Raw genomic sequence first — 286437 nt, 5'->3', positions numbered from 1 at the left:
GTCCTTCTAAAGGGAAACTCCAATGCTCCATGAAAGTTGGGAACACAACCACAGTCATTTTCTCTATTCCCCAAGGACTATCCAATAACACTCACATTCAGGTAGTACTCTTTATAACATTCCTGGTGATTTACCTCCTGATCCTCACAGTGAACCTGCTGATGCTGCTGGTGATCAGGACTGACTCGCACCTCCACACCCCCATGTACTTCTTCCTCAGTCACCTCTCCTTCCCAGATGCTTTCTGTTCCTCAGTCATTGTGCCTAAGCTGCTAGAGAATCTACTTTCCAAGTGGAAGACTATCTCCTTCCTTGAATGTTTCACCCAGATCTCCTTGATCATATTTTCAGGGGGCACTGAAACCCGCCTCCTTTCAGTCATGGCCTGTGACCAGTACCAGGCTGTGTGCCACCCGCTGTCATATGTGGTGACCATGAACAAGAAGGTGTGTGCTGGCCTGGCGGGAGCCCCCTGGGTCATAGGAATGGGGACTGGCCTGCTTAATACCATCCTCCTGTCTCAGCAGCACTTCTGTGGCCCCAACCTTGTCCCCAGTTTTGCCTGTGGGTTTCCTCCAGTGCTCCTGTTGGCCTGTTCTGACCTCTACATGAGCGTTGCCTCCGTTCAGACCACCATAATGGTCCTGGGCCTTAGCAGGTTTGTCCTAGTGCTGGTTTCTTATACCTGTATCATCAAGACAGCCTTGGGAATCAACTCTGCCACAGGTTGGAACAAGACTTCTCTATCTGCTCATCTCATTTTATTGTGATCACCATCCTTTATGGTTCATGAACATTGAGGTATATCATTGCTGAAGCTTTGAATATAATGTACAATATTTTCCACTCTAAAGTAACCTTGGTCTATAGATCAAAACATTGCAAAGTAGCAGGAAAAAAATTTTATTGGAACTCAGAAGGCCTGGGCTCCAGTTCCACCTCGGCTGTGGACTAGATGTGTGAATTATTAAAAAAAAAAAATCATTTTCTTTCTGAGGTCTCAATTGTCTAATTCTGAAAAATAAGCTTATACAAAGACTGAGGTTTTTCTTGTTTCCATTAAACCATGATTTCAGTTCAGTTCAGTTCAGTTCAGTCACTCAGTCGTGTCCGACTCTTTGCGAGCCCATGAATCGCAGCACGCCAGGCCTCCCTGTCCATCACCAACTCCCGGAGTTCACCCAAACCCACATCCATTGAGTCAGTGATGCCATCCAGCCATCTCATCCTCTGTTGTCCCCTTTTCCTCCTGCCCCCAATAGCTCCCAGCATCAGAGTCTTTTCCAATGAGTCAACTCTTCCCATGAGGTGGCCAAAGTACTGGAGTTTCAACTTTAGCATCATTCCTTCCAAAGAACACCCAGGACTGATCTCCTTTAGAATGGACTGGTTGGATCTCCTTGCAGTCCAAGGGACTCTCAAGAGTCTTCTCCAACACCACAGTTCAAAAGCATCAATTCTTCGGCACTCAGCTTTCTTTACAGTCCAACTCTCACATCCATATATGACCACTGGAAAAACCATAGCCTTGACTAGACAGACCTTTGTTGGCAAAGTAATGTCTCTGCTTTTCAATATGCTATCTAGGTTGGTCATAACTTTCCTTCCAAGGAGTAAGCATCTTTTAATTTCATGGCTGCAGTCACCATCTGCAGTGATTTTGGAGCCCCAAAAAATAAAGTCTGACACTCTTTCCACTGTTTCCCCATCTATTTCCCATGAAGTGATGGAATCGAATGCCATGATCATTTTCTGAATGTTGAGCTTTAAGCCAACTTTTTCACTCTCCTCTTTCACTTTCATCAAGAGGCTTTTGAGTTCTTCTTCACTTTCTACCATAAGGGTGATGTCATCTGCATATCTGAGGTTATTGATATTTCTCCCAGCAATCTTGATTCCAGCTTGTGCTTCTTGCAGCCCAGCGTTTCTCATGATGTACTCTGCACATAAGTTAAATAAGCAGGGTGACAATATACAGCCTTGACGTACTCCTTTTCCTATTTGGAACCAGTCTGTTGTTCCATGTCCAGTTCTAACTGTCACTTCCTGACCTGCATATAGGTTTCTCAAGAAGCAGGTCAGGTGGTCTGGTATTCCCATCTCTTTTAGAATTTTCCCCAGTTTATTGTGATCCACAAAGTCAAAGGCTTTGGCATAGTCAATAAAGCAGAAATAGATGTTTTTATGGAACTCTCTTGCTTTTTCAATGATCCAGCGGATGTTTGGCAATTTGATCTCTGGTTCCTCTGCCTTTTCTAAAACTAGCTTGAACATCTGGAAGTTCACGGTTCACATATTGCTGAAGCCTGGCTTGGAGAATTTTGAGCATTATTTGGGAGTCATCAAAGGGGAAAATGAAAGTCTTTAGTAGACTTTTATTCAGTGTTGGACAAAAAAATTAAATACATCATCCTTAAAACATGCCATTTCTCTTTCCTACTGGAAGATGATGTTTCCAAAGCTTATTTGTACTGTAACTATTGATTAGCTAGTTACTATACTACAGCTGCTTTACACAATCAAGATCAATTTCAGTATGTATCACACCACAATATAAACACTATTAACCTCATTTTCCAAAAGAACACCGAGTTTCAGGAGTAACCAGGTACCTTACAAAAGCTGCCAGAACAAGCTAGGAATGGAGCCAAAATATAAACTAAGGCTCACTGACTTGGAACCTCAAGCTCTTTTCTACCGTGTTTCTCTCAGACACAAACAGCTCTAGTTGATGGGTCCTTGCTCCCAGGAAACAGAGTAACTAACGGCCTGTGCTCTCTACTAGTGAACTGGAGATGTATTTGCACAAATTGCCCTGAACTTTCCTCACCTGGTTGTTTCTCAGTGCGAAGTAAGGGATGGGAAATGATAAGGTCCAAGAGAGCTCACCTGTCCTGAAGACAAAACTCTTCAGCTCTCTTTTTCTCAGTTTCCTCGTTTGCCATAAGGGGAATGATAAGACTTCTTCCAACCACTTCGAAAAAATGTTAGGAGGGATAAATTTAAAAATAAAAATGACAGTAAAATTAGTATCTTTTTTAACCAAGTACATAAAACCCATGAAGATCATTCCAGTGATAATGACACAATTGCAAAAATAAAATTTGAATGCTTCTTTCAAAAATACTCACAATGACACTTAACAATGTATACCCATGAGGAGAAGACAATGGCACCCCACACCAGTACTCTTGCCTGGCAAATCCCATGGACAGAGGAGCCTGGTAGGCTACAGTCTCTGGGGTCACTAAGAGTCGGACACGACTGAGTGACTTTACTTTCACTTTTCACTTTAATGCATTGGAGAAGGAAATGGCAACCCACTCCAGGATTCTTGCCTGGAGAATCCCAGGGACGGGGGAGCCTGGTGGGCTGCCGTCTATGAGGTCGCACGGAGTCAGACACGACTGAAGCGACTTAACAGCAGCAGCAGCAACATACACCCACAATTTTAATCTTACTATATTGGATTTGTATCTCATGCTAGATACATTTGTATCTTTCACTTTATTTACAAAGCTTGGCTTCTTTCCCAAGTCAAAGACAAATGTGCTAAAAAGGACACAATTTTGGTCCACTAAGCATTATAAAAATAATGGGCTGTGATTCTGAGGTGATTCCCAGAGCCATAAATGGTAGGGAAAAAATGACAACTTTATTAGACTATCATATAGTTTTGTTAGGAACAATCATCACAAGATAAGAGCATGCAGTTGTATATATAAAAGAAGAGGCAAAAATCCTCAGATTATCATCATAACTACTAAGGAAAGACACTTTGAAAACTGTGAAGTGCTATAGAAATGCATGATTTTTTTTTTTTTAGTTTTATTCTAACCTGTAGCACTTAATATGCTGCGGAACTTCCTTTTTCTCCAGGGCAGTTTCTCTAATGTCTTGCATATGATCACTCATGTTAGAGGCATTTGAAAGCAGGAATGACTGACTTCTCACTGATAATAGTCATTTCTAGATGCTTCTACCACTGATAGCTGACAGTCCAGAGGACCATCCTTGCAGAATTTGGGATGGGATGGACCCTGACTGCCCAACAGCATTGTGGCCTTTGTCTGGACCTCATTTTATTCCTTTGTGCAATTCCCTTCAAGGTACATGACTCCAGCTTCCGGCTCAGTCCTGGAGCAAGTCCTATCCTTACAGTACAGTGTGGTGACCCCACTACTGGACCCCCTTATCTACAGTCTGAAGAACCAGGAGGTGAAGGCAGCTCTAAGGAGGATGCTGGCCAGGAAGCCCAGGCTTACCTTCTAAGCCAGGCTCTACTGCCTCCTCATAATAGGAGGAAAATAGCAGGAAAAGTCATGAGAAAGAAGAGGAAACAGAAAGACTTCACTCCTAAGCTATCTCAGCATGAATTCTTCTCCACAACAGAAGTCTTTGTTAGTCTGATCCCTGTGCCCTCCCCAAGTCAAGCAAGATGGGGAAACCTCTAGAGAACTAATGGCACCCATCCACAGGGCACCCAGTCACTGCACAAGAAAATCTTCTCAATAAACATATGGAGGATCTTTGAGAAACTAAAAATAGAACCAACATATGATCCAGCAATTCTACTTCTGGGAGCATATCCAAAGTAAATGAAAACATTAACTCAAAAAGATATCTACAACCACCCGTGTTCATAGTAGCATTATCTACAATAGCCAACACATGGAAAGATCCTATGTTTTCTTAATGGATGAATGGATAAAGAAGGCATGGATAAAGCAGTGGAATATTATTCACCCATAAAAATGAGGTAATTCTACCACTCATGATAACATGGATTGACATTGAAAACATTATGCTGGTTTGTCAATTTTATTTATCCTTTCAAAGAACCAGCTTTTGGCACCTCCCAGAATATTGGAAATAAAAGCAAAAATAAACAAATGGGACCTAATTAAACTTAAAAGCTTCTGCACAACAAAGGAAACTATAAGCAAGGTGAAAAGACAGCCTTCAGAATGGGAGAAAATAATAGCAAATGAAGCAACTGACAAACAACTAATCTCAAAAATATACAAGCAACTCCTACAGCTCAATTCCAGAAAAATAAATGACCCAATCAAAAAATGGGCCAAAGAACTAAACAGACATTTTTCCAAAGAAGACATACACATGGCTAACAAACACATGAAAAGATGCTCAACATCACTCATTATCAGAGAAATGCAAATCAAAACCACTATGAGGTACCGTTTCATGCCAGTCAGAATGGCTGCAATCCAAAAGTCTACAAGCAATAAATGCTGGAGAGGGTGTGGAGAAAAGGGAACCCTCTTACACTGTTAGTGGGAATGCAAACTAGTACAGCCACTATGGAGAACAGTGTGGAGATTTCTTAAAAAACTGGAAATAGAACTGCCTTATGATCCAGCAATCCCACTGCTGGGCATACACACTGAGGAAACTAGAATTGAAGGAGACACGTGTACCCCAATGTTCATCACAACACTGTTTATAATATCCAGGACATGGAAGCAACCTAGATGTCCATCAGCAGATGAATGGATAAGAAAGCTGTGGTACATATACACAATGGAGTATTACTCAGCCATTAAAAAGAATACATTTGAATCAGTTCTAATGAGGTGAATGAAACTGGAGCCTATTATACAGAATGAAGTAAGCCAGAAAGAAAGACACCAATACAGTATACTAATGCATATATATGGAATTTAGAAAGATGGTAACAATAACCCTGTATACAAGACAGCAAAAGAGACACTGATGTATAGAACAGTCTTTTGGACTCTGTGGGAGAGGGAGAGGGTGGGATGATTTGGGAGAATGCATTGAAACATGTATAATATCATATATGAAACAAGTCACCAGTCCATGTTCAATGCACGATACTGGATGCTTGGGGCTGGTGCACTGGGACGACCCAAAGGGAGGGTATGGGGAGGGAAGAGGGAGGAGGGTTCAGGAGGGGGAACACATGTATACCTGTGGCAGATTCATTTTGATATATGGCAAAACCAATACAATATTGTAAAGTTTAAAAATTAAATTTAATTTAATTTAAAAAAAGAAAAGAAAACATTATGCTGGGTGAAATGTCAGACAAATGCAATATGATCTCCCTTATTTGCAGAACATGGGGAAAAATCAAACTCATAGAAAACAAATGGTCATCAGAGGTAGAGGGGTGGGAAGAAGGGGGTTTGGAGGAAGGTGATCATAAGGTGATCATAAAATTTCCAGTGTAACATAAGCACTAGGGATGTGATGGACAATGTGACTCTAGTTAACACCATTGTATGATATATAGGAAATCTGTTAAGAGAGTAAATATTAGGGATTTACATCACTAGGAGTAAAGTTTTCCCTTTTTTTACTTCTTTGTTTCTTTATACTTATTTTTATAAGATAATTGATTTTTTTAGATATAGAAAAGAGTTATATTTGAGTCACATTGAGAACTATAGCCCAGAAGACAGCCTCTCAGATAACTCTGAGAAACTGCTCCGTTGAACCATTATTTTTTACACAGTCATTTACATTATCAGAACACAGAACATACATCAAATGTGACGGGGTGTATTCCATCCAGTTTCCAAAAGACACAGGTTAAGTATATAGACAGCGACACAGCAGTGTTAACAGGGAAGAGTCAGTTTTGATTCTTCCATGCTGTATCTGTTTCCTTGGCCACTTTTATTATTATAGTCACACATAATGGCCAGCCTCAGAAAATCCTGCCCCTCAACCTGACTGTTCAGCTCAAGTGCCTTTATTCAAAACCCTGTCCACCTTAGATGACAGGAAGGGAGAAATTAATACACGTCCCTGCCTGAGGCTTGCCAATCTAGGAGGTACTTACAAGGTTAAATGGCCTTTTCAATTTGTTTCCTCATCTCCCCCCATCTCTGATCCATAAAAGAACTTGGCATCCAGACCCCAACAATATGGTTATTTTGAGACATTATTCTACCAAGTCATCCTCTTGGTCAGCCAGCTTTCTGAATGAAGTTGTTTTCCTTGCCTTAACACCTCGTCTCTCAGATTCATTGGCCTATTGTGCAGCAAGCAGAGCAAGCTTGGACTCTTTTTAACAGCAGGACCCTAGTGTCTAGGAATGGAACACAATCTTTCAGGGAATGTTAACATGGATGTCATGAGAATGGAGTTTCTTTATCCCTATCTTCAAAACAGACATCATTTACCTTAATGATGAAGCAGACATGCTGTACGTGTTTACAAGCTGTTCAGGTTCACACAAAATTCAGGTTGAACCGTGTATGAGCCAAAATGACTTTCCCATACCTCAGTGTGTGAAAATTTTCTCCATTAGAGGGAACTTTCAGGATTTTCTCAATTAGGAGTTTTGAGATGAAGAATATTGACTGAACCTGTTGCAATACTCATTTATATATGTATATCTAACCATCCTGCTCTACACCTTGCACTTATACAGATTTATGCAGTAATGTATGTCAACTGTCTCTCCAATAATCTAGAGGTGGGTGGGGAAATAAAGAATATCTTCACAGCTCTACCAGCCATTTCCACAACTATTGCTTTTCCTTTTCATTGCTTACCCTTTTGACCTGTCCGCTTTTGCCTCTCCCTCAATCTTTTACTTTTGTCTATGCACAAAGTAGAAATCTGACCACTAGCAAATTTACCACTTCATTCTGGAAGAGTCCCATCTTAGTACTGAGACCCAGCTCCTCCTGTGTTCCCATACCAAATACTGCCTGACAAAATCTAGAGGTCCAGAGTAACTTGGAAAGAAATGAAAATCAGTATATCTCCTCCTGTCTTTGTCCTTAACTATCAACACCTAAAATAGAACATAGCAAATAGCAAATCCTCAGTAACTATTTGTTGATTATGGAGTGAGTGATGGAATGAATGGTGGATCTGTCTGAGCAGTCCTGTCTCTTACATGATCCTAGAAAACAGAAGGAACTATTCACATTTAAAGTGTAAGTCTTGGGAAATGGAAGACAGAGCTGTGATATTTAGCAATCACACAGAAACACAGGACTTAAAAGGTCTTATTGAGTTCTGGCTCATCACATCCATTTTAAACAAGGAACTAATATTCAGAAAGTTAATATACACTGAAGTTGAAGTTTAAAATAAACACATTCACCTAAATAAATAAATAAAATTTTAAAATAAAGTGTAAGTCTTGACAGCAAAGCCCAGGCTAACAGATTCTGTATCCCCAGTGTCTAGTAGATACTATCACTTAATTGACTCTCAATTAGTGTGCAAAATAAAAAAGAATGAATGAGATTGAAGGAAGTGAGAGAAGGAATATATGAAAAAATCATTTAATTTTGTCCTGTAAAATTCCTGCCTTCATGACAATATAGATGTCAGAGAAAAGTAGCATGGAGGAGAGATCAGGACAGGAAGGGAGAAAAAAGTCCATATTTTGGGACGCCAACCTGGGTCATCCTCACAGAGCTCACTGAATTGTGTGCAGTCTGGCCACCCTGCCCTGAGTATAAGAAAAAAAAGCTGAGCATAAGAACTACCACCCACCTGAGCCCAGACCACTTCAGATCTCTGTCTGCTTCAAGATCTGTTCCACAGGATAGAAAACCCAGAAATAAGCCCATGCACCTATGGCCAATTAATCTATGACAAAGGAGGCAAGACTACACAATGTTAGAAAGACAGTCTCTTCAACAATGGTGCTGGGGAAACTGGACAGCCACATGTAAAAAAAAAAAAATTAAATTAAATTATTCTTTAACTCCATACACAAAAATAAGCTCAAAATGGATTAAAGAGCTAAAGGTGAGACCAGACACAATTAACTCTTGGAGGAAAACACAGGCAGAACACTGTCTGACATAAATCACAGCAAGAGATTTTTTGATCCATCTCCTGGAACAACAGAAATAACAACAAAAATACACAAATGGGACCTACTTAAACTCAAAAGGTTTTGCACAGCAAAGAAAACAATAAACAAAACAAAAAGACAACCCACAGACTGGGAGAAAATATTTGCAAATGATGTGACTAATAAGGGATGAGTTTCTAAAATGTACAAACAGCTTATGATGCTTCAGTTCAATTCAGTCAGTCGCTCAGTCGTGTCTGACTCTTTGCGACCCAATGAATCGCAGCACGCCAGGCCTCCCTGTCCATCACCAACTCCCGGAGTTCACTCAGACTCATGTCCATCGAATCAGTGATTCCATCCAGCCATCTCATCCTCTGTCATCCCCTTCTCCTCCTGCCTCCAATCCCTCCAAGCATCAGAGTCTTAACTCTTCGCATGAGGAGGCCAAAGTACTGGAGCTTCAGCTTTAGCATCATTCCTTCCAAAGAAATCCCAGGGCTGATCTCCTTCAGAATGGACTGGTTGGATCTCCTTGCAGGCCAAGGGACTCTCAAGAGTCTTCTCCAACACCACAGTTCAAAAGCATCAATTCTTCGGCGTTCAGCCTTCTTCACAGTCCAACTCTCACATCCATACATGACCACTGGAAAAACCATAGCCTTGACTAGACAGACCTTTGTTGGCAAAGTAATGTCTCTGCTTTTCAATATGCTGTCTAGGTTGGTCATAACTTTCCTTCTAAGGAGTAAGTGTCTTTTAATTTCATGGCTGCAGTCACCATCTGCAGTGATTTTGGAGCCCAAAAAAATAAAGTCTGACACTGTTTCCACTGTTTCCCCATCTATTTCCCATGAGGTGATGGGACCAGATGCCATGATCTTCATTTTCTGAATGTTGAGCTTTAAGCCAACTTTTTCACTCTCCACTTTCACTTTCATCAAGAGGCTTTTGAGTTCCTCTTCACTTTCTGCCATAAGGGTGGTGTCATCTGCATATCTGAGGTTATTGATATTTCTCCTGGCAATCTTGATTCCAGCTTGTGATGGGCAGAAGACCTGAACTGACGTTTCTCCAAAGAGGACATACAGGTGGCCAATGGGTACGTGAAAAGATGTTCAATGTCACTAGTTAGTAGAGAAATGCAAATTAAAACTACAATGACATATCACCTCACACTGGTCAGAATGGCTATCACCAAAAAATCCACAAACAACAAATGCTGGAGACGGTGGAGAGAAAAGGGAAACCTCCTACACTGTTGGTGGGAATATAAATCAGTACAGCCACTAGGAAATACAATATGGAGGTTCCTAAAACACCAATACAGTATACTAATGCATATATATGGAATTTAGAAAGATGGTAACGACAACCTTGTATGCAAGACAGCAAAAGAGACACAGATGTATAGAACAGTCTTTTGGACTCTGTCGGCTGGGGGGATGATTTAGGAGAATGGCATTAAAACATGTATAATATCATATAAGAAATGAATCGCCAGTCCAGGTTTGATGCAGGATACAGGAATCTTGGGGCTGGTGCACTGGGATGACCCAGAGGGATGGTATGGGGAGGGAGGTGGGAAGGGGGTTCAGGATGGGGAACATGTGTATACCCATGGCAGATGCATGTTGATATATGGCAAAACCAATACAATATTGTAAAGCAAAAATAATAATAATAAATTTTAAAAAAAAAAAACTAAAAATAGAGCTACCATATGACCCTGCAATCCCACTCCTGGGCATATACCATGAAAAAAACATCATCCAAAAAGATGCATGCACCCCGGTGTTTACTGCAGCACTGTTTGCAATGGCCAAGACATGGAGCCAACATAGATGCCCCCCATCAGAGGAATGGATAAAGAAGACGTGGTACATATATAGAATGGAATATTACTCAGGCATTAAATAGACTGAAACAATGCTGTTTGCAATAACATGGATGGACCTAGAGAGTGTCATACTAAGTGAAGTAAGTCAGACAAAGAGAAATATCATATGAAATCCTTTATATGTGGAATCTAAAAATAAGTGATACAAATCAGAAAGAGATTCATAGACTTAGAAAACAAACTTACAGTTGCTCAGGGGGAAGGGATAGTTAGGGAGTTTGGGGAGGTCATGTACACACTGCTATATTCAAAATGGATGACCAACAAGGAGCTATTATATAGCACACGGAACTATACTCAATGTTATGTGCCAGCCTGGATGGAAGCAGGGTTTGGGGGAGAATGGATGCATGTATACATATAGCTGAGTCCCTTCACTGCTCACCTGAAACTACCACAACATTGCTAATCAGCTATACCTAAATACAAAATAAAAAGTCTAAAATTGGGGGGGGGGGGGAAGACTTGTTCCAGGCCTAGAGGAAGAAGTAGTTGGAGAATGCAGAAAAAATGACTCGGCTGCCACCTCAATCTCTCATTCAGCTCCAAAGAGAGTTCTCAAAAAGAGAACAATAGCAATTGCTCTACTCAAAGGCTGACAAGCCTGCAGCAGTCAAGACCACTTCCACGCGGGCTCCCTGGTTTCTATCTATTGTCAATCCGTTGAGCCTAGGCTAAGATCCTCTCTGCAATTGTCAATTTCCTTTGGCAAAGCCCTCTGAAAATCATGGCCTCATATACAGTACACTCACAAGTGAGATTTCCAAGATGAAAATATTGAAGGCCAGGGATATGGAACTAAATGAAACAGTCCCAACTTTAGTTAAATTTCTGGTCTGCCCATCTGATGAAGCTGGTCCTTCACCTTTTCCAGACGAATTTAACTCAGATGACCATTATATCTAATACTGTGGGCAGGAATCCCTTAGAAGAAAGGGAGTAGCCATCATAGTCAACAAAAGAGTCCGAAATGCAGTACTTGGATGCAATCTCAAAAACGACAGAATGATCTCTGTTCATTTCCAAGGCAAACCATTCAATATCATGGTAATCCAAGCCTGTGCCCCAACCAGTAAGGCTGAAGAAGCTGAGGTTGAATGGTTCTATGAAGACCTACAAGACCTTTTAGAATTAACACCCAAAAAAGATGTCCTTTTCATTATAGGGGACTGGAATGCAAAAGTAGGAAGTCAAGAAACACCAGGAGTAAAAGGCAAATTTGGCCTTGGAGTACAGAATGAAGCAGGGAAAAGGATAATAGAGTTTTGTGAAGAGAATGCACTGGTCATAACAAACACCCTCTTCCAAAAACACAAGAGAAGACTCTACACAAGGACATCACCAGATGGCCAACACCGAAATCAGATTGATTATACTCTTTACAGCCAACGATGGAGAAGCTCTATACAGTTAGCAAAAACAAGACTGCGAGCTGACTGTGGCTCAGATCATGAACTCCTTACTACCAAATTCAGACTTAAATTGAAGAAGTGGGGGAAACCACTAGACCATTCAGGTATGACCTAAATCAAATCCCTTATGATTATACAGTGGAAGTGAGAAATAGATTTAAGGGACTAGATCTGACAGACAGAGTGCCTGATGAACTATGAACGGAGGTTCGTGACACTGTACAGGAGACAGGGATCAAGACCATCCCCAAGAATAAGAAATGCAAAAAGGCAAAATGGCTGTCTGAGGAAGCCTTACAAATAGCTGTGAAAAGAAGAAAAGTGAAAAGCAAAGGAGAAAAGGAAAGACATAAGCATCTGAATGCAGAGTTCCAAAGAACAGCAAGGAGAGACAAGAAAGCCTTCCTCAGTGATCAGTGCAAAGAAATAGAGGAAAACAACAGACTGGGAAAGACTAGCGATCTCTTCAAGAAAATTAGAGATACCAAGGGAATATTTCATGCAAAGATGGGCTCGATAAAGGACAGAAATGGTATGGACCTAACAGAAGCAGAAGATATTAAGAAGAGGTGGCAAGAATACACAGAAGAACTGTACAAAAAAGCTCTTCACAACCCAGATAATCACGATGATATGATCACTCACCTAGAGCCAGACATCCTGGAATGTGAAGTCAAGTGGGCCTTAGAAAGCATCACTATGAACAAAGCTAGTGGAGGTGATGGAATTCCAGTTGAGCTATTTCAAATCCTAAAAGATGATGCTGTGAAAGTGCTGCACTCAATATACCAGCAAATTTGGAAAACTCAGCAGTGGCCACAGGACTGGAAAAGGTCAGTTTTCATTCCAGTCCCAAAGAAAGGCAATGCCAAAGAATGCTCAAACTACCACACAATTGCACTCATCTCACACACTAGTAAAGTAATGCTCCAAATTCTCCAAGCCAGGCTTCAGCAATATGTGAACCGTGAACTTCCAGATGTTCAAGCTGGTTTTAGAAAAGGCAGAGGAACCAGAGATCAAATTGCCAACATCTGCTGGATCATCAAAAAAGAAAGAGTTCCAGAAAAACATCTATTTCTGCTTTATTGACTATGCCAAAGCCTTTGACTGTGTGGATCACAATAAACTGTAGAAAATTCTGAAAGAGATGGGAATACCAGAGCACCTGACCTGCCTCTTTAGAAACCTATATGCGGGTCAGGAAGCAACAGTTAGAACTGGACATGGAATAGTCGACTGGTTCCAAATAGGAAAAGGAGTACGTCAAGGATGTATATTGTGTATATTGTGGCTGTATACTGCTTATTTAACTTCTATGCAGAGTACATCATGAGAAACACTGGGCTGAAAGAAGCACAGGCTGGAGTCAAGGTTGCTGGGAGAAATATCAATAACCTCCGATATGCAGATGACACCACCCTTATGGCAGAAAGTGAAGAGGAACTCAAAAGCCTCTTGATGAAAGTGAAAGAGGAGAGTGAAAAAGTTGGCTTAAAGCTCAACATTCAGAAAATGAAGATCATGGCATCCAGTCCCATCACTTCATGGCAAATAGATGGGGAAACAATGGAAACAGTTAGAGATTTTACTTTTGAGGGCTCAAAATCACTGCAGATGGTGATTGCAGCCATGAAATTAAGTCAATTACTCCTTGGAAGGAAAGTTATGACCAACCTAGGTAGCATGTTAAAAAGCAGAGACATTACTTTGCCAAAAAAGGTCCATCTAGTCAAGGCTATGGTTTTTCCAGTGGTCATGTATGGATGTGAGAGTTGGACTCAAAGAAAGCTAAGCGCTGAAGAATTGATGCTTTTGAACTGTGGTGTTGGAGAAGACTCTTGAGAGTCCCTTGGACTGCAAGGAGATCCAACCAGTCCATCCTAAAGATCAGTCCTGGGTGTTCATTAGAAGGACTAATGTTGAAACTGATACTCCAGTACTTTGGCCACCTGATACGAAGAGCTGACTCATCTGAAAAGACCCTGATGCTGGGAAAGATTGAAGGCAGGAGGAGAAGGGGACGATAGAGAATGAAATGGTTGGATGGCGTCACTGACTCAATGGACATGAGTTTGGAGTTGGTGATGGGCAGGTGGGTCTTGTGCGCTGCGGTTCATGGGGTTGCAAAGAGTTGGACATGACTGAGTGACTGAACTGAACTGAAGTGATGCCTTCCTGAGACTGTAACTGAAGCATATAATAAGGAGATGTGTGCGTTTAGTTGGTGGAATGGTCATTCAATCCTACCCTCCCATATACAACTGTGAACAGCGATTATTCTAAAACCTTGTAGACTTGGGGAAAAACATTTTGTCCCATAATTAGGGAAGGAATAGCATACGGTACCCCTGGGAGATGTGTCACATTGTGTTCAAATTCAGACTAAAATCATATGATGAATACCAAGTTATTTCCTGAGAGTTCGTTTTCATAAGTGTAAGAGAGGGATGTCCTGTTCACTGCTCGACAGGGCCTATATGTCCCTAAAAAGATTATGGCAGCTTCATTTGGGAGCTGCTCGTCTCTGAGACAAGACAAATATAGTCTGAATGCCAAAAGGCCCAGTGGGTATAGAGGTAAGAGGAGGGAATTAGAAGATATTGACAGTTTTCTAACCTCTCTAATGATACTTGTGACACTATATCTTGTATTATGTTGCTGTTGTTGTTGCTGCTCAGTCACTATGTCATGTCTGAGTCTTTGTGACCCCATGGACTGCAGCCCACCAGGACTCCCTGTCCTCCACCATCTCCCAGTGTTTGCCCAAGTCCATGTCCATTGAATCTTGTATTATAACTATTTATTAATGTTTGTAGTATACTAGTTTAGGTAAGCAGAGAAGGCAATGGCACCCCACTCCAGTACTCTTGCCTGGAAAATCCCATGGATGGAGGAGCCTGGTAGGCTGCAGTCCATGGGGTCGCTGAGTCAGACACGACTGAGCGACTTCACTTTCACTTTTCACTTTCATGCACTGGAGAAGGAAATGGCAACCCACTCCATTGTTCTTGCCTGGAGAATTCCAGGGACATGGGAGCCTTGTGGGCTACTGTCTATGGGGTCACACAGAGTCGGACACAACTGAAGTGACTTAGCAGCAGTTTAGGTAAGAGATGCTTTTAGTCAACTTTGGATCCCCTCCATAGCTCTTTAAATTATGCTAGGCGATCAATAAAACTCTGTTGAATTGAATTAATACAGAAAGTAATCTCCATCTTTGAGTTGTTATAAGTTCAGCCTCTCTATCCTCTTTAGTAGAGATGAAGGGGTCTGTGACCCATGGCCAGGTCTACCTACTCACCCTATTTCCTCCCTCTCCCACCAGGAAGAAAATACAGCCAGCCACTCAAAATCAGGCTTTTTATTCAGGACAAAAGTGGAATATGTACTGTTGCATTAAAAGTGCCATCAGGGACATCGAGCAAGGGTCAAAAGTCCAGAGCGCCATTCATGCACCCCTGGAGATTAGTCCTTACATGTCCATTGTCACTACAGGGCCCAGGGCTCAGAGACGAGTTAGCTTCAAGGGGGTACAAAGAAGCAAAACGAGGTAGCCACAGGGCAGAGGAGTTCCAGGAACAGAAAGAGGACAGAAGCAGCAAAGACAGCAGGTGTTCACAACTTCTCACAGAGCCACTGATCCAGCTTCTCAGAACAGAGTGCTTTATGGGCCAACCTGATCATGAAGAAGGAGACAAGGCAAATTACTGACAGGATCTTGGTTAGATTTACATCTAGCTTTATCCCCAGGAAGGCTGAGGTGGAAGACTGTGGGTGAAAATTACAGACAGACTTTCCTAGCCACATGGCTAGAGACACTGAGCCACTTAGTGGAGTAAGGTCCATTTTTTAAAACTCCAAGAAAATTGCGGGGCAGTGGTCAAAGGGCGTGCCTTAGGATGTAGGACTGAACAAGTAGAATTAGATGTTCAAGTCCTGGTGAAGGAAATCCTGGATCTCAGCCCTCTATTAGGGAACCCTAGGTAGGAAAATTGCTAACGGGAGTGAAGTAAGTGAAGCTTCAAAATTGGAAACCAGAGTCTGCTTGATGATTTTTGTTTTTAAGATTACATTCTAGCTTAAAAGACCAGGAAATAGAGAGAAAGGAGTATAGTGCTGGGACGAAAGGACTGAGAAGAAAGAGAGGAAAGATTAAGTGAAAAATAGAGAGGCGACTCACCAGTAGTTAATTCCTACTTTATCCAGAATCTTCTTGACACACATAATGTCATCAGTAAGATCATCATCCAGGAACTCTGGCAGGAGTTATAGGTGGAAAAAATGAGAGAGCTAAGTATTACCCAGAAGGATAATGAATTTCCCTCTTCTCTGGTTTTCTCTGAACTAGAGGCTTATGCCTGTTGCCTTCTGGGTGAGAAATTTAATACAGTAATGCCTATCCCTAGGTAAGGACTCCCTTCTCTTCTCTGGGGCAGCTCCTTAGGAATTATCAACTTCATCAACCAACTTAGTCTGAAAATACAGGGTATTATACATCAAGATCCCCAAACAGCTCAGGTCACCTACCCATGAACTTTAAGAAACTGTCTGGGGATTTAGTGTTAATGAAAAATTCTAAGAGCCTCTTACTCGGTATTATCAAGTCCCACAGTTAATTTGGAGTCCAAGACAGTGAAGCCAGAGGTGTGCTTCATACCAAAAAAAGAGGTTATCCCAGGAGTAGGTTTCAGAAAAACACAGGAACAGAGTAAAAAGAAGTTACTCACTGTCACAGGAGATGTTACAGATGTTGCTTGAGTGAGGGTTCTGATCGTCTTTGCACCAAATTTTATTATTTATCTGGAAGAGTCCATATTCTGTGCTGTCATTGTTTTGTACTATGGCTTGTGTGTCATAACCACTGGTATGAAACGTGGTACAGACCCCTGAAAGAAAGATGAAAAAGATATTTCACAAGGATGTTCATGTATAGCATAAATGAGGACCTGTATTCCCAGACCGAAAAAGGGTCTCCAACCAATCTCCAAATATGGCAGACCACAGAGTATCTTGATAAGGTGAAAAGAGTTCCAAAGGATCAGACAATGGGAAAAAGGAGAGATAGATAAATAAATGTAATAAAAGAGTAAACAAATAAGAGAATTGTTTGATAATTAAAAGTAGAGGGGAAAAAGAGGATGAAGAGAATGGAGGGAAAGAGTGAAGAGGATGAATTATGGGACAAAGCAAAATAGCAGGGAACTCACATTCAGGCAAACTGACACCTCCGTAGCCCTTCAAGTCTTTCAGCTCCCGGAACACCTCACATTTTGTTAACTGTTCAGCCTGGGTGGCATGGAATAGGATGCCTACCAGGAGCAGAGAGACAAAGGACATCATTTTGGTTACCCCCCAAGATCCTGAAATGGGATCACCACACTGCTCACCTCCTTTTATTTGTGGAAAAAGCCTCAGGGGCCCTGGCATCAAGCCTTACATCCAGGAAGAGGATGACGAGAGAGGCCAGTAAAACCAACAAAGAAACATTGAGCTTCCTTCAGTAATTTCACCCCACTTTTCCTTTCCTCCCCAGAATCTCTAGTCCATACTAGGTATTGTTACCTGCCCAAAGAGTGTTACAAACATGATCCTGTTTCCCATTTGGCTTTATTTATGCTGTTTCTGGTAGTGTTGGTTCTAGGAAGCAAGATGTGCCCAACCTACTTCAGGAACAAAGGGGGCCTCAGGGGTAATACAAGTGAAGCAATCAGAAAATGCACAAAGGGTCCACGGCCAACTCCTCCTTCCCCTTAGAGACATACAGAATATGGGAAAGGACTGTACATCATCATATGTCATGGCCCACTCAACCCAGGCATGAAACAAAAGAAGTGTCCCTTGATATCTTGGTTCCTTGTTGAGTGGTCAGGAGTAGAAACAGAATATGACCACAGAGACTGAGAATCACATATAACTTAGATCCAGAGACTTTCTATTTCACAAAAATGGAGAACTTGAAAAGTGTGTATGACAGTATCTAGCTGCCCTCTGAGATGCTATCAGCCTCCCCGTCCCCAACCACCAATACCACTAAATAGCCAGATACCACATTGTAAATCTAAAACTAACAACTTGCAATAAATGTGTTCATAAATATATAAGCTTGTAGACAGCCTCAGAGTAGGCCACAGAAGGTTAAAAAAGAGTGACCCAACCTTGTTGGGAAAGGTGGGAAAACTGGACTTTAAGCACTTTAATATTGGAGTAGTATCCACCTGGTAGTTCAGCTGGTGAAGAATCCACCTGAAATGCAGGAGACTCCAGTTCAATTCCTGGGACGGGAAGATCCCCTGGAGAAGGAATAGGCTACCCACTCCAGTATTCTTGGGCTTCCCTGGTGGCTCAGATGGTAAAGAATCTTTCTGCAATGCAGGAGACCCTGCATTGAACCTTCACTTCACTTCACCTCACAGGTGTATACTGTACTGTGCTGTGCTTAGTTGCTCAGTTGTGTTCGACTCTTTGCAATCCCATGGACTGTAGCTTACAAGGCTCCTCTGTCCATGGAATTTTCCAGGCAAGAGTACTAGAGTGGGTTGCCATTTCCTTCTCCAGGGGATCTTCCCAAGCCAGGGATCGAACCCAGATCACCCACATTGCAGGCAGACACTTTACCATCTGAGCCACCAGGGAAGCCCCACAATATACACCTAGAGCCTATAAAACAAGATTCTGAACCTGAGCTTTAAGATCAGTGTCCTGGAACATGTAGAGTTTAGGATACTAGTTCTAAATGGTTCCTTCAAATTGCTGGCATCAAGCTTCATGCTATATAACCAATATATTGGTTATATATTGGTTATAACAGCTATAACGAATAGCTGTTAGCTTCTTGTATGCCAGGGCTCATTCTCTCTACATCAGTCTCTAAAGCCTGATTTCTTATATTGCAGTGGGTACCCATCCTAAGTAAATAATTTAAGACTTCCAAACTAAAGGTATTCTAAACTTTTATATCCTACAACTCTTCAGAATCAGGGCAAACTCTTCCTCTTTTTTATCCTATATTCTGTATCATGGATTACACTATCAGTTCAGTTCAGTCACTCAGTAATGTCCAACTCTTTGCAACCCCATGGACTGCAGCACGCCAGGCTTCCCTGCCCATTACCAACTCCTGGAGCTTGCTCAAACTCATGTCCATCGAGTTGGTGATTCCATCCAACTCTTCCATCCTCTGTCATCCCTTCTCCTCCTGCCTTCAATCTTTCCCAGTATCAGGGTCTTATCACATGAGTCAGTTCTTCACATCAGGTGGCCAAAGTATTGGAGCTCCAACTTCAGCATCAGTCCTTCCAATGACCACCCAGGACTGATCTCCTTTAAGATGGACTGGTTGGATCTCCTTGCAGTCCAAGGGACTCTCAAGAGTCTTCTCCAACACCACAGTTCAAAAGCATCAATTCTTCAGCACTCAGCTTTCTTTATAGTCTAATTCTTACATCCATACATGACTACTGGAAAAACCATAGCCTTGACTAGACGGACCTTTGTTGGCAAAGTAATGTCTCTGCTTTTGAATATGCTATCTAGGTTGGTCATAACTTTTCTTCCAAGGAGTAAGCATCTTTTAATTTCATGGCTGCAGTCACCATCTGCAGTGATTTTGGAGCCCCAAAAAATAAAGTCTGACACTGTTTCCACTGTTTCCCCATCTATTTCCCATAAAGTGATGGGACCAGATGCCATGATCTTCGTTTTCTGAATGTTGAGCTTTAAGCCAACTTTTTCACTCTCCACTTTCACTTTCATCAAGAGGCTTTTGAGTTCCTCTTCACTTTCTGCCATAAGGGTGGTGTCATCTGCATATCTGAGCTTATTGATATTTCTCCCGGCAATCTTGATTCCAGCTTGTGTTTCTTCCAGCCCAGCGTTTCTCATGATGTACTTTGCATAGAAGTTAAATAAGCAGGGTGACAATATACAGCCTTGACGTACTCCTTTTCCTATTTGGAACCAGACTGTTGTTCCATGTCCAGTTCTAACTGTTGCTTCCTGACCTGCATATAGGTTTCTCAAGAGGCAGGTCAGGTGGTCTGGTATTCCCATCTCTTTCAGAATTTTCCCCAGTTTATTGTGATCCACACAGTCAAAGGCTTTGGCATAGTCAATAAAGCAAAAATAGATGTTTTTCTGGAACTCTCTTGCTTTTTCAATGATCCAGTGCATGTTGGCAATTTAATCTCTGGTTCCACTGTCTTTCCTAAAACCAGCTTGAACATCTGGAAGTTCACGGTTCACATATTGCTGAAGCCTGGCTTGGAGAATTTTGAGCATTACTTTACTAGTGTGTGAGATGAGTGCAATTGTGCTGTGGGTGTGACTGGTGATAGAAGCAAGGTCCAATGCTGTAAAGAGCAATATTGCATAGGAACCTGGAATGTCAGGTCCATGAATCAAGGCAAATTGGAAGTGGTCAAACAAGAGATGGCAAGAGTGAATGTCGACATTCTAGGAATCAGCGAACTAAAATGGACTGGAATGGGTGAATTTAACTCAGATGACCATTATATCTAATACTGTGGGCAGGAATCCCTTAGAAGAAATGGAGTAGCCATCATGGTCAACAAAAGAGTCCGAAATGCAGTACTTGGATGCAATCTCAAAAACGACAGAATGATCTCTGTTCATTTCCAAGACAAACCATTCAGTATCACAGTAATCCAAGTCTATGCCCCAACCAGTAATGCTGAAGAAGCTGAAGTTGAACGGTTCTATGAAGACCTACAAGACCTTTTAGAATTAACACCCCAAAAAGAGGTCCTTTTCATTATAGGGGACTGGAATGCAAAAGTAGGCAATCAAGAAACACCTGGAGTAACAGGCAAATTAGGCCTTGGAATACGGAATGAAGCAGGGCAAAGACTAATAGAGTTTTGCCAAGAAAATGCACTGGTCGTAGCAAACACCCTCTTCCAACAACACAAGAGAAGACTCTACACATGGACATTACCAGATGGTCAACACCGAAATCAGATTGATTATATTCTTTGCAGCCAAAGAAGGAGAAGCTCTATACAGTCAACAAAAACAAGACCAGGAGCTGACTGTGGCTCAGATCATGAACTCCTTATTGCCAAATTCAGACTTAAATTGAAGAAAGTAGGGAAAACCACTAGACCATTCAGGTATGACCTAAATCAAATCCCTTATGATTATACAGTGGAACTGAGAAATAGATTTAAGGGCCTAAATCTGATAGATAGAGTGCCTGAAGAACTATGGAATGAGGTTCATGACATTGTACAGGAGACAGGGATCAAGACCATCCCCATGGAAAAGAAATGCAAAAAAGCAAAATGGCTGTCTGAGGAGGCCTTACAAATAGCTGTGAAAAAAAGAGAAGCAAAAAGCAAAGGAGAAAAGGAAAGATATAAGCATCTGAATGCTGAGTTCCAAAGAATAGCAAGAAGAGATAAGAAAGCCTTCCTCAGCGATCAATGCAAAGAAATAGAGGAAAACAACAGAATGGGAAAGACTAGAGATCTCTTCAAGAAAATTAGAGATACCAAGGGGACATTTCATGCAAAGATGGGCTTGATAAAGGACAGAAATGGTATGGACCTAACAGAAGCAGAAGATATTAGGAAGAGGTGGCAAGAATACACGGAAGAACTGTACAAAAAAGATCTTCACGACCCAGATAATCACGATGGTGTGATCACTGACCTAGAGCCAGACATCCTGGAATGTGAAGTCAAGTGGGCCTTAGAAAGCATCACTACGAACAAAGCTAGTGGAGGTGATGGAATTCCAGTTGAGCTATTCCAAATGTTGAAAGATGATGCTGTGAAAGTGCTGCACTCAATATGCCAGCAAATTTGGAAAACTCAGCAGTGGCCACAGGACTGGAAAAGGTCAGTTTTCATTCCAATCCCAAAGAAAGGCAATGCCAAAGAATGCTCAAAGTGAAGGCCCTGAACACATCCTACTCTTATCAACAACCCTGCCCTTGAAGCATTGCAAAAAAAACCCTCACCAAATCTTCCCAGGTTGAGATATACAGTTTTGAGGGGCATGAGCCCATTGTGTCCTTCCTTTGCTTTGAAAAGCAATACAGCTATTATCTTCTACTTCACCCAAAACTCTGTCTCCAAGATTCAATTCAGTGCACAGAGACCAAGTTTTTGGCATCAGCACCATGAGTGAAATGAGTGTAGAGGATCTTGGTGTTCCAAGAGAGATGAGCAGAAAGTCCTAATATCAGAAGTGCTTCAACTGCATTTCTCCTCCATTCCATTCAGAGGCATTGGAAGAGTACATGGAGAATAGGAATAGAAATTCTAAGAGTACATGGAGAACAGGAATAGAAATTCTCTCACCCTAAGCAAGTATGATTGAAAATATGGTTGGGAGTGAGAGGATGACCTTGAACCATGTGGAAGAGGGATAGATGAGAAAATCTAGTCCTAAAGAATAGTCTTTTCAACAGAGGTACCTGGTGTAAAATGTCTCCTGCCCAGGGCTGTGGACTAAAAGTACCTGTAATAGAATAAAATGATGGGCCATGTGTCATGAATCACAGGGGCTTTCTTACACTTTCAGCCAAGTCAAGGTTTATGGCAGTGGCCTATTTGCCTATAATTCGGTAGTTTATATGCTTCTGCCCTTCCAAGAAGCAGCATACTAGGCAAGGAATCACAACTAAATGCAAAAAAGAAAAGAAATATACCCCAGGCAAGAGGAACCATTATTTCCTTAGAAATGTTTATAAAATAGCATATCTGGGTTGTCTGATAAAGAAGATAGGTATCTTTCGGAAACAATTACAAACTTTTCAGAGAAAGATGTCAGTTCTTAGAGATGGATCAAAGAAGAACAAACAACAATCTCAGCATTGAGGAAGTGTATGGAAAGACGTGAGCATTGCTGATGAAGGAAAGCCTCTGCCAAAATCTCTCCAGAGACACAGGGTGCTCTCTGTGCAGGCCAAGATCTGGCTCAAGCAAGTGAAGAGATATTTACAAGATGCTGGATTTTTCAGAAATACGTTAGGAAGCTATGCTCATTCCCTTGGATGCTTTTGAGGGTAAAATTTTGATGGCAAAAATCAAAGTTTCTCAAACCAGTCCTATGAAGGACTTCCAGAGATTGAGGAATCAGAAGCACCTTCTTCAAAACACATTTGGCAGCAGCCATCCGACACTGTGGTTTGTAGATGATTAGTAATTGATAGAGACCTCGGCCACCACTTGGAGGGAACACCCTGAGAGCCATAATAATATTGACCATTACTCCTTACTCCTTATGGGGGCTTCCCTGGTGGCCCAGACAGAAAGAATCTGACTGCTATGCAGGAGACCCATGTTCGATCCCTGGGTGGGGAAGATCCCCCAGAGAAGGGAATGACAACCCACTCTAGTATTCTTGCCTGAAGAATTCCATGGACAGAGGAGCCTTGCAAGCTACCGTCCATGGGGTTGCAAAAAGTCAGATAAGACTGAGCGACTAACACTCACACCTTACCATTAATATCCTCACCTTTTCCTGCTTCCTCCTATAATTAAGGTAAGTTATCACTAGGTGAAAAATAAAGTTAGATTTTAGAATTGAAACCCAAATTTAGACAAATTCCTAAATGAATTAGTTATTTAAAGCAAATAAAATTTGGGGAGTGAGTGTTTTTTCTGACTTAGTTCCTTTAGCATAATCAAGTTCCATCCATATTGTTGGACTGGCAGGATCTCTTCTTTTTTAAAGCTGAATAATATCCCATTGTGTACCTGATGCTATAGCAACATTATTTTTTTATTCTAATAAGTTATGCAAGTTTATATTCTGAAAACTATTTTTAAAATAAATTTCCTTTAGAATTTTTATCATTTCAAGTCTTACATTTAACTCTTTAATCTATTTTGAGTTAATATTTGTGAGTGGTATAAGATAGTCCAATTCACATTGTTTTGCATGTGAATATCCAGTTTTCTCAGCACCATTTATTAAGATACTATTGTTTCTCCATTGAGTAATCTTGACTCCCTTCTCAAAGATTAGTTGTGTATGCATTGGTTTATATTTGAGTTCTCTATTCTGTCCCATCAACCTGTATGTTTTTATGCCAGTACCATACTGTTTTGATTACTGTAGCCTTGTAACGTAGTTTGAGATAAGGAAGTGTGACACCTCCAGCTTTGTTCTTTCACTGGATAGCTTTTGTTATTCAAGATCTTTTGTAATTTCACACAATCTAGTTTCCCAACTAGGGATCAAATCCAGACCCCTTGCAGTGGATGCACAGAGTCCTAACCACTGGACCATCAGGGAATTCCCTCCCCTTCCATTTTTTAATGTGGTGAATAACACTAATTTTTGAGTATTAAACCAATCTTGCATTCCTGAAATAAACCACAGTTGGTCATAGCATATAAGCATATTTGAATATTGCTAGAATTAGTTTGCTAAAATTCTGTTAAGGACTTCTTTGTCTATGTTCACAATATACATTTGAGGCAAGAGGTAGATCTGCGCCCAGCCCCAGGGCGAGTAACTTTAATTCATTCCCTATGGACAGAAATTCCAAAACATCAATAGCAGAACAACTGAGACAGGAACACCAATACAGTATACTAATGCATATATATAGAATTTTAAAAGATGGTAATGATAACCCTGTATGCGAGACAGCAAAAGAGACAGAGATGTATAGAACAGTCTTTTGGACTCTGTGGGAGAGGGAGAGGGTTGGATGATTTGGGGGAATGGCATTGAAACATATATAATATCATATAAGAAACGAATCGCCAGTCCAGGTTCGATACAGGATGCTTGGGCTGGTGCACTGGGATGACCCGGAGGGATGGTATGGGAAGGGAGGTGGGAGGGGGGTTCAGGATGGGGAACACATGTACACCCGTGGCAGATGCATGTTGACGTGTGGCAGAACCAATACAATATTGTAAAGTAATTAGCCTCCAATTAAAATAAATAAATTTAAATTAAAAAAAAAAAAACAATTGAGAGAGGAGGCTGGACCTTGACCAGATAAAAGATAAGAGACCACATATTTCTCACTCTTGAAGTCAAGAAAACCTTCTCAACTAGAGAGTTTCTTGGAGGTCAAATTGGGAGTGAGGTCAAAGCTACCCATAGGCCATCTTGGTTGAGAGACGCACATGCACATATGGGAAGATCCTGAGATATACCAAATACAAGCAAATCAAAATGATAGCCAAAGGAAACTCAACAGAAATGCCCCATAAAAGTGATTCAAGCTACCACAAGGCATGATTCTCTGAGCCTACCTGCATGTCTACCCACACATACTATGCTCTTTTCCTTCTAGTAAGCACTTTACCTGTTTCACTACTTTCCATCTTTTTTTTTTTAATTTTATTTTATTTTTTAAACTTTACATAATTAGTTTTGCCAAATATCAAAATGAATCCGCCACAGGTATACATGTGTTCCCCATCCTGAACCCTCCTCCCTCCTCCCTCCCCATACCATCCCTCTGGGTCGTCCCAGTTCACTAGCCCCAAGCATCCAGTATTGTGCATCGAACCTGGACTGGCATCTCGTTTCATACATGATATTTTACACGTTTCAATGCCATTCTCCCAAATCTTCCCACCCTCTCCCTCTCCCACAGAGTCCATAAGACTGATCTATACATCAGTGTCTCTTTTGTTGTCTCGTACACAGCGTTATTGTTAGCATCTTTCTAAATTCCATATATGCATTAGTATACTGTACTGGTGTTTTTCTTTCTGGCTTACTTCACTCTGTATAATAGGCTCCAGTTTCATCCACCTCATTAGAACCGATTCAAATGTATTCTTTTAATGGCTGAGTAATACTCCATTGTGTATATGTACCACAGCTTTCTTATCCATTCATCTGCTGATGGACATCTAGGTTGCTTCCATGTCCTGGCTATTATAAACAGTGCTGCGATGAACATTGGGGTACACGTGTCTCTTTCCCTTCTGGTTTCCTCAGTATGTATGCCCTGCAGTGGGATTGCTGGATCATAAGGCAGTTCTATTTCCAGTTTCTTAAGGAATCTCCACACTGTTCTCCATAGTGGCTGTACTAGTTTGCATTCCCACCACCAGTGTAAGAGGGTTCCCTTTTCTCCACACCCTCTCCAGCATTTATTATTTGTAGACTTTTGGATCGCAGCCATTCTGACTGGTGTGAAATGGTACCTCATAGTGGTTTTGATTTGCATTTCTCTGATAATGAGTGATGTTGAGCATCTTTTCATGTGTTTGTTAGCCATCTGTATGTCTTCTCTGGAGAAATGTCTATTTAGTTCTTGGGCCCATTTTTTGATTGGGTCATTTATTTTTCTGGAGTTGAGCTGTAGGAGTTGCTTGTATATTTTTGAGATTAGTTGTTTGTCAGTTGCTTCATTTGCTATTATTTTCTCCCATTCTGAAGGCTGTCTTTTCACCTTGCTAATAGTTTCCTTTGATGTGCAGAAGCTTTTAAGGTTAATTAGGTCCCATTTGTTTATTTTTGCTTTTATTTCCAATATTCTGGAAGGTGGGTCATAGAGGACCCTGCTGTGATGTATGTCAGAGAGTGTTTTGCCTATGTTCTCCTCTAGGAGTTCTATAGTTTCTGGTCTTACATTTAGATCTTTAATCCATTTTGAGTTTATTTTTGTGTATGGTGTTAGAAAATGTTCTAGTTTCATTCTTTTACAAGTGGTTGACCAGATTTCCCAGCACCACTTGTTAAAGAGATTGTCTTTAATCTATTGTATATTCTTGCCTCCTTTGTCAAAGATAAGGTGTCCATATGTGCGTGGATTTATCTCTGGGCTTTCTATTTTGTTCCATTGATCTATGGGGAGAAAAATCAAATCAATAAAATTAGAAATGAAAATGGAGAGATCACAACAGACAACACAGAAATACAAAGGATCATAAGAGACTACTATCAACAATTATATGCCAATAAAATGGACAATGAGGAAGAAATGGACAAATTCTTAGAAAAGTACAACTTTCCAAAACTGGACCAGGAAGAAATAGAAAATCTTAACAGACCCATCACAAGCACGGAAATTGAAACTGTAATCAAAAATCTTCCAGCAAAAAAAAGCCCAGGTCCAGACGGCTTCACAGCTGAATTCTACCAAAAATTTAGAGAAGAGCTAACACCTATCCTGTTCAAACTCTTCCAGAAAATTGCAGAGGAAGGTAAACTTCCAGACTCATTCTATGAGGCCACCAGCACCCTAATACCAAAACCTGACAGAGATCCCACAAAAAAAGAAAACTACAGGCCAATATCACTGATGAACATAGACGCAAAAATCCTTAACAAAATTCTAGCAATCAGAATCCAACAACACATTAAAAAGATCATACACCATGACCAAGTGGGCTTTATCCCAGGGATGCAAGGATTCTTCAATATCCGCAAATCAATCAATGTTATACACCACATTAACAAATTGAAAAACAAAAACCATATGATTATCTCAATAGATGCAGAGAAAGCCTTTGACAAAATTCAACACCCATTTACGATAAAAACTCTCCAGAAAGCAGGAATAGAAGGAACATACCTCAACATAATAAAAGCTATATATGACAAACCCACAGCAAACATTATCCTCAATGGTGAAAAATTGAAAGCATTTCCTCTAAAGTCAGGAACAAGACAAGGGTGCCCACTTTCACCATTACTATTCAACATAGTTTTGGAAGTTTTGGCCACAGCAATCAGAGCAGAAAAAGAAATAAAAGGAATCCAAATTGGAAAAGAAGTAAAACTCTCACTATTTGCAGATGACATGATCCTCTACATAGAAAACCCTAAAGACTCCACCAGAAAATTACTAGAACTAATCAATGACTATAGTAAAGTTGCAGGATATAAAATCAACACACAGAAATCCCTTACATTCCTATACACTAATAATGAGAAAACAGAAAGAGAAATTAAGGAAACAATTCCATTCACCATTGCAACGGAAAGAATAAAATACTTAGGAATATATCTACCTAAAGAAACTAAAGACCTATATATAGAAAACTATAAAACACTGGTGAAAGAAATCAAAGAGGACACTAATGGATGGAGAAATATACCATGTTCATGGATTGGAAGAATCAATATAGTGAAAATGAGTATACTACCCAAAGCAATTTGTAGATTCAATGCAATCCCTATCAAGCTACCAACAGTATTCTTCACAGAGCTAGAACAAATAATTTCACAATTTGTATGGAAATACAAAAAACCTCAAATAGCCAAAGCGATCTTGAGAAAGAAGAATGGAACTGGAGGAATCAACCTACCTGACTTCAGGCTCTACTACAAAGCCACAGTTATCAAGACAGTATGGTACTGGCGCAAAGACAGAAATATAGATCAATGGAACTACTTTCCATCTTTGTGGGAATTTTTTTCTGCAGGGCCAGGGCCTTGTCACTGGCCACAAGTCTAGGAGTTTGGATTCAGCTCTCTCACTGCTACAACCTGACCTCAATCTCTGGCCAGAATCAAAACCCTGCTTTAAGCTGCTGCAGGCTGAGGCCATCCAAGATCTCATTGATCTGTGATTTTCTTCTTTTATAATATCTCTATTGGGTTTTGATGTTAGGATTATTCTGGTCCCACAAAACAAGTTATAAAATGTTCCCTCCTCCTCTAGTTTCTGAGAGAGTTTCTTAAAGTTTTATAGAATTCACTGCAGCACATCTGGCTTCCCTCTCCTTCACCTTCTCCCAGAGCTTGCTCGAACTCATTGTCCATTGAGTTGGTGATTGAGGGTGGAGGAGAAGGGGATGACAGAGGATAAGATGGTTTGATGGCATCACCAACTCAATGGACATGCTGCAGTCCATGGGGTCACAAAGAGTCAGACATGACTGAGCAACTGAACAACAAAATTAATTCTTGTGCCAATTTTGGTAATTGGTATCTTTCAAATAATTTGCCTATTTCATTTGTCAAGTTTATTGGCATGTTTGTTCATAATACTGTCTTTTTACTCTGTTAATATTTGTAGGGTCGGCAGTGATATCTCTTCTTTCACATCAATGTGTGTTTGTGCTCAGTTGCTCAGTCATGTCCAACTCTTTGCAGTCCCATGGACCATAGCCCACCAGGCTCCTGTGTCCATGGAAGTTTCCAGGCAAGTATACTGGAGTGGGTTGCCACTTCCTATTCCAGGGCACCTTCCTGACCCAGGGATCGAATCTGTGTCTCTTGCATCTCCTGCATTTACAGGTAAATTCTTTATCACTAGTGCCACCTCATATTAATAATTTGTGCTTAATCTGTTTTTTAATCATCTAAAAGAATATTTATCAATTTTATTGGTTTGTCAAAGATGTAATTTGGTTTTATTTGTTTTTTTGGTATTATTGGTTCTTTTTGTATTTCATTGTTTTCCATTATTTCATTTTGTATTCCATTATTTCCTTTGTTCTGTTTCTTTGAGATTACCTTGCTCTTCTTTATCTAGCTTCTCAAGGTGGAAGCTTAGATTACTGATTTTAAAATTTTATATTTTCCTATATAGCCATTTAAAAATATAAAGTTCCTTCTATGGTGGCTCAGGTGGCAAAGAATCAGCCTGCAATGCAGGAGATTCAGGTTCAATCCCTGGGTCAGGAAGATCCCCTGGAGAAGAGAATGGCTACCCACTCCGGTATTCTTGCCTGGAGAATTCCATGGACAGAGGAATCTCTCAGGCTACAGTCCACGAGGTTGCAAAGAGTTAGACATGACTGAGAAACTAACACTTTCACTTTTCATATAGCCATTTAAAGATATAAATTTTCTTCTAAGCACTGCTTTAGCTGTATCACACAAATTTTTATATATTCTAATTTCCCTTGTGATTTCTTCCTTTACATTTCAGTTGTTGAACAGTATGTTGCTGTAATTAATAATACTGTACTGAATACTTGAAAGTTGCTAAGAGAATAGATATTAAAAATTCTCCTGGGGACTCCCTGGTGATCCAGTGGTTAAGAACCTGCCTTACAAGGGACACCAGTTTGATCCCTGGTCCAGGGAGCTACACATGCTGTGGAGCAACTAAGCACGAGTGCTCCGACTACTGAGCCTATGCTCTGGAGCCCACAAGTCACAACTACTGAGCCCATGCACTGCAACTACTGAAGCCTGGGTGACTAAGAGCCTGTGGTCCCCAGCAAGAGAAGCCACCACAAGGAGAAGCTCACGCACCACAATGAACAGCAACCCCTGCTCCCCACAACTAGAGAAAGTCCACAACAAAGAACCAGTGCAGCCAAAGACAAAGAAAGAAAGAAAGAAACTTAATTGTAATAAATAAATAAAATAAAAGTTCTCATGACACAAAAAAATTCTGCAATTGTGTTTGGTGATGGATGTTAACTAGATTACCATGGTGCTCATTTTGCAATATATTCAAATGTCAAATTATTATGTTGAATACCTGAAACTAATATAATGCTATATGCCAATTATATCTCAAATTTTTAAGTATGTTGTTTAAATTCTCAATATTTAGAGCTGTTTCTAGATATTTTAACCCTATTGATTTGTTAATTTACATTCCCTGTGGTCAAAGAAAAGGTATCTTTTATATTGTATATCCAGTAACATAGATTTATAATTACGTTTTATGCTTTTGTACTTTAAGTTCTATACCAACTTTGAATGTGATTTACATGCCTACATTACAATACTGTAGGATTCTATGTTTGTCCATATATTTACCTTTACCAGAGTGTTTTATACTTTGGAATGGTCTTGTATTGCTGTTTATCATCCTTTGGTTTCAACTTGAAGGAACTTCTTCAGTATTTCTTGTAGGGCAGGTCTGCTGCTGCTGCTGCTGCTAAGTCGCTTCAGTTGTTTCCAACTCTGTGCGACCCCATAGACGGCAGCCCAATGGGCTCCCCCGTCCCTGGGACTCTCCAGGCAAGAACACTGAAGTGGGTTGCCATTTCCTTCTCCAATGCATGAAAGTGAAAAGTGAAAGTGAAAGTCACTCAGTTGTGTCCGACTCTTCACGACCCCATGGACTGCAGCCCACCAGGCTCCTCTGTCCATGGGATTTTCCAGGCAAGAGTACTGGAGTGGGGTGCCATCACCTTCTCTGGTAGGGCAGGTCTAGTGGTAATGAATTTCTTCAGTTTTTGTTTATCTGGGGAACTCTTAATTTCTCCATTTTTGAAGGACATTTTTGCTTGATACAGTATTCTGGTTAGCAGGTTTTTTCTTTTAACACTTGAAATATATCATCCCACTTCCTCTGTCCTGCAAGGTGTCTGCTGAGAAATTGGATGATAATCTACTAAGAGCCCCCTTGTAAGTGACAAGTCACTTTCCTCAAACTAGTTTTAAGATACTCTCTTTGTGACTTTTGACAGTTTGATTATAGTGTATTTTAATGTAGGTCTCTTTAGTTTGATCCTACTGGAGTTTTTTTGAGCTTCTTGAAGTTGTATGTCCAAATCTCTCCTCAGATCTAGAAAGTTTTCACCTATTATTTCTTCATATATGCTCTCTGCCCCTTTCTCTCTTTTTCCTCCTTCTGTGACTCCCATAATGCATATGTTTCTTTGCATGATGGCATCCCATGAGGCTATCTTCATGTTTCTTCTCTCCTTTTTCTTTCAGCTCCTCTGCCCCAGTAGTTTCAAAAATCCTAAATTTGCTGAATCATTCTTCTGCCTGGTAAAGTCTGCTGTTGATGCCCTATATTACATTAGTCAATCCAGTTATTACATTTTTCAGTTGCAGAATTTTGGTTTGGTTTTTCTTCTTTATATATATATATATTTTTTTTTAATTTTGAAAGTATGACACTCATTTATAGAAGACATGGAAAATACAAAACAAGGTTATATATAGTTCCACTATATATTACAATTATTTTTTAAGTAGCTCAACAGAGGATGAGATGGCTGGATGGCATCACTGACTCAAGGGACATGAGTCTGAGTAAACTCTAGGAGTTGGTGATGGACAGGGAGGCCTGGCATGCTGCAATTCATGGGGTCGCAAAGAGTCGGACATGACTGAGCAACTGAACTGAACTGAACTGAAATTAAGATTTTTAGTTGAAGTTTCAATATCAAACTCTCAAAAATTAATAGAATGAATATACAGAGAAGTAGGAGGATATACTAGACCTGAAAAGCAGTATGACCAATTCAGCATAATTAAGATTTATACAATTTTCACACAATAGTAGGATACAAATTCCATTCATGTTCCCATAGACTATAAACTAGTAGACACTGAAACATATCCAGGGACATAAAACAAGATGAAAAAATTCATTGTCTAAAGGTATTGAAATCATGCACAGTCCATTCTCTTATCACAGTGGAATTAAGTTAGAAATCAATATAAAAATATATCTGAAAATAACCCACATATTTTTAAGTGCAATGTGACATTTACCAAGAGAGATTTTCGACTTGGCCATCAAAAGCCTCTATACAGTTAGACTGAAAAAAGCATAGAAGGTGATTGCAGAGAAGAAAGCATTTAAATGAGAAGTTAATAATAAATTAATATTAAAGATACTTTACCATAAGGGTGGTGTCATCTGTGTATCTGAGGTATTTGATATTTCTCCCAGCAATCTTTATTCCAGTTTGTGCTTCATCCAGCCCAGCACTTCTCATGATGTACTCTGCATATAAGTTAAATAAGCAGGGTGACAATAAACAGCCTTGATGTGCTTCTTTCCCTATTTGGAACCAGTCTGTTGTTTCATGCCCGGTTCTAACTGTTGCTTCTTGACCTCCATACAGATTTTTCAGGAGGCAGGTCAGGTGGTCTGGTATTCCCATCTCTTTCAGAATTTTCCACAGTTTGTTGCAATCCACACAGTCAAAGGCTTTGGCATAGTCAATAAAGCAAAAGTAGATATTTTAATAGAACTCTCTTGCTTTTTTGATGATCCAATGGATGTTGGCAATTTGATCTCTGGTTCCTCTGTCTTTTCTAAATCCAGCTTGAACATCTGGAAGTTCACAGTTCATGTACTGTTGAAGCCTTGCTTGGAGAATTTTGAGCTTTACTTTGCTAGCCTGTGTTGCTGCTGCTACTGCTAAGTCACTTCAGTCATGTCCGACTCTGTACGACCCCATAGACGGCAGCCCATCAGGTTCTCCCATCCCTGGGATTCTCCAGGCAAGAATACTGAAGTGGGTTTCCATTTCCTTCTCCAATGCTTGAAAGTGAAAAGTGAAAGTGAAGTCACTCAGTCCTGTCCGACTCTTCGTGACCCCATGAACTGCAATCCACCAGGCTCCTCCATCCATGGGATTTTCCAGGCAAGAGTACTGGAGTGGGTTGCCATTGAGATGAGTGCAATTGTGCAGTAGTTTGAACATTCTTTGGCATTGCCTTTCCCAGGTTGGAACGAAAACTGATTTTTTCCAGTCCTATGGCCACTGCTGAGTTTTCCAAATTTGCTGACATATTGAGTGCAGCACTTTCACAGCATCATCTTTTAGGATTTGAAATAGCTCAACTAAAATTCCATCACCTCCACTAGCTATATGAAGAAGACATACAGATGGATAACAAACACCTGAAAAGATGCTCAACATTGCTCATTATTAGAGTAATGCAAATCAAAACTACAATGAGATATCACCTCACACTGGTCAGAACGGCCATTATCAAAAATCTACAAACAATAAATGCTGGAGAGGGTGTGAAGGAAATGGAAACCTCTTGCACTGTTGGTAGGAGTATAAATTGACACCGCCACTATGGAAGACGATATGGAGATTCCTTGAAAAACTAGGAATAAAACCACCATATGACCCAGCAATCCCACTCCTAGGCATATATCCTGAGGAAACCAAAATTGAAAAAGACATATGTACCCCAATGTTCATTTCAGCACTATTTACAATAGCTAGAACATGGAAGCAACCTAGATGTCCATTGAAAGATGAATGGATAAAGAAGTTGTGGCACGTATATACAATGGAATATTACTTAGCCATAAAAAGGAATGCATTTGAGTCAGTTCTAAAGAGATGCATGAACCTAGAACCTATTATACAGAGTGAAGTACGTCAGAAAGAGAAAGAGAAATATCATATACCAACACATACATTTGGAATCTAGAAAGATGGTACTGAGGAAATTATTTGCAGGGCAGCAATGGAGACACAGACATAGAGAACAGACTTATGGACACGGTGGGGAGAGGGGACGAGAGAGTGAGATGTACGGAGACAGTAACATGGGAACTTACACAACCACATGTAAAATAGATGGCCAGTGGGAATTTGCTGTATGCCTCAGGGAACTCAAACAGGGGCTCTATATCAACCTAGAGAGGTGGGATGGGGATGCAGATGGGAGGGAGGCTCGGGAGAGAAGGGACATGGCTGTACCTATGGCTGATTCTTGTTGATGTTTGACAGACAAAAATGAAATTTTTTAAAGCAATTATCCTTTAATTAAATAAATTTAAAATAATAAACATGTATTTTAAATTAAAATAAGAAAAATCACATTGTAAAAATAAATAAATAAATAAAGTGGCCAAAAAAAAAAGAAAGAAAAGAAAATCTTCCAGAACAGAAAAAAAAAACAATTATCATTCAATTAAAAAATAAATTAATTAAAAAACAAGGGATTCCCTGGTGGTCTGTCCAGCGGTTAAGACTCCAGGTTCCCAATGCAGGGGCCCTAGGTTTGATCCCTGGTCAGGAAATTAAATCCCACATGCTGCAACTAAGAACTGGCACAGCCAAATAAATAATTTTTTTTAAATCACTAAGATAATAAATTTTCTAGACCCTTAGCAGTAATAATAGATGTCAAAATACAAGGAATTATATCAAAGTTTTGAATGAATATATGTTAGAAATCAGGCATTCTCTTCATACTAAGTCAAACAAGTAAGAATCAAAATGTCATAAATTTTTTTAACTAGGCAAAAATTCATAAATTCTCTAAATGGTTCTTCCTTACAATTTCTCTTTGTTGATATTTGTGTTTTGTTCATGTATCATTTTCCTGCTTTCATTTTAATTGTCTCTCAGTGTTCTCTTTTAATTCATGAACATCTTATAATTATTTTGAATTCTTTGGTCATTCATATATTGTCATTTCTTTAGGGTTGGTTTCTGGAGTTTTAATCTGTTCCTTTAGATAGGCAATATTTTTCTGTTTCTTTGTGTGTGTTGTTTTCTGTTAGGACTTCAGCATTTGAAAACTCAGCTACCTCTCTTAGTTTTTGTGGTCTGGTTTCCTCAGGGAGGACTTTCTCCAATAAGCTGGAGAATCTGGAGACCTCTCAAGCCTTTTCTGCACATATGTCACCTCCTAATTAAGAAGTTTACCAGTTCTCCCTAAGATCTCCTCTTTGTGTTTGCAATACTCTAATTTTTCTGAAGGAGAAGGCGATGGCACCCCACTCCAGTACTCTTGCCTGGAAAATCCCATGGAAGGAGGAGCCTGGTAGGCTGCAGTCCATGGGGTCGCTAAGAGTCGGACACGACTGAGCGACTACACTTTCACTTTTCACTTTCATGCATTGGAGAAGGAAATGGCAACCCACTCCAGTGTTCTTGCCTGGAGAATCCCAGGAACGGAGGAGCCTGGGGGGAGGCCGTCTATGGGGTCACATAGAGTCGGACGCGACTGAATCGACTTAGCAGCAGCAGCAGCAGCAGCAGCAGCAGCAGCGTCTCTGACACTGTAGAAAGTTGCGGTACTGGAGTTCCACCTAGTGTCTCTCTGTGGCACTGCAAACTGGTGCTAGACCAAGCCACCTTGTTTGCCTCTGTTCTCGATGACCCTCCAATCTGATATCCCATTCTTCTCAGTGCTTAGATTCAGACAAGACAGAAACAAGTCCCTTGGCAGCACCACAAAAACTCAGAATATTATATACATTTCACTTCATTCCTTCCCAAGGAAGAATTCAGGAGTTAGAAATTTCCTTAATTATGCCAAGCCATGCTGAGGGAAAGTGCTCTGGTGAATGAATGCAAAGAATCTTCCTGCCAGGCTTCATGCTTGCATTGGGAGCAGAAATCTTTCTCTCTCTATCTCCCTCTTTCTCTCTTTTTTTAAACACAAAATTGCCTTTACCACTTTCGGGCCAAAAATAGAAGTATGTATTTTCTTTTACTCCTGTTTCGGGCCTGCTGGCCTCAAAAGATGAGAGACAACAGTTTGTACCCAATTTTAGGAATGGGCACATCTAAATGGCATAACCTTTCAAATCTGAGGATTTCACTTTCACAAAATTACAAATGGCTTATTTCTACAGACATCCACAATTCCTCTGATACAAGAAATGAAGAATGGAAGATACATTTCTTCGGAACCATTTGGAGAGCAGTTTGGTGCCACTGTCCCGACTCAGGGCAATTTTGTCTCCAGCTGTGACTGAAAGCCTGCCAGCTAGTCTCATGGAATCACCAGGAGGAGAGCTGAGGAAGGATATTTTACCCATTTAACAAACCTTAGGAGTACCAGGGTGTCCCATCGCATTGGAGCCTGCCACGCTTTAATGAAGTACAGCACTGGATTGTCCCTGTTTACATTGTTTCAGTTTGCTATTTTATTGAAAGAGGAAGAGGACAGCCAGTTAGTAGCTGAAGCTGAAAGAAGAATCTGAACTCCCAAAATCTAACAGGAAGATCCCTCTCCCAGGAATTTCTTAACTGGATTCTAGATTTCTCACAGAGGCAATTGGTTCATATGTTGTTAAATCCTTGTCTCCAGGGGCAAAGGAGTTACTGAGGTTTCCTGTTAGGCCATCTTGCTAATGTCTTTTATTGCCTCATTTTTCTCTGCCTAATGGTCACATTTCTCTGCTTCTTTGCATTTCTAATAATTGTTTTATTAGATGCTGGACGTTAAGGGTGTTCTGTTATTGAGCATCTGAATTGTATTGCCTTCCTTTAAAGAGTTTTGGCTTTGTACTGCTAGACAGTGAGGATACTTAAGATTCAGTTTAATCTATTGAGATTTGTTTTTATGTTTTGTTAGAACAGGTCAGTTGCACTCACTTCACATACTACCAAGATTATGCTCAAAATCCTTCAAGGTAGGCTTTAGCAGTACGTGAACCAAGAACTTCCAAATGTATAAGCTGAATTTAGAAAAGGCAGAGGAATCAGAGATCAAACTGCCAACATTCACTGGATCATGGAGAAAGCAAGAGAGTTCCAGAAAAACATTACTTCTGCTTCATTGACTATGCTAAAGTCTTGGACTATGTGGATCACAACAAACTGTGAAAAATTCTTAGAAATAGGAAAACCAGACCACCTTACCTATCTCCTGAGAAACCCGTATGCAGGTCGAGAAGCAACAGTTAGAACCAAACATGGAACAACAGACTGGTTCAAACTTAGGAAAACAGTATGACAAGGCTGTATATTGTCACCTTGTCTATTTAATTTATATGCAGAATACTGGATGAATCACAAGTTGGAATCAAGATTGCTGGAAGAAATAACTTCAGATATGCAGATGATACCATTCTAATAGCAGAAAGTGAAGAGGAATTAAAGAGCGTCTTGATGAGGGTGAAAGAGGAGAGAGAAAAGCTGGCTCAACATTAAAAGAAATTAAACATTAAACTTAACATTAAAAAAAAAAACTCAGATCATGGCATCTGGTCCCATCACTTCATGGCAAATAGAAGGGGGAAAAAGTGGAAGCAGGAACAGACTTTATTTTCTTGGTCTCCAAAAGAGATGTTGACTGCAGCCAAAAAATTAAAAAATACTTGCTCTTTGGAAGAAAACCTATGACAAACCTAAACAGCATATTAAAAAGCAGAGATATCACTTTGCCAGCAAAGGTCCATTTAATCAAAGCTATGGTTTTTCCAGTAGTCATGTATGGATGTGAGAGTTGGACTATAAAGAAACCTGAGCGCTGAAGAATTGATGCTTTTGAACTGTGGTGTTGGAGAAGACTCTTGAGAGTCCCTTGGACTGCAAGGAGATCCAACCAGTCCATCCTAAAGGAAATCAGTCCTGAATATTCATTGGAAGGACTGATGTTGAAGCTAAAACTCCAATACTTTGGCCACCTGATGCAAAGAACTGACTCATTTGAAAAGACCCTGATGCTGGGAAAGATTGAAGGCAGGAGGAGAAGGGGACTACAGAAGATGAGATGGTTAGATGGCATCACCAACTAGATGGACACAAGTTTGAGCAAGCTCCAGAAGTTGATGATGGGCAGGGAGGCCTGGCGTACTGCAGTCCATGAGGTCGCAGAGTCAGACACGACCAAGTGACTGAACTGAACCCCTGAGAGAAGGGAAATGATTGAAGTGAACTATACGACCACCATGACTTTCTGCCTTTCCAGACTCAAGATCAAAGAAGGGGCAAGGCATGATTATCTCACTGAGTTGAAGAGACAGAGATCAGCATTGGGGGAAGCAGAAATTGTCTGAATTTGTAGGCAGAAGAGGAGGGAGACATGCAGAAAAAGAATTCTAGAAACCTGTATATGGATAGCCACAAGACTTTAGCTGAGTATTATTAGAAGTATAGATTGAGTAACTACTGGAATTCATACAGAGTTGGAGATATTTAAGGTCCAATCAACCAGAGTGGAGACATCTTATTGAAAACTGGGAGCATTCAATAGAACCTCAGAAAGACTACACTTTAGAAATAGGATAAAATTAGCCCAAGAATAAAGGTTAAATCTTTACCTGCTCTGTTGTTTTTCAGTCACGAAGTCATATCTGACTCTGTGACCCCATGGACTGCAACACACCAGGTTCCTCTGTCCTCCACCATCTCCAAGAGTTTGCTCAAATTCATGTCCACTGAGTCAGTGATGCTATCTAGACATCTCATCCTGCCGTCCCCTTCTCCTTTTGCCCTCAGTATTTCCCAGCATCAGGATCTTTTCCAAAGACTAGGTTTTTCACATCAGGTGGCCAAAGTATTGGCACTTCAGCTTCAGCATCAGTCCTTCCAACGAATATTCAGGATTGATCTTCTTTTTAATATGCTGTCTAGGTTGGTCATAGCTTTTCTCCCAAGGAGCAAGCATCTTTTAATTTCATGGCTGCAGTCACCATCTGCAGTGATTTTGGAGCCCAGAAAAATAGTCTCTCACTGTTTCTCTTGGGGGTTACACTCCTGTGTTATGTTTTCCAATAGCTATTAACAGATACTTCACATATTGTGTCAATTATGTGATTGTTTACATTAGGAGAGCTAACCTGGTGCCAGTCTACTCCTTAATAGGTGGAAGCTGAAGACACAACCTCATTGTTAACTTTCTGAAGTCTTTACTGTCCTTTAAATTCTAGTTCATATTCCACCTTACCCATTCATTTCCCTACTCCTTTCTCTATAATTTCAGTAAACTGTGTAGCTCTTTTGTGGCAGTTATCCCATTCCATATTGTGCCATAGTTATCTACAGGAAAATTCTATGTCTTGACCATCCCATAATGCCCTACATGTTGTAGGGTTCAAAAATACATTTATTAAATGAGATTCCCCAAAATATATTGTCTTCTTATCAGTAGAAGACACCACTGAGCGACTTTACTTTCACTTTTCTCTTTCACGCATTGGAGAAGGAAATGGCAACCCACTCCAGTGTTCTTGCCTGGAGAGTCCCAGGGACGGAGGAGCCTGGTGGGCTGCCGTCTACGGGGTCGCACAGAGTCGGACACAACTGAAGCGACTTAGCAGCAAGCAGCAGCAGTATCAGTAGAAACACATAGCAAAGGATAAATAACCTTCCCACTTAGTGGAAGGTTGGGATATATATGATGTGTGTGTGTGTGTGTGTGTGTATATATATGGTTTATATATAGACACAAAGCTCCAATGAAAAAATAGTTAAGCAAATGGTGTTATAGCTATTATATGTAATGAATATTATATGATTTTTTAAATGAAGCAATATAAAATGTTTAAAATAAAATGTTAGGTGAAATACTAGGATTAAAATTGTATGTATGATAATAATTATAACTATTTATAAAATGCATATAAAAAACTGGAAGGAAAATACTTTGGAGTAATGGAGTTATTTTAAGGTGTGTGTGCTGTTCACGTTCTTATTGCCATGATCTAAAATTAATCTTGAAAGACAATTGGCCTGGCTATCGAACTACCTTCATGAAGGATGGCATGAGATGACATTTATTACAAAAGCCAAACTTTACTTTTATTACATATCTTCCAACATCTTACTGGATTAAACTAACAGTCTTACTGAGAAAAATAGGTAGTTGTGACAAGTTTATCCTGCAGAGTTCACCAGGAACTTCTACTGTTCAAAGTGTAGTTTTGTTAGAGTGGCTTCATTAAGACTTTGTTAATGACTGAGGCCATTGTTTGATAACATCCACTTTATTTTTTCCAGGATAAACTTCTGGCAATCAATAGGAACCAACTTAGGATACATTTTATGTATATCTGTAGATCTGTGTGTCTGTTCCACAATATTTAGGAGGCAGCAATATCTGAATATAACTTTTATGGACCAATTTAATCATATTTTCAGACCATCACAATTTTCTTCTTTTTCTTAATATCTTCTGTTTACCTTTCCTCATTATCCAGAGGCTAGACTGTGGGATGTTAGATTTGAATTGAGGCTTCACCACTTCCTAATTGTATGGTCCTGAACAATGTACTGATCTCTCTATTGATGGGTACTACATGGGGCTCGTTGTTAAAATGTCTCATTATGTTGACCTCGCAAACAAAGAATAAAGTCACAGTGACCCTTGAGACTTAAAAAATTGCCCAAATGACATTTTGTTTTCCCACTGGCCCCTACCTTCTTAAGGCTACAAGACCACCAGATTCCAGACCTCCCGCTACGTGACCACAGGACTCGGCTACAGGCTAAAACTTAACCATCTCTTCAGAGAATTTTTCATTGGTAGGGTATAAGAAAGACCCCATCAGAAAGGGAGGACACCGGTTCTTCTCAAGGGCCAGTCACACTCTTATTTTCCCTCTAATAAATTTCCTTTTCTTGCCTGACTGCCTGGCTCACCGGATATATTTAAATTATAGATAATGATAATAACTACTTCCCCTGATTCATGTGAGGCTTCAATGAGATAATTTTGTAAGACTCTTATCATAGTGCCTAGCACACAGAGATAGTCACTAAATGAACACTTTTGGTATCATTATTTTGCTACGACATCTTGCCACATGATCCTCTTTATATTCTCTCCACTCATTCTTGATGCTTATAGTATTTAGTCGGGATACGGGATACAGGAAGCTAGCCCTATGGAGATGAATTTTTCTGCCAGCAGGATTTCTGCATTCAGGAATGCCAGCTCTGGATGAAAGAAGTGACCCATGAGAGTAATATGGACCCGTCATCAAGGCACAGGAAACTGAAAGGAGTTCAGGTAACTCCGCTAACCACTTGTTTGCTGCTTTATATTAATACCTAGAGTCTAGAACAGCACCCAACAGGTCACAAATACTTGGTATTTCTTGAATTAATTAATGTGTGGCATGGTTTTATACAAAAATATAAGCTAATACCTAGAAAACCGCATTTAGACCCTTCATTTCCACTTACAGACGGTGCTTCAAAAATTGATACACATTAACTTATTTACAAAACTGAAACAGACTCAGAAAACAAACTTATGATTACCAAAGAGGACAGGTGTGGGAGGAGGGATAAACTGGGAGTCTCAGTTCAGTCACTCAGTCACGTCTGACTCTTTGCAACCCCATGGACTGCAGCACGCCAGGCCTCCCTGTCCATCACCAACTCCCGGAGTTTGCTCAATCTCATGTCAATCAAGTCGATGATGCCATCCAACCAGCTCTTCCTCTGTTGTCCCCTTCGCCTCCTGCCTTCAATCTTTCCCAGCACCAGGATCTTTTCCAATGAGTCAATTGGGAGTTTGTGGTTGCTATATACACAATACTGTATTTAACATAGATAACCAAAAAGGACCTAAGGTAGAGCATAGGGAACCCTGCTCAATATTCTATAATAAATGGGAAATGAATTTGAAAAAGAATAAATATATGTATCTGTATAACTGAATCACTTTTCTGAAATTTACACAGCATTGTAAATCAACTATAGTTTAATATAAGATAAAAATTTTAAAAATAAAAACTTGATGAAAAAAAGCACCTCAGGAAAAAATGCTGAAATTAAACTTTTAAACACAAGGTGGATTTTTTATTACTATTATTACTATATAATAAATCCTAAGTTTAAAATATTGGATTTCCTCTGTACTTAGAAAAGTCTCTTACTCTTTTCTTTGTCATCTGGCATCTCTCTCAGGCTCTTCACAACCCAAAACCTAGGCAGTCATACTTTATTCTAAGCTATTAATATTTTCTGAAAGACAATATGTTAGGAACTTCCTTGCAGGTTGCCTTTTCCTTGTTCAAGTCTTTCCACTCTGCCTTTGACCTGTCAAAGTAAGACACTTACCCAATTTATTCCAGGAGGAGCCATCCTAATCTGTTAATAGGGAAATTCAACCTCTGCTGTGACCCTGTGCTGTCCTCCTACTGGCCAACCTTTATTCTCTGCTTTTATGTAGAAGGAACTCAGTGCTGTATTCCTACAGCAGGCTCTCTTCTTTACATCTGTCATTTAGCTTCATTCTACTATTTACTTGTATTCTTTTTAAGGGGACCGAAATGGTTTATATAAATCTCTAATGTTAAAAACATTACAAAACACCTGTTATTGCCAAATTCAGACTGAAATTGAAGAAAGTAAGGAAAACCACTAGACCATTCAGGTATGACCTAAATCAAATCCCTTATGATTATACAGTGGAACTGAGAAATAGATTTAAGGGACTAGATCTGATAGATAGAGTGCCTGATGAACTATGGAATGAGGTTCATGACATTGTACAGGAGACAGGGATCAAGACCATCCCCATGGAAAAGAAATGCAAAAAAGTAAAATGGCTGTCTGAGGAGGCCTTACAAATAGCTGTGAAAAGAAGAGAAGCAAAAAGCAAAGGAGAAAAGGAAAGATATAAGCATCTGAATGCAGAGTTCCAAAGAATAGCAAGAAGAGATAAGAAAGCCTTCCTCAGTGATCAATGCAAAGGAATAGAGGAAAACAATAGAATGGGAAAGACTAGAGATCTCTTCCAGAAAATTAGAGATACCAAGGGAACATTTCATGCGAAGATGGGCTCAATAAAGGACAGAAATGGTATGGACCTAACAGAAGCAGAAGATATTAAGAAGAGGTGGCAGGAATACACAGAAGAAATATACAAAAAGATCTTCATGACCTACATAATCACGACGGTGTGATCACTGGACCTAGAGCCAGACATCCTGGAATGTGAAGTCAAGTGGGCCTTAGAAAGCATCACTACGCATCACTCATTATCAGAGAAATGCAAATCAAAACCACTATGAGGTACCATTTCACACCAGTCAGAATGGCTGCGATCCAAAAGTCTACAAATAATAAATGCTGGAGAGGGTGTGGAGAAAAGGGAACCCTCTTACACTGTTGGTGGGAATGCAAACTAGTACAGCCACTATGGAGAACAGTGTGGAGATTCCTTAAAAAAACTGGAAATAGAACTGCCTTATGATCCAGCAACCCCACTGCTGGGCATACACACTGAGGAAACCAGAAGGGAAAGAGACACGTGTACCCCAATGTTCATCGCAGCACTGTTTATAATAGCCAAGACATGGAAGCAACCTAGATGTCCATCAGCAGATGAATGGATAAGAAAGCTGTGGTACCTATACACAATGGAGTATTACTCAGCCATTAAAAAGAATACATTTGAATCAGTTCTAATGAGGTGGATGAAACTGGAGCCTATTATACAGAGCGAAGTAAGCCAGAAGGAAAAACATAAATACAGTATACTAACGCATATATATGGAATTTAGAAAGAGGGTAACAATAACCCGGTGTACGAGACAGCAAAAGAGACACTGATGTATAGAACAGTCTTATGGACTCTGTGGGAGAGGGAGAGGGTGGGAAGATGTGGGAGAATGGCAATGAAACATGTAAAATATCATATAGGAAACGAGTTGCCAGTCCAGGTTCGATGCACGATGCTGGATGCTTGGGGCTGGTGCACTGGGACGGCCCAGAGGGATGGTATGGGGAGGGAGGAGGGAGGAGAGTTCGGGATGGGGAACACATATATACCTGTGGCGGATTCATTTTGATATTTGGCAAAACTAATACAATTATGTAAAGTTTAAAAATAAAATAAAATTAGAAAATAAATAAATAAATAAATAAAAACACACCTAGCTATATTTCACACTATGACTAGAGAAAAGTACATGCGTAGAGAAAAAAAATTCAAATTTTAAAATGCTTTGTAATGTGATTATATAATTATAATGACAGAAGTTTTTAATGAACCCAATTAATGGAGAGCAATTAGCACAGGAATTTCCAAGTTAATTTTGTGAGCATTCCATATGGTCTTCAGTAAAGATTCATTTTATCAGTTTCAAGCCAGACTTAGAACATCTGGAGATGGGGACTGAAGAAGTAGGAGACAACGTTCCCTAAAAGTCAAATGTAGAAGACAGATTAGGAAGGTGACTGGCAAGCACACGGTAGGTCTGCATTCATATTAGCCAAGAGGAGATTTCTCGTGTTACATCTGAGCCCCTTCTCTCTTCTCCCGAGCAGTTTCATTCTCTCCTGTAACTTTGACTTCTTCTGAAGTCATGATCCCAAGGCTGTTTCCAGCATGAAGCTCTTTCCTGACTTTCAGACTCCTGTAGCCATCTGCCTCTTGTAAATAATAAAGCTTATTAATAAACCAAAAAAAAAAAGAAAAGAAAAGAAAGCATCACTACGAACAAAGCTAGTGGAGGTGATGGAATTCCAGTTGAGCTATTTCAAATCCTAAAAGATGATGCTGTGAAAGTGCTGCACTCAATATGCCAGCAAATCTGGAAAACTCAGCAGGGGCCACAGGACTAGAAAAGGTCAGTTTTCATTCCAATCCCAAAGAAAGGCAATGCCAAAGAATGCTCAAACTACCACACAATTGCACTCACCTTACATGCTAGTAAAGTAATGGTCAAAATTCTCCAAGCCAGGCTTCAGCGATACGTGAACCATGAACTTCCTAATGTTCAAGCTGGTTTTAGGAAAGGCAGTGGAACCAGAGATCAAATTGCCAACATCTGCTGGATCATCAAAAAAGCAAGAGAGTTCCATAAAAACATCTATTTCTGCTTTATTGACTATGCCAAAGCCTTTGCCTGTGTGGATCACAATAAACTGTGGAAAATTCTGAAAGAGATGGGAATACCAGACCACCTGACCTGCCTCTTGAGAAACCTATATGCAGGTCAGGAAGCAACAGTTAGAACTGGACATGGAACAACAGACTGGTTCCAAATAGGAAAAGGAGTACGTCAAGACTGTACATTGTCACCCTGCTTATTTAACTTATATGCAGAGTACATCATGAGAAACGCTGGGCTGGAAGAAGCACAAGCTGGAAATCCAGATTGCCGGGAGAAATATCAATAGCCTCAGATATGCAGATGACACTACCCTTATGGCAGAAAGTGAAGAGGAATTAAAAAGCCTCTTGATGAAAGTGAAAGTGGAGAGTGAAAAAGTTGGCTTAAAGCTCAACATTCAGAAAACGAAGATCATGGCATCTGGTCCCATCACTTAATGGGAAATAGATGGAGAAACAGTGGAAACAGTGTCAGACTTTATTTTGGGGGGCTCCAAAATCACTGCAGATGGTGACTGCAGCCATGAAATTAAAAGACGCTTACTCCTTGGAAGAAAGTTATGACAAACCTAGATAGCATATTCAAAAGCAGAGACATTACTTTGCCAACAAAGGTCGGTCTAGTCAAGGCTATGGTTTTTCCAGTGGTCATGTATGGATGTGAGAGTTGGACTGTGAAGAAAGCTGAGCTCTGAAGAATTGATGCTTTTGAACTGTGGTGTTGGAGAAGACTCTTGAGAGTCCCTTGGACTGCAAGGAGATCCAACCAGCCCATTCTGAAGATCAGGCCTGGGATTTCTTTGGAAGGAATGATGCTAAAGCTGAAACTCCAGTACTTTGGCCACCTCATGTGAAGAGCTGACTCATTGGAAAAGACTCTGATGCTGGGAGGGATTGGGGGCAGGAGGAGAAGGGGACAACAGAGGATGAGATGGCTGGATGGCATCACTGATTTGATGAATGTGAGGCTGAGTGAACTCCGGGAGTTGGTGATGGACAGAGAGGCCTGGTGTGCTGGGGTTCATTGGGTCACAAAGAATCGGACACGACTGAGCAACTGAACTGAACTGAATGCTAAAAACTAAACAGAACTAAATAATCTACAGAATTATATAGCCATCTTCTCCTTCCTCCTTTCTGCTAAGAGACTAAAGCAGGACCCAGGTCCTAACCCCTTCCAGAGTAGAAAGACTACTATTGACCTTAGGGGTAATCCATCCCAGTGATGCAAGAACAAATCACAGCATACTCACATTTCACCTTGGGGTTCATTCAGAGTATCAGATAGTTATTAAATAAGTGAATATTTGCTTTGTGAATTATAAACTATTAGATAAATATTGGGTTTAATGTTGGCTATTCTTTCTAGTCTTTCTCTGTCTAATAAGGAAAAAGTCATTACATTTGAGTGAAACACCTAGATGTGTTCCCTAATGAACCAAAACCTTCCCCTGGAACAAAAACATAGCTGCAGCTGATCTGGTTGATTCCAAGATACATCTCCTCCCTAGGGAGGCTTTTCTTCAACCCCTACAAGAAAAGGAGTCTGTCTTGTCGATAGCAGCATATATAGAATACAGTCAACAGTCTTCTGTGAGTATCCAGGGTTGGGGAGAAGCCAATACATGGAGCCTTCATAGGAGAGAATAAGGCTCATAGAAGAGAAGAACGTCCACAGACCTGTAAGCTGGCAGAAGAATTTAGTCCAGGGGTAAGACAATCAGGAGAGAAGATGTTGACTCCAAGCCCAAAGCAGGTCAGGTTTCCTTCTCTACTGAATCTGAGTACCTAGAAGTCATCTGGACCCACACTACTCTCTACCTACAGAGAGAACCACCTGTGACCCAACCTAAACAAATCTGGAAGCTTGCCATATTTTTCTAATGTCTGTGTTAGTTCCAGGAAATTCCAATGAATGGGGCCCATATTTGCCAACATTCTTCTGGAGGCTCTAGGAAGAAACTTCATTTACCCCAATCTGACCCTCTTCAGGGAGCCTTAGTTTATTTTCATACTCAGAAACCATGCTGTAAATAACAACTGTTAACCCGATAGGAATCACCTCTATAAAACCAGCTCAGGTAGGTGGGTTTGGATTTTCCACCACAAACACCCCCTTAGTCCTATAATCCCTCTTCTTCATAAGAATCCCTCCAATACTGAAGACTCATTGGAAAAGACCCTGAAGCTGGGAAAGACTTAAGGCAGGACGAGAAGGGGACAACAGAGGATGAGATGGTTGGATGGCATCACAGACTCAATGGACATGAGTTTGAGCAAACTCCAGGAGATGGTGAAGGACAGGGAAGCTTGGTGTGCTGCAGTCCATGGGATCTCTAAGAGTCAGACACGACTGAGGAACTGAACAACAGTATTAAGACCGCTATCACATCTTCCATTTGTTTTGTCTTTTCCTGATTAAATATCTCCACATTCTTCAGATATTCCTCATACTTTATACGGGTGTGCCTGTGTGCTCAGTCGTGTCCAGCTCTTTCCAACCCCACAGGCTAAAGCCTGCCATGCTCCTCTGTCCGTAGAATTTCCCAGGCAAGAATACTGGAGTGGGTTGCCATTTCCTCCTCCAGGGGATCTTCCTGACCCAGGGATCGAACTCACATCTCCTGCATTGGCAGGCAGATTCTTTACCACTAAGCCATCTGGGAAGCCCGTACTTTATACCTACTAAATCCTAATTCATGATAATCCAAAAATTCTTGAAAAAAGCCTCAAATCTTTTCCACATGAATGGCTACCAAATCAGGTCTTAACCTTCCTGTATTTTTTCAGCTGACTGTTGAAGTCTACATGTGGATTGTATATGTGCCCTTGCTAAATTTCATCTTGTTTTTTAGTCTAGCGTTCCAAAAGACAAGAATATTTTGAATTATAATTTTATTATCTATAATATTGCTTTCCTTCTTTGATTCACATCATCTGAAGTTTGATAAGCCATGCATGTTTGCTATGGCTATCAAAGACACTGCTAAAACAGGAGAAGACAAGATCTATAAAGCCTTCTCCTTTTCACTAGAAGTCTTTCTCAGACTTTCAAAGGGTTATTAATGAATAATTTTGGTTATAGTAGCCAAACTAAGAGTATTCTCTTTAACCTCATAGTCATCATCCTTTCTATGACACTTACTGGAACTGATATCCCCTTTTTCTACTCCTTTCTCCTGATTTACTAGATTGGTTTTGATCTACTAAATTATTATTAATACTATCGATAGAAGACATTATGTGAAGTTTCACACTGTGATTTGCTTTATATAGCTCCTGATGATACATCCTTTGAGAATTCCAAATGTTTTGCAAAACATCTATTTAAGAATTTTACCAGGGATCAAGGTCAAATTCACTGGTTAACAAGAGCAATGATAATTTTCTGATCATAAGCATTGATTCAGAGTCCAGATTTGAAAAGTTTTGAGTCAGTGGACTGGTTTGTTGATTTGGTTAGTTTTACTGGCTTCTTCTCTTGCTCCATCTCTTTGCTAAACATAGAGTCCTATTTCACTCTCATTTCAAGTACCTCCCTAGCTTTTTAAGACGTCACTAGTAGCCAATGGAAATTTGCCGTATGAATCAGGGAACTCAAACGGAGGCTCTGTAACAACCTAGAGGGGTGGGAAAAGGTCGGAAGTGGGAGGGAGGTTCACAAGGGAGGGGACATATGTATACCCATGGCTAATTCATGTTGATGTATGACAGGAACCAAAGCAATATTGTAAAGCAATTATCCTTCAATTAAAAATAAATAAATGTTTAAAAAAGATGTCACTAGTACATAGAAGACAAAATATGTTCAAAAACATATGAAAGTACTCTATTTGCTCTATGCCTATACATCCCCTGTGACCAGGGGGTCTGCATGATGTCAGCTCAAGACCAGAAGGAGAGGTAGGACCAGGAAAAGAACACAAACACCCTGCATTCCTGCTGCCAGCCACTAATGTGGAATGTCACCTTTCTTAACTTCAAAACTGAGAAAACTCTACATTATGTTGGGCCTTCTGGTTTCTCCAGACTAACACAGACACACAGACACACACACACACACACACACACACACACCCCTCTTTGACTTCCACCTCCAATCTTAATCATGGTTCCATCTCAAGCTCTGAATAGCAATATTTCAATACTCCCTCAGTTAGGGGAGGAACCAGAGATGCTTTCTTCCTTTTAGGAATCATTTAAATGTCTCATTCTCTATCCCAAGCATTAATTTCAGTTGCTAAAATTTTCCATGGCAATTTATTGTTGGAAAGTTATTATTATAACTTATTTATTTATTTATTCTACAAGTACTTATGGAGGTTTTCCTGTCTATTTGGTATTATCTTTCTGCAATAACTGAGAGAAAAATAATCCTATGCAAGGGTAGATGTTTCTAAAGAATCTAGAGTTACATGAGGTAAATGGGGCATTTGACCTATATAGGGAACATAATGCAGGAGAAACAAGAAAAAGAAAGTATCCTCAGTTTCCAACAAACTGATCAGAGACTGGGCAAAGTTTAAAAATGGCTTTACTAACAGTCACCAGGCCACTTGTCCAAGGAAGTCAAAAGAATGACTTCCCAGGAGAGTGGGATCTGAGTTAATTCAGATCTTTCTCTATGGCGTCTCTCATAGAGTAGATGATGTACATTGCTTATTAGGATTTCCAAGTCTCCTTTTCTTGGACAGTGAAAATAGTCTGACATGAGGGACTGCTTCAGGAATGTGCATGACCTCAGAGTACAACCATTTCCCCAAGAAGTCCTGAGCCCTCTCCTACCGTTCCAGAAGAGTTTACCAGGGATGGTTCTCCTGTTGATGCTCAGCCAAGATTGTCAGATAAACAGTTCACTCAGAAAGTATTTGGGAAAGCACTGTGAGACAGTAAACGACGCAGGAGGTTTGGAGTCAAGCAAACTTGGGTTCAAATCATGACTCCACCATAATGACCTTGAATAACTGACTTAAAACTCACCAAGTCTAAGTTTCTCTTTTATAAACAGGAGACAATAAAGAATAGCCCAACAACAGAACAGCCTTAGAAAGGGTTAGGAGAGAAGCTGCAAGGTCATTCTCGGCTGTCACGTTGATGGGTTCTGTTTTGCTCATCCTGGTTGACAGTAATTGCAGCTTGGTCTTTGTATTGTAGCAGTTAATGAACTAGAGGGAATATAGGGTGTGTTTCCTGGTTTGTGCCCCAGTCGTGACACTCTATTAGATGTCATGCAGTGAGGTGAAACCCAGCACCATTCTAAGTCTAATGATTATAAACTGATTTCTGTTTATTGGCCTAGTTAAGCTTTTGAAAATGTGTCTACTCTGTGAGTAGATGATACAGCAATGTCTAAGGCTTCCAAGAGAAATGCTGAACCAGGAAAAAGGGTGTATGAGAAGTGCCTCTGAGTGAGTCTCAGCAGATGCTAGTGGCAAGCGTAAGTGATTTTTCTATACATAGGTGAGCACAGAAGCATGATTAGTGTGGGTAATCAAAAATTGACTATATTCTAAGGTGTGTCTCACTGGAGTTATTGTGACACTAATATCAATAAAGCCGTTAGCAGCCATTTTATTTTTTTAGAATATTAATTAAATTCTCTACACATCTATTTTGTATATCTAAAATATAATGTGAAATGTCTGGATACCCGAGTCCTAAACTCTCTGACCTTGTGCTGCTTGGTTTCTTTGGATGGTTCTGTGTTCCTCATTTCCTATGTAGTTGTTGATGAAGGGGGAATTGATGAAGTAAAGAATTCAGCATTCACTAGTACTGTGTTACTCCCTGGTCTCATGTTCCAGAAAAAGCTAATAGCTGTTGTTTGTATGTAGTATGCTACAGTCAAACCCAGCCAGACCCAGGTCCTCCAAGGTCTCCAAGGTCTATTCCTGCCATCCTGTTCAGGCTGTCGCACCCCACAGATCATGCAGGCTGTGGCCACCGTGGGCACCATGATCACGACACGCAACCTCCACCTGCATTCTGCCTTATTCAAGGTGAGCAAGACCTATCTTATCTCAGTGACTTATGTAGTTCATGGCCTCTCTTCCTTTCGTTACAAGGGACACGCCCTTAGTTTACAATTGTTGGAGCCCTGGAGGAGCACGGCGTTTTTCCACAGTTGGACTCGACATACTTGGACTCTGTTTTTACCACCAAGGTGACCAGAGATAACTGACCCCATACAGAAAGGACTAAAGTCCTTCTTAAAAAATCTGTGGGGCACCATGTCATTTTTCCTTAAATCTCAGAAGTCTAAGTGGCCTTGTGGAGGTCAGGAGGAAAGAGCCCAACTTGGCTTTTACCAGTCAGTCCAACACAATCATTTGCTGGGAGATTTCAGAGACTTGTTTAATTAAGGTCATTTCCCCCTGAAATCAGGTTGTTTATGTAGGTCAGTGGTTCTTCCAGCCACAGTAACTGAGGGCAGTCACTCAGTCTCTTTTTTCCTATTTTGGATATGTGATGTCATCAAAGGGTCATGACTTCTTACTCAGTGAACAAGGATATAAGTGGAGTCCCACATTTCATGTGATCGGTTGTTTGCCCTCTAAGACTTTCAGCTGACTCCAACTCATGAAATATCACAAGGAAACTTGTTCCAACTAGTCAAAAAATGACCGTCGCTATTATCTCTCTAGTACAGACAGGTAGACTGAGCCAATAAGCAGGAAGTTCGATAAGCCTATAAGTACTTCTTCACTGAATCCTGCATTGCTCTGTTTCCTTTATCACCATCTTTGTTACCTCAGTATTTGCCGAAGCATTTTTTGAGAAAACCAACTGGGTAGTAATGAATGTGAGGGTAAAGAAGAGGCCGCCTTGGGGCAGGAAAATGTGACAGTGACTTAGAGCTCAGGAATAGATCTCAGTGCTGCCCCTAAGTCACTGCACTAGCTGTGTTTACAGTCTGGGGCTGTGGCCAAGTCCAGACCCATCATTCCCAGCTTTGGACTGGGAAAGGAGTTTTCCTCAGACAAGGACTGTCTCAAGCTGTTGTTAGTGGCTTTATGTCTGTTTGACTCTTTCTCATCCCCTTTCCCTTCTAAATACTGGTTGCTTTCCAGCCCTGCCTTTTGGTGACAGGTTCGGAGGAGCCAACACACAGGAAATAGAATCTGTGGCTAGACAGGCTGTTTTATCACACTGAATTCTCTGTCCTCCTGACTCCTGATTGCCAATCTAGTTTTGCTCGCTCTTTAGTTTCCCATCATAGGACCTCTGACTCCTGGCTCTGCTCTGACTAAGGACTCCCTATTCTGGGTGCCCTCTCATATCTGAAGCCTTCTAAGGGCCCTCAGCTCCTGTCATCATTTAAAATGACCCAGCATTCATGTATTACCATGCACATTCTAACTCAGGAAGTTTTTGATGACGTGAGGGTATAGAAAAATTACGGAGGAAGACCTCAGTGACACTGCTGCCAGTCTCTTCTGTCATCAATGCGTGTCCAGTGTCTCACCTCCAGCATCCATCTCTTAGATGACCGGTATGTGATCTATAGGAGAGGTCTTCTTCTCTGAGTCCTGGATTCAAAATTAAAAGCTGTTCCTAAACTGCTTTGGTACCAGATTGCAGTCTGTAAAAACAGCAGCAGTCCCCACACTCACCTTTTCCCTGATGATAACCCAACACTAGCTGTGGACATCTACAAAGGCATAAACCTGTTCAAATTTCTGATCTTTGCTCCTGGATCAATATTCTTAGCCTAGTATCTGGTCTTTTCCACGGGTTCACTTCAGAGCTCAGCATATCTTCTCTGGAGTATCTGTTTTCAGAGATTCGGATGCCAAACAGGATTTTGGATTACGTGGAAGGGATTAGAGGATCAGCCAAAAAGATGAATCGATTGTATCAGCAATTCCCAAACTTGTGTTGATAGTACACTGTTCTCTAGGTTTTAATTGGGGTGAGTAAAGAAAGCGCTCTTAGTATTCTTTTTTTTTAATATGTATTCCCCACCCAGCCACAGTGGCTGGAGACTTTATTTATTTATTTATTTTGGCCACACTGTGTGGCATGTGGGATTGAGTTCCCTGACCAGGGTTTGAACACCCCCTACCTCCTATATTGGGGGCATGAAGTCTTAACCAGTGGACTACCAAGAAAGTCCCAGTAAAGTGGTCTTTATTGGGATCTCTTTGTCCCTTTTATCCTGGTTACACTGTAAACCTCCAAGAGTAGAATATATAGTATGTAGCGTCTCCAGAATTCATTTGCACTTTCTCTCCATTCCTATGACCATCTTCAAGAATACTGTGTTAAGGAATATGATTTGGGAAATGTGTTGTAAACTTTTTTTTAATAGTTTACATATGAGCTGAGGATAAAGGCTTTAGGAGCCTAGAGAAGAGAAGGGACTAGGCTGAGGAGGAATGGGGGCCCATCCAGCAGAATTTAGGTTGAAAGCCTCTAGAATGAGGTCAGGCCCCGAGTCTAGCTTCTGGGACAGTGCCAGCACAGCGCTTGGTAGAGGTGGGTGCATAGCCAGGAATGGGGAGAAGTGACACCAAGGATATGTTTGGGGTGTTGTCTCAGATGATCTCTCTCCCTTGCCTCTCCAGGGTGTTGTGCTGGGGTGTTACTTCAGGCCTTCTGCTCTCTGCATCTGGGTGGTGGGGATCCTGGCTGCGGGGCAGAGCTCCACCATGACAGGAACCTATTCCGGCCAGTTTGTCATGGAGGTACGTGCTGCTGTGACTGGGATGGACAAGAGGAAGGAGACGTTGCCCTTTTGTCCCTTCTTAATTCCATGCCTCTAAGATTTTCCTGAACCTCCCCAGACCTTTTTCTGTTTCCTCTTCCAGACATTCATCCTGCTTCTGTGTTTTCTTCCAGGGATTCCTAAACCTAAAATGGTCATGCTTTGCCTGAGTGAGTCTGACCCGCTCTATTGCCATCATCCCCATTGGGCTTGTGGCCATCTTCCAAGATGTGGAGCATCTAACAGGGATGAATGACATCCTGAATGTTCTTCAGAGCTTACAGGTGAGGAGGGAACTGGGGAAACTCACATCCCATTGAGTCAGGAGGCATTCTGTATTGCCCTTAGGTACCAAGCCTAGTGTGGGTGTGGGGAAAATTCAGAGGAAGAAAGAGGCACAGTCTTGGTCTATGGTGAATGCATATGAAGTCTCTGGAATCTAAAAGGCTTTTAGAAGTGGCTTGTTTTTTTCCTAAGCCTGTTGAATGGGAATTATAAGCTGTAATTACATATAGAACATAAAATTATTATTCATTAATCCAAGCAAACATTAAATAATGTAAAGGAGACTGTTGGGTATTATGGAGATTAAGAAGACAAGGCAGATATAAATTTTCTAGACATTGTGAGCATAATTGATGCTAGGTTCATGCTACACATTTCCACATAACCCTCCAGCATGTTGCGATGACAGGAATCATTTCTCACAGAGTAGATGAGGCAGGGTCTGTGGTTCCCTTTTGCTAAAGTGCTGCCCTCTGGGGTGTTACAGGACTCCCAGTAGCCCTATGTGATCTTAGTTTTTTCTTTTGCAGCTTCCTTTTGCTCTCATATCCATCCTCACGTTTACGAGCTTGCAGCCGGTGATGAGCAAATTTGCCAATGGATTGTGAGTGCACTTCTTTTAGTTCCCAGAGATGTGGGGGGAAATGGTATCTTCATCAAACAGGCCAGTCAGAAAATCCATCTTAGGGGAACTATATGCTTGAAGAGGCGACTGCTAGAGCTGCCCCTTTAATCTCTGACTTAGAAAACAGAGACTGCTGGGGGCTTCCCTCGTGGTCCAGTGGTTGAGACTCTGCCTTCCAGTGCAGGGGGTGACGGTTCAATCCCAGGTCAGGGGACTAAGGTCCCACAGGGACCAACAGGGTGTGACCAAAAATTCAAAATAAATAAACACAACATTGTAAATCAACTATATGTCTATTTTTTAAAAATTAAAAAAAAGAAAATAGAGATAGTGAATGTAACAAAGGAAGGAAAGCACAATTTTTTATTTCTGGGAGAAGTTTTTCAGCTTTTAGGGCTTTAACTCTTCAACTTCAGCCACTGAAAGTTAAAGCATCTTAATTCCATGTTAAATGATCTCGATGAGTGAGGCATAAGCTAATACCTTTTATTAGCTAAAGGATGTGGGATACTTGAAACGAATTGTTGGATCTCTGGGGACTCATTACTTTTTCAGTTGTAGGCTTGTTGCCTTTGTAAGGACTTAAATAATAGAGATTATTTGATAGTGTTTTTCTTTTCCTCTTTCTCCCTATCATTGTGTAACTTTGGCTCATTTAACCTAATTTGGGACATAAGAAGCAATTTTCAGATTATTTTGAAATGCTGCTTACTCCTGTCCTGTAATCCCAAAAAACACAATGTCTTTTTCTGTTTGTGGAGAGGTTGGACTATTCCACCAATAACTGTGCTGATTCTTTTGACAGAGGCTGGAGGATCGTAGGCAGTATCATGGTCCTTATCTGTTTCATCAACATGTACTTTGTCATGGTTTATGTGCAGGGTCTAGGGCACGTGGCATTGTACGTGGTGGCTGCAGTGGTCAGTGTAGCTTATCTGAGCTTTGTGTTTTATTTGGTAAGTCTGGGAGGAGGCAGGGGTGGTCAAGGTGGGGCTAATGCTCAGAAGAGAAAGGACCCAAAAGAGCACGTAGTAATCTGTCTTCAGTTTATGACACAATTTACATGAAATCGTTAAACCAGTTGTGACTAAAGAATATTTTTAACCATAAAATTTTCACTTGATTCCTAAGAGCTGTCATTTTTCTATTTCTGTCACTCTGTCTGGTTTCTATTCCTATAATTCCTAACTAGAGAGTATAGTATGTTTGAAGAGCTCAAAGAAGATCAGCCGTGTAGAAAGTAGAGTGGTACGAGATGGGGTTGGAGAAGGGAGCTGTGTCGTGTGATTTCAGATCTTTGGAGGGCAGCACATGTGGGTTCACAGCTCTGCCCAGCTCTACTACTTAATAGCCGTCCAATGACGACACAAGTAAATACTGATAACCTCTGGTTGTATTATTCTAGAATTAATAAAATGATGGTTATAAAACATAGCTCCATAGAAAAAGAATGCAAAAAAAAAAAAGAAAAAGAATGCAAAGTTATGTATTCCTGGATAATCAAAAAAATTGTCAAAAGTCTAGAGTAAATTACGTAAAATTGGTAGTAGTAGTTGCTTTAGTATGGTGGGATGGTGGATATTATTCTTTTCTCTATTTTTCAGTTCTTCTGTAACATTACTTACATTAATGAAAAGCAGCTACAGCAACAACACATCCACCTCCCTATTCTACACAGGTTTCTCTTAAAAACACAGGGCTGAAGGTTAGGGACTTCAAAATTTACACCATATCTATGACAAAGAATGGCAAGGCAGGAGGGTGGAAATGCCCTGCTTATCTCTATAACATTCACCTAGTCCCCATGCCAGTGTCTGCCAGAGGGTAGGTACTTGATTGGGAAAAAAATTTTAGTGAATATTGAAAAATTATGTCTTAGATAGATATATCTCTGCTTTTTTCTTCCCCAGTAAACCATGGGCACACTAAGATTATGCTGACCTATAATATCAGGACTTCTGGTTGTTGGTGTTGTTCAGTCACTAAGTTGTGTCTGACTCATTGTGACACCATGGACTGCAGCATGCCAGCCTTCCCTGTCCATCACCATCTCCCAGAGTTTGCTCAAACTCATGTCCATTGAGTCAGTGATGCCATCCAGCCACCTAGTCCTCTATCATCCCCTTCTCCTCCTGCCCTCAATCTTTCCCAACATTAGAGTCTTTTTCAATGAGTCAGCTCTTACATGAGGTGGCCAAAGTATTGCAGCTTCAGCTTCAGCATCAGGTTGATTTCCTGACTATTCATGGTTGATTTCCTTTAGGATTGGCTGGTTGGATCTTCTTGCAGTCCAAGGGACTCGCAAGAGTCTTCTCCAACACCACAGTTCAAAAGCATCAATTCTTCAGTGCTCAGCTTTCTTTATAGTCCAACTCTCACATCCATACATGATTACTGGAAAAACCAGAGCTTTAACTCTATGGATCTTTGTTGGCAAAGTAATGTCTCTGCTTTTCAGTACGCTGTCTAGGTTTGTCACAGCTTTTCTTCCAAGGAGCAAGTGTCTTTTAATTTCATGGCTACAATCACTGGCTGTAGTGATTTTGCAGCCCAAAATAAAATAAAGTCTGTCACTGTTTTCATTGTTTCCCCAACTATGTCATGAAGTTGAAAGTTTGCTGCCATGAGCCGTGAACAATGTCAGGATTCTTGGCCTCCGGAGGAAAAGAATTTGATCGTGAGCCAGTGATGAGCTTGATGGTACAGAGCTTTTTGTTTAATAAAGTTTTATTAAAGTATAAAATAGATAGAGAAATCTTCTGACATAGACATCAGAAGGGGACAGAAAGAGTCCCCCATCACTAGTCTTTAGCTATGAGTAATATATCTATTAGCAAACTGCTAATTAGAGAAAGGAAACACCTCAAAATTGAGAGTTGCACCATGCCCCTCACCCACAACATGCATTTTGAGATAGCATTGGCACAAGATGAGTCATCCCCAGGCATAAAGCAATTGACATGAATTGTAAAGAAAGGCAGATTTCCAAGCAAATACATAGCAAATTAATACAGCTTATATGCAGGTCAGGAAGCAACAGTTAGAACTGGACATGGAACAACAGACTGGTTCCAAATAAGAAAAGGAGTACATCAAGGCTATATATTCTCACCCTGCTTATTTAACTAATATGCAGGGTACATCATGAGAAATGCTGGGCTGGAAGAAGCACAAGCTGGAATCAAGATTGCTGGGAGAAATATCAATAACCTCAGATATGCAGATGACACCACCCTTATGGCAGAAAGTGAAGAGGAACTAAAAAGCCTCTTGATGAAAGTGAAAAAGGAGAGTGGAAAAGTTGGCTTAAAGCTCAACATTCAGAAAACTAAGATCATGGCATCTGGTCCCATCACTTCATGGCAAATAGATGGGGAAACGGTGGAAACAGTGTCAGACTTTATTTTTTTGGGCTCCAAAATCACTGCAGATAGTGACTGCAGCCATGATATTAAAAGACGCTTACTCCTTGGAAGGAAAGTTATGACCAACCTAGATAGCATATTGAAAAGCAGAGACATTATTTTGCCAGCAAAGGTCCGTCTAGTCAAAGCTATGGTTTTTCCAGTGGTCATGTATGGATATAAGAGTTGGACTGTGAAGAAGGCTGAGCGCCAAAGAATTGATGCTTTTGAACTGTGGTGTTGGAGAAGACTCTTGAGAGTCCCATGGATTGCAAGGAGATCCAACCAGTCCATTCTAAAGGAGATCAGCCCTGGGATTTCTTTGGAAGGAATGATGCTGAAGCTGAAACTCCAGTACTTTGGCCACCTCATGCGAAGAGTTGACTCATTGGAAAAGCCTCTGATGCTGAGAGGGATTGGGGGCAGGAGGAGAAGGGGATGACAGAGGATGAGATGGCTGGATGGCATCACTGACTTGATGGACATGAGTTTGTGTGAACTCCGGGAGTTGGTGATGGACAGGGAGGCCTGGCATGCTGGGATTCATGGGGTCGCAAAGAGTCGGACACGACTGAGCAACTGAACTGAACTGAACTGAAGAAAGATATTTCCATGAGAAAAATGCATTGGTTAGCTCAAGGTTTGAGATAAAGTTCAGGCAGAATCAGGTGTCACCATGACAACATAGATTAGAAGAGAAAAGAAAAAAAAAGTCTGCCACTAGCAGTTTTATTTCCTCCTGCCACTTGGGGTCTTCTGGCCTCCCTACCAAGACTACCATTAACACTCTCAAAGTGATGGGACCAGAGGCCATGATCTTAGTTTTTTGAATGTTGAGTTTCAAGCCAGCTTTTTCAGTCTCTTCTTTCACCTTCATCAAGAGGCTTTTTAGTTCCTTTTTGCTTTCTGCCATAGGGTGGTGTCATCTGCATATCTGAGGTTATTGATATTTCTGCCAGCAATCTTGATCCCTGCTTGTGATTCTTCCAGCCTGGCATTTCGCATGATGTACTCTGCATATAAGTTAAATAAACAGGGTGACGATACACAGCCTTGACGCACTCCTTTGCTAATTTTGAATCTGTTTATTGTTTCATGTTTGGTTCTAACTGTTGCTTCTTGACCTGCATATAGGTTCCTCAGGAGACAGCTAAGGTGGTCTGGTATTGCCATCTCTGTAAAAGTTTTCTATAGTTTGTTGTGATCCACACATTCAAAGGTTTTAGCATAGTCAATAGAGCAGAAGTAGATGTTTTTCTGGAATTCTCTTACTTTTTCTATGATCCAACAGATGTTGGCAATTTGATCTCTGGTTTCTCTGCCTTTTCTAAATCCAACTTGTATATCTAGAAGTTCTCGATTCATGTACTGTTGAAGCCTAGCTTGGAGGATTTTGAGCATGACCTTGCTAGCATGTAAAATGAGTGCAATTGTGCAATAGTTTGAACAATCTTTGGCATTGCCCTTCTTTGGGACTGGAATGAAAATTGATCGTTTCCAGTCCTGTGGCCACTGCTGAGTTTTCCAAATTTGCTAGCATATTGAGTGCATTACTTTAACAGGATCATCTTTTAGGATTTGAAATAGCTCAACTGGAATTCTATCACCTCCACTAGCTTTGTTCATAGTGATGCTTCCTAAGGCACTCTTGACTTCACGCTCCAGGATGTCTGGCTCTAGGTGAATGATCACACCATCATGTTATCCATCATTAAGATTTTTTTTGTATAGTTCTTCTGTGTATTCTTGCCACCTCTTTTTAATATCTTCTGCTTCTGTTAGGTCCATACCATTTCTGTCCTTTATTGTGCCTATTTTTGCATGAAATGTTCCCTTGGTATCTCTAATTTTCTTGAAGAGATCTCTAGTCTTTCCCATTCTATTGTTTTCCTCTATTTCTTTGCACCATTCAGTTAGGAAGGCTTTCTTATCTCTCCTTGCTATTCTTTGGAACTCTACAAATTCAGATGGGTATATCTTTCCTATTCTCCTTTGCCTTTCACTTCTCTTCTTTTCTCAGCTATTTGTGAGGCCTCCTCTGACAGCCATTTTGCCTTTTTGCATTTCTTTTTCTTGGGGATGGTTTTGAACACTGCCTCTTGCACAATGTTACGAATCTCCATCCATAGTTCTTCAGGCACTCTAACAGAACTAATCCCTTGAATCTATTTGTCACTTCTACTGTATAATCATAAATGATTTGCTTTAGGTCATACCTGAATAACCTAGCAGTTTTCCCTACTTTCTTCAATTTAAGTCTGAATTTTGCAATAAGGAGTTCATGGTCTGAGCCACACTCAGCTCCTGGTCTTGTTTTTGCTGGGAATATTATGGGTATAATAAAACAATGAATATAAATTATAAACTATAATATCATCAGAATGGAATATAAAAGAGTTGGCCAGGAGTGATAAAAATATATTTATTGTCTAATTCCTCTTCCACTTTTAATTTAAGTTCAGAGTAACTTACATTTTTTAGCATAAGGATCAGTTCCCAGTAAAGACTTACATTGGGAAATTAGGTTCTCAGTCTTGTCTTTGTTCCTATTGCTAGTAGGTCATCCTGTGTGGGTTATTTTTGTTTGCCTTGGTTCCATTTATCACTAATAATATAGAGTGGCTGTTAAAATTCCTAGGTAATGAAAGGAAGCTGCAAGTTAGCTATTGAAATGTTCAGTTCAGTTCAGTTCAGTCGCTCAGTCATGTCCAACTCTTTGCGACCCCATGAATCGCAGCACGCCAGGCCTCCCTCTCCATCACCAACTCGTGGAGTTTACTCAAACTCATGTCCATTGAGTCAGTGATGTCTTCCAGCTATCTCATCCTCTGTCATCCCCTTCTCCTCCTGCCTTCAATCTTTCCCAGCATTGGGGTCTTTTCAAATGAGTCAGTTCTTCGTATCAGGTGGCCAAAGTATTGGAGTTTCACCTTCAGCATCAGTCCTTCCAATGAATACTCAGGACTGATTTCCTTTAGGATGGACTGGTTGGATCTCCTTGCAGTCCAAGAGACTCTCAAAAGTTTTCTCCAACACCACAGTTCAAAAGCATCAATTCTTCAGCACTCAGCTTTCTTTATAGTTCAACTCTCACATCCATACATGACTACTGGAAAAATCATTCCTTTGAGTAGATGGACTTTTGTTGGCACAGTAATGTCTCTGCTTTTTAATATGCTGTCTACGTTGGTCTTAACTTTTCTTCCAAGGAGCAAGCATCTTTTAATTTCATGGCTGCAATCACCATCTGCAGTGATTTTGGAGCCCGAAAAAATAAAGTCAGCCACTGTTTCCACTGTTTCCCCATCTATTTGCCATGAAGTGATGGGACCAGATGCCATGATCTTAGTTTTCTGAATGTAAGCCAACTTTTCACTCTCCTTTTTCACTTTCATCAAGAGTATCAGTTGGTATTAGTTGGATCGTTCTAATTCTGAAGTCTCTTGTTGATGAGTGATATTTTTGTCTAAAAGTCCAGTGCTTCTTGACAGCCTGGCCATATTTCTCCCCACTGTTACCATCTTTGACACCCAGGCACCTGATGTTGTTATCAATTGTACTCTTCCTCCTTCTATCTTTCCCCCTCTCTCCTTTTCTTGCTGTCTAACATTTTTCCTTTCTCTTCTTTCTTAATCATTAGATGTTCTCCATGTCAAGTTTTCCTTTCAACCATAAAACTGCAAGTCCTTGAAAATCAAAAGAACAGTCTTCACTTTTCTGAAAAGTTCATCATTTCACAACAATTACCATGTCAAACCGTCTCCCAGAGATGCCCTCTCACTCTTCTGTATTTCTCTGAAAGTGGCCCCAGTGGTTTGGCTGTCCTCCATTCCCACATGACGTGACAAGGCCAGTGGGGCCAGCTCCTGGTGGTCCTTACCTTCGCTGGAGATGAACTGAGACTCTAAGCCTGAGACTAAACATGACGTTCCTGCTGCTCCTTATCACCACTTCTCATCTCTGTCCCCTGTCTCTTTTCCTCCAGCTTTTCAGTCTCAGAGTTACCTGTCACCACCCACAGTCCCTGCAGAGCCCAGAGATTTCTCCCTGAAGGAAAGGTTCTGGAGAAATCAGAGGAATTAATAAAGACTGCAACCAATTCCCAACTTGTGCTGATGTCCCAGGGGGTGAAGAGCATGGGTGTTCTCTCATTAGAATTGTTGAATCTTCCAAGTAATAGCTCGTTTAGGAGCATCCTGTGTCTTCCTGTTCCTTTTAATAATAATATATTTCCCAAATTTAATAGGGGAAATTCTTTATCTTGTAAATATGAGGAGTGGGAGATCTATTTAAAAAACGTTATGGAGGTAACTCCACAGGTTTACCTGGAGAATGCTGTCCCCTGTGATCAGACACTGACAGGGCTTCCCATCTGGAGCCTCAGGCCCCTCGGAGGGCGGGGCAGACCGGACCCTCCTCCCTCAGGTGGGCCTCCCCCGGGGCAATCCGCATGTGGGCCCACCTCAGAGCAGAAGTCTGTACTGGCCAATGGCAGGTAGCTGGCTAGAGATACGAACAAAAGAAAAGTGACTAAAAGCTTGGGACCACCCCGGGGGCGGCCTCAGGAGCCTGGCCCAACCCAACAGCACCTCTAGGGAGCGACACATCTGCAGGAGCTCTTGTGGTCCGGATGCTGCCGGAAAGACAGAGGAAGAAGTCCTGAAGAGGGTGGAAGGCTTGGGTGTGGGCGTTACGGAGAGAGGCCGCTAGAGGGCGCGGAAGCTCTGAGGCTCTGGGGCCAGACTTGCAGCCTTGGAGATGGGGTCAGCCCACTCAGAGCCCAGAGAGGAGGGGTTGGTTACCGAAGGCCTCTGACTCTCTGGCCCACATTCCCTTGCGTCACAGAAGGACAGAGAGAGGTCTGCCTTCAGCATCTGATAGGGTACTTCCAGCCTGGTCTTGCAACCCAGTGGGCAGCCGTCTGCAGTCTGACTGCCTTTTGTGTCTCGAGAGACAGGACTTGGGACCCAGAAATACGTTGACTCTTAAGCTTTCAGTTTTCAAGCTGCAGGCTGCGTGGGTGGTGGCATGTGGAAAACTGGCATGGTGGCCATGAATGTGGAGTGTGTGAAAGTGGTGGTATTTTGGCGGGTGGAGAGTTCTTCCTTGTGCCCTCTTTCTGGAGATTTCTCCCCAGACCTCCCTCTTCCCTCTCCATCTGAGCCTCTTCCTCCTGTCCCCACACCCCTGCCAGGTGGAAGTGACCCTAATGTTCATAGCAGCATTATTTACAGTACTATTTACAAAACATGGAAGCAACCTAAATGTCCATCGATGGGTGAATGGATAAAGAAAGAAGATGTGATACATATATATATATATATATATATATATATATATGATGGGATATTACTCAGCCATAAAAAAGAATTAAATAATGCTGTTTGCACCAACAGAGACAGACCCAGCGATTATCATACTAAGTAAGCCAATATATGATATTGCTTCTATGTTGAATCTATAAAATGATACAAATGAACTTATTTATAAAACAGAAACAGACTCACAACCACAGATATTGTTATCAAAGGGAAAAGGGGGGTAGGTAAGGGATAAATTAGAAAGTTGGGATTAACAATACACACTACTATGAATAATATAGATAACCAATAAGGACCTACTGTATAGCACAGGAAATTCTACTTTGTACTTTGTAATAACCTATAAGGGAAAAGAATCTGAAAAGGAATATATATATATATATATATATATACACACGAAGTCGCTTCTTTCATATCCAACTCTTTGCAACCCTATGGACTATAACTTGCCAGGCTCCTCTGTCCATGGGATTCTCCAGGCAAGAGTACTGGAGTGGGTTGCCAGGCCCTTTTCCAGGGGATCTTCCTGATCCAGGGATCAAACCCATGTCTCATGTCTCCTGCATTGAAGGCAGGTTCTTTATCACTAGCACCATCTGTAAAGTATATATATATATATATATATATATATATATATATAACTGGATCACTATGTTTTATACCTGAAACTAACATGATATTGTAAATCAACTATACTTCAATTTTTTAAATTTTTTCTAAGATTTTCAATTACAGGAAAAAAAAAATCTTTTGAGTATCCAAACCAACATTTGCCTAAGATCAGTATCTGGTTCTCTAATGAATTCTCTACAAAAAGAAGACAGAGATGCCCAGTGGGCTTCCCTTAAAGTGGGGAAACACAACAGCCCCCTTTGAATGGTCCTTCATACTATCCACTATGGTGAATGAACTGAAGATTGAATCACCAATCGTGTAAGCAGGTATGGCCAGTATCCTGGGACAAGCATGCACTTGTCCATTAACTTGGGGCCATCCCATTCAAGTTAGCCTATCCTCTTTAGCAGGGAATGGGTCACTGCCAGAGGAACTAATTAATGGAGAAGGGCATAGACTGTGAGGATGAACTCTTGAGAACCCCACAGAAAACCCCCAGACTCGAGCTTTACCCATCATATAATGTGTCCCACGTGTTATTAACTGTGCTGTGGAAACATTGCAGGACATTCTCCATACTGCATTCTACTCTTAGGAATTCAAAATGCTTGTTAAAGTAAATCAACTTGTAACTCTCAAATGAACATCTTTGGACACTAACCTTTCTTGAGATATAATTTGAGAAATGGAGCTCTTGGGTATGTGATTATAGCTGAAGAGCTAGTTTTCACTATTGAGAGTAAGGGAAGCTAGACACAAAAGAGGACCTGTAAAGTTCAACCACAGGGAAACACCAGTGGTTTCAGATTTCAGGAAAGTGGTTGCCCTGGGGGAAGCCGGTTCTGCAGGGGTGGTCATGAGCTCTGCTGGGACACGGTAGTATTTATTTCACTTCTTGGTCTAGTTCCTGGTTGCCTGAATATATTTATTCATGAAAAGTAATCAAGCTTTATAGCTATGATTTTTACATATACCTCAATGGATGTTATACTTAAACAAAATTTGACTTCAAGAAAAGAACTGTTTTGAGGTGGAGACAGGAGTTGGAGTTAGACCTGTGGACCACCTACAGTCTGTGGGAGAGAGGTGAGGTGCTTGTAGTGTAGGGCATGGCTAAGAGAATGAGGTTCAGAGCCGGATAGAACTGGATTTGAATCCCCATTTTGAGGCTTCAGGCTATGTAAGCAACAAGAAGAGCAATGGGTTTGGCCAGAGAAACAGTCAGGGGACAGACCGTGAAAGATTCTGTAAAGTCAAGATAAGGGTTTTGGTTTTCATTCTTAGCTTAGGTAGAGAGACAACAACAAAATCTCAAAATGCTTCATGTTCAATGCAGTACACATCTTTATCATGAAGGAGAAAAAAGACTGAACCGAATTCTGAAAATAAATCTTAAAATCGTGGTAGAAAAACCAGAAGGGGACAGAGAAAGCAAGACTACACAATCTTGACACAGATTCTTCACAACATGTAAGAGCTTGCACAGCCAGTAGCAGGTTTGGAAGTAGATGAACTCTGGTGGTGCTAGTGGTAAAGAACCCCCTGCCAGTGCAGAAGTATGAGACAGGGGTTCAACCCCTGGGTTGGGAAGACCCCCTGGAGGAGGAAATAGCAACCCACTCCAGTATTCTGGCCTGGAGAATCCCATGGACAGAGGAATCCCTAGTCCTTGGGGTCACAAAGAGTCAGACACAACTGAAGCGACTTAGCACGCAAGAACGAAATTTTATTTGAGGGGTGAAAGGAAATTCCTTTCACTTCATGTCAGTCAGAGACTGCTTTCTGTCCATCCCCTCACAAAGAAAAGAAAAAACTTTTTTTAAAAACTGTCTCCCTGTCCTATCACTATTACCATAGACAAATATCCACATGAAATATTCTCTTCTCCAGCTGGCAGATGCCCTAAATCAATTAGCATTATTCCTTTGACAGCTATGCATTTAATAGAAATATAAGGTTCTTACTTGATCATGCTTACTTAAAAATAAATAGGATTTTTATACTGATAACCATGGTAATTGAAATACTTGTAAAATGAAATAAAACCTCCCAAAACCTAGTAAACAGTTTACTTTGAAAGAAAAAGGCACTAAGAAAATAATAACTAGTTGAGACTAACAATGAGGATGGCAATTTAAAAGTATAAAATGAAAAACAGAATTTGACTCAGTTTAAAATTGGTACCATCATTCAACAATTGTAGATATTAGAATACATTGAGAGATCACAGTATAAAGGGAGAATGAATAAGATGGATTGAGAAATTTTATCCAACAATATTAGTACTGCTATATCTTTTTTGAAAATTCCTCAAATATATAAAGGATTTTTCCAGAGAAATGAAATTAGAGCTGTGCTTGCATTACATCAAAAGAAAACCAACCATTATGTTGATTACTGGGAACTTTGAAATATGTGCTAAGAAGGAAAAATTGTAAGAACTTGAACAATATCCATTTGGTTCTACACCTATGATTTATAAGCAGGCAATTTTTGTTCTTAGAGAATATGATAAACAAACAATTACACAATATTCTTAGCGTAACTGTGAAGTATATAAGAGTATAAACTGATAAAATATGCTAAACCTGTGTCTTTTCTCTGTTAAAAATTGTTTTGTGCTAAACTAACTTTTTTAAACTGATCATCTATTAAATCTTAGGGGCAAGGTGAACAATTTAATCAATTAGTCTTGACTACATGTCCTCTGACCTTTTAATACAAATAGAAGAATGGATCCTATTAGTCACATTTTTTTAAACATTAATTTCTGGGTATGGCTTCCCTGGTGGCTCAGACGGTAACAGAATCCACCTGCAGTGTAGGAAACCTGGGTTCGATTCCTCGGTTGGGAAGATCTGCTGGAGAAGAGAATGGCTACCCACTTCAGTACTCTTGCCTGGAAAATTCCAGAGACTGGCAGGCTACAGTCCATGGGGTCACAAAGTGTCAGACACGACTGAATGACTAACACTTTCACTTTCTGTGTTTCTCCATGAGGAAAAAAAATGAAAACGTTAATTTTTTTGTGTCATCACAGATAAAAAAGAAAACCTGCTTTTACATTTCCAGTGTCATTACGTCACATATTAAAACTAAGTGACAACTAACACTCCAATCTCTCTTTTAACAAGCAACAGATATACATTAGAACATGATGACCCAGAAAAATTACCAGTGAGGTGTCCAAAAGAGAGTGGGGGTCAGGAGTCCAAATATGACTAGATTTGCCAGTCAGTATCTGAAGGACACTACTAGCACATTCTAAAACCACCAGAACCTCTTTTTTCTTATCCATGTAGTATCACATACTATATCTACCTCCTAACATTCTTTTCGGAGAAGGCAATGGCACCCTACTCCAGCACTCTTGCCTGGAAAATCCCATGGATGGAGGAGCCTGGTAGGCTGCAGTCCATGAGGTCCCTAAGAGTCAGACACGACTGAGAGACTTCACTTTCACTTTTCACTTTCATGCAATGGAGAAGGAAATGGCAACCCACTCCAGTGTTCTTGCCTGGAGAAACCCAGGGACAGAGAAGCCTGGTAGGAGGCCATCTCTGGGGTTGCACAGAGTCGGACACGACTGAAGTGACTTAGCAGGAGCAACATTCTTTGAATGATAAAACAGATAACAAAAAAAAACAGATGACATGAAGTTGACTAGTAGAGATATATTTGGTATATTTGAGATAATCTTGGAATAGCACAACTGGTTTAAAAGATAAGTTACCTAACACGAAATCTACTATATGGAAATTCCCTCCTAGTATCACGTGGACATTTCAGAAATGGCCTGGCCCCTGACAGAAGCCACACTCTGTGCTTTGGGCTGATGCTCTTTTGTACATCTCCTGTCTTTTTCTTTTCTTTCAGCTGAGGCTGGCGTTCTTAACCTGGCAGTTGTGGGTAAGGATTAGGGGATACCAAAGCTTCCCTGAAATGTACACAAAATGGTGTGTGGACTTGGGTCATTTTTCTGTGGAAATGCTTCATGTATCTTTGCCGATCATTGAAAGGGTTTTGCATTCTGTCCTTCAACCATTCAACTAATGTTAACTGTGTTCCTGTGTATTGCTATGCGCTGGGCACAGTTCTAAATACTGGTGATACAAAGACAGCAGCCGTGTCTTTATGAAGCTAACATTCTCAATCCCAAAAAGGCTAGGAAGCCCCAACCTAAAGCTTAAGGTAACTTGTTACGGCTGTTCTCGTATGCCAAAAATGAATAGTTACTCTTCTTGACTGTTCTGTGAGTGGATATCTTCTGAATCATATATAAGCATTAAGACTTGTATTTGTTATCTTAAAGAAGTAACTATGGAAAATCATGTTTATTACTTCTAAAATTGTAACTATATATAAAACTATATATACATATGCATGTATATATACTTATACATGAATTATATATTTGTGTATGTATGCTAAGTAACTTCAGTCATGTCCGATTCTGCATACCTGTGGACTATAACTCGCCAAGCTCCTCTGTCCATGGGATTCTCCAGGCAAGAATACTGGAGTGGGTTGCTGTGCCCTCCACCAGTGTATCTTCCCAACACAGGGATCAAACCCACATCTCTTATGTCTCCTGCCTTGGCAGGTGGCTTCTTTACCGCTAGCAGTACCTGGGAAACCCGTACATGTGCATGCAAGCCTGCTAAGTTGCTTCAGTCGTGTCCAACTCTTTGAGACTCTAAGGACTGTAGCCCGCCAGGCTCCTCTGTCCATGAAATTCTCCAGGCAAGAATACTGGAGTGGATTCCCATGCCCTCCTCTAGCAGATCTTCCCAACCCAGAGATCAAAGTCTTACATCTCTGAACTGGCAGGTAGGTTCTTAACCATTATTGCCACCTGAGAAGCCCTATGTATATATGTGATTGCACAAAACCTTTCCTGTTTTAAATTATTTCACAACTATGTATTTCCATCCCTTAAGATGGAAAGTTTATATTAGTTTCGTAATGTCTTAGTGTTAAACGGATTTTGCTACACAGAAAACTGGACTTTATTTTTATTCTCCACGGGACTTAGAAAGTTAATTTACATAGTGAAGATATTCAGCGAATGTTGGTACAGAGAATTAATGAATTACAGGATGGATGAATGGGTAAATAAATTAACAAGTCTACATTTAGTAATAAAGAGTTTTAAAAGCTAAACTCCTTTGTGCTTATACATACCAAGAGTATACAAACTAGTAATTCCAGGATAGCACTTCATGTAAGAAACACAACTGAAAACCAAAGGCAGCACCTTTCTGACCAGGTTGCTTTTAGCAATCTAAGATGCCTATAAAATGCCTATTACAGACTGAGAGAAAAAATAAACCAGAACTTCCATCATATTAACCTTGCCTACTGGGGGGCTACAGTCCATGGGATTGCAAAGAGTCAGACTTACAACCGAGCGATTAACACATATTTTATGTAAACAGAAGCCATAAACCTTTTGTGGTATTGGTCTCTCCACAATACATGTCTTGAAATTACTTTTTCTGGCCAGCAATTTGCCCTCACCCCTAACACCTCCAGGACTGGAGACTGATTGACTGAAATCTTTGGAATTAACTTCAACAAGGAGCAAAGTGAAACTCGTGAAACTGAGTGCAAGACAAGCTAACGGGACTCACTCATTGTGCCGAGTGCCCCGGCTTTTCTATAATCCTTGGTTGACCTTTCCTGGCACTGGAAACGGGATCCACTAAGAAAAAAAAAATATCTGTGATAATGAAAGTGGACAGAAAAACAGCAGGGACCTTAACAGATTTCCATTGCCCACAACCATGTTTCTCAAAGTGGTCTCTAGACCAGCAGCAGCAGCAGCACCTGGGAACTCATTGGACTAGAATGCTTAGGCTACCATAACAAAATATGGCTGGTTGGGTGGAGTCAACAGTAAACATTTGTTTTCTTATAATTTTGGAGACTGGAACTCCCAGATCAATGTTCTAGCCAGTTTGGTTTCCAGTGAGAGGTCTCTTCCTGGCTCTTCCTTTTTTTATAAGCCACCAATCCAATCAGTTTAGGAACCTCATATAACCTTAATAACCTTCTAAAAGCCTCGTTTCAAATACTTTGCGGATAAGGACTTCAGCACACAAATTTGGGAGGACACAGTTCAGCCCACAGCACTCGTTACAAATGAAAATTCTGGAGCCCCGCCTCAGATCTATCAAATCAGAAATTCAGGAAATGGAGTCCTGCACTTCGTGTCTTATTAATCTCTCCTGGTGATTTGCATGCATATTAAGGCCTGAGAAGCACAAGCTTCAGGAAAATTCCCAGCCTTGCATTTCATTTTCTCCATAGGTTTTCCCATTTTTACTTTCCAACCTTATTTCTTACTGCTCTTGGCCACGAACTCTGCTTCTGCTAAACTATTTCTCACCATGGCCTGAAAGATCATTTGTACTCTGTCTTCTAGACTCTTGTTTACACTCTTTCACCAACCTCAAATTGTCTTTCGACCTCTTTCATTAAAGCATCACTTTAACATCTCAGCCACAGTCATGTCTTCTTTCTCCAGATAGCAGAAGCCCTAATTGTCTGAACTTATCATTTTCATATTTTACAGGTTTTACTTTCTCAGAGTTCATAGGTTACACTCATCTGTAATTTTAGCACAAGACTTTGCACATAAAAAGTACTTAGTCTTCAAAATATTATATACTGTCTTGCTTATAACTCTCCTCTGTAAGTGACTCCCTACAACACTGATTCCAATACAGCACTGATTTGGGACATCAAACAGCCCATTGGTCTCTGACATAATGCCACTTCTAAAGCTTCTTGATATTAAAAAATAATATACTATCTATAATTTATTAAGTCCTATAATAAGCACTTAGTGCATTACTTCATTAAATTCTCACAATCACTCCAAAATATGATCCTTATTTGACTGAAAAAAGACACGGTTTAGGTCATTCCAAGCACCAGTTGAGATAGTAATTTTAATTCTAATTTTAATTCTCAGCCTACCTGGGGTGTTCAACAACCTCAACATCTTTCAGAAATAGGAGATGTACTGCTCATAGTACTTGGCGCTGTTAGTGATGGTGCTGGTCTGGTCCATGGAGGTGATGTAAATGAGCTGGGTCCCTGTGTATTTTTCTGGGTTGTAGCCCACCAAGGTCATCTGCATCTGCAAATCTTGAGACACTGTGGTACATACTTTGTCCTCTGTGGGGAGAAAAATGCCACAACAATGGGGCCTTAATATGCAAATGCATCTTCAAATGTCAGAAAATAAGTGAGTTACACTCTCACTGATGTTTTCCCTGAACTGCTGTGTATGTGTGCGTGCCTGCATAGTCGCGTCTGACTCTTTTCCAGGCAAGAATACTGGAATGGGTTGCCATTTCCTACTCCAGGGGATCTTTCCGGACCAGAAATCAAACTCAGGTCTCTTGTGTTTCCTGCATTGGCAGACAGATTCTTTACCACTGCACCACCTGGAAAGCAAGGATAGTAATCCTTAAAATAACCCCTACCCTTTTTCTGCTTATATGGACAAAGTACAAAAGCAGTATTTTTATTAAAAACAAATGCAAGTTTACAGCCATACCACCCTGAATATGCCTGATCTTGTTTATCTCTGCAGCTAAGCAGAGTTGAACCTGGTTAGTACTTGGATGGGAAAAACAAAAGCAAGTTTCCTCCTGAAAAGGAAAACAAGTATCTGGTTGATACTTGTATCAACTTGTATCAAATAAGTATCTGGTTGATACTCTAACATACCAGCATTGAATGTGAGGCTCCTTGTGTTCCAATGCCTTTCCAACTCTGTAACCCCTCACTCCTCCTATAGAAGAATATTGCTCCTTCCTAAGTGAACTATATGCTCCCAAGCCTCTGGATCTTTGCACATGCTGTTTGTTCTAATCAGAATATGCTTCATCATCTTGTCAACAAATGTTCTTTACAGCTGAGCTTTCAGATAAAATTAGAAACTGCATGTTCTGTTATTGAAATGCTCTACATGGGTGGGATGTTGCAAATAAATAATTATCTTGTTGTTTTGCACCCTGAAAATTCCAATGTGTGGAAAGAAGAAGCACATATAAGATTGGTGGGGTTAAATTAAAATCCTATAAAGTTCTGCATTTGAATTAGAAGCATCACTATTGTCGTGCAAGTGTATGCTCCTCAGGTTTTGTCTCATCACAACAAAGATTTGGAGTGACAGAAATTAAAGCCCCCTCGGCGTGTCACAGCTCTCGGGTCTTGGACAGACCGTGTTATAGCTGTCAGGTCTCAAGCGGACCGTGTTATAGCTCTTAGACAAATCAGTGTTACAGCTCAGTGTTACAGCTCTATTTTATTTAGATAATAGCAGGAAAATCCATCTTCAAGGCGCGAGGGCATGTCGACCCAAAGATGTGAAGAGAACAGCGCCCCAGCACGCCGGAGAGAGAGAGAGACGAGAGAGAGCTAGCTTTGGCTCCTCTTTTTTGTGTTTGTTTGGTTTTTTTTTTCCCCCTGGGCCTGTCCTATGTAAATTGGGCCAGCCAGGAGTGTTGTTTGTTTACCTGAGGTCCTCACTCTGGTCCTCAGACCTTCCTTTGTTCTATTTTCGTGGGCTTTTCTCTTCCTTATCTTTTAGCCAACGCCATTCTGGACTCCTTTTCCCTATTCTAACTACCTAACACTGTGAACCCATGATGATGCTACCTTTTATTTTTATTTTTTTATTGAAGTATAGTTGGTTACATGTTGTGCCAATCTCTGCTGTAAAGGAAAGTGACTCAGTTACACATCTATAGATATTCTTTTTTTAATGTTCTTTTCCTTTCTGTTTATCACAGGATAGTCAATATAGTTCCCTGTGCTATACACCCTCTATATAGGATGCTTATCCATCCTATACATAATAGTTTACACCTGCTAATCTCGAACTCCCAGTCTTTTCCTCCCCCACCCCCAACCCCCCTTGGCAGCCACAAGTCTGTTCTCCCCGTCTGTCTGTCTGTTTCAGTTTTGTAGGTAAGTTCATGTGTGCCATATTTTGGATTCCACATGTAAGTTACAACATATGCCATTTGTCTTTCTCTTTCTGACTTACTTCACTTAGTATGATAATCTCTAGTTGCACCCATGTTGCTGCAAATGGCATATTTCATTCTTTTTTATAGGTAAGCAGTAGTCCCTTGTATATAAGCCATATCTTCTTTATCGATTCATCTCATGATGGACATTTAGGTTGTCTCCATGTCTTGGCTATGGTGAGTGGTGCTGCTGTAAACATAGGCATGAATGTATCTTTTTGAATTATAGTTTTGTCCAGGTATATGCCCAGGAGTGGGATTGCTGGGTCATATGGTAATTCTATTTTTATTTTTCTGCAGAACTTCCACAATGTTTTCCATAGTGGCTGCACCAATTTACATTCCCACCGACAGTGTAGGAGAGTTCCCTTTTCTCCATACCCTCTCCAGCATTTGTTATTTTTAGACCTTTTAGTGATGGCCATTCTGACTAGTGCAAGATGGTACTGCACTCTATTTTTGATTTGCATTTCTCTAATAGTGATGTTGAGCAACTTCATGTGCCTACTGGCTATCTGTATGTCTTCTTTAGAGAAATGTCTATTAAGGTCCCCTGTCCATTTTTTGTTGTTGAGTTGTATGAGCTGTTTGTATATTTTAGAGATTAAGCCCTTGTCTGTTGCATCATTTGCAAATATTGTCTCCCATTCCATAGGTTTTCTTTTCATTTTTTAGTGGTTTCCTTTGCTGTGCAAAAGCAAGGTCTTATTTGTTTATTTTTGGTTTTATTTCTATTGACTTGGGAGACTGACCTAAGAAAGCACTGGTATGATTTATGGCAGAGAATATTTTGCTATGCTCTCCTCTAGGAGTTTTATGGTGTCATGTCTTATATTTAACTTTTTAAGCCATTCTGAGTTTACTTTTTGCATGGTGGGAGGGTGTATTCTAACTTCACTGATCTACATGCAGCTGTCCAACTTTCCCAGAACCACTTACTGAAAAGACTTCTTCCCATTTTATATCCTCGCCTCCTTTGTCAAAGATTAACCGACCAGAAGTGTGTGGGTTTATTTGGGCTCTCTATTCTGTTCCATTGATCTGTATGTCTGTTTTTGTGCCAATATCACACTGTTTTGATTACTGTAGCTTTGTAGTATTGTCTGAAGTCTGGGAGAGTTATGCCTCCTGCTTTGTTTTTTCCCCCTCAGGATTGCTTTGGCAATTCTGAGTCTTTTATGGTTCCATAATTTATTCTTAGATTTCTTCTAATAAAACTCCCTTCTTGCTTAAAAAAAAAAAAAAGTAAGAGCTAAATAAAGGAGGGAACACATGAATTAACAAGGTGATGAGAGCCTGAGTGAATCAACAATAAACGACAGATTGGCCAAGAAAATTAGTTCATGTCCCCAAAAGTTCAAAGAATGAAGAGAAACTTGACTTATCCAGAAGAAAAAAGTCTCTCCACTGGGCCTGCCTCAGAGGGACCCACACCAGGGATCTCTATTCTTTCAAGGAGCCACAAAAAGTTTCATCTGTGGCAAGAGGAGGATGAGAGGAAGAGAGAAGGAGATGATAGATAGGCTCTGGAACCTCTGCATCATCCTCCCCACCTCCATGTGGGCTCCCTCTGCTTCCCTTTCAGAGCTCCAGACTTGCCTTTCAGTGGGAGGGCTTGAGATTCACAAATGCCCCAAGGGAGATTTTCTGTAGCAGCAGCACTGGGGAATCACATAGGCACCTAGAGCCCAGAGTCCTCACAGGCACAGGAAACCCTGACCCTCATCCATCCCGGGTGCCCTCAGTAGCCATGCAAGGGAAGGATTTAGATGTGATTGTGGACTCATTTCAGCTCAGCCCTGTCCTGGGAAAATAGTGGTCACTGTCCATGGTGCTCATAGGCTGACTTACAGCTGGAGAGACATTTTTAAGTCACCAACCACAATATGTCAGAGCTGAGGAGGCTCCAGACCCTCTTTTTCCCTACTGCCTTGTTTTGCAGATGAAAAAGCAGAAGCCCAGAGAGGGGGAGGAATTCCTCAGGACCACATAGTGTGCGGCAGAGTGCTCAAGCCCAAAACAAGGAGGCATCTTCTTCTTTGCCCATCTCTTTCTTTTCAGGAAGGAAAAGCTCTCACAGAAGCCCCTGCAGACTTCCTCTCGTATCTCATTTGCCAGAACTGGATCATGAGTCCTTGTCCTGACTAATCACCAGTGGGGGAAGTGGTTGTCATGGCTGGCTTGGACCAATAATGATTCCTCCATATTTAACATCCACAGGAAGAAGTCAGGATGGGTTGGGCAAAGATTTCCAGGTGAGCAACCAACACCGTCTTGCTATAAAGGGGAAATGACAAGGGAGCTGAGGGTTCAAAGACAAGGGAACAGGAGAGCAGGAGGAGAAGCACATGCAAAGGTGTAGAGGTACAGGCAGTGACCTGACCTGAATGCTTGGGGATCACTGGTGTGAGAAATGGAGCACTTCCTGCCTTGTCAGTAAACAAGGATGTCACAATCATTAGCAATTTCAGCCCTCCAATGTGAGCTGGCAAGCCCTAAGTGCACTCAGGAAGAATACCTGTGATCCGACAGCCATCAGGACTGCAGCCACTCCCTACGGTGAGCCCCAAGGGAGCTCAAGATGTGAAAGAACAGAGGATACTGGCCCAGGATAGCTGACATGCATACAAAATGAATTTCAGTGAGCCCAGACTCTTGTATCTTCCCATACATAGAAAAGCATTAAACTCCCTAACTTTGGATAACTAGTATTCTTTGATTAACAATGACCTTTTAATATTAAGATTACCTGCCCTTTGTTGCGAAACTTCTATATAATCTGGCTCCTCCCCTCACCTCCTCAGTGCAGTTCTCTCAAGGGTTACTTGAGATGCTGTCTCCCGGGCTTGAAGTCCTAAAAATTCCCACCAAGTGAAGCATAACTCTCAGGTTTTAGGTTGTGACTATTCTTTAAGTCAGCAGGTGATTCACTGCTGCAGGCAAACAGCACAGGTGGGGAAGGCGGGCAGGACCTCCAAGTGGTTTCTGCTTGGAGCAGGACAGGCCCTAGGCAACAGGGAGCTACTGAGAGGCACTAACCAAGAAAGTGAGTGCATAGCACATGGGAAATTGTGGTGCGTGGAGGCCCCAGTGCCTAGGAGCTGAGCAGAGTCATTCTGTGATGGGCAATAATGTCCTTAATAAACTCCAGAGGCTTCTGTTCAAACAGATGATTGTAACTGATGAGAGAGTAAACATGGCCTTAATGGATTTGCTTGTGGCAACTACCTGTTTCTGGATATTAAAATCCACATGCTTGGCCAGTTCTTAGCTCTGCTGTCATGCCTGCTACACCCACATCTTTCCTCTTCCATCTGCCTTCTGCCCAGCTGTGGGACCCACACAACCCAAGGTGCCCAAAACACCCAGTACTTTGCGTTATAATTTACATAGTGGTCAACCACTTTACAGAGGAGGGAGCAGAAGGTGGATGTGGGTGAGGGGCTTGCTGGTGAGTCTGGGGCGGAGGGACCCCAATCTACCATCCACTTTATGACTTCAGAGCAGGGCAGCTCCTCTACCCCCAGCCAGGCTGCTTGCTGAGTGGGGAGGCCTCTGCTCCATGTGATGCTCATTCCTGCAGAGGGCACATGTGTGACTGCACAGACATGCCATTCATTCCTTATGACCTAGGGCCAGGCATGAGGAGCACCCTGCCCTGTAGGAATTGCAGTCATGGGTCCACATGTGGGTGGGTGTGCCCATGACTGAGAGGAAAGCACCCCCAGTCAAGGCCCCCCAAATCTGAGAGACAATCACATCCCAGAATTGAGGAATGCCCAAGTGTCAGGTGGCCAATCTGGCGATCATCCAGGTGTTGATTTTTTTAATTAAATTACACATTTACAATCCAGTAGTCAAGCCCCCTTTTCAGCAGCTTGTAGCCCTCAGCCTCAGCTTTTTTTTTTTTTTTTTTTTTTCTTCTCTCTGAGACCTAGTTTTTAGCTTCAGATTAAGTCCCATTATGGACATAAATACTGTCCCTTTCATACCCCAAACTCCCTCTCAGATTCCCTTTTCAAAGCCTGCACACACGCGGTGAACAGGGCTTTATTAACACAGTTCTGCAGATTTGTGAGCTAAAGATTTAGAATAATGAGGATAGGAGGGGCCTGCCCCACGTGGCAGGGAGAGCAGGGGGATGGTGATGATATACCTGTAAAACCTCAGTCGGCTGAAGTGTCGGGCAGCAGCCGGAGGGCAGCCGCCAAAGGGCTGAGGGGATGCAGAGTAAGTGGATTAAATGGTTAATCCAGCAGCCTCTGGTATGGCCGGCCCTACAGCAAACCATCAGTGTGGAAGGGATAGTCTCTAGTGCCTGGACTCCCACCATATAGAAATTGGGGCTTTGGAATCAGAACACTGGGGTTCAAAGCTGCTCCACCACTTGGATGGCTTATTAAAAGCAAAATGAGCCTGTTTTCTCATGTGTAAAATGGGAACACTGAGACTTCTCTCAGGGTGTGTGTGCTAAGTCACTTCAGTCATGTCTCTTTGCGACCCCATGGACTGTCTCTTAGGTCTCTTACATTGGCCGGCGGGTTCTTTACCACTGGCCCCACCTGGGAAGCCCCCTGTGAGGGTGGGGAAGAGAATTAAAAGTGAAAGTCGCTCAGTCATATCCAACTCTTTGCAATTGCCTGCCAATCTCCTCCATCCATGGAATTCTCCAGGCAAGAATACTGGAGTGGGTAGCCATTCCCTTCTCCAGGGGATCTTCCCGACCCAGGGATCAAACCCAGCAACTTTCAAACACACAACACTGGGTTGTTAGCTAGTCACCCTGATGTACATTACATCCCCAGGATTTATCATATAGCTGGAAGCTTGCACCTTTTGACCATCTGCACGCATTTCACCCATTCACCTCAACACCCTGCGTCTGACAACCATCAACTTGTTCTTTGTTTCTATGAGTTCAGTTTATTTTGTAGATTCCACACATAATTAAGATCATAAATATTTGTCTTTCTCTGTCTGACTTATTTCATTTATCATAATGCCCTTGAGGTCCATCTATGTTGTTGCAAATAACAAGATTTGCTTTTTTTTCTTTATGACTCAATGAGATCCCATTGTATCTACATACTGAATTTTCTTCATTCATCTGTCGATGGACACTTAGGCTGTTTACATATCTTGGTTATTGTAAATAATGCTGCAGTGAATATGGTGCAGGTATTTCTTTGACATTGTTTTTGTTGTCACTAAGTTGTGTCCAACTTTTTTCAACCTTGGAACTGCAGCACGCCAGGCTTCCCTGTCCTTCATTTCAACAAAGTGAAGTCTCTGCTTTTTAATATGCTGTCCTTCCAAGTAGCAAGCATCTTTTCATTTCATGGCTGCGGTCACCGTCCACAGTAATTTTGGAGCCCAAGAAAACAAAATCTGTCACTGTTTCCACTTTTTCCCCTTCTATTTGTCACGAAGTGATGGGACCAGATGCCATGATCTTAGTTTTTTGAAAGTTGAGTTTTTAAGCCAGATTTTTTTGCTCTCCTCTTTCACCCTCATCAAGAGGCTCTTTAGTTCCTCTTCACTTTCTGACATTAGAGTGGTATCATCTGCATATCTGAGGTTGTTGATATTTCTTCTGGCAATCTTGAGTCCAGCTTGTGATTCATCTAGCCTAGCATTTCATATGATGTACTTTGCATATAAGTTAAATAAACAAGATGACAACATACAGCCTTGACATACTCCTTTCCCAATTTTGAACCAATCTGTTGTTCCATGTCCAGTTCTAACTGTTGCTTCTTGACCTGCATACAGATTTCTCAGGAGGCAGGTCAGGTGGTCTGGTATTCCCATCTCTGTAAGAGTTTTCCACAGTTTGTTGTGATCCACACACTCAAAGGTTTTAGCGTAGTCAATAAAGCGATGTTTTGTTTTCTAATCCCCTTGCTTTTTCTATGATCCAACAGATGTTGGCAGTTTGATCTCTTGTTGCTCTGCCTTTTCTAAATCCAGTTTGTACATCTGAAAGTTCTCAGTTCATATACTGTTGAAGCCTACCATGAAGGATTTTGAGCATTACCTTGCTAGCATGTGAAATGAGGGCAATTGTATGATAGTTTGAACAATCTTTGGGATTACCTTTCTTTGGTATTGGAATGAAGACTGACCTTTTCCAGTCCTGTGGCCACTACTGAATTTTCCAAATTTGCTGACATATTGAGTGCAGCATTTTAACAGCATCATCTTTTGACATAGTGATTTCACTTCCTTTGGATATATCCCCAGGAGTGGAAATGCTGAATCACATTGTCATTCTACTTTTAATTTTTTGAAGAAGTTTCATACTATTTTCCACAGCTACTGCACAAATTTGCATTCCCACCAACAATGACTTTCCCTTTTCCCCACATCCTCGGTATTTTTGATGATAGTCATCCTGACAGGTGTGAGGCGATACCTCATTGTGGTTTGGATTTGCATTTCCTTGATGATGAGTGATGTTGAGCATCTTTTCATGTGTCTGTTGCCCCTCTGTATGTTTTCTTTGGAAAAAACGTCTATTCAGTTCCTCTCCCCAATTTTGAAACAGATTTTTTTTTTTTTTTTTTTTGCTGTTAAGTTGTAGTTCTTTATGCTGTGCTGCTGCTATGCTTTTGTGTCCGACTTTTTGCGATCCCATGGACTGTAGCCCACCAGGCTCCTCTGTCCGTGGAATTTTCCAGGCAAGAATGCTGGAGTGGGTTGCCATTTCCTTCTCTAGGGTATCTTCCCAATATAAGAATTGAATCAGTGTCTCTTGTATCTCCTGCATTAGCAGGCAGATTCTTTACCATTAGTGCCACCATAGATGAGTGATGAATGGACCACATTTAACACACGATTTTATTTTTTAATTATTAAAATACCACATACACATTATTGAAAAATGAAATTTCACCTAAAGGAGAAGAGATTTGTAAGTCCCATCCCCAGAAGTGATCGTTGTGAATGTTTTTGCTCATATCTCTCAGGCTCTGCTTCTCTCTTCTGTCTCTCTCTCTCTTACACACAAGCAAATTCATTTACCTCTATGTGAATGTCACATAAATGTGGTCTTATAGATAGGATCCTGGATGCAGTTGGTCCTTGTACATACACAAAGAGAACCCTGAGGTCTCCTTGTCATCAGATAGAGACCCTACACCCACTTTCTTAGCTGCACAGAATTCGTCCATCCATGTGGACTAAAACTGATGGATCCCATCCCCATCTCCATGAACATCAGTGTTGTTGCCAATTTCCTACTATTTCAACCAGTACTGTGATGGATCTTTGAAAAATTGAGCAAGAATTTTAGTGGGGCCAATTCTAAGGATCAGCACTGCTGTACAAAAATGCACTGTGGGACTTCGATGGGTCCTGCACACTGTTCTTTCAGAGGAGTGTCTATTCACTCTTCCATCGAGGGGATCTACCGTGGCCTCTGATTCTTCACTTTGTCACCAGACTAAAACTGATCCACTTTTCTTTTTCTGGAACCATTACTGACACTGTACCTCAGTTTCACCATCTTGATGGATTTAAAGTCCCCTAGATGAGTATGATCAAGCTACTCTTTTCTGTGTGGCTTCTTTCACTTGGGATGTTCATCCATGTGGTAATATGTATCAGTACTTCATTTTTTTAATTGTGCTTAAATATACATAACATTAACCATTCAAACCATTTTAACTATGCTTTAAATTCAATGGCATTAACAATATTCACATTGTTTTACAAATATCCTCACCATCCATATTCAGAACTTTTCAATAATGAAACTCTGTAGCCATTAAGCTCTACTTTTCCTCAGCTCCTGGCAACCAACCACATTCTATGTTCTGAATTTGAATTTGACTTTTCTGGATACCACATACATGTGAAATCACATTTTTGTCTTTTTGTGACAGTTATTTCACTCATCATCATGACTTCAAGGCTCATACGCATTGTAGCATGTGCTGATATTTCCTTAGTTTCGAAGACTGAATTACATTACTTTGTGTATATGCCACATTTAGTTTACCCATTCTTTTCATCAGTGGACACTTGGGTTGCTTCTACCATTTGCTCTTGTGGTTAATGCTGCTATGAATATGACTGTACCCGTATCTGTTCCAGTCCCTGCTTTCAGTCTTTTTGGCATATATCCTCATGTGAAATTGATCATACATTAATTCTGTGTTTAAGTTTTTAAAGAACTATCATACTGTTTTCCACAGAAGCTGAACCATTTTACTTTATTCCTCCTATGACAGATAATAATGATGTGTATGTAATCTACCCCATTTTTGTTATTTTTTGGCCACACTGTGCAGCATGTGGTATCTTCGTTCCCCATCAAGGATTAAGCCTGCACCCCTGCACTGGAAGTGTGGAGTCTTAACCACTGGACCATCAGGATTCTTAACCTCTGGATCTACTCCATTTTGCTGATCTATTTACCCACTGATGGATATCTGCATTGTTTCTGCCTCTGGGCTCTTGTGAACAGTGCTGCCATCCATAAACATGTGTACAGCTCTTTTCTTTGGGGTATGTATCTAAGAGCAGAGTTGTTGAACCACATGCTAATTGTACATTTATGTTGTAAGCATAGGTTGTGCCTTTTCCCATTTCCACAATTTTTAAAGTTTCCAATTTCTCTACATTGTTGCTAACATTTGTTATTTTTCATTTTCTTGATTATAACCATTTTAGAATATGAGAAGTTGTTGAATTGTGATTTTAATTTGCACTTTCATCATGACTAATGATATTTGACATCTTTTTTTTCTATTTGCTGACCATTTATATTTCTTGTGTGGAGAATGGTCTATTGAGGTCATTTATCCATTTTAAAATTGGGGGTTTGTCTTTATGTTGGCATACTCTGGATAACGTTTCATCATACATTTAATGTGCAAATATTTTCTTTAATTCTATGGGCTATATTTTCACTTTTTGAATTATATCTTTTGATGCAAACAGATTTTTAATTTTGAGGAAATCCAATTTACTTTTTCACTGTTTGTGCTTTGCTGTCAGATCTACAAAACTGTGGCTAAATCCAAAATTATGAAGATTTATCCCCATGTTTTATTGGAGCATTTAACAGTTATCCCTTCGTATCTGTGGAGAGTTGATTCAAGGACACTTGGGCATACCTAAATCTGCATAGTATTTGCATATAACCTAGGGACATCTTCCTATATGCTTTAATTCAGCCTTCAGTGAAAAGAAAAAAACATCTCAGTAGATGAAGACATGAGCAGTGCACTTGGCCATCCACTTTTTGAGGAAGGAGACATGGCCGGAGGTGAGAATATACACAGATTCTTAAGCAGCAACCAAGGATCTGGCTGACTGGTCAGGAAATTGGAAGAAAAGGGACTAGAAGACACAAAGAGAGTGAGGTAAAGATACATGACAAGACATGAGAATATGAGTGAAACATGAAAATGTTTCCTATCACTTGTTAACAACCACCAGAAAGCACTCTCCACTTAAAAATGGCACTGAAAAACCAAGTAGACAAAGTGACTTGATTAGCTGACGTTAGCTATCCTTCATCTTCACCCTAGAACTAGGACAGATACATAAACGAAGTAGACAAAGATGGAGGTTATACTGAAATGGACTCCTAGTTATCATCTGGTTACTGTCCCCTCCGAACGTCTAAGCAGCCACCAACAGAGGCAACCCTGAGCCCCTGTTATGCACTATCCCTCAACCACACCACCTTCTTGGTAGTAAGTAGAACACACCAGGCCCTTTCAGTCCTTCGAGAGCAAGTGATACATCCTCACAGGGATGCCTATTTCAGGTACGGTTTTTGCCTTTCCTGTTCACAAGGCTTCAGACAGCACTGCAGGGATGAAATTCCACATGACATAGCACCTAAGGAATCCACTGCACAGCAAAGGAGAATCAATTGATCATATCACACACTGCACCATCCAGAAGCAGCTGGCCTTAGACAGCCCTGGAACAGCCTACTGAAGGTACAGTTGAAAAACACCAGCATGGAGGAAATTCAAGGATGGGTGCTATCCTTCAGGACACAGTTGTTCATTATTTTAGTCGCTAAGTTGTGTCCAATTCTTATTGTGACCCCATGGACTGTAACCCACCAGGCTCCTCTGTCCATGGGATTTCTCAGGCAAGATTACTGGAGGGGGTTGCCATTTCCATCTCCAGGGGATCTTTGCAACCCAGGAATCTAACCCAGGTCTCCTGCATTGCAGGTGCTGGGCCTCTGGGGAGGCCCTCTTCTTCAGCACGCACAACATGCACTAAATAAGAGATCTCAATAAACTGTTATGTTCCCCTGGGAATTAAAAAATGGGCTTGGGACCCATGACCTGCTGGGGTATTTCCACCCGATTTTAGGCTCTGCAAGATTACAGGTCCTGATCCCAAAGGCATTCTTACTGGTGAAGATAGGATCTATTTGTTGTTCACTCAGTCATGTCCAACTCTGCGACCCCATGGACAGCAGCATGCCAGGCTTCCCTGTCCTTCACTATTTCCTGGAGTTTGCTCAAACTCCTCTTCATTGACTCAATCACACCCCCAACCATCTTCTCTGAAGTACCACCAGGGAACTTCCAATTCTGTCCAGGAAAGGAGCTCCATTTCAGCAGGATAACTGACCAGCTGAACGTAGGGCTCCAGCTCCATCTTTAGATCTACACTGAGGCCATAGCTCCCTCAGGATGCTGCCACTACAGGCAGGCCACGTCTTCTAATAGGTAACCTTTGCTTAGGGACTCCCGCACTTCCTGAGCTATAATGCAGCCCAAATATTAGTCTCTTCCTACCACATCTTAATTACAGAGGATAAAACCTTGGAGGAGAGTAGTAACTAGGTGTGGCCTTTTCCAAACTCTTCACTTTGCATTTCCAGACAAGTGGCCATCAGAATCTCTGGGTGCTAGGATACAGGTTCCATGGCCTCTACTCCGTACCCCCCTCAAAGGTATCTGAACCTGTTAATTTATAAAACCACCAGACTGAGTGACGTGGATGCTGGCAGTTTGCCAATAACTTTTTAAAACAATGGAAAGATGGGACTTCCCTGGCAATTCAGTGGTTAGCACTCTGCACTACCACCCCACCAGGGGTGGTCTCAATGGGAAACTAAGATCTTACATGCTGTGTGGTGGAGTAAAAAAAAAAAAAACAATGGGAAGAAGATATTTTAATCCCTAATCTTGTTGCAGAAGTTTTTCAATCTGCCTAAGAGATGTTCATGAATACTGTAAAAAGTACTAGACAAGAAAGCAGTGGGAACAAATAACTGGAGTATACAGCAAGCCCTATTAAAGGTGATCTCAGGATTCATCTGACATGTCTTCTGAGTCACTTCCTAACCATTCCCAAGAAATAAACTAAAGCCAAGGTGATAATGTAACTATATAACTTTTCTCTATTCCGTTTTCACAAAGGGTAACTTTTTGGCCTCCTTGTCATATTACATTATGGTGAGATCACACACTCCCAGCTTTACACACACACACACACACACACACACACACACACACACACACACACACACTCCTAGCCTTAGAGAACGCTGGAGATCACACAAATACACACACATAATCCTAGCCTTAGAGGATTTTGAGACAACAATCAGCCATTAATTGTGAGAAAAAAATTTGAGTGGGAGGAAGGAGCACAGAGGTGAAAAACACATTTGGGAGGAATATGCAGAAATACCATAACTAGGCAAGTAGGTTTTAGTAAGGGAGCCCTTTCCATTTACTTATTACAGGTTTTTAAATCTTTTAAGTGTATCTGTCTTGTTTTCCCTTTCTCATCAGACAGCTCCCAATCCACCCCCCAACATATAGACACCACACTCTCAAACACAAAACATGCATTCAACTCATTGTTTTATATTTTCATAACACTTTAACATTTAATAGAAACTATGTACAATAATTTTTTATTTTATCTTACATAAGATAGCCACTACAGAAATTTACATAGGTTAGAAGCAAGATGGATTGTTTAGGAAGGCCCAATCCTGTGGGCTATTTTTTCAAAGACTATGGGTCAGAGTTCACTGAGGAGGAGCTTCAGAGTACCCAATAAGGATGGGAGGTGAGGAAAGGCTAAAATATAGGCTGCTAGACAGAGATAACCAACCACTGGGTCCCTCAACATCCCAAGACTTGGGAAACAGCATTACAAAAACCTCTCTTCCCTTAGGCACAGTCTCCAGGACTCTCAATCCCAGCAGCTCTGATGGGAATCACCTACCTCTCCCCCCTGCATGGAGTGGGAAGACATCCACAGCTTGTAGACACTATTGGTCCCTGCCCCCAACATTTGTTTGACTAGAGCACTCGATAACCCAAAAGAAAAACAAGGTAGTCTGGACTGTCCTTTATAGTGAGAGATGGGTCAGAAATACTTATTTAAAGAATGGGAAATACAAATCCTCCAAAGTCAACTGGTTCCCAGAACAAGCTATCAACTAACAGAAGTGGGTTCCAGCTTCCCATTTGCAGTAGCTATTCCACTCTGAGGCAATGGTGCAGGGGTTTTCTCAGAATTTCGAGGTCCCTGTGATCTGCACCCATCTCCAGCCATCTGCATCTGGCCCTGTTAAAACAAAGTCAGTTTGGTTACAAACTCATTCGTTGTGGCCTGCAGCATGAATCTGACTTACATAAAGCCCATGTACAGTAAGCAACCAGAACAAGACAGCAGATATAAAGTAGCTATGTAGTTGCTCTTCCCCATACTTGACTATTCCTGACCCCTGGAGTCGCAAATCATTACTGGTAGCATTCCCGAGGCTTTCCAATGCAAAGGAAAGCTGTGGGTTGTTTCTTCCAAATGAAACAGCCATTCCCTGCTGAGGTTACAGAACAACCGACAGATCACACAGGAAGACAGTGCTCTGGGCCTCTGTTTGAAACCAGCAGCTATAGTGTAACTGCAGGTCTTCAGTCAGGGCCATGAGTGTCCCAGACAAAGCTCAAAGAAACCAAATCACACTGCTTGTGCTTAACTTTATGATGAAAACAATTCCAATACTGAATTCTCCCTTAAATCAACCTACATTCCTTGCCTCAACCTTTCCTAGTTAACCAAATAAACTTATGTCCTGCTCTCCCAGATATGGGGATCAGGGGCTAGTAAATGTTCTAAGGCCCAGCTGGAAAACTCCAACCACGGGCACCTATACAGACAGTGATGACAACCTCAACCCCGGGGAGTACATGCCAGCCAGAGCCAGCATGGAGCTCTCTGCCTGGCTGAAATTATTCTTCACTTGCCAAAATATCCACTGGGCCTTCGGCAATTTCTTTGACCGGATGATCTTCAAGGGTTAGTGAAGGATCAAAAAGCAAGGGTGAAGGAGGGCACTGCATACCGTCACCCACAACATCCAAATCCTAAGAGAAGAGAAGAAAAAAACCTATCAGCAACACCAAGTGAACCAACAAGCTAAAGTTTGCCCACTTTTAGCAACTCTCACAGCAGTTCTCCCATCATTCCCTCACCCCTTGTCTACCTTTAAACAAAAACACATGTGCGTGCAACAAATGGGACAAGATGGAAAAGTACTGATTCTTGCTGCCAAATATAAAGTGCAGACCACTATAGTAGCTTTAAGAGTATTTTTTAAACAGGAAAATTCAGGGACAGAAAGTAGAATAGTAGCTACCAAGAGCTAGAGACAGAGACGTGGGAGTTACAGTTTAAAGGATACAGTCTCTGTCTGCACTGAGAAAAGTTCTGTGGAAAGTTCAATGGAAATTGACTGTGGTGATGGTTGTAATATAGTTTAAATGTACTTAATACCACTGAATAGTATGTTTTAAAATGGCAACTCTTACATTATAAATATCTTACCACAATAAAAAATATTTTAAAGAAGCATATACTGGGAATTCCCAGGCAGTCCAGTGGTTAGGACTCCATGCTTTGTTTCACTGCCAAGGGTGGAGGTTCAACCTCTGGTTGGGGAACTAGACCTGTGCCGCACCCCTCCCTCCCCAGAACAGGCATATACTTCTAAGACTAGCTGTAGGCGACCTCTAAGTTCATGAGTGATGCATCTAAAATGGAGAGCAGCATAATTATAAACTAAAATGAAATACTGCCTTAATAGATTGGACAATATGAGACCACTTGATAAATATTCTAACAGCCCCAAAGCCAGCCAGTGAGTAAAACAGGAAGAGGTATAGGGAAGAAAGAAGGAAGACAAAGAAACTCCAAGTCCTTCTGAATGGCCAGGAAATACTCTGGTTAAGTCATTATGCCTACAGAGAATAAGTTCCTGATTTTTAAACCTAACATAATCCAACTGCCCTTTAAAATACACACACATGACATTATATTCTACAGACTATGTTTCTTCCAATTGAACTGGCTATTCCCACTGGAGGGCTGAAGCCAACAGACCATAGGAAGACAATGCTCTCGGCTCCTGTCTGAAACCAATAGCTACAGCAAACCACTGGTCTTGATTCAGGGCCTAAAGCACTATAAAAGCTCAGACAATGTGTCAAACTCACTTTCATGCCTCTGCTTTCTAAGCATTACTGCCAAACTCTGCCTCCCAAGAGTGAAAACTATCCAAGGGTTTAAACTGTCCTGTGTTCAAGGCACTTTACAGAGGATCCATGTCTCCAGTAATTCAGCTTCTTGAGAAAAGCGAAGTTCTATGCTTTAAAAATAAGTCTTAAGAATTCGAAATATTTTCCCTTGGTTTTGATCACCAAAACAAAGAATCATATCCTTAAGGTAAAGGAAGGAATATAACTTTCAAGCCTGTGACTGTGTGGATCACAACAAACTGGAAAATTCTTTGAGAGATGGGAATACCAGAGCACCTGATCTGCCTTCTGAGAAATCTGTATGCAGGTCAGGAAGCAAGTTAGAACTGGACGTGGAACAACAGACTGGTTCCAAATTGGGAAAGGAGTACGTCAAGGCTGTATACTGTCACCCTGCTTATATAACTTATATGCAAAGTACATCATGCGAAATGCTGGACTGGATGAAGCACAAGCTGGAATCAAGATCACTGGGAGAAATATCAATAACCTAAGATACGCAGATGACACCACCCTCACGGCAGAAAGCGAAGAACTAAAGAGCCTCTTGATGAAAGTAAACAGAGTAAAAAAGTTGGCTTAAAACTCAACATTCAGAAAACTTAAGATTATGGCATCTGGTCCCATCACTTCATGGCAAATAGATGGGGAAACAATGGAAACTGTGTGTGTGGCTGGGTGTTTTGTTGCTCAGTTGTGTCCGACTCTTTGAGACCCCATGAACTGTGACCTGCCAGGCTCCTCTGTCCACAGGATTCTCCAGGCAAGAATACTGGAGTGGGTTGCCATTTCCTTCTCCAGTAGAGAAGTGAGAAACTTTATTTTTGGTGGCTCCAAAATCACTGCAGATGGTGACTGCAGCCATGAAATTAAAAGACACTTGCCCCTTGGAAGAAAAGTTATGAACAACCTAAACAGCATATTAAAAAGCAGAGACATTACTTTGCCAACAAAGGTCCGTCGAGTCAAAGCTATGATTTTTCCGGTAGTCATGTATGGATGTGAGTTGGACTATAAAGAAAGCTGAGCGCTGAGGAATTGATGCTTTTGAACTGTGGTGTTGGAGAAGACTCTTGAGAGTCCCTTGGACAGCAAGGAGATCCAACCAGTCCATCCTAAAGGAAATCAGTCCTGAATATTCATTGGAAGGACTGATGCTAAAGCTGAAATTCCAATACTTTGGCCATCTGATGTTAAGAACTGACTCATCTGAAAAGACCCTGAAGCTGGGAAAGACTTCATGAAGGCGAGAGGAAAAGGGGACGACAGAGGATGAAATGGTTGGATGACATCATTGACTCAATGGACATGGGTTTGAGTAAGCTCCGGGAGTTGGTGATGGACAGGGAAGCCTGGCATGCTGCCATCCATGGTTGCAGAGTCGGACACGACTGAGTGACTGAATTGAACTAATAAAGAATGTGCTAGACTTAAAAAGCTGCTCAATCTAAGCAGAAACATAAGGAAAAGGATATAGCTGGCTACCTAACATCTATTTCAGATGTGTTAGAAACTTCTGTACACAGAAACCAGTGTTCTCATACCGTTAAGACTATTAACTATTGGGACTCCCTGGCACCCCAGTGGTTAAGACTTCATGCTTCCACTATAGGGGGTGCCGGTTTGATCCCTGCACTGGTTTCAAGGAACTAAGATCTTGCATGCTGCAGACAGAAGGGGAAAAAAAAAAAGACTGTGAACTGTTCTATCCAATTCTTTTAGTATGCACAATTATCATGCACTTGATCCTTGCACAATGCAGTGGCTAGGGGCAACAGTGTCCAGTCAGAAATCAGGGCATAACTTCAAGGCAGCCTTGTGTCCATGGTTCTGTACCCTCAGATTCAATCAACTGCAGATCATGGAGACTGTAAAAAGTATTCACTGGAAAAAAAAATCTGCGTAGTAAGTGAACCCACACAAGCTCAAGCCCATGTTGTTCAAGAGTCAACTGCATAATTAACTAAGGTGAAACTTAAAAGAACCCATGTAAGTAATGTGGCAAAACGTTTCAAAGTCTCGAAATGACAATGGCATAGAAAGTTTTCAAAGAAAAATAGATACTAAAAGCGCTTTCTTCACATATTGAGTGTTGTCTGTTATGAGAATTAAAATTGGGAACAGGAACCTAAAATAAGAGGAAGAAAGGATCAGCAGAAATGCCTAACATAAGAGGAATATGTAGAGACATACCAGAACATAGGATAGAATCCACATTTTGTTCTGATGTCAAAAACGGAACTCAAAAAACAAACCAACACAAAAAGAGAGCAAGCTCAAAGTAATAGGATTAAGGTATTAAATTAGAAACTATTTTTTTCCAGCAAGACTAGGATATTCAGAATTTATGGGAGGACAAAAATTCTTTTATAAAACTGAATTTGAATGTGTTTCAACATTTTCTGGAGAATTTTTACCTCCAAAGAATAAAACTACTTTTTAAATGACCAATGTGGTTCATCTAAAGTACATTAATACAGACATAATAGATGATCAAGTACAAATAGTTAATTATCACTTTTAAGCCTCTAACAACATAGGTCCCTCTTAAAAACCCATTAGATTCTCAAAAATAAAGTTACTTCTCGTACATTCTTTCGCATCTCATAATCACTAACATTTTGTGTCATTATTCTCTGAAGACAAGAATACAATCTTCAACAAAGAGTCATATTTTCTCAGATCTAAATCATCAAAAGTTTGAGAACACTCTTTAAAATTAATGACAAAAACAAGTGAAAGGGGAAACAAAAGGGACAAAACAGAAATGGCTCTAGAAATTAACAATCACATGAAATAAAAATTAACAATAATCTAGTACATCTAAATAAAACACGTGTTAACTTCTACATATATACATTACTATGTGAAGGGAATCTGGCAATGTAGTACTTGATCAGGTTGTTTTTAAAACAGATAAATCTGTTCACGTTACTAAGTTTAAAAAAAAAGGAAAGATAGTACCTCTTTGGGTTTTCTTGGGTTTTCTTCACATGTAAAAATGAAGAAAGTGGACAAAAATTTGCCCATCAATCTAGGGCTATCTATTCATTTACTCTCTTCAACACAATCTCACTGGAAAACTTTACAAAGCACTGGAGTATATAATCTCTAAGATTCTCATATCCTATGAATCTGTTTGAAAGAAAAAAATTTTTTAATTATTTTTAATTTTTTTAGTTGTGCCATGCACCTTGCCAGATTGTAGTTTCCCCATCAGGGATCAAACCAATGCCCCTGCAGTGGAAGTGGGGCGTGCAAACCACTGAACTACCAGGGAAGTCCAGAAAGAAATGTTTTAAAAAGCAATCATAATCAAGATTATAACCAAAAGTATAATTTTATTATCATAAAGTGACAAACATTAACATACTAAGCCTAAAGACAGTATACAATCAAAAAAGAGGGTAAGGAAATTTATTCAGTTCACTCTTCTTTTTGGGCCACACCACTTGGCTTGTGCGAACTTAGCTCCCCAACCAGGGAATGAACCCAGGCCACAGCAGTGAAAGCACCCAGTCCGAACCACTGGACCTCTAGGGAATTCCTTGGAATCAGCTTACTGAATCAGTACCACTTTTTAAGATATTAGCCTTTCCTGATTTATCTTTTTAGTGAGCAATACTGTAGGCCATCCAAATCCTGCTTCTACCCCTACACAAACAATACTGCAAACTTTACTAAATTTTCTATTTAGATTTGTCACTTTAAATATGCTATGGTTATATACAAGACATATTAAATTCAGAAGATTTCATAATAAATAATGAAAACCTTTATTAGAAAGCTAAAGATTAAGCCAAGTGCTAAAAAGAGAGAGGGAACATCAACTGATCCCTAAAGTGAATGACATAGTAGGGTAGTGCTAATTAGGGAAGCAAATACAATGAGAGATGTGTTTAAGAGCGAGAAGCAGGCTGAAAAAGGCAATGAAGTGTATATACTTAGAAGGTTGTCACAGTAAAATTTAGAGAGGTCAATGATATCCAAGTCTGTTCACAAAAGAATCTTTAATAACTATCAAAAATGAAAAACAGTAGGCAGAGCTAAGTTTAGGGCTGTTTTTTGGGGGGGACACATTAATCTAAAAATGATAACCCTGAATACACAATCAAAACACTTTGCACTGCTGAGTAGATATTGGAAATCATTTGTATTGTTAAGATTCTAGTGAATTACCTTGTGAATGGGCACCAAATTTCCCAGCTACGTAAATCCAATCACAGAGACTTTCCTCCAACTTCTTTTAGTTTATAATTTCCCTTATCATGCCCTCAGAAAAACTTCTGTAAATTTAAACTGTCTCTAAACGAATGTGTTAACATACAAATACGACCATACATATCATTTCAAAAAATTTATCAGTTTTTTTCTTTTTTAAACCACAAATGACTAACCTAGTCTCACCATTAATAAACAAGGCCTTGCCTCAAGGGCCAACCAGAGCAGAGCTTCTCTAACTTACATCACTGAACTCCAGAGGTAAACTCTCAGTGGGCTGAAGCTCGGCAGCACTCAAGTACAGATCCATGGGGCCGGCTTCCAGATCGTCTGGCACAGACAGTACCTGCTCGGGCTTATACATCTGAGGAGGTAACTGGAAATGCAGTGGGCAGCAAGGATCCTCAGAAAGGCTTACAGGAACTGGTTTGTTGCAGGGTACCTCTTCAGACCCCTGGCAGCATTTGAAGAGAACCTGATTCGTGTCCTGACAAATATCTGTAGAAAAATGGTCAAGGGAAATAAAATGGATCTGTCCGAGGCATAAAAAAGTTGTCTGCCATGTAAAATTCAAGGTCTGGACTACATAAGATTATTAGTTACATTTGATACAGAATCAAATGCAGGTAACAATTTTTAAAGTTATTTCTCAAATTTTCATTTACTAGAGTAATTCTAGCTCTACCAGTAGTGTAAAACTAGTCCCCAACCTTCATTTCAGGATCTATACTTTAGAATAGACACTAATCTCATTCTCTCCATGAGGGTCAAACATGAAACATTTAAAAACATAGTGCTAAGTGTCAACAGTAATGATCCTAGAAATCCCTACCTATCCAGAAGAAACATGTCACAGCAAAAGCAAATAGCTTGCAGAGGCCCCTATCTCTGCAAGACTCCTTCCAAGAGTCAAAAGATACAACGTTGTTTCTGCTGTTAAGCAGATAGGCAGAAAGTTGTTTTTATTTTTTTAAAAACACATTTTGAACTTTGTTTCCAAAATGTTTATTACATAAATTTGTTTAAAAGAAGCAGGGTACTGGGGAAAACAGAAGCTCTAGCAATGTAATTAGCTATCATACTCTAACAGGAAATACTTTGCTTTAATCAGGACCCATGGAAAGAAGTGCTCCAAGAACACTCCAGGAGCCCTAACAACTTCTATTATGGGTAGAAACAGAAAGGGGCTATATTTCCAAATTGGCAAAGAAGCGCTGTAGGATGAACGAACATTGAAATCATGATTAGATAGCAAAATTTCAGAAGTCAGTCTACAAAATACATTTTCCTCAAGTTTTAGCATTTCCTGATATCCTAACTACACAGTTGTTTTCCCTAAATTAATAGACAATTGTCATTTCAAATTTGGGCTCATTTTTAAAACCAGAAAGTACAATTTTCTATAAATTGATTGTACCCAATTTTCTATAAACTGATTATGCAAGTATGGGTAATTTTTAATCCTCCAAATTTTAAGGTTAAGTTTTTACAGGTAAAAAATCCAATGTACATTATAATTTTTAAGCCAAATAAAACCTCTTGAAGAAAGTTACTTTTTTTAATCCATTCTTAGAACTTGCCAAACTCTCTAAAACAGAGTTACACAGCACTGCCACTACCAGCATCAGCATTACGGCTATCTGTGTGCTGTGGAATGTTTATTAGCAGCATTCCCAGCCTCTGCCCACTAGATGTCAGCAGCACCCCCACCAGAGCTATGACGGACAAAGATATCTCCACACATTGCCAAATGGGGGGCAATGGCCCCTGCTGAGAATAACTGCTCTCAAGGTACAGTATACAGCTTACTGTAAACAAATAACTATTGAAATGAAAACCAATGCTCAAGTTAACAAACTGCAATCTCTGTGTGCTTAAGAAGCCCAATCTTGTTTAAATTATCAAAATCTTAAATGTTAATCCATTAAATGTTTTAATTAGAACCTTTTTCATGTAATTCAAAGGACTTTCACAAGCCTCTTATTTACTATCACAGTATCCCTGGAAACCCTTTTACCCCCCTCCTCCACCCCTTTCCTTTCAGATGGGGACAACAGACAAAAGAAGGGAATGGTTGACCTACAACTAGAGACTGGGTCCTTCACTTTCAGTCCAGGGCTCTCTCCATTAGACCAGAGTAAAGAGTTAACAGGTCACCAATGGCAGTCGCATCTTTCTCTGGGATAAGGACTTAAGGAAGGGTAAGTGACTTAGGCAACCATGGAGTGGAAAGGAAAAGAGCATAAAAGAGAAAAATAATAACTTCCCTTCTCTTTTCAAATACATTTTATGTTCAACTTTGCTTTTTTAAAATATTAAAATTCTAACAAACTGAGAATAGTGCAGTAGGAAAAAATCTAGAATACTCTTTAATATCCATAAGTTGGGTTTTTTGCCTTATAAAGTAATTCAAGGCCACTGAAGAAAACCTTAAAGTACAAGGCAGAGGGAAAAAGGACATTCATAACCCCACCATCCAATAATAGTCACATTTCTGTTATATTCCCTCCCAGTATTAGTTCCATGTAGTTAAAACCATACTCTACTGAATTCCATATTCTATTTTTGTCACTATCATTTTCTTGTCATTCATAAACTTTAAATATGTTTAATTCCTGAACATATTCCATATTACATTTTATCAAAATTTTCCTATTTTCCATCCCTGAAAATGTTAAGGCTGTCTCTAGTTCGAAGAATTTTATGTAAAAATAGTGATCCGTATTTGATATCTTCTTAAATTCCCAAAGATGACATCAAAGAACATGAACATTAAAAAAGAAAAAAAAAATATATGAATATTGTCAAACTGCTTTCTAAAAAGCCTATACCACTTTACAGTCTCACTGGCAATGTTTAGAAGGGCCCATTTCACTATTTCCTCAGAAACTTTTGAAACTTACTAATTATATTTCATACATAGATAAGTATCAAATTTCTAGATTAGGGGATTCCCAGGTGGTCCAGTGGTTAGGACTCAGCACTTTCACCGCCAGGACTTGGGTTCAATCGCTGGTCAGGGAACTAAGATCTCACAGTCTGTGGCAGTACAGCCAAAAAGAAAAACAAAATGCATAATTAAAAAAACTTCCTTGTTTTCTTATTTATTTATAGTGAAGATGAATACTTTTCAACTATCAGCCACTTCTTTTAATCTGTCCGTAGATAGCCTTTGCCCAATTATGTTTTCAGTATTTATCTTTAGTTTTTAATGATATCAAGGACAAAATCCTTTATCAAACATTTGTTACAATAATTAATAAACTTGTAAAGTATTTAATAAACAGAATAGAAAAAAAGTCAGTTTTCCTTTCAAAAAAGAAAGTTTTCCTTCCCTTCTTACCAAAGAAAATACATTTTACTTTCCAAATATTTGTGTATTTTGCCAGGCAAATGAAATCCAGCAAGATTTATGCCTTTCATATAATAAAGATTATATTTTAAAAGTGCATTAACTATGAAAGTGACTTTTCTCAATGTTCATAATGTAGATGCACTTTCACAATCTAATACACAACTCAAAAAATTTTACAACCGAATTACAAATGTAAGTTTCCTATTTGAATGAAAACTAAAATATATAAGTCATGGCCCTGACCACACAAAAGGATAATATTCAAAGACAGCTCACAGTTCAGAATCATCCCACTGTTTTTGGATACACAACAATTTTCTTTTATAGTAACTGGACTTAACATTATTATATTTTTAATGAAAAAGTTAAACCAGGGATCTCTAAATTTTGGAATCCTAGTATTAATCAACTACAAATAAGTATTAGCCCCTATCACCAATGACTTGAGATGTTTCTTTCTAATGAATTGACCATTACATTTCCAAGATCTGAAATGGCCAACAGACCATAGAAAGAGACTTCTTTAGGCTCCTGTTTGAAACCAACAGCTTCAGCAAACTGCTGGCCTTGATTCAGGGCCAAAAGAATACAAAGACCTTCAATTAACTAAACTATCACAGATCCCCACTAGTCTTCAGATTAGCTAGCAAACTAAAAACAGAGCAAAAAAGATACGGGTAAGGCAGTGTCTGGTCATTGGAAGAGACTGATTGGAACAACGAACATCATCCACAAAGGCCAAGCATCTCTGACTGGAACGAGTGGTATGGGCCTAAAATGAGAAAACATGTTAGTCAAAATAAATTATCTATCGTTTAACAATTTATTCACCGATGCTATGCAAAAGGAAAAAAAACTTAAACCTCATGTGCAAATATCGAGCCAACCATAATTTGAAATACAACTCCTCCATATTACAAAAGTGTGATACACAGGCCTAGAGTTTTTCAAACTACCCATCTTTTACTTATCTTAAATTGTAGTCTTATGCTGAGCCTCAAAAAATATGAGAAAAATGGAATTACTCTGATGTTTTATTTAAAAATCGTTTTAAACAAGTTTAAAAATGATCACTTAACTTGGTTCATCAAACTTACTGACATTCATTGTTCTTATTTCTCTGCTTTCTAAAACAAGAGTCACAAACTGTTAAGTGTTCTGTGCCTATTTCTGAAATGAAGATTTGTGAACCAAATAACTTAGAAATCTATAGCAATCCTTCAATATGCAGATGAAAATAAGAGTACAGAGAGGTTCATTTATCAGAGCAGGCACAGAATTAATCAGAAGGGAACTAAAACTCATGTCTCTGGACTCCCAGGTAAATGCTCAATATACCCCATGTCCAGTAAGTTAGATTTCAGAACAAAAATTTTGCAAGTGAGAGTTAATCGTTCAGTCACATCCAACCCTTTGCAACCCCATAGACTGTAGCCCACCGGGCTCCTCTGTCCATGGATTCTCCAGGCAATAATACTGGAGTGCGTAGCTATTTCCTTTTCCAGGAAATCTTCCCAAACCAGGGATCAAACCCAGGTCTTCCATGTTGCAAGCAGATTCTTTACTATCTGAGCCATCAGAGAAGCCCTGTAAGCCTAGTAAGTGAGATTTTAGAACCAAAACTGTACAGCAGTGTTCACCATAACTCTGTAAAAGCAAATGTATACATCTTAAAGGTATATACACAAATTACCTGTTGGGCAGCACCATCTGTGGCCAGCATTCTGCGCTCCTTCAGCTGCCTGTGTAGTAAGGCTTCCACTCCATAGCGCTGACGGTACCGACGAAGACATTTTAGACGCTTTAAGTTTTCTCGTTCTTTGGCCAGAAGTCCCTCTGGGCCAGTCAGGAGACTACTACCTGGAAAGTCAAAACAGTCAAGATGTTATTTGCCAAGCAACCAAGGATGCATCTTCAAACAGTTTCAAAAGCAAATCCTTCTCCAGTCCAGGTAACAAAAAAGAAATAAGTCTAACTACCGAATTCACATGTTGATTAAACCCATGACAGGTTGTCGGAACTGGCATAAAACTTGCCTAGAGCTTCATGTTCCACTTTGCGATTGTGTAAGTAACGTCGCTTCTTCTCTTTGAGCAGATGCTGAAGTCGTTTAAACTGATCAATGTACAAAGATTGCAAACGAATAAGCTTCTCACGCATAATCAGGGCCACTTCTTCTGCCGTGTAGACACCAGCATGTCTAGAGTAAGATGATTCAAAAAGGATAAGAAGGCACAACAATAAGACCCAAGCTTAAAAGGAGCAAAGAGTAAAGGTTAGACTTAGGGTTGCTATTCAACAAGCAGTCAGTGCTGAGATAATCACCTTACTAAATAAGAATGTTTTCACAGCATTTTACTATTGTAATAAAAAAACAAAATACCCAAGAATGGATACTAATGTATGATCTCAAAATGTGGAGAAGGAAAAACGTTTCATTACGCTCCCTAGTTATTTGCAACAGAACACTCAAAACTTTTATTAATCTACAGTCTTGTTCCCTTTAATAATTTAATACAGAAAAAATCACCTACCAGTAAATTACAGTGTTAAGAGCATGTATCTCAATATATTTTAATTAAAGTACAAAAGATCACAAACAATTACAACTTCTAATTTAAAAGTGCACTTTTAATTGGTGGTCCAGTAGTTAGGATTCTACGCTCTCACTGCTGAAAGGCCTGGATTCAATCCCTGTTCAGGCAACTAAGATCCCATAAGCCACAAAGCATAGCCAAAAATAAATAAATAAAAATAAGCTACACTTATATTTTGGAGTTTATACCAGCCCTCAAAACACTGATCCCAATGGCTAGTCAATGTCCTCAGTTCATTCTCTTCACAATATTCTCAAAATATAGTACCCTGGAGAAACCCTTAATTGCCAAAGATCTAGATCCACATCAACTTTATTAAGCTTTGCCACCAACTATGAATTAACAAAACTTTATAAAAAAAACCCTTATTCTAGGGGGAAAAAAAAAAAAGTTAGATATATACCCTGACTTGATACTCTTGTATTTTGACCTAGTAAAAATTATTTCTATTATTTAAAAGGCAAAATATACAGGAACTATATACTAATTTTAAATCCAAAAAATATGTGCTCTTTAAAATTTAACTCTTAAATCACTGAAATACACAGAATAAAACTATTAACTTTAGGACTGAGAGCAAATAATCTCTGCCAAAAACTTTTCTTAAATATAAACAGGAGATAATACCTGTGCATTAGAAAATTACAACTACAAAGTACTCTGAAATTATAAAAATGGCAAAATCTAAGACTCAGAAAATGTGAAAATTTCAAAAATATCTAATGTTTAAACAAGGTGATGAGGTTATTCATATTCAGGAAAATGGGGCATGTCTGCATTAATGCCTGTATCCCTAAAATACTGAGGCCTTAACCTAACATCATTTGTTAAAATGAAATTAATTTCATTGTACCCTGTCAGAAGAGGACTTAACTGGGGACTACAATTAGAATTTACAACAAATCATTTGGGGAGGCAGATGAGCATCCTAACTAAGGTAAATGCCTAGTTCATGTGACAAATGAGTCATTTATTTAAAGATGGAGCCACAAATATTCACAGCTAGTTTTAATTTAAAAAATCATGTACTAACTCTTGCTCTGATATGCACAAATGTAAGTCTAGGTTTAATATTAGACCAATTTCAAAAAAGGGAATCACTTTTTATATCGTGTTAAATTGTTTTTTCCCCTTGAATGTTCCTTTCAGGGGAAACTGACATCTAACCCTTTTAACACTTATATTTCTCATAAAATTAACTGGTATTTTGTTTCACGTAACAATCTCCTTTAAGGGCTTCCTTCCTAGCTCAGTCGGTAAAGAATCTGGCTGCAATGCAGGAGATCCAGGTTCAAATCCTGGGTTAAGAATCCTGGGAAGAATTCCTGGGTTGGGAAGATCCCCTGGAGAAGGAAATGGCAACCCACTCCAGTATTCGTGCCTGGAGAATTCCATGGACAGAGGAACTTGGCAGGCTACAGTCCACGGGGTCACAAGAATTGGACATGATTTAGCGACTAAACCACCAAATCTCTTGTATGTAAGTCAGGTTAGCATAAACGTGGATCAGTGAAGATTGACCCACTCTAGATTAGTAGAGAGAAAATAAAGTTTCTGGACCTTACAAACTGAGTGTTTACCACACCAAAGACAATCACTTTGTGATCCTACAGCATGTACACCTCAATCAAGTATGGCATTTCCAGATGCACAATGTAATATAACTATATAAATTAAATCTATATCTACATCTATATATATATACCTATATATAATATCTATATCTATCTATCTATCTATGGCTTAGTATAAAGTTTCTACTGTGAAAATATCCTGCTAGAAACAAGCATTTCTTCTCAAACTACTTACATGGACTTTCCAAACACGTAGTTCCTGAATAGCTCTCTATATTCAGATTACTTAAAATAATGAAACTACTCTACTCAGAAAATAGAACCCTAAATGACTTCTTATAAACTTCAGAATCCAAGGAATGAAGAAGATGCTATTCTTAGAATTTGTCAAACACAGTCAAGTCTAGAAATGTATTACCCCTCCCACTATTTAAGAGTTATTCCACCTAAACTGTCAGTGGGAAGTATCAAGAGATAGAAGTTAGGAAAAAACAAAAACTAAACCCAAACTATGAGACACAGCAACATTAGACTTTTGAGTGGCAATGTTCCATAACTCCAAAGCGATCGTGGGTTAAGTAAAGAGCAGAACCTTAGTAAGATATAATTAGGACGATTACTCCTGGGTTTCTAATCAGTTTCTCTTTCTTAGGCATGAAACCAAAGGAAGCTCTTAAACACCTTTTAATTTTTCTTAAACATATAAAGTTAAATAAAATATAAATTAATCAGAACTTTGAGGGGGAAAAGTTGTTATTCAAATATAATTAGTTTTTTATTCCTGAGGTTTAAGTCAAGAGCAAATTCTCACCACTTTTCTCTTCTCTGATCTCCACCCACCTCTCAACTCCTATGTCCAAGAAATCTATTTACCCCCTGCACTTTCTCACATGTAGAATTTGATGTCCAAAAATTTTCCCAAATTACAAGACTTCTAAAAAAAGAATCGAATCCTACTCTGAGGCAAGATGGTGATGAACAATGACACTTTTAAATACAGAAGCTATTACTGCTCACAAACAGCTAAGCTATCTTCAACCCTCCTAGCTTATTAACCTATTAACAGCATGCAGTACTACATTCCACATACTACCTTCTAAAATATTTTAAAGCCCTATGTGGAGTTACAACTTACTTTAGGGGATCTTCTTGATCACTGTCTATGCTATCAGCTTCACTGTCAGGGTCACCTCTCCATGTCTGATCCACAGTAATGGGTTCCTGGTCCCCATCACTCCAGCTGTCTTCATCTGAGGCAAGGAAGGGAGAGCAGCCATTAAGACTTCCCACCTCTGTAACTCCACCACACAAAACTAGATTACTTAACACACCAATCCAAATCTTATAATTAAAAATGCTTAATACAGAAGCACCAGCAAATAAAAATGGCTTAAGAAATATACTTTCTGAGTCACAAATGAGTTAACCATAGCCTCAAAAGGACAGAAAGGTCAACTCAAAATTATTCTGTTTCCTGAAATTATCTTACCTAACAAAGTTAAGTATAAAAACATCACTGAAAGAGTCATTAACTCAGGAAAGTAAACCTAAGCACACACTACTTAAAACCAACAAGACTGGTGAACAGCAGCAGTCCTGAATTCTCCCAAACTGGCAATGAATTAATAATAATATTGTACTTTCAAGTGCCACATATGTTCAAGGCACTAAGATAAACCAAAGTTCTTTGTTAACTTTCTTCCTGTTTTTTCATTATGAGAGAGAAGATTCTTACCCAGAATTCGGCTGGCTTCACTGCGGCTACTTTCTGGAGTCTGAGACCCCAGCTCTGTCTTAGCGTATGAGCTCAGCTGGCACAAGAGTGTTTCACCCACAGGCCCTGGACTGGTCTTTTTCATTTGCGCATGAAGTGCCAGGGCGTTCCTACGAGCGTGTTCAGCACAGAAGGATGCCCTAAGGAGACAAAATATTAACGTTTCATACTCATGCTCCCTCTTACAAGAGCTCAATGATTTCCATAGACAGTGATCTTTAGATCATTTTCAGGAAATTAAAATGACTATTATCTTCATTTGTAGATTAAAAACGCTAGTGAGGCAGAATAATTTAACAGGCAAGGTCAACTCATTTGGTATTACTGAAGGGAAATGCAGGTTAACATACCCTAGTGATCTATCCATCTAAGGAAATATTCCAACTATAAAAATGCTGGTTATCATTTTGCAACAAACCACACTGATCCACTTTCATCTCTCAAAATTGGTTCTGGAAGGCAATTTTACATTTTATAACACTTCAAAATCAATCCATTGTAGGTAGTAAGATGTGGGACACAATGCAGAATTATCTAGCCAATTTCTGCATGGATACTTTGCTTAAATGATGAAAATTTTTCCTAGAAAAATACACATGTATACAATTTTGCATTACCTAAGATTCAAGGACAGCCTCAAGAGCCATGGAACCTAGGCTTAAGAACAATCTTTATTTTACAGGTAAGGTAAAATAGCCAAAGAGATAATAAAATGGCCCAACCAGGAGATGTCTCCTCGTTTTCACCATTAAAAAAAATTTTCCAAGGATATACCCATAACTTCAATTTTAGAAACACGTGGCCTAAAAAACTTGGCGGCTGTTTCCAAGGCCACATCCTGCCACATCTTCCTCTCACTTAAAAACTACAAGTACATACGACAGGTATCTAACTGTCTCTCTCTCTCTCTCTATACATATATATACACACACATACCCATCTTTCTTCTCAGGCTTTGGGGCAGCACTGGGACATCTTTTCCCGTTCTTCGTCGATATATAACTACACTGCTTGAAAGGCGCATTCTTGTCTTCAAGGATATGCTTAATGCAAAATTCCTGCCCCTCCAGACGAGGTTGCGAACATGGACGATGAGTAAACGAACAAGACAGGGGCTCCTGAGATCTGGGCACTGGGGTGATCCTCCCCCGATTGGTCGGCAAGACGTGAATCCGAATCCTGTTCATACCAAAACCTGCAGGGTCGCACAAAGATCAAAAAGCCCTTACCCTCCCGAAAACCCCAGCTCCACAATACCGGGCAGACTGCACGCGGCTTCTAAAACGCCAGGCGGAAGTCACGCTCCTTAACTCCCTTCCGCCCAGGTCTACCAAGATGTTACTGAATTTGCCTCATCTCAACTTCTCTGTCCAAGCCCTCCCCCAACTCCGACCACAGCCACGTTGAAAGTATCTCAAGGGCTCGCACGGTCGCCACACGAGGGAGAAGCCGCAAGAGGCGGAAGCGCCAGCTCCTGCCCAACGCCCCGCCGCAACGCCGCAGAGCCACCCGCCCCACCCCTGGCCTCCGCCTCCCCGCATGCCGCCTTTGTCCCGGCCTGCCTCAAAGCTGAAGGCTGGGCCCTGCCCATCCTCGGAGGCCCCGTGCAAGCGCCATTTTGCCCTAAGACTCCGAGCACCGGCGAATCTGGGTCCTGGAAGCCTAGAGGAGTAAAGCGACCCTGACGCTGATTGAGACAGAGTAGCAGCTCGGAACAAACAGAAGGGGCGAAGCAGCAGCCTAACTCCAAAGGCGAAGAGCAAGCACAGCAGCCATCTTACCTCTGCCGCTGCGCCGCGCCACTCGCTTTCTGGCAGCGCCAGCCACCTCTAACCATGCCTTTCCGGGCTCCCAGCCACTGATTGGATACTGAGCCTACGACTCTGTGTCACCATTGGCTACCTATCGAGCTCAGGGGGCGGGGCGCTGGGAAAAGGCGCGGCTGGGTGGCTAGAAGAGGTGTCTGTTAGCGACTCAGCTCCGGAGAGAGTGAGACGGAGGGAGCGTGGGTTGTGGGACCTGCTCGGTGGAGACTGCTCTTTACATTTCCGATCGTGGCTGATGTTCAGGCGGATTGGGGGCGCTGTGTGTGTGATCTTAGGCCGCAGCTATTTCACCACCCCTACACAGTGGGTACAACAAAATCAACATGTAGAGGCCAAAGAATCACTGTACATTTGACTCTCATTGTCTATACAGGAAAAGGCTTTTGTTTTCTTTTGTGAACAGTTCATTTATGGAAACATTTTTTCAAGTATTTACTGAGCCTGGGAAATTACACATACAAACTTTTAATTTTCAGAACCCTAAGAAGTAGAAACTATGAACAGAACGGGCCCATATCTAGTAAATAGGGCGAGGAGGTGAATTTGAACCCAGCCCTTATTCTGAGTTTCCCCAGTGGCTCAGACGGTAGAGAATCCACTTTAAGTGCAGGATATCCGGATTCTATCCCTGGGTCCGGAAGATCCTCTGGAGAAGGGAAAGCCAAGCCACTTCAGTATTCTTGCCTGGAGAATCCCATGGACAAGAGGAGCCTGGCGGAGAGGGGTAGCAAAGAGTGGCACACGACTGAGTGACTAACACTTATTCTTTATCCCTTTCTTCTCTCTTCTATAGTGAAGTGCATTGGACTGAGAGGGCTTCCCAGATGGCTCAGATGGTAAAAGTATCTGCCAGCAATGCAGGAGGCCCGGGTTGGATCCTTGGGTCGGGAAGATCCCCTGGAGAAGGAATGGCAATCCACTCCAGTATTCTTGCCTGGAAAATTCCATGGACAGAGGAGCCTGGTAGGCTGTAGACCATGGGGTCTCAAAGAGTCTGACACGACTGAGGGAGTCACTTTCACTTTTTTTCACTTTTTGGACTCAGAAAATTTGAGTTCTGAGAAAATTGAGTAAATGAGTTCTAGTTGAGGCCTTGCTTCTCTAAAATATTCTACAATTCCATGCTAAATAACACAGGTACATAGAATGGCAGATAAATCCCAATCTTAAAATCCTTTAAGGATTTTTTAGTTAAAAGCATTTCATCTCACCAGGACTTTGGTAGACATGCTGCTGCTGCTGCTGCTGCTGCTGCTGCTAAGTCTCTTCAGTCAGTGTCCGACTCTGTGCGACCCCATAGACGGCAGCCCGCCAGGCTCAGCCATCCCTGGGATTCTCCAGGCAAGAACACCGGAGTGGGTTGCCATTTCCTTCTCCAATGCATGAAAAGTGAAAGGTGAAAGTGAAGTCACTCAGTCGTGTCTGACTCTTAGCGACCCCATGGACTGCAGCCCACCAGGCTCCTCCGCCCATGGGATTTTCCAAGCAAGAGTACTGGAGTGGCTCTCCATAACCCTTGATCTTTTTTGCATCCCAACCTTCCCAAACTCTCGTATCTGCTGTCAGTTTCATTTAAGTTAGCTATTTCTCCACTACCAATAAGCCGGTGAGCATGGTAGAGAATGTACAAAGCTCCAGAACAGCAGTTTAGGCACAAGAAGTGATTAAAACCAAAATGGGGAAAGGAAGGCTTACAGGTGCCTTTTCCCAAAGATGAGGGCAATCCTACAAGGCATTTTCAGAGAATGAGAATGATAACTCTGCTCCTCTGGAGTACACATTCTAGAGTAGTTTAGAATTGTGGATGCAATACAACCATTAAATAGCAACTGTGTTACATACATAAGCAAACATTCCAACCCTCAGATGTAGCAAGATTTGTTATAAACATCCTATAACTCAAAACGGGGAGGCAGTCACATTACAGAAAACACGGGAATCTTCAACCAAATGCAGTGATATCAAAAAGGAAAATTAAAACTACTATAGGGAACAATGTAAAGAGGCATTAGGGACTAGGTAGAGATGCAACAAAGGCTTTAATTAGGGAGTCTAGAGAAGGCCTTAGTTGCGGGGGGGCGGGGGGGGGGGGTGTGTGGGGGGGGGGGCTGTGAAATCCTGCTAAGCTTGAGAAGACAAAAAATGCTATTTAGAACCACTTCTAAGTTGAGGAGAGGTAGAGATTATTAAACAGTCAAGATACTGGCAAATTCTTTCTGCTTTTTATCAAAGTAGATGGCTGTTTTTAATCCGAGGAACACTTTGTTAGCTACTGAACAGGTTAAAGTAGACCTGAGGCTGTTCGTAGAGGTTAGGAAAGATGAATTGAAGGACATTTTTAATTTTGGAGTTTGGGGGGCTAGTCCTACAGGAAGTGAGTGTTGGAGGGGGAGGGGGATAAATGAATGCTAAAATCCTGTACTTTCTATAGTCATCTTCATCTATTTTCCTTCCAGCTTATCAGGCCAAACACTGGGAGTCATCCTTGATTTCTCTTCGAACCTTACAGCAGATCCTGATGTCACTTCAGTCGTGTTCGACTCTGTGCAACCCCAGCAGAGAGTCACTGGGCAGCCCACCAGGCTCCCCCGTCCCTGGGATTCTCCAGGCAAGAACAGTGGAGTGGGTTGCCATTTCCTTCTCCATACAGCAGATCCTACCAGCTCCAACTTCAAAATATGTACTTCTTGTTACCTTCAGCACTTATAACCTGGTCCAAGCCAGTTTTATCTGGTAGCTTAATTACTGTGTCCTTACCTTTGACTTCCTGTAGTCCACTTTCAACACAGCAGCCAAATGAATATTTTGGGGGGTGGAGTGGAGGTCTATGCCTCATAGCTTCCAGCAGCTCGCAATCTTAGTTCCCTGACCTGAGATTGAACCTGGACCCTCGGCAGTGAAAATCCTAACCATTGCACCACCAGGGAATTCCCCACCAAATGAATATTTTAAAGCCCAAGCTAGATCATGTCACTTCTCAACACTTGTCACTGGTGCTCCATTTCACTGTCTTTATAATGGCTTACAAGCCCCTACTTTATCTAGCCTTCTGCTGCTTCTATAACCACGTTATCCTACTACTTACCATCTTCCTCAGTCAATTCTGTAACTAGCCCCACTGGCCTCTTTGCTCTTTCTCAAACATGCCAGTATCTTCTCACCTCACAAACTTGGCAACCTAGAATCATCTTACTCACAAATATTCCCATGGCTTGCTCTCTCACCTCTTTCAGGTCTTTGATGAACTGTAATTTCAACAGTCTTACACACACACACACGAAATCCCTCTCCTTCCCTGCTTTACATTCTCCAAAGTACTTATCATCTAGCATGTTTTGTCTCTTCTACAACTAGAATGTAAGTTGTATGAGGCCAAGATGCTTGTTTACTGCCATCAGTAAATGGTATATAGTACTTAGTAAATACTATATTCTAACTAAGGAATAAATGAAAGGCAAGGGAGTGCCTAAAACTACTTTCCAGAAAAGATGTATCTAGCTTTCAGTTTTAACTTGTTTTCATGACTAGGGTTCTTTGGTTTTGAGTGTTACGTGAATCAAGAAAAGGGGTTAAGATTCCACAGTGCAAAAAAGGTAGCACAAGACAAGTGAAAATCCACAAACTGAATGAATTCAACAGAAGTAGGCCCCAGAGCTAGAGATTACAATAAATACAAGCCTCTAAGGGAATCCACAGAAGTCATAGAGAGGGCTTCAAACTTTCTACAGAATGTTGAATGATAGAGATCAAGCCAATCTTACTGGTTTTCAAAACTGTCAGAGACCGGGATGCTTTAGGCACTGATGGTAAGATGAAATGTAACGCTATGCCAGTTAAACAAACCTCTGTAACTAGGGATCCAGCTGTTTGGAAGTTTGTATTGATTTATACCTCACCTATTCCCAACGATGATACAGTTGATACCTCTTTTAACAAAAGCAAATCACTAAATGTATGACTTTGTAATAAATTTATATCATCCATTCTCACACTGTTCATTTAGTACTTCTCTATTCTTCCATTTAAGTCAGACCAATATTCCTAAAATATCAGCAACTTTATCACTCAAGTTTCAGGAGGGGCACCGCCAACAAAAATGTTCTTGTAGTATTTCAGAAAATGGAAGAAGAAATGCACAGAACTCGATTTTTTTTTCAGAAGTGTTTAACACTGTTAAATTTATCTTTCTTTCCTTTTAGGGCTTTTAAACTATAGCTACTCCTAACTTTTTAAAAAATAATCTAATCATTATAGCATAAAAATTCTTTCCATTTAAATGTGTAATTTACAAGAATTACCTTGTATATGTGATTTTATTTCCCAGGAAAAGGGTGAGTATTCACTATCAGAGGCTATTAACTTTTTTTCTTATAAAAGCACTGCTGTCTATACCAACATTTCAGATTTTTTCAAAGAACCAAATATACAAGTATGAATCACTGAGAGCACTCACTAGATAAGCAGTACATGTTGCTATCTTCTGTTAGAGCTGTCTGTTTCTCTGTGTGCCAGGCATCCTTCCAGGTACCCATGTGACAGTGTAGAATGAGGGGTTTCTCCCCTCAGCCACATCATACTTACACTGTCAGCTTCACTGTGATGATCAAATCTTAGGTATTCCCACTGAACTCAATTCCCACAGGATCCTGTGCAGTAAGAAAGTACATACTATACTACCAAAACTAAGACAACTATTATCGTATCAATGAAATGACAGTTAAAGACTAACTTGAAGACTCAGCACACATAAATGATCATCAGATGAGTGTTTAACATTTATTGATGGGATGGATAAATACAGATTGAGAAACATACTTGACAGCAAAATATCAAATTGATAGCCAGACTATAAAATGTATACAATGTACTTTTTAAATTTTTAAAAACATTTTTTAAAATTTTTTACAAAGAGCCCTTACTGTAATGGTCACTTACATCTTATCATTCACATAACAACAGTAGAGATCCCAGGAGTAGCATCCAGAACTGAGGTGCCCCGAGGAAGACAGAGGCAAGAGCAGAATAATATGCTGAGAAAGGACTCTTTAGAGCAATACAAAAAAAAAAAAAAAAAAAAGACAAAAATATCACCACAAAATTGTACCTGAGTGACACAGATTGGTAAAGTGTTTCATTTTTTTTTCCTTCTTTGCTCTTTGGTCTGATAAGAAAAGTTTTAGGTGTGGGGAGTAGGGTGAGGAGGTGGTCAGTTTCAAATCCAGAACCTAAGTTAACACTAAGTCAAGTCAGCTGCATTCTTTTGTGTGCTTAACCCAGCCAGCACTTCCATCTTGTAACCAAATCCAATGTGATCAACCACTAATCAGTTAAGGCCTCAGCTTTCAACTGAACAGTTCCTGATAACCTGATGGAGACATACTTGCTCTGGCTTCAATTAGCATGCTGTCAAGCATCCCTCTCCATGCTTAATATGGCAACAGAAAACCCAAGTCTTTCTCTTTTCATTCACCATGAATACACACTTAAAAACAGGAAGAGTAGACACCACTTTCAGTAAACATTCCTTTAGAGACATTAAAATGGAAGGGTCTCCCACTTAAAAATAATTCTCACTCAAGACCACTCTATCAGGCAGGATTATAGTACCAGGCTTTTTATCCCACATAGGGATAGAGAGATAAAACTGACAGTGTGATACAACATGAACATTCTTTAAACCACCAGGAACAGATACTCAGTTAAAAGCTGGGTGTTGACAAGCAGCAACACAAGAAATCTGGGGAGGCATCAGTCACTAAACGTTTAGTGGGACTGCAGAGGGCTTACTTCTCACCATGTGAAGGGTTGCATAGGCTGCTTAAATTCTCCCAACCCCAAGACAATAACATTTATATTCCAACTTAAAGATGTTGGAGAATCCTTTTTCCCTGGCATTAAGATCAAAACAGATTATCAACAAAGGAATAATCCTTTTAAAAGTTAAATCAGTTCCCAAGTTCCCACAGTCCCCTGTTTCTGTGGGAAACACAGGTATGTTTAGAATCCAACTATAATCGGCTTTTGTCCAGGAACAAAGAGGGGAATGGATTTTCAATATGGGGAATTAGGTAGCAGAGGTGAAAGTAAATCCAGCACTGATGTTACCAGGATTTTATTTTTATATTCTAATCCATTGCTGTTCCACCTGGAGATTTAATTTTTCTATCAATACTGGTGAAGCCAATAATACAGAACTATGTAAAAGGATACATTAAATGAAAACACTAAAATCATTAAAAAAGGGGGGGGGGGAAGCTGAGGGTCTCAGATATGGAAACACACTGATTCAAGTAAAAAGACCAGACTAATTCCTATGTATTTTCTAAACCCCAAAAGCATAACTGATACTTCAGAAGACCAATGTAGCTTTAGATTAATGCTTCACTAAAGGTAAGCAAACAGCAACACAGGTTATCTGATTAAAAGTCCTACGAACAATTCACAGATAATCGTTTTTGCCAACATGAGATTCAAGCAAAGTTTCAGGAATGAGATTTATAGAACTTGAGGCTCCAGGCCTGCTTATCACCACTTATCCTTGATAGTCTAGGTTAAAAGAGGGGGGGAAAGCCATGTTTACTAGACTAACTTTGGATGTATAAATCCTGTTTTTCACCCTTTGAAGTGGTGAGGGTAAAAGACGACACAGTGTTTAGAAACCACACAACCTCATGAAGCCTAAGTTTATGGAATTTGGACAACATGCATGCTAGTTGACAGGGACATCTGCTAACCCAAAGACAATGCAGCAAACACTTCATGCAGAGCCCATAAGGAGGCTCATAACATATGCAGAGATACAAAAGCAGACACTGCAGGTATCTTAAAACAGTATCAGGAGGCACTAATATAGAAAAGTCTCTAAACTGACCTACATCAGCAATGATCTACTAGTGCAAAGGCCAGACTATACAGCAGAAAGCAGCTTTTAGGCTCTAGTAAGCATTTTTTTCAAGGTCACTCCTGACAAAGTTCTAAGGAACTAACTACAGACTGCCATGAAGAACTGCTGAGGCCAAGTGGATATGTATGTCTGTGGTGAGGAAGTGAATGTGATTAGAAAATATGTGACATTTCATGAGAAAAACTTAAAGCTGTAAGAGACATTTTCATAATCAAATCAGTGATCATCACTTCCACAAAGATACAAAAGCAAACTAAATAACCTTTAAAGGTCAGGGAAGAAAGCTGACTCCACCAAACAAAATCTAAACGAACAGCCTAAATTTAGTAAACACATCACGCATCTACCAATTACCAAACATAACACAGAAAATATCAAGGAAAAAGAGGAAAATGTCATCTGTAAAAGTAAAGTGACATTCCAAGTCAAAAGTATTACTGGTGTATCGATCAGCAGAGAGCTCACTTTACACAGCAATAGCAGGCACTCTAGACAGTTAAAATATGCAGAGACGAAGGACACTAACTCATCTTCGGTTAAGGTTTATTGTACAAATTCCCTCCTGTATTAGGCCAGTGCATCAGCAATTCCAACTGCCTCAGTTTTCTCCCCAACCTGTTCCTGGCAAGCAGCAGCACACACAAAACTCCTATCTCCCTATGACTTTCAATGAAAAAATTCAATTTATCCATAAAGAATATTTGGTGTGAAAAAAGCTGCATTAAAATCAAGAAGACAAATTCAAATTGCATCACCTTTTCCATAGCAAAAAACACCATGAAGACTGAAGAATATCACATGAAATGATCTGTGACTTGGTGGCATTTTCAGCTGGACAACTTGGCTTAGAATTCTTTCTAGCCCCCTGAAAGATTTCTTTCAACAAAAACATTCACTCCTAAAATATGGGACAATTAAGTACCCATAAGAACAGGACTCCTGATCCATTTTTCTAAAGGACTTTTAGAAATCTCCAGAAGAACTTCTGCTTAGAATTAAAGCCACCAAAGATGGACAATCTAAACATAACAGTTATCTGTAGGCTAGGCTTGCTCACCCTCATGGCATCAGCACTGTTAAATTCGTAAGTTTCGATCTCTGAAGTCATATAGACTGCAAAAATTGAGGATGCAGCTGCTTCCCTTCAGACATACAGAAAGTCTTACATTCATAATATAATTTAAAATATAATGTCCTAAAAATTCCCAATCACAATTTTCATTGTTTTCAGTATCCTCTAGCTCCATGGCTTCTCCCAGAACTATGCTCACATATGGTCTGGGCTTCACCGAAAGGATAGCACACCCCACTTCCATTCAGGGACCCTGAGACTGCTCTCACTTGAACACTTTCCAAAAGCCCAACATGGGGGGAAAAAAAACACAATACAATTCTGTAGGGCCGAAGCCAGCCTAGCTCTCCAGCCTTCTTCCTCAATCCCATCTTTGTTCTCTATCAAAAGGAAAAAGAGGGTAAAAAAGGAAGTCTGTGTAAGAGTCCAATATCAGACTATTGGCTGCACCTGCCCAAACTAGAATTTAGAAGGCTACCTTCAATTACAACATAAAGAATAGGGGAAAATATCACACCAAATATATGCCTCTTCCTCCCTTTATGCTCAAAAAGGCCACACCGTGTTCTCCCTAGTAGACTGTCGAGAAGTAGAAATGGTGAAGGACAGGGAGGGAAAGATAAAACATGATTTTTAAACACACACACACTTAATATCACACATACCCACACTTATATACACACTTACAGGTCGAAACACTTCAAGTGGCCAGAGCCTGTCTCAGCACTCATGGCCAAAATCCTATCTTCCCAACCCACCTACACACACCCCCAACCCTCCAATCCCACCCGGAAGGACTCATTACTGTGCATCTCATACACACAGCAAAATCCCTACCCCTTCCCCAATTATATAAAAAAAAAAAAACTAAACAGATAACTTACTTTCTTTAAATTATTTTTTAAAAGTCTCTTAAAAGATTTTGATGTTTAAATACTTCCTCTCTTCTGATATATTAAACACCAAAAGGATCCACAACTGTTTGATAAAACAAACCCTCCATATTTCAGTCCTGGCAAGAAGAGGGAAGATATCAACTCTAATCAACCTAATTAGGAGGTGGAGAGGCCAAGAAGAGAGAAAGTATTCTGAATCATTCACAGCTTTAACACATTCTCACCTCTCCAATACCAGTAAAAACTATAATAGTTAAATTTCTGAGGCAGGAGACATTAACAACCAAGGCCCTCAACCATCCTCCCACCTATGTCTCAATATTAATTTATTCCCTAGTCCAACAAGGGTGACATATTTCATATGAGAAGTACTTTTCTTAGTCCAGAATCAGTAGTTTAAAAACAAATGCGTTTTTAAAGAAGCTTTTTTCTCTTCTTCTTTTTCACTTGGGAAGGGGTGGAAGCGGTGGAGGAGGTTCTGATGGTAGAGGTGGCGGCCGGGGTTTGTCTGTGTTGCCAGATCTGGAGGACATTCCACCAGCCCGTGGATTCATATATTCTCCATAAGAATGAACGTATTCAAACGCCGGGGGCTGAGTGGGCTGAACACCCTGGGCATTGAGAAGGGAGTTAAGCATATTCACAGTATCTTGATAGTCTGTGGTCTGGGGTGTATTGTGACTATTGGCCCCAGTGGAGCTTTTATCCAACTTCATGTGAGGAACTCGAGTTTTACAGCTGGGCTGTGAAAAATGAAGGCCACTTGTGTCTGAGCTATGCCCAGGCAACTGGGCCATTGTAGGAAGAGGTGGGAAGGAGAAATTTATGGAAGAGGATTTAGCACTCTTGGCGGTCTTGGTTGAATGATCATACGCCACCCCTCCAGTCTCTTCAGGGAGGGGCCTTTTACGAGAAGAACTGGAAGAGGAGAAAGAGCTAGACAAGCTGTAGGGTTTGTGTGCTAAGGTGCTTGTCTGGCTACTATGTTTTGGATCACCCAGACGTTTGTTCCCAGTACCAGCTGGAAGCTGTGAGTGAGAGTGTTTGTGTGAGTGGTGATTATGATGATGATGATGATTAGATGGGTGAGTTTTGTGCTTTTCTTTGTGCTCTCGGTTCTTTGTGACACTATCATCTACAGAATTGTGCTTATCAGCTGCAGTGTGAACTTTAATGCGCATTTTTATCTCCTCTGGTTTTATAGAGGCAGCTTTATCTCCACCTGTCATTGGGATTCTCATTTTGAGAGCTGTTTTGTCAGTTTTTTCCAGAAAAGGCCGCTCAGGGTTTTCTGAGCCCTCTATGGGCATTTTCAGAATGACCGAAGAATGGCTATCATGGTGAGACAGAAGATTCTGGGCAGCATACGCGTACTGTGACTTCACATTGGCCTCCATGTTCTCCAGTTGCCTCTTCTGGGCAGCCAACTCTTCTGCATGCTTTGCACGGTATTCTTTCAGTGATACTTTAGCTGACGGCACACTCTTACTATTCTGTTTCTGGGAAACAAACGCATTTGAACCATCCTGTTGTAAGGAATGATCAGCTCCTACAAGTGCTAAATTCTCACTCTTCCGATAACCCTGAGCAGGTTCTACCTTGAAAGGAGGGTGGGAGGACAGCCAACGCTCACTTGACAACATCTCCACGTTGCTTAAGTTGCTCTTTGAGTCTTCAGTGGCTGGAAGGGAAGGCACTGCACTTGTGGTAGAAGAAGCTGACATGCTCATTAAACCTGCGATAGTTGTATCTGAAGAGCTCTGGGAAATCATATTAAGGATTGTCTGCTCCGAAGAGTTTTCATCTGCTCCTCGGTCATCTGCTTTTGTTTTCCTGTCAGCCTGCCATGCCTAGAATAAAGCAAATAGCATTTTTTTCAATTCAAGTAATTCATCATATGGGAAAAAAACACTAAAATGAGTAGACTGTGTCTGCTGTGGCATTGGGAATTGGGCTAGCCCATAACCAGAAGGCTACTCTAACATGAGACTGATAATTATTACCATCAGGAGATTTAAAATTTTTTAAACTTCAATCAAGAATCACAAGATCGCAAAGAGGCACAATACCTAAGGTATGAAAGCAAGCCAAGTGTCCAACAACAAAAAAGAACGGATTTTAAAAATGTGGCCTGTACATACAATGAAGTATCATTTAGCCTTAAAAGAGGAGGGCAATTCTGTGAAGACAGCAGAGTAGGAAGCCTCAAGAATCTGTCTCCCACCTAAACAACAACTTCACAGGCAGGATCTTTTTGATATAACTATTTTGGAACACTGCAGTCTGCTGAAGGCTTGTAATTTCCAGGATAAGTAAGCCATGGACAAATAATTGGGTTTAATTTCCCTCAGTTTCAGCTCTCAGCCCCAGGTAGCTGTGCATCTGTTCCTATAGTACCTTTCTCACAGCTTGGGGAAGCCTGACTGGCAAATATTGGAGATCTGTGCTCTGATCGCTGACTGTTGCTTTCAATCACAGAGGTACAAACAGGCAGGAGACCACTGTTGCACCTCCCTCCATTGTTGTGATCCCCTCCTCCTCTGGCTGAAGTGAATTCCCCAGATACAAAGGGCCAACACCTTTCCTCCCCCACTTCATTTTTTCCTTTTCCCTCTTTGGGAGCCAGATATTATGGTAGAAAATTTAAAAACTACACATACAGAAATGTCTAGGAGAAGGCTCAGAAAAGAGAAGTCCATAATTTTACACATCAGGCTAATCTTCAGCACAGAGATATCCCTGAAAAATCAAGCCACCAGCCCAAATATACAAAAATAAAAAATAACAAACCCCAGGAAAGTGAGGGAATCTGATCTCCAGAGTTACCGTGTTATTAGATTCAAACATTCAATCTTCAACAACAAAAAATCACAAGGCATATAAAGAAGCAAGAAGTATAGCCCATTCGAAAGGAAAAAAAAAAAAAAAATCAACAGAAACTGTCCTGAAAAAGACCCAATGGCAAATCTACTAGGCAAAGATGTTAAAATAACTGCCTTAAAGACACTTAAGGAAACGAAGTTGAAAGTTAAGAAAACAACATGTTAACAAAATGAGATAAAGAGATTTAAAAAGAAAATAAAAATGTTTAAAGAAACTAGAAAGAAATCTTGGAGCTGAAAAGTACAATAACTGAAATGAAAAATGCACTGGAGGATTTAAAAGACAGATGAGGCAGAAAAATCAGCAAACTTGAAGACAGCACCATGGAAATTATATCAAGTCTGAGGAACCAAACGAAAAAAAAATCAGAGTACTATAACTTTAGGATGTCAAAGATAATCCCATGATAAATTCAAAGAAAACAGCCTAGAATACAAAAAACGAGCAAGAAAGTTTAACATTTTTCACTATGAAAAATCAACTAAGTACAAAAAACAGTAATGCAGGAAATGAACAAAAAGCTCTAAGGCACACAGGCATACTTGTGGAGATGCTGTGGGTTCAGTTTCAGACCATCTCAATGAAGCTAATCACAATAAACTCAGGGAATTCTCTGGTAGCTCAGTCGGTAAAGAATCTGCCTGCAGTACAGGAGACCCAGGTTCAGTCCCCAGCTTGGGAAGATACCCAGGAGAAGGAAATGGCAACCCACTCCAGTATTCTTGCCTGGAAATCCCATGGACAGAGGAGCCTGGTGGGCTACAGTCCACAGGGTAGCAAGGGTCAGACAGACTGAGCAACTAAACCACCACCACCACAATAAAGCAAGCCACAAAAAACTTCTCATTACCCAGTGCATATAAAAATTATCCTTATGTTGTTTATTAAATATGCAATGCATTATTTCTTAAAAAAAACAAAACAAAACAAAACACATACATTTATTTAAAATACCTTATTGGTAAAAAATGCTAACCATCATTTGAGTTGTGGTAGTAATATTATTACATATCACCATAACAGGAATTTCCAAAATGTAACAGACACAAAGTGAGCAAATACTGTTGGGAAAATGGCACAAACAGACCTTTTCATTGCCACAAACCTTCATTATAAAGAGTGCAATTATCTGCGAAGTGCAATAAAACTAGGTATGCCTATATAAAAAATACCATAAGTAAAAGAAGTAAGTCTCTCCTTATCTCTAATTACTTTAAGTGTAAGTGGACTAAACTCTTAAGGAAAAGACAGATTTGTAGAATGGGTAAAAACATATGCTCGAACTCCAACTTACAGTTATCTATATGCCACTGAGATCCAAAGACCCAAACAAGCAAAGTGAAAGGATGGAAAAAGAAACACAATGCAAACAGTAACCATGAGAACATGCATGGCTATTCTAAGAGCAGACAAAATAGACTTTAAATCAAAAAAGGTTTTAAGAGACAAAGAAGGGACATTATATATGTTAAAAGGCTAGGTACAGAAATAAGACACACCAGTTATAAACATTTACATACCTAGTGACAGGCCATCAAAATATATGAGGCCAAAACCTAAAAGAATTCAAGAAAAATAGACAGCTTTACAGTAATAGTTGAAGACTTCAATACCCCCTTCACAATGATTGATAGATCAGACAAGAGGATGAGGAAATAGGACTTAAATAAACTAACTAGATCCAACAAACATATACAGAACACTCTCCCCAAATGAGCAGCATACATTCTTTAAGTGCATATGAGACATTTTCCAGGACAGACCATATGTTAGGCCGCAAACTTAAGTCAAAAGATTTTAAAAGACACATATCATACTAAAAATCAAAACGAGATAAAAGTTAGTGAAAACTGGGGGGAAAAAATCACAATGGATCAAAGAAATCAAAAGGGAAATGAGAAAATACTTAAGAGAAAAAGGAAAACAAAAGTACATTTCAAAACTTAAGGGATGTAGCAAAAGTGGTGCTAAGGGAGAAATTTACAGATATAAACACACTAAAATCAGGAAACTAAAATCCCACAAGCTGTGAAACACAAAAACAAATCAACAAACATCTCAAAATAACAAACTTACAATTTAAGGAACTAGAAAAAGAACAAAGGTAGCAGAGAGAAAGATGCAATAAAGATTAGAGCAGAGAATAAAATGGAGAAAAGAAAAATAGAGAAAAATCGAAATAAAATTTGGGGACTTCCCTGGTGGTCACGTAGTTAAGAATCTGCCTGTCAATGTAGGGGACACAGGTTCAGTCCCTGGTCCAGAAAGATCCCACATGACATGGGATTAAGCCCATGCACAACAACTACTGAGCTCGGGCTCTAGAGCCCTTGACCTGTAACTACTCAGCCTGTGAGTTCCAATTCCTGAAGCCTGCACACGTAGAGCCCGTGCTCCATGACAAGAGAAGCCACCACAAGAAGGAACACCAATCCTTTTCAAACACTCCAAAAAATAAGAGGACGAATACTTCCCAACTCATTCTATGAGGTGAGCACCACCCTGATAACCAAAATCAGACTAAAACACTGTAAGAAGGGAAAACTACAGGCCAATATCCCTTAAAAACATAGATAAAAAATCTTCAACGAAATACTAGCAAAATGAATTTGACAGCCTATTTTAAAAACTACATATCATGACCAAGTGGGATTTATTCCTGGAATATAAAGACAGTTCAACATACGGAAATCAATTGATATGCTATGTCACAAAAAGTGAGACACGACTGAGCACGTACACAAGCACATCACATAAGCAGAATGAAGGGGGAAAAAAAACAATACATGATCGTCTCAATTCATGAAGAAAAAGCATTTGACAAAATTCAACACATTTTCAACATAAAAATACTCAACAACCTTGGGATATAAGCAAACTATCTAAACATAATAAAAGCCATATATAAAAAACCCAGTGAATATCATATTCAATGGTTAAAGTCTGAAAACTTTCCTTAATATCAAGAATAAGGAAAGGATGCTCACTTTCAATACACTTCTGGAAGTCCTAGCCACAGCAATCAGGCAAGAAAAAGAAAGAAAAGGCATCAAATTGGAAAAGAAGAAGTAATATTACTGGTCTGCAGATGACATGAGCTTATATGCAGAAAACCCCAAAGATTCCATCAAAAAATTATTTTCTATAATTCTATTAGAATTAATCAATGAATTAGGCAAAGTAGCAAGATAAATAAAATTCAGTTACAATTCCCTGAATGAACAGTAAACAATCTGAAAAGGAAATTATATGAAAACAATCCCATTTACAACAGCATCAAAAAGAATACTTAGAAATTACTAAGTAAAAACTTGCATGGGCTTCCCTAGTAGCTCAGACGGTAAAGCATCTGACTGCAATGCAGGAGACCCGGGTTCAATCCCTGGGTTGGGAAGATCCCCTGGAGAAAGAAATGGCAACCCATTCCAGTATCCTTGACTGGAAAATCCCATGGACAGAAGAGGCTGGTGGGCTGTACAATCCATGGGGTCACAAAGAGTCAGACACGACTCAGTGACTAACACACAAAGACTTGCACAGTGACAACTGCAGAACACTGGTGAAAGGTATTATGGAAAACATAACCAGAAACTCATCCGGTGTACTCGATCCAAACATTAACTCAAACATTAATATTGTTAAAATGTGCATACTCAAAGCAATGAATAGACTTCTGCAATCACTATCAAAATTCCAACGACATTTTTTGCAGAAATAAAAAATCCATCCTATAATTTATATGGAATCTCAAAGGACCCTGAATAGACAAAACAATCTCGAAAATGAAAAACCAAGCAGGAAGACTCACACTTCCTGATTCCCAAACTTACTACAAAGCCACAGTAATCAGAACAGTGGGGTAATGACATATAGATGAACGAAACAGAAGTCCAGAAAAAACGTTGTCATACATGGTCAAATGATTTTTGACGAGGGTGCCAAGACCATTCAATGGGGAAAGGACAGTTTTTTCAACAAATGGTGCTAGGAAAACTACACATCCACATGCAAAAGAATGAGACTGGACCCTTACCTAATACCATATACAAAAATTAACACAGATAAAGGATCCAAACTGAGATCCAAAACAGTAAAACTCATATACCTCAGAAAACCATAATCCTAAAAGACGTATGTACCCCAATGTTCAATGCAGCACTATTTATTTACAATATCCAGGACATGGAAGCAACCTAGGTGTCCATCGACAGATGAATGGATAAAAGAAATTGTGATACCTATATACAATGGAATGTTACTTAGCCACAAAAAGGAATGAATTGGAGGCAGTTAAACTGTGGTAGATGAGCGTAGAACCTGTTATACAGAATAAGTCAGAAAGAGAAAAACAAATATCATATATGAACGCATATGTATGGAATCTAGAAAAATAGTATTGATGATCCTATTTCCAGGGCAGGAACAGACACAGAGTACAGACTTGTGAACACAGAGAACTTCCCCTTGTGGGGGAAGGAGAAGGTAGGATGAATTGAGAGTAGCACTGAAATATATACATTACCACGTAGAAACAGTGACAGATTTTATTTTCTTGGGCTCCAATATCACTGCAGTTGGTGACTGTAGCCATGAAATTAAAAGATGCTTGGCTCCTTGGAAAAAAGCTATGGACAAACCTAGATAGTGTATTAAAAAGAAGAGACATCACTTTGTCAACAAAGGTCTGTATAGTCAAAGCTATGGTTTTCCCAGTAGTCAGGTACAGATCTGAGAGTTGGACCATAAAGAAGGCTGAGTACCAAAGAATTGATGCTTTTGAATTGTGGTGCTACAGAAGATTCTTCAGAGTCCCTTGGACGGCAAGGAGATCAAAGCTGTCAATCTTAAAGAAAATCAACCCTGAATATACATTAGAAGGACTGATGCTGATGCTGAAGCTCCAAAACTTTAGCCACCTGATGCAAAGAGCCAACTCAAAGGAAAAGACCAATGCTAGGAAAGATTGAAGGCACAAGGGGACGACAGAGGATGAGATGGCTGGATGGCATGAACGGACACAAGTTTGAGCAAACTCCAGGAGATAGTGAAGGACAAGGAAGCCTGGCATGCTGCAGTCCGTGGGGTTGCAAAGAGTCAGACATGACTTTGTAACTGAACAACAATGGCTGGTTCACTTATTGTAAGGCAGAAACCAACACAACACTGTAAAGCAATTATCCTCCAATTAAAAATACATATATTCAACTCTTAGAAGAAAGCAAAGAACAAAAGGTTCACAACATTGCATTTAGCAATGACTTCTTAGATATGATAGAAAAGGCCAGGTGACCACACCCCTCCCCAAAAAGGACTCCATGGGAATATTTAAATTTTGTGCATCAAAAGCCACTATCTGGAGTAAAAGGCAACACACATAGGAGAAAATATTTGTAAATTATATATCTGATAAGGGATTAGTATCCAGAATGTGCAAAGAACTCCTAAAACTCAACAACAAAAACCAAACAACCCAATCTGAAAATGGACAAAGGACTGGAGTAGACATTTCTCCAAAGAAGATACACAAATGGCCAATAAGAATATGAAAAATGTTTAACATCACTAATTATTAGGGAACTGCAAATCAAAGACCACTTCACATCCTTTAGACAGCTACTGCCAAAAAAAAAATTAACAGCAAGTGTTAACAAAGATATAAAGAAATTGGAACTCTGTGAACTGTTTGGTAGGAATGTAAAATGGTACACCAGTATGGAAAACAGTTCCTCAACAAAATAAAAATAGAACTAGCATATGACCCAGCAATTCCACTTCTGGGTATATACCCAGAAGAATAGAAAGCAGGGTCTCAAAAGAGATACTATACACCAATATTCATTGCAGCATTACATACAAAAGGTAAAATGCAGACACAAACCAAATGTCTATCGATGGAAGAATGGATAAATAAAATGTGGTACAAACACACAGAAGATTATTCAGCCTTTTAAGAGAACAATTAAAATTCTACCATATGCTACAACATGGACAAACCTTGAGGATGTGCTAATTGAAATAAGTCAGTCACAAAAAAACAAATAATGTATGATTCCACTTACATGAGGTTTACAGGTACTAACAATAGTCTAAATAATGAAATATAATCGTGGCTGCCAGAGTCAAGGAATAGACAGTCATTGTTTAATGGTTATAGAGTTTTAGTTTTATAAAATGAAAAGTTATGGGGATAGATGGTAATAATGACTGCAGAACAGTATGCTGCTGCTGCTAAGTCACATCAGTCGTGTCCAACTCTGTGCGACTCCATAGACGGCAGCCCATCAGGCTCCCCCGTCCCTGGGTTTCTCTAGGCAAGAACACTGGAGTACAGTATAAATCCATGTAATACCTGTATACTTAAAAATGGCTAAGACAGTCAATTTTATGTTATTTGTATTTTACCACAATTTAAAATTTTTTTAAAAATTTAAAAAGAGGGAAATTCTGCCATTTGCAACAAACATAAATGAACCTGGAGGACCTTTTGCTAAGTAAAACAAGCCAGACACAGAAAGACAAGTACTATGTGATCTTACTTATGTAAGGAATCTAAAATAGTCAAACTTGTAGAGAGTAGAATCGTGGTTTCCAGAGACTGAGGGAAGGAGGAAACAAGGACATGTTAGTCAAAGGGCAAAAAGTTTCAGTTACATAAGATGAATATACCCGAGAGATCCTCTGTACAACATAGTACCTACAGTGAAACATAATATTGTGGGAATCCTCTGGTAGTCCAGTGATTAGGACTCGGTGCTACCACTGCCAGGGTCCCAGGTTCTAACCCTGGTCATGAAACTAGGGGCTTCCCAACTGGTGCAGTGGTAAAGAATCCACCTTCTACTGCAGGAGATGCAAGAGACGTGGGTTCAGTCCCAGGGTTGGGAAGATCCCCTGGAGGAGGAAATGGCAACCCACACCAGTATTCTTGCCTGGAAAATTCCATGGACAGAGGAGGCTGGTGGGCTACAGTCCATGGGGTCGCAAAGAGTCAGAAACAACTGATCACACACACACATACACACACACACATATACACACACACGAAACTAAGATCCCGCTACAAGGCAATAAAAATAATGAAGTTGTATTCATTCATGAACATCCTTATCTTACGATTACAGTTAGTCTAGAACTCTAGAAATTTTGGTAAAGTTTTACACAAAAGTAAAGGATAAGACTTGTGTCCTCTCAAATCTCCTTTGAACCCTAGGCAAACTCATTTTCTATAACTCAACTTAGGAGAAAGAAAATTAAGAAAATTAAGCATCCTCAGTCTAGAATTCTCAGAAATGCAAGGAATACTTTTAAGTTTTCTGACACTGAAAAAAAAAAAGAGAGAATTATTTCGTTAATCATAAATAAGACTTTCAAGAATACTTGAAACATAACTTTGAACTGTGATCTATATAAAAACAAAATTCGAAAATCCATTTAAAAGCAAGTAATGTCAAAGATAAAATTACAATACCAGCTCTAACCTCCTAACTCTGTATCTTTCCTATATAAGAAGCCAACATTCTATGTCTCCGAAAAGCCAAATTTTCCCCCTTCCCACTCTCTACACACAAAAAAACACTCAACCAACGTTGCTGACCAAATGACTAAACCATGAAGAGTTGCAAAACACAAAATAAATCCTGCTGTTACCTACATCAATGGATTTCTGAGCCAGTATCCCAGCTATGAAGTTGAAATCATAACTGTTGCATAACTATAAAAAGTGGAAATTCCAAACCTAGGGTACATATCCGTATCTGGTATCTCGCTGGTACAGTCAAAAGAAAGTGACAGCAATAATTCTTACCCTCCAATTCCAAATTCGTTTGAGCCTGTTGGGGGTTTTCTCCAGAATCTGTAGAAATTCATGTGTCAGTTCTACAAATGAAATTAGAACATTTAAGAAAAACTCAGAGAGGCAGAGGTAATGAAACAAGGATAACCTCAACTAACTGTATTCATCTGAAATCAAGTCACCTTTGGCCAGGTATGTGACAGATCAAGAGCAAGTGCTTTTCAAGGTCCCTTCCTCTAAAACTTACCATCTAAAAGTTCCAAGGTCACAGTGGCGTCAACATACTCCCACCAGTGCTTCCCATCAGTTGAGACTGGGATCTCCCAGTTGGACCACTTGCAAGCCAGATGAATGCAGACACAGGCCACCACAGGAGGTGTGTACTGCAGGCTAAATGTGGTCAAATGCAGGCTGACATCAGAGGGAAGGAAACAAGAGAGTGTCATGAGCTCTCAATTCTGAACCCAAAGTTAAAAAACTCTCCATTATTAAAAAAGAAAAAAAAAAGTAAAAAAAAGAAAAAGAAAAAGAAAAAAACACTGGAGAGCAAGAAAGGCAAGAAATAGCCAGTGCTCTGATCCAACACCCAACCCAATCTTTCCATTAACCCATCTGCTCAGGTAACAACTTGTCTAATTTTTTTGACTATACATCATTTAATCCACACACTGATGAAGGACCGGAAAAAATAAAAACAAAAATAAAAGACTGAGTACTCAAGTTTTTTTAAATAAGGATTAATCATCCTAAGAATAAGGTCAGAACATAAGAAAAATTTTAACATTTTTAAGATGTACAATCCCTAAATCAAATACTTAAGGAACTATCCTAAAAATTATCTTATTTCTTGCCAGTCATAGGTCTGGTCTCTTTTAAATAATGAATAGATAATCACTCTCTCAAGTGTGAATATACTTGATAGTTTATTTTTAAAATCTCTCCCATCAGGCTATAAAAATGAACTGCTTAGCCTTGACGGTCATTAGGAGTATCTTTGGTTTCCAAGAACTACATAGTAGATTGGAGATGAGAATGTGCAAATCATTTGGTAATACAAGTTATGTGTTAATTTTTTTCTTTAAAAAGGGAACAACAAAGAAAAAGTATCACAACTCTTAGCACATATATGTGCCCATTTATCTGGGAGTGAGTGAAGACAAAAAGTACCTTTTAAAATACCACAATTACAGCAGAATCCTCCAAACTACATTTTAGTCACCAACTGGCAATGAAATCCAAGTTTAAATAAACTTTCAAAACTATGCTCTTGGATATTTAAATGCAAAGTAACAAATGCAGAATTAAATTGGCTATCAATCAGCAACAAAAATATTTTATCACCTTAACAAATTTAAAAAGCAGCATGGAAATTTTAAGGCACGCATGACAACTGTGCAGAAAAATCAACATTTACCATGGACTTGTCTATAACACAGTCTATTAATATCAGAGATCCTTGACTAGATCTTTGGCTCCTAGTTTACTAAGTGCCAGACCTATCATCTTTCCATATACCCAACAAAAAGTGACAATTCCAACCCAAGTAAAGTACTATCCCAAAAAGAGAAGAGAAAAATATTAAAATATAAACCTGTTGGTTGCCATGAAGTAAGAAGTTTGTGCTAAGTCCTTGCTTGCTAAAAAAAAAAAGGAGGGGGGAGATTAGTTCCATTCATTCTCAATAATTATTTAGTAAGCATTTACTATTTGCAAGGCAGAGAATACAATGGCAAATGAGACAGACATGGTCTCTGACCACCTGACGCTTACATTCCACTGTCAAATGAAACAGTTTAAGTGATTTTTAACTACATTAACAATTATGCTGCTTCCAGACTTAGGGACTTAAGCTTTATTCTGCACACCAGGTATAAGGATTAGATATTTAAAATCCAATTCCTGGGCATCCTCCCTAGAGTCTAACTCAACACTTTTGGAGAAGGATGTAGTAACAATGAGCATTTTTAACAAGTAACTCAGAGATCCTGATACAAGAGTCCACTAAGAAATTCTAAGCTAGGGGATGAACTAATCTGGAGGCAAGATCAGAAGACCTTTATATATTTGGAAAAAATCAGCAAATGACATAAATTATTTAAGCATATTACAATAAAAAAATTCCTCCTTCAAAAAAATTTGGGTGACAAAGTAAATTTTAATCTTCCTTAGATGAAATATTAACATATTTAACCCATTTCTGTTTAACACTATGTTTGCTCAATGTAAACCTTTCATGCTCTCAAAATATAAAGAACTCAAAAAACTTGAATTTTCAGATGAAATACATGATAAGGCCAATTATTAGTGAAAATCTGCAAAACAAGAAATTATGTTTAAATGCACAATGGTATCTAGATTTTCTTTCTTGATATTACTATTTGAATAAAAAGAAGAACTAGGCCTAATGCAATCATGGCTACTGAAGTTAAATTAGAATAAAAAGCAAGTCTGCCAATGAATTAACAATGATGAAAGTAAGTTCAAATCAATTCTACATGGCCTTCTGGGTAGCCTTTAACAGTGTCCAGGACAATCAACCCTAGAATCAAATTAAGATCACTTCCCTGGTGGCTCAGACCATAAAGCATCTGCCTACAACATGGGAGACCTGGGTTGGGAAGATCCCCTGGAGAAGGCAATGGCAACCCACTCCAGTACTCTTGCCTAGAAAATCCCATGGACAGAGGAGCCTGGTAGGCTACAGTCCACGGGGTCAAAAAGAGTCAGACACGACTGAGAGACTTCACCTTTCATTCCCAAGACATCCTTAAAACTGCTATTGGATACTTTGATTTTAGTGACTTTTCAAAATCTGCCTCCAGCTTTGACAAACAAGAAACTCACTCACTTTATCTGGAGATCACCTAAAAACACTACAAGAACTCAAGAGAAAAGCTCCAACCACTCACTTTGAAATTTAAAAGCCAGGTAGGTTTTTTAATTTAAATTTTGGCCAAAGCAGCTGTATTATGTATTAACCCACAATAAATCTTAGCATCTAAATGGTAAAACAATTTAGGATAGCATCTCAGGTTGGGATTGGGATTCCTTACCTCGAACAAGCTGAGTGCACTTTACCACATGTGTATGTGGGTGATCAATTGTTAGTTCAAAGCCTAAAAAAAAGTAACTGGTTAAAAAACCTAAAGATACTCAAAATATTTTATACTGCTTTTATCTGAGTCATCATTGAAAGCTTCTCTCATTTTCTGGTCCCAAAACTGCCTATTGAGAGGCTGAGAGTCACATAAAGTATGCAGCACACTCTTAAGATTATCTTCAAAGGCACCACTCAGATAATGAAGTTAATAGAGTCTCAAGATCCCTGAACTATCAATAACATCTGAATACAAAGCATGTTCTTAGGGACAACAGAATATATGATTGGAAAAGAAGCAGTTACATAATGATTATTTGTGAAAGCTTAACCTTTAGAAAATATTTTTAAAACCTACTCCTCTCTTACCTTAGTCTTCTTCCTTTTCATCATCTCAATCATCATTAAGTACCAATCATTTTATCTAACTCTAAATGATCTTAACCAAAATGTAGTATGTCTATAAAAATTTTCGAAGAAATTTCTTTTTGTGTATGTAAATAAAATTATCTAGTACGAGTAAAGAAATTCTAGGCAATTCCCCGGCGGTCCAGTGGTTAGGACTCCACACTTGCACTGCCAAGAGTCGGGGTTCAATCCCTGTCAGGGAACTAAGACCCCACAAGCTATGTGCAGCACGCCCAAAAACTAAAAATAAAGTCTGAGGCAAACTGACTAAAAAAAAGAAGAAAATTCTATTGCAAAATTTACTTGATGCAAATTATTCTAAAAGCACAACTGATTCTCACAAGTTAGATTTTACAGATTTTCACAGTAAAATATTAAAATGTATCCCAGCAGAAAAACATCATTGTCCCTTAAAGTATGGTTACCTTGAAGATAACTAATTTAAAGTAAAAATTAGCAGAAACTAATTTCAGAGATAAACTTTGAAGAATTCATTGTGTGTATAGGTGTATATGCAAAAAATACAGGCTGATCAGCAACTTTCCAACATGACTCATGAAATACTCTGTCTAAAGAGACAAATGAGAGCCCAAAAGAACTAGAAAATCTTTATTTTCCATATTTGCTAAGCTTTTAAAGGCAGTCTGATGAAAATAATAATAGATAATAACAGAACATCATCAGTTATTTAGCCTATCAATTCAATTTAGCTTGAATTCCTCCATCTCCACTCTACTGTTTTGAACGCTAATTACCAATTTTAAAATTATCTAAATATAAGGACAGACTATGAAAACTCCTGGAAGGAAAAAAGTTATTTAGATAGTTTCTGCCATTATTTATCAGAAAGTTAAAAACTCCCAAATCTTATCAAGCAAATCATGAATCCTAGAATAAAAACAAACAGAAAAAACCTGCTAATGGCTATCTCAAAGGTCAGTGGTGTCTTCATTCTCTCTGTGGCAGGGTTAAGCAATCTCTACAAAGTACAAAAACCTTCCCAAGAAATTCTCTTCCTGTTTCCTATTTTGCAAATTAGAAAAACATTATATTGCATACATATTTCTTTAGTGTTTTAAAGGAAAATAAACTTACCTAAAGTCTGCAGAATTATGCTTTCTAGTATCACCAGATCTTGAACTTGCTGCAGGTAAGCCTGCAGGTGTGAGAAGACACATAAATTATTCCCCAAAAAGACACAGTATATAACATAAAGTGTAGACAATTCTATCATAACAACCTCCAAAGGAAACCAAAGCCACAAAAGGCAAGGGTGCAGTTATGAGGGCAAGTAGGAACTGAAATTAATCCTTATCCCTAACAGATTCTCCTTTAAAAAAAGAAACAGATAAATAAGTGGTACAGCAAAAGATGTCACTTTATTTATAAAGGGCTACAGAATAAACACCAGATATCTGGTTCATTTTCAGACTGACGTTTTAGGTTATAATGTTCATATGATACAGATTAAAAACTTTTCTAAAATTAAAATATTAACATGCCTTTTTTTTAACATCATCAAAACACACTGCACAGCCTTCCCAAAGTACTGTACGCAATCTCAAACATTTGATTCCTGTTAAACTTTCCTTTTAGAGTAATGCTAGATTTTTAAAATTCACAGAGGAGTTCACAAGAAAATGGAACAAACAAAAATCCTTCAGATTTGTACAGCCATTACAGTAGCCACTATTCATACATGGCCATCAAGCACCTGAAATGTGCTATGAATGTAGAATACACGATGAATTCTAAAGACTTAGTTAAAAAATAATAATGTTAAAAAACACTTCATTAATAATGTTTTAAAATTGACTCTATGCTGAAATGACTATATTTTGGAGTTAAACAAAATGCTATATAAAATATGTTAAATTAATTTTAAATTTAAATAAAAATTTAAAATAAAAGCTTAATGAAAACCTTAAAAATTTTAATTACATATGTGACTTCCCTTATATTTTTATCGGACAGCACTGGTATAGAGCTCTAGGAGAATGAAGCTTGAGCCAAGAGTTAAGAGACTTATGTTGCTGCTAACTTTCCACTGAACTTTATGATCTCTAGTGAGTCCAATAAGGACTTAACCTACGGTAGCTCTCCTTTCCCTATAATGAAGAAAGTATCTTCTCCGATTCACCTCATAAGACAGACTCAGGTGAGAAGTCATGTAAATATACTTTAAAGAAAAAAAAGTTGGGATTTTACTTTTTATTTCAATAAAATTTTGTTATTTGGTCAATTCTACGGACCAATGGCAGTTAGTAGTCTTAAACATAAATAAAAGTTCAGACCAACAACTTTTCAACAAAACTACTCTGGTGCAGCCCAGAAAGAAAATGAAGTCAAGACACTGCTATTTTAAACACTTGACTCATATAACTAGGAGCTGTGATTCCACAATTCCACTTCTCTCTGAAGTGCATCCACTGTAACAAACAAATAACCTGGTACAGAAATCTGTAGTTTTTCTTCAAACTCATTGCTCCCCAGTCACTGAATTCTAAAGCCAGGAGAGTTTCCCTTCTTCATAAGGTCAAGGAAAGATGGAAGGGGGGAGGCAGGGGAAGCTATATGTAGACACAAAGGATAAAGGGGTAGAAGGATATATATCTGAATTATAATCAACAGTATTCTCCTAGGAGAAGGGGAGATGAGCATACCTGAATTTGTTAAAAAGTTAAACACATAAATGACAGGATCCATTTTTTAAAAATTCATTAACAAAAATAATGTTCTCCATAGAGATATTTCCAGTAAAAAGCTGGAAATTATCTTAAGAGATAATGGTTAAAATATATGTATGTACATGATGAAATTCTGTATCAATATTTAAAGAAAGTGGAGAATTGACGGGGAAATATTTGACATACAGTAAGTGAAAAAAGTAGGTATAAAATATATACATGTACAACTACTTATAGAAAAGAAGCTGGAAATACTGGTTCATTTATATATCTGTGGTACAAATTATATCTAGTTAATATATTTTCTTCTTTTTATGCACTTTCCAATTTTACCAGAAAAAATACAATTATCTTTTACCATAAAATTTCTATGTTTTAAGGAAAAAACAAACACTAAAAGTTCCTTTAACAGTCCCCATTGAGATTTCAGTAAATCAAAGTTGTAAAACTAAGTTATGATCAAAATAAATTAAGAAAAACAGATGTATGCAATTAATCAACCCCCTACCTCACTCCTGGTATCAGGAAGTGATTCCTGTGGATGGAGACAAGTGTGTGCTACCTTGATGACGTGTTCCAATTTTTTTGGCTGCTCCTCTACTTTGGCTGCTAAAAATAAGGCTGCTGGAGCCACAGACTGGATGAAGAGAAAATAAATCACTTTTATTATTTATTTCTAGAGCAAGGTAGTTCTAAAAAAGAACTAAGTTTTAAACCAACTTCTTTGCTTACCTCAATTTTCATCACCTCCTGTTATGCTTTCCCTTCTATTTACAATATCTTCTCCTCTATCCATTAACCCAAGCCCACTTCCTAAATCAATCCTTCAATGAACTCTCATTAAAAGCTACTTTTAAGTAGCCACTAGACGTTAAGTAGACAGCTTTCTATTTAAAATGAGATTAAGTTTTATCAAAGCACTCTATATACTTTTTTTTTAAGGACTGTTAGGGAAATTAAAATAGAGGTAACCTTGTTCTCTTGTTCTGGAGAAGGAAATGGCAACCCACTCCAGGATTCATGCCTGGGAAATCCCATGGACAGAGGAGCCTGGCGGGCTCAGTCAGACATGACTTAGCAGCTAAACCACCACCACCAGTCTTGTTCAGACTTCACAAGTAGGGCAGCAGGCCTCTGAGTGACTTCTGACCTTGCCCAGACTCTGCCTGGACTACATGTCTGCCTGGCAAGGACACCAACCATTACCAGCAAGTCAAGAGGCACTATAGAGAAAGGGAATGTGACTTGAAATCTCTAAGCCCCTAAGGACCTGGCCAGCCCGGTCCCACCTCCAGGGTCTAAGAAGTCTTATGACTAACAGGATGAAATCAACAGCATTGTAAAGTAAAACCAGAGCCTCTTTTTTGCTAGCAAACTGATGAAGACATCAGTTTACAGCATAGGACTATAATAAGCAGGAGCCCCCAAAACTGCAATCTGAAGTCTCACCCGTGGGGTAGATGTACCACCCTGATCTTTTCCAACTGGGCCTCCAGATTGCTGTTAACTTCTCACGGCTGTTCAAGTCTGGATGTAGGTTGTCAGCCCAATTTGGTGATGTATACACTGTTACACTTCTATTTCTTTTCTTTTAATGACTGTATATTGAAATTAAGTCAAATAATCTTCTATAAAAAAATGAAATTGTTTATTTGTGTGTAACGAGTGGTTTCTTTTGTTAATGAATCCTTCGAACCTAAAACGAAAGTAAAACTTTTGGCAAAACATAAATTGGCACTGTGAGCAGGATTCGTGAAGCAAAATGCCACTCTTTAAGAAGAAAGACATTAAGATTAAATAAGTCTTTATTTCCAGATGGGAAGATGTGCCTTACTTCTTGTTGGCTACTGAATGGGACATATCCACTGGACTGTATGAGAATTGGAACCCCAATTGGGACCCCAAATTAAAGAGGGCTGAACCTTCAAAAGTTACTGAATGTTTGTGGCTCTTGCCAAGTGAGAAAGAACAAGAATGTACCATGATGGATCAGAGAGGCTGGATCCTCTCTGCCTACCATAAGGTTGAAGAAGCCAAACTAAAACTGGTTGAAAAGAAGTCAAAACTGGAGAAAGAATTATGCGACCTGCAAGGTTGATTGTTCATGTTATAATGTCAAAACTACATTGTAGCTGACCAAGTGTCCATTTTCCAGTTGGTAGCTGAAAAAGCTGCTGTAAAGGCTGCACGAGTTAAATATCGAAAGGAGCACGGCAAGGTTAACAAAAAGAAGTTCAGTCTCAGGAAATGACAGGGGGAAAAGAGACCGAGAGACATTTTAAATCTCAAACAGAAACTGAAACCACCGCCTGTCTGGATATATGTGTCTGTCTCAGTATGTGTCTTTGTCCTTGGATAACACTGCTAAGGTTTACTTGTAAATGAGCTCTATTTAACTGACTTAAAAAGTAAGCGCTTACAAATTAAAGCTAAATATCTAGAAAACTGGCCAAGATAAAGTTTAGGACCGCAAGATCTGGGAAATATTTAGTACGAAGTCGATATCTGCTATTGAAGATAGTTTAAGTCTGTTGAGTTAATCAGTATAGATTCTTAATACGTCTTATATGTCTGTCTTAGAATCATCGTATAATAATCAGTAGAATACGTTCACTGTGCCTAGGCTTAATGTAAAGCTAAATAAAATCTTGCTGTTTCCTTTACAAATCTGTCAGCAAGGAAAGTAACTCAATGTGAAGAAATTTTTAAGGAAAGAAAATGTAAATGAGATAAGAGCTTTTAAATCAAATTTTATTAAGAATAATTATGCTTTAGCAAAGTCTCCCTAACATAATAGGGCTTTGCTGGTGACTCAGTGGTAAAGAATCCACCTACCAAAGCAGGAGACTTGAATTCCACGTCTGGTCTGGAAGATCCCACGTGCCACACAGCAACTAAGCCTGTGCACCACAGCCATCGAGCCTGTGCTCTAGAGTTGGAACTGAGCGCTAGCGCTGCAACTGCTGAAGCCAGCAGGCTCTAGAGCCCTTGCTTCACAACAAGAGAAGCCACCACAATGAGAAGCCTGTGCACCGCAACTAGTGAGCAGCCCCCACTCGCCACAACTATATAAAGCCCACACGGCAATGAAGACCCAGCACAGCCAAAAAATAAATAAATAAAATTATTAAGTAAAGTCTTTTGTCATTTTAGTTATGGCTTTATTCTGATGGCTTTGTAAAAACAATTAAAAGACGCTTGCTCCTTGGAAGAATAGGTATGATAAACCTAGACAGTGTATTAAAAAGCAGAGACATCATTTTACCAACAAAGGTCTGTACGGTCAAAGCTATGGTTTTTCCATAGTAGGTCTGGTGGTGCTCATGGTAAAGAATCTGCCCGCAATGCAGGAGACCTGAGTTTGATTCCTGGGTTGGGAAGATCCCCTGGAAAAGGGAATGGCAACGCACTCCAGTATTCTTGCCTGGAGAATGCCATGGACAGAGGAGGCTGGTGGGCTACAGTCCATGGGGTTGCAGAGTTGGACACAACTGAGTGACTAACACACACACCATGGTTTTTCCAGGAGTCATGTAGGGATGTGAGAGTTGGACCATAGAGAAGGCTGAGCACCGAAGAACTGATGCTTTCGAACTGGTGCTGGAGAAAACTCTTCAGAGTCCTTTAGACAACAAAATCAAACCAGTCAATCCTAAAGGAAATCAACCCTGAATATTCACTGGAAGGACTGATACTGAAGCTGAAACTCCAATACTTTGGCCACTTGATGCGAAGAGCCAACTCACTGTAAAAGACCCTGATGCTGGGAAAGACTGACGGCAAGAGGAGAAGGGTGAGACAGAGGATGAGGTGGTTGGATGGCATCACTGACTCAATGGACATGAGTCTGAGCAAACTCAGGGAGATAGTGAAGGACAGTGAAGTCTGGCATGCTGCATGACTTAGCGACTGAATAACAACTTTGTAAAAATATCACCTCTTCAAGATTTACAGAAATCTTGAAGATTAAATTAACTATTAATAGATAAACAAATTTTGTTATTAACAATAAGCTTGTATCAGACTGGAACTTGGTTTTCTCGTTAAGAGAACAGCTTTCTTGGGATGTGGCTTTTGATAACAAGACTGTGAGAATTTCATCGCCTTTAAGTGATTTATATTTGTTTTTAAAATCTTTTGCAACTTTGGTAAAGTAAATGAATATTTCACAATGATCTATGAAGACTGTGGCACACAGAGATAAGCTCGTTTTGCTTCTACAAATAATTAATCTTTCATTGTCAGACTTTTGCTATCCTGATGTTCTTAGAACATGGCAACTGTCTACTTCTAAATCAAGGAATTTAAAACAGGTAAACAAAGGCTATAAATCAGTCAGGGGACTGGGAAATCCAAGATGGCTGCTTGACTTTTCCCGGCTCCCTGATAAACCTCATTTTTTGTTTGATGGGACTAACCATTAACCCTCACTAGAGGATTAATGCCTTCACAAAAAATTGTTTCACTTAATAGTAAATTCTAGTTTTGTTAACTGAGATCTATGTTGACCAAGACTTACTTCCCAGATAGCTCCTTGCTGTTATATTGCTAAGACATTTAACTTAATTTTTCTAAAGCTTATCTCAGTAATCTATCTTTGGATGGAGAGCAGATACCCTGTGACATAAAATAACCTGTATCAATCAATGAACTATATGTAATTGGAGCTTATGGAAAAAACAAAATAGAGCCCTTGGGTTTCTAGAACAGGAAATTTCCAGAGGCCGGAAACAGTCATACTAAGAACAGTCAATTGGCTGAATTATACACAGTATATCAGGCTCGAAAACAAGACAATTTAACAGAATGTCATATTTATACAGACTCTTGGCCAGTAGCCAACGAACAGATTGGCCACTTGGCTTCCCCTAAGCGTAAAGAATAACTGGCGAATTCACTCCAAAGAGCTATGGGGAAAGGAATTATGGTCTGACATTTGGGAAACTGTTCAAACTACTACTGTTTCAGTTTTTCATGTAGATGCTCACAGTGTCCCAAATTCTAGGAAATAATGGTATAACTCTATTAGAAATGAACAAACCTGAATTCAAGCAGCAGAAGTTGATCCAGACTCCAGCAACTTAAAATGTTCGACTTCATGCGCACACCAAAAATGTGGCCATTTGGGAGAAACAACAACATACAGGTGGGCTCAGGATCGAGCTATTTCTTTCACTATAGATCTCATTAAATGTTATTTTACAATGTCCAATTTGTCAACAATTAAGCATAGAAGCTTGCCACAACCAGTAAAGGACAAGTGGCACATGGCAAGCTGCCTGGGCAAATACAGCAAACTGATTATATTGGTCCATTAATTTGGGAAGAAGGGTGCCAGTGTGTGTGCTGCTGTGGACACCTATTCTGAGTATTTAGTGACCATTCCCTTGGGGAAAGCCAGAGTAATACTATTAAAACACTAGAGATAATTCATCTATATTATGGTGTTCCACTTCAAATTCAGAGTGACAATGGGTCACACTTTAAAGTAAGTTAATACAAGAGTTTGTCCAGGAACATAATGTACAATGGATTTTTCATATTTTATTATCCTCAAGATGCTGGCTTGACTGAAAGAATGAATGATCTGTTTAAATAGCAATTAATTAAACTTGGAGAGGGTTCTTATAAAAACTGAAGGACTAATTTAAATACTGCCCTCAATATTTTAAATAATAGACCTATAGGAGAATTAGAAACTCCTTTGATGAAGATGACTATTCTGAACGTACAGATTCATAAAACAGACTTCCATCCTGAGACAGCTAGAATTAGAAAATCAGCCCAGGAGCACTAGCTCCTTTCTGAGCTACTCCCTGAGGTCTCCAGACTGGATTTGTCACCTACATCTGAACACAGACTTACTGAAGGATTGGTATGTGCTATTTCAACTGGTATTGCAATTAAAATGTCTCCCAGACACTTTGAATTAATCCAAGAATGCTTCAGTTTAGCATTAACATGGATTTGTGTCTGTGGGGGAGTCACAGACCTAGACTGTAACTAGAATGAGGAAAAGGATGATCTACTTATTAATAAACACAACCAAGTTGTCAGTTGCTGATTCTTCCATTTGTAACTGACAAAGTACAAAACGGAGAACCTCCCACCTTACTAACGGTCAGAGGTGATAGAGGGTTTGGGTCCACAAATGAAATACATACTATTGAAGCTAAAATCTGGGTGAAGCAGCCTAACCGTCCTCCCATACCTGCTGCTGATATGACTGCACAGGGGAAGGACACTGTCATATAATCTCCGGACAGGAAAAATGGAAATATGTGCCATTAACATACTGTTATTCTCAAGAAAAGACTCTTCTTGGAGCCTTACTGTAATGTGGATTGTTATTCATACCTCAACTCCTGATTATCTGCTACAGTTAAGAAAAGAACATGACGAAAAATGTTGGGGAATCTTCAGATGGAGAATTACGAGCCAGACCCAAACTCAGGATAACTTCACCTGCCTTGCAAACAAGGCCTGTTCTTTCTTAACTTTGACTTTCTATGGACAAAATTTATCTGTCTGTTACATTACACCAATTTCATGTGTTACTCATTGTATCTGGGGGAGAGTATTCGTTGTGGCATTTTACTGGGAATTGTTTGGACTTTAATAATCGCACCACTTACTGACAGACTATAATAAGGCTACCAAGAGACTGCTAAGTGGACCAACATCTCACATTTGGGAACACTACTTATCACAGAACTTCATGAAGTATTGTGAATGGACTATGTTCCCTAAATCCCATGTTTTTTTAAATAGCCCCTCAACTTGTATGTATTGTAACCAGTTACGTAGAAACTAACTTCTACGTTTCAGCTAAGAACCCCTTTTTCCAGATGCCTAACACATATTGATCATTTATATTGGAAGGGGACCACCTATTACTTTTCCTCCATGAGAACTTAGGTATAGTGGACTCAAATCCTATTCCTTACTCTCTCTGTTCCCAGTATTAGCTTCCCCTTAAAACCTTTATGAAATATTTTGCAAGGAATCAAAGAGTTATAAAATTTCATAGATAAATATAATCATACCTTAATAGAGCATTTTGTTGTTACTACTGTAACTGCCAATAACTTAATGGATGTAGGAGTTGATGTACAAAAACGTACTTCTCATTCATGGTGGGTCTTTTTCTTTACTAAATCCCCTACTGCTCAAAGATTCTTCTCTGCACTGCTTAACCCATTATATATTTCTATGATCACTTTATTTCTATTGACTATCTGGAACTGTTATTTGACTTATAGAATTAAAGAGACTGTTCATGTTACTCTGCCTTATTCCTATGCTCTTCAGCCTCAACAATTCTGAGGTCAGCTGGTAAGGATGAGTCTTGTTCAGGGTTCAGAAATAGGGGAGCAGGCCTCTGACCCACTTCTGACCTTGCCCAGACACTGCCTGGACTACATGCCTGCCTACAAGCACATCAAGTGTTACCATCAGGTCAGTCGGCACTTTAGAGAAGAAAGGGAATAGGACTTGAAATCCCTAAGCCCCTGAGGGCCTGGCCAGCCTCTCTTCCCCATCTAAAAATTCTTAAGACTCAGGAAGATAAAACAAACAGCATTGTAAAATTAAAGTAAAACTAGAGCTGCATCTTTTTGAGGTAATCTTTTAAAATTATTTTTATAATCAGTCACCAAAAACTATGCGGAGATGATATTTACAATGTTACATTCTCACAAGAGCTCATTTTTTGCACACAAACTTATATCAGTTTGCAGCCTGAGATTACAAACAGGAGCCCCCAAAATTGCAATTTGAAGTCTCACCTGTGGGGTGGACGTACCACCCAGGATCCTTCCAACTGGGGATCCAGACTGCTGTTAACAAGAGACTGGCCAGTGCTGTTCAAGTCTGGATATAGGCTGTCGGCCCAGTTCTGTTACTTCTCTCTACTGTTGTTGTTGTTGTTGTTTTTTAATATTGTATATTTAAATTAAGTCAAATACCCTTCTATAAGAAAACTGAATTTATTTGTGGTAAAGAGTGGTTTCTTTTGTTAACGAATTCTTCAAATCTAAAACGAAAGTAAAACTCTCAACAAAACAAGGAGTAAATTGAAATGTCCAGAATCAGCAAGTGTTGCCAGGGGCTGGGAAAAGAGAAATGGAAGTGACTGCTGAAGTATGAGGGGTTTCTTTCTGGGGTGATGTACATGTTCTGAAATTAGATCATGGTGATGGTTGCTGACCTCTGAATATACCAAGAACCAGTGAATTGTAAATCAAAAGAAGGAATTCTATCGTATGCATATTATCTCAATTATACTTACATATGGAGAAGAGCACAAAACTTTAATTAGTGCTCTCACTGCTGGGACCCCAGGTTCAATCCCTGTTCGGGGAACTAAGATCCCACAAGCCATGCTGTGAGGCCAAAAAAAAAAATCAAGCCGATACACAAGAAGACAGAAAACTCAGATGCTAAAAAAGAAATCAGAATAGGACATAAACATACCCTGGTGATTTGGGAAATCTCAGGAAGCAGAACTTCTCTAGAATCTTAACAAGAATATGTCAGCGAATCAAACACGGCAATGGCATGAACTAGACAGAATTCACCAGAAGTTAAAGAAAACAATAAATAATTTTATAGAAGTGAAATATTTATTTACTGAGTATAACTGATAAGAATTCTAATATTTATTTGTATTACTTTGTGAAAATATTTTTCTCCACAAATTCAATTCAGAATAATAATCCTCTTCCTTTTTATCTGTTGCAGTTGTATATCGAGCTTGCTACAAATATTCTACTAGACCTTAAAACAAAGAAAAACCAGAGGAAAATGGGTGTGAACAAAGACATGAGAAATTAGGGCATCAAGCACATTGTGAACAGTACATTGAGTAAAGGATATAAATAAAAGGATATAGGTCACAAAAGATTTTTTTTTCTTTTGATGTATCCTAAATGCTTTATTTCTGGGCCAGCTGTCAGTATTTAAGAGCTCAGCTTATTACAAAGATTTCTCAATGGGAAGATATAATAATAAATAATGATCTAAGTTATGGTACTAACAGCATTTAGAGTTGTTGAGAACATTGCTTGAGATCGCCTTAATGGCTCACAAAAAACTGAATGCAAAAGGTCAAGCAAGCAAATACAATTGTTGTACATAAAATTTTTCATTAAACATTTAAGAACCTATGATTTCCTTTAACCATTTAGAAATCTAAGGATTTTAGGCCCTACTGACTTTAAAGCAAAACGTTTTACACCAGAATTGTGGTACCGTACAAGTTCATGTGCCAAAGTTTAGAATATGGACTTTATCTTTTACAGTGTTATATTTTAAACTAATAAAGATTTGAAAATTATTTAGAGTTTTTGTTCAGGAAGACTAGTTCTGATATATTTCTGAACATCCATTGAGTGTGTGCGTGCTCAGTCATGTCTGACTCTTTGTGACCCTTTGGACTGTAGCCCACCAGGCTCCTCTGTCCGTGGGATTTTCCAGGCAAGAATACTGGAGTGGGCTACAAAAGATTTTTAAGAAGAGAGTGACATTAAACATTTTGGGGAAAAAAATGTAGAGTTTAAGAAATAATTATAAAGATTAATCCAGTGGTAGATGGGACTAAAAGGAAAAAAGGACAGATATATTAAGTTACTTTTTCTAAGAGAAAATTTTACTAATACAAGCACTAAGAAACAAAGTTTAGAATAGGCACTAGCAGTAGAAATAAAGGAAAAAAGAGACGCAGTTTTCACCTTGGAAAAATGAATAGGTTTTCAGTAAATATGTGTGTGTGTGTGTGTGTGTAACTGCATGAAGAGAAAAAAATTCTAGTGGAAATATATGCCAAAAGGTTAATAGGATTATCTCTGAAGACCAGAGTTACAGAGAAATAATTACCTCCTTTAATTTGTCCTCTTTAATTTTATGATAAAAATACATGTTTATAGGGTGAGAAAAACAGAACAGTACCATTATATAAATTAATAGGACTTTATAACTGATTGGACAAAGGGGAGAAGGAAAAAGGTAACTCAAAGGCAATACTAAGATATTAAGCCTACAACTTTGCCTTCAAGGATCTAAAAATACACTTGAAAGAATCTAACATATATATATGTATATATATAATAAAAGCAATGTCTAACAAGGCACTATCTAAGTGAAAGACTGCAACAGATAAATTTCAACCTAATTTTTGTGCAATCAACCATATACTCATTGCTCCTCATGCAATCATACACCAAGCTAGTTTATCAAAGTATTTTCCTATCAAAAGTAGTTTCAAAAGGAATTCTTACGCCAAGTTAAGAGTGTAAGATTTTGTCCATATTATAAACAGTAATAATGCCAGCTAATACTTGCTATGTGCAGGCATTCTGCAAATTAATTCACCTATATCCTATGAGGTAGGCACCATTTTTGACTCCAAAGAGATGAGAAAACTGAGGCCCAAGGTAACTTGCCCAAGGCCAAAGAGCTGTAGGCAGTGCAGCAAGGATCCAAATTGAGATGTGTCTGACTCAAGAGATCATCCTCTTAACCACTCAATTCAGTTCAGTCACTCAGTCATGTCCAACTCTTTGCAACCCCATGAACCACAGCACGCCAGGCCTCCCTGTCCATCACCAATTCCCGGAGTTTACCCAAACTCATGTCCATTGAGTCGGTGATGGCATCCAACCATCTCATCCCGCTGTCCCCTTCTCCTCCTGCCTTCAATCGTTCCCAACATCAGGGTCTTTTCAAATGAGTTAGATCTTTGCATCAGGTGGCCAAAATACTGGAGTTTCAGCTTCAACATCAGTCCTTCCAATGAATATTCAGGACTGATTTCCTTTAGGATGGACTGGTTGGATCTCCTTGCAGTCCAAGGGACCCTCAAGAGTCTTCTCCAACACCACAGTTCAAAAGTATCAATTCTTCTGCGCTCAGCTTTCTTTATAGTCCAACTCTCACACCCATACATGACTACTGGGAAAAGTATAGCCTTGACTAGACGGACCTTTGTTGGCAAAGTAATGTCTCTGCTTTTTAATATGCTGTCTAGGTTGGACAGCATATTTCCTTCCAAGGAGTAAGAGTCTTTCAATTTCATGGCTGCAATCACCATCTGCAGTGATTTTGGAGCCCAAAAATATAAAGTCAGCCACTGTTTCCCCATCTATTTGCCATGAAATGATGAGATCGGATGTCCAAAAAAATAAAGTCAGCTACTGTTTCCCCATCTATTTGCCATGAAGTGATGGGACCAGATGCCATGATCTTAGTTTTCTGAATGTTGAGATTTAAGCCAAGTTTTTCACTCTCCTCTTTCACTTTCATCAAGAGGCTCTTTAGTTCTTCTTCACTTTCTGCCATAAGGGTAGCATCATCTGCATATCTGAGGTTATTGATACTTCTCCTGGCAATCTTGATTCCAGCTTGTGCTTCCTCCAGCCTGGCACTTCTCATGATGTACTCTGCATATAAGTTAAATAAGCAGGGTGACAATATACAGCCTTGACATATTCCTTTTCCTATTTGGAACCAGTTTGTTGTTCCATGTCCAGTTCTAACTGTTGCTTCCTGGCCTGCATACAGGTTTCTCAAGAGGCAGGTCAGGTGGTCTGGTATTCCCATCTCATTCAGAATTTTCCAGTTTATTGTGATCCACACAGTCAAAGGTTTTGGCATAGTCAATAAAGCAGAAATAGATGTTTTTCTGGAACTCTCTTGCTTTTTCAATGATCCAGTGGATGTTGGCAATTTGATCTCTGGTTCCTCTGCCTTTTCTAAAACCAGCTTGAACATCTGGAAGTTCATGGTTCACATATTGCTGAAGCCTGGCTTAGAGAATTCTGAGCATTACTTTACTAGCATGTGAGATGAGTGCAATTGTGCAGGAGTTCGAGCATTCTTTGGCATTGCCTTTCTTTGGGACTGGAATGAAAACTGACCTTTTCCAGTCCCGTGGCCACTGCTGAGTGTTTCAAATTTGTTGACATATTGAGTGCAGCACTTTCACAGCATCAGGATTTGAAATACTAAACTTGACCTTTTAAGAGTCAGTTAATGAGAGTAATATACACCCAAATTTGTCAGCTATTACAACACCTGTGAATCAAATGTTAGAAAATGCAACATAAATACACACACATCAAGTTGCTCACCTTTACTTTTACATTCCCCCACCTGAAAACATTTAAGATAGTATATATATAGAAATTCAATTCAGTTCAATTCAGTCGCTCAGTCGTGTCCAACTCTTTGCGACCCCATGGACTATAGTGAGGCTTAATTTCTTCTCAAAAAAAGAATGCAATGCCAGGATTTAAGTAAAAATAAACCAGTCATTTAATCATGTCCACTAAAAGAATGCAATTTATACAATCAAAAGGTAAGTTCTCTTCAAAGGTATTGGAAATACACTGTATCTTGTTCTGAGTGGAGGTTATGTATAAATAAAATGCAAAAAACAATTGTGCTGCACCTCAGACTTGAGTGCTTTATGTTGCTGCTATTGTTGTTTAGTTGCTAAGTCCTGTCTGACTCTTCTGTGATCCCATGGACTGTAGCCTGCAAAGCTCCTCTGTCCATGGGATTTTCCAGGCAAGAATACTGGAGTGGGTTGCCATTTCCTTCTCCAGGGGATCTTCCTGACCCAGGGATTGAACCCACATCTCCTGCATTGGCAGGTGGATTCTTTACTACTGAGCCACCAGGGAAGCCCATGCTTTACGTTATACCTCAATAAAGATTTTTAAATTTTTTTTTAAAAAGGCAAGAGCTATAGGCTCCGAAACACTATAAAAGAGTTACAACAAAACAAGAAAAGTATTCACGGCACATGGCACACAGCTTTGATAGATGAGAAAACCAAAATAAAATAGGGGTATAAAGAATCAACAGAGAATTTTTTTTTTTTTTTTTTCCGGAACCCTCCTCCCTCCTCCCTCCCCATACCATCCCTCTGGGTCGTCCCAGTGCACCAGCCCCAAGCATCCAGTATGGTGCATTGAACCTGGACTGGCGACTTGTTTCATATATATTATACATGTTCCAATGCCATTCTCCCAAATCATCCCACCCTCTCCCTCTCCCACAGAGTCCAAAAGACTGTTCTATACATCAGTGTCTCTTTTGCTGTCTCGTATACAGGGTTATTGTTACCATCTTTCTAAATTCCATATATATGCGTTAGTATACTGTATTGGTGTTTTTCTTTCTGGCTTACTTCACTCTGTATAATAGGCTCCAGTTTCATCCACCTCATTAGAATTTTTAAGTCAATTCTTCAATTTCATAAGAAGAACAATGACCAACAGGCATAAGACGTTCAACTTCACTAACTGAAGAAATGTAAATTCAGAAAATAGGACTCCCACTATCTTGCTCACCATTCTATCCCTGCTGTAGTACTTGACAAATAGTATTTCCTGAAATAATGAGTATTTGTTATTAGTGAGGATGGAGAGAAAAGAACAGTCTTCCACAGTGCTGGAAACAATGTATGCTGGTATAATCTTTCAGTAGAGCAAATAGACACAATAAAAATATTTTAAATGCATACCCTTGGACACAATTCCATCTATAGGAACTTATAAAACAGTCATGTTTACCAGACTATCTTATATAAATTATTTATAATACAATAAACTATAAACCACCCAAACATCCACCAATCATAAGCTGGTAAAATAAATTATAGGAACTACTCAAATACTATGTGGCCATTTAAAATAACAAGAAAATGCCCAGTACATATACTGTTAAGTGATAAAAGGCAATTGCGTAAGAGTAGTATAGTAACAAGTGATTTTTATAGAAATACATAAATGCTGGTACTACAGGCACAAAAAAAGGCCTGAGACACTACTGTCGAAATGTTTATCAAAAGTTACTTTTGGAGGATGGGATTACAGATGAGCTTTTACTTTCTACATTACACATGCTTGTATTAATTTTTACCACAACCATTTATTACCTTTGTAATAAGAAAAAATTAACAAGAAAAATGTATGAGCACTTCACAGGACATACTATATATCAATGCCACAATGTACTAAATCCCCTTAAATTTGAATTTGGACTTACCACAGCTAAACCCTTAGAATTAACATCCTACAGGAGTCATATTTTTCATCCATTAATTCCAGAATGTTCCTAAAATCAGTTCTCTGAAGAGGATCAATAACCCCAAATTAAAAGAATCAATGGATTCTCGAAAAGGTACTGAAATCCAAAAGAATATCTCTATATTGGATAATTACCAGATCATTCATTCATTAAGTTTACTGAAGATGCTTTAGAGGATACACAGAAAAGTGAGTCTCTGTCCTTGCTAAGATAAATACATAGAAAATAAGACAAGATGTAATTTAAAAGGTAAAGCAGGGGAAACACACCCACACACATTACTGTTTAGTCACTGAGTAGTGTCCGACTCTTTCCTGACCCCATGGACTGTAGCCAGCCAGGCTCCTCTGTCCATGAGATTTCCCAGGCAAGAATACTGGAATGGGTTGCCATTTCCTTCTCCAGGGGATCTTCCTGACCCAGGGACTGAAACCGCATCTCCTGCACTGGCAGGTGGATTCCTTACCACTGAGCCATCAGGGAAGCCCATACATACATACACACACACACACACATATATATAAATACACACACATGCATAGAGTGAACAAATTGATGTGAGATGTATTTCACCCTGGATTTCAAATCTTTACCATAATAAAAGAAATGTAGAAAACTTTTAGAATGGGCAAGATAGCAATAGACTTCCTCTTCATATACCATTTTTTATCCACTACTTTCTCTTCTAGAGCTATCAGACAGCCTCAATAAATGCTTCTCTCTCTTAAGAAGAATGTGTTCCTGGCAATCAGAGGAGGTAGAGGGGTTAAAGATAGGAAACAGCCAAAATGACTGAACAATCTGCAAAAATTGGGAATATTTAATCCATAAATCTCAAGGGTTTCCTGTACAATTATTCCCAATAATGAGTCCACTAATATCTTGCTTTTCAATTTCTTTTTCTATGGCATAAAAAACAGAATTTAAACCCTATTATCCTAAGGGTAAGTCTGAAACACCTTACCTCAAAACATAACTTTTTCTTAAAAAAAAAAGAAATATTTGACTCATAAATCCACATGAAGTATTCATCAAGTTCAGCCCTATTATCTTGTGATTTTATTAAACAAATATATTCTTACCTGCAATTGGAATATCACTATGCACTTGCTTCCAAGTCATTTACAATAATGTTAAATAGGACCATTTCAGGTAGCAAAACTGAAAATAGCATTATTTACAATTCTGTCCAGAAAAAAAAAATCCCTTTATTACTATTATTTTATTTTTCTCCTCTTAAAAGTCATCACCCAGTCATCACATAATGTACCTTCCCCTTCCAACCAGACACTGATTGGACTCTTTTCAAATATTTTTAGAAAATGTAAATGACTAACATTCACTTGTTTTCCTGTGCCTGTATTATTAACCAGTTCAAAAGTTACACTTAAGTTAGTTTCCCCTTTAACACTACTCTCCCAAACCAAAAATGTTAACTCTAAGTGTTCAATGATCTATTAGAGAATCCACCTACTCTAAGAATGCACTAAAGCTAAACAAGTAGCTAGACACTAAACAGGAAAACTAGAAGGCTGGATTCAGAATAGCAGTGTGATTACAATGAAAGCGATCAATACTAAATTCTAAACTTCAAACCCCAGTTCAGCAGCAAAGATCAACCACAAAAGAAATATGAAGCTGAAATTAATCACGAAAGAATTATACCATATAAAAAAATTATACTTACATTTCGATGGAACTGTGTAAAGGACTGAATCATGTAGAATCGATGCATGTACACTATAGCAGTGTTGATGGTCAATTGTGAGCTAAAACGTTCAAGTTAAGGTCCCAAAACAGACAGTACAATCCCCAAAATACAATCTCTATATGCCCCCAAAAGGACCATGCAGCCAAGCACAGTAGATGCTCTTAAATGAAAATCATACTTACCTCTTTGGGGTGTGGAGAAAGGGAATTCTCTACCCTATTGGGGGGAATGTAAACTGATGCTGCCACTATGAAAAACAGTATGGAGGTTCCTCAAAAAAACTAAACACAGAGTTGCCGTATGATCAAGCAATCCCACTCCTAGGCATATATTCATAGAAAATTCTTCTAATTCAAAAAGATACATGCACCCTAATGTTCACAGCAGCACTATTTACAAAAGCCAAGGCATGGAAACAACCTAAAGGTCCATGGACAGATGAATGGATAAAGAAGATGTGGTGCATATACACAATGGAGTATTACTTAGCCATAAAAAAGAATGAAATAATGCCCTTTGTAGCCACATGGATGGACCTAGAGATTATCATACTTAGTGAAGTCAGAAAGAGAAAAACAAATACCATATGATACCACTTTTATGTGGAACCTAAAATGACACAAATGAACTTATTTATGAAACAGAAACAGACTCACAGACATATAAAACAAACTATAGTTAGCAAAGAAGAAAGAGGGCAGGAGAGAATAAATTAGGAGCCTGGCATTAGTATACAAACAACTATATATATATATAACCAAACAGATAACAGCATAGGGAACTATATTCAATATCCTGTAAAAAACCATAATGGAAAAGGATATTTATATATACATATAACTAAATCACTTTGCTGTACACCAGAAACTAAGACAATGTTGGAAATCAATCATTGTAATTCTTCAATTTTAAAAAAAGATATCATACTTGCCTCTCAGAATTAAAAAGCAAATGTTTTCATCAAACTATTGACACTTAACACAATGCCGTCTATGAAACAGGTATTCACTATAAACTTGCTGAATTAATAAACAAGGTCTCAATATGTGTGGATCAAGAAGGAATACAAACAAAACTATTTAAGACCTAAACCTGTCACCTGTCTACTGAAAATCCTGCCAAGGTGATCCATTATCACAGAATCTCTTCACACTGATTTACAACACCCTGCCCTGATCTGTCCTCTAGGTATGCTGCTGCTTATCTCATCTTCTCAAGCCCTCCCTGATCTGCCCCCTAGGTTGCTGTTCAGTTGTGTCACCAGGCTTCCCTTTTACCATCTCCCGGAGCTTGCTCACACTCATGTCCACTGAGTCAGTGATGCCATCTAGCCATCTCATCCTCTGTCGTCCCCTTCTCCTCCTGCCTTCAATCTTTCCCAGCATCAGGGTCTTTTCAAATGAGTCAGTTCTTCGCATCAGGTGACCAAAGTATTGGAGCTTCAACTTCAGCACCAGTCCTTCTAATGAACATTCAGGATTGATTTCCTCCTAGGTATGTTTCCACTAATCTCCTCATCTTCTAAGCTCCAGCAATTAACTTTTCAGTTCTACTTCCCTCTGGCAACAAAACCTTCTCATAAGGTGATCCCTGGGACCAGAAACACCTTGGTATTTAATGAATTATTTGATATTCACGGAAAAGAAAAATTTCTATTTTAATTTTTAACACAATTTTTAAAGATTATGTTCCATTTCCAATTTCTACAGAATACTGGCTATATTCCTCTTGTTGTAAAATACACCCTTGGAGTCTACCTCACACCCAGTACCTCCCGCTCCCCACCCTTACATTGCCCCCTCACCTCTCCCCACTGCTAACCATTAGTTGGTTCTCTAGATCTGTGAATCTACCTTTTTGTTTGCACCAGTTGTATTCCTTAAGTTCCACATGTAAATAACATATATTTGTCTTTTCCTTTCTATTTCACTGAGTATGATAACCTCTAGGTCCATCCACGTTGCTGTAAACGGCATTACTTCATACTTTTTTTTACAGCTAAACGGTATTCCATTGCCTATATATACCACCTATTCTTTACCCATTCATCTGTCCATGAGCATTCAGTTTGCTACCATATCGTGGCAACTATAAGCAATGCTGCTATGAAAAACTGGGTGCTCATATATTTCCAAATGAGTGTCTTTGTTTTTTCAGATATATACCTAGGCGTGGAATTGCTGGGTCATATAGTAATTCAATTTTTAGCTTTTTGAGAAACCTCTATTTGGTTTTCCACAATGACTGCACCAATATACACTACCACCAACACTGTCCAAGGGTTCTCTTGAAAAGGGAAATTTCTGAATGCCTTACTTAAAAAGACCTCAGAAAACAATGTGGGATATACAGAGATGGGGGCTTCCCAGGTGGCCCTAGTGGTAAAGAAACTGCCTGTCAATGCAGGAGACGCAATAGACACAAGAACAATCCCTGGGTCAGGAAGATTCTCCCCCTCCCCTCTCCCCGTAGGAAATAGCACCCCTCTCCAGTATTCTAGCCTGGAAATTTTTATGGGCAGAGGAGCCTGGTAGGCTACAGTCCATGGGGCCACAAAGAGTGGAACACGACTGAGCACACAGAGTTGAGACAGTACCACAATAATACACACATAAGGAAAATACTAGGATGCACTAAAACAGAATTAAAAAAAAATTTTCTAACTCAGTACTGACTGGATGCTTAGGAAACAAACTGAATATGGGCACCAAAGACACCTTTTTTCAAGTGAGGACAACCTTAAACAGACAGCCAGCAACACATTTAAATAGAAGTTGCGCCCAAAAACAAATTTTTACTTCCTAAGTGGAAAGAACTTCAAAACTCTACAGCTTTCTCTGCTACAAAATGAGTAGGCTTTCTGACCAAAACACTTAAAGGGAAAAAAAAAATCCCACTAAATCGTTTAAATATGAGAAAAACGAATATACATTAGCATTTTGAGTAACTTAAAACCCCAGAATTTCATAAAGGATTTTTCAGAACATTAGATCTGTAAGTCTACCTGCCTACAAACTAAACTGACATCGTTCCTTTCTCTGAAATACTGTAAAACTCTTAACAGTAACTACTTTTTGAACATATAAGTGCCAAATATTTTGCTGGGCATAGAAATCAAATTCAAGAGGTATCATCTCATTTTATAAACCAGTCTTAAACAACCAGTAAGGGGAAGGAATGGATTTTAAGCCAAAGCTGGGGTACTAATTCTAGGCCACCCTTTTAATAAGACCTTCAGGCACTGAAATTTCTCAAAACTCTCTTTACACAGTAAGTTTAAGAAGGCAGCCGTCAACAGTGAAACCTCCACTAGACACTTTGGGCGTAACAGAAAAGCAGAATCTCAAAGTCACCAGAACAGGAGATCACAACACACCGAAATGGGACTACTACTACTTTAAAATACAAAGTGGGAAGGAAACGCATTCCCAAGGCTGGTGGCACGGGTGAGCGAGCGGGAAATTAACTCCGCCTCGCTTCCCTCTCGCGAACACTTAACTTTTGCCCATCGTAGGCTCTCCTAACTAGACCCCCAGTCCTTGCCCACCCTCTTCTCGTCTAACAGACCTTGAAGACTGGAAGCAGAGCAGGGCGGGACTGACTCCAAGGCCGAAGGCCTAGGCCGCAAGGATACACGTTGAGACGTTGGCCCATGTCCTGGAGCAGATTGGCCGCCTGCTGGCGATTAGAAAGTTCTTTATCTGGATCCAAGCCAAAACGACGAGACGGGCTATTTTCCAGTTGTTCTCGAGTAAAATACCACCGTTTATTGTTGTTCTTCCTCTCTCCCTCCATAGTGCTTCAACCAGAAGGCAGCGGCGGCGGCTGCAAGCACTTCTCAGCGTCACCTAAGCGGCGACACACATCCGCTGAGCGGGGGCAACTGCGACGTGACGAACTTCCGCAAAGGCCGGACGGCTAGGTTGTGACACGCTTCCGGGGAGGAAGTGCTAGTTAAAGGATCTACTTCCGGAATGGCCCCCTGGTCAGCCTGCCTCCGAGTTAACAGCCAGTAGGCGATCAGAAAATCCTTGGTTCTAGGACGCAGGCGCCAGTCATGTGACCCTGGAGAGGCAAGGTGGGGTTAGGAGCTCCGCTTAAAAAAAAAAAAAAAAAAAAGTGTCTCCTCTCGCGAGAACTATTTTGAGCCTTCGCGCCCTGAGCGAGGGAGCGAGGCAAAGGCTGTGGGTGGATGGGGCTCCCGCCCTCGCGCCGCGCGGCGGTTTCTCGGAGAATTTCGCTTGTGACGGTGGTAGCTGTACAAAACGAGGCGGATAGAGAACTTGACAGAGAAAATGGGTAAGAGTGTCAAAAACCGAAAAAAGTAATCAAAGCGAGTAGCCCTATCGTATATCGTTACATACAGCCACCGGAAGCTCTTGAATTCGTTGGTAGTAGTATAATTTACCCATTTGAAAAGCTTAAACGCGTAGCTAAATCCTCGAAAACACTAATGATTTGCCACGCTGAACCAATTTAAAGGAATAAAATAAATTAATAATTTCATTTTATTAATAATTTAGTGCTTACCACATCGCTGACTCTTAACTACACTATTCAATCGGCACAACCCGAAAAAATGGTACTATCTTAACCCCATTGTATGACCGGATGAACTAAAACTGCTCCTTCCGTGTGGAAAACTTCCACTACCATCCTGCGCATGCACAGATTTTTAAATTCCTGTCCACTGTCAAGCTATATCCCTACTCCAAGTTTGAGGATTGTTTGTTCCTAGTGTGGGTTGCCTGGAGAATCCCAGGGACTCAGGAGCCTAGTGGGCTGCCGTCTGTGGGGTCGCACAGAGTCGGACACGACTGAAGCAACTTAGCAGGCAAGATACTTAACTTCTCTGTACCTGTTATAAATGGTGTGCGGTACATACGTTTTAGTTTCTGAAAAGGATTAAGTGATTTGATAAGTTATAAGCAGTTATAGTAGTACCGGGCACATAGAAAACATTCAGTAGGTTTCCTCATAATATTTATTACATTATGTGAAGTTGAGGGTAGGAACAATACCGTCTATGCTTTTTGTAGCCTTCGCACCTACCTACTGTAGTCCTGGCCCTAGTAAATGAGTGTTTGTCAAACAAATGGTCACTACAACCTATAATAAAGAAACTGAGGCTTGGGAGATTAGGTAGTTTGCCCTACACTACACCACTTGTAAATGTAGATTTTAAAATCAAATATAATTTCATTGTTCTTGCTCTCCTGGAACAGTCAATTCACCTTGATTATATTTGAGTAATATTAGAACCTTTTGTCTTTTATAAAAAATATTTTGAGTTTTGTCATTTTTGGACACGGCTTTTCCCACTTTGATTCTACGGCTTTTCCCACTTTGATTCTACTTCATTCTCAGAAGTATTTTCTTTTACTGCAAGCCTTCCTCTGCCATATACTGCCTATAATTAGCATTAAGTGAAAGAGGAGAGTGAAAACGTTGGCTTAAAGCTCAACATTCAGAAAACTAAGATCATGGCATCTAGTCCCATCACTTCATGGGAAATAGATGGGGAAACAGTGTCAGACTTTATTTTTGGGGGCTCCAAAATCACTGCAGATGGTGACTATAGCCATGAAATTAAAAGACGCTTACTCCTTGGAAGGAAAGTTCTGACCAACCTAGATAGCATATTGAAATGCAGAGACATTACGTTACCAACAAAGGTCCATCTAGTCAAGACTATGGTTTTTCCAGTGGTCATGTATGGATGTGAGAGTTGGACTGTGAAGAAAGCTGAGCACCAAAGAATTAATGCTTTTGAACTGTGGTGTTGGAGAAGACTCTTGAGAGTCCCTTGGACTGCAAGGAGATCCAACCAGTCCATTCTAAAGGAGATCAGCCCTGGGTGTTCTTTGGAAGGAACGATGCTAAAGCTGAAACTCCAGTACTTTGGCCACCTCATGTGAAGAGTTGACTCATTGGAAAGGACTCTGATGCTGGGAGGGATTGGGGGCAGAAGGAAAAGGGGATGACAGAGGATGAGATGGCTGGATGGCATCACCAACTCCATGGACGTGAGTTTGAGTGAACTCCGGGAGTTGGTGATGGACAGGGAGGCCTGGCATGCTGCGATTCATGGGGTCTCAAAGAGTTGGACACGACTGAGCAACTGAACTGAACTGACTGAAGTGTTAGTCACTCAGTTCTGTCTGACTCTGTCTGCCAGGCTCCTTTGTCCATGGGATTTTCCAGGCAAGAATACTGGAGTGGATTGGCATTCCCTTCTCCGGGGGATCATCCCGACCCAGGATTCGAACTCAGATCTCCTGCATTGTAGACAGATTCTTTACCATCTGAGCTACCATTAGCTCCATTTTACTCCAGAAAAATTGAGGAAAAGATGATAGGTACGGAGTAAAAGGATAAAGTAGATGATTGAAATAGTTAATCCCATTAGGGGATTGTAAGTAGTAGTAGTATGAGAGACCCTTGTAAGTTAATAATTACTTAAGAAAGCAGGTTTACTTAACCACAAAACCAAGCAGGCTTGTTTAGCAACAGAATCATGCAACAGAAGCAAGAGATATGCCCCAAAATAATAAAACAGTGGTGACATCAGACTCACATGCTGCCCAGTGAGCTCAGTAAGTTAATGATCCCTAGGACATGCTCTCTGCACACATAAAAAACATTAATTTGTGCACCTAACTTGACCATGTAGGGACAAGAAAACCCCCCTGCTCAACCTGGAGCTGAAGCTGATGATGGAAGCGTGATGTCTACTCAAAGACAACGAAGTTCTGCTCTTCCTGCCCACTTTTCCTTTAATTATAAAACTAGCCCAGTAAGCTCTTGGGGCATGGCATCCTTTTTTCCATCTGCTCATAAGCCTCACAAGCATTCAATTTTAATAAATCACTTCTTATCTATCATTTTGTCTCTTGCTGAATTCTTTTTCTGTGCTGAGATATAAAGGACTCGTACCAGAGCTCTTCAGAGCCCCTGAAATGACACCAAATGGTTTCAAAAATACTTAATTTCAAATTATAACATTAAACATTTTTTCTTTCAAACTTTTTCCATGGCAGACTTTTTCTGTTAATAGCAAAAGCACTTTTCAGTCATGTCATCATGAATTTTGTCTTTTAAACAGCCAAAATTATTTCTCCCAGATCCCTCTTGCCTATTTCTCTGACCAGTGTTTGTTTTCCACTAAATCTGTTGGATTGATGACTCCATTTTGAATTTGCTACCGTAGCTGTGCACCAGTCCTCCAAGAAAAAGTTCTTGTGTTTGACAGGCTTCAGGCAAAGCAAATGCTAGCCAATGGTTTACTACCCTGTCATACGGAAGAGGAGGACCTGTGTAAATCAGAGAAAGGAAATGTTCTTTGACTGAAGATAAAATTATTGAAAGTAAGCAGCAGTGACTACATAATTGCTAAACATAACTTTTTGATTCAGGACTGATTTCAAATCCCAGTTATTTTAAAACTGTCTTAACCACTTTGAAGTGTATAGTTCAGTGTCAACTGCATTGTTATGCAGCAGGTATCTACAGATTTTTCTTTTTGCATAACTACAACTCTTTATCCACTGAAAAACTTCCCAGTTCCCCCTCCCCTAACCTTGACAACTCCCATTCTGCTTTCTGTTGAATTTGAATGCTTTAGATATTTCATATAAGTGGAAAGGTATTTATTCATATTAGTGGACAGGTATTTCATATATGTCATATGAGACAGTCTCACAGGATTGTCTTTCTGTGACTGGATAATGTTCACTTAGTATAATGTTTCATTTAGTATAATGTTCTAAAAATTGCCAGTTATGTATTGACTAGCTGTGTGATCTTTTTTTAAAAAATACTTGTTATTTTTTTTCTAACTTTAAACTTCTTATTTTGTATATGGGTAAAGCCAGTAAACAGTGTTCAGTGGATTCAGGTGAACCCTGAAGGGACTCAGCTGTGCATATACATGTATCCATTCTCCCCCAAAGCCCTCTCCCATCCAGGCTGGCACGAAAACTTTGAGTGGAGTTCCATGTGCTATACAATAGGTCCTTGTTGGTTATCCATTTTGAATATAGTATTGTGTACATGACCTTCCCAAACTCCCTAAATGTCCCTCCCCCCCGCAACAATAAGCTTATTTTCTAAGTCTATGAGTCTCTTTCTGTTTTGTAAGTAAGTTCATTTGTATCATTTCTTTTTAGATTCCATATATAAAGGATGTCATAGGATATTTCTCCTTCTGTCTTAACTTCACTCAGTATGACAATCTCTGGGTCCATCATGTTGCTGAAAATGGCCTTATTTCTTTGGCTGAGTAATATTCTATTGTATATATGTATCACATTTTTTTTCTTGAAAGAAAGCTCCTATTTATTTTTTATTTTAATTAAAAATATTATATGGATGTTTAGTTGATATATAATATTATATAAGCTACACATATATAATATAGTGGTTCACAACTTTTAAAAGTTATACTCCATTAATAATTATCATAAAATACTGGCTATATTCCCTGTGTTCTCATTCTCCAATTTTTTCTACACATACACACCTGTACTACCCATTAATAGAGGAGAAAATAAATGTTAATCTAATCTGGTAAAATTTTAGATCCAATAGTTTAATTATTTCATTAAGATAGTTCAGTTTCTTCTGGTTTAACAGTCTCTTTTCAGTATTTCAAACCGTATTATCCTTCCCTTTCTCCTTGTAAAACTGTTGTCAGAGTATATGGAAGAATGTAGCTAATATGACCTAGTGTTCGTGCTGAGGAGGTAGAATCTATAAATAATCCAGAATCCTCTGTACGAATGGTCTGGTCTGGTCTGTTCTGTTCCGTGAACTTGTTCTGCACAGGTACAGTACTTCTATCTCACATTTTTGCCTTTTTTTTTTTTTTTTTTTAACTTTACATGAGGCTATTGCAGAACTCGACACACTGAATGAAGACTCGTACAAAAGACAGCACCCTCATCATGCAGCTGCTGAGAGACAACCTCACATTATGGACATCAGACAGTGCAGGAGAAGAATGTGATGCGGCAGAAGGGGCAGAAAACGAAGTGCATACAGGGTGTCATCTTTCTTCCCCTTGAAACCTTTTTACTCATCTCCATTCCTTATTCCATTTGGATTTCCTATAGCAAAGAAACCCATTCATGTGTATGGAATCAACTGTTTATAGTCTTTTCACACTGCAGCTTTGGGAAAACTCCATTCCTTGATTTGTGTTTGTCTTAGCCTTCCTGGTGTGCAGTTACTGCTGTAGAAAAGTATTAATAGCTTCATTTCATACAAACATAAGTAACTTCCAAACACTTATGTAGAAGACTAAAAATGTATCTGGTATTTAAGTAATCTGAACCAGTTCTGCAAGTGACTGTGTTTTGTATTACTGTGAAGATATGAAAATGTAGCTAATTACAATTTAAAGAGTGTTCTACATAACTTCTTAATTTCTACATTCCCTCCTTTACTCTTCTTCAGAGATTTCCTTTCAGTGAGCAACTTTTCCATCCTCTTAATGTATTCCTTTTTAGTAGGAATCCAGAAGTATTAGATTGAATGGAAAAGCATTCAACATTTTGGGGCTGGGGGAATCACAGATTAAATGCCTCCTGTATCATATGTGATGGAGGTCTTGTGTATCTGTGACAACAGGGAGTTTCCTTATTCACTCTCATTTGCTGCTGTTTAAGTTGACAACTTCCCTTCCCAATAAAAACTCACTTACACCTTCTGCCTTTGTAGTTCTGGTATTCACTTTACTATGTAATAGAAGTAGCATGTTGCTGCCAGAATACAACCATTGCTTTTGGCAAATTAAAGTGCATGTCATTTCTTAATACACTAGAAAGGGGGAAAAAAGCACACAGTCCAGTCTAAAACATTAGTACTTTTCCATGCAGATTTGTGCACATGTGAGAGGGTGTCCAGTTTGTCTAGTGATTGTTATTTAGAGAGTTGGACCACTATTGTATGTTGCTAATCATTGACTGTAGTCCCAAAAAAGCCTTGTGAAAATGTTACACCCTATGTAACAGGAGAGTAACATAAAATTACATTTTATAAACCAAAAAAAAATAAAATAAACTTTATATAATTGTATTAGTTTTGCCAAACATCAAAATGAATCCGCCACAGGTATACATGTGTTCCGCATCCTGAACCCTCCTCCCTCCTCCCTCCCCATACCATCCCTCTGGGTTGTCCCAGTGCACTAGCCCCAAGCATCCAGTATCGTGCATCGAACCTGGACTGGCATCTCGTTTCATACATGATATTTTACATGTTTCAATGCCATTCTCCCAAATCTTCCCACCCTCTCCCTCTCGCATAGAGTCCACAAGACTGCTCTGTACATCAGTGTCTCTTTTGCTGTCTCGTGTTTTTTTTGAGAGTGAGAGTCTAGTGTTCCTTGCCAGAGTCCACAGTGTCAACCATTTACACCCATTCCCCTCATTCCCAGCTCAGCATCTTCTGCTCCATTGCCTCCTCATCACAATTTCTGGCAGTCCTCTGGCCACTAAAGGCTTCTCCATCCCTACACCAGGCCAATTTTACTAAGCCTTACAAAGGCCAAGGGCAGCCAGTGATGCTCTCTAAGGCTCATCCCTGAGTGATAGAATCTTTTTTGTTGTTGTTTTTAATCCTCTCCTTTTTTAAATTTTATATTTTTTAATTTAAGGTAATTACATAATTGTGTTGGTTTCTGCCAACTGTCAATGTGAGTCAGCCATACGTATACCTCCCTCCTGAATCTTCCTCCCTATACCACCCTTCTAGGTTGTTACAGAGTCCTGGTTTGAGTTGCCTGAGTCATACAGAAAATTCCCACTGGCTATCTATTTTACATATGGTAATGTAAGTTTCCATGTTACTCTCCATACATCCCACCCTCTCCTCGCCCCCTCCCCCGCCCCCACTGCCTGCTGCACTGTGTCCATAAGTCTGTTCACTATGTCTGTGTCTCTACTCCTGCCCTGCAAATAATTTTATCAGTACCATTTTTCTAGATTCCATATATATGCATTAGTATACGATACTTGTTTTTCTCTTTCTGACTTCACTCTCTATAATAGGCTCTATGTTCATCCACTTCATTAGAATTGACTCAAATGTGTTCCTTTTTATGGCTCAATAATATTCCATATAAATAACCTCACATATGCAGATGACACCATCCTTATGGCAGAAAGTGAACAAGAACCAGAGAGCCTCTTAATGAAAGTGAAAAAGGAGAGTGAAAAAGTTGGCTTAAAACTCAACATTCAGAAAACTAAGATCATGGCATCCAGTCCCATCACTTCATGGCAAATAGATAGGGAAACAATGGAAACAGTGAAAGACTCTATTTTGGGGGGCTTCAAAATCACTGCAGATGGTGACTGCTGTCATGAAATTAAAAGACACTTGCTCCTTGGAAGAAAAGCTATGACCAACCTAAACAGCATATTAAAAAGCAGAGACATTACTTTACCAACAAAGGTCCGTCTAGTCAAACCTATGGTTTTTCCAGTAGTCATATATGGATGTGAGAGTTGGACTGTGAAGAAAGCTGGGTGCTGAAGAATTGATGATTTTGAACTGTGGTGTTGGAGAAGACTCTTGAGAGTCCCTTGGACTGCAAGGATATCCAACCAGTCCCTTCTAAAGGAGATCAGTCCTGGCTGTTCTTTGGAAGGAATGATGCTAACGCTGAAACTCCAATATTTTGGCCACCTGATGTGAAGAACCAACTCATTGGGAAAAAACCCTGATGCTGGAAAAGATTGAAGGCAGGAGGAGGAGGGGACAACAGAGGATGAGATGGTTGGATGGCATCACTGAAGCGATAGACATGAGTTTGAGTAGGCTCCAGGAGTTGGTGATGGACAGGGAAGCTTGGCGTGCTGCAGTCTTTGGGGTCACAAAGAGTCGCACATGACTGAGCAACTGAACTGAACTGATTCTATTCTTTCTGATGTGATGGTAAATGGAATTGCTTCTTGAACTTCTCTTTCTGATCTTTCATTGCTGGTGTATAGAAACGCAACAGATTTCTGTGTATTGATTTTGTAACCTGCAACTTTACCAAATTCATTAATGAGTTCCAGTAGTTTTCTGGTAGCGTCTTTAGGATCTTCTATGTATACTCTCATGTCATCTGCAAGCAGTGTTGGTTTAATTTCTTCTTTTCCGGTTTGGATTCCCTTTACTTATTTTTCTTCACTGGTTGCTGTTAGCTGTGATCTTAAATGTCATCCTGAACAGAACACCATTTGGCACACGGTAGGTGTTCACCATATGCTTATTGTCAGAATAGTGTTAACTTTCAGACACATGGCCCTTAAAGAACAACTGACAAAATCTTAGACCAGAGAAATTTCCCTCTTTTTTTTTTTTTTTTTTTACATTTTAAATAGGACTCTGTTTCCTGTCACACTTACAAGGCTATTCATTCTGGGTATAGGATGATATTTCATGCTTTGATCTTATTTTGCATTGTGCTTATGAATGTCATATTTAAGTCGTGTCACACATTACCATTTACTGCTTTTACAACAATTTCTCCACACATTCATGTAGTTTCCAAACAAAAATATGAAAAGATGGTGTGCTATTCATAACTATCCCCAGCTCCAAGTTGAGTGATGTGTATATTTACATAAGTTTATTACAAAATTTACTGATAGGATATATAGCATGCAATTTATAAAACTAAAATATATAATTTTCTTTATTGTAAATTTTGTATAGCCAGCTGATCCTCATGAAATGCTTGCATTGAATTTTCCCAAATCTTGAATCAAGAACCAAATGTTTGGTGACATTTGACAGACAAATACAGGCACACCTTGGAGATATTGTGGGCTCGGTTTCAGACCACCACGATAAAGCAAATATTGCAATAAAGCAAGTCATGAATGTTTTGGTTCTTAAGTGTGCAGTAGCATTATATCTAAAAAACAATAATACATACCTTAATTAAAAAATATTTTGTTGCTTAAAAATGCTAACCACCATCTGAGCCTTCAGTGAGTTGTAATCTTTTTGGAATAGTAGCATGAAAGATCACTGACCACAGATCACTATAACAAATAATAGTAATGACAATACATTGTGAGAACTACCAAAATGTGACACAGAAACACAAAGTGAGCAAATGTGGTTGGAAAAAAGTTTATGCTGGTAGACTCACTCCAACCTTCAGTTTTTAAAAAGCACAGTATCTGCAAAGTGCAAAAAAGTAAAGGGCAATAAAATGAGGGATGCCTGTATAGCTTTGATTGCTGGTTGACATTTTCACATACATTAATAAAGTGAAAGTGAAGCAAAGAGACATGTTGGAACTTCACTTATTTGTCAGTGACTTGAGCAACATCTTTGCTGAATTGGATAATAGTTTTTGAATACTGGAAAAATATTTCAATTTTTTGTGCTTTTGACAATATTTAATGGCTGCAAATATACATTTTTAAACTTAATGTACATTATTAACATTTTCTTGATCACTTTTTTAAGTATAAACAGTTGACAAAGCAAATAAATTGACTGTAGTATTTGCCAATTTCTGTAGTGTAATTCTTTCACCATAGTTAATTTCAAACTACCAGTGTGACATCACTGATCATGAAATGGGGAAGAGATGAACATACCATCACATAGTATTTCCTCCATTCAGGTGTAATAGACAGGGATTCTGGTTTCCAGTATGACATATAAAGAGCTTAGAAGTTATCACTCCTGTTCTCACAACAAAAAAGTTGAACAAACTGAAAATCAGTAACCCTTCTTAGATCCATCAGAGAATCAAGGTGACAGGGCAAACCTCTACCACAAAAAAAAAGAAGAATCAGAACAGGCAGAACACAGAATCGTGGCTTACTAGGAGCAAAATCATGGAATCAGTAATTGATGTAAATATTTTAAGGACAATTGATTAACTACTGGAGACTGAACATGAACTTGATTGAAAGATTTCCAGAAACAAAGTTCCTTGGTGCCCAGCCTAAGTAGGTATCCACATTTTCATGAGTTTTACCTTTCAGAGCCCCACAGGTCTTACTATGAAGATAGGAGAAAAATCCTTTCATCCTTCCAATGGGGAGAGTGAAAAGTAGCCATTTTGAAATATACTAGAGCATTCAGTTCTCCTTAAAAAAGCCCTTCCCTCAAGGAAACTATTCAACAGAGCCTGACCAATGTGGGAGAAGGAGAATAAGCCAACTCCAGTTTCCTGTAGCTGTATTGTTTCATGTAAGAGGGAAAACAGACAAAAAGCATCTATGAAGGTCAGAGTACGGGGACACAATCTCACTAAAAGAATGAGACCTACAGGACACTTCCCCTCCCCACCCTTTACCAACACATCAGTTGAGTTCCTGTAACATTAACAGGTGATTCAGTCTAAAAGAACTATAAACTCAGACCCTATTAAGAAGGAATTTCTAGGGAAACCCAAAGACATCAGAGGAAACAAGGACATCAGAGGAAATTTGACACCTACAGCTTTAACAAACAGGAAACATAGCCTAACTCCCAGCCAGACAAACATAGTACCTCAGTTCCCTTTACCAAATATATCATGTCTCACTTTCTATAAAAAGTTTACAAGGCATGCTAAAATGCAAAAAATACAGTCGGTATTTCCCTGGCAGTCCTGTGGTTAGGCTCCATGCTTCCACTGCAGAGGGGCCCAGGCTCAACACTTAGTCAAAGAACTAGGATTCCACATGCCCTGGGGCATGGCCATATACACAAATACATATTGGACAACTGGACAAATATATATTTGGCCATGCCCAGGGCATTCGAGATACATAAATATATGTACACATAAAGCAAGCATTAGAATCAGACTCATAAATGGCAGAAACTGGAAATGTAACATTAATATCCTAAGAACTCTAATGGAAAAAATGGACACCATGAAAGAATCAGTGAGTGATATAAGCAGAGAGATGAAAACTCTTAAGAAAGAATCAAAAGGCTAGAATTCAAAAGCACGATAGCAGAAATAAGAAATGCCTTGATGGGCTAATCACTACTCTGGACATGACCAAGGAAAGAATCAGGGAGTTTGAAGATATGTCAGTAGAAACTTCCCAAACTGAAAAGCAAAGAGGAAAAGTAATGAAAACAACAGAACAGAATATCTAAATACAGTAGATGTAAATAACTTCATGAACATAGATCATAGTAAAATGTAATAAAATAATTAGGAAAAGATGAATTTTTAGGATTCACTACTGGCATGCTGCAATCCATGGAGTTGCAAAGAGTCAGACATGACTGGGCAACTGAACAACCACCACCCTTATTTTTAATAAGTATATTTTATTCAATTGTAAGTCTAGATAACCTGTAGATTATCTGTAATAACAACAACAATAATAATAATAGGTTAACAACCAGCTCACAAAATTCCTGGAAACTTAGCAAGTAGTTCTCAAAAGTCAATATGAACTGGCGCAGCACATTACTCTTGAAATAACTTAAAGACTTATTGAAAGTACCATATTCAGATTTATTAATGCACTATATACATATATAAGGTCCTATTATATGCTTATATGCTGAGGAAGTTTGCATACATGATTTAATTCTGTTAACTATGAGTAGATATCATAGCCCTTTTTAATCAGTTCAAAGACACCTAGAATGTGGCAAAAATTTGAGCCCACATCAGTGGCTTCCCTGGTGGATCAGACAGTAAAGAATCTGCCTGCAATACAAGAGACCCGGGTTTGATCCCTGGGTCAGGAAGATCCCCTGGAGAAGGGAATGGCAAACCACTCTACTCTTCTTGCCTGGAGAATTCCATGGACAGAGGAGCCTTGCAGGCTATACAGTTCACGGGATCACAAAGAGTTGGACACAACTGAGCGACTAACACTTTTCACTTCACTTTTTTCAGTGCTCTTTCTACTCACTGCTTTCTGAAGCTTACAGTATAAAGAAGACTAGGACAAGAAAAAGGGTAACAAGCACTTGGTTCATCAATTTTTGTGAAGTTACTTTGTCCACTGCCATTCCATCCCTACTGTGAACCCATAAATCCTGTGCCTCCTCAGACAATGGGAGTTTCAGTCATAGTAGTTCTTCAGGACATTCAGTTCAGTTCGGTTCAGTCACTCAGTCGTGTCCAGCTCTTTGGAACCCCAAAGACTGCAGCACGCCGAGCTTCCCTGTCCATCACCAACTCCTGGAGCCTACTCAAACTCATGTCTATCGCTTCAGTGATGCCATCCAACCATCTCATCCTCTGTTGTCCCCTCCTCCTCCTGCCTTCAATCTTTCCCAGCATCAAGGTCTTTTCCAATGAGTTGGTTCTTCGCATCAGGTGGCCCAAGTATTGGAGTTTCAGCTTCAGCATCAGTCCTTCCAATGAATATTCAGGACTGATTTCCTTTAGGATGGACTGGTTGGATCTCCTTGCAGTCCAAGGGACTCTCAAGAGTCTTCTCCAACACCACAGTTCAAAAGCATCAATTTTTTGGTGCTCAGCTTTTTTATAGTCCAACTCTCACATCCACACATGACTATTGGAAAATCCATAGTTTTGACTAGATGGATCTTTGCTGGCAAAGTACTGTCTCTGCCTTTTAATATGCTGTCTAGGTTGGTCATAGCTTTGCCCCCCCAAAATAAAGTCTCTCACTGTTTCCATTGTTTCCCCATCTGTTTGCCATGAAGTGACAGGACCGGATGCCATGATCTTAGATTTCTGAATGTTGAGTTTTAAGCCAACATTTTCACTCTCCTCTTTCACTTTCATCAAGAGACTCTTTAGTTCTTCTGCCATAAGGGTGGTGTCATCTGCATATCTGAGGTTATTGACATTTCTCCTGGCAATCTTGATTCCAGCTTGTGCTTCATCCAGCCCGGCATTTCTCATTATGTACTCTGCATGTAAGTTAAACAAGTAGGGTGACAATATACAGCCTTGACATACTCCTTTCTCAGTTTGGAACCAGTCCATTGTTCCACATGTGGTTCTAGCGGTTGCTTCTTGACCGGCAAACAGATTTCTTAGGAGGCAGGTCAGGTGGTCTGGTATTCCCATCTCTTGAAGAATTTTCCAGTTTGTTGTGATCCACACAGTCAAAGGCTTTGGCATAGTCAATAAAGCAAAAGTAGATGTTTTTCTGAAACTCTCTTGCTTTTTTGATGATCCAGCAGATGTTGGCAATTTGATCTCTGGTTCCTCTGCCTTTTCTAAATCCAACTGGAACATCTGGAAGTTCACAATTCACATACTGTTGAAGCCTGGCTTGGAGAATTTTGAGCATTACTTTGCTAGCATGAGAGATGAGTACAGTTGTGCGGTAGTTTGAGCATTCTTTGGCATTGCCTTTCTTTGGGATTGGGATGAAAACTGACCTTTTCCAGTCCTGTGGCCACTGCTGAGTTTTCCAGATTTGCTTGCATATTGAGTGCAGCACTTTCACAGCATCATCTTTTAGGATTTGAAATAGCTCAACTGGAATTCCATCACCTACACTAGCTTTGTTCATAGTGATGCTTCCTAAGGCCCACTTCACTTCACATTCCAGGATATCTGGCTCTAGGTGAGTGATCACACCATCGTGATTATCTGGGTTGTGAAGAGCTTTTTTGTACAGTTCTTCTGTGTATTCTTGCCACCTCTTCTTAATATCTTCTGCTTCTGTTAGGTCCATACCATTTCTGTCCTTTATTGTGCCCATCTTTGCATGAAATGTTCCCTTGGTATCTCTAATTTTCTTGAAGAGATCTGTAGTCTTTCCCATTCTGTGGTTTTCCTCTGTTTCTTTACATTGATCACTGAGGAAGGCTTTCTTATCTCTCCTTGCTATTCTTTGGAACTCTGCATTCCCATGGGTATATCTTTCCTTTTCTCCTTTGCCTCTGGTTTCTTTTCTTTTCTCAGCTATTTGTAAGGCCTCCTCAGACAACTACTGTGCCTTTTTGCATTTCTTTTTCTTAGGGATGGTCTTGATCACTGCCTCTTGTACAATGTCATGAACCTCCATCCATAGTTTTTCAGGCACTCTATCAGATTTAATCCCTTGAATCTATTTGTTACTGCCACTGTACAATCATAAGGGATTTGATTTAGGTCATACCTGAATGGTTTAGTGATTTTCCCTACTTTCTTCAATTTAAGTCTGAATTTGGCAGTAAGGAGTTCATGATCTGAGCCACAGTCAGCTCCCGGTCTTGTTTTTGCTGACTGTACAGAGCTTCTCCATCTTTGGCTGCAAAGAATATAATCAGTCTGATTTTGGTATTGACCATCTGGTGATTTCCATGTGTAGAGTCTTCTCTTGTGTTGTTGGAAGAGGGTGTTTGCTATGACCAGTGCGTTCTCTTGGCAAAACTCGGTTAGCCTTTGACCTGCTGCAGGGGCAGGGGCTCTGGGCGCAGTAGACCTGGGTATGGCATAAGCCCTCTTGGAGGAGGTTGCCTTTAACCCCACCATAGAGCCACCAGAATTTCCACAGGACTGTGGAAACAGATTCTTGGAGGGCACAAGCAGAACCTTGTGCACACCAGGACCCAGGAGGAAGGAGCAGTGACCCCACAAGAGACTGACCCAGATTTGCCCATGAGTGTCCAGGAGTCTCTGGCAGAGGGGTGGGTCAGTGGTGGCCTCCTGCAGGGTTGGGGGCACTGAGTGCAGCAGTGCCTGCATGGGACCTTTGGAAGGAGGTCACCATTATCTTCATTACCTCCACTATAGTTTGGCTTCAGGTCAAACAACAGGGAGGGAACATAGCCCTGCCCATCAACTGAAAATTGGATTAAAGATTTACTGAGCATAGCCCTGCCCATCAGAACAAGACCCAGTTTCCCCCAAGCTTCCATAAGCCTCTTAATCCTCCATCAGAGGGCAGACAGAATGAAAACCACAGTCACAGAAAACTAACCAATCTGATCACATGGACCACAGCCTTGTCTAACTCAATGAAATTATGAGCCATGACATGTAGGGCATCCAAGACGGATGGGTCATGGTGGAGGTCAACGTGGGTCACTGTAGAAGGGAATGGCAAACCACTTCAGTATTCCTGCCTTGCAAATCAATAAACAGTATGAAAAGGCAAAAAGATAGGACACTGAAAAATGAACTCCCCAGGTCAATAGGTGCCCAACATCAGTGGAGAAATAACTCCAGAAAGAAGAGATGGAGCCAAAGCAAAAACAACACCCAGTTGTGGTGTGACTGGTGATGGAAGTAAATGCCGATGCTGTAAAGAGCAGTATTACATAGGAACCTGGAATCTTAGATCCATGAATCAAGGCAAATTGGAAGTGGTCAAACAGGAGATGACAAGAGTGAACGTTGACATTTTAGGAATCAGCGAACTAAAATGGACTGGAATGGGTGAATTTAACTCAGATGACCATTTATCTACTATGGTGAGCAAGAATCCCTTAGAAGAAATGGAGTAGCCATCATAGTCAACAAAAGAGTCTGAAATGCAGTACTTGGATGCAATCTCAAGAGCAACAGAATAATCTCTGTTTCCAAGGCAAACCATTCAATATCACAGTAATCCAAGCCTATGCCCCAACCAGTAATGCTGAAGAAGCCGAAGTTGAATGGTTCTATAAAGACCTACAAGACCTTCTAGAACTAACACCCAAAAAAAAAGATGTCCTTTTCATCACATTACCATGGTTACCATACAGACTCCACTGCTCCAGCCTGAACATTCTAGAAGAAGGCAGGGAGGACCTGAGATGGCCTTCTTCAACTTACATCTGTTAGGATATCAAAATTCCTTTCGGAGCAAGAAGAGGGACAAAACTGAAGAAACAAGTAAGGGAAACATAGAATAGAGGGTTAGAAGGGCCACTTCTTAGTCATTTCTTTTCCTACCTTGGGTTAGAGTTTTATCCCCTGAGATTAACCACTACACTAGTTAAAATTATGGAGTAGAGACAGTATCCATTCCCTCTCCTGTCATTTAATATCCTTGTTAAGACACCCAGTTTGTTCAACTGAATGAATTCATTTGCTCATTTAATCAATATTTATTAAGCACCAACTATGTGTCAGACTTTATGTTGGTGACTAGGGTTACAAAGATAGATAGGATTAGACCTCTCTCTGCCATAAAGTGGCCGACTATCCAATGAAGATAAGTATGCAAACAAAAAAATTTGCAATATGGTGTATGATTCAGTTAAATATGGAATGTTGTAGAACCACTAAAGAGGAAGTACCTAATGCTATTAGATTGAAATGAGAATACAAGGATCCTTTAGAGAAGAACTCCCACAGGAAATGCTTCTAGAACTCAATATTAAAGGATGATTGGAATTAACCAAGGAGACAAGAAGGGAATAAAGCACAGACAAAGGAACAGAGAATTGAGAGTCTTATTAAATGAGCTCCAAGTCCTTGAGTACAGATCAGTGGTAGACAGGAGCTAAGAAGCAGGTGTTGAAAACTAGGCAGGGGCCAGATAATTGAGGATTATGTTATCCATGCTAACCTTTTAACTTTATAGGAACTATTGAAGGAATTTTAGTAGGCAGTGAGTAAATAATCAGACCCATATTATATCTGCAATACCTAGCAGTGCCTCATATCTAATAGAGGTCTAATAAATGTATTTGTAGGGTGAATGAATAAGTGATACTGAATGACTAATTCTAAAGGGAGGATTTACAGGAGATGTGACAAGATTAAGATAGTAAAAGATGAATTGCTTGAAAATAAAAGAGAAAGGGTATTCCAGGCAGAATGAAGAACACATGTGAAGGAAATTAAGCGTGGGCAGGAACTGTTGCAAAAGTGGTATTGGGGTAAAGGGAGGAGATAACTGGGGAAGGATAAAGCACAAAGTTAAGGCTGAGAAGGACTGAGCTTGTGTAGGACTCCTTGGGCACTCTCTGTTCTCTAATCCTATCAAAGAAGCTCTGTTTCACGTATTTAGCATTCAGGTAAGATTTGTACAAAGGGTCCCACTAATAGACCCTGCTGCTGCTGCTGCTGCTGCTGCTAAGTCGCTTCAGTCATGTCCGACTCTGTGCGACCCCATAGACGGCAGCCCACCAGGCTCCCCCGTCCCTGGGATTCTCCAGGCAAGAACACTGGAGTGGGTTGCAATTTCCTTCTCCAATGCATGAAAGTGAAAAGTGAAAGTGAAGTCACTCAGTCGTCTCCTACCCTCAGTGACCCCATAGACTGCAGCCTTCCAGGCTCCTCTGTCCATAATATTTTCCAGGCAAGAGTACTGGAGTGGGGTGCCATTGCCTTCTCCGAATAGACCCCAGGAATCCCTTAATAGCTCTACACTCTACTTGCCTCTACCCAGCTGGGTCACAGCATTGTGCCCTGGTGAGGATAGTTTTGTCTCCAAATTAGTTCATCACCCTCTCTCAGTTCATCACCCTCTCTCATAGAAAAACACTTGGCCTAACTCACTAATTTCCCATGTTCCATTTTGGTTTATATATTGCCCTCCTGTAATGATAGTTGAGAATTTAGCTTCCCCTCTCCCATCCTAGTTCTTCTAGTATTGTTATGTCACAATTTTAGGTTTATGGTAAGAAAAATTCTAAGAATGACCCTCAATGAATCTTGGCCTTATATCATCCCCTCCCCTTTGAATGTGGGTGGAACCTCTGAATATGATGGAAAACACTCTGGTGATTGTTACTTTACATAGAAAAAAAGGAGATTATGTGAGTGGGCCTAATCTAATCACACAAGCCCTTTAAAATCTGAGTGGTTTTTTTCCAGTTAACAGAAAAAGAGGAATTTGGAGATTGGAAGCATGTAGGGCTCTGAAGATGGAGGGGGGCTGCATGCCAAGGAATGTGGGTGGCAGTTAGGAGCTGAAAGTGTCCCAGCTGACAGTCAGCAATGTCCTATAACAACAAAAACCTGAATTCTGTCAATAACCTGAATGAACCTGAAAATAGACTCTTCCTAGAGACTCCAGATAAGACCCCAGCCCAGCCAAGACTTAGATTTCAGCCTTGTGAGACTAAGTAGAGACTGCCAGACTTCTGACTTATAGAAGTGTCAGATAGTGAGTGAATGATGTTGTTGTTTTCAGTATTTACTTATTTTGGCTGTGTCTGGTCTCAGTTGCGGCAGATGGGCTCTCCCATCTTAGTTGCAGCATGTGGGATCTTTCGTTGGTGCTCATGGGAATCCTCTTCTAGTTGCAGCATATGGGATCCAGTTCCCTGACCAGGGATTGAACCCTGGCCAGCTGCATTGGGAGAGCAGGGTTTTAGCCACTTGGACCACCAGGGTATTGTTTTAAGCCACTAAACTTGTGGTCATTTGAGATGTAGCAGTAGAAACCCTAATACAAGCTTATATCTATAGTCCTGTAGTCTTAAAATATGTAAAAATTGTTTACTTCTAAGGCAATTAATTTGACTATAATAACTTTTTTGTTCAATTTTTTGTTTATTCCTAGAGTTAAGAACTGCCACCATTGTTTTTCCCCCCATTTGCTTGGTTCTCTGCTATTACTTCAACAACTCTATCCAATGCCCAGTGATATTTTTTCCAGTCATTCAAAACACAACAAGTAATCTACCAATTCCTTTTTTCCCAAACTTCTCTCTCCTACTCCTACATTCTGCCTTCTATTCCTGGCACATAGATCTTTCCTAAAACTTGCTTTTGCCTCTCTCCAAGATTTTATTCCCTATTTCCTGGATTCTTTCTTTCTTGGTTTTACTCTCTCCTTTTCCTGGAATATATCCTTGACTAGCTTTCTATGAATGTACCGGAGATATATTTTTGAGTGAAGAATGGTTTTAGACTACCATCACACTTGATTGTCAGCTTTTCCAGATATGGAATTCTAGGTTGAAAATCATTTTCTGAAAACTTCGAAGGTATACTTTATTGTCCTCTAACTTCCAGCTGTATTATTTTGTGTAGGATGTATTTGTCTCCAGAAGCTTTTTGTTTTCTTTCTTGTTCCCTAAGTGTTCAAAATTTCATAATGTTGGAACTTGCTGTATAGGTCTTTTTTCATTCACTGTGATAGACTTTCCATGAGCTTTTTCAACCTGGACATTTGTACCCTTCATTTCTGACAAATTTTCCTGTATTACTTGTTTATTAATTTATTCTCTATTTTCTCTCTTCTCTCTTTTTGGAACTTCCATTTATCAGCTGTAAAACCTGAGGTGATCCTCTAACTTTATTCATATTTCTCTATATTTCCTTTGGGTTTTAAAAAATTTACTCTTTGGGAGCCTCCTCAATTTTATCTTCCAACCTTCTGGGTTAATTTTCTTTTGCTGTGTAAGAAATTACCCTAAAACATAGAGGCTTAAACCAACAAAACACATATCACCTTATAGTCTCTGTGAATCAGGAATCCAGAAGGAGTTTAGGTAGGTGGTTCTAGCTCAGGGTTTCTCGTGTGTTTTCAGACAGGGTGTCAACAGGGGCTCCAGTCATCTCATGGCTGGAGGCCTCAGTCCTTATCAACAACTGGGCATCTCTGGCTCTTGACACGACACCTCAGTTTCTCACCACATGAGCCTCCACATAAGCTGCTTGAGTGTTCTAACCTGGCAGCTAACTTTCCTCAGAGCTGGTGATCAGAGTGCAGTGCCTCCAAGATTCAGTTCCTCCAAAGACATCTTTCTCTTTTTTCCCCATTTTTATCGAGATATAATTGACATACAACATTGTGTAAGTATGGGCTTCCCTGGTAGCGCAGCAGTAAAGACTCCACCTGCCAAGCAGGAGACATGAGTTCAATCCCTGGTCAGGAACATCCCCTGGAGAAAGAAATGGCAACCCACTCCAGTAGTCTTGCCTGGGAAATCCCATGGACAGAGGAGTCTGGTGGGCTACAGTCCATGGGGTCGCAAAGAGTTGGACACAACTTAGCTACTAAACAACAACAAGCAAATTGTGTAAGTTTAAGGTGTACAATATGTTGATTTGATACATTTTAAATATATTGCAAAATGTTAACCACTGTAGCATTAGCTGTAATACCTCCATGACATCACATAATTGCCATTTCTTTCTTGTGGTAATAACATTTAGGATCTACTCTCTCAGTACCTTTCAATTATATATAATACCATTTAATTACCTATAATCACCATGCTGTACGTTAGATCCCCGTAACTTATTCATCTTATAAATGGAAGTTTATACCCTTTGGCCAACATCTCATCCCCTCACCTCCAGCTCCTGGTGACCACCATTCTACTTTCTGAGTTCTACTTTTATAGATTCCACATGTAAGTGAGATGGTACAGTATTTGTCTTCTTCTGTCTGACTCACTTACTTATCTTACTTAGCATCATGCCCTGAAGGTTCGTTCATGTGGTTGCAAATAACAGGATTTCCTTTTTTCCCATGACTGAATAATATTTCATTGTATATGTATTTATACTGCATCTTCTTTATCCATTCATTCATTGGCAGACACTTAAGCTTCTGTAAATGCCTATTGTGAATAATGCTGCAGTGAACATGAAAATGAAGATTTCTCATCAAGATCCTGTTTTTATTGCCTTTGGCTATATAGCCAGAAATGGGGCTTCTGGACAGAGAAATCTTTTATCCCCTTGCTAGGGCATGGTGAATATGATGAGCCTGGTTGTGCCGTGTGCTCTGTAGAGAAAGTTTCAGTGAATACCTCCCTGTTCTCAGACCTATTTTTTTACTCCTACCTTCTGTGGTACCTGCTATATACTAAAGTTTGAGTTTCTCAAGCAGATTAGGTCAATTCTAGATATATCCTCCGTTGCAGAAACTTAGTTAAAACTTTTCCTATTCTGATAAACTGGGGCTTCCCAGGTAGTGTTAATAGTAAAGAACCCATTTGCCAATGCAGGAAATGTGGGTCCTATCCCTGGGTTGGGAAGATCCCCTGGAGGAGGGCATGATGACCCACTCCAGTATTCTTGCCTGGAGAATCTCATGGATAGATGAGCCTGGTGGACTGCAGTCCATAGGGTTTCAAAGAGTCAGACAGGACTGAAGTGATGTAGCTCTCATGCATGCACATTCTGGTAAGTTAGTTGCTACCCCTTTATCCACTTTCCATTCTTCGAAAGATGTTTCCAGTGAAATATATCATCTTGCTTCTGTATCCTTACTCTCTCTCTGCTCCTGAAGGTTAATGCCATTTTTATCATTGTTGTTCTTGTGTTTGTTTGTTTGTTTGTTTTGGGGGGCAGCACTGGGTCTTCATTGCTGTGCACAGGCTTTCTCTAGTTGCAGCCAGCAGGGGCTACTCTCTGGTTGCAGTGTGTGGGCTTCTCACTGCAGTGGCTTCTCTTGTGGAACACGGGCTCTAGGCACACTGGTGTCAGTAGTCGTGATGCATGGGCTCAGTTGCCCCGTGGCATGTGAAATCTTCCCAGACCAGGAATGGAACCTGTGTCCCCTGCTTTGGCAGGCAGATTCTCAACCACAGGACCACCAAGGAAGTCCTTGTTGTTGCTATTTTGATGTCATTTTAAGACATTTCGGAGGGAAAGAAAATAAACTTTATGGTTAATCATTTTTAAAACTGATTTTTGTGATGTATTTCCAAAATTATAAAAATTTATAAGACTGGTACAAAGAAATTCCCTATACCCTTTACCCAAATTAGTCAATTGTTAATATTTGGCCATATTTGCTTGTTCTCTCTCCCCTCGTATATATATAATTTATATTAGCATATCTATATATAAACATCTATTTTTTTCTCAGCTAGTTGAGAATCAGTAGTTCATATTATGTCCTTTACTCTCAAATATTTCAGTTTATATTTCTTAAAAATAAGAACACTTTTTTAGGGGCTGCCCTGGTGGCTTAGTGGTAAAGAATCCACCTGCCAATGCAGGGAACATGGGTTCAATCCCTGATCTGGGAAGATGCCACAGAGCAACTAAGCCAGTGTGCCACAACTATTGAGCGTGTGCCCTAGAGCCTGGGAGCCGCAGCTACTAAAGCTCACATGCCCTAGATCCCATGCTCTGCAACAACAGAAGCCACCAGAAAGAGAAACCTGCACACCGCAACTAGAGAGTAGCCCCTGCTTGCTGCAACTAGACAAAAGCCCGAGCAGCATCAAAGACCCAGCACAGCCACAAACAAATAAATAAAATTATTTTTTTTAAAGAATAACATTTTTCTAGATAACCCACAGTATGAGTTCTCAAACTCAGCGATTTTAACACTGATACAATACTATTATCTAATTACCTACAGTCTGTATTCCAATTTTTCCAGTTGCCCTGTTAATGTCCTTTAGAACAAAATTTTCCCTTTTAGGATCCAATTAAGGATCAGAAGATATTAAGAGGTGGCAAGAATACACAGAAGAACTGTACAAAAAACCTCTTCACGACCCAGATAATCATGATGGTGTGATCACTGACCTAGAACCAGACATCCTGGAATGTGAAGTCAAGTGGGCCTTAGAAAGCATCACTACAAACAAAGCTAGTGGAGGTGATGGAATTCCAGTTGAGCTATTTCAAGTCCTGAAAGATGATGCTGTGAAAGTGCTGCACTCAATATGCAAGCAAATCTGGAAAACTCAGCAGTGGCCACAGGACTGGAAAAGGTCAGTTTTCATTCCAATCCCAAAGAAAGGCAATGCCAAAGAATGCTCAAACTACCGCACAATTGCACTCATCTCATACGCTAGGAAAGTAATGCTCAAAATTCTCCAAGCCAGGCTTCAACAATATGTGAACCGTGAACTTCCTGATGTTCAAGCTGGTTTTAGAAAAGGCAGAGGAACCAGAGATCAAATTGCCAACATCTGCTGGGTCATGGAAAAAGGAAGAGAGTTCCAGAAAAACATCTATTTCTGCTTTATTGACTATGCCAAAGCCTTTGACTGTGTGGATCACAATAAACTGTGGAAAATTCTTCAAGAGATGGGAATACCAGACCACCTGACCTGCCTCTTGAGAAATTTGTATGCAGGTCAGGAAGCAACAGTTAGAACTGGACATGGAACAACAGACTGGTTCCAAATAGGAAAAGGAATATGTCAAGGTTGTATATAGTCACCCTGCTTATTTAACTTATATGCAGAGTACATCATGAGAAACGCTGGACTGGAAGAAACACAAGCTGGAGTCAAGATTGCCGGGAGAAATGTCAATCACCTCAGATATGCAGATGACACCACCCTTATGGCAGAAAGTGAAGAAGAACTAAAAAGCCTCTTGATGAAAGTGAAAGAGGAGAGTGAAAAAGTTGGCTTAAAGCTCAACATTCAGAAAACGAAGATCATGGCATCTGGTCCCATCACTCTATGGGAAATAGATGGGGAAACAGTGTCAGACTTTATTTTTTTGGGCTCCAAGATCACTGCAGATGGTGACTGCAGCCATGAAATTAAAAGACGCTTACTCCTTGGAAGGAAAGTTATGACCAACCTAGATAGCATATTCAAAAGCAGAGACATTACTTTGCCAACAAAGGTTCGTCTAGTCAAGGCTATGGTTTTTCCTGTGGTCGTGTATGGATGTGAGAGTTGGACTGTGAAGAAGGCTGAGCCCCGAAGAATTGATGCTTTTGAACTGTGGTGTTGGAGAAGACTCTTGAGAGTCCCTTGGACTGCAAGGAGATCCAACCAGTCCATGCTGAAGGAGATCAGCCCTGGGATTTCTTTGGAAGGAATGATGCTAAAGCTGAAACTCCAGTACTTTGGCCACCTCATGTGAAGAGTTGACTTATTGGAAAAGACTGATGCTGGGAGGGATTGGGGGCAGGAGGAGAAGGGGCCAACAGAGGATGAGATGGCTGGATGGCATCACTGACTCGATGGACGTGAGTCTGGGTGAACTTCGGGAGTTGGTGATGGACAGGGAGGCCTGGCATGCTGTGATTCATGGGGTTGCAAAGAGTCGGACACGACTGAGCAACTGAACTGAACTGAAGGATCAGTCATTGCATTTAGTTGGCATGCCTCTTTAGTTTCCTTCTATCTGGAAAAATTCCTCTGCTCCTTTGTTCCATGACGTTGACAATTTTAAGAGTACAGGCAAGATATTTTATACAGTTTTTCTTAATTTGGGTTTATCTGATGTTTATTAAGATTAAGGACTTCCCTTATGGCTCAAATGGTAAAGAATCTGCCTGCAATGTGAGAGACCCAAGTTCAATCCCTGGGTCGGGAAGATCCCCTGGAGAAGGGAATGGTAACCCACTCCAGTATTCTTGCCTGGAAAATGCCATAGACATAGGAGCCTGGTGGGCTACAGTCCACGGGGTTGCCAAGAGTTGGACACGACTGAGCAACTAACACTTCCTTTCTCAAGATTAGATCAGGTTTAAATGTTTTTGGCAGGAATAAGCAATATTACGTCTTTAATACATCACATCAGGAGGCTTGCGATGTCATTTTGTCCCATTATTGGTGATGTTAACTTTGACCATTTGATTAAGATGGTGTTTTCCAGTCTTCTTCACTGCCAAGTTGATAGCGACAGAGTAAAGGGACAAAATAGGTAAATAAGTAGTTAATCCCCCTGGGAGATTGTACGAAACAGTATGGGAGACCCTGTCATTTAATGATTACTTAAGAAAGCAGGTTTGCTTAACCACGAAACCAAGCAGACTAGGTTAGCAACAGAACCACACAGCGGCAGAAGACATGCCCCAAAACAATAAAACAATGGTGGCATGAGACGCACATCCTGCCCATTGAGGTCAGTAAGTTAATGATCCCTAGGACATGCTCTCTGCACACATAAAAAACAATAATTTGTGCACCTAGCTTGACCATGTAGGGACAAGAAAACTCCCTTGCCCAACCTGGAGGAGGAGCTGATGATGGAAGCATGACGTCTACTCAAGAAAGACAAAGATGTCCTTCTCCCTCTCCCCACTTTTCCTATGATTATAAAACTAGCCCAGTAAGTTCTCGGAGCATGGCATCCCCTTGTCCACCTACTTGTAAGCCTCCAAGTGTCCTTTTCTAATCAGCTACTTCTTATCTATCATTTTGTCTCTTGTTGAATTCTTTTCTGCACTGAGACATAAAGTACTACAGTATCAGAGCTCTTCAGAGCCCCTGAGACGAAACCCAAACAGTTTCAAAGTTGCTATTTTTATTTTGTAATTAGTAGTGATTTCCAGGAAGATATTTTGAAAAAATGTAAATACCCTATTTTACATCAAACTTTTTCTTACTAATTTTAGCTTATACTGATGATTCGGTTATCTCTATGATAGTTGCAAAATGGTAATTTTCTAACTCACATCCATTTTACCTCCAAGTGTAAAATTTAGGCATGAGTTTTTCCAAAGCATTCAATTTCATTTTTATACAAAATCACTGCTCTTTTTTTTAATATCCCAGAAGTTTATTTAATTCTTGCTTGATACATTTTATAGAGAAAGGTTGGGACTATTTGCTTTGGGTACCCCTAGTAAACCTCAGTTTCACTTTTCACTTTCATGCATTGGAGAAGGAAATGGCAACCCACTCCAGTGTTCTTGCCTGGAGAATCCCAGGGACGGCGGAGCCTAGTGGGCTGCCGTCTGTGGGGTCGCACAGAGTCGGACACGACTGAAGAGACTTAGCAGCAGCAGCAGCAGCAGTAAACCTCATGGAGGCACCCACTGATCCTTTTTTAAAAATACATATTCCATTAGTTTAAGTAATATATCATTAAATTGTAATTACAAAGTAAAACTGGAGTAAATTTTGCAGGGAGAAAAATCACAGCTGACTCTTGGTATGCATACAGTTCAACTGGTGGGAGCATAAGTATGCAGGTATGCTAGAGAGTAGCTCTTGGCTGCAACTGGAGTGTTATAGGCATCTTTTAATATATTTTTCAGAGGAAATGCAGAACATTAATTAGTCTAGCAAACCTATTCAATGGAGCTTCTTTAGAAGAGCTCCTAATATTTATAATATTGAGCTATTCACATTTAATATTCTAAAATACATCAAGGAACTAGGACATTGAAAAGAATTATTGATAAAAACTTAGATAAGCTTGTCCTGGACCAAGCTAGAGATTCCTGAATATTTGCCAAATTCTATATGTAAGTTAGGATATGGGGGTGTGGCGATAAATGTGAGGTCCCTTTCCAGACATATTTTAGAAGCTTAGAATTCCTTGTGGTGAAATATCACCCAAATGAGACTAATGTAATATTGTATGTCAACTATACTTCAGTTAAAAAAAAAAAAAGAAATATTACCCAAAAATAATGATATCTGATAGAAATTGACAAGATACTCTAAAATTCATATGAAAAAGTAGGGTATCCAGAATAACCAAAGCAATCTTGAAGAATAAGAATGATGGAGGACATACTTCCCAATTTCAATTCTTCTACAAAGCTTCTATAATCAAGACCATGGTGATGTTGGCCTAAGAATTGCCATATTAGATCAGTGAAATAGAACTGAGAGTCTAGAAATAAACCCTTATATTCATGGTCAACTGATTTGCAACAAAGGTGCCAAGACAATTCAATGGGAGAGGATAGTTTTTTGAACAAATGGTGTCGCAAAAACTGGATAATCACATGCAAAAGAATGAAATTGGGCTCCACCTCACACCACATGCAAAAATAAACTCAAAATGGATCACAGACATAAATGTAAGACCTACAACTTTAAAACTTTAAGAAGAAAAACCTTCATGACCTTGGATTAGGCAATGTTTTGTAATAAATGACAGCAAAAGCATAAATGACAGAAGAAAAGATAGACAGCTTGGATTTCATAAAAATTAACTTTTGTCTTTCAAAGAACACTGTCAAGTAAGTAAAAAGAGGCTTCTGTGTTTTTGTAAATGTTTGGATTATAAGACACATTTAAAAATAAATAAGTATAAACTTATTAAATCAATAATCATAAGAGAAAATGAAAGTTATTACAGTGTGTAGAATAAAATGTGGGCTCAGACAATTTTGACAGGAAATATTTTCAAAATGTTAACAGATAATTCCATTCTTTATAGAAAAAAATGAAAATAACCAATTAATTTTATAATACTAACACAAACTGATAAAATAACATAAAACAATACAGAATACAGTACAAAAGAGGAACCCATAGACCAATAAATGGACAAATTCACTAATAGACTAAGTTCAAGAATAAAGACAATCATATACCATCAAGTAGGATTTATTCCAGAAATGCAATGAGGATTTACTATTAGGAAATAGATAAATATAAATACATCACACCTGTATGTCCAAAAGTTATATCCAACTATCACTAGGAACTAAAAAGGCATTTGATACTTTTAGAAAACACTTTGTAAATTAAGTAAAAAAGGACATCATTAGCATAATATGATATCTACCTCATATTTATACACAAAAATAAATTCTTGATGATGTAAAGACCTAAGCATATAAGACAAAACTATAGAAATATTAGAGGAAAATGTAAAATATTTTCACAATCCTAGGATGATTTCAGAAAGCTTTCTTATAGGACATAAGACCCAGAAGCCTAAAATTAAAGATTGACAACCTTTCCTAAATAAAAAATTATAATTCTGTATCAAAAGACATCATAAAGTTAAAGGTAAGAAAGCAACTAAGAGGGGAATTCCCTGTTAGTCTATATGGTCAGGACTCCACACTTTCATTGCCAAGGACCTGGGTTTGATCCCTGGTCTGGGAACTAAGAACCCACAAGCCATGCAGCATGGCCAAAATTTAATAAATAAAAGAAAGACTAAGAGAAAATATTTGCTATTTATAGATGTGTATGTGTGTATACACATGTTTATATATATACACACACCTCTATAGAAACACAAATTTATAATTCACACATACATATAAAACACATTTATAATTCATATATATAATATTCAGAGTACATAGAAAAACCCCAAATAGGGCATCAATCCAGACTCCCCTTCTCGTTCAAGATCAGATATTTATTTTTTGGTAACTGACTGAGCCAGGCACAGTGTTAGACACTGGGAATACAAAAGTGACTAACACAGACGATAAATAAATAAACAAGATATTCACAGATTATAACAAGTATAACAAGTATGGAAAGGATATAAGGGTGGGAGAGTTGATCCAGTGGCTCAGGAGTTATAAACTGCTGGCCAGAGGGCCAGACTCAGCCTGCAGAGTGATTTCTTGAAAAAATTTGGACCAACATCTAAAACTCAGGAGATTTTATGTAAATTCCACATTTCTGACTTCTCTTAAAGATTAGAACTGGCCGCACTGGCCCTAAGTTCCCACATGAGCACGAAAGGCCAAAGTAGCAGCTGACCATTTTGATTGGACAAGTTTCTTGCTCAGTTTGTTTCATTCATTATCTGCCTGACTCTTGGAAGCAACTGAGTTCATAGATCCCATGATGGAAAGTAACTTGGAGAGGTCCACTTTAGACAATAATCAAGGAAGTAATGTTTGAGCAACTTCATGAAGAATGAGAATGAACCAGCCATGTGTAGAGGTAAGGCAAGAACTTCCTAAGAGCGAATTTCAAAATCTAGAAGCAATTCAAGGCCAAACTATAGCAAAGCACTTCCAACTCCCACTTTGATCACAGACTACTTTCACTGTATCCCAGTCAGAAACCTGTGGCTCATCTCCCATTTGTAACATGCATTTTTTTCTCCTGTGGTTGATTTCTAGTTTCATACTGCTATGGTCAGAAAAGATGCTTGAAATTATTTCTCTCCTCTTAACTTTGTTGAGTCTTGTTTTGTGTGAAATTATGTGGTCTATTCTAGAAAATGTTCCTTGAGACTTGAAAAGAATGTGTACTCTGGTTCTTTTTAAAAAAATTATTTATCTATTTTTACTTTGGACTGTGCTAGGTCTTCGTTACTTTGTACGGACTTTCTCTAGTTGTGGCGAGCAGGGTCTACTCTATTCTGGTGCATGGGCTTCTCGTTGTGATGGCTTCTCTTGTTGTGGCGCAGGCTTTAGGCATGTGGGCTTCAGTAGTTGCAGCTTGTGGGCTCTAGAGCATGGGCTCAGTAGTTGTGGTGCATGGGCTTAGTTGCTCCTCAGCATGTGGAATCTTCCCAAACCAGGGATCAAACCCATGTGCCCCCTGCATTGACAGGCAGATCCTTATCCATTGCACCACCAGGGAAGTCCTGGTTCTTTGTTTTGTTTGTTTTGTTTGGATGTAGTGTCTTGTAGATATAAGTCCAGCTGTTTTATTGTGTTCTTTAGGATTTCTGTTGCTTTACTGATTTTCTGTCTGGAAGATCTGTCCTTTGATGTCAGTGAGGTGTTAAAGTCTCCTGCTGCTGCTGCTGCTAAGTCACTTCAGTCGTGTCCGACTCTGTGCGACCCCATAGACAGCAGCCCACCAGGCTCCCCCGTCCCTGGGATTCTCCAGGCAAGAACACTGGAATGGGTTGCCATCTCCTTCTCCAATGCATGAAAGTGAAAAGTGAAAGTGAAGTCGCTCAGTCGTGTCCGACTCTTAGCAACCCCATGGACTGCAGCCCACCAGGCTCCTCCATCCATGGGATTTTCCAGGCAAGAGTACTGGTGTGGGGTGCCATTGCTGTCTTCTACTATTACTGAAATATTTACCATATATAGGTGTGTATGTATATATGCACATATATTTACATATATACACATACGTCATATGTACACATAACTCATGTCAATTTCTCCCTTTATACCTGTTAGTATTTGTTTTATGTATTAGGTGCTCCCATATTGGGTGTATTTCCATTATTGTTGTTCAGTTACTCAGTCACATCTGACTCTTTGCAACCCCATGGACTGCAGCTCGCCAGGCTTCCCTGTCCTTTACTAATCTCTTGGAGTTTGCTCAAACTCATGTCCATTGAGTCAGTGATGCCATCCAACCATCCCATTCTCTGTCACTCTCCTCTCCTCCTGCCCTCAGTCTTTCCCAGCATTAGGGCCATTTCCAATGAGTCAGTTCTTTGAATCAGGTGGCCAAAGTACTGATGCTTCAGCTTCAGCCTCAGTCCTTCCAATTAATATTCAGGAAATTTCCTTTAGGATTGACCTGTTTGATCTCCTTGCTGTCCAAGGGACTCTTAAGAGTTTTCTCCACCACCACAGTTTGAAAGCACCAATTCTTTGGTGTTCAGCCTTCTTTATGGTCCAACTCTCGTATCAGTACATGGCTACTGGAAAAACCATAGCTTTAACTAGATGGACCTTTGTTGGCAAAGTGATGTCTCTGCTTTTTAATACACTAAGTTTGTCATAGCTTTTCTTCCAAGGAGCAAGTGTCTTTTAGTTTCTTGGCTGCAGTCACCATCTGCAGTGATTTTGGAACTCAAGAAAATAAAGTCTCTCACTGTTTCCATTGTTACCCCACCTATTTGCCATGAAGTGATGGGACTAGATGCTATTGATCTTAGTTTTTTCAATGTTGAGTTTTAAGCCAGCTTTTTCACTCTCGTCTTTCACCTCATCAAGAGCCTCTTTAGTTTCTCTTTGCTTTCTTCCATTAGGGTGGTGTCATCTGCATATCTGAGGTTACTGATATTGCTCCCAGCAATCTTGATTCCAGCTTGCAAGTCATTCAGTCCAGCATTTCACATGATGTACGCTGCATAAATAAGCAGGGTGACAATATACAGCCTCCTTTCTCAACTTTGAACAAATCCATTGTTCCATGTCTGGCTCTAGCTGTTGCTTCTTGACCTGCATACAGATTTCTCAGGAGGCAGGTAAGGTGGTCTGATATTCCCATCTCTCTAAGAATTTTTCACAGTTTGTTGTGATCCACACAGTCAAAGGCTTTAGATTAGTCAATGAAGCAGAAGTAGATATTTTTCTGGAATTCCTTTGGGTTTTCTGTGATCCAACAGATGTTGACCATTTGATCTCTGTTCTTCTGCCTTTTCTAAATCTACCTTGTACATCTGGAAGTTCTCAGTTAACATACTGTTGAAGCCTAGCTTGGATTTTGAGCATTACCTTGCTAGCATGTGAAATGAGCACAATTGTACAATAATTTGAACATTCTTTGGCATTGCCCTTCTTTGGAATTGGAATGAAAACTGACCTTTTCCAGTGCTGTGGTCACTGATGAGTTTTCCAAATTTGCTGGCATATTGAGTACAACACTTTAACAGCATCATCATCCTTTAGGATTTGAAATAGCTCAACTGGAATTCCATCACCTCCACTAGTTTTGTTTGTAGTGATGCTTTTTAAGGCCCACTTGACTTCACACTCCAGGATGTCTGATTCTAGGTGAGTGAACATACCATGGTGGTTATCCGGCTCATTAAGACCTTTTTTGTACAGTTCTTCCATGTATTCTTGCCACCTCTTCTTAGTATCTTCTGTTTCTGTTAGGTCCATACTGTTTCTGTCCTTTACTGTGCCCATTTTGCATGACATGTTCCCTTGGTATCTCTAATTTTCTTGAAGAGATCTCTAGTCATTCCCACTCTATTGTTTTCCTCTATTTCTTTGCATTGTTCACTTAGGAAGGCTTTCTCATCTCTCCTTGCTATTCTTTGGAACTCTGCATTCAGATGGGTATATCTTTCCTTTCCTCCTTTGCCTTTTGTTTCTCTTCTTTTTTCAGCTATTTTGTAATACCTCTTCAGAGAACCATTTTGTCTTGTTGGGTATGTATTGGGTGTATATATGTTATTAATAACACATGTAATATCCTCTTTTTGTAATATAATGATTCCTTTATCATTATATAGTGTCCTTCTTTGTCTTTCTTCATGGACTTTGTTTTAAAGTCTATTTTGTCTAATAAGACTATTGCTACCCCTGATTTCTTACTGTTTCCATTTGCATGAAGTATCTTTTTCCATCCCTCACTTTCAATCCATGTGTGTCTTTTGCCATAAAGTGGCAGCATATTGTATGTTCTTCACCAGTCATTTTAATTGTGCACATCCTGAAATATCTATGCACAAAGACATTCAGGGAACTTGACTACCCTCTGCGAAGTTTGGTTTCAGTTGTATTATTCAGACCTCTATGTACAAATTCCACTCAATAGCAATTATGTTCTGTTTCTAGTATTCCCTTGAAGCCACTTCAGCTGCCCCAGAACTGAAGTCTGGGCTCATGTGACCAAGCTCTGGGGTACATAGGCTGACTCTAGAAGCTCAGGATAAGGCTATGAAACTCAAGGGAGTTGGAGTGTTGAACTCCAGGGCAATCTGTCAAGACAAAGGTATGTGTATATGGCTGTCCTCCTGGACATCTAGTCTTCCTAGAATGATTAGGAACAATAACCGCAAATCTCAAGTGAGCACTTGGGACTTCCTGATAATCCTATTATATTTCCCTAGCCACTCTCCTGCTCCTCAAGGCAACTTTACATCTATTCTCTCCTCAAATCTCTAAAATGCCCTCTCCCATCCTCACTCTGAGGTAATAACTTCCTTGTTCCTTATTTAACTAAGTAGGAGTAATCAAAAGACACTTTCCATCATCACATCTAACATTCCACTGCATTTCTATCTTCCCTCTGCTACAATGAATGAACTAACTCCATTTGTCTATTATATCTCATCCACTTTTTTTAGGTTTATTTATTTTTGGCTGCACTGGATCTTTGTTGCTGTAAGTGGGCTTTCTCTAGTTGTGGCAAGTGGAGGCTACTCTTTGTTGCAGCGCAATGGGCTTCTCATTGTGGTGGCATGTCTTGTTATGAAGCATGGGCTCTGCAGCGCAGGCTCAGTAGTTGTGGCACATAGGCTTAGTTGCTCTGTGGCACGTGGGATCTTCCTGGAACAGAGACTGAACCTGCGTCCCTGCATTGGCAGGCGGATTCTTAACTACTGGACCACCAGGGAAGTCATGGATCTAATCCACTCTTAACCTCAAGGATTTTGCTCCTGTAATTATCCCCTTTTCCCTCAGTTTTTTCCCTCTTCCCAGATCATTCCCATAAGTATACAAATATGCTGTAATCTCTTCCATCTGGGAAAAAAAGGAATCCTCTCCGATCATATGGTCCCCTCAAGCTGTTGTCCCCATTTCTTTCTCCACCACTCTCCCCCCTCCCACTTGTGATTATACCAAAATTCCTAGGAAAAGTAGTTTAGACTCATCAACAGGAGAAAAACAACCATGCTGATTGACCTCACTTTAAAATTCCTGATCACTAAACTTAAATGGGTCTTCATGGCTGCCCAAATGTCAGACTACATTTCTTTGTTCTATGCACTCTTCTGAAGGCCTCTTCATACCTTCTCTTCCCTCAAACCTCCACCACTTCCTCCCCTATCCTCACTCTCAGATAATGACTTTCCTTCTATTTCACAGTGAAAATGGAAGCAACTGGAAGATAATTTATATAACCCCTCACAAACCGTATCTATCTATCTACCTGCATCTGTGCCCATATATGTCTTATAATAACAAGTGAATGTTCTACACACTTAAGACCAACCCCTCCACTTGTGCATCAGATCTTTGACTATTCAAAGATACTACTCCAATACTACTCCAACTGTTGCATCAGTTTTTCTGTGTCTAACCATTCCTATCTACATACATACATGCTATAATTTCTTCCATCTTAAAACCTTACATCCTATTTCCCTGCCTACCCCCTATACAGAAAAGCTTCTCAAAAGAATTGTCGGGTCTTTCTGTCAAAAGCTTCTTAAAAGAATTGTCGGGTCTTTCTGTCTCCAAATGTCCTGCCAGTCTCTCTTGAACCTGCATCAATCGGGCTCTTGCCCCCACCAGTCCACTGAAACATACCTAGTCACCAGTGCTCCTATCCATGGTGATGTTGCTAAATTAAATGGTAAACTCTTAGCTTTCATCTTATTTAACACATTAACAAGAAAGAGCAACAGAGCTCACCTGGTTCTGAATCCGGATGGGGCTAATGTTGCTTACAATATGTCAGCTGGTAGAGGATTGGGAATGTGGACCACCATAATGGGGAACTTACTTCATACCTTTCTGTTACTTCAGAACTGGTTTGGAAAAAGTATGTGTGGAGAAAATACTGTGTTCTGCATTCTGTTTGGCTCTTACAAAACCACATCCATCCACCATGCTTAACCAGGTCTTTCTAATCTCAACTTCTACATTCATTAATTTAAGGAACACACAGTTCCTGACTGCTCACCCTTAGTTCCACAACACAAGTGATCTTACAGGACTGTGAGTTGTAACCCACACTTGTCTTCAGAATGAGTCTCTGGCTCTGCTCGCTTTCTGACTGATTTCACCTTGTTAATACATTCACTCAAGAGGCTTGACCTTTTTCTGACTGCCTGTACTAGCACTTCAACCTGTTCTCCATGCTCAGATCAGCCACTCTTACCTGGCTCTTCAGTGAGGGCTTTAACAGCAACATTAAAATGAACCTATTAACACTTCACATTCTTAACACATACTATAATGATATTTTTAAGTTATTCACAATTTTTCTTTGAAGAAAGTTTTTTTTCACTTCTAGTAGATATGAGGGCCCACTCAAGCTTTCCTTGTTATAATGAAAACTTGTAGAAGTGAGTCAACACAGGTAACTAAATATTCTGCCAGTCTCTGCCCCCTTCCTTTCTTTTCCTCCTGATAAAGAACCAAAATAGAAAAGCCAAAGAGGAAAACTGGGTGTGGAGAGCATATTTTGGTTTATCCTTGACTTCAGAAACTCATTTTTCTCAGGTACTCAAAGCTATCTCACACTAAGCAAATTCAGAGTGCCCCATTTTCCTCACCTGTAAATGGAGATGATAATGCCTTCCTTACTGATCTGTTTTGGAGAGTAAATTAAATATTCAATGTATGTAATACACCTAAGACCTAGCACATAAAACTGTATGACAGATGATTGGAAGAAAAGTTAAAAACCATAATTTTATTTACATAGGGAATATATACCTTTCCTCTGACTAGAATATATTTGCTACTCAAAACATACCTGCCAGGGGTAGAGAACCTAAAAAGCAGTATATATATTTGGATCTTAGTTCCTCAACCAGGGATTGAACCTGGGCCCTTTGGCAGTGAAAGCGCCGAGTCCTAACCATCAGACCACCAGGGAGTTCCCATGGAAAGCAATATTTTTAACCATAAGATTTCTTGAGAAGCAACAAATGCTAGCTGGCATCAAAGGATAGCTCATCCAGACCCTGAAAGAGCCTGGTCAATTGCAGTTGCTCACAGAAGAGCATCCCTGACCAGTGACCAGAACTCTCTTGTCCATCAATCAGTAATTCCTACCCCTCCCAGACTCACCTTACTGATCCTAATTCTACTAGTTGCCCCTGCAGGTTCAGCCCAGCTTCCTGAGTTCATCCACCTCGAGTGCCTAAACTTTCCCTTCCCTATCCCCAGGAGAGCCTGGCCACATATCTGTCCTTTCCTTTGCTGAATCTGTCTCACAAGTTGCTTTGAATCTTGTTCTCCCATCTTCTTTTAGCATCACATGTGGACTCTTTTCTTGGTTCAGAAGTGTCTTAGAATTTCAGAAAAATTCCCTTATGTGGCCCTTTGCTAAGACAACTCCCTTGCCTTGTTATATGAAAAACCTAGGTCAAGCTAGACATCATCCCAACACACATCTCCACTCAGGGCATTGCCCACTGACAGGCATCTCAGAGGCAGACTGATGGGGATTGGCGGTAAAGAGTGCTCATACTTGTTCTTAATTGGAAACAAATGACAGAGTCTGCCTGCCAGACTCTCTAGTGACTGCCCTCCAGCCACAGACACAGTGACCTCTGAGCTCTGCATATCCAAAGGGCCTCACTCCATCTTCCTCCACTGCAGCCTTATCATTCCTCCTCCCAGAGGAATTCCATAATGAGTCCTCCTAGTTGCTCTTACTTCCAAATGAATCTCTTCAAAGAAAAAGTAAATCTTTGGTAAAAGCTGAGTATGTATCACTTGTATTCTCATTTTCTGGATCTTGTCAAAGGGATCCCATAGGTGGTTTTCCCCACCCTTGCTGGAAAGTACTCTGCTCAGTCTCCTAGTTCTGTTGACCTCTCCTAGCTGCCTGTTTGATGACCCGCTATGAGAAGACAGCTGGATATGCCATTCTTAGACTCCAGCAGAGGGCACTGTAGTTCTGGCTTTTAGAACAGGAGCGTGAATGGCACAATGCAGCCAAGAGTGAACTGGCCAAAGTCTGAGCTCCTCCACCTGTCTAAATGGATAAACATACTGAAATTATAGAAGTGAATTTTTGGAAACACTCATACATCTCATAGCTGCTACAGACCGTCATCCTCATCCACCTGAAACTAGAGGGAGAAGATACTCAAGCTACTCACAGTTAGATAACATCTAATAGACATTACTTGCAGTTGTCTTGAAGTTGGTATAACTGCGAGCAGAGTAATACCACCCTGCCAAAGCCTCAGGAATGGGCACCTCCAAGGTAGATGCCTGTGTCTGTATTGCAGCAGGTAGACCACTTTTTTCACAGGGGCTTGGTCTTTCGCTACCGGTTCTCCCCGCTGAGACTGGTCTAATCCACTGAAGAGTGACCCACCAGGTTCCAGTCTTCTCTGTTCCCTCCATGCTAGCCATAGGAAATGATGTTCTGCATTTAAGTGACGCTCAGGGAGGCAGAGATCTGCTTCTGGAACAAGGTAATATCATTACAAAGTCCCTTACCCAACACAAGGCTTCTTTAGGGTGAGAAGACACCCTTAACAGGGCCGTCATTGAGCTATACACAAGAGAGCCCACTAAGAGGGTAGTTCTATCAGTTCATATTTTTCCTTAGCCCTTGGTCTTTCCTGGAAACCCTGATGATATTTCAGAAGCCAATTTAATGTGGTGGTTAAGAGCATGGGCAGTAGAGCCAGAGTGCTGGGTTAAATCATGTCTTGGCCATATGCTAGTCATGTGATCTTGGCAAATCACTAAACTTCTCTGGGCCTCCATTTCTCCATTTATAAAATAAGGTAATAGTACCCACGTTGTATTTACAGTTGTGCCAAGCACATTCATTGCATATCAGCTCTTATTGTTGTTATCGCTAGAAGATCCATGCAGTCCATTTTATATCAGCAGTCTGCAACCAGCACTGTCTCTCTCTTATCTCATGGCTGCCGCCCCGCCCCCCCCCCCCCCAACACTTTTCCTGTGTTCAGAATTCTGAAGAACTGCACCACTTTAAGGAAGATATTTTTGGAGGTAAAGGCACTGCCTCCATGTGTAAAATGTGCCCTGTGAATTGGTCTGGTTCCCTGGGTTTATGTTCTTGTTCACTTTCTCCCAAATCACTGACAATTTCCTGATATCAGGAAAGACTAAGTGCAAGATAGCTCCCAAAAATACTCCAACCAGTTTCAGTCTGTGTTAATACTCTAGTCAACTTGCCTCATATCTGATATAACCTCTCAGATAGGAGTCATATTTTATGTACAATACCACAACATCTGGAAATGTTGTTTGCATTTCTACAAGTATGTTCTACAAATATCCTGCATGCATTTCTAGTCTGGGTGGTATTACTCTGCTTACAGTGACACCAACTTCAAGTAATATCTGTTAGATATTATCATCACTATGTACTAAGAATCTGGAACAGACAGGCAAATACCTTAACCTAAAATTCAGAATTCTGGGAGCCACTGAGGTAGCGTACATGCTTAGTCGCTCAGTCACGTCCAACTCTTTGTGACCCCATGGGCTATAGCCCACCAGGCTCCTCTGTCCATGAAAATTTCCAGGCAAGAATACTGGGGTGGGTAACTACGCCCTTTTCCAGGGGATCTTCCTGACCCAGGGATTAAACCCAGGTCTCCTGCATCGCAGGAAGATTCTTTACCATCTGAACCATCATAGGTAGACCCATTCTAAAGAGTTTTCAGCCTGAAAACATTGTGGCCAATCAGCCCCAGTTCCAACTAACAGAAACAGTGGGCAAAGCAGTGGGAAACTAAGATTTTGTGACCTTCTTAGGGGCCCTGGGAAGCTTATACTACTGAGAAATCTGCAACATATATTTGGAAAAGTAGAAGATCCAGCCAACTATTTTTGCATTATCCCATATATCCTTCACAGTCCATTCAAAGCATTAAATCTGGTCATTTGGCAATTCCTAACTTATGGCCTGGTTCTAGAAGAAGCTGTCAGGGCCCTTCCTATCTATTTACCACAAAAAACCATATGCAGTATAGTATTAACCAAGTGGATGAAGAACCTCTCTTATACCATCTGCCAAAAAAATGATGAAATTTTCTCCCTTGCCACAGTGGAATTTGCTTATAAACAGTTCATTGCATCACGCTATCCAGAACATGCCCTTTCACAGTAGCTGTGACATGATTCTTACCTACCCCTCACCACCCTTCACCTCAGATGGCTTCCAAAACTTGGCAAAGTTATGGGTTACCAAAAATATCTTCCAGCTTGCCAAATACTGATCCGAGGAGTAGGCCAATTGGTGCTTGATTCAAGAGGAAGGCATCCAAGTGGGTGATACTGTCTAATATACCTCCAAGCACATGGTAACCCATACAGGAAGCTGGGCACCTACTACTCAGAAGCTGACATAACAGTCATCTGATAATACTCATATGGCTATACTTTAAAGAACAATCAGCCTGAGGCCTCAGGACCAGAGAAAGAGTTCCCACTGTCACCTGCACCCTAGTTAGTACTTACCTGCAGTCCAGGTCCCATTGCTCACTAGGAATATGCTCTTGCTCTTCCTCAGTCTGCACTTACTTGGCCATGGACATTCCGCCACCCTCACTTAGCCCAAAGTCAAACAACCAAACTCAGATGACACTGTTTCTAGGAAATGTAACCTGTGATGAAGTACAAAGCCAACCCCTGGTTCAGTCCAGGGTTCCACCTGTCCCGGCCCTCAACTGTCAATGGAGGGGACTCAAACTTTGCCCCACTCTGGTGGTGTCACTGTCGCAGAGAATGTTAAGGATGTCCATGGGAGGGCAAAAGGGAGGGTGGAGGGACAGAGATGATGAACGTGTGGGGCCAAGCAGAATAAAGGGGAAAGCAGGAACTGCGGAAGAACTACAGAACAGCGGGCATCCCCACCACCCACCCAAGATGAGGCAGCAATCTCAACAAACGATTTCCAGAGAGAATGGCAAACTTTGATCCAGTTCACGACAAGCTCAGTTCTGAGATGCAAGCCAAATCGAGCCTATTTAAGCAGAACATGAAATTTTTTTAAAGATGGTGGTGAGATTACACCAAACTTAAAAGCTTCCATATGGCAAAAGAAACAAATTGAAAAGACAACCTACAGTATGGGAGAAAATACTTGAAAACCATATATATGATAAAGGGTTAATAACCAAAACACATAATGAATTCCTATAACTCAACAGCAAAAAATAAAGAAAATCCAATTAAATGGGCAGAGGATCTGAATAGACTTCTCCAAAGAAGACACACAAATGGCCAACAGGTATATGAAAAGATGCTCAACATCTAATCATTAGGGAAATGCAAATTAAAACCACAATGATATATCACCTCACACCTCTTAAAATGGGTATAATAAAAAACAAAATGCACAAAAGTTAACAGCATTGGTGAGAAGAAAAGGGAACCCACATGCATTGTGGTAGGTAAGCAAATGGATACAGCTACTGTAGAAAACAGGGCAATTTCTCAAGAAATTAAAATAGAACTACCATATGATCCAGCAATCTCACTTCTGGTATATATATCCCCAAAGAAATTGAAATCATGATCTCAAAGGGATATCTGCACTTTCATATTTGTTGCAGCATTATGCACACTATCCAAGACATGGAAGTAACAGAAATGTCCATTAGGGCTTGGATGGATTTTTTTAATGTGGTAAATGCATACAATGGAATATTAGTTGGCCTTAAAAAAAAACCTAGGGAAATCCTGGCATTTGCAACAACATGGATGAACCTGGAAGATATGCCAAGTGAAATAAGCCAGACAGAAGACACATATTACACAATACCACTTATATGAGGAATCTAAAATAATTAAACTCAATAGAACCAAAGAATACAATAGTGTTTTCCAGAGGCTCAGGGGAGGAAAAAACAGGAGGGCAATAATCAAAGGGTACAAAGTTTCAGCTATGCAAGAAGAATAAATCCTAGAGATCTACTGTACAGCATAGTAAATACTATACTATATACTAAAACTCTGCAAAGAGACTAGAGTTTATGTTAGATGTTCTTGTTACAAAATAATAAAGAAGGTGAGAGGAAGTTTAACTCTGCAAAGAGACGAGAGTTTATGTTAGATGTTCTTGTTACAAAATAATAATAAAGAAGGTGAGAGGAAGTTTAACTCTGCAAAGAGACGAGAGTTTATGTTAGATGTTCTTGTTACAGAATAATAATAAAGAAGGTGAGAGGAAGTTTTTGGAGGAGATAGATATGTTTGTGGCATAGATTTTAGTGATGGTTTCACAGGTGTATACTTATCTCCAAACTCATTAAGTTGTATAAATTATATATATATAACTTTTTGTGTGTGTGTTATACAATAAGTAATTTTTTATTTTAAAAAATAATTATTCAGGTGTTTCAGGTCTTAGTTGCAACATGTGAGATCTTTCACTGCAGCCCACAGACCCTCTAGTTGTGGTACATGGGCTCAGGTGCTCTGTGGCGTGTGGGACTTAGTTCCCTGACCAGGGATCAAACCCAAGCCCCCTGCATTGCAAGGCAAATTCTTAACCACTAGACCACCAGGCAAGTCCTTGAAGTAGTTGTTTAAAAAATATTAGGAGGCACAGAAAAACTGTAGAAGGGACAGAGAATCAAGTTTGGCAGATAGTAACCAGGAACAAGGTTCACAATCATGCCATAGACCTGGCTGTGCAGAGACATCAGTGCATTCAGTGCTGTGGTGGACACTGCTGGCGCCGAGGACACTGGGCCCCAGACAATGCTGCTGGAGACAAGAGGCAGCTTCACTGCCCCAACCTCCATCAACAGAAAAAGGCTTCACATGGTCCCAGCTTCTTTGCAACCCCAATCTTTGATTCAAAATCTGAAGAAGACATGTTGATTGGCCTAGCCAAAACTCTTGGCCCTTGGCCTTGCTATAAGAGAGGCTGGGTATCTTAGTCCATGCAGGCTCCTGTAACAAAATACCATAGACTGGGTGGCTTATAAACAACAGAGATTTATTTCTCAGAGGAGGCTGGCAGTCCAGGATCAGGAAGCCAGGTGAGGGCTCTCTTCCAGGTTGCAGACTTCCTGTTGTTCCCTCACATGGCAGACGGGGCCAGGAAGCTCTCTCAGACCTCTTTTTATAAGGGCACTTGTTCCATTCATGGGGGATTCATCTCATGAATCACACCCCAAGAGCCCCGCCTCCAAATGCTATTACCTTCGGCATTAGGTTTTCAACATATGGATTTGGTTGGGGGCGGGGGGCAGGGAGTGGAGGGAATTCAAACATTCAGACCACAGCACTGGGTAAGGAAAATCTCATCTTTTCAGTCACTATAAGAAGATACAGATTTTGCATCTGATAAGATTCCTAAACCCCCGTAAGAATGCTAAGACTACACTATCCCACTCTATACTGCCTTTCCAGCTCCTGGCCCTGTCCCTCTCCACTTGACCCAGCACCAGTCCAGCTCTAAACCAAAAGCAAGCTAAGACCTCTCTAATGCTCCTAACACACTTGATACCTGCTGCCCAAAATGCTCTTCCTGATACTACTGTGTCCCATGAACCCCTTCTTACCCTGCAACACTTGGCTTGTGAGGGGCTTGGAGGGATCCCTGCCCTGTACCTGGTTAGCATGGAGACCAGAGACTGAGAAAGTCGAATAATCCCATTTGCTAGGTACTCAGAACAAGTCTGCTCTCATTTCAGACCAGAAGGATCCAGTACCCACTAGGCTTCCCCCTATTTTCTCAGAAGATGGGAATTATTCTGTGCACCAAAATAGCCACACAAAGTACCACGAAGCTGTTCGGAAGGTATCGTTAAAGACATGTAAGTGTCTTGGATTTGTCACCATTCTAGGGGCAGAAAAGGTGCGTCTGTGTTGCTAAAGTGGCTGGGATGTGGTGGGGCGCTGCTTTAGAGCAGGCAGCGAGGTCAGAAAGAGCCAAAAAGAGACTGAGAAGAGGGAGAAATAGGCTCCAGTAGTGAGGTAAACAAGATAAGATAAAAACTGAATCAGAATTGACAGCAGAACTTTGTGAGTTCTGCTCTGTCTCTGTGGGTACTTTCTGTCTCTTTCTAGTCTCTCACCGTGGATAAGTCACTTATCCTTTTTTAACTTGTTTCCTCATTCATTTAAAAAAAAAAGGGCAGAAAATGCCAACTCCACCAATCTTACAGGATTGTTATGAGGATCAAAGCTTTGGAATTTGAACTGAGTTTCAACTCCAAACAAGCTGTGTGACCTTGGGCAAAATCCTTTGATCACTTAACCTCTCTGGACCATCTGAAAACTGGATTAACACTCTAGTGTTTTTTGTGAAAGAGAAACTTACATTTAAAAAAGTACCTAGGACAAGCTACTGATATAGGCAGATACTTGCAGGAATCTCCAGGAAATTCTACTATGTAAAGAAAGCCAGTCCCCTGTATGATGCCATTTATACAACATTCTTAAACTGACAAAATAACAGAACTGAAGAACACATTACTAATTACCAAGGAGTCGGGGGGAGGAGTATGTGACTATAAAAGGGCAACTCTGGGATCCTGTGGTGACAGAACTGTATCAATATGTTAATAGCCTAGTTGTAACAGTGAAAAGTGGAAGTGTGGTTTGTTTTTTTTTTTTGCTTAATCCTATTGGACTTTTTGCAACCCCATGGACTGTATGTAGCCCCCCAGGCTCCTCTATCCATGAGATTTCCCAGGCAAGAATACGGGAGTGCATTGCCACTTCCTTCCTCAGAGGGGCTTCCCAACCCAGGAATCAAACCCGAGTCTCCTGCATTGGCAGGCAGATTCTTTGCCGTTAAGCCACCTGGAAGGCCCCAATAGTACAGTAGGGTTGTTTTTTTTTTTTAATAATAAAGACTAGATAGCCAGAATATTAGGCTATAATTCTAAGTTTTAAAACATATACAAATTTTATACACTGGTATAATATAATTAGATTTATACAATAAATTAAGAGTGAAAATCCAAAAAAAAAAAATCTAGGTAAGTCTGATATTCAAAATTTTTTAAATATCTAATACAAAATTTAGAATTTAACAGGTACTGGATAAATTATAGGACTTCCCTAGTGGCTCAGACGGTAAAGCGTCTGCCTACAATGTGGGAGACCCGGATTCAATCCCTGGGTAGGGAAGATCTCCTGGAGAAGGAAATGGCAATCCATTCCAGTATTCTTGCCTGGAAAATTCCATGAATGGAGGAGCCTGGTAGGCTACAGTCCATGGGGTTGAAAAGAGTCAGACAGGACTGAGCGACTTCACTTTCACTTGATAAATTATATGTTAGCAATACCTAAATATAAGGCAGTATCACTGCTAAATTTCAAAGAATTTCCTGAAATAACCAAAGGGGGAAGGGAGGAAGAACCAGTAGACCCATCTTGCACATTTTCCAAGTGAGTTGTGTGGTTAGGATTCTGCACTCTTATTGCTGAGGACCTGGGTTCAATCCCTGGTTGGGGAACTGAGATCCCACAACCATGTGGCACGGCCAAACAGAAAAGAAACCAAGTAGGTGGACCACTTGTTTTGGCACCACCTTAGCACCTGGGGAAAGCGCTCTTGGAGACTGACTTGTGGCAAACACAGGAAGAACCAAGACTGATTCCACTGACCATGAAGGGTGTAAGATGCTGAAATCCAGAAGTGGAGCTGGGTGTGGTGACTACATTTCCAGGACTTCTCGGCGTCTGGTCAAGCCTAGTTGCTAGGTTGGGCTTGTGGTGCCCTGAGGCACAAAAGGGGGCACCCAACTCTAAGAAATCTAATAACCTGCCCAACCATTCAGTCCCTAATCAGGTCTTCAGGGTCCCCCTGACTGATGCTCAGAACTTCAGCTTCTGGCGGTCCAACGCTGCAGGAGCGCGCCCAGAAGAGACCATGCCATGGATCCAGAACCCCCGCCACTGCCTCATCAAAAGCGCAATGACCAGGTTAGGTTGGGAGGGGTAATGGTGGGGAGATCACTTAAATCCTGGAGATGTTTTCCATTCTATTCAGAGTTGGAAAATGGAATAGGAGGTTTTGGTCCTATTTGGATCAAAACCTATTTGCTCCTATTTGGACCAGGGAAAATTGGCCCCAGAATCTGGGCAGTAGTGGCTATTCAAAGGAGCTAAAGATTTATCCGTGTCTTTGTGTTTCACCTTATGGCTATGACTTCTGAACAGACTCAAGAATCTACAGCATTCCTGTGGGAGGCCTGGAATGTTTCTGCTCCCTTCGCTGCCACCTCCCACCCCTCTAAGCACCACCCATTGGCAGCAGCTCCACTTCTTCATCACTACCCATGCCCATTCAAGGTTTAAGTGCCCCCCCACCCCCAGTCCAGCCTAACGTGGCTGAACCTGAGGCTGTTTCTTTTCCAGGTTTATGGATCACTCTATTCTCAATGACAGAAACTTCAGTCTGTATTGAGCAGGATGTGTTTGCAGAAGAACAAGATAGTACTGCAGATGGAGCGGTGAAGAGGGTGGGATCCTGGTTCCAGTGGCTGACTAATTGGAAGAGGGGACTGAGAAAGTGCAATAAACAGACTGATCTAGAAGTAACTTGTGTACACAGGAAATGAGGGAGTGGGAAATTATTCCCCAATTCCTGTGAGATCAGGATTGTGAGAGATTCCTGAAGGAGTCAGAGCTTGGTGCTTAGTTTGGGAGGGGCCAGGACAGACCACTACAAGGGATCCTGAGCTCATGCATGGCAGGAGTTAGAGTAACAAATGCTGCCAGGCCTCAGAGTGGTCACGTTCTCTGCACACTGCAGCTTCATCTTAGCAGATGAGAGAGGTCTACAGAACCCCGGCAGGGGACTGCCCTCCACCAGGCTCTGCCACTTCAGACCCAACCCAGGGCCCAGAACAGCTGCAGAGAACACGGAATTTTACAAAGTTTGATTTTTATTGATATTTAAATATATTAAATATTTCACTGAAATACAATGGTATGCCACCCTCCCCCCCGCCCCACACTGGTTACATTATAAAACCAAAGTCCATGGGCCTCCCATCCACTGACTCCCCCACCAACTGGCAAGGAAGGGGGCAATATCAACCCAGGGGAAATGCATGGCTGGCACTGTGGTGCGGGGAGCCAGGGTGCAGACAGGCCCCTCCACTGGCAAGAAGCAGACACAAGTCACTCACTTTCGCTGTAAGGGAAGCGGTCTTCCACTCTGGTCTCCTTACAGCCTCATCCCCACCCCAGGACCCCATGCAGAACCTTCCTGTCCAGGGCTGTGGCTGAGGGAAGGGGAGCTGACTTCATCTGGACCACCTAGTCTTTTCTCTTCTCCTGCCTTGGCTAATGAAGTGACTGATGGCCCACTTGGCTGATACATGAAGATCCCCCAGAGCAGTCAGTACGAGCCAGAAACAATGTCTGCAAGGAACTAGAGTCAGAAAGGGCATGAGGAAGGGCAAGAGTACCACCTGCCCCTTCCAGTCCCCAAAGTCAGCAACTCTGGGACCCTCTCCCCTCTGCCTCTAACACCTCTGAGACAAAGCGATCTTCAAGCAAAACTGTGGCCAATGCCTCAGCTTAAACAGGTACAGAGAAACCAAAGCACCGACTCATTCAGGCCAGAGGCAAGGCTGCAGGGAAGCGGGTGAAAGGCAGGCGCGGACAGGAAGGGAATCGAAGGCCCAGCCCTCCTAACCCTCCTGCCAGCCCCCGCAGGCTTCATGGGGACTGGGGAGCCTGGAGCACACTGGGCTCAGGCTGTACACTGGGGACGGCTGAGGTCCGGGTTCCCCTCCCCTTGCCCCTAGTACCAGAATCTGGGTCCTCGGGGGATCCCATGCTACCCCAGCCCCAAGGCTTACCACGTCCCAGGATACCAGCTGGGGAAATCCAGGGGACTCCTGAGCCTCTGCCTACCAAACCCCATAGAGTTCAAGTGCAAGGAGCACGGGGGCTCCAGCAGGCGCTTGGGTCCCTGCCCTAGCAGAGAGAGTGTCATGCTGCACACGTGGTCCCCACGAGGCAATTAGGGATTTGGCACAAAAGTCCTCTCCCCAGTCACCCTCCTTTTGTTACCACACCCCATCCCACTCCTGTGCAAACTGGGCATCTGTCTCCATCCCTTGAAATCAGACATCCTGCCTTAATTCCCAGAAGACAGAGGCCCACAGGAAAGAGGCAACCCAGGGTGGAGAGTCGAGGAGCAGGAGCGCAAGGACACACAGACCTGGAAAACAGACACACACACAGACCACCGTCCACACACAGTACACAGACACACAGGCCCTCCCCAGTGCCAGGTCTGGGAGGACGGGTCTAGGATCAGGGTCGTCTTCCTCCAGGCCCTGGCCCTGTTCTATTTGGCAACAGAAGGGGTAGAGACGCTCTGTGTCCCTTGCAGCAGACAGCAAGAGTGCGCGGGGGCAGAGCGGCCTGATCCTGACCTTCGGAGTCCGGCACCACCCCCATCCCTGGCCGGCCTGCTCTCTTTGGCACCTGCAGGCGAACATCCACCTTCCAGTCTTCTAATGCCCTCATGCACATTCCTGCTCCCTCCTGGGTGTTTTCACAGTACCAATGAGACCAGATGCCCCTCTCCCTGGAGCTGTGCAGGAACTGGGGCTAATCTGAGCTGTCAGAAGTCCCTTTGTTCCCCTTTGGGGACAGATCGTGGGACTAGGATTTGGCAAATGGAAACGTTCCCCTGAAATATGGACAGAGCTGGGTCTCCCGAGCCTCTCCCTCCTTGGCCCTGTGTCCCTGAGGGAGACCTGGCCGGGTGGGGAGGGCCCAGGACCCATGCTGGGGATGCAGGCACAGCAAAGGCAAGCGTGGAACAGGCACTCTTCAAGCCTGCCCCAGTCTTTGTACAAAAGATTCCCAGGAAAAAGGGAAAGGAAGGGCCCAGCCCTGAGCCGGTTGCCCAGACGGACAGGGAAAGGGGAGGTGTGACAAGCTGCCATTTTAATCTCTCAGGTAGGAAAGATCCCCCTACCTTTGCTGCTGCCCCCTCCCCTGCTCCCAAAAGCTGGAAGAAAGGAGGGAAAACAACCCTACCCTAGTTTTAAAAAGTTACTTGCATAATCCTCTTGGTATCCCCTCGTTTACCAGCCTGAGGACGTAGTTGAACACAGCCTGCTGGGGTGTTCCCTTTGTGATCAGCAGGGTCTGGAGGCTCAGTGCCCCCTGCCACAGCTTCCCCCAGCAAGCCCAGAGTCCACACAAATGCCCACCTTGGTCCTTTCAGTTGATCTGTAGCTGGGCCCTGCTAACTCCTGGGGCCCCCATTGAGGAAGTAGGTGGTCATCTCCCCCTTGCCCTTCACCTTGACCACCCCTCGACATTCCAGCTGGTAGCCCTTGGCCGCTAGAACCTGGTACAGGTCCGTGGTCACCTGGGGGGGCGGGGTGGGGGGGGGGGGAACCTGCTTAGGCCAGGATCCTTCCTGCTGCATTTGCAGGGTCCCAGGGGTTCTCTGGTCATGCTACTATCTGCCCCCATAACCCCCTCCACCAAACACAGAATATCGCCACCCTACCCCTGTCCTGGCTGACTGCAGAGGGGGCCCTGTGGAAGCTCCCCACACCAGACCCCTCCCAGCTTCCGCTTACAACCCCCTCACCTGGATTCGGTCAGGGACCCCGGTGCTGTCCATTCGACTCGAGACATTCACTGTGTTCCCCCAGATGTCATACTGTGGCTTCCGAGCCCCAATGACGCCTGCCACAACTGGGCCCATGTTCAGTCCTGGGGTGGGTAAAAGTAAGAAATTGAGAGCAGTGGATGTTCCCCAGTCAGCCCAGGGAGGCACCACCTCCTGGCACCTTTAGAAGGACCCAGAGAAGAATGGAAAAGGGACAAGTCTCCTGGTTGTAAAGAATGCCAAGGAGCTCCCCTGAGTCAGAAGGGCTATGCCAAAACAGCAGCTAATCCAACAAAGGTTCATGCTGTGCCAACCGCTCTATAAGCATTCTATACTATCTCAGCCTCTCAACAGCCCTACAAGGTAGGGCTCATCATCCCCATTTTATAGAAAAGGTACCTGAAGCTTACAGAAGTTAGGTGACTTGCTAGATAAGCCCATAAGTGGAAGAGCCAGAATTCAAACCAGACATTCTGACTCGAGAACCCACGCTATTAACAACTCCCATCCACCGGCTCATCTGGGAGCAAGTTCCTCTTATCAGACCAGCCACAGATGGGGACATAGGTACTGGTATCTACATAAACCTGGTCTTGAATCCCAGTTCAGCCATAACTAGTTGTGTGACCTTGGCTGAGTTATCTACCCATTCTGAAAATCTAACTCTTTTCTGTAAAAGGGGATAATAATGTGAGAATTGATATATGTTTAAAAAAAAAAAATCTGAGACAATGCTTAGCACATAGGAGGCCCTTAATAAATGGTATCTATTCTTAACATCAGATGATATAGGGAGCAGGAGAAAAGGAAACCCCCACAGGACTCCTGATACACCATCCCCAGCCTGCTGCCTCAGCTTCACCCCAAAAACAGCCCTGGGAAAACGTGCCATGATCCAGGCCTTCTTACCGATCTTCATCTGGAAATTGTTGAAGGAGTGCTCATTGATGTGCTTCATCTGCTCCATGAGCCGCATGGCATAGTCGGCGAGGGCAGTGATGTGGGAGCGGCCCACCTGATCATAGGTGCTGGCGTTCAGCCCAGAGGCAGCCATGTAGGTGCTACCAATTGTCTTGATCTTCTCCAGCTGCCGGAAGCGCTCCTCACTGATGATCTGGACAGCACAGGGGGACCTGGCTGTCAAGGCAGAAAGGCCAGACCCAGTCCTGCCCCAAGGCTCCTTCCTGCCCATGCTCTGGCCCCCTGCCCCACTTCCCTGTCTCAATACTTCCCTCCAGTAAGTGAGCCCCGCTTCCAACTACTGCTCTTGGTGCTGGGCTAGGAACCCGGAAAACGTCTCCCTTACTAGGCAGCCGTCAAAACCCAAGCAGGAACTTGAGCACACAACTCCAGGACAACTTTGACAGCCCGCTACAGAACCCAGAACCACAGAAGGGATATCAGGCATTAATGATTCCAGCCCTCACTTTGGGGGAAAGAGTCCCAGACTGAGGAAGTGCCTTCTCTCCAGACCTGACCTGGATGTTCAGGACGCTTTCTCGTATTTTACTTCCATTTTCTCTATTCAGGGGATCATCCTGATTACTTGGCCTCATGAGGCCGTAGTCTACAGATTACCAGCTCCTTCTTCAATGACATCCACTTGCTAACTCTACTGGCCCCTCCACAGATCTTCACATCCTCCTTTGCTCCCCAGTAACAATGACCCTGCCCCACTGGAGCTGACCCTGCTGCCTGTGACACACTCATATCTGTCCCCAACTCCACTGTGCCTACCTTTACTCCTGCCCTTCACATCTCTGGGTCTCATCAGATGAGGCCCTCCAATCCTTGCCTTCTTATCCAAAGTTCTCCCACTTCTCTGGTCCCCACATTCCCCCACCCTCTGCCAGCACCAACCTAAGGGACAAGTACCTCATCGAAATCAGCAATGATCTCATTGAGCAGTCGCAGGCACTCAACACCCTCGTTGTTGGCCTCCAGCTCCACGTAGAACTCAGAGAAGTTGGCAATGGAGGCAAACATGACGGCCACACATTCACAGGACTGATAGTACAGCTCGTCGTTCCGGCGCTCCCGGGCCAGGAAGTGGGCGGCCACGTCCTTGGGCAGAATGTTATGTAGCAGCCGCCGGTTGTAGGCCTGGAGCTCCTCCATCTCTTCCTTCTCCCCTGTTGCCTGTGGACACCACACCCATCACCCACTGCCCAACATCCACAAGGCGTGGGTACAGCAGCCAACACCTGGAGAAGGGTATCTAAGGGAACCGCATGGGAGAAGAAAACCAGGGAGAGATGAGGCCAAAGAACAGGCAGAGGGGCCGAGGGGGCAGGGACAGAATGAGGCGGGGGATGGGGGTGGGCACAGGGAAAAAGCATGGAGCCAGGGTGGGCTCAGGGCAGGCTAAACCTTGACCAACCTAAGAGATGCCTGACACGGCCCAGGCTCCGCCCCCAGGAACCACCCACCCACCCCAGAGGCCTGCCCTGTCACCTGCAGCTTCCAGAGGAAGTCCAGGCGGGCGGTGGACTCCACCTGCTGGGCATGCAGGTACAGCGCCAGTGCAAACACCAGCAGAATCACGGGGGTCATGTATTTGAGTGCCACCCTCCCGGCCGCTGGGCTGAGGGAAGCAGAGGCGGGCTCAGTGGCTGAAAGAGGCGTCTGGCAGCCCAGCCCTTTGCTGCCCTGGAGCCCTCACTCACCAGTCCAGCCCATCAAAGGTCTCATTGGAAGAAGCCCTGGCAAGAAGATAGAAGAGACAAAGTCATTGGTTCTTTCTCGGTCGCCAGGTCAGGGCACGGAAGAGGAGACAGAAACTGCATTTACTGAGCACCACAGATCAGGGACCAGGCCAAGGCATTTGCTTATATTAAGAGCAGAGATTCCACTCCTGGCTCCTCTACCCACCAACTATGTGACCTGGCTGTTTAACTCTGTAAGCCTCAGTTTCCTCATCAATACAAGAGTGATCAGATCTAAACAATGTGAGCAAAAGGCTTAGCAAATCCACAGCTATAGAAAGCCCAAGTAGCACAATAAAGACACAGCACAGTCTAAATTCTTAAAAAATGCTTTTAATTAAAAAAAAAGACTTAGCACAGTGCTTGGCATCAGCAAGTCTTCGATAAATGTCAGTTACTATAATCTTTACAGCTACCCTGTGATATAGATGGCACTGTCATTTTACAGATGAGGAAACTGAGGCTCGGAGAAGTTAACTCACCAATCTAAGGTCACACAGCTAATAAGTGGCAGAGTAGGGATTCAAACTCAGCAGGCTGCAGAGGCTTTTTCTACCACACCATATGTTTCTGCCATATAAGGTGTGGGCTTTTACAGAGGAAAAGCCAGTGTTGTCCCAGGCAGAGCCCTGAAGCAGGAGCCCGAGTTTTGGTTCCTTTCCTAGCCGGGGCTCTACCCCAAGCAGCTATGTGACCTACAAGTAGTTAAGAGTGGATATGAAAGCAACACGCAAATGCAAGAGGGAGTTTTTATTTTTAATGTCTAGCCTAAAGACAAAGGGGTTTCCCAGGTCTGGGGTTTCCTTGAGGAGACTGTTGGGGGTCAGGTGCTACCTCCTCTCCCCGCATGTGAGGGATGAGTGGTAGCATGCCAGGGTACAAAGGTCTCTCAACGACCTAGCAGGGTCAAGAGGCTCCTGGGAGATTAAAGGGGTTGAGGATAAACTCACAAGCCATGGACGCCCAGCAGGAGGTCATAGTTGTCAAAGATGGTGGCTGGGGGACCCAGCAGAAGCAGCACCAGATAAACGAGCCCCAGGACAAAGATCATGGCCAACTTCCCGATACTACTGATGTGCAGGAAGACAGAGCTGGCCAAGAGACTCAGCAACACGTTCCCAATGAAGTACTGCGGAGCGAAGGCAGAGGAAGTCTGGGTGAGGGCAGAGCACGAGGCACGCCGTCACCTGACCTGAGCCCCCCTCGACCACCTCAAACCCAAGCCACCTTCGCCCTCCACACACCCCAACACCACACCACGCCAGGGCTGCTCCTGGAGTTGGAGACTCTGGTGAGATCCTGGGTCCCCAGTGCCCACCACCAAGCCTGGCACAGAAAGGTCAAGAACTGGTACTGATCAGGACCCCCCCACCCCGCCTGACCACTGCCTGGACACCTCAGGGAAGCTGCAGGTGGGTGCGGTGCCCTCACACAGGGGAGCATCCAGGCCCAGAGAGTAATTGAGCTGCTGCAGGTGGCAGGCGGTAATGTCAGCAGGGGTTAAATTCAGCATCCGGGCCGCGCAAGTTCGTAAGGGGGTGTGGTTACAGGTGAACTGCAAAAACAGGGGGAGAGGAGGTATATATTAGGGTAACTGAGGAGGGGAGGGGTTACCAGGGCCATGCCCAAGTACCTTATATGCCAGAGGCCCAAGTTCTCACTGAGAGATAACAAGAGGCAAAGGGAGCAAGCCAGGAGGACAGGGGTTAACCTCACTCCTGCTTTGGGGAGGAAATGTGTCTCGTTCCTCTTTGTAGCCCCAGCACCCAGAACAGTGCTTGGCACAGAGGAGGAGCAGGAGAATTCTCCCTGGACCTTTACCATGCTGGCAACGGCGGAGGTGAACACAAGCAGGACAGAAAAGATGCCAACTGCGGTGCTATGTGCCCTCGAGCGGACGATACTGCGAGATACACGTTGCAGGGCCTCAGGGAACAGCTGTCAGGAGGCAAGAGACAGAGACAGACCACGTCACCCAATGGTTAAGGCCACCCAGGGCCAGCCCAGTGGCAGAGGCCTCGCCTTCTCCTCCCTCCCCACTCCCAGTCTGGCCTCCCCGACCAGCCCTGGAAGGTCCCCCACGTACAGAGCCACAGGAGTACACGGCACAAGTCAGCACGGTGACCAGTAACAGCAGGAAGATACTGGCGTGGATCCCAAGCATCAGAGCTGAGCTGGGCGGGAGAGGGCCAGGGAAGATGTTACTCTGGGAGATCTGGGGGTCCTTTCCCACTCCCTGGGCAGGCAGGGGGCAGGCCCCAGGACTGTGTGCTTGCAAGGGTGTTTTAGAAGGGCCTGGGAAGTGGTAGAGGGAAGAGAAGCCCAGCAAGGAGGGGCAGAGCTCTCACCGTGGGAAGACAACAAGCTGGATGAAGCAGATGAAGCAGAAGACCAGCAGGGCACAGGCCACGTAGGCTCCAAAGCGGGGGTCCACCTTGCGTGAGTACTGAGGGAGAGGAGACTGAGCTGGGCACTGCCACTGCCCTCGGAAGGCCACGTGTTGCCAGTTGGCCCAGCTGAGGTGAATCCCCACAGTGCCCTGTGGTCACCCCCCCGCTCCCCAGAAACTTCTCCTGTTCCCTCACTTGTGCTCAGACCACCCTGCCGGGACCTCCTCCTCCTGCCCTTGCATCCCCCAAACCTTCTTTTCAAGATCCTCTCTCTGGAAGGTGAGCAGGAACCGGCGCACATGGTCCTTGCGCAGCTGATCAATGCTGCGGGCATCAATGGCCCGGCCCAGGAACTCGTCTACCTCATCCTCAGGGTTCAGGGCATCCTGAGCACCCCGGCTGAGGGCAGAGGACATGGCTTCACCAGGCGCCTGACCACGGCCACGTGACAGGTGATGAGAAGGGAGGGGTACGGGCAGCACTCAGAGGAGAAGTGTGAGCGGGGCAGGTGCCACCCAGTCCCACGCGACATGTCTGAAGTCCAGGGAAGAGGGGTATCTCAGCTCCCCACCTCCTCACCCCAGGCTGCAAGTGCCTTCCCCCACCCGCCCTCCTCAACAACTTGACTTACTTGTCTTTGCTGGAATCATCGATGCCCTGGAGAAAGGGACAGAGTGTGAATGAGGTGACGGGCAGGCCACCTTCACCTCTACAGTCCCTTCCTTCCCCACCATCAACACTGTGCTGAGGGCTTTCCCCAGAGACTCTGGGGAGCCTGGGACCCCTGGGATGAAACCAGCCTTCCCATTCCCAATTCCAGAAACTGCAGAGACAACAGCCTCAACAAGGGAGGCAGAAGAGGGCAGGGCAATACTGAGTGTTGAGGGAAATAAGAACCAAGGCCCGGCCCAGGCGCGGTGGGACCCTCACCATCTGGCGGAAAGCCTTGGAGTCCTTGGTCCGGGAGAAGGCACGGTCAGGCACCCAGCGTGGCATCAGCCCTTCCATGGAGTTGGCCCGTGCCCGCTGCAGCTTGGCCAGCATGGCCTTCTCTTCTTTCTGTGTGGATAGCACAGGTACAGGCTGGGAAGAGGCGCCCAGAGAAGACCTCTGCTTGCTCCTTCCATCTGCCCCTCTCCCCAGCCACCTTCCCCAACCCAACCCTGACCCGTTTCTGGCTGGCTCCCAGGATGAGGAAGGTCTCAATGTGCTGCTCCTTGAGGTAGGCGTTGCGCTCCCCACCGCGGCCCGGCTCCACTTCGTAGTCCCCATTCAGGTACTGCAGCGTGGCCCGGGTGATGTGGATGCGGCTGCGTGGGACAGGCGGGTAAGACCCCAGCTTGCCCGATGGCTACCACCCCTTACCCCCTGGACCCGCACTCACCCGGCCCGGCCCCCGGCCTCCATGTGGTTGGCCAGAGTCACGTCATTGGACCACACATCAAACTGCCATTTCCGCAAGCCAAGGACGCCACAGTGCACACGCCCGCTGTGGATGCCCACGCGCATGTTCACGTTTACACCTGTCACCTCGCGCACCAGCCTGGGAGGAGGTGGCCTGGCTTAGCTCTCGGTAGTCCTCCCCACCCCCAGCCCAGAGCCCAGGCCTTGAGCTCGCCTTGGAGCCAAGTGGCCAAGGACAGGCCCAGCCACAGGGCACACGGCACGCCCTTGGCGGACACAGGTAGGAGGCTGCACGGGGCTCAAGGACAAACCTTTGGGAACCCTGTTCACCAGCAGGGGTCCAGCAGCGTCCTATGGGACTGGGCGAGTAGATGAGGAATCACCACCCTCCCAGCAGGCCTACAACTGGCATTCTCTCCAGCGTAAATCCCCCCTCACCCTGACTCCCCCTGCCCCATCCCAGCCGCTGGAGTCTAAGGTGCACATGGATCTTCACATGGGCTGAAGCCTTTCCACTCCCCAGGCGTGGATCTCCAAGACAGAGAGACAACCAAGACTAAGGAAAGGTCCTAAGGACACCTCGAAGGGGAGGGGCAGGCGGAGCCCCCCTCAGTCCCAGGAAGGCCAGGGGGGGCGGTGCTCACGAGATAGCCTCGATCATGTCCACCCCCATCTCCACGCAGCAGTGGGCATGGTCTGCCCGGGCCTCTGGCAGCCCTGACACGCAGTAGTAACAGTCCCCTAAGATCTTGATCCTCAGGCAGTGATTTTCCTGAAGCAGAAAGAGTTAGGGGAGAGACTGAGCGACTTCACTTTCACTTTTGACGTTCATGCATTGGAGAAGGAAATGGCAACCCACTCCAGTATTCTTGCCTGGAGAGTCCCAGGGACAGAGGAGCCTAGTGGGCTGCTGTCTGTGGGGTCGCACAGGGTCGGACACGACTGAAGCGACTTAGCAGCATCAGCACCTTTACTTTACACCTTTACCACCTAGCCCACTACTCTCAGTGCAGACTCCACGGGCTCTCATCCCCAAGCTGCTGCCAGAAAGGTGCGCCCTCACCCGGTCGGCCCTGCCCCCTAGCCCTAGCACCCTCACCGCAGCCAGCTTGTCGAACCGGGCAAAGAGCTCGTTCAGGGTCATGACCAGCTCCTGCGCTGTGCACTGGGATGCCAGGCTGGTGAAGCCTTCAATGTCCGCAAACAGGATGCTGTGGACGATGGCAGAAGACGGAAGGACGATGTAGCCCTCAGAGACCACCCCCCACCTCTCCCAGTATCCTCCCCACCCCCACCCTACCTGACATTGTCGTGCTTCTGGATGTAGATCTTATGAAACATCATGTCTTCTTTCTTTGTGTTGATGTCTTCTTTCATCTCCATGGCAACATGCTGGGGCAACACAGACAGCAGCAGCCGCTCCTAGACCAGTGGTTTCAACAGGGCACCACTATCTTCCTGGCCTCATGCTTTAACCCCTCCTGGTCCCTCCACATCCCTGGAACCCTCCCTGACCTCTCTGGAGACCTGAGCTTCCCTCCTGGGACCTAGCCTGACCTTCCTCCGTTAGAGCCCTCGGCAGACACACACCCCAGTCTTCTCTGACAACAGCCCATTCAACCCCTCAGGTGCACTCCATCTATTCCCTCCCCTCCTCTGACAGGCCAGCAACTCCAAAGTCAGAGCGCCTCTGCGCTGCACAGTCAGGGGGAACAATTCACACTATTCCATGGAGTTGCACAAGGTGGCGGATCCAACCTGCAAGCTGTTGGCAGGTGGGGCGGGGGAAGGCCGTGACCAGGGAGAGCAGCCCCACCTGCTGCCGGTTCTCATGCTGCAGGTGCAGCCGGGCCTGGATGTAACCGCGGGTCTCTTGAAATGCCTGGCGCTGAGACACCTCAGCCGGATAGTGTGTGCAGATGCCAATGACATTGGTGCAGAGGAACAGCAGCATGTTGGCTCCAAGCTGCAAAGGGGTGGCAGAGGCAAATGGTGACCACCCCCCCCACACACAGCTGCAACTAGCTAGGCTCTCGGTAGACGCACTGCCTCAGGGAGGAAGCCAGAATCCTGTGCCCTGTCTTCCCCAAGCCAGCCCCAGCCCTGCAGTCCAGCTCTCCATTCCCCATAGGGGTCCAGCTCCCTGCCTGGCTCACCCGTGGTGAGAAACATGATCTTCTCACAGCTCCTGGGAGTGGAAGCATCAGCCAGGGCCAGGTAGGTCACAGGGCCTGGGCCCAGCACTCTGACTCCCTGCCCCACAAACACCCCAAACAAAAGACACATGCTGCGGCTCCAGCACGTGGTTCTCCTCACAGGTCGACACCCAGGAGATCTGAGCCCTAAATCTTCCTGTGCGTGCCCAAGACAAGTCACCTCATCTCTCTGGGCCTGTCTGCTTGTCTAGAACCTGGAGAGGGACAGTAAGATCTCCAAGGTTCCTCCCTACCCTGACATAAATTAATATGATAATAATGACTACTATTATTATTATTACTGGAGCTAATTTGTTGGCTATTTACAACGTGCCTGGATTCTATAGGTGTGCTCTATACATTAATGAATGTTATTTCTTACAACTCTTATGAGATGGGAGCATGATCTCATTTTAAAGGTGAGGGACTCAGGTGCATAGAAGTTATATACCTGCCCAGGATCTCACCGCTGGTAGTAGCTGGTGTGGGACTCAAGTCCAGGACAGTCAGACTCCAGGCTGTGTCCTAACCCTACCGTGCACTACAGCCCGCGTTCCCAGGATGCCAACTCACTCCACTCACCAACGCTCTTGAGGCCCACCTCAGAACCCAGGCTTGGGAGTCATTAATTCCACAGACACGAAGAACTCTTCTGAACTGGGATGGGGTGCCACCATGCCTGGCCACCCCCAACACTTGGTCCAGCCAGGTCCCTACACCCTAGGACCCCAACCCAAGGTGTTCCATCCTCAGTCAGCAGCAGCAACAGTGACTGGAGAGCGAGTCTAAGGGAAGCTGGCCTCGGTGATTCTGGAACTTCAGGGGTTAACCTGGCACTTGTGGCTCCACCCCAGAGTTGGCTGGGGCAGGGCTCTGGTTTTGGGAGAAGGGAGGGCAAGAGCACCAACTGGAAGCCAGGAGTTCTGGGCTCTGCCTGGAACCAGGACTCATCCTGCAAAATTGGGCCTGTCACTCAGTCTCTGGGACCTCGGCTTCTTGTTCCTTGGGTAAGACGGAGGGTAGGCCAGCTAACCCCCCACCATTCCCAGCTCCCGCCCTCTAGGATTGGTTTCCCAGATTCCCTTCTCTGTCTAGCTCACAAGAGCCCCCCCTTCCCAGCAGCAGGGGTGAAGAAGGGGGGCACACTATCTCCCTCGGGGGTTTCTAAGAATAGCCCCCAATGGGGGAGAAGAAAAGGGGGGGTAAAACAGGCAACTTCCCTTCCTGGCCCCAGGAGCCCAAGAGGAAAATGTGAGTCATGGTGGAGGGAAGGGGAAGGGGGACAAGAGACTGAAATAGATCTGTACACAGACCCCCATCCGACTGTGAGAAAAAATGGCTGCCAGGACACTGCAGGACACGCCAGGCTGGACTGGGTCACTGGGTGGAACCGCTCAGTGTGTCTGGGTGAGCGGGTCAGAGGATGAAGGGCATGGATCTGCAAAGGGGCTGCCCAAGGACCATAGAAAGGAGGCCAGAGCCCCACCCAGAAACCTGAAAGCCAACTGGGTGCAGGGAATCCCCAGTTCAGAGAGAGGTACGGGCTGCCCTGGCCCCAAGGGCTGGCATGGGCCATGGGCAGCTTCTTCCACTTGCCCCAGGAACGTGCACACTGAGCCCCACTGGCTGGGCACCCTGGAGAGGCGGGAGACTGGTGCAGTCCTGGCCTCCATGGAACTGTGCCTCCCTAGTCAGGCCCTGGGCTTGGCTCTGGGCACCAGGCCAGCAGAGAGGAGGGAAGAGACACCCATCTACCCTAGAAAGGATGGGGGATGGGAGGTCCCACCTCCAAGCTCCTCCTTCCCCCAAGAGGGCAGTCCAACTCCAATGCCCAGTGTGACAGCTCCCCTGGAGAGAGATGGGGGGCTAGCAACAGCAGAAGGACCCTGGCCCTTTAAGAGATCTGACAGCGCCCTGCGGGTATGTGCTCCACAAACAAAGTGGCTATAAGGTTACTCTTAAAAAGGTACATTCTGTTCCACAGGCAAGGCAGGGAAGGGCATCATGCCAGGGCACCCAGCTTCTCACCCTGGGAGCCCCAGGCAACTTCCTCTTTGTGGGTGGGGCTGGGTGGGCTACAGGCCACAAGCTCTGGGCAAGGCAGAGCAAGAAAGAGGGCAACACCATCTAAAGCAGGGGCCAATGGAGGGATCACAAGGAGTGCTGGGGAGCTGTATCGACAGCAGCCCCAAAGGCTCAGCTGGGCAAAAGCCCCTGTGCCTGGTCAGGGGACGACATGAGACAGTCGACTCCACTGGCTCACGTCTCTCTGCCATGGACGTCCCGGAAGCCCCTTCACTGGGTACCATCCCCTCCAGCCTCCCCACACCTCGCTGCAGGTGAGACCACCACCCTATGAGGCTCTACTCCATGCTGGCAGAGGGCAGGGCCCTGACAGCAGCATCACGAGGTGGACACCGTTTGTATCTTCCTTTTACAGAAAGGGAAAGTAAGACTGGGAGAGGCAAGATGTGCTGTCTGCACTCTCACAGAGAAGATTTCAGCCCCTTGGACAACCAGGTCTGCCCGCAGCCAAGCGCTTACGAGAGCCTCACCTCACACACCACTCAGAACCCAGAGGCGGAAGCCCACATGGGCAGAGAGCCTCAAGGCAGTTGCCAGAGCCCTGGTGCTCAGTGGGAAGTAGGCGAGATGAGGTCGGAGCCTAATGCCCCTCTTGTGCACAGTCCCACCCAAAACTACTCCCAGCCCAGGAGAGAAGAGACCACCCATCACTTCCCCTGTCCTCTTGGAGCTGGCCTCGGTCCAGGTGACAGGTGACTCCTCCCTTGCTAACTCCATCAAAAACCTACTCGATGCCCCCGCATTACCGCCGAGAACTGCCTAGAAGGATGGCACCAAGCTCGGAGTCTCAGGCTGGGGTCAGGGGTCAGGGTAGGATGTAGACTCCCCTGCCCTCTCAGACTTGCCCCCACCCAGGGGCTAAACATCACCTGCCCTCCTCCAGCCCTCCACCGTGTCTCTGCAGATGATACTATTTCAAGAGCCTCAGGCTAAAGAGTTGCGGACGGCGGCCCATGGGAGCAGAGCACAGGGTCTGCAGCCTTCCTCCCCATCAGCAGGGCCTTCTGCCCTAGATCCCAGATGGAGACTGACCCCCGAAACCAGGCCTCCCAAGCCCTCCTTCCAGATCCAGCCAGACATCCCTCACCCAGTGTCCATCCAGGGCTCAGCCACCGCCCTGATCACCAGACCCCTTCTCATTCCTGGCCTGATGCCCCCAGGCCTACCTCCCTGACCACCCACCTGCTTCCAGAGGAAGGCGTCACCACGGTTGAGCTGCCAGGCCAAGACCAAGTGCAGGGTGGAGAGGCCCAGGCCGCTGAAGACTGCAGCCCGCATGCGGATGGGAAGGAGTGTGTAGGTGATGTAGACAAAGAACACAGGGCACCAGAGGCCTGCAGACGGGCTACGCGGGTCGGCTGCCAGGGCGCCCCCGACCTGCACGGCCACCAGGATGCCCAGCACCACGTAGCTCACCACCCACATGGAGTCCTGGCGGAAGCTGTGCCGGTTGCACACCACCATGAGTGCCACGAAGAGGGTGGCGGCACAGGCCAGCAGGGCCACGTAGGCGGGCTGAGGGCGGGCAGGCGCTGCGTGGAAGGCCAGCAGCACGGCCGTGAGCAGCACGAGCGCCGCCATGAGCAGCGTCAGGCTGCTCTGGTTCATCTGGAAGAAGTAGCGCTGGTACAGGCGCTCCAGCTTGGCCGAGCGGAACTGCTTCGACTGGAACACCTGCACCAGCTGGCGCCAGCAGGCCCGCCTGCTCCTGGTGGCCACGGCAGGCGCCACCTCCGCTGCTCCGACGGCCCCGGCCACCTCAGGGTCCTCGAAGCCCAGGGCCACCGCCCGCAGCCCCAGCTCCGGGCCCTTGCCTGGGCCCCCCCTCCGGATGAAGGCCTCATCCTGCCAGGGGCACCGAGGGGCAGTGGCGGGCGTCGGACTGGGTGGCTGCGCACCCTGGAGGCAGCTCATGTAGCGGGGCGTGCAGAAGCCACTGGTGCGGGTCCCACGGCGCGGCCGCTGCTGCCCATTGCGCTCCCCCCAGGCTGTTTTCCGTTCATCCACCTTGGGGACCAAGAGGCCGCTAAACCATGACATCCTGCGGGGAGGAAGGGAATGAGACGGCGTCAATACCCTGCTCAGTTAGTGAGAGCCGCCACCACCAGCAGCTCTCACTACCTGAGCACTTCCTGCTGCCGAGCTGAGCGCTTTCAGGCACATCCTCCTCCTAAGATGACTCTGAGGAAGACCAGGGTAGCCCTAATCAACAGGTGAGGAAACCGAAGCACAAACGGGTGGGGTCACCTGCCCAAGGTCAAGCAGCCACACAAGTGTAAGAGCTGAGATGCAGTTCACTTAAACATCCACCTCTTCCCTACAAGGCACTGATCTGGTGGTCACAGACTCGAGCGCCTCTCAGTGTGAAAAGCCGCCTGGCTCAGGAGAGAGGGCACACCCGGTACAGGGGCTAGCACCACCCCACACTGGGGCACCGGTGCCACTGCTGTCCCAGGGGAATCCCATCTGATTTTTCAACAGAAGCTTTAAAAAAAAAAGTAGACTTTAACACGCCATCTCCTGGTTTTACATGTTGGCAAGGGACTTCCCCGGTGCTTCAGTGGTTAAGACTCCAGTCTCCCAAAGCAGGGGGCCCAGGAGCCATCCCTGGTCAGGGAACCAGATCCCACATGCCATGTGGTGCGGTCAAAAGATTAAAAAAAAAAAATTAAACTTTGGCAAGTAACCAACATTTCTCAATACTGCAAGCCAAATAAATCACATCTATGGAATGAATTCAGCCTGTGAGCTGCCAATTGGTGACCTCTGTACAAGGGGGGATCTTGCACGTGTGCGCGCGCAGACACACACACCACACACTTCACCAAGTGAAAGTCAAACTCTCCCTCAGGTTCCAGCTTAAACGTAACTTCCTCAGGGAGGTGTCCCAGCGCCCCAACCCAGACTAGGTTTGGTCCCTATTCACTCTCCATGCATTCCCTCCGTAGTACTGATCACAACTGAAACTAAATCATCCCTTGGAAAAGACCCTGATGCTGGGAAAGACTGAGGGCAGGAGGAGAAGGGGGCCACAGAAGACAAGATGCTTGGATGGCATCACTGACTCAGTGGACATGAGTTTAAGCAAACTCCAGGAGATGATGAAGGACAGGGAAGCCTGGTGTGCTGCAGTCCTTGGAGTCGCAAAGAGTCAGACAAGACTTAAGAGACTGAACAGCAACCACAACACCCCTCGTTTATTGTGTGACTCTGCCCCCAGACTCCAAGTGTTATGAAAGGAGGGATGATACCTAGTTTGTTCAGCACTTTATCCCCAGCCCCAAGTACCCTAAGCATTGAGCCTGGCTCATAGTAGGTATTCAACCAATTTATATGTTGAAAAGATAGAAAAAAAGCAAGCTCAAGGGACTAGTTCAGAGAAGCTAACGTGAAATAATAGTGATAATCCTATGATTCTCCATTTCTCTCTCTGCACTCTGCTTCACTTAGCCTCTTTGCTGTTCCCCAACACACCAGCACAAGGCAGCCTGGGACCTTGGTGCTTGCTGTCCCCTTTGCCTAGAACAAGGGCTCCTCCAGGTCACAGCTCAAACACCCCCTTATCAGTGAGCTTTCCCTAACCACTCTATTAAAATAGCAACCCCCTTTCCTGGCGCTCCCTATCTCTCTTCCGAGCTTTATGCTTTATTTTTCTCCACCACTCTTATCGGCAACTGCCATTCTATATATTTTTCTTATTTGTTCATTGTCTGTCTCTCCTAACTGGAATGCCAACCTCACGAGGGCAAAGATTTTGGCTGGTTTTGCTCACTGCCACATCTTCAACACCTAGAAGGGTCTAAATGAATGTTCACTGAGTGGACAGATGGGTTGGGGGATGGATGGATAGACAACACTTCCATGCACTTTCCCTCTGCTTTGAACCAAAACCCTGTGAGGCTGGTCCTGTGGCCACCCAGTGCACAGGACAGATGTGACAGCCAAACAAAACAAAACGAAACTGAGGTCCACTGTAGTCTTACACAGCCGGCCCAGACTCTAGAGATCACGAGTAATCAAGTCAGCCCCAGATCTCACGTCTCTGGGAGGGAAGTGTCTTCACCTGGGGTGGGAGGACTCCCTGACAAAACCCTGGACGTGTCTCCAGCAGAGCCCAGCTCAGAAGGTGAGGGTGAGAGCCCTGCCACCATGGATGCCTGTGTCCCCTCCAGGGCTACACTCCTCCATGGCCACGGGGCACCCTGAGGGGCTCCTCATACTTAAACCTGCAGAGCTAGCAGCACTGACATTTGTACTCACAAGAGGAGTACCCAGCACTTACCCCAGGTGGCCACAGAAGCAGTGCTTCAAGCTGACACCCAGGGACCCACAGAGCAAAAGGCAGCCTGGGGACCTCTCTGCACATGGGAAACCCCCATTCCCAAGCACACTCTGCCAAGTTCCCTCGGGGTCCTTCAACCCCTTAACATCACCAACAGCACCATCTGGAGAAACAGATCCAAAACCTAAGACTTCTGGTCAGGCTGGCGTTTGGAAAAGGTCACCGAAGAAAGCCTTCAAAACTTCAAAACACTTCCCTGGAAACAGGGTCTTGGGAATGAGACCAGGCTTCAAACCTTACTGTGATTATTTGCTAGGTTCACGGCCTTGGACAAAGTTACATCACCTCCCTATGTCACTTTCTTCATCTGTAAAATGGGAATAAGAAACGTTGCGAGGAAAGAATAACAGCTCCTGCCACACACGTAGTACGCATTTAATAAACATGAGCTCTTCTCCCCGCCTTCCACCACTTTGCACCCAAAAGCCTGTCAATGTCCAAGAGATGGAAAGAGAGGAAAAATTATGAGCAAAACCCCACGCATGCCAGCCAGTCACGTGTCGCTATGTCCTCAACTGTCAGTCTCCAGAGCTGCATGAGACACAGCCCAGAGTGAGCAGGTTGCCCACTCCCTGTGATATTTAGCTTCAGTCTCCTCACCCTCACCCGTCCCCTGACCTGTCCTTACCACCACCCCCCCACCACTGGCCAGACCTCTGTTCCCACAGGACCCGTTTCTGGCCATGTTCCCGCCCCTTGGAAGTGCATTCTAGCATGTGGCTTGTACTCACAGAGGAAGGACAGACACTGTCCAGCAGAACGCATGACCCTCCCAAGAACACTCTGACCCCACAAGCGGATAGCTTCGGAGATCTGTAATTGTCCAACCAACTTCAACCATCCCACCCTGGGCTCCACTCCAAGCACTGCCCAACTTGGGAGAACTCACTCCTGGCACCCCATGCCAGGCTGGTACGGCAGGGAACAGGGCAGGGTACTGTTCAAAGCCACAAAACTTCCCTATATGGGCCCCCACCCCTACACGTCCAGGAACCCAACTCTGTGAACCACAGACCATCCGCTCCTCCCCAGATGCAGGCTCCTGAGCCTGTGCCCCAGACCCCTCCTCCCCAGGCTCCTGGTCTCTTTGCTCTCTCTCACCGATCTTCTGCTCCAACGCAGATACAGGCACCTCCAGCTCCATCTGGGAGCTGTGTCCATGCAGCCTGGCAGACCCAGGCCCAGGGCCCCTGACCCCAAATCTGTATCCTCCAGTGGGTCTGCGACTTGGAGCCTGCAGCAGGCCAGGCCCCAGCCCCAAGGATGGCTGTAGTCGCTGCTTCGCCCTACACCCTTCCTCTACACCCTCTTCCTGGCCACCTCCTGTCCCCAGGACCCCTCTGCCCCTGCCCTCCTTGGCAAAAGGAGGCTCCGGGGGGACTTTAAAAGGACTTCAGAAAGTTCATGGCAGAAGGCGCTGCCCAGGCTGGGCACTTCAGTGCCAGCACCACCCATCAGGCTGGGACGTGGGCCTCAATTCCAGGCCTATCCAGATGTGGATGAGCCCGGCCAGGGCCTGTATCAGGAGGTCCGGCGACCCTTCCCCTCCCTTCCGTAGCCCCTGGTCTCCCTGAAGATGGCACTGAGCTCCGTCCTCCGCCACAGCCAGAAAAGCCCCATCAGGGTCCTCCAGTCACAAGGCACTCGGGGCAGGGGAGGCTGGGGGAAGAGAGTCCACCGCCTGACTCCTGATTCGAGCTTTTCAGTCGGGCCCCAGAGCTGTTCTGAATAAAGTCTGCCTTAGCAGCCAGCCAGCACACCAACCCTTTCTGTTCCCAAGGTCTGGGGTGAGGTGGGTGATTGCAGGCAGAGGGCACCCCTCCCTCCCTTTTTCCCAAGCACAACCACACTCTACCTCAAACTCGGAGACGCACCCACAGCCCGGCTGCAGAAACCTCAGGGCAGCCCCTCCCCGCCGTACATGCCTCTCCCCACCTTCCCCGCCGGCCGGGAACTCACTCTGGGTGGAGAAAGAGAAGCGCCCGGCGAGGGGTGAGGGTGAGAGCCTGCAGCCCCGGACCTGAGTCCACCGTCCCCCATCCATCCCCTCCGGGACTTCCCTCCGCCAGTCCCTAGGGCCCGGAGCTCCCCGCTCCTCCGCGACCACAGAACTCTCCGGGGGCCGCGCGGGAGTCCGCCCGCCGCCGCGCGGAGATCCGAGCGCCGGGCGCCGCCGCCTCCCCCGACGCTCCTCCGCGCGGTCTCACCTGCCGGCCGGGGTCGGCGGCTCCCCGGAGCCCCCGCCCCGCCCTCCCCGCGGGCTCCGGCCGGCCGGCCGGCAGTCCCGCGGTCCTGCTCCGTGCCCGTGCGTCCCGGCCGTGCCGCCCGCCGTCCGCTGTGCGCCGGGCCCGCGCCCCCTCCCTTGTTGTCCAGCGCAGCCGCCCTCTACCCCGGATCCAGAAGTCCCCTCCCCGCCGGCTCCCGGACTCCCCGCCTTAAAGGCACAAGCTCCTTTTGTCTGGGCACCCCCTCCCCCCCACCGCCACCCCGGACGCCCGGCCGAACGGCCCGATTCCCTTCGGAGGAACTGGGTAGGGGCGAGCGAGACCGAAGAAGAATGGAAACCCTCCCTCCGCACGCCCCCTCCTCTCCTCCGGCCGCTCCCTCCCCCAGTCTTGGGAAAACAGGCGGCTACTGTTCTGGGATCAAGACCCCGGGGAGGAGCCGGCCGGCCGGCCCTCTCCCCACTTCCCTCCACCCCCGGGCTGCCTCCTCTAGCATTCTCTTCCCACCCTCACTCCCGGGGTCCCCCCACGCGCAGGGGAAACCCACTCTCTAGCAGCGATTACCCGATCCCCCTCCCGCCCCCGTCCCGCGCCCAGAGGGTCAGCTTCCTTCCTGTCGGGGTACCCTGGGACTGAACGGGTGCCCAGCACCCACTCCTCACCCCTCCTCCCTACCCCAGCCTCCACCCCGCCATTCCCGCCCCGCCTGCCACGGCTCTGCTCGCTCCCGAGGGAACTCGGTTTAATAATTAATAAAGATTTCATTCCACAAGGCGCCAGGTGTGTGCGGCCTGCTTCCCCACACACCACTTTTTTCCTCTTCCTCCTCCCTCCAGAGCGTTGGCCCCACGTGAATCTCCTGCACCCAGAGCCCCAGGGGAACTGAGGGAAGGGGCACTCACCACGTGGCCCCACTTTCTCTGGGAAGCCGCTCCCCAGCACCTGCCCATACGGAGATACACACCTGCACCTTTCACACACACACACACACACACACACTTTTTACCCAAAGGGTTGTCCTTCTCTGTGGAGTGGGGGTGGGGGTGGAGAGAGGGTGCATTGCTAGGGTACTGAGAAATTGTTTGGGACTTTTATTTATTTCCCAGGTTTTCAAGCTGGGAGCTGCAGCCCAAGTAACCTGGATGATGGGAAAATCACGTGGAAACCGCTTTAACCCTTTGAGGGTTAGAAAGACGGTGTAGCCAGAAAGGAGAAGAGGGTGGGTGAACTCACCCAGGATGTCGGTGATTCTGGCTTTAGAGCGGGTGCCAGTCCTCCCGAGCTGGAGAGAGGGCGGCTTGTCAGCCTTCCCCTGGAGGCGGCTCGCAGGGTCCTCAACCAGACCAGTAGTTCATCCTTCCTTTGGCAGCGCCTTCCCCACCCGAGGTCCCAGCCTGGGTATCTGAAGCTGCTCTTCAGACCCAGCCCTCCTGCCCTCCCGCCCTCCCTTGCCCTGTGCTTCAGGGCCCAACTCTTGTCCTTGCCAAACTCCTACTAGGATTTCGCAGCCCAGGACAGAGTCTGAGGCCAGAAAGAGAGGGGAAGAATTAAGAAAATCCCTTTCAGGGGGCTTCCCTGACGGTTCAGTGGCTGAGACTCCGCGCTCCCAATGCCAGTGGACTGGTTTCCATCCCTGGTCACCGAACTAGATCCTACATGCCACAACTAAGACCTGGTGCAGTCAAATAAATATTTTTTAAAAAAAGAAAAAAAAGCCTATTTCAGTCACTTATCAGGCATATATAATTGCAAACTCTTCATCTGCAGTTAATCATCACTTACTCTCTTGGAGCCTCATCTATAAAATAGGGATAAAACTATCTGTCTTGTCTTACAGAATTTTCAGGATAAGCTAGAAAAATGTTGGTTTAAATGTTCGAAAATTGAAAGTAAAAAAGGGACAGTTTATTCTTCCGTGTATGAGTCTCAGTGGTGCACGCCTGGCCTGTAATTTGACCTTTGGGGCTTTTCTGCCTGACTTCTCCCTTCAAGTAGCCAGTGTTCTGACCACTGTCAAAATTTCCTCTCCAATCTGAATCTAGTATCTGCCATTTATCTCTTAGAATAATACATTTACAGACAGTATTGGGGAAATACAAAAGACATTGAGGGAAAGAAATGTGTGTGTTACGAAATTTTATATTTCAGAATGGAAGCCTTGATCCTTCATTTTATTTTGGAATGAAAAAGAAAATTTGGGGGACACCAACCAAACAAGCTGAAGAAATATGCTAGGGGCGCATCTCTGGCCTCCTCTGCCTCCTGTGGAGCTGCTAGGGCAGTCTGGCCTCCTGCAGTCCTTTTCTGGGTTCTGAAGGCCAAGGCTGTCACCAACATGTTTCTTTGATCCCCACTATCAGCACCTTACACAGAGGATCTGTTTCTAGCGCTATTGGGGCCACAAAAATGATTCCAGCCCTTTACTTCACAGATAGGAAACATGAACTAGTGCTAGGCATGTGGGAAATATTCAATCATTAAACATTTTAATCTATATGATATTAGAGCAGGAAGAAATCTTTATGTAATTCAGCTGCTATACTTTCCATCGGAGAAGGCAACGGCACCCCACTCCAGTACTCCTGCCTGGAAAACCCCATGGATGGAGGAGCCTGGTGGGTTGCAGTCCATGGGGTCGCTAAGAGTCGGACATGACTGAGCGACTTCACTTTCACTTTTCACTTTCATGCATTGGAGAAGGAAATGGCAACCCACTCCAGTGTTCTTGCCTGGAGAGAACCCTGGGGACGGGGGAGCCTGGTGGGCTGCCATCTAAGGAGTCGCACAGAGTTGGACACAACTGAATCGACTTAGCAGCAGCAGCAGCAGCAGCGTACTTTCCATAAACAAAATAGCAAGCACATTCATATCATTTACTGTGCACTGAGTAGTCTTCTAAGCCCTTGATTTAAAATAATTAATTTAATCTTCATAATTAAGTTCATGATGCTATTACTATGCTCACCTTGGAATGAGGATGTACCTCACTTTTCCCATGAAAAATGAGCCACAGAGAGGTTCAGTAATCTCAGGGTCAAAGAGTGGTAGGTCCAGATTCTGAGCACGGGCTGCTTGGCTTCAGAGTCTGCGTGTTTCACCACTGTCCTCTACTGACTCTGGAAAACCCAGCCCCTGAGATGGGAATTGACTTGCCTATGATCACCCAAACCTAGACAGCATATTAAAAAGCAGAGATATCACTTTGTTGACAAAAGTCCGCATAGTCAAAGCTATGGGCTTCCCAGGTGGCACTAGTGGTAAAGAACCTGCCTGTCAATGCAAGAGACGTAAAAGACGCAGGTACAATCCCTGGGTTGGGAAGATGCCCTGGAGGAGGGCATGGCAACCCACTCCAGTATACTTGCCTGGAGGAGTCTATGGACAGAGGAGCCTGGAGGGCTACAGTCCATGGGGTCACAAAGAACTGGGCACGACTGAAGTGATTTAGCACAGCACGATGGTTTTTTCAGTAGTTGTATACAGATGTGACAGTTGGACCATAAAGAAGACTGAGTGCCGAAGAATTGATGCTTTCGAATTCTGGTGCTAGAGAAGACTCTTGAGAGTCCTTGGACTGCAAGGAGACCAAACCAGTCAATCCTACAGGAAATCAACCCTGAATATTCATTGGAAGGACTGATGCTAAAGCTCCAACACATTGACCATCTGATGCAAAGAGCCAACTCATTGGAAAGGACCCTGATGCTGGGAAAGATTGAGGGCAGGAGAAGCGGGTGGCAGAGGATGAGATGGTTGAATAGCATCACTGACTCAAAGGACATGAGTTTGAGCAAACTCTGGGAGATAGTGAAGGACAGGGAAGGCTGGCGTGCTGCAGTCCATCGGGTCACAAAGAGTCAGACCCAACTTAGGGACTGAACAACAGCAAATGATCACACAGCTGATTGGCAACGGAAGGAGGACCAGAACACAGAGCCCCTGGCCCCGGTTCCTTTCCCTTTCCACTCAGCTTCCCTGGGTTGGCCCAAAAAGTTTGGGGTTTTCCATACGATCTTAAGGAAAAACCCAAATGAACTTTTAGCCAACCCAAGATCATATAGACGTGAGTTGTTATCCTTCCCCATGTTCCCTCAGAGGCACGACATTCTCCTGCTGGCAGATGGCAACATTTTTCTCCCCTTTGGCTGTGGGGAATGCATTGAAGGGTAAGGACAGTGGGCCCCTGATCTGTAGCTTCCTGACCCCAGAAGAGTGAGACCTGCTGCTAGTGACTGACTGTAGAGGGCCAGTGACTCCAGATTAGACCACGGGTTAGAGTCTGGGCCCTTCACCAGCCCCTCAGTGAGAGAGAAGGTTCCACGTGTGGGACATTTTTAAGTCAAATCACCTCCCTCTGAAATGCACCAAGGCTATTTAAAAGAGCTTGCATAGCAAACATGGAATTTTTGAGATGGTGGTTCTCAGACTTAATCCTGAGCCCCTGGAAGAAATGGTACTCTTAGCAGACCATGATGAAATATTAATATATTAAAATACATAATGTTGTGCTTTGCCAGATCTAATAGACTCTAGAATCACAAGCACCAATGTTTTAGAAAAAAATATTGGAGAAACTTTAAAATTGAGAAAATTCTATTAATTTTTAGTCCTTGAGCCAGAACATAATGACTATTACTCAATTTTCATGGCAGAACACCTTGATCCAGCTGAGGGAACACCAGCCCTGCTGAGCCTGGTTTGAGAACCACTACAATAAGTGAAATATTCAGAAAAGACCTTCTTATCCCAGGGTGGGAAATAAAACCAGTCGGGAATCAGTTGGAAAGTTTTAACCCTAACAAAGAGAATTAAAAAGAGAGAGGCAGCTGGCATGAACTGTTTCTATTGTCCAAGTCTAGCTTAATGTCAATGACTGTGGCTTTTTCTAATACAGGCCACAGTCACGGAGTGATATATTCTCAACCCCTCATTTTCACAAAGAGGAAATTCCTATGAGAAAAGTGCATCATCTGTAAATGCAAGTTCCATATCACTGTAAGTGTATCTGGACAATGCTATAAATATCCAGTGTTGAAAGCACCCTGGAACATAACTAATGGTAGAGCTTGGGTCCCCTGAGCTTTCCCTGGGTTGTTTGGAAAACAGCTAAGCGAGCCTTTGCCTACTCCCTTTTACAAGGCAAGGATTCCTTTACAGTGCAAACAACCATTCCCTGACTTTTCTGTCTTCAATATCAGATTTTTGTGTATTTCATTTCTGGAAAGTAAGAAAAATGTGTCAAGACAACCCACTTTCGTATATCCCCTGTCCACTACCCCACTGGAACGTGGCTACTGCCACCGTCACCACCCCAGAGACTCTTGGCTTACTCTAGGGCCCAGATTAGAGGAGCCCTTGGATACCACCAGTCCCACAGCCTCTACCATCTATGGGAATGGAACGATTAACTGTAAACCCAAGATGGATACAAACTTCCTCATCCCTTAGCTCCCCATCATTCATTCATTCTTTCCACAAATACTTATCAAGTGCTTACTAAGGCCGGGTCCTGTTCTGTTCATAGGTACTGGGGCTACAGTCTCAGCAGACTGGGTCCTTATTCTCATGGAGCTTTCCTTCTAGTGGGAGGAGGCAAGAAACAAATGAATAGATGAGAAGATATGTTGATGTGATAGTTGCAATGATAACCATTAGAAATGGGGACAGGGACTTCCCTGGTGGTCCAGTGGTTAAGAATCCACCTTGCAACGTAGGGGACCCAAGTTTGATTCCTGGTGGGGAACTAAGATCCCACATGCCTCAGGCCAACTAAGCTCATGCTCTGCAACTACTGAGCCCACGTGCCACAACTAGAGAGTCTGTGCAATTCACTGAAAGCTCCCCAGTGCTGCAACTAAGACCTGACACTGCCAAAAATAAATATTAAAAAAAAAAGCGGGAACAGATAGGAAGTAAGTTCCTCTCTGAGGAAGTAATGTTTTCATGGAGACTTGAATGACAGGGAATCAGCCACGCAAAAAATATGAGTAAAGAGCATCCAGGCAGAGGGGACAACTAATGTAAAAGTCCGGAGGCAAGAGCAAGCTCACTGGGTTCAAGAAACAGAAAGCAAGTCAATGAGGTTGAAGCCCAGTGTGCTGGAGGAAGAGAGTAAAGATGAGGTCAGAGAGGGAGGCATGCCCTAGCTAGTGCAAAAGCTCGGAGGCCAGGGTGAGGAGCTTGGACTGCATTCAATGTGTAATGAGAAGCCTTTGGAATATGTTAAGCTCAGAAGCAGCATGATCTGATTTATGGTTTTAAAAGATCAGGTTGGCTGCTAGATGAAGAATAAATCAAGGGATCAAGAGATGCAAGGGAAACCACTTAGGAAGCTATTATAGTGGTTCAGGTGGAAAACAGTCTTAGACAAGGGTGGTGATAATAGTGGGCTATTGAGAAGTGAAAGGTTTGGAGTTGAAGTACCCTAATGACCTGTCTTGGTTCCCTCTGCATGGTTGATCCACAACAAATAATAATCCCAAACTGACAAATATGTGTTCAGCAGCCACTGTATGCCAGACACTGTGCTAGGCGCTGGAAGTTACAGTCCAGAGAAGACAAACCTACCCTCTCCTGCCCCACCACCATATCAAGCTCTAGGTTGGGCAAGCGACTGCCCACCCCAGGCCCTGTCCCATTTTCAGGGCCATGGCCACACCCTCACTCTCCCCTGCACTATACTCCAATGCTGAGCTGGAGTTAATGGGATGGGGGTGGGGGGAGTGTTTACACTTGGAGAATTGATGCCATAAAAAATGAGTCCAAAGTCCTCCCAAGATCTCAGAGCAAAGACTGAGAGAGCCCAAAGCTCCAACAATGGGGAGATGGGGCAGTCAGGGCCATGAGGACAAGAGAAACCAGATGGTGCCCACACCAGTGCTCGCGCTTTCCTGAGTCCCTACAGCCTCAACACATCAGAGCCCCAGCCAAGCCCGACTTCTCTCTACCACCCGGTTCTACTGCCCCAAACCCTCCAGCTCCCTTTGATTTCTGAGTCTTGTGTGCCCTCTGGTGGCATATTCCTGACACTGCAGCCCACAGTTAGCCTCTCCAGTTTTTCACCATACAATCTACAATCCGTGCTGGAGCAGGGCAGGGGACACTATGGGAACCAGACACTTCCATGGTTGTGTGTGTGTGTGTGAGCACACGCGTGCAGTCTCTCAGTCGTGTCTGACTCTATGACCCCATAGGCTGAAGCCTGCTAAGCTCCTCTGTCCATGGAATTTTCCAGGCAAGAATATTAGAGCAGGTTGCCATTTCCTCCTCCAGGGGATCTTCCCAACCTAGGGATCAACCTGCATCTTCTGCATTGGCTCTTTAGCACTGAGCCACCTGGGAAGTAATTTCCCTTTGTTCCTGCCTGTTTTTTAAGCCTGGTACTCTGACCTTTCCATCAATTCTATGAGCAAGTTATTCCCTGTTGTTAGTCGCTCAGTCCTGTCCAATTCTTTTGTGACCCCATGGAGAGTAGCCCGCCAGGCGCTTCTACCCATGGGATTTCCCCGACAAGAATACTGGAGTGGGTTGCCATTACCTTCTCCAGGGGATCTTCCCAACCCAGGGATCGAACCCAGGTCTCCTGCATTACAGGCGGAGTTTTATCATCAGCCATCAGGGAAATTCAAGATATTCCCTAACCTTCCAATAAATATCTCTTCTGTTCACATTGGTCGGGTCTATTTCTGCTTTTACAACCAAGAAGATGACTGATATATTGGTTGGACAATTGATCCAGCCTCTCTTAGCTCTAGTTTCCTCTTTGGTAAAAAGGGATGAAAGTGAATTCTTTTTTCAAGGCTGTTTTACTAAATGAGTGTATTAGTTGTCTATTGCTGCCTAACTACCACACATTTAACACCTTAAACATGTTTACAATCTCATTTTCTATGGATCAGGACTCGGGGCGTGGCTTAGTTGTATGCTCTGAGCTGTAATCAAGGTGTCAGCCAGGGCTGCAGTCTCATCTGAGGCTTGGATGAGGAAGAATCTAATTCCGGGTTCAGGTGGTTGTTGACAGTTCCTGAAGGGTGTTGGACTGAGGGTCTCAGCTCTTTGCTACATGTATCTCTCCAGCATGGCAGCTTACTTCATCAAAACTGGAGGGACAGAGTCTGCTAGCAAGATGGAAGTCACAGGCTCCTGTAGCCTAATCAAAGAAATGCCATCTCATCCCTTTCGCTATGTTCTGTGAACTAGAAGCAAGTCACAAGGCTGGCCCTTATGCCAGAGGAGTGGATACCAGAAACAGGGTTCCTTTGGAGCCAGCTTGGAGTCAGCCTGCCACAGTGAGGTAGCTTTTAGTTTTCATTCTAGGCCTTGTTCAGAATCACAGTTCCTTCTTTGGGGGGGTGGAGGGTGGGGTGGGGGAGGTGTGGCATGTCCCACGACTTGCAGGATCTTAATTCCCCAACCAGGGACTGAACCCTAGCCTGAGGCAGTGAAAGTGCAGAGTCCTAATCACTCTACCACCAGGGAAGCCCCAGAATCCCACTTCCTTCTTGAGGGCTTGTCAAGTCCCTCCTCAACCCAAACTCCTCCCAATCAACCTTTCTTACAAATGAGGAAGCTTGATGTACTGGGTGTCACATGGAATTATTTTTAATTGTGTTGGGGGATAATGTAATTTCAGTGCTATGAGAAAATGTCCTTTTGAGAAATACTACTGAAATTTTTAGTGGTAGAATATTATGATGTCCACACTTTTAAAAAAATATTTTAGAGTAGTAAGGAGAGAGTCATAAGGCCATTCTCCCACTGCTTCCCAATCTCCCTGGCTGAGTAGTTGCCATGGAAAAAGTTGCTTTTGCTCTTGCCAAAAAATGGTCTAGAAAGTCAGCTTTATATATGTGTTTAAGATGGGAGTGGGACTAAAAGGAAAAATATTTAATAAATATCAGAATTCCTCATCTCATAAGCCTCAGAGGGTTGTGTGTAAGGCTGTAAATATATGTGTGTGTGTGCTGTGCGCTAAGTCGCTTCAGTCATGTTTGACTCTTTGCGACCCTATGGACTATAGCCTGCCAGGCTCCTCTGTCCATGGGATTCTCCAGGCAAGAATACTGGAGTGGGTTGCCATGCCCTCCTCCAGGGGATCTTCCAAACCCAGAGATCAAACCTGCATCTCCTGGTCTTCTGCATTGGCAGGTGGGTTCTTCACTGCTAGCGCCACCTGGGAACCCCCATAAATACATAAATATACATAGATAGATATATACAACCTCACTAAAATGCTTTCATCCACCCTGAATAGAAGGGTGTGGGGTGGAGATGATTGTCATTGGCTTATAGATATTATCATTTAAAAAAATGGTGTTTAGCATATGGCATTTCCCCATCTGTATTGTGCTTAGTTCTTCAGGACAGATCAAGATCAAGAGAAAGGATCCTAGAGAAATCCCAGGATGGAGACCCAGCAACTAGGAATCAGCTATCACTCTGTAGATGTGGGTGGCAGACACTCAAGACAAGGATTCTCTTTGAACTTGGCTTTGACCCAGGTGCATCTCAGCTCCTAGTTCAGGACCTGGGCATCAGGCAAGAGAAGGGAGAAGAGAAAGTCATTGAGTTGCTGCTGCCTTGGCGCAGGCTGGCTCCAAGGCTCCATGGCAGGGAGCAGGAAGCACCCTTCACTTTGTGCAGTGTTGACCCCAGGAAAAATGATGGCCAACCTTAGCCCTTCCTTCCCCCTCCTCCCTGGTCTTCTCACTCTTCCCTCCAGCTCTCTCATCCCTCTCTTCCTCTCTGAGGTGACATCCTCCCTAATTAAGAAAAATGCCATGAATGCCACCTTAACCAGATGACTAAATTTTTATATGCTTTTATTTATTTTCGGCTGCTCTAGGTCTTCTTTGCTTTGCATGGGCTTTCTCTAGTTGCAGCGAGCAGGGGCTCCTCTTGGTGGTAGTACATGGGCTTCTCACTGGGGTGGCTTCTCTTGTGGAACGCGGGCTCCAGGCGTGTGGGCTCAGTGGTTGCAATAACCAGCTCCAGGGTGTGGCCTTTTCAGTTGAGGTGCACGGGCTTTGCTGCTCTGCAGCATGTGGAATCTTCCTGGACCACAGATGGAACCTGTGTCCCCTGCATTGGCAGGCGGATTCTTTACCACTGAGCCACCAGAGAAGTCCAACCAGGTAATCAGATTTAATGTCGCCAAAAATGGGACAAACTGACATCACTTGTCCCCCATAGGATGCAGCAGGAAAGACACAAAGTCACTTATAGTATTCCTACCAAAAATGTTTAAACTGAATCTGATCCCAAGGAGACAAATTGAGGTATATTTCTAAAATAATTGGCCTGCACCATTCAAAAATATCAATGTTATGCAAGAAAAAAAAAATAGAACAGGGAAATCTTATAGTTTTAAGGAAACCAGAGAGACATAATTAAATGTAATACATGATGCTTGATTGGATCCTGGGGGGTTGGAGGGTTTTTTTGGTTTATTGTTTGTTTTTTTAATCATAGGAAAATTGTTGGGACCATTGGGGGAATTTGCAACAGACTATATAGTAGATAATATTGTAACAATGTTAAAATTTCTGAATGTTATAACATTTTGTGCTTATGTAGAAATGTCTCTGTTCTTGGCAAATACATGATGAAGTATTTAGGAATGAAGCTGATATCTGGAACTAACTCAAATGGTTCAGCAAAAACACATGTCTACACAGCAAATGTGGGAAAACTGTAACAACCAGTGAATCTAAGTGAAAGGCATATATAGTCATATAATTCTTGCAACTTTAAATCTACAGAAAGGTTTAGAAACTTTCAAGACAAACTTTTGGGGAAATGCCAGTTCAGAAAAATACTCCAAATAAGGAAAGACCCAATATACTATAATTCCCCTAAATTTCACATTTCCCTCCTGCCAAGGTGGGGTTTTGGGGATTTAACAGTGTGACTGTTTACTCAATAGACATGCTGAGGGCTAGGTGTCAGCAAAACAGGGCACTGAAAAATATTTATTTAGAAATAATTTTATATTTGATATTTTCCCCGACACGTCAAATTTGTCATGAAAATTTTCAGAATTTTGTTAAACCTCTAAAATTTTTTTGGAGCTGAATTTCTTGAGGGTTGAATTGTTTTTCACTGTACAAGGATCATTATAATCTTTTTCATGCTTAGGGCATCTTATCATGTCCTCACACCCACCACCAGCGCAAACAGGCTAGGAGCTGGGAGGCAGGGAAACCCAGCAGGCATATAAGGTGACTGCAGTCATTAAAAAAAAAAAGAGAGAGAAAGAAAGAAAGAAACTAACTTTTAAATTGGGTAGCAGTTATCTGGGGGGCAAGATCTATAAAGAAGCCAAGCCTGGATGTCCAAGGATAAAGCCAGCTGTAGTGAGAATGGGAACTTTCTTTAATATATATATATATATATATATATATATATATATACACACACACATATATATATATATTTGTTTGTTTGCCTGTGCCGGGTCTTAGTTGCAGCACTTGGGATCTTCAGTCTTTGTTGCAGAGGCAGGTGAACTCTTAGCTTTCTTGCTGGGGCAGGGCTCTCAGGGGAAAGGAGAGCCTTCCAGAGCTTCTCCCTTGGCTAAGTGTGCTTAAATAAAAGCTATTTGCCTCCTATCCTTTTCCTTTCTTGCCTTCACTCCTTCTGCCCATCCCCTTCTCTCTCCCATCATCTTTTTTCCTTCCCAATGAGGTGTAATGAGGGATTCCCAGGTGGCTCAGTGGTAAAGAATCTGCCTACCAATGCAGAAACTGCAGGAGATGCAGATTCAGTCTCGGTGTTGGGAAGATCCCCTGGAGGAGGAAATGGCAACTCCAGCAGTATTCTTGCCTGGAGAATCCTAGCAACAGAGGAGCCTGGAGGGCTACAGTCCACGGGGTCACAAAGACTCGGACGTGACTGAGCATGCACGCATGTGATGTAATGAACACCCATCCATCTGGGCTGTGAAGTCAGGAAGACCTGAATTCCAATCAGAATGTAACATGGACAAACTGTAAAACGTATTCATCCTTTCAGCAAACATTTATTAATTGCCTACTAGGTTCAGTTCAGTTGCTCAGTCGTGTCTGACTCTTTGTGACCCCATGGACTGCAGCATGCCAGGCTTCCCTGTCCATCACCAACTGCCAGAGCTTGCTCAAACTCATGTCCATCGAGTCAGTGATGCCATCCAACCATCTCATCCTCTGTCATCCCCTTCTCCTCCTGCCTTCAATCTTTCCAGCATCAGGGTCTTTTCCAGTGAGTCAGTTCTTCTCATCAGGTGGTCAAAGTATTGGAGCTTCAGCTTCAGTATCAGTCCTTCCAATGAATATTCAGGACTGATTTCCTTTAGAATTAACTGGTTTGATCTCCTTGCAGTTCAAGGGACTCTCAAGAGTCTTCTCCAACACCACAGTTCAAAAGCATCAGTTCTTTGGCTCTCAGCTTTCTTTATAGTCCAGCTCTCACATCCATACATGACACTGGAAAAACCATAGCTTTGACTAGATGGACCTTTGTTGGCAAAGTAATGTCTCTGCTTTTAATATGCTGTCTTGATTTGTCATAGCTTTTCTTCTAAAAGGCAAGCATCTTTTAGTTCATGACTGCAGTCACCATCTGCAGTGATTTTGGAGTCCAAGAAAATGAAATTTGTTACTGTTTCCATTGTTTCCCCATCTATTTGCCATGAAGTGATGGGACCGGATGCCATGATCTTAGTTTTCTGAATGCTGAGCTTTAAGCCAACTTTTTCACTCTCCTCTTTCACTTTCATCAAGAGGCTCTTTAGTTCTTCGCTTTCTGCCATAAGGGTGGTGTCATCTGCATATCTGAGGTTATTGATATTTCTCCTGGAAATCTTGATTCCAGCTTGTGCTTCATCCAGCCCGGCATTTCTCATGACGTACTCTGCATGTAAGCAGGGTGACAATATACAGCCTTGACGTACTCCTTTCCCAATTTGGAACCAGTCCATTGTTCCACATCTGGTTCTAGCGGTTGCTTCTTGACCGGCAAACAGATTTCTCAGGAGGCAGGTTAGGTGGTCTGGTATTCCCATCTCTTGAAGAATTTTCCAGTTTGTTGTGATCCACACAGTCAAAGGCTTTGGCATAGTCAATAAAGCAGAAGTAGATGTTTTTCTGGAACTCTCTTGCTTTTTCGATGATCCAATGGATGTTGGCAATTTGATCTCTGATTCCTCTGCCTTTTCTAAATCTAGCTTGAACATCTGGAAGTTCTCAGTTCATGTACTGGTGAAGCCTTGCTTGGAGAATTTTGAGCGTTACTTTGTTAGCGTATGAGATGCTACTAGGTAGCAGGCACAATTCTAGGTACTGGGATATAATGGGAAGTAAAAAAGGTAGACAAGGTTCATGGCCTCATACTACTTGCATTCGAGTCCAGGGAGGCAGATAATAAACAAACAGGCAAATGAAATAGAAAACTATATATCATGAAAAGTATATTGCATAATCTAGCTACATATTATATGAATATACTATAGAACTGGAGAGGAGAAAGGCAGACCACTCCAGTATTCTTACCTCAGAACCCCATGAACAGTATGAAAAGGCAAAAAGATATGACACTAGATGAGTCTCCCAGGTCAGAAGGCATCCAATATGCTACTGAGGAAGAGTGGAAGCCAATTACTAGTAGCTCCAGAAAGAGTGAAGTGGCTGGGCCAAAGCAGAAACGATGCTCAGTTGTGGATATATCTGGTGGTGAAAGTAAAGTCCGATGCTGTAAAAAACAGTATTGCATAGGAACCTGGAATGTTAGGTCCATGAATCAAGGTAAATTGGATGCGGTCAAGCAGGAGATGCAAGATGGAACATCGACATCTTAGGAATCAGTGAACTAAAATGAACAGGAATGGGTGAGTTTAATTCAGATGACTGTTATATCTACTACTATGGACAAGAATACCTTAGAAGAGTGGAGTAGCCCTCATAGACAATGAAAGAGTCTGAAATGCAGTACTTGGGTACAATCTCAAAAACAAGAGAATGATCTCTGATGGTTTCCAAGGCATTCCAAAGCATTCAACATCACAGTAATCCAAGTCTATGCCCCAACCACAAATGCCGAAGTAGCTGAAGTTGAACAGTTCCATGAAAGTGTACAAGACCTTCTATAACTAACACCAAAAAGAGAAGTCCTTTTCATCATAGGGAATTGGAATGCAAAAGTAAGAAGTCAAGGAGTGCCCTGGTGGTTCAGTGGCTAGGACTCCATGCTCCCACAGGGGGCCTGGGTTCTATCTTTGGTCAGGGACCTGAATCCCACATGCCGCAACTAAGACCCAGTGCTGTTTAAAAAAGATCTCTTTTTTAAAAAAATAGGAAGTCAAGACATACCTGGAGTAACAGGAAATTTGGCCTTGGAGTACAAAATGAAACAGGGCAAAGGCTAACAGAGTTGCCTAGAGAGCACATTGGTCATAGCAAAAACCCTCTTCCAACAACAAAAGAGACGACTCTACACATGGACATCACCAGATGGTCAATACTGAAATCAGATTGATTATATTCTTTGCAGCTAAAGATGGAGAAGCTCTATACAGTCAGCAAAAACAAGACCAGGAGCTGACTGTGGCTCAGATCATGAACTCCTTATTGCAAAATTCAGACTTATATTGAAGAAAGTTGGGAAAACCACTAGGCCGTTCGGGTATGACCTAAATCAAATCCCTTATAATTATATAGTAGGGGTGATTAATAGATTCAAGGGATTGGATCTGGTAGACAGAGTGCCTGAAGAACTATGGAAGGAAGTTTGTAACACTGAACAGGAGGTGGTGACCAAAACTATCCCAAAGAAAAAAGAAATGCAAGAGGGCAAAGAGGTTTTCTGAAGAGGCTTTACAAATAGCTGAGAAAAGAAGAGAAGCAAAAGGCAAGGGGGAAAGGGAAAGATATATCCAACTGAATATAAGGTTCCAGAGAAGAGCAAGGAGAGATGAAAAAAAACCTTCTTAAGTGAACAGTGCAAAGCAATAGAGGAAAACAATAGAATGGGAAAGACTAGAGATCTCTTCAAGAAAATTAGAGATACCAAGGGAACATTTCATGCAAGGATGGGCACGATAAAGGACAGAAACGGTAAGAGCCTAAGAGAAGCAGAAGAGATTAAGAAGCAGTGGCAAGAGTACACAGAAGAAATATACATAAAAGGTCTTAATAACCAGGGTAGCCATGATGATGTGGTCACTCACCCAGAGCCAGACATCCTAGAGGGTGAAGTCAAGTGGGCCTTAGGAAGTGTTATTACACAGAAAGCTAGTAGAAGTGGAGAATTACAGATGAGTTATTTAAAATCCTAAAAGATGATGCTGTCAAAGTGCTGCACTCAATATGTCAGCAAATTTGGAAAACTCAGCAGTGGCCACAAGACTGGAAAAGTCAGTTTTCATTTCAATCCCAAAGAATGACAATGCCAAAGTATGTTCAAACTATTGAACAACCATGCTCATTTCACATGCTAGCAAGGTAATGCTCGAACTGAGAACTTCCAGATGTACAAACTGGATTTAGAAAAGGCAGAGAAACCAGAGATCAAATTGCCAACATTCGTTGGATTATAGAGAAAGCAAAGGAATTCCACAAAAACATCTACTTTTGCTTCATTGACTATGTTAAAGCCTTTGACTGTGTGGATCACAACAAACTGGAAAATTCTTACAGAGATGGAAATACTAGACCATCTTACTTGTCTCCTGAGAAACCTGTATGCAGGTCAAGAAGCAACAGTTATAACCAGACACGGAAAAATGAACTGGTTCCAAATTGGGAAAGGAGTACGTCAAGGCTGTATACTGTCACCTTGCCTATTTCACTTATATGCAGAGTACATCATGCAAAATGCCAGGCTGCGTGAATCGGAAGCTGGAATCAAAATTGCCAGAAAAAATATCAACAACCTTAGACACTCAGATGATACCACTCTAATGGCAGAAAGCAAAGAGGAACTAAAGAGCCTCTTGATGAAGGTGAAAGAAGAGAGTGAAAAAGCTGGCTTAAAACCCAACATTCAAAAAACTAAGAGCATGGCATCCAGTCCCATCACTTCATGGCAAATAGAAGAGGGAAAAGTGAAAGCAGTGAAAGATTTTTTTCTTGGGCTCCAATTTCACTGCAGACAGTGACTGTAGCCATTAAATCAAAAGATGTTTATTCCTTGGAAAGAAATCTAAGACAAACCTAGACAGCATTTTAAAAAGCAGAGACATCACTCTGCTGACAAAGGTCCATATAGTCAAAGCTATGGTTTTTCTAGTAGTCATGTATGGGTATGAGAGTTGGACCATAAAGAAGACTGAATGCCAAAGTATTGGTGCTTTTGAACTATGGCGCTGGAGAAGACTCTTGAGAGTCCCTTGGACAGCATTGAGATCAAACCAGTCCAGCCTAAAGGAAACCCACACTCAATATTCACTAAAAGGACTGACACCAAAGGTGAAACTCCAATTCTTGGGCCACCTGACTTGAAGAGCCAATTCACTGGAAAAGACCCAATAAGATGAGAAAGGTTGAGCGTAGGAAAAGAAAGGAGCTGGCAGAGGATGAGATGGTTGCGTAGCATCACCGACTAAATGGACATGAGTTTGAGTAAACTCCGGGAGATAGTGAAGGACAGGGAAGCCTGGCTGCTGTGGTCCATGGGGACACAACTTATCAACTGTACTATAGTTGCTAACAACAAAACGAATACTATATGAGCTTCTAGCAAAGGTAAAACTATGGAAACTGTAAAAAGATCAGTGTTTGCCAAGGTTTGGGGAGAGAGGAATGAAAAGGCAGAGCACAGAGGATTTTAAGGGCAGTGAAGAGCCTCTTGATGAAAGTGAAAGAGGAGAGTGAAAAAGTTGGCTTAAAGCTCAACATTCAGAAAACTATGATCATGGCATCCGGTCCCATCACTTCATGGGAAATAGATGGGGAAACAGTGGAAGCAGTGTCAGACTTTATTTTTCTGGGCTCCAAAATCACTACAGACGGTGACTGCAGCCATGAAATTAAAAGACACTTACTCCTTGGAGGCAAAGTTATGACCAACCTAGACAACATATTGAAAAGCAGAGACATTACTTTGTCAACAAAGGTCTGTCTAGTCAAGGCTATGGTTTTTCCAGTGGTCATGTATGGATGTGAGAGTTGGACTACAAAGAAAGCTGAGCGCCGAAGAATTGATCCTTTTGGACTGTGGTGTTGGAGAAGACTCTTGAGAGTCTCTTGGACTGCAAGGAGATCCAACCAGTTCATCCTAAAGATCAGTCCTGAGTATTCACTGGAAGGACTGATGTTGAAGCTGAAACTCCAATACTTTGGCCACCTGATGTGAAGAACTGACTCATTTGAAAAGACCCTGATGCTGGGAAAGATTGCGGGCAGGAGGAGAAGAGGACGACGGAGGATGAGATGGTTGGATGGCATCACCGACTCAATGGACATGGGTTTGGGTGGACTCCAGGAGTTGGTGATGGACAGGGAGGCCTGGCGTGCTGTGATTCATGGGGATGCAAAGAGTCAGACATGACTGAGCGACTAAACTGAACTGATAACATCCTACTAGAATAGTTTCAGTTCAGTTCAGTCACTCAGTCGTGTCCGACTCTTTGCGACCCCATGAATCGCAGCACGCCTGGCCTCCCTGTCCATCACCAACTCCCAGAGTTTACCCAAACTTATGTCCATCGAGTCAGTGATGCCATCCAGCCATCTCATCCTCTGTCATCCCCTTCTCCTCCTGCCCCCAGTCCCTCCCAGCATCAGGGTCTTTTCAAATGAGTCAGCTCTTAGCATCAGGTGGCCAAAGTATTGGAGTTTCAGCTTCAGCATCAGTCCTTCCAGTGAACACCCAAGACTGATCACCTTTAGGATGGACTGGTTAGATCTCCTTGCAGTCCAAGGGACTCTCAAGAGTCTTCTCCACCACCACAGTTCAAAAGCATTAGCTTTCTTTGTAGTCTAACTCTCACATCCATACATGACCACTGGAAAAACCATAGCCTTGACTAAACAGACCTTTGTTGACAAAGTAACGTCTCTGCTTTTCAATATGTTGTCTAGGTTGGTCATAACTTTGCCTCCAAGGAGTAAGCGTCTTTTAATTTCATGGCTGCAGTCACCATCTGCAGTGATTTTGGAGCCCAGAAAAATAAAGTCTGACACTGTTTCCACTGTTTCCCCATCTATTTCCCATGAAGTGATGGGACCAGATGCCACGATCTTAGTTTTCTGAATGTTGAGCTTTAAGCCAACTTTTTCACTCTCCTCTTTCACTTTCATCAAGAGGCTTTTTGGTTCCTCTTCACTTTCTGCCATAAGGGTGATGTCATCTGCATATCTGAGGTTATTGATATTTCTCCCGGCAATCTTGATTCCAGCTTGTGCTTCTTCCAGCCCAGAGTTTCTCATGATGTACTCTGCACATAAGTTTAAGCAAGGTGACAATATACAGCCTTGTACTCCTTTTCCTATCTGGAACCAATCTGTTGTTCCATGTCCAGTTCTAAGTGTTACTTCCTGACCTGCATATAGGTTTCTCAAGAGGCAGGTCAGGTGATCTGGTATTCCCATTATAGTGGGCATATTCCATTATACATGTCAAAACCCATAGAATGTATGGCTGATTCATGTTGACGTTGGGTAGAAACCAACAAAATTCTATAAAGCAATTATCCTTCAATTAAAGAATAAATAAATTTTAAAAAAAACAATAAAATGTACAACACCAAGAGTGAACCCTGATGTAAATTAGGGACTTTTGGGTAACAAGGATGTGTCAAAATCAGCCTCTATTGATTTTAACAAAATCATACTGTACTAATCTGGTGGGGGATATTAATAATGGGAGAGGCTGTGCACGTGTAGGGGGAGGGTGTTAATGGGAAATTTACTTTCCCCTCAATTTTTCTGTGAACTTATAACTGCTCTAAAAATAGTCTATTTTTTAAGGGTGTTGTGAGAACTTAGCATAAAAGGTAATTATAATAAAAGGTAACTGGAGGGACCTACTTTCTTTTTTAACTTTTTATTTTATATTGGAGTATCAGGAAGATCAATTCTTCGGCGCTCAGTCTTCTTCACAGTCCAACTCTCACATCCAACATCTCACAACTCTCACATGACCACAAGAAAAACCATAGCCTTGACTAGACAAACCTTTGTTGGCAAAGTAATGTCTCTGCTTTTCAATATGCTATCTAGGTTGGTCATAACTTTTCTTCCAAGGAGTAAGTGTCTTTTAATTTCATGGCTGCAGTCACCATCTGCAGTGATTTTGCCGAAGAATTGATGCTTTTGAACTGTGGTGTTGGAGAAGACTCTTGAGAGTCCCTTGGACTGCAAGGAGATCCAACCAGTCCATTCTAAAGGAGATCAGCCCTGGGATTTCTTTGGAAGAAGTGATGCTAAAGCTGAAACTCCAGTACTTTGGCCACCTCATGTGAAGAGTTGAGTCATTGGAAAAGACTCTGATGCTGGGAGGGATTGGGGGCAAGAGGAGAAGGGGAAGACAGAGGATGAGATGGCTGGATGGCATCACTGATTCGATGGACATGAGTCTGAGTGAACTCCGGGAGTTGGTGATGGACAGGGAGGCCAGGCGTGCTGCGATTCATGGGGTCGCAAAGAGTCGGACACGACTGAGCGACTGATCTGATCTGATCAGGAAGATCCCCTAGAGGAATAAATGGCAACCCACTCCAGTATTCTTGCTGAGAAAATCCCATGGACAGAGGAGCCTGATGGGCTATAGTCCATGGGGTTGCAATAAGTCAAACACGACTGAGCAGCGGACCACAGACACACACAGCTGATTAACAATGCAGTGACAGTTTCAAGTGGGCAGCCATGCATACACATGTATCCATTCTCCCTCAAACTCCCCTCCCATCCAGGCTGCCACATAACATTGAGCAGAGTTCCCTGTGGTATACAGTTGGTTATCCATTTAAAATATAGCAGTGTGAACGTGTTGATACCAAACTTCCTAACTATCCCTCCCCCTCCTCATTTTTCCCATCTTCCTCCCTGGTAACTGTAAGTTTGTTCTCTAAGTCTATGAGCAAAGGGACTACTTTAAATAGAATGAAAAAGGAGGCTGTCTTCTCACTCATAAAATGTGAATAGAAGTATTGGTCTATATATGTGTGTGTGTGTGTGTGTGTGTATCATATATACATTAAGTGAAAGTTGCTCAGTCATGTCCAACTCATTGCAACCCCATGGACTACACAGTGTACGGAATTTCTCTAGGCCAGAATACTAGAGTGGGTAGCCTTTCCCTTCTCCAGGGTATCTTCCCAACCCAGGAATCAAACCTAGGTCTCCCACAATGCAGGCAGATTCTTTCCCAGCTAAGCCACAAGCCACTGGAGTGGGTAGCCTATCCCTTCTCCAGCAGATCTTCCTGACCCAGGAATTGAGCCAGGGTCTCCTGCATTGCAGGCAGATTCTTTACCAACTGAGCTATCAGGGAAGAAGTCCTTATGTATACATTAAAGTTCCCTTTAAATTATTATATATCTTCCCGTCAGCTCTGAAATGGCTCCCCACAATCCCTACTTTCTGGTATCCAAGTCTTTGTTTAATCGCTACCCTCTGAGTGTAGGTTGGATCTAGTCACTTGCTTTTAAGGAATAAAATGCAGCAAGAAAGATGAAAAGTCACTCCCAAAATTAGGTTTCAAAAAGACCTGCTCTTGTTCTCTCTGTTGCTCTCTCGCTCTCTCTCTCTCTCAGCAGCTGCCATGTGTGTGCAGTCCTGCATAGAGGTCCACGTGGCAAGGAACTCATGTCTCCAGCCACCAACCAGCAAGGACCCAAGGCGAGGTGTTGCAGGATGCAGTGTGAATTCTTGATGGGATACTGATTAGGGTACAGCAGCTATAGAAGACATTTTGGGGCCAATTGGGAGATCTGAATATTGACTGGGATTAGATAAAATGAAAATTAATGAAGTGGAATCGTGGAAAACATTGGATGAAAATAAGCAGGTTAAAAAAGCATTCATTTCTGTGTGTGTGTGTGTGTGTGTGTGTGTACATTAAAAAAAAAAAAAAGATACAGCCTAACCTATAATTCAGCAATTCCATTTCTTGCTATATACCTCCAAGAGGAATGAGTTCATGTGTCTAACCAAAAGACACATGTTCAAGAATGTTCATAGTAATTTTATTCAGTATACAACAAAATTGGAAACATCCTAAGTGCTCATCAACAGGAGAATGGAAAAATAAATTATAGTGTGTTCTAACAATAGAATACCACATGACATTTTTTAAGTTGTTGATAAATGCAACAGAGATGAATCTCAAAAATGTAATATTGTGGGAAAGACACCAGATATGAGAGAGTACACACTGCACAATCCTTTTTATATGAAGTTCAAGAACAGGCAAACCTAATCTATGGTGATAAGAGCCTAAGGAGCCATCACCACAAGAGTCTGGATCCTGACCATGAAGGGGTACAAGGACAGCTCCTGAGTGAGGATGTCACAGACCTTGACATGGATGTGGTTACACAGACATTGATGTATCGGTACGTATATGCAAAAAATTTACCCAATTGTACATTTAAACCAGTACGCCATATACAACTAAGTTATATCCCAGTTTTTTTAAGGAAAAAATATCCAGAAGGATTACACCAAAAGCATTAATGGTGGAAATAACAGGGCGGTGAGAATACTGTGTTTTGATTCGTCTCATCTTGTTGCTTGTCTGTATTTCCTTTCTCCAATACATAACCCCTACTTCTGTAATGATAAAAAGTTATTTTTAAACTACATTCCAAATGCTTGATAATATCATTTATGCTGCCTCAGGGGAAAGCTAAGAAATGTATTTGCTGTGTTATTCCTGAAGGAGAGAGGGGTGTGGCCGGACATGAGACAAAAGAATGAAGTACTCAGCGCTGTGGCATCAGGGTGTGGGGGACTTTTCGGGGGAGTCCCCTGTGCTGAGCACGGGTCAAAGGTCAGAGTGGACCAGAGTGTCCAGCCCACGTGGTGTAATGGAAAGAACCCAGGAGATAGAATCTGAAGATCTAGGTCTAAATCCAGATCCAAGCACTGAGTGTGGCCTTTTGAAAAGTCCTGTAAGCACAGAAGTGGAAAGACGAGGGGTCAGTCACAGGGCACGGGTGGTAACCCAGATCATGACTCTGGACAGGTTCTCTCCACTCTGCACTGCTTCCCTGTTTATAACAACAACTAACTTTTCCATAGGAATTTACATTTTATGAAACGCAAATATTCCTGCTGAATTCTCACAGAATCTCTTGAGCAAGCACTGCTCTTGTCCCTTTTAAAAGTAAGAAAACTGTTTCCAAGTGACTCGCTTGAACCAGCGAGTGATACAATTAGGACTTGGCTGCTGGTTTTCGGACTCCACATCCTGTGTTCTTTCCACCAACGGCCTACCTAGAACCTTGACCCTCGACTGTTGCCCTCCTCCCTGTCACCCGTAAACCAGCACCCGCTTCCAGCCGCTTTGTGGTTCTCCTGCAATCTTGATAGGGCCTTATTTCTGGGCGGGGGGGCCCCACAGGGGAACAGAGAGCTCTGTACAGAGCACCCCTAGTGACCTGATGCTAACTCAAAGAAGGATCCAGACTCCTGGCTCTATGTTACTCAGAAAGGCATGTAGGAATCCACCCCTCGTCAATGCAGCCCCTCAAGTCAAGGGTCTTCCAGGCTCATTTCCCAACCCAGCTCCAGGGTGAGCACCCCGTCATGATCCACAATGAGGGGCCACAACTCTTCACCAGTCCTCTGCCATCCCCCCCAGAAGGCTTCTCCTCAAGGCCTGAGTCAGCACTTCCACATCCCTACAAAGTTCCAGCCTCTCCTTAATATCTCCTAAGGCCTGTCCCATCCCAGGCAGCCAGACCTCATCTTCCTCACAGCTGGTGAAGGAGCCGTGAGAAGTGGAGTGAGAGGCAATGGCAAGCCCCAGGGGGCAGTCGCCCAAGCAGCTAGCACTCTGTTTTCTTCAATAATTCATTCCCGGGGAGGCTGAGGGCGCCAGACCCTCATTCTGAGCTGGAGATGGCTACCACAGCTCAGATCCTGAATTGACAGTGGTGGGAGTCACAGGTGGGTGAGAGAGCTAGAGTAAGCAAGTAGAAGAGTACCCAGCCTCCAGCCCCACCACAGACACCTCCCCCACTAATTCTTATTTTAGAGAAGGGAACTGATCTGGGTGGAGGTCAGGCGTCCTATGAGAGATAAAGGAGCCGAGGACCTGTGGTAAGCCCAGGGGTGCAGAAAGAAAGGACCCAAGTCTCAGCTCTCTCACTCCAGCTGTATGTACATCAGGGTTGGCCTTATTCCCATTGCCCTGAGCCTTCTTGAGGCCACCTCAGCCTCTCATCAGCAGCCCCACCTTTCTAAAGGATGCCCAAGTCCTCTCTGTCCCAGCTTTTGGAAGGCCTGGGATGCTTCCACTGCCTCCACTTGGGGGAATCCTGCCCCCACTTAGGCCTCAGCATGCCTCCCAGGAATTCCCCACCTCCATCGCATCTCTTTTCAACCCCAGCTTCCCTACCCAACCTCTGATGTTTACAAAGCTTGTAAATATGTGAGAGTGGAGAAAGGACTTGACCTGATCCCTTGGGTGGTGCTGTAATTCAGTGTCTGGAAGTGTTAAGAGTTTGGCAAAGGAGGTAAAGTCTAGGCCAGCACCCCCTTCCCCAGGCCACCCTAGGGAGCCTGCCTCTCGTACCCATTCCTCCACCTGGCGTAGCACTAGAGTTCCCCTCCTATGTCCAGCCTTGTTCCTCTCTCCAATCCATTTTGTGGAACTGGAATCACCAGTCACATTCAATGGAAACTAGGATCTAAAACTAAAATAAACATATGTCAAATACCTACTATGTGCCACCTACTCTGAGCCAGACTCCAGGGAGAAAGAGAATGAGAGCTAAGCATCTCAGCCTTCTCAGCTTCCCCTCTTCCCAGGGATGAAAAGGAACCCCCAAGTCCACAGAGCAGCCACACCACTTGCCTCAGAACTGGCAAGAGTTGGGTCTGGGAGACATAGCTGAGAGCCCAGTCCCTCTAGAGAGGCCTTGTGTGGGAAGGAAGGTGCAGTCTTGCTGGGCACTGTCAGCAAGAAACTCTTCAGACATATTTATAGCAAATGCTGCGTCAGGGGATGGAGCCTGAAAGTGCCCAGAAGCATCAAATATCACCACGGTTCTAGAGGCAGAGCCCAGAAAAAGAAAACAGAGATTGCAGCAAGAGGGATTGAGGTTTGATGGTAGAGGAACTTCCCCAGAGTAATATCTGGAGTTGGCAACAGGGATTCCCTGTGGAAACTACCCCACAGAGCTTTCTCAGAAGCTCTCGGTAGACACAGAGGGACAGACACGGTGATCTCTGTTCTCTGTCCTTTGTGGTACAGGGGTTTTCAAATGTTAGGGCCACTAAGTACAGTTATGTGAGTTACGCCTTGCTGAGGAGGCAAGTGGGGATTGAAATCTAGCTCTAGGTCAGGAGCGCAACACCCTGTGCAGGGCAGTGTCTGCACAAAGGCTAACCAAAAAGGCTAGCAGAGTCCTGTCAAATATCCTGAGGTCCTGACAACCTGGGAGGTCAGAGAGGAGGTGACACCAGGGAGAAGGGATGAAGGCTGTCTGGAAAGGCTGCCCGGAGGGCGGGGGTGGGGTGGGAGGCAGATGCTGGAGCTAGGGCCCGGAAGGGGCCAACCCAGAGCATGGGACACAGGAGTGCATCCAGGCTTTGAGGCCCCTCTGAGCAGGGTGTCAGACACTGTGAGGTCAGGGCCAGAGGTGGGGGCACTAAGGGAGGTAAAGCAAGGAGGAAGACTGTGCGGGTCCTCTAAGCAGTCAACTCACATGGAGGGGGCTGGAAGAGGACTGCTCTGGGGACCCAGGGGCTGGGCTCCCAGCTCCAGCTCTAAGCGTCCTACCTTTTCCCAGTAGCAGAAGAGAGAGGGGTGTGTGCTCCAGCAGCTGGAGTGGAAATGAGAACAAGTGAGGGTGCCCAGCTGTCCCTGTGCACCTAGATTCCCTCTGATAGGCTCAGAGAGAAGTCGTTGATATTTCTATTTTAAAGTAAGGGATGAAGAGGCTGTAGGTTCTTGAAGAGGAGGGAGGGAGGGGGAAGCTAGGGACAGTTGCTTGCCTTGGCCAGCACACCCCCCCCCTCCTTCTCCTATGGAAACTTAAGCTGCCCCAAGGCCCAGAGGAGCTAGTCCATTAGCTGTGGTCAGCAGGGGTGTAGGGAGGGGCCTCTCTCCCTCCAGGTCTTATTGTCAAATGATAGCAAAGCTTCTGCTCCCTCTGTTAGAGCCAAAACAAAACAAAACCCATAAAAACCTCCATGCACAATTTTAAAGCACACATGCAACCTCTTTATCTCCTCTGAATAGTTGAAGCTGAGTAACTGAGGGGTAGGTGGGTGGGAGGGGATGCAGGGACTAGACCACAGAGACAGGAGGTGCTCTCCCAAAGGACTTTGCAGGTTAAGCATGAGGAGGAGCTGGGGGTGGAAAGAGGAGAGTTGATTCTCCCTCAGATTAGCTCCCTCCGGAATGGGGGCAAGGACAGGGTAAGCTGAACGGGAAGTGGGGAGAAGTCTTCCAAGATCCCCAGAGGATAGGAGGAGCGGGAACTCCCCAAAGGAAAGGAGTTAGAAGAAGGGCCAAGAAGGAGAGTGGAATACCCTGGATCCGAAAGGAAAGAGTTCTAATTGATGCCGAGGGGAAAGTTGGAGACGCCGGGTCACTGGGCTTCAGGGTGTATCTGTCTCTGCATAGGAGTCGGCCGCCTCCTCCCTCCCTCAGCGGTCTTTGGTATGGAGAAGAGTCCAGCCTGGGGATACTGGGGGTTTAGAGGGACCAATGAGAAGCTGATCCGCTCACAAGGGTGCAGGGAGAGAGCTGGCTGGGGCTACACCCCTGCTCCCCCCTTCCCCCGCCAGAACTTGGGCTTGTCCTATTTGACGTGCCCGCCTAAGCGGGCGGGAGCGGGTACTGACCCGAGGACTGGTCCCACGACTCCGTACTCCCTGCTACCCAGGCCGGGCCAGGACGCCGCCGGACTCAGCAGGAGCGCCCCCGGAGAGCAGGATGGAGGTAGGAGCAGCGTAGGGACCCAGAAGGGCCAAAGACCTCAAAGAAGCCCCTCGGGGGAGGGGTAGAGTGCAGATCCCAAAGGGGTCTGGAGGTGGGATCGCAGTTTCTGGAAAGAAGAGCGGATGAGGGGGCCCTGTTAGGCTTCTGGCGGGCGAGGGTCTGGCTCCGAAACGCGCTGCCTCTGCTCTAGCCAGGGCAGCGCCTCCTGCTGGCAGGGCCGGAGCCCTGCCGGCCGACAGGCGGACCCCGGACGGGTGCCACCACCTGGAGGGCGTGTGCGACCGCGACCGCGGGGCGAGCGAGCCCAGGGGGCGCTGCAGCCGGCCGGGAGGAGCCGCCTCACCTCGCTCTCCGCCAGTGCGAGCTGAGTCCCACGGCTCCCGGAACCCGGGAGAGAAGAGTGACAGTAGAGACGCCCCGGGTGCCGGGCGCATCCCCGCTGGGGTGTCGCCAGTTGGATCCCATAGGAGCCACTGGGTCTGGGCCTGGGACGGGTGGATGGACGGAGCTTCCCCGGAACCCAGAGAGAGCGCTGGACGCTGGGGCTAGCGAGCCGTACACAAGCATTCTTCCTTTCCGATCATTTCCTCTGCTGAGGACAGGTCGGAGTCGTCTCTGGGACCGAGGCGCCTTTCTTTCCGGGCGCACCGAGCAGGTGTCGGGAGGGAGCGGAACCTTCCGCCTAAAGGTCCGGAGTCCGGGCAGCCCTTCGGCTACTCCTGCCCTTCTGCCTGCGGCAGTGGGAGCTCCGGAGCCCCTACCTTTTCTGGGGAGAGGGTTAAGGAAGAGAAGGTGGTGTGGGGGGCGGTCAGGGAAGAAAGGCGAGATATGTGGATGGAAGGACAGCGGCAGGCCCCCAGATAAACAGAGAACTGGGATCGTAGAGGGGGTAAGAGACGGAAATGGAGAAAGCTGGGCTGAAAAGCGACAGGGGAGGGAGAGAGTGACAGAGGCGACGAGAAAGGAAGAGAGAGGGAGGAAGAGAGAGAGGGAGGGAGGGAGGGAGGGAGGAGGGAAGAGGGAGGGAGCCCGGAGAGAGGGAAGAGAGCGCCGTGGGAGCCGGGCGTGGGGCGAGGCCAGGCGTGCAGGCGGGAGCCAGTGTGCAGAGCAGCTGCCCGGTCCTGCTCCCGCCTCGGAGCCCCTGGCCCGGGGGAAGGGGAGAGGCCACCAGCCCAGTCTATGTCTTTTTCTGACTCCAGTGCAACCTTCCTGCTGAATGAGGTAAACGCGAGGGCCCCTTCCCCAGTGGGTGGGAGGAGAGCCCACTCCGAGCTAGGGAGAGGGCTGGCATTTGGGGGAAGACTGCAGTGATGGGGAGGGAGGCGGAGTAGGTGAGGCTAAGGGTAGAGGTGGCAGGTAGGAAAGGACGGAGCGCCAGTGCTGGCAGCCTCTGAGCACTGGGACTGGAATGGGTGGGGAGGACTGTGTGGGGGCCAGAAAGGGGTCTAGATGTGAGGACTGAGGGGAGGACTCTGCAAAGCTCCCCTGGTGCTCCTGCCTGCATTCCCTGGGAGCAGCCCAGCAGCTAGAATCCTAGAGGCTTTGGCTTTCTCCAGATCTTAAATACTGCTGGGAAGGACTTCCTAGAGGTCCTAGCTTCTGCCTCAGTTTCCTCTCTTCAACACTCTGTGACTGGGATCCACCCAGGTTCCTGGTGCACTTATAGGAGAAGCTAGAATGTATTCTGGAGATTGCCAAGAATTCCAACTCCCAAACCTGGTTATTCAGGCTTCCCCCCAGCCCCGACCCCATGTCCTGCTTCCATGCCTTGGGTATCTGCCAGCTGCCAGTCTAATGACGCTCTCCTAGAAAGAGGAAGGCAGGAGGAATCCTGTCCATGAATCCTCCTCCCACCCCAACCCCCAGCTCGCTCTCCTTATGCTTAGCCAGGGAAAAGAAAATGGATAAGGGACCACATGGATAGTGACCGGCACATGTCTTGTTATAGGACAGGAAGCACTAGGCTGGCATGAGAACTAGAGCAGGCAGGTGTGGGTGAGGTGAGAAATGGAAGAGAGCAGTGAGTAGCAACTCGGAGAGAAGTGAACCAGGGAGAGGCTCTGAAGCTCCTGCAGGACCCAGGAGATGGCCCAGGTATGAGGAACTTGAATACATCTCCTGGGGGTGGTTGGCATGGCAATTCATGCTTCATGAGCAGACTTAAGACACCACTGTCCCAGATGGGGATGAAGACAAGGTGTGTAAGACAAGAGTGAGGTTGATAGCAGATCCACTGTTACCTACTGTCCCCTGGACACTCCGGTAGTGGGTAGAGTCCCAAAAGGAGGGGCCACGAGAGTAAATTTAGGGATGGAGAGAGAAGCAGATGCCCCGGTAGCTGTCATCTTCATTAGAACCATCTCCCAGGAAAGAGCACCTTAAGGTCTTATTGTGTCACATTTAATGCCCCCTTTCTGCCCCTCTGGAAGGACAGAAGAGACAGAGAATAAAAGAGGCTATGAGAAATACTGAGCAACTGGGAGAGGGCACAAAGCGAGAAGACAGTGTCTGGGAACTTCCGATACAGAAGAATCCAACATATAACCAAGCCCCAAATGGTGCTGGACTCAGGAGTGGGAGCTGTGAAAGTACACTGCCTCCCCCAATAGTGGGCCACAGGGGCTCCAAGAAAGTTGTTCGCCAAATCCCTGCGGGAGGTAGATGCTGAGCAGGGCTGGACTGCACCATTCACAGGGTGGTGAGAGACTAAAGGCAGACCAAGACAGTCTTAAGATGAGACCCCCTTCTCTTTTTCTTGTTAAGGAACACGAACAAGTGACCTAAGTGGGAAGCCAGTTGGTTTGGGTGGTCTTCCTCTCTCTCCCAGGCACAGTGTTTCCTACCACAGATCTCACCCAACCCTGTCAGACTTTTGGTTTTCTAACTCCCCTGAAGCCCAGGAAGAAAAGGGATGAGCAAATATCAGATTCACCCTCCTGGGTGTGAGACTCTGGGAGAGGACAAGGACTGAGACCCAGAAGCTGTCCAAGAGCACCCCTCTATCTCACATTCCTCATCCCCGCCACCGGCCCCAATCTCTGGGAGGAGGCAGAGAGGGGAGGAAAGGGTAGGGAGGCAATCAAAATTCAAAGGAATAACTTTTCTCTGGAGTTCAAATGGGTGGATCTTTGAGGAAGTTTCCTCAAGAGAAGGGCTGCTCCTCGGGTCTCTAACCTCAAATCTTAGTGCCCCTTTGAAGGAGACTGACTGGAAGAGTGGTAAATGTGGCTCCAACCCACACACTGGCCACCCGGACCACCCTCATCCTTTTGCTAAGGAGAGTATCTGGCCTTAGACTAGTGACTCTGAGGAGACTTGCTCCCCACGCCAACCCCGGTGTGGCCAGGCTCCCTCCTTCAGTCCCAGCCACAACCGTCCCCCTGTCTCCACTCTCTGGCTTCTTTCCCCCTCCCTTTAGGTTCTCCTAAAGCAGCCCCTCCCTACGCCAGTTCCCACGATGCCTTGGCAATGCCTGGCACAGTCCTTGGCAAGGAAGTGAGGAAGGGAACCCCCATCCTGGCCAGACTAGGATGAAATCTGCCCGCGCAACAGGTGTAGTAGGGTGGCCGGGCCCCAATCCGCCCGGGTTGGGCAACCACCGAGGCCCTTTGCTGCGAGAGAGTCCCAGCACTAAAGGGGCCGAGCGTCTGGCGTGAGGGGGATGGGGAGGCGGGGGACAGGGGCTACTTTTCGGCATTTGGCCGGGGGTCGCTAAAGCCACTCCCCCCCAGGACCCCTGCGGGTTTGCTTTTGGAGTCTCCCGGGCCTCCGGGGCGCAGACACGCCGCCCTCTCACCTGCCGCCCGCCCCCGCCCCGCCTCCTCTGTCTCTCCAGGCTCCCACTACCCTGCCTCCCCTCTTCCTCTCTCGGCCTCTGCCCCTGCACTGTCTCCCTCTCTCCGGCCTCCCCTTAACCTGCGCCCGCTCCTCGCTCGCAGGGTCTCGGCTCCGCGGCGGTCTCCGCCCCGCCCCTCCCCCGCGCCAGCCCTTTGTTTCCCGGCGGAACATTTCCTGGGTTGCCGAGCGTCTCGGTCTCCGCGTCCCTCCTCGGCCCGCCTCCTCCACGCCGGGATCCGCCCCGCCCGCAGTCTCTCCTCCCCTTCCTCCCCGCCGCCCCTCTGCCCCGTAGGTGCTCGGGGACCCACCTTCTACCCCGCTGGCGTCGGCCACCCCCCGGAGGCCGGGCCTCGGGCTCCCCCGGCGGCCGGCGCCCCCCGCCGCCGCCCCCTCGCCCGCTCCCGGGGAGGGGGGTCAGGTGGGCGGGCGCTATTGTTGTAGGAGCCGGCGCCAGATTTCCTCAGCCGCGCTCGGGGTGGGACCGGCAGGGTTTTGGGGGGTGGGGGGAGCGGTGATTTGAGCTCGGAGCAGCTGGTCTTCGCGGCTCGCTCCCTCCTTCGCTCTCTCGCTCTCCGCCGCCGCCCGCAGGGCTGCGGGGCTCGGTGGCATCTCCCGGGCGCGGCCCGCTGTCATCGCCCTTGCCTCCGGGCCGCTCCCGCCCCCGGCGCCGCTCGCTTCCCCCCACCCGGACTCCCCCATGTATGACGACTCCTACGTGCCCGGGTTTGAGGACTCGGAGGCGGTGAGTGCCCACGGGGAGGGTGGGGGTGGGGACGTTGGGGTGACACCTCCTGTCCCTCGGACCCTTCCCCCAGTTCAGGACTTTGAGGAACGCCTCTGTGGCGGGGCAGGGCATGTCGTGGGGGGTGGGGGGTGGTGGCGCTCCAGCAAAGTGGAGCGATGGATGTTCACGCCAGAGGCTGCCCGGTGCCCCCGTCCTAGAGCAGGGCGCATCCGGTGTGTGCCGAGAGGGGCTCGGGTGGGGGGAGGCTCAGAGCAGGTGGCTCCACAGCCCAGGACAGAAGGGTAGAGGGAGGCGGGGCTGGAGACTGAGGGCACGGAGGCATTAGAGAGGCCTCGGGCAACGTCTGGAGTTCCCCGAGGGAGGGTTTCTGGGGTCTGAACTCAGCAGACACAGGAGATGCGGGGGTTCTTACAGAGGGGGACAATCCAGCCCTCCTGTGCCTTAGTAAAGAACAGATTAGGGAACCTGGAGAAGAGCAGAGGATCCCATACCAGCCCCTTCAGACAGAAGGATCATAAAACTTGAGGACCTCCATTATCGCCTTCAGCTGGCTATCCCCGGGCACTGCCTTACCTCCTCTCCCCCCTCAGCCCAGCTTCTCTCCCAGGCTGGAAACTGGGTGCCCAGCACATGGGTGGGCCGGCTGACTGTGCCCCAGCCATCCCACTCCTCCTGCTGAGGCATCCCCAAGCAGGGGGGCATCCTGAGCACCTGCTCAGCAGGGAGGCCGGGAGATGAAGCCAGAGAAGCCCAGGGCCTGGGGATGGAGAGAAAGCTCTTTGCTCAGAGAACCAGGCAACTGATAAATATTTAATTCTCCTCTTTGCTTTTATCTCCTGACCCACTGAGACAAATCAGCTCATTAGGCAGTGATTCCCGGAGCTCAAGAGGGCAGGGAGAGTGCCTGGAAAGATGGGGCAAGGATGGGCAGCACTGTCTCAGTCCCTTCTCTCCAGCATCCTACAAGAAGGCCTCCTTATGAAAGCAGCTGGATGGCTTGAGAGGGGTCTCTGATCTGATAGGAAGGGTAGAGTGCTCCAGGGTCAAAGGGGGAGTGTTGGCGTCTTCTCCCATCTCCTGCTGCCATGCCCAGGATAGATGAGTTCTGGGGCTCAGGAAAGACACCTATCTATCAGTCCTTTTCGGGGACTGGGCCCCTGCTGGGCCCAATTCCCCACTGGGCCTCTGGGGCTAATTACATTGCAGCTAGAGCAGATGATTTTCAAGGCTCTGGTGAACACCTCTTCCTGACAGTTGAAGGGACAGCTGGCCACGGCCCAGGGTGCCAAGGTGAGCTGGAGAATGAACCTCCCTCTGTGGGGCTGGAGGGCCCTAGAAGGTTCTTCCCATCCCTAGTTGAGAAGGCTTGGACTGTTTCAAGGTAAAGCCTGACATAGGGATGGTGTTTGGGGCAGCCTGCTAACCCATTGCTGGTTCCCCACCCATCTCTGGTTCCTGGATTACCCTCCCCCACTTTCCTTTCTCTTGCCTGGCTCCTTGCTCTCCCTGAGGCCCCCTCTGAAGCAGTAGGAGGGAAATCAGGCTCTAAATAAATCCAACGGCTCATCTCCCTCCTCTCCTTCCCCCGTGCCAGGCAAGAGTAGAGCTGCAGCCTGCCCACACACTCACCAGGCGAGGGGGGCACCACCAGGGCACAGTGCCAACTCCTGGCAGCTCCAAAGCACTGAGCCTCTGGCTGTTTTGGCATAACAGGGGGTGGGGGAGGCAAGACCCCAGGGTCTGCTTGGTGGGGCAGCCCTGGCTTCCCTGAGTCATGGGTGAGCTCTGAGGACCTGGGAAAGATGGAGAGGGGATTGCATTCTGAGCATGACTCACGGAACATTAGGGAGAGACCCTGTCATCCCCGTCTTAGTCCAAGAGGTCAGGTAACCCAGGTGCCCCAGGCAGGAGCACAATGACTCAGGCGGAGAGCCTGGAGAACAGAGAGGAAGGGTCAGGCTCCTCTCCCATCTAGGAAGCATCTGGCGTGTACTTACCAATGCATGTGGTCATCCTGCCTCACCTGCCCCCTTGCCTGCTGGCCCCTGTTCACTTCACACAGCTGTTTCCCACGGAGGCATCTCCTGTGCCCCGGGCCCCTGGGACGAGGTCCCCTCCTCAGCTGATAGAGCTAAGGTTCTTCCCGGGGCTCAGCTGCTCTTTATCCTGCTCCCAGGCCAGGCTTATTTAGTTCTCAAGGGAGATGGGGAACGTGCTCTGTGAAATGGAGGCCCGTCCCTCCTCGTGCTGTCTTCATGCCTTGGGTCTAGCACGGACGTTGTCGTGAGCTTCCACACTAGGACCTGGGCTGCCCGCAGGCTGACCAGCCCTCTTGCCCACGGTGGGCTGGTGTGTGAGTTTGTCTTCCCCACCCAGAATCAGGCCTCCGCTGCCTTCTGTGGTGGTCATGCACAGTGGGTCTGAAGGAATGTTCCTCAGCCTGAGAACATTCTACTACACACGCACACATGTGTACATTCCCACACGGTCCCTTTATCTAGGCTCCTGCCTGATCTCTGCCCCCTGGACCTCAGAACTGATGCAAGTATCCCTTCAGGCTTCTGCTCATAAAGAGGGGAAACTGAAGCAGGAAACAAAAGACTCCCTTTTCCCTAGACTGAGGGGGAAACCCAGACATTCTGACTTCTTCCCTCCTGCCCTGAGGTCCAGCTTCCCTTGTTCATCACCCTCATGGCCTTGAAGGTGAGCTCTGCCACCCTCCTAAGGCCCCTCATTGCTCAGAGGCCCTTCCTCTGAGCAGGACTCAGACACCCTCCTTCCTCAGGTTACCAGAGACCCCTCCCTCCATCCCCAGGGTTGCTCCTGGCTGGGTTGCTGGGCACCAGCACTGCCTTCCTCCAGGGCTGATATCCCCCCCGGGCAAGGGATGGAGAGATATAGGCCAGGTGGTAGGCGTGGCCAGGCTTCATCTGGGCTCAAGGAGGTAGCTTTATGTTGCCTCCTCAGTCTATGCTGCCCACACCTGGCCAGTTGTCCCAGCAGGTGTGAGAGGAAAGAAAGTAGGGGTAGGGAGAGCAGGAAGGGAGTAACTGCCAGAAGTTGGGAGCCCCATGTCCTCTCCTTCACCATGGATGAGAGAGGGGATCTAAGGGGGTAGGCAGCTATATCCTGACACTCAGGACCAGCGCCATGCCAACCAGTGTCTCTTGACTGCTCCTGGCTGGCTATACTCCTGCCAGGCATTTTAAGGAAATAGTTTCCAGGCTGCTTTGCATGCTGATGTGAACAAGAGGGTTGGGTCTTCTGGATTCCAAAGATTCCGAATCATCCCTAGTATGTCATCTTCAGTACATCTCACCTCCCTCTGCCTCACAGGACATGGTCAAGGGGAGAAAAGGGAGGAAGGAGGGAAATGAAGGCTCTATTCACGGCTGCAGTATTAATAGGTTTGGGAGGAAGAGCCCAGATCTCAGCACATATGGGTTGGACTGGCTTTCCCGCAGCCCCAGAAGCACTGGTGCCTTTCCTGGGGAAACAGGAGGGACTGACAGGGCCAGCCACCCCCATGGAGCTGGAGAGGCTGAGGTTCATGGGGTTTGGAGGTGCCTTTCTAGTGCCCAGCACTCCTGAGCCCACAGGTCACCGCGTCTCCCCACACCAGGGTTCAGCCGACTCCTATACCAGCCGCCCATCTCTGGACTCAGACGTCTCCCTGGAGGAGGACCGGGAGAGTGCCCGGCGTGAAGTGGAGAGCCAGGCTCAGCAGCAGCTGGAAAGGGCCAAGGTATCCTCTTGCCGGCTGGGGGCACAGTGGGCCAGGGTGGGTGGAAACTGGTGCCAGGTCCTAAGTCTCGAGGGGTCAACAGACAGGATGTGCGAATGAGTATGTGTGTGGTTGGGTGGATGGATGGGCCCTGAGCCTGGAAGGGGTGCTTTGAGGTTCCCCTCATTTGCGCCAACTGTTGCGTTCCCCAGCACAAACCTGTGGCATTTGCTGTGAGGACCAATGTCAGCTACTGTGGTGTACTGGATGAGGAGTGTCCGGTCCAGGGCTCTGGAGTCAACTTTGAGGCCAAAGACTTTCTGCACATTAAAGAGGTGACTGACCCCCTCCCAACAGAAGCTGCTTGGTTTCTCTGCTCTTACCCAAGTTCCCAGGCGTCTTGCTTCAGTCCTCTTTAATAAACAAGTCCCGAAACTCCGAAACTCATCGTTAACACCCCTCTGTACATACACATACCCCTCATACCCGAGACCTAGTCCTCAGGGTCTCTGTCCTCCTGAGACCTGGGCCTCAGCTCCAATCTGTACAAGTGAGCAGTTAGCTTAGTTGCCTCTGTGGCTCCCTGTGACCAGTGTGAGGCCTCACACGCAAATCTTGGGGGTCTCAGACATGGCTGCCCTCCCCTCTGGCACCTTCTCCTGACCCCCTCCCCTTGCGCTGCCTGGCTCTCCCAACGCCTCCTTTTTCGTTGAAGAGCCAGCGCTGAGGCCTGGACTGCCTCCTCTACCACCCCTTCCGCCCCACCCCACCCCTAGAAATACAGCAATGACTGGTGGATCGGGCGGCTAGTGAAAGAGGGCGGAGACATCGCCTTCATCCCCAGCCCCCAGCGCCTCGAGAGCATCCGGCTCAAGCAGGAGCAGAAGGCCAGGTGAGAGCAGGGCTGAGACTCAGTAAGTACCTCCCCACGTGTGCTCTTTACCCACAGTCCACATCACCACACAGGCATGCATACCGCCCCCTCTCCGCAATACGCAGTGTGCACACTCAGACCTAACGTGTACATTCACAATGCACAGGTACAAATGCACACGTATTGAAGCTCACACACAAAGGCTCACATCACATGCACTTCTCTCACTAGCAGAAACATAAGGAGATGTATACAGCTATTGAGTACTGTGTAGAGCAGACACACAAAGACTCTCACTGACCTCCCTCTCTGCTCTCAGGAGATCTGGGAACCCATCCAGCCTGAGTGACATTGGCAGCCGACGCTCCCCACCTCCATCTCTAGGTAGCCTCCCCTCCACCCACCTATCTTGGGTAGGTGGGCCACTCAGACACAGGGGGAAGGGAGATTCTCCCAATGAACAGTGTGGGAAGGGGTTGGAGCTGGGAGAAGCCCAGGGTTTCCCCTGGGGACGGGAACACCGTGCCCTCGGGGTCTTTCCCCCTTCACCAACTTTAATCTTTTATTTCCTTTTCCAAAAAGCCAAGCAGAAGCAAAAGCAGGTGAGTCAAGGAAGGGACTGGGGCTTGGGGGGCTCATGGCTTCTGGCTGTGGGGACAGGTTTCTGGGCAGTCATTGTTGAACGGGCAAGAAAACACAGAGGGGAGGGGGCCCAGATGTCTGCATCTGCCCCACCCCACTCAAGTGAAGGGCAGGCCACATGGCCATGACTTTGCCTGACCTCAGGTCAATTCTGCAGGCGGAACATATTCCTCCATATGACGTGGTACCCTCCATGCGGCCTGTGGTGCTGGTGGGACCCTCTCTGAAAGGTTATGAGGTGAGAGGTCCCTGACCCCAGAGTTGTTTCTACCAAACTTGCCACAAAAACAGTGGGAGGGGATGTTCCCTACTGCCCATCCGTCAAGGTCTGTATGGAGGGGGTGAGCTCCATGGCCGTACCTGGGGATGCTGCCCATCTCCAAGAAGGCTCCAGTCAATTACACGCCTTTCCCTTCACCCTCCCCCCACCCCAACCCAGGTCACAGACATGATGCAGAAGGCGCTCTTCGACTTCCTCAAACATAGGTTTGATGGCAGGTAAGCTACTCTGGCCTGGGGAGGCATGAGAATCAGGGAGAAGTCCTTGCCTCCTTCCAGGTGCTGTAGCCAGGTCTCCTCTAAAGTGAAAGTTGGTGGGACCTGGGTAGGGAGGGCCCTAGGCTTGAAATTTAGAGGCGGGCTGTGCTTCTCCCTGCCCACGCCAGGATCTCTATCACCCGAGTCACCGCAGACCTCTCACTGGCAAAGCGATCCGTGCTCAACAATCCTGGCAAGAGGACCATCATCGAGCGCTCCTCTGCCCGCTCCAGCATTGGTGAGAAGTCACCAGTCCTGCTTCTTTGCCCACTCATGCATTAGTGAAAACCTTCCTCATACCTTCCTCTTTCCTAGCAACTTGCATTCCTGCCCAACCCCTTCTCCACCTCCCCCAGGATTGGCAAGAACCCACCCTAGTCTCAATGCCCCAGTGCCTCTGCCTGCCCAGGCCTTGATGAACATCCTCTCCCTCCACCATCCCTTCCCATCCACCATTTGGGAGACCCCAAAGCCCTGTTGGAGTCGGACGGGGGTGGACCCACCAGTGAGCATTGCGGCTCCCCTGTCCCTCCCTTCATAGCTGAAGTACAGAGTGAGATTGAGCGCATATTCGAGCTGGCCAAATCCCTGCAGCTAGTAGTGTTGGATGCCGACACCATCAACCACCCGGCACAGCTGGCCAAGACCTCGCTGGCCCCCATCATCGTCTTTGTCAAAGTGTCCTCACCGAAGGTAAGGCAGCTGTGGCGATAGAGGAGGCCTATAGGGCTGCCCTCTTAGAATGCGGTACAGCTCTGCTTGGTCCCTGCCCAGGGGCTCCTCAGGCCACTTTTCCTGCTGCTGCTTAACACCGCTCTGAGTCCTCCTTGCCTGCTCCCATGCCATGAGTTGGGGACATGCCCAGTGCTTCCTGGGCCCAGCTCTGCCCTTGCCCCTCAGGTACTCCAGCGTCTCATCCGCTCCCGGGGGAAGTCGCAGATGAAGCACCTGACCGTACAGATGATGGCATACGATAAGCTGGTTCAGTGCCCACCCGTAAGTGGCTGGGGCACCATTCCTGTGCCCACTCTTGCTTTTCCAGGGCTGGGGTGGGCTGATAGAGACAGAACATTCCTCCTTTCCCTTCCTTCCAGGAGTCATTTGATGTGATTCTGGATGAAAACCAGCTGGAAGATGCCTGCGAGCACCTGGCTGAGTACCTGGAGGTTTACTGGAGGGCGACCCACCACCCAGCCCCCGGCCCTGGGCTTCTGGGCCCTCCCAGTGCCATCCCCGGACTTCAGGTAACCATTTCCAAGGGCACTGATGCTCAGGCTGAGCCAGCCAAAGCAATGCCCCCTCCCCACCTGGCGGATCATTCCTGACCTCCAATTTGAAGGCCAAAGGATCAGAGAGCAGAGCAAGGGGGTGTGGGTGAAGGCAGTTCCTGATGAGGGAAGAAAGCAATGAGACAGGTAATCAGAGGCCACTTTTCCTAGGATTCCAAAGAAACACGCTCTCCAAACTCTTCTCCTAGTCTGTCTTGAAGGCAGAGTTTGGATTTGGCAGGAGTCAAAAGTTCCAGTTTTCCTTGTCTGAAGTGGAAGAATGCTCCGGGGTGCTTCTCCTTCTGGATCATTTCCTGTACACAGGGAACAAGAGTTGAGGGCAGGAATCCTCACGCTGCCAGAGTGGGGAGGGAGACTGAGGCGAGGTCCGCATGGCCTCACTTAGAGCTGCTATCTTGTCCCCAGAACCAGCAGCTGCTAGGGGAGCGTGGCGAGGAGCACTCGCCCCTGGAGCGGGACAGCCTGATGCCCTCAGATGAGGCCAGCGAGAGCTCCCGCCAAGCCTGGACGGGATCTTCACAGCGCAGCTCCCGCCACCTGGAGGAGGACTATGCAGATGCCTATCACGACCTGTACCAGCCTCACCGCCAACACACCTCGGGGCTGCCTAGTGCAAACGGGCACGACCCCCAAGACCGCCTCCTGGCCCAGGACTCGGAGCACAACCACAATGAGCGGAACTGGCAACGTAACCGGCCCTGGCCCAAGGACAGCTACTGACACAGCCTCCTGCCGCCCTGCCCCGGCAGGCACAGGCTGGCTGGGGCCCCTGCGCCAGGCAGGTTGGAGTTAGACTGGCATGAGGCTGGCACTAGGCTCAGCCCCCGAAACCCCCTGCCCAGCCCCAGCTCCAGGCCTGCCTGCAGTCCCGAGGTTCTGGGAGAAGAGCAGGGGGCCCCCTCACCTCCTGGGCACAGTGACCCCTCCCCAGGCTCCCATTCCAGGAAATAGCTGTGTGTGCTGCACCCTGGCACCTTTCCTCTCCTCCTGCACAAGAAACTGCCCCACTGGGCAGTGCCCTCAGGCCAGGACCCCCTTAGCAGGGGCCTTCCCACCAGACTCAGGGAAGGAATGCCACTCAAAGTGACAAGAGGGTGGGGCGTGGGCAGCATGGCATAAGGAAGAAACAAGGTCCCTGAGCAGGTACAGTCCTGTCCTAACCTGAGGGACTCAGGGGTTGTGCTTTGGGGTCTGAGGGCCTCTACTCACCTCACTGCCACACATGAGACATGAGACAATGAAGCCCAGCAAGGTGGCACTCCTGGCATCAGCTGGGGTGGGGCATCCACACAAAGGCTGGAGCACGGACGGCTGGGCTAGGGCCAGCTGAAGCTCCAGAAGGGAAGGGCTCTGCTCACCTGCCAGGAAGCAGCTTAACATCTGAAGGGACCAGGGACTAGGAACACGGTGGACTGGCGGCTGGGGAAGGGAGGGCGAGTGTAGCAGAGAATATATGGACGGCTTGCTTCGGGCGCCTCCTTGCCCCACTCATTCTTTTGCTCTTGCATCCTATCTTTTCTGTTCTTGGTCTTCATGCCTCCCATGCCCATGGGATATGGGCCTCAGACTTTATTCCCTGATCTATAGCTGCTGCTCGTTAAGTTAGGATTAGAGGGGGAGATAGGACCCAGCGGACAGCCCCCAGAGGCCCTGTCAGCCTGGCTACCCTTGTCTTAAGAGGCTCTCGTGTGTGACCTACAGAGCATGCTCCACAAGCCCCTGCCCCACCTGTCATCACTAATAAACACCATGCGCAGACCCTTGGGCTCCTGTTCTGTCTGCTGGCTCAGGGAGCCAAGGCCCTCACTGCATGGCCCAAGTCTGGAGTTGAAGACGTATCCTCGATGTGCTCTCTCAAAAAAGACCCACTGAGTGGGAAGAGAAAAGGACAGAGCTGGGGGAGGCACTAGACTCCCGGGCGCCCCTTTACCCACCCGCTCATGCCCAGCCCCTGGAGGGAGACCGTCAGCAGCACAGAAGGGACTTGTTCAGGGAGGTGGAGAAGAGGCTGAGTCACAGCCTCACACTGTCCCAGCCTCAGGCCAGAAAGGCCCTGAAGGAGCTGCAACTCGAACTCCACGTCCTTGCCCAGCTCTTCGAGGGGTAAGGAAGAGCATGTGAGTAAGACGGGGGAGGACCCAGGCCTTGCAGCCCCCTCCCCACACGGAGACTCAGCCGGGCCCAGCTCATCTCTCCTTGCTGTCTCTGCTGCCCATCTCCTCACCCTCCAGAGCAGCAATCTGGGAGCCACAAACAATGGTCCTGAAGACTTGGGGTCAAGCACACTGTTCCAGGGTGGGAGAACGGTTCTGACTGTGCTGCTCCTGCCAGAGTTTCACAGCTGCTTTCCTTCCTCACCCTTGTGTGAAGACCCCAGGAGGCTGCCCAGGCCAGAGCTACAACTTCTATGAAGCCAGAGCTGAGGAGGGAAGATGCACGATAGTCCCACCGTCACTGCCTTTCCCATCTCCCCTCAAGTAGTTCCTAGAGACTTAAGGCTAACAGCCTAGACCCAAGGATCTTTTCCGGATGTGACTTTCCTTCATCTCCCAAGTCAACCCACCATGCCCAGTGCTGTCCTTCCGTCTCCTGTGGTACTAGGGAGGACCTGGGAGATGAGTTTAGCCAGAACTAGACACAGCCTTCATATTCGTGTATTTATTCTCAGAACATACAAACTCATCTTCTCAGAGAATAGAAAACAGAAATTTCACTGACTTCAAGATGGACTCAGCCAGCTCACTCTGTCCCCTCATCTACTATAAAAACTCCCTGGGTGAGGGACGTCTCAAGTGCACAACACCCCTTGGCACAGGGGCCGTGCACAACTCTAAACAAGGCTCTCGACTTGTTTTATAATCCAAAAGGGCAAACAGCTGTCAAAATGACGATAAGAGTCCAAGGTCCATAATCCTCAGTACCCGATTCCCTGGGTCATCTAGGGCAATGATGGTGCCGTAGCTTAGGCAGTCAAGTCTGTGCCAAAGAAGTCCCAGCCCAGCAGCCAGGTTTTTGTTCAGTCGGAGGCTATGCCAATTGGCTGCCCCTTTAACTGGCAAGAGCTGATGGCCTGATGCAGTCCCAAAGCCCGCCTAAGGGGCAGAGCTGGGCCAAAACCCTGGTAGTTTGTTCTGCCTGCCTCCTAGAGCAGCTTCCTCCCCTTGGACAGACCTGCACTCAGGCCTCAGACCTGAGGGCCTAGGCCAGGGAGTCTGACTGCTCCCTAAGCCCCTGGAAGAGTGAGGGCCTGGGAAGAGATGTGAGGGTCCTGACGAACAGGCTCCAGAGCACGGCCTTGACCCCGGGGCGAGTGTTGTGTCAGGCAAAGATGGTCTCTTCCCGGCGCTTCTTGGTGAGGATGGTGCCTGGTTTGTGCTGGGCATCAGGGTGGTTGGCCAGCTCTGGGGGGCAGGAGGACACCGGGCTCTCCAGAATGGCTTGCTTCAGCTCATAGAACACAGCAGAGTCCTCTTTGGTGAGGAAGGTGATGGCCACACCACTCTTGCCTGCTCGTCCCGTGCGGCCAATGCGGTGGATGTAATCTGGGGAGGGGAAGAAACATCAGTGCACCAGGCCAGATGCCCTGGTGGGCAGTGTCTGAAGCCTCCACTTCTAAAGGCATCCTCTTCCCTGCCACCCCCACCCAGGGCAGTAAACGCAGCTCGTGCTGCCTGACCCTGCAGGGCCCACGGTGCTCTCCCCAGCAGCACTGCTGATGGAGGTCACCCTCTCACACTCGGACAGTGTGGCCCAGCTCCACTCTTCACACCCAGAAGACAAGGGTGCTGTCCCAGGTGCTGAGACAACACACCCAGGTGAGATGAAGGGCAGGGGCTCTTCTCACGGGAACAAGCAACCCCAGGCTCGAGGCTAAGACAGCTGACGGCAGCGGCCCCCTCGGTGGAGATATTTGAGAAGAAGCAGGCAGGGAATCACCCTTTCCCTGGAGTGAAGCTCTTTCCCCTGCACTCACCCTCAATGTTCTTGGCCATGTCATAGTTGACGACCATAGATACATCTTGGATGTCGATACCACGACCCGCCACATCTGTAGCCACCAAAATATCCTTGGCCCCAGCCTTGAGGTTGGACAGTGCAAACTCTCGCTGCTCCTGGCCTTTTCCACCATGCAGCGTACAAGCGTTGTACTGTTGGAAGAATGGTGAGGTGAAGAAAGAGCAATGGGATCACACAGAGACGCAGAAGGTAGGAGGGGGGGACAGGGAGGAAGGGTTGCAGACAGGAGAGGGAGAAGGAAGGGGAAGGAGGCGGGAGAACAAGGGCAAGTGAAGAAGGGAGCAGATGAGCTGAGGAAAGGGATGGGAGAGACGGGGGTGCGGCAGACAGACAGGACAAGGTTAAGGGTAGGGCAATCAGGGTGAGATATGGAGTCAGACAGATGACAAGTAGTGGAAGAGAGAATGAGGGCGAGATGAGGGTGGAAAGCAGGGACCAAGAAATTTAAGGCCGTTTCAGCATTGAGTGGAGAGGACACACCCTTCCCCTCAAACACCAGATTCAGGAGTAAAGGACGCTGATCACTAACATCTCCCTCCTGACCATGCCATCCCCTCTCCCAAAAATACTTCATAACAAAACACTCCAAACCACTCCATTCCACACCCTCAGATCCTGCCAGGATATGTGTCTCCCTGGCCCCAGCCCACCTGGAGGAAAACCCAAGGCAGCTGTGGCTGGCACTGCTGGAACGGACAGGGAGTCATAGCAACTGACCAAGTCCTCTTTATCCCCATCTACCACCCCTTTCCCTCTGACCCTGACTTGTTAAATACTGTAAAGGTTCAAGAATGGGTCGGCATTGAAAGCAGAAGCCCAGGGGGCCTGACTAGCTTCAGAAAGCAGCACCAAAGAGACGAGGCGTTGCCCTCCCCTGCCAGACACACCCCCATCTTCTCCAGGGATTTGGCCAAAACATCACAGCCCTTCTTCTGGTTGACAAAAATGATGATGGGTGGATCAAAGCCTTGCTCCAAGATTGCCAGCAGCTTTTTCCTGGAGAGAAAAGGATGAGAAAAATGACACACATACTACCCCTCCACTCCAAGTGAAATGCCCAACCCTGATCTACAAACACCAATTCCAGAATCTCCAATGCCCGTGGAATTCTGTACAAGAAAACAGAACTCTTCAATGTGGCAGACAATCACCCTCCAGCCACCACTCACACTAAAAAGAGCCCCTTCTCCCTTCTGTTTCCCCTGACTCAGGTGCCCCCATACCTCTTTTCAGACTCTGACATGAGGAAGACTTTCTGTTCCACACGTTCATGGGGCTTGCCTGCAGAACCAATGTATACCACAGCAGGTCGCCGAAGATAGCTCCGGGCCAGACGCTCTACCGCTGGGGGCATGGTGGCCGTGAACATGACTGTCTGTGAAAACAAGAGGTCTAGCCCTGAGCTCAGGCAGACACACCACACATCCCACCATCAGCACAAGCAGCGCAGCCCAAACTAAAGAACAGAAAATGAGCCTGGACAGGAAACAGTGTTTCAGAAAACTGCCCCTCGCCTTCCCACTTCTTTCCTCAGTGGCTACTCAGCAGAGTACTTTCTACCTTATGATAGAAGGAAGGGCTGAGTGATCTGCTAGTACCTGCAGTGGCAGCGGCGTGACTCTCCAGAATCATCTTTCCAGGCTAAGAGGCTACACTGCTAGCACTGTGAGAGGATCATACACGGCCATGCCTCACCATTCTGGAAACATGTACTCTAGCCCACCAAGGGCAAGAAGGGCCCTGGAGCAGGTTTGGCAACTTGCCCAACTTCTCCCGGCCTGGGGAAGCAGCCTTACTTGGCGGTACTTGTGTTTTCCTGACTCAAAGTTGGCCAGCATCTTCTCAGGGTCCTCGGCCTCATCTGTGTCCGGCTTCTGATTGCTGACAGGCATGTGCTCCAGGATCTTCTGGACGTCTGGCTCAAAGCCCATGTCAATCATCCTGTCTGCCTCGTCCAGAACCACATAGGTGCAGCGGCTCAGCACCAAGTAGCGGTTCTCTAGCACGTCGATCAGACGTCCCGGGGTAGCGATCACTATCTGGGGGGCACAGGGGAGTCACGTGTGGCCCCAGCAGGTACCCTTTCCTTCCCCTCCTGTCAAATATCCATCTACTTGGGCAACAGATCCCCAATGCTAAGAAACTTGGCCCCCAAACTCCACTTAGGTTTGCGAGTGAAAATTCCAGAGAACTGCATGAAATCACTTGGATTTTTTTCCTCAGGAGTGAATGGGGTCTCTGGGTCAGGTCCAGGGGTTAGATGGAAGAGGGAACATCAACAGGAACCTTCTTAGGTGGAAGACAGACTAAGTGATACAGGGGAGGGGGTTGGATAGTAGGATTAGGAAGCCTGCAGAAGCAGACTTCCTTGTAAAAAGCTCTCCTTCCCTACCCTGAGAAGAATGCAAAGCAAAATCAATGATGCAGTCTGGCAGAGTGATTAAGAGCACAGCCTTCAGACATGAATCTCAGTTCTGCCCGTCACCAGCTGTGACTCTGAGCAAGTTATTAACTTGATCCTCAGCTTCATCTGCAAAATGGAAGTACCATTATCCATTCTCTTAAGGTGGTTGTGACGGTGATGTGCAAAGTACAATCCCCGGTGCCTAAGTCCTCCACAAATAACAGCATATATCTATAAACCAGCCCCTTTTTTCATTTACTGTACATCTATGGCAGAACTAGAAACAGTTCCGCCCCTAACAGTGGGCTGGCTGCTGGCTAGGTGAACCAACCTCACAACCCATGCGCAGCCTGAAGCCCTGGTCTTCTCTGGAGATGCCGCCAATAACAGCCACAGTACGGATGCCTAGCGGCTTCCCAAACTTGATGGTCTCTTCCTCAATCTGCTGAGCCAGCTCACGAGTGGGGGCCAGGATGATAGCATAAGGGCCCTGGTCGGACTCTTCGATCCTGTGGTAAATGGGGCAGCCCGCAGTTTCATGAGCTTTGGTTCTCATCCAACCACAAACAGGAGCAAGATAAAGTCACTCTTAAGGGCAGCTATGAGAATGGGGAGGGTGGTGGGAAAAGAATGCAACAAGTGCTCTTAAAAATCAGACTCCAGGACAGCCAAGCACTCCAAGGAGTGATCTGTACCAGCAATAAAATAACCATATGCTTCTTTAATATCATGATCCAATTATTCCCTAATATCTGACCCAGGCTAAATAAAGAAGGGGCCTTCTGATTATAGACTTAAAAAGAAGACCAAATGCTCATCTGCCATTTTCACCTTTCCCACCCTGTGGAACCAATGTCGGATGCTCTCACCTGTCAATTTTGGGGAGAGTGGTAATCCAGACCAGCAACGGGATGAGGAAGGCTGCTGTCTTGCCGCTGCCAGTCTCAGCCACTCCAATGATGTCACGATTCTGTAGCCCAATGGGAATTGCCTGACGCTGGATAGGCGTTGGCTCCTGCAGAGACCCAGAGACAGCAGTGGGTACAGACAATGGGTACAGAGTTATGCTACCTGTGCTACTGCTGTCAGGGTGGGCACAATGGGAAGGAACCAAGCAGAGTGAAAAGGTATGGGACCCAAGAAGAAACACAATCAACAAACAATACTTCAGAAACTGACAACAACATCACCTTGGTGCCCACTGGCAGAGGAGGCACCAAACAGTCAAGGAACAAAGTTTTCTGTTCTCAAATTAAGTATGTACCCCCTAGAATCTGGCAACATGTCAGATCTCTGGGCCAGTCTGCTTGTTCTCACCTTGTAGCCACACTTATCAATGACCTCCAAGATGTGTGGAGGCAGAGAAGAGTCTTTCCAGGATCTGATGGGATTGGGGATCTTGCCACCTTTGGTGGTGATGCTGTAGTCCTCGCGGAAGATCCGCCAGTCCCTGTCCGTCATTTCATCCAACTTTTTCTGGGACCAATGCCGATCATCCCAGCGTTGCTTGGCTTCCTTCTTTCGAAGTTTGCGGAGTCTCGCCCTGGAGCAGGACACAGGGAATAAATGGGGTCCATATCCTCCATCTCCTTCCTGTAGACTCACCTGTGCCCCCGCACCCACAGCCCTGATCACTCACTCCTCCTGCTCCTTTTCTTCCAGCGTCCGCCTCTTCTCCATTAGGTCTCCATAGAAACGCGACTGCTCTCGTTTCTGCTGCTTCAGGTCAATGCCTGCAATGAAGCCTCGCCCCAACAACTGTACCTGGTGCCGTTCTTTGTACCTGGGATTGAGACAGAGGAAGAGGAAAAGAGAAGAAGCTGCTAAGCACAAGGCTGAAGGTGTACCAGTTCCCCTTTCGGTCAGAGTCTTCCCCACCCAGAGGGCCGGCTGACGACTGTTTTACCCATCTCCCCATCCCAGCCTATCTCACTCCTATTTCTGTATCACTGATTCTCTCTAGCAACTGCCTAGTTTAAAAGACCTAGCACTGAGGCATGAAACCACTCACAAGGGGTTGTAGTCAATGGAAGTGTCCTCAGACGCATCCCACTCAAAGACAAACTTGCGGTCATTGAGATGCCTTGTCCGGCGCCGCTTCTTGATGCCACCGAGGTAACGCTCCTGCCCAGGGACAGAACACAAAGCCCTTCAAGCAGGAGGCCCAAACCTCACAAACAGAGATCAGAACGGCCACACAGCTAAACCTCATTTGTGTGTGTGGAGGGTGGGGCCAAACCTTAATGGCATGTAGCTCCTTGCTCTTATCCTTCTCCTCCCGGATCTTCTGCCGCCCTTCCTCATCCTCATTCCCGTTGGTCTCCCTCTCCATCCTCTCCCTGCGCTCCCGACGTTCCCGTTCCTGAGGGTCTTCTGCAGACCAAAGAGAACAAAGCTGCAGGAGAACTCAGTGGAAGAAAAAAGAGGCATGGAGATCATCCAAACGACAGACACCAAATGAGTAAAAAGGAAGGGGGGACATTCGTGATACAAGGGGAATGAAGACCTAACAGAAAGAGATGTCTCTCATGAACGTGCCCCAGCCACCCTCTTCCAAACTCAAACAGGTCTCAAGCCCTTCTGAGTGACACCACAATCCTGTCCCACCCTTTCCTACCCCCATCGAGGGCCACGGGGTAAGAAAACGAACCCAACATTTTCCTGCCCAAGTCTTGGAACTGCTTCCTTTTCTTCCTCTCTTCTTCAAGCATCCTCTGCCGTTCCTCCACCTCCTGTTGTCTTCGCTTCAGGGCTTCAGCCTCTCGTTCTGCTTTGGAGAGGAACTTGGGCTACAAAATAGATTACAACTGTTAACAAGGATCTGGGGACAGGGTAGACTCACGTCACTGATGGCGAGATGGCAAAGGGCCCAGAAATACCTGCTCAGGCATTAAATGTGTGAGGAAAACACAAACAGGCCTGGGACCCTGTTAAAGGCTAAACTATGTCTCTCTCAAAATCTGGATGTTGAAGCCCTTAACTCCCATTCCTCTGAGTAGACTGTATTTAGAGACAGAGCCTTTAGAGAGGTGATTAAGGTAAAATGAGGCTCCAAAGGTAGGCCCCACACAGATCTAACTGTATCTTTATAAGAACACTTGGACACACAGAGACACCAGGGGCCTATACACAGAGGGAAGAGCATGTGAAGATGGAAAAGCCATCCACCTAAAAGTCAGGGAGAGAAGCCTCAGAAGAAACAGCCCCATTTGATCTTGAACTTCTGACGTCCAGAACTGTAAGAAGATAAATTTCTGTTGTTCAAGTCACTCAGTCCGTATGTTCTGTCATGGGAATCCTAGGCAACTAATACAGACCCTCAAGCTCTTACCTTGGCCTCAGCTTCCTCCTCAGCCTTTTTTTTGGCCAGAAGTTCCTCCAGGGATAATGGCTGGGCCTGAAGATAAAACACAGGACTTCAGTCCATAGAGGCTCTCTCCCTCTGAAGAACAACAAAGTCAGGCTTAAACTGAAGAGGATGATAAGGGGAAAAAAAATTCTTCCTCTTTTTACCTTAGGCTTCTTATCACCATGTTCATCCTCTTCATCCTTTCTAGAGTCTCTGTCTTTCCGAGATTTAAAATCTTTTCCTCGGCCAGGAGATAAACTTTAAAGCAAAGGAACAGGGGAACAGTCCACATCACTATTTTTTGGCTATGCTGTGAAGCATGTGAGATCTTAGTTCCCCAACCAGGGATCCACTACAGTGGAAGTGAGGAGTCTTAACCACTGGACCACCAGCGCACTCCCCATATCACTGTTACTCTAGCCCCTGGATGAGAATCAGACTGAGCCCCCAAAAGAGAATGGAAGTTTTCCCATGACTCAACAAGGCTGGCCCATGGTCATCCAACAAGTCCTAAAGTTCCTTTTGCAGGCCTGGTCACTCTGCCTGCTCTGAAACGAATGATGGCCCTGTCTTGGCCCCATAATACCTGAATGTCCTTTTCTGAAACCAATCTCCTCTGGGAAGTGGGTCTTAACTACTGATATCAAAAATATTTTCTCCAAACATTAGTCACAAAAAACAATGAAATATTACCATTTGCAGCAACATGGATGGACACAGATTATCATACTGAGTAAAGTAAGTCAGACAGAAAAAGACAAATACTAGGTAATATCACTTATACATGGAATTGCAAAAATAATCAAATCAATTATTTACAAAACAGAAACAGACTCAGACACAGCAAGCAAACTTATGGTTACCAAAGGGGAAAGTGGGCAGGGAAGGCTAAATTAGGAGTATGGGATTAATAGATACACACTACTCTATAGAAAATAAACAACAGGATTTACTTTGTAGCACAGGGAACTACATTCAATATTTCATAGTAACCTATAATGGAAAGAATTAGAAAATATATACGTGTGTGTACTGAAATCACTTCACTGTACACCTGAAACTAACCCAATATTGTAAATCAACTATATTTCAATTAAAAAAAAATTCCTCCAAATAGCAAATGCACATCAGAAGGAAAAAAAAAAGACCCTGCCTTACTTTGTAATGCACAATGAATTCAGCCAGCATGGCCACCACCCACACCCTTCCCAGATACTGCTATATATGTCCTTTGCTCATTCCTCCTTCCTATCGGTCCCAGCAATCTTTTCCCCACATCTGCTATAAGCTTAATATACAAGAGATCTCAAATAACCACAGTGTTTGTTATAAGGATGCTATCCTTCGCCCTGAATTCTAACCTACATATTCAGGGCCTAATAAAAACTTTGTACAGAAAGTTTCCAGAACAAAGACATCAAGATATTGGCACATTAAGCTAACCCAACAAGTACATGTTGTATATTCTGGGTAGGAAACTGAATGGTCTGATGAAGCTATAGGAATGTTCTGTTGGCTGGTAACCTTTTCAAACTAACTTCAAAATTCTAAGAACAAGTGGATCCTCAAGGGGCTGTGACTTCACTAACTGGTTATACATTCTAAAGAAGATGTGTGCCTTCTAAAAGACAGCTCTGCAATAACTACCAATAGGATTCACTGTGGAAAATTCACTTTCCCATGCAGCTGGGCGAGCTGAGATGCAGAGAGGAAGCAGTGAGGGCGTCGCCATAAAGCCCAATCCAACCCGTCAGGTACCTGGATCGCTTGCGGTCCTTGTCCCTTCGGTGCCCATCCTTATCCCTGTCTCGGTCCTTCTTATTCCGATCTCGTTCCTTATCCCGCTCTCGCTCTTTGTGCCGGCGATCTCTGAAGACAGAGCAATTAAGAAATCATGTGATATTTCCTGTGGACCTGCACTGCAGCCCTATCTTAGAAGGTTCCCATGCCCTTTTCTTCCCAAAGTAATATTTTACAAATTAGAAAATGTGTTTCCCAAGAAGTTATGAGAGAATTCTATTAATAAGGTCTTATAGCTCCAAGCGTTACTGCTAAGTATTAATGACAATGATAGGACTGTGTGAAGAGATGAACTATTTTCCTCAATCACTAGGACCTTCATCTTACAAGTTTCTTCTTTACCTTTAAGAGCTACTGGGTCCCAGGTGTAGAGAAACCTATTACAGACTCATGTCCCCATATGGAGGCATCAGAGGAACCAAGAATAAAGGAGTCTGAAATGTACACTCCCTTTCCAGGTAACACACAGCAAGTTACTTTACCTTTCCGTAGACTTGGATCGGGAACGGGAGCGAGAACGGCTGACTCCTCTACGCCTATCCCTTGAACGATGCCGTTTCCTATCTTTAGATGGGGAAGACTTCCGGTCTCGGTCTCTATCGCGGTCTCTGTCAGGAGTCCGAGATCGCTTCCTTTCCTCCTTGGAAGGTGATGCATCACGGTCCTTCTTATCAGCCAGCTCTCCTGCCATCTATCGTGCATAAGACGAGTATTTATTATGTATTAGATACTTTTCTGAACTTTTTACAAACAATTTACTTAATCTCAAAACAATGCTCTGAAGTAGATATAGTGGTGTGCCTGCTTTATGGTTAAAGAAACTGAAGCTCAGATATATAAAGTAACTTGCCTAAGGACACCTGGGCGTTAAGTGTCAGAGTTTCAGGCAGTCTGGCTCCAGAGGCCCATTCTTATTCATTAATACTCTCTCTCTGGGATTCCTTTTTGTACATATTTATTTCCAAAAGTGTACAATAAGCATACCTAATTTTTATAATTAGACTGCAAAAGTATTAAAAAAATGTTACCAAATGAATAGTATACTATCTCTAGAAATAACTTATATTACTTAACTTAGGAATCTACTGTATCTGCCAGCCCACCAGGATCAATAAACTACATCTAAGGGAGATAAGTTCTCTTGAGCGCATAAAGAAAACTCAAAAGAGAAAAAAGGAGTTTAATTTTGAGATGTAGGATTAAGATCAGCACCTCAAGGAAAACCTAAGTTCAAAGAGAAGAGAAACTCACTTTTACACAGATTAAAAGAAATGTACTTCTAGTTATGGAATGGCAAAAACTTGGGTGACAGGTACATAGGACCTCCATGCACTTTGGTTTTAAAATTTCCTGTGAATCTGTATCTTATGGAAACAGTGAGAGACTTTATTTTTTGGACTCCAAAATCACTGCAGATGGTGACTGCAGCCATGAAATTAAAAGATGCTTGCTCCTTGGAAGAAAACCTATGACAAACCTAGACAGCATATTAAAAAGCAGAGACATTACTTTGACAACAAAGGTCCATCTAGTCAAAACTATGGTTTTTCCAGTAGTCATGTATGGATGTGAGAGTTGGACTATAAAGAAAGCTGAGCACTGAAGAATTGATGCTTTTGAGCTGTGGTGTTGGAGAAGACTCCTGAGAGTCCCTTAGACTACAAGGAGAGCAAACCAATCCACCCTAAAGGAAATCAGTCCTGAATATTCATTGGAAAGACTGATGCTGAAGCTGAAACTCCAATACTTTGGCCACCTGATTCGAACTGACTCATTTGAAAAGATCCTGATGCTGGGAAAGATTGAAGGTGGGCAGAGAAGGGGACGACAGAGGATGAGATGGTTGGATGGCATCACCGACTTAATGGACATGAGTTTGAGCAAGCTCCAGGAGTTGGTGATGGACAAGAAGCCTGGAGTGCTGCAGTCCATGCAGTCACAAAGAGTTGGACACGACTGAGCGACTGAACTGAACTGTGAATCTATGATTATCTTAGAATTAAAAATAAGGGAGGAAGGGATGGAGTAGAGCAAGGAGGGAGGGAGGGAGCGAGGGAGGGAGGAAGAAGTGTACCAGAAATCAGAGGTCACAGACGTTCTGACATTCCGTACTCAGATTTTCACAGCCTTGATTATGATCCAGTCCCACAAAAGGTCTGAGCAGGAATTGTTCTGTCCCCATCCTGCCTGGGGGACACTGAACACCATACCATACTGTCAGCTGCCCTTTAGACTACAAAATCTACTTCAGCGAGGTACTAAATTCAGACAGCAAGTCTGAATCTGCCTCTATTCTACGACCACCATCATCATTCCTAAGCCTCGGGATATATTTCTCAAAATTTACTTTATCTCCAAATGGTTCCCATGCAATAACAGTTCCCTAAGCTACAGCTTACAATCCCCCTTTCCCATGTAATTCCTGCCATGTATCTTTAAGAAGGGAGAATAGGTAAAGAAGAGAAAAATGAACAAGTAGCACTTTAAAAAAGTTGGAGACAACCTATTTTACCTCAGAATTGCCAGTACATCATGCACAGACCATGGACATTATACTTATTTCTCTTTCACTTATAGCCCTCAGAAAACAATCAGAGGAAAGGCAATCCTGGACATCACCATTATTTCAACAAATACTCACTGAGTACCTGAGAGGTGCCAGAAACTATTCCAGTACTAGAGATACAGCAGGAAACAAAACAAAGCCTCTGAACTCATAATGCTTAAATTCCAGTGAAGACGACAGCAGTTCGGCAGAAAATAAGAGAATTTCAAACAGTATAAGTGCTAATAAAGAGAACAAAGCAGGGTGTGTGATGGGGAGCAGCATGAACAAGAGGGCTCTGGAAAGAATTTTTTAAATGACATGTAAGCTGAGATTTGAATGATGGGAAAGAGAGAGTCCATAAAAATCAAGGAAAAGAATTTATTGTGTAGAAGGAACAGCAAGACACTGGGGCAAGAGCTAGCTTAGCATGTTTGCTAACTAACAATAGACACGCGTGGAATTCCCTGGTGGTCCAATAGTTAGGCCCTCACAATGCCAGGGCCAGGTTCAGTCCTTGGTTAGGAAACTAATATCCTGCAAGCTGTGCAGCACTGCCAAAAAAATAGACTCATGTGGTCAGGAGTGGCAATGACCAAGGGGAAAACTGGCTCAAGATGCGTTCAAGGAGGTAGGCAGGAGTCAGATCACGGAAACGTGTTTTAGAGCAGGCTAGAAGAACTTGGATTTTAGTTTAACTGCAGTGGGAACCTTAGAAAGGTGTTAAACCGGAAGTAATATGGTCTTATTTTACATTTTTAAAGAATCACTTTGGTGACTTGCAAAAGGCAAGAATGCACACGGAACCACTGAGAATGCTATTATGGTAGTCTAGACAAAAGATACCCCACTCCAGTACTCTTGCCTGGAAAATCCCATGACGGAAGGGCCTGGTGGGCTGCAGTCCATGGGGTCGCAAAGAGTCAGACATGACTGAGCGACTTCACTTTATTTTTTCACTTTCATGCATTGGAGAAGGAAATGGCAACCCACTCCAGTGTTCTTGCCTGGAGAATCCCAGGGATGGGGGAGCCTGGTGGGCTGCTGTCTATGGGGTCGCACAGAGTCGGACATGACTGAAGTGACTTAGCAGCAGCAGACAAAAGATAACAGCGGGGACCTCTCTGGTGGTTCAGTGGCCAAGAACCACCATCTGCACTCCCAGTGCAAGGGGCCCTCTGATCCTTGGTCAGGGAGCTAGATTCCACATGCCACAACTAAGAGTGTGTATGCCACAACTAAACAATTCCTTGTGTCGCAACTAAGACCGGTACAGCCAAATAAATAAATAGATATTTTTAAAAAGGTAACAGTGGTTTGTTCTAGGAAAGTGAGAGTGGAGATGGGACGAAATAGAGAGCCCCAAGGCAGATTCTGAAGACAGAGCTGACAGGACTTACTGATGAAGGGAGGAAGCAAAGAGGAGACACACTCAAACTCCTATATGGCCTGACCAACTTAAATGGCTCACAGCGCCGTTAGCGACTGCAGAAGACTGGGGAAGGAGAAAATGTAGGAAGAAATTTAATGTTTCATTTTGATCACAGTGAATGTAAGATGTCAGTAAGAAAACCAAGTAGCGATTCCAGGAAGGCAGCTGAAAATGCAATTCTGGAACTTAGGAGAGAGTTGGAGACAGTAATGTGAGTTATCAATATACAGATGGCTTTTAAAACCATAGGACGCTAAATGATTATTACCTAAGTAGGCATTCTAGTTAGGAAGAAAACAGAGGAGAGGACCCAGGGACTTCCCTGGTGGCCCAGTGGTTAAGAACTCACCTTTCAATGCAGGGGACACAGGTTGGATCCCGGGTCGGGAAAGTAAGATCCCACATGCTACACAGCAACTAAGCCCACAGGCCACAACTAGAGAGCCCAAGCGCTGGCAAGAAAAACCTACACCACACCGCCCCCGCCCCCCGCCAGGCTAACTGCAACTAAGACCCAACTCAGTCATAAATATATTTTTTAAAAAAAGAGGACACAGGATTAAGCTCCGAAACACTGTAACATTTAGAAGTCAGGCGTAGAAGCCACAGAAGAAAACTAGAAAGAAACAATAGCCAGTGGAAAAGAAGAAAAGATAGTAAAGTATACCATGGAAAGAAGAAATAGTAAGGTATGCCATCACAGAAGCCGAAAATGTGTTTCAAGGAGGGAATGCTGATCTGTGTCAAGGGGAGAAAGACTGGAAGATAAAGGAGTCACCCTCGCCTTTGTAAAAACAGAGATGACAAGAGCTGGCATGGTGAGAGTAAAAGCCCGAGTGCAATGAGTTTAGAAGAAAATGAGAAGTGCAAATAAGCAGACAGTAAACACAGGCAACTTTTATTATAGGTTCTACTCATCACAAACCTCCGGATCTTTGAGTTCCTCAGTGCTTGCAGGACAGAGACAGTCTTTTTTTTCATTCAATGAAGTATGCATTTATCAAACCACCACCATATGCAAGGCACAGTGCTAGGCACAGTGTGAGTTACAAAAGGAAATCAGGAAGATCCTGTCCACAGGAAGCTTACAAAACAATAGAGGATATGAGGCACATACCAAGATGCAGGCTCAGATGAATTATTGCAGGAGTTCAAAGAAGTTTCCTTTCACTTGAAAAAGGAAATCTGCAAAGAGTGTAGAGGAAGTGGCTCTTGAGTATTAAAATGAAGGTAGAATCTGAAGATGTGTAATTGAGGGTGCCGGAAAGAAGTCATTCCCGGCAAAAGAAATAATACAGGAGGCGCAGAGGCGGGAAAGCATGACTAGTTATGGGAGAAAAGCCAAAGTTTCAGTTTGGCTGGAGCAAGGGCTACTCCAAACATGAAGGAGTAAGATCGGACTGAGGATATCACGGGTGCTGTGCGCATGGGCAAAGGTCTGACCCGTAACACCGTCCAGGGACCTGCCCTATCCCCGCCGGAGCCAACACTCCCACTGGGGCCCGAGCCCCTTCCCTCCTGCTGGATAGATCTTTCCAAGCTCGTGCCCTTTCCCTATGGCGTTCTTCCTCGCCTCGTCCCAGAGACAGGGTCGACCGCTGTACCCTCATTCTCGCCTTCTCTGCAGGCTCGTGGAAACCGCTTCCATCGCCCGAGACTCACCACTCTTGAGCCCAAACCGCCCAACGCGGCCTCAACGTCGCCGAGTAGTCGCCATCTTTCCCGTTTCCTGGTCGCCGGGCTGCTCCCTCGGCCGCGCGGCAAGCCGGGAAGGCGAGTTCCTGGTCCTGGGCAGCGCAGGCCAACAACGCATGGCCGAGAACTACCAATCCCAGAATGCACGGCGCGAGCGCCGGTCCCGGGACGCGGGGGCCGCTGGGCAATGTGGTTTGTCAAATATTTGAGTCTGTGGGAGCAAGAGTTTTTCATAGGTCGACTTTCATCAGAAGGTTATTCTCTCTGTGGGCGCAGCCCTCCTGGAATATGCTGGTTTTCCTGGAAACTGTAATTAACGACATCATGGCCGGTGGCTTACAACGGAGAAATTTAAGGCTTTCCTTACATACGAACTCCGGGAGTTGGTGATGGACCGGGAGGCCTGGCGTGCTGCAATTCATGGGGTTGCAAAGAGTCGGACACGACTGAGCGACTGAACTGGACTGAACTTATACATCAATAGCACGTAGTTATAACTAGCAACTATACTAACAGCAATAAATACTTTACCATTTGTGGAAAAGCCGGTTTTTACAAAAAATCTTTGAGATAGATTATTAGCCCCATTTTACAGATGGACAAATGAAAATTTAAGTTACAGGAGCAGCCTAGTATTTACCAGTGAGGGTGGGACAGTTCATTGTGTGAGACTATCCCAGCTTTGGGAGAACATATTAACAACCCTGGCCCCGTCAGTAACACCGTAGTTACTGTTACAACATTTTGAACATTTTGAAATGAGCTCACACAATGGATTGCACCTCTTGGAAAGACAGTATCTTCCGGGCTGTGGCATCTGGTTTTCTAAACATCCCAGATAGGACCTGCCCTTTTCACATTCTTGCTCTTTGGAATCTCGCCAGTTGTTTGGGTTATCTTAATACTTTTTATTCTTTCTCTCTCTAGTTCCCTCTCTTCAGTCCTCCAATGAGCTTTTTTTCCCCAAAAACTGTACTTTCATTTTGTTTCTCTTTGGTCTTGTGGTTAATAATTCTACCTCCCTTCCTCCCCAAAACAAAAATCTTGACAACTTCTAGGACGGTTTTGATAGATGCGTTCATGCTAAGTCGCTTCAGTCGTGCCCGACTCTTTGCAGCACCATGGACCAGGAAGTAACTAATGTCTCCTTCCTTTCCTTTTTTCCCATCACAAGCTTTTGGGTTTCAATCCCACATGGCTCTTGGTCTGGTTTTTCTCTCTGAATGTGTTCAGTGCTGCTGAAGCAGAGCCTGGAGTAAGCCCAAATAACCTAAAACTCAGAACCTCACTGCACAAAGTCCCACAGTATCTGGCCACTTGGACCTCAGAAAAGGGAAGGGAAAAGTTGTCCAAGATCAGTTAGGTGTAATTCACCCAGTGAACACTGGAGGGCTCTCCACTCACAGACTGGAACTAACAATCAGACCAAGGGGTAGAGCTGCCGCTGCTCTTTACTAAGTTACCTTCTACTGCCCAACTCTGTGCTGGATACTTAATTACTTTACTTACTTCACTTGTTCTAACACTTTAAGATGGGCATTATCTGCATTTTAGTGATAAGGAGATTTGTGGCCCAGAAAGATTAATTATACCTTTGAAGTCCACATAGTTCAAAGAATGAAGCCAGGATTCAATTCCAAGTTCATTTAACTTCAGCGTAGATGCTGTCCCCATGTTCAGGCTACCATTCTCAATCATCTTTAAGATCAATAAATTGAGGCCCAGAAAACTGATTAAGCTTGTCCAAGTGCATAGAGGCAGAGTTCCCTAGTACTTGCACATAGCTTTCTTATGATACTTGTGAGACATTGAGTTTATTAAAGAATACTTGCAGGACTTCCCTGGCAGTCCTGTGGTTAAGACTCCATATCCAATGCAAAGGGCAGGGGTTCTATCCCTGGTCAGGGAATTAAGACCCCACATGCCTAGCAGTGCAGCCAAAAAAAAAAAAAATTTTTTTTTTTAAAGGATACTTGCATGGTTTGTCCTACCCTGCTAGCTCTTTCACAAATATGCGTCTTTGGAGATGGAGACAAAGGGACTACATTCTTTTAGGGTTCATAAGTATAGTCTCCTATTTCAGTACCACATGGCTAGCAGTAAAGGACCCATGGAATTAGTTTAACACTGAGACTGGGTTTAAATCCTGACTCCACTATTTACTAGAGTACCATCTTGTGCAAGTTACATGGCATCTCTGGCTTTTCTATTTCCTCATTTGTAAAATAGGGATAATAAGACCATTTGCCTCACAGGATAGGAGAGCATGGGCTTCCCTGGTGGCTTAGATAGTTAAGAATCTGACTGCAATGCAGGAGACCCAGGTTCAATCCCTGGGTTTGGAAGATCCCCTGGAGAAGGGAATGGCAACCCACTCCAGTATTCTTGCATGGAAAATCCCATGGACAGGGAAGCCTGGCGGGCTATAGTCCATGGGGTCGCAAAGAGTCAGACACAACTGAGCAACTAACACCACTACAACCATAGGATAGCAGACCAGTAAAAAGTCCATGTTCTGTAGAGAATAAACTACTGGTTACCAGTGGGGAGAGTGAAGGGGCAATATTGGTGTGGGGGGAAGAATATGGGATTATTTGAAATCATGTGTGTGAAACTTAAAAATTGCACAGCACTAAAGAATTTAAAGACATTCAATTTTTTTTAATAAAAAAAAAGTAAATGGTTCATTTTTTTAAGTGCATGTTCTACAGCCAGGTTACCTGGATTTGTATCCAGGTTCTAACACTTTCTAGCTGTGTGGCCTTGAGCACATTAATCTCTCTGAACCTCAGTATTCCTGTCTGTAGAATGGCATTAGTACATCATAGGATTATCACAAGAATAAGTAACATAAAGAACTTATAAGCACACCTGACCCATAGTAAACATTTAATAAATGTTAGTTATTTTCATTTACGAGGTGAAATGTGATAATGTAGGGGGAAGAATTGTAAATTTGGGATCAGCATATACAAGCTATTATACATAGGATGGATAAACAACAAGGCCCTATTGTAAAGCACAGGGAACTATATTTAATATCCTGTGATAAACCATAATGGACAAGAAAAATAATATATAACTGAATTACCTTGCAGTACACTGGAATACAACATTGTAAATAAACTACCGTAAGATTTTTTTAATACTAAATCAAAAAAAATGTGATAAGGTAAAGCACTCAGCACAATGCTGAGCACATAGTAAGTACGCAATACACAGTAAATTTTTATTTCCAGTACAGTATGAACCTTAGAAAAAAGGAGCTATAGGCAGCTGAAGAGAAGAGATGATAAGGCCCCTGAGCTGCCATCAACAGGCCTTGGAATTAGAAGGTCAAGAAAGCAAAAGGCATCACCTCACCTTGAATTCAGAGGAGACCTGAACCCTTGGAACCTCCCAGCCTTGGCTTCAGCCTGTCCACTTTCTATAGGGGTGCGGTTGGCTCTCCATCTGATGCTTTCACTGGATTTTGTCTCTCTCCTCTAGACTCTCTAGAGCAATGGTTGTCAACCCCAAATGACTTTGCCCTGGGAGACATTTAGCAACATCTGGAGACATTTTGGGCTTCCCTGGTACTCAGATGGTAAAGAGTCTACCTGCAACGCAGGGGACATTTTTGGCTGGGACAACTCGGGTGCTATACACACCTAGCAGGGAGAGGCCGGGGATGTTGTTAGACATCCTCCTGTGCACAAGAGAGCCCCCACCACAAAGCATTAGCTACTCCAAAATGTCATTGGTTCCCAGGTTGAGAAACCCTGCTCCAGAGGTAAGGAGATCATCACTCAATTAGCAGGAAATGGGTGGGGAAAGGGATGAAGCAGGGATGTGGGGAGAGGGAGCAGTTCCTTGCTGGAGGTGCCAGGGAACAGTGGAGGCAGCCCCTCTGCAACGCACAGAAAGGACCCCAGCACCACTTTCTCCTCAGTATCGGAGACCAAAGGAAACCAAGAAAGAAACCAAGAAAACGGAGTCAACTTCTTTGTATGTCTTATATATTTAATTAATAAATAGGTTTTCTTCTTTAAACACAGAACATATAACAGATTGAAACACTCCCCCCTCCCCCCGATTCCAAAGACAAGAGTCTATAAAACAAATGCCAGCTATACTGCCCTAAGGGCAGAAAAAGTCTGGTGATTCCCACCCAGCCCTGCCTCCTGCAGCACCACCACCCCCACACTGCAAGAGAAGGGGGTCTGGGGCTTCTCCCTTGGACCCTGGGGACTCAGGTGAGAAGCATGCGAATGTATGATGTCACCTCTCCATGAGGCATGGGCTATGCAAAGATGAGATTTCCTTCTCAGTGGCTCTGACCAGCTCCTGCCTTCTGATTTCAGTTACCAGTTATGAAGCACCTGGGCTGAGCTCCCAAGGGAGCTGCCTCTTGGCTTCCCCACTCTCCACTCCTCTGCAGCCTCCTCAGAGGGGAAGGGAAGGGCTCAGGGACCCCTCCCATCCCCTGGCCTGCATGGAAACGCTGTGTGGAAGAGGCATGATGCTGAAGTGAGGCTCCTGTAGGCCCCCAACCAAAGCCGTGAGGCCAGCATGCCCCCCAAACCCCCACACCTTTTCTGCCACTGGAGCAGAGGGCACTGGGGCAGCCGCCCCCTCCACCACCTAGTGCCTGGCTTGGGGTGTGATGGTTCTTTCTCAGTGTCAGGTCCTCAAGCCGGGCCTGGCTCTTTCCTTGTCTCGTTCCTGTCTCCTTCCGAGCCCTCACCGTGGCCATCTGAAAATCTCATGTCCAGAGTCCTAAATTGTCTCCTCCTCCCTCTCCCCGTGCCTCTGCAACCCAAGGGAGGAAGTGGGAGGTTGTCTCCCCTCTCCAACCCCCACTTCACATAATGGAACAGCTTTTGGCCTTTTCCTTCTTGAAGGTGGAAGAGATGAGTTCAGAACGGCTGGGGAGGTGGAGAAGTCGCTTGGAGAGGCTTCGGACAGGGCTCTTCGGGGGCATTGGGCTGGGTTTGTTCAGACACACCATGGATGCTGTCCGGAAGATGCTGTGGATACTCTTCTCTGACGTGAAAGCCGAGCCTTCCAGGTATATTTCTGCACCCAGCTGCTTGGCAATGGCACAGCCCTGCAGGGGGAGTGAGGTCATCCATGCAGTGATCCAAAATGGCTCTGAAACCCTGGTTTCTCAGGGTAGTGGTCCTCCCCAGGGCTGCTCCAAGGGACCCAACTGCCAGGCTCCCACCACCACCCTCTATTGATTATTTTCTGAAAGTGAAGCCTGACTGCACCTTAAAGTCATCTGGAACATTTTTAAACCATACTGATGCCAGAACAAGTAAATCGGAATTTTTGAGGGTAGACCTAGGAATTAGTATTTTTAAGAACTCCTCAGATGATTGTAATGTGAAAGACTGGTTTAAAGAAATGATCTTTACCTTCCCATGTGCATAAGAAATTATCCAGGGACTTAATATATAATGTAACTCCATACTTTTCTCCCAGAATGACTCTGCAGATAAGGAGTCAGGAATTCTAACAAACACCTCTAGTGATTCTAATGAAGGTGGTCCACACATACACACAAAAAACCACTTGAGAAACACTGGCACACACAGGAATGGCTCACCTGAAAAACTATAGTATGTGCCTGCGTGCATGCTAAGTCACTTCAGACGTGTCCAACCCTGTGCAACTCTGGATTGTAGCCCACCAGGCTCCTCTGTCCACAGGGTTCACCAGGCAAGAACACTGGAGAGGGTTAGCCATGCCCTCCTCCAGGGGATCTTCCTGACTCAGAGATGGAACCCATATCACTTATGTCTCCTGCACTGGCAGGCAGGTTCTTTACCACTAGCACCACCTGGGAAGTATGAATCTGAGCAAATTGGTATCCATTACCTCCATCCAGGTAACTAGTTTGCTGATTACAGATGGCACCCCAGAATACCAATTCTCTCTTGCTATAGTGAAAGAGTGTGAGCAAGAGCCATTTCCCAAGCCCTCTCCTGTAGCCTTCCCCAGCTCAACTCCCAGCCCACACATGGGCCCGCGTGCACACACACACACACCTACCTGCTCATAAGAGATGGGTGCCTGCTTCTGGTGTGACAGCTCCATCAGAGTGCTCAGGTCTGTTCTCAGGTCGGTCTTACAACCAATAAGCAAGACACGGGTGCTGGGACAATAGTCAAGGATTTCCGTCCTCCACTGAAGAGCCGCACAAGAAGATAGGAAGGAGGAAGGAAGGACAGTCAGTGGCTGACGGACACCCGGAGGAACCCAGTTGGCAACATCACATACACCATTCCGCTTATCCCCAGCCCAGCCCTCCCTGTGAGTCACAGCATCGCCACTGCACTAATTACATCATCTTCCTGCCCAGCCTTTGGGGTCACAGGAGTGCTGACCCAAGAGCCTGTCCCCAAATTCAATGGCCCAGTCTCCAAAGAGAGCACAGGGACAAATCTCTCACTCTCCGCCAAGCATATGGGGCATGGGTCCACCCCCTCAACCCAAAGGGCTGCACAAGTCCAGAAAGCCAAGAAGAAGCCAACCAGTCTCTTTCCAAGGGAAGGAGATAATCCCAGAGTCTTCTGGGAAACTGGGCTAGTTACACAAGGCTTCCTGGGACTCCTCAGTATGGGTAGACCTTACTACCATGACTGAGGCATTTCCTACCAACAGTTCAGCTCACGCCTGCCTGGCTAAGTCCCAGAAGGCCTGGGATCAAGGTCCGTAAAGCTGCCACCCAAAGGCCCCTTCTCCAACCCTCAAACCATATCACCAGAAAGTTCCCTACTCTCAACCCTCACTTCCTGAGTCTCCAGCACCACCCTCCCCTGCTGGGCCTCTGGCAGATCAGTGCAGGATAGGGGCAAAGGCAGGATGAAGAGGGACTGGAGATCTGGGTTTAGTTCCAGTGTTTAGTCGCTAAGTTGTGTCTAACTCTTTGTGACCCCATGGACTGTAGCCTGCCAGGCTCCTGTGTCAGTGGGACTGTCCAGTCAAGAATACTGGAGTGGGTTGCCCTGTCCTCCTCCAGGGAATCTTCCTGATCCAGGAATTGAACCCATGCCCCTGCGTTGGTAGGCGGATTCTTTACCACTGAACCACCTGGGAAGCCCCTCTGGTCCCAGAACTGTAGCTAATGGTGTGGCCTCGGGCAAATCTCTTCCTTCCCTGGCCTCAATTTCTTCCTACACAAGAGGGGTTAGATGACAAGGTCCCAAGATTCCTTTTTGTTCTCCAGCTGAGCTAGAGATGGTAGAATTCATTCAGTCTTACCTTCTTGAGTGCACTGTCCACAGTCTCTGGACGGCTGATATCAAAGCACAGTAATACTGCGTCTGAGTCACTGTAGCAGAGTGGACGGACATTGTCATAGTAGGGAGACCCTGGTAGCGGGAAGAGAGAGCTGATGGTAAATCATGGCACTTTCCCTCCCCTAGAGGCCTAAACCCAAAGAGCACTGGGACACCACGCTTGGTCCCTTAAGGGAGAGGGCCCCACCTATCTCCCAGGGGAACGTGCTGCAATGGGAAGCTTGGGACCTGACCACCTGCCAAGAGACAGTGCAAGGTCATCTTCCTTAATCCTGAAAAAGGGAAAGGGGCAAAATAAAAGGAAGGTGAAGTATAATCGGGCCCTGTCTGGGTCTCCTACAGTGGGCTTCATTGAAGGTCCACCAGTTTTCCGAGTCCCTGGGGAAGCGGCTCCTACTCGTGCAGAGAGATCAGGCCTTGTTTAAGGTCTCTTTTCTAGAGTCTGCCTGCTGTCTAACCTCTGCTCCTGGCTTCTGCTTCAGGATCTCCCCAGTGAAGAAACACATCTGCCTGTTATATAACTGGCTGCCCTGCTTCTTTGCCATGGGGTCAGAACTCTAGGAGGCAGGCAGGGGAGGGAGAGCATCAGGAATTCAGGGTCCCACTGGTCCTCCCACCCAAATCAGCTTACACTGGAAAGAGCAAAAGGAAAGCTGCAGCCCCCTGTCCCAAGATCTCAGGGAGGCATTCTCAAAGACAGCAGCACCAACAGCTGGGATTTAGAGGCTCTCGAATAAGGGTCCATGGCTGGGAGGGGAGTAGGCAGTGCAGACCCAGGTGGTGCAATGTGGGAGAAGGCTGGGGGTTGAACCTGCCCCCCTCCACCCTGGAGAAGGAACAGTAGCAGCTTTGGAACCCAGACAATCCGTGCTCAGAATAGCAAGCAGCCCCTCTCCCTGAACCGCAATCGCCATGGAAACTGGGGGGAATCCAAGCTGAGGCAGGGGGGTGGTGGTTCAAAAAAAGGGAGTAGAGGGGAGTTGGGATAACTGCCTGCTCCTTCAGTAATCAGCCCCCATCCCTCTCTGAGGGATAAAGTGGGGTCTCATCACAGTATCACTGGGCAAAAGGAACACTGCAGCACTGGGGAAGGAGGAGAGGAGGCCTCTTTTCTGGCTCTAAGCGATCCCCCTCCTCTAAGACCAGCAAGTGAATAATGGCCCCAGTGCTGGGAAGCCCCATCCCACACACCCCTGCCATTCCTCCTTCCTTACGGGCATCTCATTTGAAAGAGGGAGTTTGAAGCTGAAGGACAGCCGGCATCCTTTTGGAACTTGGGGGGTGGGGATGCGGCACAGAGAACAGAGACCACCTTGCTGATTTTCCATTATCTGAACTGGGATTCAAGGACTGCATTCTGACTGTGGGAAGAGGGGGAGGGGCTTTTTGGGGGCGGTGGTAGTGAAAAGAGACGAGCTGCAGGAAGATTCTGGGAAGATTGAGAGGTGGGCAGAGTACAGCAGATGAAAAACCATATATCATGCAGCCAAGCTGCATTCCAGCTCAATCCAGCCAGCATAGCACAGTCCGGATAATCAGAATCCTGGCTCCCAACCCCTGGAACTGCAACAGAGGGAAGCATATCAGGTGGAGGAATTTCTGTCCTGGTTTGGGGAGTGGGGAGCAAGGGGGTGTCTCATTTTCTGATTACCCATATCCTACCTCCAGTCTTTCCAATCCTCAAAATTGGATGATGGGAATAATAGATCTTTGGAGGAGTAGGATGGCATATTTATATGTAACAGGAAACCCCTAGTGATTTATAGTTCCTCTTTAAACTCAGCATTTTTGAAGAGAAATGGATTTTATTTTCTTTCTCATATTTCTGGCTTTCAGTCCTTAATTATGATTCTGAGCTCAGTCTATTTTAAAAGGGCTGGGGTAAAGAGATAATGGAAAGGGGGTCAGAGTGAAAAGCAAAGGATAGCCTAGCACTGAAGGTTTAGGGATGAGAGACTTAAAACATTGCTTTCCACATTCCAGAAAGATAGAGCATCTTCTACCTCAGCCTAGTCAGAGCCAACACCCCCCTGCTATGTACAACATGACCATGACCCATATTGAGCCCCCACCCTCCAAAACACTGACGATGCATCGCTTCATCCCTCAGCCGCAGAGGTATGACAGTGGGGCTGAGCTGCGGCAGGCAGGCAGGCAGCAGTGGCCAGAGATGAAATGCAGAAGAGAAAACTGAGTCAGGAGCAACATTTCCCCCCAAACAGACTTGTCTCCCTGCCACAACCACCACTGCCTCCTGCCTTTTCTTTGGCTTTGCTCTGGGGCAGTAAAGGCTGTGAGTGCGTGTGTTGGATGGCAGAGTGTGGAAATGCAGAAGCCCTAACTGCCTCCTCCAGTAGTCTTCTGGGGTCCATTCACCTCCCCATTCCAGCTCTCTAAAGGATGGAGCCAGACCAAGAAAAGTGATAGCTTCTGGGGTTCATCCATTCTGCACCCCTGGATGAGCCAACTGAGTTAGCCAAGCCCCACCCCCACCAAAGAATCTTCAGGTCTCTTTCTTTCAGTTTACAGGCAAGCACCATACTCCTTCTCCCCGTCAGAGAGAAAAACAATTTCTAAGAGACAGCAACTGCAACAGACCAGTGGGGGTGGGAAAGGGGCACTTGGGGCCAGCAGTCTTACCTGAAGTGTCCCAGAGACTGAGCTCCACTCTCTGTTCCTCTGTCTCCAAGCAGGCTGTGTAATTCTCAAACACAGTGGGCACGTAAGTCTGTGAAAAGAGAGGAACTATTCACACCTTGGACGTACCAAAGCCGCTCACCCTAGTGAGACACTAACATGGCAGGAAAGGAGAGGATACCTGGGGCAGGAGGGACCACATGGGACAGGAGAGATGGGTGTAGAGGCTCAGGCACTTTGCTCCATCAAAGTGAGAAATGTAAAAGACTTCCTGCCAGGGACAATCTCCCCATTGTCGGTCAGGGAGACACCACAGACAGACAGACAGACAGACAGACACCACACACACGGATTCCTCTTGTCCCCAGATTTGCCTGTCTTCAAATTTCAGAGCCACAAATCAATTCTAGCTCTTTTTCTCCCCACAGGTCCCTGGGACCAGCAGGGCGGCAGAAGCCTGCCTGGGGACAAGCGCACAGAATGGGTGAAGGGACGGCAGGTGTTACGTCAAGAAGAAACCCCTGACTCTCAAATGCCTCCAGTTCCCTCTCCCAAAAGCAGACTCCAGGATGGAGAGAGGTAGGAGGGGATTTGATCAGGGACCTATGGGTGAAGAGGTGAGGAGGAGCCAGCTGGGCGGCAGAAGTGGAACAGGTCTCAGGGGAAGCTAAGGCAGGGCGGTCCTCCAGCCAGAAGGCGGCTGAGGATGGGGATGGTGGGGTGGGATGAAACAGCTCCCCTGGGCAGGTGGGAATCTACCCGCAGCAGCAGGCGGTCAAGAGGAAAGGTGGCCAGCGGGCGGGCGAGCAACTCACCTCGGGATAGCAGTCCTTCGCCAACACCTGTAACATTGCTGTCTTCCCACATTGCACATCCCCCACCAGAACGAGCTTACATCTGGCCACGACTGGCTGGGGGGCCCGTCTCTCCTTCATGGCTGCAGCCTCCGCGGGAGCTGGACTCGGAGAGGGTTATGCCAGGTGCGTCTCAGCACACTACCACCCGGATTCCCTGCCTCTCTCCAACTGAGAAAGAGGCCAGTACGGCCACCTTATATTGCCCTGGCTGAGCCAATCACAAGAGAAGGCGGACTCTGTCACAGCCAATCCCTGAAGTGGGATCCCCTCTAGCAGCCAATGGCAGGAGGATCTGAGTCAGAACCCTCTTCTTCCCTTCCCTTTCTCTTAAAGCTGCACCGTTTCTTGCTTCCTCTGAAAGGGAATTCCCACGTTGTTTTGCGTTTCTATCGGGATTGGGGTGGGGGGAAATCAACCAAACTTTAATGGTCTTGAGTGTCCACCAATTAGTGTCAAAAACAACAAACTAGCCAAGAATGTGGATAGTGAAGTCAAGCTGGAATTGTCCCAGGAGAACAGGACTTGCCTAAATTGAGGACTGGTGGCACTTCCCTGGGGAAGGGGTGGTCCCAGAAATCTCTGACCCCTTTGTTCCATCCAATCCCCACTCGGACCACTTCCCACTTCTGGCTTCTCTTCACAGAAGCTCCTGCTGGACCCCCTTATCAACTCGGTTGGACCCCTTTCAACACCCAAGTCTCTTCCTCAGAAATCACCTTCACTAAAAAGTACATAAATTAAACAACCTTCTTGCGTCATCTGGAAAAAACCCACAGAGCTTGTGACCCAGAGATGGGCACAGAGAAAGGAATGAGGGAGTCTGGCAAGTGGGGAGGGGTATGAAGAGGGCAAAACAAACAAAGTTGCTGTCTGTTTGGCCAGACAACCTCTCACCCCAGGCCTAGCAGGAGCTGCTTTAGGGGTGTTTGTTCTACCTCTTGGGTTCAGCTTCCTGGATGAATCAGGCACAGGTCCAGTTTCAGGTTGACACCTACTGACGCTGCTGTACTGCGTGTGTCAGCTGGTTGAAGTCCAGACTGGAAGAATGGGCCTGGGACTTTGGGATTCGGAAGCTGAAGGGCAAAATGAGGTTGAGATGAGCTACGTAACTGCCTGCCAGCCCTTGGCCCTGAGAGCCCTTCATGTTACCGCCTCTCCACTAGACAGAACCAGCTTGAATAACCTACTGATTATTCAGGAACCTAAACAGTCTAGATCAGGCCTCCTGGGGGATCAGGGATTGAAGTGAGACTGACCCTGGGCAAAAGCGGAGCACTCCAGACTTTTTCTCTAGGTCCCTTCATCTTGTGAAGCCCAGTGCCTCTGGAGCACAGGCTGAGCCGTATTCCCTTTGAGCTTTACTCTGACTTGCCATCACTGCTACCCCACTGGGGCAGGGAGGGGGGTGTGTTCCCTGTTACATACGATGTTTAAAATCTTCCCTGGTCCCAAAGGGACAGGATTGCCAACGCCCTCTATAGACAGGAGAATGGAGAGTATTTTGAGACTGTGGCCTAATCAATGTGCGTGCATGCTAAGTAGCTTCAGTCTTCAGCGCCTGACTCTTTGCAATACTGTGGACTGTAGCCCACCAAACTCCTCTGTCCATAGCATTCTCCAAGCAAGAACACTGGAGTGGGCTGCCATGCCTTCCTCTAGGGGATCTTCCTGACCTAGGGATTGAAACTGCATCTCTTATGTCTCCTGCATTGGCAGGCGGCTTCTTTATCACTAGCACCACCTGGGAAGCCCCAACAGAGGTGGTCAATCAGTTGTGTCCAACTCTTTGGGACCTCCCAGACTCCACGGACTGTAGCCAGACAGGCTCTTCTGTCCATGGAATTCCCAGGTAAGAATACTGGGGTTGGTAGTACTCCCTTCTCCAGGGGATCTTCCCCACCTAGGGATCAAAACTAGGTCTCCTGCGTCTAGTCCAAGTTGCCTGGCTGAGGGTCCTGGGGCTAAGTCCTGCATTGTCCTCTGCCCTAAGGCCCCCCTTCCAGGGATCAGGGATCACTTCAGGGAATCTCCAGGGTAGAAAGACAGTTACCGGGTGATACCATTGGCTGGTTACCCTCCTCTCCCAGGCAGGCTCTCTGGAAGCTTCTTTTCCCCTACCATTCCCCAGGTCTCATCCTCAGCCCTAAGATAATGTTCTGTCTATAGAATTTGTCCTCTTTCTGCCCTTTTGCAGCAGCCTGACAGCCTCTCTGAGCTGCCCATAAACATGGTTTGGGAGTGTTCCAGGAACAGCTGTAAGATCACAGACTGCCTCAGCCTGGAGTCCTCTCCCTCAGCATGACTTTTTCCTGGTGTCTCCCTCCCTCCGTCTCATCGGAACTCAGTTCTGGAAGCACCAGTGGGGTTCCCATACAGCCTCTTAACCCTTAACTGGGTTCCCTCCAATGGCAGCCCCAAAGGCTTTAGCCCTCTCTCTCCCCATGTTCTCTCCCAGCCTGCCCCTACACGGACCCCCTCCCGAGGCACTCCAAATAATATTCAAATAAGTAAAAACTGTTCTTGCTATGCAAACAACTTCCTCTAACTTCTAACAAGATTGCCACTCCTGAGGTCCACTGAGGTAGAAATTCGGGGAACTGGTGCTAACACTGCTTCTTCCCTGAGCAGTTGCATTTCAGGAGAGGAAAGCAGAAAGCCTGAGCCGTGAGACGGAGCAGCCCCCATGATGGGGCCTCCTGGGGATCAGGGCTGAAGTAAAACTGACCTTGAGCAGAAGGGAGAGCTCTCCAGACTTCTTCTCTAGGTCCCTTCACCTTGTCAAGATGTGTCTCCGAAGATATTTTGTGGGTCACATGTTTATGAATTATGGTGGGACATGTGGGGGGTGTGTGTGTTCAGAAGGCAGTGTGGCAACATGAAAGGAGGATGGAACCAAAATTCAGCTGGTCTAGATGTTGGACCAGCTCTGTCCTTAACAAACTATGTGTGTTTGGGTTAGTCTCTCTGGGCCCCTAATTCCTTGAATGTAAGGTGAAAGGTTTGGACTAACGAAGGGGTTTTTAGCCTTTTTTTTTTTTTTTTTTAGCAGTTAGACTACCTCCCCCAAGTTTGTTTAAACCTCTTCCATGTATCTTTATTTAAAAATCCAAAGCCAGAGTAATAATTGTATAATGTTGTTTTTTCCTATAAGACCGACTCTTTGCAACCATGTGGACTGTAGCCCGCCAGGCTCCTCTGTCTGTGGAACTCTCTAGGCAAGAATATTAGAGTGGGTTGCCATTCCCTTCTCCAGGGGATCTTCCTGACCCAAGACTCAAATCCAGGTCTCCTGCATTGGCAGGCAGATTCTTTACCACTGAACCACCAAGGAAGCCCTCCTATAAGAGCAGGAAAATTTAAAACAAGGTTATACTTGAAAACATTATCCTAAGGTAAAAGAAGCTAGTCACAAAAGGCCATATATTATATGATTTCACTTGTATGAAGCATCCAAAACAAATCCAAAGACACAGAAAGGAGATTAGTAGTTGTCTAGGGCTTGGAGAAGGAAATGGCAGCCCACTCCAGTGTTCTTGCCTGGAGAATCCCAGGGACGGGAAGCCTGGTTGGCTACTGTCTATGGGGTCGCAGAGTCGGACACGACTGAAGCGACGCAGCAGCAGCAGGGCTGTAAAACCTGTGGGGGAATGTAGAATGTCTGCCAATAGGTGTGAGGTTTCTTTCTGAGGTGACAAAACTCTTCTAAACTTGATTATGGTGATGGTTGTACAACTCTGTGAATATACTAAAAACCACTGAATTGTTTAAATTGGTGAGTTGTATGGTATGTGAATTAAATCTTGATAAAGCTGTTACTTTTTCTGACATTTTATTTATTTATTTATTTTTGGCTGTGCTGGGTCTCTGTTGCTGTGCGGGCTGCTCTCTAGTTGCGATGAGCAGGCTTCTTATTGCAGTGGCTTCCCTCGTGTCAGAGCACGGGCTCTAGAGCACAGGCTCGGTAGTTGTGGTCACGGGCTCAGCTGCTCCTCGGCATGTAGGATCTTTCCAGACCGGGGCTGGAACCATGTCTCCTGCATTGGCAGGTAGATTCTTTACCACTGAGCCACCAGGGAAGTCCAAAGCGGTTACTTAAAAAATAAATAAGTAAGTTTATAATTTCAAATTTTCTTTACAATCTCCTTTAACTTGTTTTTTTTTCCTTAAAAAAAAACTTATTGTGTGGAGATGTTCAAACATTTAAAGAAATACAAAATACAACGAACCCATCTGTAACCATCACCCAGCTCCAACAATCATCCTCACAACCCTACATCTCTACCCCATCCAGCTTCTCCCCGTACACCTCCTCACTGGACAACTGTAAAACAAATTTTGGATGTCATATCATTTAATCCATAGAGATTTCAGTACTTATCTGAAAAATAAAAAGATTCTTCATAAACATAATCAAAATACCATTATTCCCACTAAAAATAAATAATTCCTTAAAAATCACCAAATAGTCAGTCAGTGCTAAAATTTCCCCAATTGTGTCATTCATTGATTTAGTTACATTGGAATCTAAACAAAGTCCACTCACTGAATTTCATTGGTATGGCTCTTAAGCATCTTTTATTTCATAGGTTCCATTTCCTTTTTTTCCCCTATAGTTTACCTGATGAAGAAACCACATTGTTTATTCTACAGTGTCTTCCATATTCTGGATTTTGCTGATTGCATCTCCATGGTATTGTTAACATACATTAAACACTTTTACAAATTACATCTCATGCAGTATCCCCAAACACAAAAAGATGAAAAACAAAACTTCAGTGGTTAAATCAGAATTAGGGACTTGGGATGGGACTCACTCAGCCTCCCAGGGTACTTCTAGGGGACAAACTCCAGGGAACACAATTTAAAAGCCACTAGCCTGGATATCGTGTGCATGCGTGTGTGTGTATGTGTTTGTGTGTGTGTGTGTGTGTGTGTGTACCACACCTTCAAAGCTCAGGGCTGTCCTATCTTTTTTTGACTCTGATTACTCTGATAAGGTCCTTATCTAGGACAGTGATGTAACACACCAAGGTGTTCAGGGTGGTAGCAAATTCAAATCCACTCTGACTCTTAGCACAGAGTACACAAACCCAGGACTTTCTCTGCCCTAGGGATCCTTACAAAGAGCTCCCAGGGACACTGCCACCTGTGTCCCCCAGGAGTCTAGAAGGCAAGGCCCACTCACCCCTCCTTAATACAACTCAGGCGCTCCACTTCTCAATTCTAAACCATAACTTCTCATGATCTCAGGGATCTCTGGCTCCTAGCCATGGGAATACCTGACCCTTTGACGGGGCCTTTTAGCTGGAGCACTCACTAGAGTGCTAAACAAGATTTTAAGACTCAGTCCCCATCTTCATGGAGTTTACAGCTTATGAGGAGGAGATAAAACAAGAGCCTGGCAGGTAACTGAAACAAGCGCAGTAGGAGTGCTGAGAAGGGAGAGGTCAGATCTGGTTAGGTGATCTTGGAAGCCTGATCTAAGAGAGTGGTTTCTCCTGGGCCTCAATTTTAATACAAGACTGGAGACGGCAAGACTTCCCTGCTCCAGTGGTTAAGAGTCCTCCTGACAATGCAGGGGATGTGGGTTCAATCCCTGCTCTGGAAACTAACATACCCATATGCTGTGAAGCAACTAAACCAGAGCACTGTGACTACTGAAGCAAGTGCTACCGAGAGCTGCAACTAAGACCCAAGGTGGTCAAATACATAAACAGACAACATTATTTTTTTAAAAAATACTGGAGAGGAGAGATGCAGGAAAATTCTCAGCTCGCCCAAGGACTGAAGAATCAATGTAACCAGCTGAAGCAGATGATTCAGGGGGTGGGGCAGTTTGCCTGAGAACATAATTAGGAAAGGGAACGTGGTACTAAAATATCATAAAATACACTTAAAAACCAAAACGTAGGAGTTCAGAGTTTTAAAAAATACGCACAAGTATACTTGTATATTTTTTCTTGATTGTCAGTGCCCTCCAGCCGAAGACTACCAGCAGACACTTACAGTCAAACAGAATTGGGTTTGTGAACTCATTTCATCAAGGAGAAGACCACACACCAACTGTGGGGCATCCAGGAAAAGGCTTAGGATTTGGACTTAAATTTGCAGATTTGGGGAGAGGTCAGGGAAGCAGCAGAGAAGGCAATGGCACCCCACTCCAGTACTCTTGTCTGGAGAATCCCATGGACGGAGGAGCCTGGTAGGCTGCAGTCCATGGGGTCCGAAGAGTCGGACTCGACTGAGCGACTTCACTTTCACTTTTCACTTTCATGCATTGGAGAAGGAAATGGCAACCCACTCCAGTGTTCTTGCCTGGAGAATCCCAGGAATAGGGGAGCCTGGTGGGCTGCCGTCTACGGGGTCGCACAGAGTCAGACACAACTGAAGTGACTTAGCAGCAGCAGCAGTAGCAGCAGGGAAGCAAGGTTGCCCTGGGTTAGAGGTTGTCAGGAAGCTGGTGGATTCTACAATTGGGTACCATTTTTTTTTTTTTTTGAGTTCTATTTTTTTGGCTGTGCCGCACTGGCATGGAGGATATTAGTTCCCCAAGCGGGGACCTAATTCATACCCCCTGCAGTGGAAGCACAGAGTCTTAACCTCTGGACCGCCAGGGAAGTCCCTACCTTCTCAGTTCTAAACCATAGTGGTACCTTAGTAAATAAGAATGAAGCAAGACTAACGCTGTGACTGGTAAAGGAGCATCAGCCACTCGTATGAGCTAGAACAGGGGGATGTTTGTTCATTTTTATGGGTTGGACAATTTCTTGTTTTTGTCTGTGTTTGGATGTGACTACAGCGAGGTCTTGTTCTTGATCTATTTAGGTCATTAGATAGCCTTGCTTGATGTTGATATTCTGTGAAAGTGTTATATTCCATAGGAGAAAACCAAAGATTAGTTGTGAAGGCCAGGCCCACTCCTGCAGCTTTTCTCTTTCTTGGGCTCTTCTGCTCCTCTTCCCGAGAGCTGAGTGTTGTATGAGTCTAGTGAGCGATTAGAAGCAGAAACAAAAGGAAAATG

At 43.6% G+C, this 286437-nt stretch overlaps 8 protein-coding genes, 2 long non-coding RNA genes, 3 other non-coding genes and 2 pseudogenes across 43 annotated transcripts in view; 5 read left to right on the top strand and 10 right to left on the bottom strand.

The window, feature by feature from the left end:
• Positions 1–29: 29 nt before the first annotated feature.
• Positions 30–4472, top strand: LOC147371689 (olfactory receptor 5BS1-like; annotated as a pseudogene).
• An 11001-nt stretch (positions 4473–15473) lies between these two features.
• LALBA (lactalbumin alpha) lies at positions 15474–17502 on the bottom strand. Its single transcript, XM_086399715.1, has 4 exons — positions 17335–17502; positions 16855–17013; positions 16308–16383; positions 15474–15803 (listed from the first exon to the last, which is right to left on the bottom strand). Exons 1-4 carry the CDS (start codon positions 17465–17467, stop codon positions 15743–15745), a joined length of 429 nt encoding a protein of 142 aa, XP_086255841.1. The 5' UTR covers positions 17468–17502; the 3' UTR covers positions 15474–15742.
• Positions 17503–50711: 33209 nt separating this feature from the next.
• LOC147371687 (natural resistance-associated macrophage protein 2-like) lies at positions 50712–56378 on the top strand (annotated as a pseudogene). The gene is made up of 8 exons (XR_015164759.1): positions 50712–50726; positions 51124–51288; positions 51934–52082; positions 52864–52949; positions 53856–53976; positions 54131–54280; positions 54812–54885; positions 55712–56378. The product of XR_015164759.1 is annotated as a natural resistance-associated macrophage protein 2-like (transcript).
• A 28772-nt stretch (positions 56379–85150) lies between these two features.
• KANSL2 (KAT8 regulatory NSL complex subunit 2) lies at positions 85151–103192 on the bottom strand. 10 transcript variants are annotated; one of them, XR_015163701.1, is made up of 11 exons: positions 103139–103192; positions 102294–102552; positions 101319–101497; positions 100719–100833; positions 97445–97612; positions 97106–97268; positions 96088–96184; positions 94141–94235; positions 92302–92555; positions 86547–86666; positions 85151–85866 (listed from the first exon to the last, which is right to left on the bottom strand). XR_015163701.1 is itself a non-coding variant. In XM_086399705.1 (10 exons), the coding sequence occupies exons 2-10, from the start codon at positions 102542–102544 to the stop codon at positions 85735–85737; spliced, it is 1479 nt and encodes a 492-aa protein (XP_086255831.1). In that variant the 5' UTR covers positions 102545–102552; positions 103139–103192; the 3' UTR covers positions 85151–85734. The 10 variants fall into 10 exon arrangements, 8 of the variants coding, with proteins under 8 accessions (XP_086255831.1, XP_086255834.1, XP_086255833.1 ...); XR_015163702.1 differs by having other exon boundaries at positions 92404–92555; XM_086399705.1 differs by lacking the exon at positions 94141–94235.
• On the bottom strand, positions 86089–86227 carry LOC147371686 (small nucleolar RNA SNORA2/SNORA34 family). Its single transcript, XR_015164973.1, has one exon. It is a non-coding gene; the product is annotated as a small nucleolar RNA SNORA2/SNORA34 family (small nucleolar RNA).
• Positions 87626–87757, bottom strand: LOC147371685 (small nucleolar RNA SNORA2/SNORA34 family). The gene has a single exon (XR_015164971.1). It is a non-coding gene; the product is annotated as a small nucleolar RNA SNORA2/SNORA34 family (small nucleolar RNA).
• Positions 95859–95994, bottom strand: LOC147371684 (small nucleolar RNA SNORA2/SNORA34 family). The gene has a single exon (XR_015164970.1). It is a non-coding gene; the product is annotated as a small nucleolar RNA SNORA2/SNORA34 family (small nucleolar RNA).
• Positions 103193–107934: 4742 nt separating the features above from the next.
• Positions 107935–148581, bottom strand: CCNT1 (cyclin T1). Of its 4 annotated transcripts, XM_086399703.1 has the most exons (11): positions 148362–148581; positions 144704–144785; positions 144099–144201; positions 130372–130618; positions 129431–129559; positions 127331–127391; positions 125784–125846; positions 124322–124367; positions 122978–123141; positions 122743–122813; positions 107935–113905 (listed from the first exon to the last, which is right to left on the bottom strand). In XM_086399703.1, the coding sequence occupies exons 8-11, from the start codon at positions 124333–124335 to the stop codon at positions 112499–112501; spliced, it is 1656 nt and encodes a 551-aa protein (XP_086255829.1). In that variant the 5' UTR covers positions 124336–124367; positions 125784–125846; positions 127331–127391; positions 129431–129559; positions 130372–130618; positions 144099–144201; positions 144704–144785; positions 148362–148581; the 3' UTR covers positions 107935–112498. The 4 variants fall into 4 exon arrangements, with proteins under 4 accessions (XP_086255829.1, XP_086255828.1, XP_086255830.1 ...); XM_086399702.1 differs by lacking the exon at positions 130372–130618; XM_086399704.1 differs by lacking the exon at positions 144099–144201.
• A 299-nt stretch (positions 148582–148880) lies between these two features.
• LOC147371681 (uncharacterized) lies at positions 148881–154436 on the top strand. The gene is made up of 2 exons (XR_015163704.1): positions 148881–149026; positions 153625–154436. It is a non-coding gene; the product is annotated as an uncharacterized LOC147371681 (long non-coding RNA).
• A 9971-nt stretch (positions 154437–164407) lies between these two features.
• SPMIP11 (sperm microtubule inner protein 11) lies at positions 164408–193257 on the top strand. The gene is made up of 4 exons (XM_086399714.1): positions 164408–164486; positions 190398–190520; positions 192495–192639; positions 193075–193257. Exons 1-4 carry the CDS (start codon positions 164408–164410, stop codon positions 193121–193123), a joined length of 396 nt encoding a protein of 131 aa, XP_086255840.1. The 3' UTR covers positions 193124–193257.
• A 329-nt stretch (positions 193258–193586) lies between these two features.
• On the bottom strand, positions 193587–215043 carry ADCY6 (adenylate cyclase 6). Of its 9 annotated transcripts, none has more exons than XM_086399695.1 (22): positions 214889–215043; positions 208271–209129; positions 204625–204774; positions 204109–204230; positions 203908–204019; positions 203453–203580; positions 202789–202947; positions 202573–202714; positions 202335–202463; positions 202036–202061; positions 201656–201803; positions 201363–201460; positions 201101–201188; positions 200836–200952; positions 200411–200569; positions 199965–200143; positions 198976–199011; positions 198764–198893; positions 198185–198448; positions 197219–197423; positions 196289–196413; positions 193587–196060 (listed from the first exon to the last, which is right to left on the bottom strand). In XM_086399695.1, the coding sequence occupies exons 2-22, from the start codon at positions 209126–209128 to the stop codon at positions 195935–195937; spliced, it is 3501 nt and encodes a 1166-aa protein (XP_086255821.1). In that variant the 5' UTR covers position 209129; positions 214889–215043; the 3' UTR covers positions 193587–195934. The 9 variants fall into 9 exon arrangements, with proteins under 9 accessions (XP_086255821.1, XP_086255825.1, XP_086255824.1 ...); XM_086399699.1 differs by lacking the exon at positions 214889–215043 and adding an exon at positions 213638–213773; XM_086399698.1 differs by lacking the exon at positions 214889–215043 and adding an exon at positions 213390–213408.
• A 25742-nt stretch (positions 215044–240785) lies between these two features.
• On the top strand, positions 240786–253152 carry CACNB3 (calcium voltage-gated channel auxiliary subunit beta 3). Of its 7 annotated transcripts, XM_086399683.1 has the most exons (14): positions 243867–244325; positions 245583–245618; positions 247951–248073; positions 248265–248387; positions 248829–248944; positions 249246–249310; positions 249509–249528; positions 249726–249806; positions 250008–250066; positions 250234–250343; positions 250647–250798; positions 251006–251101; positions 251200–251349; positions 251800–253152. In XM_086399683.1, the coding sequence occupies exons 1-14, from the start codon at positions 244281–244283 to the stop codon at positions 252112–252114; spliced, it is 1491 nt and encodes a 496-aa protein (XP_086255809.1). In that variant the 5' UTR covers positions 243867–244280; the 3' UTR covers positions 252115–253152. The 7 variants fall into 7 exon arrangements, with proteins under 7 accessions (XP_086255812.1, XP_086255815.1, XP_086255809.1 ...); XM_086399686.1 differs by lacking the exons at positions 243867–244325; positions 245583–245618 and adding an exon at positions 240786–240967; XM_086399684.1 differs by lacking the exon at positions 245583–245618.
• Positions 253153–254037: 885 nt separating this feature from the next.
• On the bottom strand, positions 254038–268687 carry DDX23 (DEAD-box helicase 23). 4 transcript variants are annotated; one of them, XR_015163700.1, is made up of 18 exons: positions 268604–268687; positions 268059–268126; positions 263447–263655; positions 262923–263033; positions 261329–261422; positions 261147–261212; positions 260466–260604; positions 260055–260188; positions 259827–259939; positions 259455–259598; positions 259133–259358; positions 258685–258830; positions 258147–258414; positions 257208–257450; positions 256635–256786; positions 256299–256407; positions 255368–255542; positions 254038–254936 (listed from the first exon to the last, which is right to left on the bottom strand). XR_015163700.1 is itself a non-coding variant. In XM_086399682.1 (18 exons), exons 3-18 carry the CDS (start codon positions 263653–263655, stop codon positions 254713–254715), a joined length of 2463 nt encoding a protein of 820 aa, XP_086255808.1. In that variant the 5' UTR covers positions 268059–268126; positions 268604–268687; the 3' UTR covers positions 254038–254712. The 4 variants fall into 4 exon arrangements, 2 of the variants coding, with proteins under 2 accessions (XP_086255808.1, XP_086255807.1); XM_086399682.1 differs by having other exon boundaries at positions 258147–258324; XR_015163699.1 differs by lacking the exon at positions 268059–268126.
• A 3933-nt stretch (positions 268688–272620) lies between these two features.
• Positions 272621–279605, bottom strand: RND1 (Rho family GTPase 1). The gene is made up of 5 exons (XM_086399680.1): positions 279375–279605; positions 278563–278650; positions 275885–275994; positions 274673–274807; positions 272621–273725 (listed from the first exon to the last, which is right to left on the bottom strand). Exons 1-5 carry the CDS (start codon positions 279492–279494, stop codon positions 273480–273482), a joined length of 699 nt encoding a protein of 232 aa, XP_086255806.1. The 5' UTR covers positions 279495–279605; the 3' UTR covers positions 272621–273479.
• Positions 279606–283232: 3627 nt separating this feature from the next.
• LOC147371675 (uncharacterized) overlaps positions 283233–286437 on the bottom strand; it is a 6261-nt gene continuing 3056 nt past the window's right edge. Inside the window, exon 2 of the long non-coding RNA XR_015163698.1 lies at positions 283233–283507. This is a non-coding gene — a long non-coding RNA (uncharacterized LOC147371675). The remainder of the gene's footprint in view (positions 283508–286437) is intronic.

The sequence above is a fragment of the Bos grunniens genome, chromosome 5, assembly GCF_055505025.1.
Source record: "Bos grunniens cultivar Pamir isolate PY7600 chromosome 5, Bosgru_T2T1.0, whole genome shotgun sequence".
NCBI lineage: Eukaryota > Metazoa > Chordata > Mammalia > Artiodactyla > Bovidae > Bos > Bos grunniens.
This window is presented reverse-complemented; position numbering and strand designations above follow the sequence as displayed.

What these genes read in the sequence shown, in the direction of transcription:
- CACNB3 (XM_086399683.1), top strand. Translation starts at nt 244,281, where the DNA reads ATGTATGACGACTCCTACGTGCCCGGGTTTGAGGACTCGGAGGCG. An exon ending in CCACGGCCCAGGGTGCCAAG is followed by an intron (nt 245,619 to 247,950) that starts GTGAGCTGGAGA and finishes TCCCCACACCAG; the next exon opens with GGTTCAGCCGACTCCTATAC. An exon ending in CTCTGCCCGCTCCAGCATTG is followed by an intron (nt 250,344 to 250,646) that starts GTGAGAAGTCAC and finishes CTCCCTTCATAG; the next exon opens with CTGAAGTACAGAGTGAGATT.
- DDX23 (XM_086399682.1), bottom strand. Translation starts at nt 263,655, where the DNA reads ATGGCAGGAGAGCTGGCTGATAAGAAGGACCGTGATGCATCACCTTCC. An exon ending in ATGGTGATAAGAAGCCTAAG is followed by an intron (nt 261,213 to 261,328) that starts GTAAAAAGAGGA and finishes TTTTATCTTCAG; the next exon opens with GCCCAGCCATTATCCCTGGA. An exon ending in TCCATTGACTACAACCCCTT is followed by an intron (nt 259,599 to 259,826) that starts GTGAGTGGTTTC and finishes TCTCAATCCCAG; the next exon opens with GTACAAAGAACGGCACCAGG.
- SPMIP11 (XM_086399714.1), top strand. Translation starts at nt 164,408, where the DNA reads ATGGCCTTCTTCAACTTACATCTGTTAGGATATCAAAATTCCTTTCGG. An exon ending in GAAGGTATCGTTAAAGACAT is followed by an intron (nt 190,521 to 192,494) that starts GTAAGTGTCTTG and finishes CCAACCATTCAG; the next exon opens with TCCCTAATCAGGTCTTCAGG. An exon ending in ATCAAAAGCGCAATGACCAG is followed by an intron (nt 192,640 to 193,074) that starts GTTAGGTTGGGA and finishes TTTCTTTTCCAG; the next exon opens with GTTTATGGATCACTCTATTC.
- ADCY6 (XM_086399695.1), bottom strand. Translation starts at nt 209,128, where the DNA reads ATGTCATGGTTTAGCGGCCTCTTGGTCCCCAAGGTGGATGAACGGAAA. An exon ending in CCTCCGCCGTTGCCAGCATG is followed by an intron (nt 200,570 to 200,835) that starts GTAAAGGTCCAG and finishes CTGTTTTTGCAG; the next exon opens with TTCACCTGTAACCACACCCC. An exon ending in ACCTTTGATGGGCTGGACTG is followed by an intron (nt 198,894 to 198,975) that starts GTGAGTGAGGGC and finishes TGCTTCCCTCAG; the next exon opens with CCCAGCGGCCGGGAGGGTGG.
- RND1 (XM_086399680.1), bottom strand. Translation starts at nt 279,494, where the DNA reads ATGAAGGAGAGACGGGCCCCCCAGCCAGTCGTGGCCAGATGTAAGCTC. An exon ending in CGAAGGACTGCTATCCCGAG is followed by an intron (nt 278,651 to 279,374) that starts GTGAGTTGCTCG and finishes CTCTTTTCACAG; the next exon opens with ACTTACGTGCCCACTGTGTT. An exon ending in CACCCATCTCTTATGAGCAG is followed by an intron (nt 273,726 to 274,672) that starts GTAGGTGTGTGT and finishes CTCCCCCTGCAG; the next exon opens with GGCTGTGCCATTGCCAAGCA.
- KANSL2 (XM_086399705.1), bottom strand. Translation starts at nt 102,544, where the DNA reads ATGAACAGGATTCGGATTCACGTCTTGCCGACCAATCGGGGGAGGATC. An exon ending in CAGATGGTGCTGCCCAACAG is followed by an intron (nt 96,185 to 97,105) that starts GTAATTTGTGTA and finishes TTCTCATTTTAG; the next exon opens with GCCCATACCACTCGTTCCAG. An exon ending in GACCAGACACTGCCTTACCC is followed by an intron (nt 92,556 to 96,087) that starts GTATCTTTTTTG and finishes ATTTTTCTACAG; the next exon opens with ATATTTGTCAGGACACGAAT.
- LALBA (XM_086399715.1), bottom strand. Translation starts at nt 17,467, where the DNA reads ATGATGTCCTTTGTCTCTCTGCTCCTGGTAGGCATCCTATTCCATGCC. An exon ending in AGGTGTCAGTTTGCCTGAAT is followed by an intron (nt 17,014 to 17,334) that starts GTGAGTTCCCTG and finishes TCTTTCTTTCAG; the next exon opens with GGGTCTGTACCACGTTTCAT. An exon ending in CTGTAACATCTCCTGTGACA is followed by an intron (nt 16,384 to 16,854) that starts GTGAGTAACTTC and finishes AACTCCTGCCAG; the next exon opens with AGTTCCTGGATGATGATCTT.
- CCNT1 (XM_086399701.1), bottom strand. Translation starts at nt 148,522, where the DNA reads ATGGAGGGAGAGAGGAAGAACAACAATAAACGGTGGTATTTTACTCGA. An exon ending in TTACACAGTTCCATCGAAAT is followed by an intron (nt 129,560 to 144,703) that starts GTAAGTATAATT and finishes CTCTTCATCCAG; the next exon opens with TCTGTGGCTCCAGCAGCCTT. An exon ending in TTCCTGATACCAGGAGTGAG is followed by an intron (nt 127,392 to 129,430) that starts GTAGGGGGTTGA and finishes TCACACCTGCAG; the next exon opens with GCTTACCTGCAGCAAGTTCA.